This window comes from Chelonia mydas, chromosome 1 (assembly GCF_015237465.2).
Source record: "Chelonia mydas isolate rCheMyd1 chromosome 1, rCheMyd1.pri.v2, whole genome shotgun sequence".
Lineage (NCBI taxonomy): Eukaryota > Metazoa > Chordata > Testudines > Cheloniidae > Chelonia > Chelonia mydas.
The window spans coordinates 186,092,066-186,358,398 of record NC_057849.1 but is presented as its reverse complement, the minus strand read 5'-3'; the positions used below and the strand labels follow the sequence as shown (position 1 = coordinate 186,358,398).

General features: G+C 41.4%; 2 long non-coding RNA genes across 3 annotated transcripts; one reads left to right on the top strand and one right to left on the bottom strand.

Annotated features, from left to right (window-relative positions):
- Positions 1–28,541: 28,541 nt before the first annotated feature.
- Positions 28,542–232,995, top strand: LOC122464130. Of its 2 annotated transcripts, none has more exons than XR_006288037.1 (5): positions 28,542–33,379; positions 90,150–90,252; positions 210,478–210,613; positions 229,705–229,772; positions 232,819–232,995. It is a non-coding gene; the product is annotated as an uncharacterized LOC122464130 (long non-coding RNA). The 2 variants fall into 2 exon arrangements; XR_006288038.1 differs by lacking the exon at positions 232,819–232,995 and adding an exon at positions 231,404–231,477.
- An 8,737-nt stretch (positions 232,996–241,732) lies between these two features.
- Positions 241,733–258,120, bottom strand: LOC122462197. The gene is made up of 3 exons (XR_006284609.1): positions 257,986–258,120; positions 251,291–251,383; positions 241,733–241,913 (listed from the first exon to the last, which is right to left on the bottom strand). It is a non-coding gene; the product is annotated as an uncharacterized LOC122462197 (long non-coding RNA).
- Between the last annotated feature and the right edge of the window lie 8,213 nt (positions 258,121–266,333).

The window sequence follows — 266,333 nt, the reverse complement described above, 5'->3', positions numbered from 1 at the left end:
ACAGACCTTGCTGCACAGTGAGGAAGAGAGGAAATTTTGGCTAAAGGCCATCAGACACAACTTTCCCTATCCTCACAAAGTAATGCCTGAGGATCTTCAGTGCCTGCCTGAGGTGGATAGGACCTTCGCCATGGTCTCACCTGACTGACCTGCACAGAACTTAACTACTCTTTCACAAGAGGATGCAGAGTTCTTTCACCTCTGCTGGCTTTGAAGTGGTCCCAGGGAGTCAGTATGTCAAACCTGATACTCTTGCATTCCTGCTAATGGCACAAAAAGAAACACAAGTTGTTTTGTTAAAAAAAAAAAAATCCTAAAATACTTTCATAATGAAAATTTGTTGACAGGAGGACAGATATACAATGTAAGGATTTAGTATACAGAGACATTTTGTACATCAGGGAAGCAGTCGAAGTACAATGCACACATTTTATATTGTTTTCTATAAAGGAAACTTCAACCTTTTGTCTTTTGCTTATGAATAACTGTTTCAGGGGTGAGAGAACCCTGAAGAAAGGAAAAATTATCCACAGTGTTTTCTTGCACTAGAATATGATGGAGAGTAAACAAGGGTAAACTGGATCTCTTGGGGCATGAAGGAAGCAGATGAGGGTGTCACGTGTTACACTCCATGGGACAGGATGAGAGACCCATGTCCAGTAGATGCTTATTCCTAGATTCCAAGGCCAGAAGGGGCCATTGTGCTCATCTAGTCTGACCTCCTGTATAACACAGGCCATAGAACTTCCCCAAAATAATTCCTAGAGCATAACTTTTTGAACAGCATCCAATCCTGATTTAAAATTGGTCAGTGATTGTCATAAATATAAAGGAAAGGGTAAACACCTTTAAAATCCCTCCTGGCCAGAGGAAAAATCCTCTCACCTGTAAAGGGTTAAGAAGCTAAAGGTAACCTCGCTGGCACCTGACCAAAATGACCAACGAGGAGATGAGATACTTTCAAAAGCTGGGAGGGGGGAGAAAAACAAAGGGTCTGGGTCTGTCTGTGTGATGCTTTTGCCGGAGACAGAACAGGAATTGGAGTCTTAGAACTTAGTAAGTAATCTAGCTAGGTATGTGTTAGATTATGATTTCTTTAAATGGCTGAGAAAATAGCTGTGCTGAATAGAATGAATATTCCTGTCTGTGTGTCTTTTTTGTAACTTAAGGTTTTGCCTAGAGGGATTCTCTGTGTTTTGAATCTAATTACCCTGTAAGGTATCTACCATCCTGATTTTACAGAGGTGATTCCTTTACTTCTATTAAAAGTCTTCTTGTAAGAAAACTGAATGCTTTTTCATTGTTCTAAGATCCAAGGGTTTGGATCTGTGGTCACCTATGCAAATTGGTGAGGATTTTTACCAAACCTTCCCCAGGAAGTGGGGTGCAAGGGTTGGGAGGATTTTGGGGGGAAAGACGTGTCCAAACTCCGGGTTTTTTTTCAGGAACCCAGATAAAGTTTGGTGGTGGCAGTGGAAATCCAAGGGCAAAGGGTAAAATTAATTTGTACCTTGGGGAAGTTTTAACCTAAGCTGGTAAAAGTAAGCTTAGGAGGTTTTCATGCAGGTCCCCACATCTGTACCCTAGAGTTTAGAGTGGGGAAGGAACCTTGACAGTGATGGAGACTCCACAATGACCCTTGGTAAATTTTTCCAATGACTAATTACTCTCTGTTAAAAATGTGCAGCTTATTTCCAGTCTGAATTTGGCTACCTTCAACTTCCAGCCATTGGATCATTTGATACCTTTCTCTGCTAGATTGGAGAGCCCATTATTAAATATTTGTTTCCCAGGTAGATACTTCCAGACTGTAATCAAATCACCCTTTAACCTTTAGGTTGAGCTGCTTGAGTCTATTACTATAAGGCATGTTTTCTAATCCTTTAATTATTCTCATGGATCTTCCTGAACCCTATCCAATTTTAACAATAACCTTCTGGGCACCAGAACTGGACACAGTATTCCAGCAGCAGTCACACCAATGGCAAATATAAGAGGTAAAATAACCTCTCTGCTCTTGCTCGAGAATCCCCTATTTATGCGTCCAAGGATCACATTAGCTCTTTTGGCCACAATGTCACATTGGGAGCTCATGATCAGTTGATTATCTACCACACTTCTCAAATCTTTTTCAGAGTCACAGCTTGCCAGGATAGAGTCCCCCATGCAGTAAGTATGGCCTGCATTCTTTGTTCCTAGATGTATACAATTACATTTAGCCATATTCAAATGCATATGGTTTGCTTGCGCCCAGCTTACAAAGCGATCCAGATCACTCTGAATCAGTCAGCTGTGCTCTTTATTATTTACCATCCCCCCAGGTTTTGTGTCATCTGTAAACTTTACCAGTGATAATTTTATGTTTACTTCCAGGTCATCAATAAATATGTTAAATAGTTTGGGGGAAAAGATCAATAAATATGTGAAATCGTGCAGGGAAAAGAACAGATCCCACTGGAAATACATCTGCTCAATGACAATTCCCATTTTGAGATCTATCCATTAGCCAATTTTAAATCCATTTAATGTGTGCCATGTTAATTTTACATTTCTCTCTCGTTTTTTAATCAGAATGTCATGAGGTACCAAGTCAAACACCTTACCGAAGTCTAAGTATATTGCATCAACCCTACTACCTTTATCAACCAAACTTGATAACTTTTTTTATGATATTACAAGTTAGTTTGTCAGGATCTATTTTCCATAAATCCATGTTGATTTGCATTAATTATATTACCGTTTGTTATTAATCAAGTCTTGTATCAGCACATTCTTGGCACATTGTGGAATCAAGAGCAGGTAATGTGAGCGTAAAAAGGTCTTCACACTAGGCAGGCATGCATAGGATGCACTGAGCACAGATCTCCAGCACGCTAGTGCCAATTACTAGTCAGCACAGTCTACAAGAATGACCTCCAGCAAGACAGCAAACAAGCACGGAACAAGAAGAGTCAGTGATCAAACGCATCATTGCCTCCACCCCCAATAAAATCCCAAATCCTTATGTTCTTCAGTAACATACCGCCTGTCTTCCCCGCATGCTACATGTCATTTCATCCCCACAGACAAGTGCTATAAGTACCTCTATGGTAGTGGATTATGCAAGCATTACAAACATTCAGTAAGAACTGATAACTCTTTAAGAAAGACTGACTAGAGGACACCTGTTAAACTAAGGTGATAACAAAACACGGAATTTTGGAGAGTTTTCAGATGACAGTGGGATTGAGACAAGGCAGGGTGCTGAGTCCATCTCTCTTCATACTAGTTATGAAGTTAGTAGTAGGAGAATCATGCCTGTGGGGAGACAGAGAAAGTGAATGTATGCAGGTGATCTGGCACTTTTGGCTGACAGCAAAGAAGAATTTGGTAAATATGGTATCAGTGAGCATCTGTGTTTGAAGACCATGGATTGAAGTAGATACAAAAAAAAAGTTATAGAAGTCGGGAAGGTGGAAGAAGAGTTGTTGTTTGACATGAGTTGTTCCAACAGAGAAGCTGACGCAGAAGAATGAATTTGTGATGTACATTTAGTGCCATTGGAGAGAGATCTGAAACATTGAAAAGTAGAACCCAGCGTGCATGGGCAGCCATGAAAAAGGTGGCGGGAGTACTGTGAGACTGGCAATTAAGTAACAGACTGAAAGGAATAGTGTACACTGCTTGTGTTTGTGTCTGCAGGCTCTGTGGTTTAAAAACATTGTGTCTGACAGAGATGGAAGAAAAGAAGATACAGGTAGTAGAAAATAGACTAAGCAGAATGGCAGGCAAGTGGGGGTACACAATGTATATGGAAGAAATTAAGGGGCAGATGAACTTGGGACTCTCAGTGATGGGTTGGAGTCCACATTTGAGGTGGGCTGGAGATGTGTTAAGAATGAGAGAAGAACCACCAGCAAAGAAAGCATAGGAGGAAGAGGACAGCAAGAAGGTCTGGAAAAGACCAAGGATACAATGGGGAAAGACTTGCAAGAGAAGTTTGAAGAGAAAAGGACTGGAACTCCAAGACCTAGAAATCTGTGCAATTCTTATAATGCAACCTACTGGAACATCTGAGAATAGGAAAAGGCAAGTTTCACCCTGATTTGGGAGAGGAATAAAATAAATAGAGGAAGCCACAATAAAGGAAAACATTCCAATGCCAGTGTGGTCCCCAAGAAGGTAAGCTGGGATGCCATGATGCGAATGGGAGTATTGCAGTACGATGCGAGGCATACTGTTCAGTTTCCGCCCAGTGGCACTGTAGATGTCTTGAAAGTGTTAAATCACGGGGCTCTCAGTTATCATTTTAGAGGGAAATCACATTCCTGCACATCAACTCACCCCATTGGAGACTAAGAGAAAAAAACTTCTCCTGCATTGCCAAGCCAACACCCTCTAAGCTTAGCCTTGAGGGCACCCATCTAGAAACTAGCTGTTCAGTCTCCTTGACCATTGGACCTCTTTGTAGAGACTCTAGAGTTAGTGGAAGGGAAATGTGAAGGTCTTTTCTGTGACGTGGGCACCAGTCTACAAGGAAATGAAACCACCACACCCACATACATCCAAACCAGCTATCAACTGGTTTCGGATTTGGGTCACTAGTGATTTACTGGGATTTGAATCCACAATGTATAAATGAATTTCACGTCCCCATAACCATCTCATTGACAGGCAGGTTTACCCAAGGAATTTCACCCACCCTCCTCAATGGGAAGAGTGAAGACAACTGTCTGCAAAAGCTGCATCTACTCATTTCTCTCAGTTGGATCTCTCTCAGTATTAAAGCTCAGACCTGCTCTTGGATTAAGAGGCTCTGAGCACAACACTAAGAGCAAGATCAGAGGCAGCTACGGCCCCTGTGTACGTGAGCCCATGGGTATGCGGGGTCTTGTCTCGCTCACGCTGTGAAGTGTTCGCTGCCTTCATGGACTTCCATTTCGGAGCTGTTAAATTCAGTTCAGTTCCTCTCAGGTGGCAGTCTGCATGGAGGGGAGGAGAAATCCTTTCAACTCACCCTCTCTGTGTCTTTCCCGTCTGCAGACCATTTATACAGGCCCAGCACGTGCCAGGTGTACAGCAATTCTGCTCATGGCTACTCCACCCCATCTCATTTTTCTATCTTAGTTTCTTTGAGTGAATAAAATAAAGAGCAGCTATGGTTTTGAAACAGACAGGGCTGAGCACAGCCTCCACTTTCTCATAGTGGAAGAAGGAGCTGGCAGACAGCTAGAACCTAAGTGGGATACTAGAGATCAGCCTCAGTACTCAAGACTTGGGTTAATCCTTTAAATACTTGCTAATCCCCAGGTGCTTGGCACCGTGAGGACTGGCCAATTCACTCGCTCTCTGGCCTAAATGACTCTCTGAGAGTGAGCGAGAGTGGGAGATCCAGGATCCAGTTCCCCTGCTCCAATGGGTATTTATCCAGAGTGCAACAGCTTCAACAGGAGAGGCTGACTCCCCCCGCCCCTCCCCCCCCCCCAATGTCACAATATTCTATATCCCAGTGGTAAGAACACTGACCGGAGAGGTGACAGATCCCAGTTCAGATCCCTTCTCCCCCTCAAGCAGAGGGAGACTTTAACTGGGGATCTCCCACATCCTGGATGTGTACCCTAACCACTGGGCTGTAAAATTTGTGAGGGAAGAGGTCCTCTGGCCATTTTGTGTAAGCTTGCCTTAAAGGGGATCTGATTTGGTAGGCAGCCTCTAAGTTCGCTCACTGGATTAGGCCCCGCACGCTACTTAAGCAGCCAAACACCTATTGTCTCCTGGTTGGTGAATCATTCTGGTGCTTAGGTGGGAGATGGACACCTAGAGGGAGGCAGCAATGCCCATGCCCAGAGGCAGACACCTAGGCACCTAGGGAACTTTTACTGCAAAAACTTAGGTGCCAAGTATGTTTAGGCACTTACAGGGTTGAGGGGGTAGGAGGGTTGTACATCACGGTGCCAAAACCAGGACTTAGGCACCTAAACTACGCACTTAGGCGTCTAACTTCTTTTGTGCATTTAACTCATCAAGCCCAAAGGAACCTTGTGTAAGAAGCAGGATGCTGTTGGTGCACTGGGAACAAGTGGATGCTCAGCAGCTTGGGACTATGAAGATGGGATGAGTCTTATTCAGGAGAGGGGTGGGGGAGACAGGTCCCAATGCATGGGAGAGGCGAAGCAAAAGAAACAGGAGTGAATTTACTTCGCTCACATTCCTAACGTGGAGTAGCCTATTGTGGGGCTTGAAGCATTGGGAAAAGTCTTCTCCCTATTACCCCAGCAGGGGCTGGTTTTGACCATGGCTTATCTGCTAGTCAGTCAATGTCCTGAGTATCTGTTACATACACTACTGAATGCTCTAAAAGAAGAGCTATTGCAGACGTGTGAGCGTGAATGAGGGAGCCAGTGCCCCAGGCAAACCCAGCGCTGTCCGGTTGAAGGTGGAGGTGACAGGGAACACCCCCGACCCCAACCCACTGAGATAGGCAGTGAGGAGTCCTGTAGCAAAGAAGGTGATAGTCTGCCGGGGGGAGCACTAAAGTAGGAGAGCAGGCCTTCCCAGAGGGGAAGGGGAGTGGAAGCGATCTGCAGGGAGCAGTGTGGGGGGAAGGGTCTTTGAACTATCATGTCAATACAGCTGGCTGTGGGTGACACTGCACAACTGGTTGAGCGTTACATGGAAGCTGCATGGTCTAGTGGTTTGAACACTGGGCTGAGAGGACAGCTGTGTTCCGTCCTCAGCTCTGGGGAAAGAATGGGGTCTTGTGGGTTAGAGCAGGAGGCAGGGCTGGGAGTCAGGACTTCTGGGTTTGAACCCTTGCTCTGGGAGAAGCTGCAGGAAGTGGAAGGCTGGCATGAGGGTAAATATGCAAATGATTCATGTATATTCATTGCCTATGTAAATTAGGACATTGCCTCATTTGCATACCTCGTCCAGGTGGCTAGTGGGGGGGAGGGAGGGACTGGGCACACCCATCCTCCTTGTGCCTGTATCCATGCTCCCAGATGTACTCCATGGTCCAGCCCATTATGGTGCACACCAGTCTGGGACCTTGGCACAGAAAGTCTGGAAGTAGAGCCCTGCATGGATACAAAATTTACATCCATGGATACCCACGAATATCTGCAAATTAGTGGGGCTCTCGATACAAAATATGGATCCTCATCCAATCTGTGATCCGCAAAAATGATCCGCGGGTATCTCTGGATGTGGATATAAAGCAGATATCCATGGATTTGCAGGGATTTACCTGGGGGGAACAAGGGGTGGGGTAGGGTGACTGGGTACAGACTGTGGGAGGGGGGCTGGGAGGAAGTGTTTCCGGTTGTGTAGTTGATTAGTTCTTTCTTTCTTTCTTTAAAATCATACATCTTTTTTAGTAAACTGCTTTGAAAAATATTCTGCTCAGTAATGGTTAGTTTGAAAGGTCCTTTTCCAAGGTCTCTTCACTCCTGACTTTTTTATTTCCAAATAGGTCCAGAAATCACTGGTTTTTTGTAAGATCTGATTTGTATGCAGAGTCCATCATCTTAAGCAGGGACTATTCCAAGCTCTGGCGAAACAGGTTTCTTATTTGCCAAGTTGTTTACTGGTAAGAACGGTCTTCTGTTTACTGCAAAGGTCAGCGACTATATTGACACAAGCTTTTAATCTTTTTTTTTTCCCCCAGATTATCAGAATATGAATTGAAAGGGTAAATTATGATGAAAGGCCCTTAAAACAGTAGGTTCACAGACATGTCATTTAGCTTTGACATTCAGTTTGTGGCATAATGCAGTCTATCCAGCAGGCTATAATGCAAGTAATTGAAACAAAACCAGAATGATTAATAACTGCAATAACCGCACGCTGTTCAGCGTTTTGTTACATAATTGCAGTCATAATGAGCATTACAGACAATCTGGAGAAGTGGTTTATTCACTGCGTTATGAAATGTTATGTGAATTAGTGATGTCATATCTGGTGTGTAGGGAGAGAGGATCCCAGTGTTATGCCATGCTGTATATACCAATTTCACAAAGCTCTCAAATTCATGAGCAGTGACTTTAATACGTAATATATAACTATTCTGAATGTAAAGGGACAAAGTCAACTTGCTATTATTGAAAAATAACTCAAGAGCAGTTTTTAGTCCTGCACCCCCAGGAATTCCCCTGCCAGTTTTTGTGGTTTTACAATTACGTATTCCTGTTTTTTAAAATGTGTTTTCTCTCCCCCCATTGCCTTGTGAAAGACCATGCAAACAGGGGAACCGAGGTGACTCTCCAGGGACAAGAGTAAAACTGACTGTACGCCGTGTGCACTCAGCTGCACCAAGTAAACAAACTGGAAAACAGGGAAATCTTTTTCCCTCAAAAATTGTTATTTCAAGCATAACTGCAGTTACCATTGCAATGTTAAAACATCATAGTTTTGGCTGAAAAATGAAGTTGTATCTTTTCTTTGTTAGGTTCTTAGCGAGGTATTTTGTAATTAGTGACAGCTCTGAATTCTCTTTCCCTTCTATTGTCCTGTTAGTTTTAGAGTCGTAGAGTTTAAGGCCAGAAGAAACCACCAGGTCTTCTAGTCTGACCTCCTGTGTATCACAGGCCACCACTCAGCACTTGAAAACTAAATCCAACACCTGAAATTGGACCAAAATATTAAAGCCTATGGGAGACTGGACTATTGTGTGCCACAGACAGAGAATAGGACAGAATGAGGTGCACCAGTGCCTGAAGAGCCTGCGATAGCAGGGAAATAATTGAGAGATACCCAGGTAATCCTGAAAGTGACCTGCACCCACACGCTGCAGAGGAAGGTGGAAAAATCCTGAGTCACTGCCAATCTGACCTGGGGGAAAATTCCTTCCGAACTCCATGTATGGTGATCAGTTAGACCTTGAGCATGTGAGCACGAACCAGCCAGCCAAGCACCTGAGAGAGAGAATGCTCGATGGCACCTCACAGTGCTGGCCCATCCCACCAAGTGTCCCATCTCTAGCTGATGCTTCAGAGGGAGGAGATAAAAAAAACCCACCTCACTAAACACTTACTTTGGGAGGGTCCCTTCCTGACCCCGGCAGGTGTCGGCTGAAACCTGGAAGCATGAGCTTTTCTGAATGTAAACCGGAAGTGAGTCCTAGGGCTGTTGAGCCCTGCCCCCTACCATTACAAGCAACTCCATCTTACAATCACACTCATACATTTGTCCTGCTCTCTCTTAAAACTAATTGAGTTGTGTGCCCCATCGCTCCTATTGGGAAGCTGTTCCAGAACCTCACCTCTCTGATGGTTAGAAACCTTCTTCTAATTTCCAGCCTGAATTTGTTCTTGGCCAGTTTACATCCGTTTGTTCTTGTGCCAACATTGTGCTTTAGCTTACCTAGCTCTTCAGGATCCCTAGTATTTACTCTCCTAATATATTTGTAGAGAGCAATCATATTCCTCTCAGCCTTCTTTTTGCTAGGCTAAACAAGGCAAGTACTCTTCCAGTCTTCTCTCATAAAATAGTCCCTCCATTCCCATGATCATCCTAGTAGCTCTTCTCTGCCCCTGTTCCAGTTTAAATTCATCTTTCTTGAACATGGCTGATCAGAATTGTACACAGTATTCCTAGTGAGGTCTTACCATTGCCTTGTACAATGGCATTAATACTTTTCTACTAGACATGTCTCACCTAATACATCCTAGGATTGCATTTATAAATATGGCAACAAATCTGTGGACATCTAGCACATCACCGCTATCACTGTGCTGCACACTCTGGCTGCTTTCAACTCCTGAAAACAGCAGGGATAGAATTCAGATCTCTGTGCTTAGAAGGACAGCACTTAAAGTATAAGATACCTTGGTCAGCAGTATGAAGCTTTTGACATGTGATTGGACAGTTCTGATTCTATCTAGTAAAGGGTAATAGTTCACACTTACATAAGAACTGCCATACTGGGTCAGACCAAAGGTCCATCTAGCCCAGTATGATGTCTTCTGACAGTGGCCAATGCCAGATACCCTAGAGAGAATGAACAGAACAGATAATCAAGTGATCCATCCCATCGCCCATTCCCAGCTTCTGGCAAACTGAGGCTAGGGACACCATTCCTGCCCATCCTGGCCAATAGCCATTGATGGACCTATCATCCATGAATTTATCTAGTTCTTTTTTGAACCCAGTTATAGTCTTGGGCTTCATAACATCCCCTGGCAAAGAGTTCCACAGATTGATTGTGTGTGAACACCATGCCTTAACAGCCATGTAAAAGAAGCAGTGATAGATAAAAAGGCATTTTTTTAAAAAGTGGAAGTCAAATCCTAGTGAGGTAAATAGAAAGGAGCATAAGCACTGCCAAATTAAATGTAAAAGTGGTAATAAGAAAAGCCAAAAAGGAGTTTGAAGAACAGCTAACCAAAAACTCAAAAGGTAATAACAAAATGTTTTTTAAGTACATCAAAAGCAGGAAGCCTGCTAAACAATGAGTGGGGCCCCTGGACGATCGAGATACAAAAGGAGCACTTAAAGAGGATAAAGTCATTGCAGAGAAACTAAATGAATTCTTTGCTTCAGTCTTCAAGGCTGAGGATGTTAGGGAGATTTCCAAACCTGAGCCGTCTTTTGTAGGTGACAAATCTGAGGAATTGTCACAGATTGAAGTGTCACTAGAGGAGGTTTTGGAATTAATGGAGAAACTTAACAGTAACAAGTCACCGGGACCAGATGGCATTCACCCAAGTGTTCTGAAAGAACTCAAATGTAAAATTGCAGAACTATTAACTATGGTTTGTAACCTGTCCTTTAAATCAGCTACTGTACCCAATGACTGGAAGATAGCTAAAGTAACGCCAGTATTTAAGAAGGGCTCTAGAGGTGATCCTGGCAGTTACACACCGGTAAGTCTAACGTCAGTACCGGGCAGATTAGTTGAAACAATAGTAAAGAATAAAATTGTCAGACACATAGAAGAACATAAATTGTTGAGCAAAAGTCAACATGGTTTCTGTAAAGGGAGATCATGTCTTACTAATCTATTAGAGTTCTTTGAGGGGGGTCAACAAACATGTGGACAGGGGGGATCCAGTGGACATAGTGTACTTAGATTTCCAAAAGCCTTTGACAAGGTCCCTCACCAAAGGCTCTTATGTAAATTAAGTTGTCGTGGGAGAAGAGGGAAGATCCTTTCATGGATTGAGAACTGGTTAAAAGACAGGATAATGGGCTGGATGGACCTTTGGTCTGACCCAGTATGGTCATTCTTATGTTGTGTGAAGAAATACTTCCTTTTATTTGTTTTAAATGACCCCTAGTTCTTGTGTTATGAGAAGGAGTAAATAACACTTCTTTATTTACTTTCTCCACACCAGCCATGATTTTATAGACCTCTATCATATTCCCCCTTATTGTCTCTTTTCCAAGCTGAAAAGTCCCAGTCTTATTAATCGCTCCTCATATGGAAGCTGTTCCATACCCCTAATAATTTTTGTTGCCCTTTTTGGAACCTTTTCCAGTTCCAATATATCTTTTTTTGAAATGGAGTGACCACATCTGTGTGCAGTATTACAAAAGCTAGTTCATTATTATTAGGCCCTACCAAATTCACAGCCATGAAAAACACACCACAGACTGTGAAATCAGACTTCCCCCATAAAATCTAGCTGTAGTGGGGGCAGGGCTGGGGACTCCTACTGTTCACCAGGCTCCAGCTGCTGGATGGAACATCCTCTCCCCCTGCATGGCTAGTCTCGGGGGGAGATCAGACCCATCTCCAGGAATCTCCCCCGGCTGCAGGAAGCTCCGCGGCTCTGCTGCTTTCAGAGCCCAGCAGTGAGGGTGGCAATCCTGCCACTCCCCTCCCCCCCCATCAGCTTTGTTGGGACCCCCATGGTTAAAACACCATGAAATTTCAGATGTAAACATCCAAAAATCGTGAAATTGACCAATTTTAAAACCCTCTGGCCATGAAATTGATCAAAATGGACCCTGACTTTGTTAGGGAGCTAATTATTATATATTACCCTGCTGGGGTTCCCAAGCTTTTTCATAGCATGGTCCATGTAGCAATGCAAAGGTTGTCCCCTCATTTTTACAATATCTCTGTGGCAACAATAGTACTTTCTTACGTAGAAAGAGTAATTGGTGTCTTTAACTTTGTTTAATGCAATTTAGCAGCTGGAAAGTAGAAGGCGAGTCAGGCATCATATAACCAGCCAGCTCTCCACAGACCCTGTCAAGGTTCCTTCCCCACTCTGAACTGTAGGGTACAGATGTGAGGACCTGCATGAAAACCTCCTAAGCTTACTTTTACCAGCTTAGGTTAAAACTTCCCCAAGGTACAAACTATTTTACCTTTTGCCCTTGGACTTCCACTGCCACCATCAAATGTCTGACCGGGTTTATTTTTGAAAAAGCGTTGTTTGGAAACATCTTTCCCCCCAAAATCCTCCCAACCCTTGCACCCCACTTCCTGGGGAAGGTTTGGTAAAAATCCTCACCAATTTGCATAGGTGTCCACAGACCCAAACCCTTGGATCGTAAGAACAATGAAAAAAGCATTCAGTTCTTACAAGAAGAATTTTAATAGAAGAAACAGTAAAAAAAGAATCCCCTCTGTAAAATCAGGATGGTAAATACCTTACAGGGTAATTAGATTCAAAACACAGAGAATCCCTATAGGCAAAACCTTAAGTTACAAAAAGACACAAAGACAGGAATATCCATTCTATTCAGCACAGGTTATTTTCTCAGCCATTTAAAGAAATCAGAATCTAACGCATATCTAGCTAGACTACTTACTAAGTTCTAAGACTCCATTCCTGTTCTGTCCCCAGCAAAAGCATCACACAGACAGACTCTTTGTTTCTCCCTCCCTCCAGCTTTTGAAAGTATCTTGTCTCCTCATTGGTCATTGTGGTCAGGTGCCAGCGAGGTTATCCTAGTTTCTTAACCCTTTACAGGTGAAAGGGTTTTTCCTCTGGCCAGGAGGGATTTTAAAGGTGTTTACCCTTCCCTTTATATTGATGACAGACCCTAATTTAGGAATCTCATTACGATTAGAAAATGTTTTATAGAGACACTGCATGTTTACGTAAGCAGTAAAGTTTTTGGAAACTCACATTTTGTAATCCCAGTAAGATTCTCCAGTGTGAAAGTGCTGTGCATGCACACCTAGCTCTGATGGTGGAGTCCAGCCTTCAGTCCCATGTAGGCAGACTGGAATTAATATAGCACAGTTCACACCCTGTCATTCCCGGGTGCCTGTGGCTATGGATGAGGGGGCAGCAGTTTGCCGTTGGAATGGACAAGGTATCCCCAGTGGAGTCTGTCAGCTGCCTTTGCCCTGTGAATCCTAGCCTGTGTAGCCTGAACTTGAAGCTGTCCCCCAGTCACACTTTAGAAAGAAATCATTGCTATTGGCTACTGCAGGAGGGCGTTGTGTCAAAATTGCTCTAAAGTAATTTGGATTATATGCCGAAATATGAACTTCTTTATAACAGCAGCAGCTATGGCAAAATGAATACAAAGAAATAATGCTCCTTTTAAAAAAACGCTCCTTGTTTAAAAAAAAAAAAAAGAAAAAAGTATGACTATCAACCTTGTTTTTGGATCCCTTACTGTCTCCCCATTCCCAGATCTGCTTCCATTTGAAAATCCTTTTGTAGATGCCCCCCTCCCCTTACACTGCATGGCAACCCTTACATTCATACGTTGTAAAACCAGCAGGGCCCTTTATGGTCATCTGGTCTGAGCTCCTGTATAACACAGGCCAGAGAACCTCACCCAGTAAAATAGGCACTTCCACACTTTTCTCTCTTGTACAAGTATAGGTGCTAGAGAGCCCGATACATTACGATAAAATCATCCTGAATCTCAGTATGTCTGAGAAGGCTTCGTGTACAGTAGGTAAGAAGAGCCAAATGATCTCCAGAGGCTTATTGCACTTCAAGTGGGAGACAAGAACTAGAATTAATGGCAGCAACTTTGGTAGATGCCAGAACATTTTTAGACAGCATTTAATAGAAATTCCCCAGGGAAAGTTGGCTTTGGGGACAATATAAACTAGCGGTTTGTTCTCATCTCATCACTACAGTTCAAACCAATGGTTTACAGTCTCCTGTTCCTCCCTCTGTACTACATAGGGGAACAAAATGAAGATGTCACATTACTGCTATCGCTGTACACATTATATTGGGCACAGAGGGGTTCTGGCCAGGCCAATGGGAGAGGAGAGACAATCCCACACCATTATGGCTATGGAGTAGCAGTGGAACCACCCCAGAGCTGTAACTGTAGGCCTGAGGCCACAGTAGTCTCCAGAACTCAGGGGCCTCCACTCTGGGAGAGATGCAGTGATTTAATGATTCCATGTAGTGGTGGACCTCAGCAGAGCCCTGCAAATTCGTGGATATCCGCTTTGTATCTGCAGACCGTTTTTGCAAATCACAGATCGGATGCAGATACAAATTTTGTAACCATGCAGGGCTCTGAACCTTAGCCCTGGGTGTGGGAGGATGCATAAAAGGTACTGCTGGGAGATTCTGCTCCATGCCACTTGTGGTGAGGCACTCTGCTATGTGGGCTTCCACAATCCTGCTCGCCCCATGTGTGGGGGTATCAGACCATGAGCTTGGTTTGCCCCACTGACATTGTATTGTCAGCAGCAGTACCTTTGAGAACCAAGGAGGATATGAATGGTATTCTGTGGAGGTACACAAGTTGCTAATGTATGCAGATGATATTCTACTCTTTTGAAAAGACCCAACAACATCTGTCCTGAAAACATTAAGTATAATATCTGAATTTGGAGTCATATCAGGCTACAAAGTCAATTGGATGAAATCGCAGTACCCTTGTCAAAATGTTTTCCATCAGTTTTATTTGCCCAGTGGGAATTGAAATGGAAAACCAAGACTATCGCTTACTCGGGAATCAAATTAAACATGGTTGAGCTGAATAGTTGAAGATAACTCAGGAGACGCACAACAGAAGAGTTCTTGAAAGTTAGGTTTCTCTAAATCACGGCATATGGGCAAGTCCCTGTGTACCATGTGTCACATTAGACTTAAGTTATTCAGTAAGGCCTTCTGATTTATTTGGGATCTGCACTGAGTCATGCAGCAATGTTAAGCGATTATGAAATCCTTCACTAATCTTCCAAAAGCATGTTTTTAACTAAGGCTAACGCACCACAAAATGACAAACTGTAGCTAATGCATGTTGTTTACTTGCATTGTAGAAGGGGAGTACTGCTCCTGGGGAACCCAGGAGGTCCAAGAGAGACTTTTTTTGGAGTGTAGGCTGGTTGGAAGTTCTGGGCTCATGTACTAGCACAAGGATCAGAAGGGAGCTGAGACACACTGTCTTGAGGAGAACAGCATGAAAATTGCAAGAGGAGGTAGCTGCCAAACAGAGTGTCACTTCTGAAAGGCTGTGCATAGCAGTTGCCTCTTACTGTAAGCCTCTTCCGCTCCCCCTCCAGACAGTGCTTCAGCACTTTCTGTCCTCTTCCTCTGAGGGCCTGTCTACACTTGCAGGGCTGCAGTGTGGGGACAGAACTGGTGCAGCTGCGTCACTGTAGTGCTTAGTGAAGACGCTACCTACGTCAACGAAGAGCTGCTCCTGTCAGCACTGGTACTCCACCTCCCTGAGAGGGTTAGCTATATCAATGGGAGAAACCCTCCCATTGACATTGCACTGTCTATACTGCGGGTTAGGTCGGCATAACTACACCGCCCAGGGGTTGGCATCCGCCCAACCCCCTGAGTGACATAATTATACCAAGATGAGTTCATAGTGTAGACCAAGTCTGAGAGAAGGTCGATTCCTGGTGTGATGAATTGCAAAGAATCTCCCTCATAGCTTCCTACTTCACCTTTAAGGGCAGCAGTGTAGAAGTAGGTGCCGCAAATGTGCAAACCTTTTTTGTGGAGATAATGGACAGACAGGGAGAAGGAATGCTAAAAGGCAGATGGAGAAGCTGGGGGGCTAAATGATGACCGGAAAATGGCCATTTTGGTGGATTTATTTAACACCCACTGAGATTTATGTGGCCTTTTGGTAAAGCAATAAATGACGGGATCATTTGTACAGCCACGTACAATCACGTTCTACGCAGTATATATTGGGCCCTACATATGGGAAAGGCAGAGAAGACGAGTGAGTGGGGGTAATATCTGTATTACAGTGTAATTATGGACTTTAAATGTTAGCCTTGTACCTTTCTGCCATTATTTTTATTTGCAAATGTAAACAAGCAATTTCCCTATTTTATATGGAATGATAAGTAATCATGTAGGAAGCTAGTAAAAATTATATGCAAGCCTGAGTAAAGGCACTTTTGATGTTTGCCAAATTTGAAACTTTATCTAATGGCATATGACATAGCTCAATTAAATTCACTGTGGCTTGTCAAAAGGAATCCTCCTCTGTGGATTAGAGTGGAAAAACATGACACTCACAAATGAGTATGGGCTGTTGCGCTCTGCTAGGGGACTAAAAAACTCTCAGGTCAGTGATATGCCATTCTTGGTAAGATGTGGAATAGGAAAGGGGAAGTGGCAGACATCCTAAAAGATGCATAAAATAGCAAATACAGTCAAGACAGAAGCACTGCAATAAAACTTGACAGTATTACCAATATGTCTCGGAATGCAGGGGGCAGCAATTGGTCCCAAATGAAGAAAGTAACTTTATCACACCCTCCATTTCAACCATACAGCATAAACACTTCTATCCCCAATGTCTTTCCCCTCCTCACAGAAGCTTGCTCCACTCAGCTCTCCGTTAAACCCTACTAGCCCTTTTGGAAACTCCACCAGAACTCTCAGTGGTGGAAGGACTGGAGTCAATCTATTTGGAGCAGGGTTTGACAACAGTGGTAGAATCCCCTGCTGCCCTGCTTTATGCTAGTGCTTTCACCATTGCTAGATCTGATGGAGCAGCGGTAGACCAATTTTAGAGGAATTTCTGAAAATCATCATTGTCAATGTGGCCTAGCAGTGGCTGCTTTGGAGAGGGGGCAGAGGGAGAAGAATGCCCTAGGAAGGGTTGGGTTCTGCACCTGTGTTGAATTGCAGGCTGGGGAGTTGAATTGCAGGCTGTTTTGGCTTTTTTAGTACAACTGTTATCTCTTGAGGAAAAGTCTCTGTTCATGGAAGTTGAGCAGGTTGTCTCTAGCTGATTAATCCCTTCAACTTGCAAAGTATTTGATTCAAGCGCAGGTGTCATTGAAGAAACCAACACCAGCTACTTTCTAGCAAAGTGACTGGTGATGCTTTGAGATGGGACTGTGGTCAGTAACATTGCATGGGTGTTATAAAGCCTCCAAGTGCCATGTCTGATTTAATTAGACTGCTCTGTCTTGGAATAGAATATTGCCCAGTGGGATGTTTGCTTAACTTTTTGAAATATTACACACCACAGACAATGCTGTAGACTGCACTGTTCACTTCCTTGCAGCAGGAAGTTGAGAGGCAGATTCTGACAGTTTCTTACCTTTACCTGGGTTTTTTAATTTACTGGTGAAACTTACTTTGACTTTCACTTTCAGTAATCACTTTGTCAGTTCGGGGCTGTGAGCATGGGGAATACACACTCACTAGCCTCATCTTTTAAATTGTGTCAACATGTCCCTGATACAGGATTTCTAACTGGAGATAATTTTGTATCAGAGATATCTTAACCGTGATGCGACATCTGTCAAAATGTGCTTTCCCGTGCTGATCTTCCTGCCTGCTTGTGAAGCCCTGAGGGGATATAGTGGGTTTGGTGGATTTTTTGTTTCTCGTGGCTTGTAGAGTTTCATGCAGAGCTCCCATGGCCTTATTTAAAATGCATAGTAAGTAGTAACTAAACTAAAATGACTTCCTTCTTCAAGAAAAATGTCATAACTCTCTTTCATGGATGAGTAGCTGTAAAACCACTCTCAAGAGGAGGGGCTGGTGTCAAATTATAAAGCCGAGAGTGGTATGGTTTTGCTTTTTATATAGGTGTCTCTGGTAGTTTTAGTAGTCTTTTAACGTCTATGGGAAAACCAATATGATTACCCATACGTAAGGCTAAGAATATGACACGAAGGTCGTGGAAGTCATGGATTCCATGACTTTCGCAACCTCCATGACAGTGGGGGCCCCACAGCTGACCAGCTGCTGTTGGCAGTGGGGGACCCCGCAGCCACCCAGCTTCTGTGGGCGGCAGAGGACCCTCCCGCAGCTGCCCAGCAGCTGTTGGTGGTGGGACCCCCCACGACTGACTGGTTGCCACCGTTGGCAGCGATCCCTGAGCTGCCCAGCCACCGCTGATGGCAGGGGTCCCATCCGCAGCTCCCAATGGCAGAGGGACCACAGAGCTGCTCAGTGGCTGCGGGTGGGGGAGGGGGGCCCACAGCTTCCCAGCTGCTACTGCCGGCAGGGTTCCCCTGCAGCAGCTCAGCGCTGGCAAGGGGCCCCCCAATAGCTGCCACCAAGCCCCTCCCCCTGTCCCTCCCCCCTGCAACTCCCAGCCCCACACAGTGGCAGGGGGACCCCTCCTCACCACTAGGCAATGCGGTCTCTGCAGTTCCCAGTTGCTGCAGGGACGGGGGGGGGCAGGGTGCTGGACCCTCCTCCCTCCCCATTTTGTCAGGGATGCTTTTAGTAAAAGTCAGGGACAGGTCATGGGTTCCATGATTTTTTGTTTATTGCCCATGACCTGTCCCTGACTTTTACTAATAATATCCATGACAAAATCGTAGCTTTACCCATATGTGAGTAAAACTTTCACTTTTACAAATTTTTAGGGCATTTTTTAAAAAACAAATTATACATATGGTGGACAACATAGAAAGATGATTCATTCAGTTTTGACGGGGATATCATTTGTCGGCATGGCCTTATGCCTTAAAAGTAGCCAAACCAATGAGAGTCGGCAAAGACAAGCAATAAGAGGCTTATTCTCATGCAGTGTCTTAGTAGCTCTTGTAGGGATTCAAGAGATTTTTTGGATGGGCTCTTCCTGTGTCTCAGCCACTATTTATATCACACTAGTGTGATATTTATACACTAGCATCTGTCAACAATGGGCCCTCAATAGCTGTAGCACAAGCTTATTCTTACCCTTTTCCGTCTCAGATAACCTATTTGGCCACTTGAGAAAGTCTCTTGAGATCTGCATCTTGGTTCCGTGAGAGTGGATGGCATTCAAGTAATCTTATTCCAGCACTTCAGGACAAGTCAAACAGAATAACAAGGCAAAGCTCCTGTCTCTAATAGGCTTAACACAAAGAATAACCATTCTCAGAGTGTTGTTTCCTTGATGCTTGAAGGTGTACCTACCTGTTAGATGTATGTTGTGTCTGCTCTGAATAATGATGTCTTATTTAATTTTAATAATTAAAATATTTGTCTCTAATTAAAGGGTCTCAGCGGTGTGCCAGGCACTTCCCCAAACAGAAGGAAGACATACTCCCTGTCCTGAGACACTTGCAACATGTTTAATGTAGTCTGTAACCCAGCAGTACCAAGACAGTAGGAAGGGGATGGAGGAAGAATAATGGGGAGGTAACAGTAAGTGATTACTCAACAAAGGCTCTTACACAGGCTGGTGTTCTAGAATAGGAATGTGCGTATTTGTTGTTCGGAGTAAATAGGCAGTGTTGCTATGGATTCCTTCATTAATTTTTGCCTAGGAGTTTAAAGTGAGGGGCAGGGCAGCCTCTTCTCTGTCTCCTAAAAGCAGAGGGAGGGAATGACAGGATAATGGATGAGGATGTTCTGTTCACACTGGAAGGTACATGGCACAGGATAACAACAAAAAGCATATGAAATGTAATAGGTAACTTGTTGTATCTGGGTATAAAGGGAGAATGGAAGGAAGGGCATTCTCCTTTTGTGCTGGCCAATCAACAAAACAGCATCACGTTCTGTTGATGGAGCTGGTACATTGTTGCGGGTACACGTGTTAGTGTACCTGTAGCTCCCAAGGGGCACTAGTACCACGCTTTGGCCGCAATAAACCTGGCCAAGCGTCTTCTCCACCAAACCAAGCCTGTGGACTCTATTTATGAATAACATTGAGATCTGGTGAATCAGCATGCTGCACTCTCTGCTAGTGCATCTCACACTGCAGCTCCAAGCACATAAAGACCCCTGCCACCCCCCAAAAAACCTATTTTTAAAAAACAAATGAAATGTCAAATGAAAGAGCCATATTCTAACAGCAATAACCCAGGGCAGGGTGTGTGTGATGAGAATTTAATGCGTTTCTTACGCGGATGACACTTGAACTTTGGTATTCTTCCTTAAATCTGAAGTGTACGTTGCTGGCCTATGAATGCACCTGTCATAGGTTATTCATTATGTCTCTGCAGCTAGAAGAATAATCATTGCCAGAGCTGATGGGGTGTGAATTTAATTTTTATTTTTTTTGTTTTGGAGACAAATGTACAAAGAGCTAGGCTTAAACCACCAGCCATCATTGAGTTTTGGTCTCCACTGAACTAGGCTGGTGTCATGCTAGCAAATCTGAACGTGACATGCCCCGTATTCCATTACCCTGAACATCCAGATGCTCATAGAACTCAGCTTTGAGATAACTGAATCTTGTTTATGTACTTTGATAAATAAATTGAAATTATACTACTTTGTTTTTGCCCGTCGGCTTGGGAACCAATTATGTGTAAATACAAGGTAAGGCCCCAGTTTGGAGCCAGGATATTTTGTGCTGTGTGCTATCAAAGGAGATAATCTGGGTTTTTATCCCATGCAGTAACATTGGAGGGCTACAGTAGTGGCAATATTAGTCTGTGATGGGGAGATGGAAAGAGAGAGACTCTTCTGCCAGTTATTTTGAACCCTGCAGTTGAGGCCTGCTCTGCATTTAAAAGTTTTGCTGGCATAGCTATGTGGAAAAAATCCAACCCCTAACTGACGTAGCTATGCCAACAAAAGCCCTAGTATAGACGCAGTTATATCAACAAAAAAGTGTTCTTGCCAGTAGAGTTCGTTCCATTAGTGGAACGGATATGAGCTAGCCTGGCAAAAGCGTATTATAAGTTGGTCTCCAGTGGGAGGGATTGCCGGTACAGCTGTGTAGCTAGCGTAGACCTTAGGGAGTGGCATGGGAGGGGTTGCCTATTCACTTCTCCACGTGTTTGGGACTTGGTTGCACCAATGTCCCTGAAAGCAGGATTTGACCCAATGCAATACTTTCACAGTGAGATAAATGAAATATTTTAGGAACGCTTCCTACAAATAGGTTGTTTCACTTATGTAATGCTCTTAGCTGAGGCCCTTTAGAAATAGAAGGCCATGTCTACACTAGGAGTGTTTTATCTGTATAGGAATACTAGTATACTATACCAGCAAAGTGCTCTTAGTGTAGACACAGCTATACCAGCAAAGCTGCACTTTGCCCCAGTGTAGTAAAATCCCTCCCCATGAGAGGAAAAAGCTATGCCAGTAAAGGTGCAGCTTTGTCAGTATAGCTGTATCCATGCTAGGGTTGCTGCCACACAGCTACATCCTCCAGGGATCTCACCTGTTCACGGTCCTGACCAACACTGCTGTGCTGGCAGAAGTCTGTAGTGTAGACATAAGTTAGCCTCACAGCATCCCTCCGAGGTAGAGTTTCTATCACCATCCCCACTTCCCTAGTGTCAGACAGGATGTCTCTGTCAGAGCTGGAAACCAAGCCCAGATATCCTAGTCCCATGTTTTATCTAGCAAACCATTCTTTTCTCCTCTATACTGATGATCTCTGTAATGTCTGTCCAATGGCATTAACATTCACAGCTTAATGAGAGAGCAGGGTTTGCAAATAAGGTAATATGGGTGGTGAGCGTTCAGCTGTTGTTACCTGCACGGGATGTGCCATGTTTGCCTTCCTTCCACAGAACAGAAGCGACTTCGTCTGTACAAAGTGCAAGCTGGTCTCCATATTGGAAGAGAAGGTTAAAGGTCTGGAGAAACAAGTATCGACCCTGCATTGCATAAGAGAAACTGAAGATTTCCTGGACAGACGTCAGGATATGCTTCTACGGGCACAACGTTCTGAAGATTCAGAGCAGGCTGCGTAGCGGGAACAGAAGGACGGTGAAGAAATTTGGCAGCATGTGACCTCCAGAAGAAGAAAGGAGGGAGTCCATGTACCAGCAATGCAGATACACGTAAGCAACCATCTTCATGTTCTCTCCACAGGTACTAATGCGGAGAGTGGACTAGATGATACATCTGAGGGAAGAAGGCAGAAGGAGACTCCGCTGATTGGAAGGCATGAGATGCACTGTCTTAGGGAAGGGAGTTCCACAACCACTTCTCCCAAGAGAAGGAGGCGGGTGATGGTGGTCAGGGACTCTCTTCTCAGGGAGACTGAGTCATCTATCTGCCGCCCCGACCGGGAAAACTGAGAAGTCTGCTGCTTGCCAGGAGCTAGGATTCACGATGTGACAGAGAGACTGCTGAGGCTCATCAAGCCCTCGGACGCTACCCATATTACTTCTGGCACCAATGATACTGCCAAGAATGACCTTGAGCGGATCACTGCAGACTACGTGGCTCTGGGAAGAAGGATAAAGGAGTTTGAGGTGCAAGTGGTGTTCTCGTCCATCCTCCCCGTGGAAGGAAAAGGCCTGGGTAGAGACGGTTGAATCGTGGACGTCAATGAATGGCTACGCAGGTGGTGTCAGAGAGAAGGCTTTGGATTCTTTGACTATGGGATGGTGTTCCAAGAAGGAGGAGTGCTAGGCAGAGACGGGCTCCACCTAACGAAGAGAGGGAAGAGCATCTTCGCAAGCGGGCTGGCTAACCTAGTGAGGAGGGCTTTAAACTAGGTTCACCAGGGGAAGAAGACCAAAGCCCTGAGTAAGTGGGGAAGTGGGAAACCAGGAGGAAGCACGAGTAGGAGAGCGTAAGAGGGGAGGGGTCCTGCCTCATACTGAGAAAGCGGGATGATCAGCGAGTTATCTTAAGTGCCTTTACACAAATGCAAGAAGCCTGGGAAACAAGCAGGGAGAACTGGAACTCCTTGCACAGTCAAGGAATTATGATGTCATTGGAATAACAGAGACTTGGTGGGATAACTCACATGACAGGAGTACTGTCATGGATGGATATAAACCGTTCAGGAAGGACAAGCAGGACAGAAAAGGTGGGGGAGTTGCATTGTATGTAAGAGAGCAGTATGACTGCTCAGAGCTCCAGTATGAAACTGCAGAAAAACCTGAGAGTCTCTGGATTAAGTTTAGAAGCATGAGGAACAAGGGTGATGTCGTGGTGGGAGTCTGCTATAAACCACCAGACCAGGGGAATGAGGTGGACGAGGCTTTCTTCCGGCAACTAACGGAAGTTACTAGATCGCAGGCCCTGGTTCTCATGGGAGACTTCAATTATCCTGATATCTGCTGGGAGAGCAATACAGCGGTGCATAGACAATCCAAGAAGTTTTTGGAAAGTGTAGGGGACAATTTCCTGGTGCAAGTGCTGGAGGAACCAACTAGGGGCAGAGCTCTTCTTGACCTGCTGCTCGCAAACCGGGAAGAATTAGTAGGGGAAGCAAAAGTGGATGGGAACTTGGGAGGCAGTGACCATGAGATGGTCGAGTTCAGGATCCTGACACAAGGAAGAAAGGAGAGCAGCAGAATACGGACCCTGGACTTCAGAAAAGCAGACTTTGACTCTCTCAGGGAACTGATGGGCAGGATCCCCTGGGAGAATAATATGAGGGGGAAAGGAGTACAGGAGAGCTGGCTGTGTTTTAAAGAATCCTTATTGAGGTTACAGGAACAAACCATCCCGATGTGTAGAAAGAATAGTAAATATGGCAGGCGACCAGCTTGGCTTAACAGTGAAATCCTTGCTGATCTTAAACACAAAAAAGAAGCTTACAAGAAGTGGAAGATTGGACAAATGACCAGGGATGAGTATAAAAATATTGCTCAGGCATGCAGGAGTGAAATCAGGAAGGCCAAATCACACCTGGAGTTGCAGCTAGCAAGAGATGTTAAGAGTAACAAGAAGGGTTTCTTCAGGTATGTTAGCAACAAGAAGAAAGTCAAAGAAAGTGTGGGCCCCTTACTGAATGAGGGAGGCAACCTAGTGACATAGGATGTAGAAAAAGCTAATGTACTCAATGCTTTTTTTGCCTCTACCTTCACGAACAAGGTCAGCTCCCAGACTACTGCACTGGGCAACACAGCGTGGGGAGCAGGCGACCAGCCTTCTGTGGAGAAAGAAGTGGTTCGGGACTATTTAGAAAAGCTGGACGAGCACAAGTCCATGGGGCCGGATGCGCTGCATCCGAGGTGCTAAAGGAATTGGCAGATGTGATTGCAGAGCGATTGGCCGTTATCTTTGAAAACTCATGGCGATCGGGGGAGGTCCCGGACGACTGGAAAAAAGCTAATGTAGTGCCCATCTTTAAAAAAGAGAAGAAGGAGGATCCAGTGAGCCACAGGCCAGTCAGCCTCACCTCAGTCCCTGGAAAAATCATGGAGCAGGTCCTCAAGGAATCAATCCTGAAGCACTAGAGGAGAGGAAAGTGATCAGGAACAGTCAGCATGGATTCACCAAGGGCAAGTCCTGTCTGACTAATCTAATTGCCTTTGGACGAGATAACTGTCTCTGTGGCTTTTGAATATCCAGAGTTGTCAAATGACGAGATAACTGTCTCTGTGGATGAGGGGAAAGCAGTGGACGTGTTATTCCTTGACTTTAGCAAAGCTTTTGATATGGCCTCTCTCAGTATTCTTGCCAGCAAGTTAAAGAAGTATGGGCTGGATGAATGGACTATAAGGTGGATAGAAAGCTGGCTAGATCGTCGAGCTCAACGGGTAGTGATCAATGGCTCCATGTCTAGTTCGCAGCCGGGATCAAGCGGAGTGCCCCAAGGGTCAGTCCTGGGGCTGGTTTTGTTCAATATCTTCATTAATGATCTGGAGGATAGCATGGACTGCACCTTCAGCAAGTTTGCAGATGACACTAAACTGGGAGGAGTGGTAGATATGCTAGAAGGTAGGGATAGGATACAGAGGGACCTAGACAAATTAGAGGATTGGGCCAAAAGAAATTTGATGAGGTTCAACAAAGACAAGTGCAGAGTCCTGCACTTAGGATGGAAGAATCCCATGCACTGCTACAGACTAGAGACCGAATAGTTAGGCAGCAGTTCTGCAGAAAAGGACCTAGGGGTTACAGTGGGCGAGAAGCTGGATATGAGTCAACAGTGTGCCCTTGTTGCCAAGAAGGCTAACGGCATTTTGGGCTGCATAAGCAGGGGCATTGCCAGCAGATCGAGGGACATGATCATTCCCCTCTATTCGACATTGGTGAGGTCTCATCTGGAGTACTGTGTCCAGTTTTGGACCCCACACTACAAGAAGGATGTGGAAAAATTGGAAAACATCCAGCGGAAGGCAACAAAAATGATTAGGGGGCTGGAACACATGACTTATGAGGAGAGACTGAGGGAACTGAGATTGTTTAGTCTGTGGAAGAGAAGAATAAGGGGGGATTTGATAGCTGCTTTCAACTACCTGAAAGGGGGTTCCAAAGAGGATGGATCTAGACTGTTCTCAGTGGTAGCAGATGAGAGAACGAGGAGTAATGGTCTCAAGTTGCAGAGGGGGAGGTTTATGTTGGATAGTAGGAAAAACTTTTTCACTAGGAGGGTGGTGAAGCACTGGAATGCATTACCTAGGGAGGTGGTGGAATCTCCTTCCTTTGAGGTTTTTAAGGTCAAGCTTGACAAAGCCCTGGCTGGGATGATTTAGTTGGGGATTGGGCCTGCTTTGAGCAGGGGGTTGGACTAGATGACCTCTTGAGGTCCCTTCCAACCCTGATATTCTATGATTCTGTGATCCCAAATGGGAAGTGTGAGATTTTGAAGTTAAACTCCTAAAGTGTAGTTGTCAGTTATGTACCAGGGAAGACTAAATAATTCATCAGACTGCACTGCAGGTGACTGATCACTTAGTCTTATGATGCAGTGCATTCTCTCATTTACCGCTCAGGCTGCAGTTGCACGTCCTGAAATCGGTTTGTGCAAAACTTACAAAATGTCTCATTGACGGGACAGCCACTGAGGGATATACACTGCATTGAGCTGCAGTTGCATCTGTTCAGGGAGAGAAGATCAATGAGGAATGGACCTTTACATTTTGATTCAGTTAGTTGTGCTGTGCTGAGCAGACTGGAATTGGATGGTCAGATATTGCCCATCTGGAGCACATTTGCATTCTTTACAACAGAATAGACTTAAGTTTTCTGTGCGTATGAGCAATCAGCTTGCATGCAGAGTTTGTACACATTTCTAAATAACAGAACTACTCCGAATGTGTGTGAAATGTGTGGGTTTTTTTCTTATTGGTACTCATGGAGATGTTGAAAAGAAAGCTGTTGTCCCTTTTCTTTTCAAAGTCCAAATACAAGGTAGACATGATCTGCTAGAGTGAGATCTTTTAGAGGTTCCTACCTTTCCTCGAGAGCTCATAGACCCTGACTGAGCATCAAAAACCCAGAATTGCACATAATCTTAGCTCTGATATTTCCTGACTTTACTGCTTAAATATGCAATCATAATGGAGCTTGTGCTTGATGGGAAAAAGCTACTACAGCTGCTAGGAGAGGATGGCTTTGTGGCTAAGACATTGGCCTGGGGATCATGGTTCAGTTCCTAGCTCTGTAGACTTTCTGTGTAATCTTGGGAAAGCCACAGGTGATGGAATTTTCAGAAGTACTTAGCATTAGCCTGGCTTTGCTCCCATTGACGTCAATATTTCTGTTGCCTTCACTGGGAGCAGAGTTTGGATAATGCTGAGTGTTTTTGAAATCTCATTCTTAATCTCGTTGAGCCTTTTCCCATCTCTAAAATGGGAATGATGATTCCCTGCCTCACAGGAGCGTTGCTTCAATAAATTCACTAATATTTGTGAGGCACACAAGTGCTCCAGTGATGAAAACTTATGTACATAGGTTCACTTTTAAAAAATCTGAAATTATGGAACTAGGACTGTAATTCTGTCAATAATCACACAAACTATCACTTGGGCTTTCACAGTTTATTTTTAAAAATACAGGGCTGCTTTTGAATGAGAGAACTCATTATTTTTTTCTGGAGTATTTCAAGCTACACGTTTATAGTGTAGGGTAGGGTTGAGAGAAGCTTTAGTCATTAACTTTCTTCCTGCATCCTATCTTACAAGAAGGAACCTGGCAACTCACAGCAGTTGTTGGTAGCCTGTAAATTTTACTGTTCCCCTTCACTAGCAGATTCCACAGTAGTGGCTGACATATACTGTGAGCTCCAGCGATGTTGAATGTTAAAATGAGTGAGAGTGTAATCTGTAAACAAACAAAAGGTGAAAATGTTATTTCTTATACAAAAGATGGGATTGGGCTTTTAACAGAACGGTCCCATACCTTCCCCCTAGCCTCTTCCAAAATACAAAACCCACCAACCACCCAGCTCAATCTGACCTTGGTGTGAAACGTGCTGCTCCTTTTTAAAATTACTGGTTCCAAACCCAAGAAGCACAAAGAACATTTATTATTCTGTTTCTTCATGTTGCATTGCCAACAAAGTGTGCATGCTGACAGAGAAGAAGGCATGGGTTGGTCCAAAAAGTTGTCGGTCTAATTTCATGTGCAACAAAATGGAGTGCTGTGAGCTGGAAAGGGGAGTGTAACAATACTGATCAGGGAGGGATTGACAGGGGCAACTTCACTGAGAGGATGGGGTTACTTCAGGGAGGCTCCTGCACAACATGGTGGAATAAAACATTTGCATTGGTTTTTTTGTGGGGTCAAAGTGGAGCAGAGGAGCTCTTTTGTTAAGATTAAGAGAAAAAATATCTTATGCCAGATGCTACTGCTACAGTGACAGAACCCCAAAGGAGCCATGGCTGGAATGAAAATTGCAGATAGTTGTGAGAGGCACTGTCATAAATGTAAAGGGAAGGGTAAACACCTTTAAAATCACTCCTGGCCAGAGGAAAAACCCTTTCACCTGTAAAGGGTTAAGAAGCTAGGATAACTTCGCTGGCACCTGACCAAAATGACCAATGAGAAGACAAGATACTTTCAAAAGCTGGGGGGAGGGAGAAACAAAGCCTCTCTCTCTCTCTCTGTGATGCTTTTGCCGGGGACAAAACAGGAATGGAGTCTTAGAACTTAGTTAGTAGTCTAGCTAGATATGCATTAGATTCTGTTTTCTTTAAATGGCTGAGAAAATAAGCTGTGCTGAATGGAATGGATATTCCTTTTTTTGTGTCTTTTTGTAACTTAAGGATTCTCTATGTTTTGAATCTAATTACCTTGTAAGGTATTTACCATCCTGATTTTACAGAGGTGATTCTTTTTACTTTTTCTTCGATTAAAATTCTTCTTTTAAGAAACTGATTGTTTTTTCATTGTTCTTGAGATCCAAGGGTTTGGGTCTGTGGTCACCTATGCAAATTGGTGAGGATTTTTATCAAACCTTCCCCAGAAAAAAGGGGGTAGATATGGCAGGATTTTGGGGGGCAAGACGTTTCCAAACGGACTCGTTCCCAGTAACCGGTGTTAGACATTTGGTGGTGGCAGCGAAAGTCCAAGGGCAAAAGGTTAAATAGTTTGTACCTTGGGGAAGTTTTAACCTAAGCTGGTAAAAGTAAGCTTAGGAGGTTTTCATGCAGGTCCCCACATCTGCACCCTAGAGTTCAGAGTGGGGAAGGAACCTTGACAGGCACAAATATTTATAAACTATTTTTTAAGCTCTGAGTTTCCTACACTGTAACTGAAATACTGCAGGTGAGCATAAAATAAACAACTGGAAAAATAGGTGACTGGAGAAGTTCTGATGACTATAGCTTGAATGCATTCATCCAAGTGTTGGCCATTTCAATGGAGCTTTTTAAGGAACAGTGGAAAGCCTTTATCAATGATCTGTAAGAAAGGGGGGGACAAGGCTGGATCTGAGCCTTTTTAATGATTTATGATATGTAAATGATGTAGATCTGGAACTTTTAGTTCTTCCTGTCTCATAACACAGTAACAAGGGGACATTCAATAATATGAAAATGTATGAAATTCAAAACCACTAACAGGAAATACTTTTTCATGCAATGTGTAATTAAACTGTGGAATTCCATGCCACGTGAAGTCAGAGGCCAAAACTTTAGCAAGATTTAAAAAAGGGTTGAATATTTATATGGATATCAAGAATATCCAGAGTTGTCATAATTAATAACAGCATATTTTGTGGAAGAGCTATTAAAATTTTTGCAACAGTGTTTTAAATAATCTCTAACTATTAGAGATTAGGATGAGACCTAATGTGGAGAGCTGATTGTCCAACATCTGCTACTGCAGGGTTCTTACACTTTTCTCAGAAGTATATGGTGCTGGCCAATGTCACAGGCAAGATACTGGACTAGATGGACCCTGCGTCTGATACAGTCTGGCAATTTCTGTTTTCCTATAAATAAGGCATGAAAGGTTGGTATTTTTATAAAGGGCTTTTCTGCCCTACTTTTTGAGGTTAGAAATGTAGGATTCCTTTCCCCTGGAAGACACCATGAAGTGTTACTAGGTGTATGATTTCAGAGATAATAAGCAGGTAAACCATGATTAACTAAAATAGGGAGCTGTTTCTATTGAGAGTGTATGATTCATCATTGTTTTTTTATTAACAGCCACTTATTAGAATGCTTGGGAGAAAAGCCCTAATTGTTAGGAATTCAACCCCTTCCATTGAAGATTGAGAAGTCTCTCGCAGCATGAGCATTCCATAATGTCCACCAACAAAGGAAGGAAGCAAGGGTGAAATATTGGCATTTCTGCTTATATTAAAGAAGTAAAACAAGCAGAATAAAAAGGCTTTATTTAAAAAAAAACCTACAGATTTTGGTACTTCTTCATGAAGAAGCAAAATAAGGAAATCCCCCTTTTGTTTCATCTTTGCATAATATCTTTAAATGAATAATGCTATTGCCACTTAGTCTTAATGAAATAATTAAAGGTAAGATTTCCAGTCGTGCATTTAGGACCATAGTTTTAAAAAGCCCAGTTCAGGCTTATCTAAGACCAGAATGTGTTCCGTCAATGTTGGGCCTTACTGTGTGCTGGAACCATTTGCAGCAAGAGAGCACCTTTTTATTTGTCGTGCATGTAAGACCTTACAGACACTGTTATAGCCATGTAAAGAAACAATGCAAATATGCTGTCCTTGTGCAAAACAGCTGCTGCCTAGTCTGAGGACTTAGGAACAGAGTTGGTTGGAGAAGTGGGTTTGCATTGTTTATTTTATGAAATAATTTTGAATGTTGTCTGGGTATCCATTTATTTGTTAATAGGTATATAAATTATGCAGTGAGAGAAATGGGAGCTGCCCCTTTCAATTAGGATGGAGGTGCTTCAAGTGGGCTCTTGCTGCCACCCGGGAATGGTGTGTTGGGGAGAGCGCTGCATAGGGGATTGGGAGGACTTGCCTGCAGGATGCTCCCAAGCATGGTCAGAATTCAAAGGGTAATAAAGTTATTCTTCAAAAACTAAAGCCTTGTCACTGAAGGTGTAACACGAGTGTGCGGTGAGGTCCATTATCTATAAAGACTTACTACATTTTTGCCCTTTCTACTGATTCCACTCATAAGGAAGAAATCAAAGGATTCTCTCCTAAATTGAAAATAGTGCGTCCTGCCATATGGAACGATACTCTGCAGCTGACCTTCCCCTATCTTTCTTTTGTGAATTTCTTATTAAAATAGTTCCAAGCGTATGTTTATTTTAATGTGCTTACAGTGTGAAGGAGGCAGGGCCTGAAACCCAAGTGTCTCCTGTCTTATGGCTGTCTCATCATACACTTCTGAGACAGCTTTTTTATTAATTACCATGGAGCCAGTGTAAATGTTCTACAGATATTATTAAAATCTCCTTATATTACAACTTTCACAGCACACTCATGCAATGAAAACTAATGAAGTGAAATTGATCTACAAGGCTTTCCCCCTTCTCTTTGACCTTTATGCTCTGCTGGGAGAAGTTTGGGCTTAGCCCTTGGCCTTTTTGAACAATTCCATGAGCTCTGTTACTTCTGACCAGAACAGGCAGACTTCATTTTAACGCTTTGTCTGCAAGAGATCAGGAGGTAAAGAGTCTCCTGTTCAGAAGAAAATTAAATATGAATTCACCTGGATGGTAGGGTTTGGGATCCCAGACATTTTCACCCACCCCTTCCCAATATTATGATAGTCTATAATGGTAAAACTCATTAGTTCATTATCTAAAATACAGTACCACCATTTATGCTAAGTATCAATCAGATATCTTTCCTGAAGGGCGGAGGGAAATTTACAAAGCCCTACGCAAACGAAGAGCAAAATCCAGGCTTGGTGTAGTGTGGTGTAACTCCATCAGCTTCATTGGATTGTATCCATTTATACCAGGTCTGAATTTGGTCTGGGGAGCTAGCGTAGGGCTCCCTAGTATGTAGCAAGAGTCTTAGCTAGCCTGACCAGCTCAGTACATCTCACCCATTATTTTCATGATACTGATCCAAAAGGGGGCATGTAATCATTGGAAAACTACTCACTGATGATTAATATTCTTCTGTGATGTAGGTATGATTCACCACAAAGAATTATAAGAGGTGTTGGAAATATTTAACTAAAATGTGTGTAAACTGGGCGTGTCATAAACAGGTTTTTTCCAGAAGGAGCTGACACCTCAAGTCAGGTGTGGCCAACGAGAGGGGATTATTAATTTGTTTCTGAGATTGTAGGAAGATCATTTGCATTGTAAAAATCATAAGTGGGGGAGAAGCCAACATGGTGTCTACACCCAACAGGGGAAAGGAACTATATTTGGGGATACGCTCCAGAATAATGCGTTGCAAAGGTTTCCTGGACTATACAGAAAGACATGGGGCAGTAAAAACCTGTAAATTATCCTCAGCTGATGAGCTGAAGAAACCAAGTGATTGGATGCTGGCTAGGCATTGGCCAGCCATGCTGGAAAAGCAACTGGGGTGAAAATCTTATTTTGAACAAATGACACTTAGTTTGTTAAGTCTGGTTTTAGTCTCAGAAGCATGTTTTTAATTTTGGTTTGTAACCATTTCTATCTCAATTCCTTCTACTTAGTATCACTTAAATATCTGCTCTTTGTTAATGAACTTAATCTTATTTTATTACACAACCATCTAGTGCGGTGTTTCAGACTGAAGGGTCAGGTCCTCAGCCAACCTAACAAGCTGGTGCTGTGGTCTGGCTCTTCAGAGGAGCAGAGACAAAGGTTTTTGTGAATGTTCTAGCAAGAGGGACTGGATGCTACATGGAAGACAGTTTTGGGGAAACTCAGAGCCAAAAGGGCTGTTACTCTATACGGAGTAACCAGGCTGCTGGAAGCCAGGGTGAGGTCATGGTTCTGTAAACAGGGTGCTGGCTTGAGGGCTCTAAGCCAAAGCTGCCCGGAACAGACACAGCCCACGGTTGTCAGGGCAGGCACTGATACAACACCTTGTCTGGGTGAACCTCGAAGCATCACAGGTAGCGCTTCTGCAAGCTTCTGTATAGCTGAGCTGTGTAGCAAAATTGTCACGTGTGAGTCTTGAGTCAGTTTAAGTCCTCCATTTCCCTGGACGATCAGAGAAACTATTGTGTTTTGCGTTCAGACATGTCAATTCTCTCATTTCCGCTCCTGTAGCTGTTCCCCATGATCTGTATAAATACATTTGTCTCATAAACCCACTTCATTAAGGGATGTCAATACAAATGTTAGGCTTCAAGACTTCATCGCTGTTCTCCCCCATAGTTCTGATTCTGCACACTTTAAACATGATCTCTTTTCTGTGTCAGAAGGTACTCTACCCACTACTCCTTCCCTATAGACCCACTGTACTCCAAGGCCCATATTTCCATTATGGTTGGCAGGTAGGGTAGGATGAGTGTTTCCTAACAAATGATGTTGAGAACATTCTGGCTGATGTAAATATAAACAAGTCTTCTATAGTTTTTGTTACAAAAGAAGATGGTATCACATCAGTGCTTGAAAAGTAGAGAAGCCCAAATCTCATTTACATGATAAGCAACATGAGTCCCCTCCTTCCTAAAGCAACTGGAATGGTGAAAGGGCAGCCAAACCCTGGAGCAGATCCTCAGCTGGTGAAAATTGTCAAAGGTCCATTGATTGAGCCTCAGCTGGCCTGAATTAGCAGAGCTCCACTGATTTCAACGGAACACAAGAGCTGAGCATCTGCCCTGTCCTTTGAAAGGGAGACAGTTTCCCAAAATTCTCACTCAAAGTGCTTGTTTCCTATCATGTAACTATCAGTTTAGGACTGTGTTCCCCAGCATGCCTAGGGATTCAAGCTCAGTCAGGTGCTAGCTATATCTGCTGCAGGCCAGTTAAAGTAAGGTGCTGCCTTCTCTTCAGAAGAAAGAAAATTGGCATTCATTGAATCCCCATAAGCTGATAAAACTCCCAAACAGGTGAGTACACAAATGGACTGCCATAAATACCATAAATACTCAAATAGTGCTTGAAACCATGGAGGTTTTAAGACATGAATTTGGGGAGGGAAATGAGGAATAAATCCAACACCTGCACAATTAACAAGCTCCTGACTTTGAGTTTCAAAGAAGAGAACTCTCATTTGTGCTATAGATAGGCATGTTTTTAGTTAAAATACTCTGGTTTTACTCTCATAGTGCAACAGACATTTATACTTTGTTGTTAGGGACAGCTGCTTTGTATAACTTATGCAGTGTTGAAGGATAACAAAAGGATGAAAGTTTTTCAGCTAGTATTATTTACTTTTTGCATCTGTAAATATAATTCAGTCAGCTTTTAAGGCTTGAGATAATGGTGGGTTGCATCTATATGTGTGTGTGTGCATAAATAGCTATATAAGTGTGTGTAATATGTATCTACACAGAGAGAGAGAGAGAGAGACAAAAGTAATTTTAACTTGGGTTTCAATGAATAAAGCTAATCCATCTTCCATCAGTACTACCTGCTCTCACGCACTGTTTGCCACACAAAATAAGATTAGAATTGTTCAAATTAAGTTAGAATGTCAAGGCCTTGACCTGAATAAAAAACAAACCTCAAAGAATAAGTTATACAGAAGGTATTCCTATAATGTGTGTGGCCTGTAATGCTGTTAACTTGGGAGCATTGTTAATTGACTCCCAATAGCCTGCAATATTAATGCAGTTGATTGTCAATATTAACATTAAGTATTCTATGCATAAATGCTGCTAGTTTGCTTTTTAAAAAAACATGCATGGTCAGATTCAAGTTTTACACTCTAAAATGTGTGTTTTATTGGAGCAATCCAGATCTCATTACATTAGGCAAACACTGTCCAGGAGAAAAGTGGATCATGTAAATACCCCTGATATTATTCATAAATTTTCTTACTGTAGGAGGTTGAAAATATACTACAGCTATTCTCTTATAAATGACCTTGTTTAAATTCAGGTATTGTATTTCTATATTTTTTCCTGACTATTTAAGCAGGCTTTGATTTACCTCTCTGGATAAGATTTAGTATTCTTCTGTCTTTTTTCTCTAGTTTTTCTAACTATATTTTAACTATTTTTCCTTCCTCTATCCTTTTTGCTGGCTTCATGGTGCCAATCCATATTACTGGTTGGGATTGCCATTTAAGTTTAGCTTGAGCCAAAGTACAGCTTTCAGTGTGCTTTTAATCCATCCATAATTTATGGCTACTTTTTGCTGTGTCATCCAGTGTTACACATGAGACGGTTAAATATTTGTGCTACAGGCAGTCTTACGATGTAGCACAGATGTAGCATTTTTGCTGTTGGTGTAATAAAATGTGCAGGTAAAACACTTCAAAGCGTAGAAAGGTGGCCTAATTCCGCAACCACTAATGGACATTGTGCTTATCCTATTAAGAAGCAACATTTGTTTTTGGACCATTTTATTGTATTTAATAAAAATTTCTGTAGGATGGCTGAAAAATCTTAACAAAGGAGCTAATTTTTTATTAAATTCCATAGGTTTCCAGAGTAATTTCTATAGAAACGTATTACACTTTTTAAAAATCCTTTTTTTTTTCATCCCTTTTAAATTCTCAAGGATTTTTTTAAAAATGTCAAGAAGAAATATCTATGATGTATTCGACTGTGTAAGCTGATGAGATGGTTTGGGGGACCTGTCTATGTACAACCTATGAATCTGTTTGATATTAAGAACTCTGTGTATTTATTTACATCAATACAACCTCCATTTTGTTTTCTGAGTATTGTTTTGATGATAAGACATTGGTGCTGTAGCCTCCATATTGAGCTGAAACACACAGAAAGTGTTTGAAGAAATTCTTGCACCTAGCAACTGGATAACTGTGGAGGGTCATGTTGCTCATCCATTCAAATGGACAAAGTGTTGGCTAATGCTAAGGGCAAACCAGCTTTTCAAATCTGGACTCCAGGTGGGTGGTGACTTAGCAACAGAGTGGGTGACCAGGGAGGTCACCTGAAGAGGGGACTGGAAGTCTATAAAAGGAAGGGTCTCTCATCAGCCATTTTAGAGAAGAGACCAAAACCAGCAGGCAAGGCTATGCAGGAGGAGAAGGAGAGGAAGGATCCTTTACTCCCAGAAGACTCTGATCAAATTGCAATGAAAGAACAAGAGAGGTGAGGAAACTGAGGCAAGGAATGATGTATTTTATTTTGCATGGATCTGTATATCTTTTGTACTGTCTAAAGTAAAGAGTGATTGGTTTAGAAATCCCTCTGCAACGTCTGTGATGTTTGCTTTAACTACTGCATGTTCTTGAAGGGTAAGCTATAAACCAGAGTACCCACAAGAATGGAGTACTGGGAAGAGAGTGCTTAAGCTACTGGGGAATCTTGTGGGGGAGAGGGGGTGTTAAGAACTAGTCTTGGGACCTGAGCAGATGCACTGTGGGGTTGCACTTCCATGAAGCTGTGCCAGACAGAGTCTATGCCCAGCGAGAATGCCTAGAGCAGTGATCCCCAAACTGTGGGGTATGCCCTCTGAGGGGGGTGAGGAGGAACATTCAAGGGGGCGTGTGGTAGGGCCTGGGCCAGCCCCCATGGGAGCCAGGGAGCATGACCCAGCCCCACTCCACCTCCAGCCCCAGCTGTACTCTGCCCTTTGCTCTGGCCTGTCCCCAGCCCAGCTCTGCCCTCATTCCCCCTCTGTCCCCAGCCCAGTTCTGCCTCTAGCCCCAGCTCCTCTTTCAACCCCAGCTCTGTTGTCAGCTCCTCTGCTGAGCCAATGGTGCAGTAAAAGGGGGTGGCATGGATAGATTCCATTACTGGTAAGGGGGAATGCAACAGGAGAAGTTTGGGCACCACTTAGGGTTGCCAGGCTTCCAGTTCTTGACCATAACTTGCAGTTGTAAAGGGACCCTGGCAGCTCCAGTCAGCACTGCTGACTGGGCTGCTAAAAGTCTAGTTGGCCACCCACAGTGGGGCAGGCTTCGTGCCCGGCTCCAGGGAAGCGAGCAGCATGTCCCCCTGGGCAGCTCCTAGGCACAGGGGCGGCCACAGGGCTCCGCACACTGCCTCCACCTCAAGCGCTGGCTCCACAGTTCATATTGGCCAGGAACTGTGGCCAATGGGAGCTGCGGGGATGGCGCCTGCAGGCAGGGGCAGTGTGCAGAGCCAGCTGGCTGCCCCTGTGCCTAGGAGCTGCACAGAGGGATACGCTTCACGGAGCCGCCTGAGGTACGTGCTGCCCGGAGCCCACATCCCCTCCTGTTCTCCTGCCCCACCCCTCAGCCTGGAGCTGCCTCCTGTATTCCAAACCCCTCATCTCTGATCCACCCCAGAGCCCACATGCCCTCCCATGCCCCTGCCCCAGCCTGGAGCCGCCTCCCATACTCTGAACCCCTCAACCCCACCCACCATCTCAGAGTCCCCTTCTGCACTCCAAACCCCTCATCTCCAGCCTCACCTCCCATACCCCAGCCTCAGCTTGGTGAAAATGAGCAAGTGAACAAGGGTGCAGGAGAGTGAGTGACAGAGGGAGGGGGCTTTGGGGCAGGGGTGTTTGGTTTTCTGCAAATAGAAAGTTGGCAACCCTAGCACCGCTGGCCTAGAACCAACCGTGACCAAAGGGGAGCTTAAAAACACAGCCAGTGTTGGGATCCAAACACAGCAACTTGATGAGTGTCCAGCAGGGGGACCATGACCTGAGCTGTCCTTACAGATGCAAAAAAGAAAAACAATTGACTATAGGATGAAAGAAAGGGATAAAGAAGGCAGAAACTGACATGACATCCCCAGTTTCAATTCTTGTCAGGACTCCTGCTTCTGTTCAGTTGTTTAAGATTATAGTTTTGCCTCTTCCCTTTATTATTTGACCAATAACATGGTTTTCCCTTCTCTTGTTTCTCTGCTTTCCCCTCCTGTTGCAGAAGTTCTTGGAGCCTTTACCAGGACTTGGTATATGATACTGCTCTGATGTATTGAGGGCTTTTCTGTGACAGCAGTAACATCAGTCACTAGATTCCATCTGTGAATACCAACTCCAAAAGGTTACTTGGAAACCGTTCATTCAAATTTTCATTAGTGCAAGAGAGCAATTTTTCTGAAGAGCTGTCCCCTTGTATGACAAACAAAAATCAGCACTGTTTACAGTGTTCGTCTCGTTCTCCTTCCATCTGCTGTGGCTGGAAATAGGCTCTGGGGCATGCTGGCCAAACTTTGGGTGGTTTTTTTTTTTGTTGTTTTTGTTGGACCAATTTGAAAGACATGTCATGGCAGATTCTTTTTTCCAATTAGCTGAAAAGGCACGCAATTTGGTTTCACTCTGCTGAACCCAATCTGCAGGACTGACAGCATATCTTGAATAGATGCCTCCAGTAGATAATCAGAGCAACGTAACATGAACACTGCATGAATTAACATTTGCACTCACATGCATATTCAGTGCTGTAGTATTTTTGGTGGTGCAGGTCATTTTCAGTGATTAGCAGGGCTCCCTATTAGGGGCTTGTCACATATTGATTGGTACAAAATGGGACCAATTAGAGAATTATAAAAGGTCCAGAGGGTCAGAGATTAGCTGTTTATTGTTAATATATCTAGCTTTCCAATAGACAAAGACCCAGAACCTTCATTGCTCTGTCCAACTGGACAGAAGATGATGGTCCTTTTTAGGTTGTTAAAAAGAATGACATGCTTCATTTTACTATAAAGAGGAGTAGTATTGTTGGATTTCTTTGGATTTTTACTCTCTCACTTTGTCTGCTGAGGGTAAACAAAGGATGTTATGTTCCAGGTATTCATAAGAAACAAAGAAAATCATTAGTCCAGCCAAGCTTGACTACTATTGTAATAAAAATACACAATTACATTTGCACAGCAGATGACTGCAAAAAATATTGATTTATTGCCTTATTTACCTTCACCCAAGAATTTCATAGCTATGGGGTCATTAATAAATATAAATCTCGGGGGAAAGACCAAACCAAAACACGGAAATGTGTTCAGATATAACCCAAGGCAAGGTGAATTCAGGCTTGATACTAGCTCTTTGCCCAATTAACATGTGATAAAGACACAGAGAGGAGTGAAAAAACATTCCCTAATAACTGTAAGATGTGGCTTGCCTCCTGATTTACCCTCCTATATGTATTTCATTGATTTATGACATTGTCTCTCATAAATCACTAGATGTACTTACAATACAGTTAAAAAACAAACAGCGTAACTCATCTACACTGACAAAAATGTTGATAATATTCTAAAAGAACCCACCCTCCCTTTTTATAAAAAGTTCTTCCTCCTTCAGTTCATCCCTGCAGAAGAAGCTGATGTGAATGATAGGCCCTCGCTCTGTGTTGGAACAAGGGGAGATGTGTGTGCCAGAGACAAAGGCTCGTGAGTAAGAACATCCTGTGAGAAATCTTGGAGGGACCGAGTAAAATCCTCAGCCAACACCCAATCTAAGGACAGTCAAGTCAAGCTCCTCAGATGGGGTGAAAGAGAAGCAATCTGTAACATCGCCATGACTCAAAATGCTTTATGGGTTAAAAGTGACACCTTGAGTTGTTCAGGAATTTAAGTGAAGCTAATGAAGTCCATGGAACAGGGGCTGGGTGTGATCAGTCTGCCTTCATCCTATAAGGCACTAAGCGCTCTTACATGCCGCTGAAGTCAATGGCAGTTGACAGCATTCTGTACCTTGTAGGACTGAGTCCTCTGTAGGGTCATTTCTTAATATTCTGATGCCATCTCATTTACTTTCTTTAATTTACCTAGGCTATGTACACACTACAGTTTATGTTGGTATAAGTTATGTCACTCAGGGGTGTAATAAGCCACCCCTCTGAGTGACCTAATTTACACTGACCTAAGCACGAGTGTGGACAGCACTATGTCGGCGGGAGAGTTTATGCCACTGATAGAGCTACTGCCACTCATGGGGGCTGGAGTAATTAAGTCAATGGGAGAGTTCTCTCCTGTGGGCTTAGAGCATCTGCTGTAAGCTCTGTAGTGCACCCATAGCCTCTGATTGAAAGCTCTTTGGGGCAGAGCCACTCCCTTTGTTTGGTGTGTGTAAAGCAGCTAGCACAATGGGGTGCTGGCCTATGATTGGGGCTCCTAGGCAATTTTATAATATAACTAATAAAGGAGAAGAATACTTTCACTGTCACATGGTGTTAGCTGCACATTGTCAGCAACTTTTTTTGTTTAAATCAACATGCAAATAGTACAGTACAAATGTAGTTCTTCACAAGTGTCTGTAGAAGCAAAATCCTATCCATCTCTACATCGCTGAAGATATTACATTCTTAATAGATTGAGTCCTGTTTGGAATCTCTTTACAGTTTTTTAAATTTGGTGGATTTGCTTTCAGTGCTCCGTGAAATCTATCAAATGCATTTAAAAATTTCCCTTCCTTTTGAAGGTGGCACTGTTCTTTTCAATAAGGAATGGACAAACCTCATGGAATTTTCAGAATAAATTCTGGATTCACAAAGCTAATTTGATTTCAGCAACTGCTTCTCCCCATTCCCCCCATGTAATTTAAACTTATGTTTTTCCCCAAACATGAACTGGTTTCTAATTACATGGGTGGGTAGGTCAGGACCAACTGTTTTCCTTTATTTTTGAAATTATTTTCTGTCAGAACTGTTGGCAAGAAGTTGCCCTGTTTGTAGCCTGTAGGCATAACTGAAATATAATTAAATAATAACAGCAAAAGCAGGCACTTGCTGATCGATAACCTACCACTCTTTGATAACATGCAGGGATTCCCAACTTTCGTTCTTGGGACTTCTAGGCAAGACTCATACAGTGTAGCAAGTCTCCCAATTTACACAGCAGAGCTGCACTGAGTTTTGCAGTGTAATGCAGCAATGGTAATTGATTACGCATCTCTTAAACTGGAGGGAGTTGCTTGCCAGAGGAGGCATACGTCATGAAAGCTCCTGAGCCCCCACAGAGCAGAGCTCCAAACCTGAGTGGGAATACATCGCCCATGCAGCTGAGGAAGGCACATGCCATGCGGAGCTCCTTAAGCCTCATTGGAATGAATGCAGATCCACTCTTGCAAAGTTAAGAATGTCTAGATAGCAGCCACCTTCTCCTGCAAACCTCATCCTGTCCTTTCAAGGCTGTGTTTCAGTCCCTTCTGCTCCCTCCCCTGTGTTCCCCTCAGCCAGCCATGCAGTCTGAATATTGCCAGCACCAAGCAAAATTGAGATTGGCTTAAAAAGCATGGAATTCTTTAAAAAATGGTAAATGTTGGCCTCTTTTTATTTGACTTGTGGTTTCTGAGTCTTTAAGGTTGACTTTTTCAAGATTTTTCTCTCCATGTTAGTGAAATCTGTATGAGAATATATTTTCAGTAGGGCTCTGCTGCCTGGAGCTTAAGCTGATCAAAGTAATTGGCTAAATGGTTATTACCTAAATGTAGGGATAGAATTAATCCTTGTCCCCCCAAAACCTCCTGGAGATTTAAACATTTGATTTTACATAGGTAACCAATTAAAACTTTGATAGCAGCAAAAAGAATGCACTGAGCTCTTGATGCCAATTTATTTCAATTGCTCTTGAAAAGCAACCCCAGCATATTATAATGAGGTATACTTGGTGATATACATTGCAAATCCGTATGTCTATGAGGTGTTGCACTGAAGCAGCATTTGCAAGAGCTTAGGGGAAGGCAAAGCATCATAGCTTTAAAAAGGTGTGAATATTAAACTCTGCATTCTGTTGAAATACATATTCTCTTTTCCAGACTGTTTCAGATCAGAACCCTAACCCCAGGCCCGGGCCACCAGCTGGCCCAGCCGTAACCATAACTCTGTCCTTCCTCATAATGCCAGTTCTATGGGCAGACGGAGACTAATGTAAAATACATGCCCACTACCAACTCTTATATTTCCTTGTAATCATGATGATTGATTTTGGCAGGTGTCTGCTACTAACTGGCGGTTTAAGTGAAAGGTAGAATCCTTGGGCCTGGCTCCTCTCTCATTCACCTGTTTAACTCTTTGCTCCTGATCTGGTGTAAATGAGGCTCATTGGCATACAACAATTGCCGTCTCTATCCCGACATACCGAGCTGGGCATGGAAAAATGCTGTTTTGTATGAACCGGTAGGAAAGCGGTTACTTTGAAAATGGTCCCTCATTTGCAAACAGCACATAAAAAGCCTGTGAAGTATAATTTAATGGATCGGATTCTGAAATCAGTGTCCCTGGCAAAAAATTGAAGCAACTCCACTGACTTCACTGGAAATACTTGGATTTACACTGATGTTGCTGAGATCAGAATCTGTCCCAGTGGGGCTTTCTACTGTACTCTGCTGCTAAAAACAAAATTATAAAGTGTGATAATTAACTTCCACAAGGAGCTGCTTACAGGCTTTTTAGTGTGTGAAATTTCTGCCCAATGTGTTGGAGTGTGATGAATGGATAATTTATTCCTGAAACTAGAATAGGTTCACTATTAAACTTTGACATAGGAAGAGCTGTAAATGGAATCTAAAAAGATGTCAGAAGAAGTCACATCAAATGAAGGCAACCATGTATGTCTAATAAAGAAATGGTGCTCCCCTCCTGCTGTTTAGATCTCATTAGCATGAACACGTTAATGGGAGATACTCAAATTGGTAGAAAAGCCCATCAAAAGCGTCACCTTTTAATGTAGGAGTTGATATGTGAGTTACCAAAAACTTAGCTCACAAATTGTTAAGATAATTTAGCATTAATTATATTTTGAATACTTTGAATCAGACATTCAGACCAAGACTTGAAAAAACAATGGCCGAAGTTTAGGCTTCTCAGTCCATTTTTAAGCCCCTCTGCGTGTCATTGAAGTCAATGGGAGCACTTGTATGCTTTGGATTTCCCAAAATTAGGTCATGCAAAGCCTGATCCAAAGCCCACTGAAGTCAATGGAAAGACTCCTATTGACTTCAGTCGGCTTTGGATTTGGCCTTTATTTAAATACTTCTTATATTTCGACACCCTTTAAAAAATCTTGGCCTCTGTCTAGGTACTTGTGTGATTCTGATCCTCATAATCATTCCAACATGTTTAAAGAGTTGTGTACACATACTGAAAATATGTTTTGAAGTCTGTCACCAACCAAACTGAAAAACTGGTTTCTTCCAAACAGGAGGTAAGGTGTGTATCTCTATCAATATGTGAAGTAAGCTCCATAAGCTTACACAATGGAAACCTTATTTACATACAGAGTCAACAGGAAGGGAGCACCCCAGGGAATGAACCTCTGGGGCTTGCCCTGTCTCTGAGAGCAGACAATGAACTTTGGGAATATAAGAGGAAGGTAAAGACACCCCTCTATCCTGAACCTGAGGAAGTAATCAGACACAATTGTAATTGATGACATTCAGGAAAACAGGATCCCTGCCCTGGGTGGAAGTACTGTAAAGGACCTTTGGGTGAGGTGCGTACTTAGACAGAAGGTTAGCCTTTAACCTTTAGAAAGCATGTTATGATTTTGTAACCTTTCTGTTTCTGTTATCCTTACTCACTATCTCTGAAATCTTAATCTTTGATAATAAACATATGGTTGTTTTCACTATAAACATAACTCAGTGCTGTGGTGTTATACAAGAATTTATCCTGTGTTGAATCATGTAGGCTGGTGTGTACTGTTCCCTTGGGGACAGCAAACCTGGTTCAACAGCGAGTGTTCAATGGATAAGGGGCTGAACACTACAAGGGAACTCTTCAAAGGGACTCAGGGAGGAGCGTGTGCCTATTATCAATCTGAAAGGGTTGGCATACCCCTGAAGAGATTGTTTGAGCTCTAAAAAAATGGAGCTGACACCCAGTTAAGCATAAACAGGTCTTCCTCTGCTGGAGACGGGCAGGAGATAAGGTGACTCACAGTCCTAGGCACCCCAAGAAAGCCTCACAATACTGCATCACAAACTATATTATCCTTTTTTGTCAGTGTTAGCAGAATCTTAATTATTTATAATGCTTCATAATCTTTGAGCCAATGTACTGTCCTATATTTTTCAGAAATAATGAAATACAAGACCTCACTATAGTATCTGCTATTAAATATCTGACAGATGAGGAGAATCCACCCATTTTTTTTGGCTCAAATTCTTAAGTGGTGATTTAGCTTCTACAGGACTTTTATTTGGTCTCATTTTAAAGGTTCTCTTTGTTATTTTTAAATTTTACTTCTCAGACAAAATCTACTGCATTCATTCCATGGCTTATCCTGGAAACGCTGAGCCTAACCCAGCCCAGAAACTGATCGCCTTACAGCTGGGATGAAGTAGGCCCATTCTTTTTATTTAAACAGGAATACCAAGTGACTGTGATTCACCCCCAAAGACTCAGAGAACTGAGGGATGAGGTGTTTCCCTGGCTTCTCCAGCTAGCAGACCTCTTAGGACTGGTCCTGGAGGGGAGTCCCACGGGCGTGAGCTGGAGCTGAAGCACTTCTGTGGGGCTCTCTTCCTGCACAACCAAGGAGGTGCCCCCCATCTCTGTTTTCTCTGCTGCTCCCCTCTCTTTGTTCTCCATTTTGATCACCAATGTGCAACTCCCCTCTCCTTCCCACTGAAAACCCTACTCTCCTCCCCCAGCACTTCCCATGTCCACCCCACACACTGCCTTCCTTCTGTACTAGCCTCAGAACTGCCTGCTGCCCTCACTTCTTTCCCCATTGCCCTCCTTCCCATATCCCCTTGCTGCTCCCTCAGCTCCATGCCCTGGCTGCTCTGCACAAACCCCTATACCCACCACAGCGGAACGACACACTGCTCCCCTGGAATAGGTGTCAGAATTGCTGCTGTACTACAAAAGCCCAGGAAGAATTCTGGCTTTGACCTGGGCCCCCTGCTTCGCTGTCAGAGCCAGAATGCAGAAATGTAATTCCAGTTTTCTGTTCTGGGAAGGACACCAGACAGATGGCTGTCAGAACAGTGGGTGACAATCGAGCAGAATGAAATCTGCGCTCAGGGCTTTTGACAGGCTAGTTCTAAAGCGCAGCAGCCAGCTTACAGAGCCCAGGCAAGTAAAAGCCACCCAAGCCAGCAGTGCCACAGCCTGTCCCCACACAACCCCCTCCCACACCTAGAAATCTCAGATTGTGATAGCTGCTTGGAGAGGCGGTATGTTCTAGTGGTTTGGCCAGTGCACTGGGACTGAGGAGAACATGGGTTTTATTCCTGCCTCTGCCACTGACTGAGTGTGTGGCCATGGGCAAATTTCTCTCTGTGCCTCCCTTTCCTCTCTCACTCTTTGGCTATCTAGGCTGTTCAGATTGCAAGCTTTTAAGGGCAGGGAGAATGTCTCTGAGTACATGTTTGTACTGTGCCTAACTCAAGGATGCCCCAATCTCAGCTGTGCAGTGTAGTACCACTGTAATACAAATAATACTTCACTACCTCCTCTTTGCTTGTGACTGCACCATCCACTGTTCCTCCTGAGATACTATCCACTCCTCATGTATTTTCTATTGCTCTAACACCTACACATAACTGAATATTAAATACTACATTAATTACTCCCACTTCCTTGTTAATATGAGTAATTCTGATGTTCTGAATTAATAGGGTGCCTTGTATTTGGGACAGTTGCTTTAACCATGTGCACACGCTCTTTCTCTCTCTCTCTCTCTCTTTAACCGCTGTCAAAGATAGACATAAATGTTGTATTAAACATGTCCTCTACCTGTTCCTTAATTTTTGGAATGACAAATACTGTCTTAATTAATTTTTTTTTTCCTTCAATAAAACTTTGTTTTTCTGTGGGCCTGCCATAACCTATAGACAAACTAGCAGCAAATCAAATATTATCCAGTATGATTTATTCCACATTTGGAAAATAGATTTTCAGATTATAACCAGAAAAGGAAGATTGGGACAAAGTGTGCTGGAATCTCTTTAACACCCCCTCCCCCCCCCCCCCCCCCCCCCCCCCCCCCGCCCAAACCAAGTTCTGCTGTTAACGTTTCAGACATGCTGCCTCCTCCTACACAGGGCACACCACTTATAAAGTAGGATTATTTATCAGAGATTTTTGCAGAATTTGTCAGGCATTTGTAGATACTTTAACTCCTGTATTGTTGGAATTCCCTCCTTTTGTATTTTGTTATTGACAAAAAATAATTGCTCCCATACAAAAAAAAATTAGCAGGTGCATTGATTTTAAACTTTCCTTCATTGATTGTAAAATCCTTCTATCAGGGCACAGAGTTATATCTGCAACCATCTCCTTGGAACTACTAATTTAGTATTGAAAAGAGTTGTCATTGACTATCAACCAGTGGATAAATCTCCTGCTGTCAATATATACATTGGAGAAAATCTTGGGGAGGGAAAAAAATTGCCAACAGCTTGTATTTTATCAGCTTGACTTTCCTTGTCACAACCACAGTCTGTTAGGCTCTTGTGTTGGCCTTTGCATTGGATAGTTGTGATCCTGAGTCCCCCCAGTTTAGCACAGCTTTTCCTTGTTTACCCAGCAGTTGAAATGGAATTCTTTCTCCCCTCTGAAGTGTGTGGGTTAGATTCTGTTATCATTTACATCAGTGTAAATCCAAATGAACTCCAGAGAAGTCAGTGGTATTATTCTGGCTTGACACTGGTATAAATGAGAGCAAAAGTTGACCCTTTTAAACTCTTTGTGTGCGCACAGAGAATTCTTATTTGCCAGAATATTAGTTCTGTGTTTGTTCTCTCCAGGGTAATTTATTATTGCAGGCTATGGCTACTTTAATTGTGGTATTTATGAGTTTTTATTATTGTGTTTATTTTATTTTTAGCTTTGTCTGTCTGTGGAATAAGTTCACCCAGTGTCTTGCCTAGTTTCTGCTTCCCCATAGTAGAGAGCACCCCATAACAAAATTTTACAGGTTGCAGTGGCTGAAGGAGATTGTACTCTCCTTTCCAGTGAGGGGACTAGTAATAGCCAGTGCAGCCCATGGTTCCCCATTTTGGCTCTGACTGGGGGATAAGAAAAGGCCAGATCAACAGGGAGATGTGCTGCTTCAATGTGTTCCAAAGATGCCCCCTGCTAGCAGTGACCCTATGGAGCCCATTTTATAGTTTAAAGGGGCTTCAACCCACAGAGCTCTGTGGGAACATGTTCAGTGGAAACACTACCTGCGTCTGCCTTCTGCAGAAAGCAGACGCATGTAAATCCTTTCTGGAAAACAAGGGGCTGAGCTGGAGCATTGAAGTATCAGCTGCTCCTTCCTGTGCCAGTGTGGTGAGTTTGGAGAGGGATTTGGTTTTCTTTTTCTTGATTTGTATGTTCAACAGAAATCTTGAATTTAGATATTTAAAAAAAATTGTATGTAGTTGTTTTTGCCTGATTCTGTCTGGTGCATTTGTAGAATGCCAGTCAGTATACCCACTAGGTGTAAGGTAACCAACCCAAATTGTTGCTGTTGGAGAAAATAAACTATGCTTCCATAGACAGTTCACTCCTTGCAGTCCTATCTCATTTATCTACAATAGGATTTAAAATAAACATAGAAATTACCATGGCAGATTAGAGAAGTGGTCCAGCTAGTCCAGTATTCTGTCTGTCTGATACTGACCAATACTGGCTGCTTCAAAATCCCCCAAGGTGAACAACCAGTAATAACCTGTCCACAGGAAAGTTTCTTCCCAGCTGTCTTCTTGGCTAGAGCTTGGCTTATGCGCTCAAGAATGAGGGTTTATATCCCTTCCAGCTTCTAGGTTTGTTTTTTAAAAGTCAGTGTATTTTTGGATGTTCTCATTATCCATATAAGAGATCAGCTCTTGATACTACAAGTTGGTGGGAAACTGTGAGTCCAAATGCCCACATTTTTGCATCTGTAACCTGAAGTGTAAAGGCAAGGTATCTCTTAGGCACTTCAAGGTTCTCAAGAGAATTGACACTGAGCTCTGGAAAGTCAGGATCAAATTCTGCTATCAGTTATGCTGGTTTAACTCACAGTTAATGCAACTGACTTCAGCGCAACTACTGTAGATTTACACTAGTGAAACTGAGAGCAGAATTGGTGTCTGTTTAATTTCTGAAATGGCTTGTAGATTTATTGGAGCCCTGCATCTTGGGAGGACCTCTCTTTGCCTTTGCTGTGGCAGTCAGTTGTAGGGTGACCAGATGTCCCGATTTTATAGGGACAGTCCTGATTTTTGGTTTTTTTTCTTATATAAGCTCCTATTACCCCCCACCCCTGTCCCAATTTTTCACATTTGCTGTCTGGTCACCCTAGCCAGTTGATGTAGAGTTTCCTAGCAGCTGAGAACAGTGCTGATTGTGAATTGCTGCTAATTTTGGCTGAAGTCTTTTGAGCTTCCAAGGACCAGTTAAGACTGGATTACTCTTCTGCCCTTGAACTGAAAAGGAGGAAAATATTTTACAGTTGTAGTAAACAGATTACATTAGATGAAGTTATTTTCAGTGGCTGTATCTGGAAGATTGAGAGACAATTAATCTAGTCAGGTTCATCTTTAGGACAGCAGCAGAGAGAGGCTCTAAAACATTTCTGTTGTACCAGCAAAATAAATTTTAAGTTGCTATGTTCAAGGTGGGTATATGAGGCTCGATTCTGTCCCTGACAGGGTCGCATATCTCCCATTGAAGGCAATGAGAGTTAGTCATATCTTGGGAGGTGGAAATGCAAGTTTTCAGTCTTCATGGTGTGGATTCAGCAACAGCTATTAGACCCTTTCCTCCCATTCAGAATGGAAAGAGAGCACTGTGTAGAACCTCAGAGTTGCGAACAGCAGAGTTATGAACTGGCCACTCAACCACACACCTCATTTGGGACCAGAAGTGTGCAATCGGGCAGCTGCAAACACCCACCCACCCACCCCCACACATGCAGCACAGCACTGTGTTAAATGTAAATTATTAAAAAAATGATGAGAGAGTTTAAAAAAAAAAGTTGACAAGTTAAGAAAACTGGTTCTGTGCTTGTTTCATTTAAATTAAGATGGTTCAAAGCAGCATTTTTCTTCTTCATAGTAAAATTTCAAAGCTGTATTATGTCAATGTTCAGCTGTAAACTTTTGAAAGAAGAATCGTAACGTTTTGTTCAGAGTTATGAACAACCTCCATTCCTGAGGTGTTTGTAACTCTGAGGTTCTACTGCAATCAGTTTCACCATGGCTGTGAACATTCCACGGGGGTTTATTTTATTCTCTCCAAGTTTCTTAATAGGGCTTTTGGGTTCTCTGATGTGAGTTTTCCCCTGGTTGTAAAATCTGCTTTGTCTTCTTTCGGTTCCAACGTTGTTCTCTTCTGACCATGTCTGCACTGTATTGCAGTTGCATTGTATATGAGTGAGGTTTAATTTCCTCAGGGTAAGGGACTTTGCTTTACGTAGTTTTATGAAATACCAATGTATATTAGGTATACAGATTTTTCAGAATGCCTCAGTCCCATTTCCAAAAGTGACTTTGGCACTTAAGAGCCTTAGTCTCATTGAGTTTCCTATGAGACAGAAAAAAAAACGAGGAGTACTTGTGGCATCTTAGAGACTAACAAATTTATTTGGGCATAAGCTTTTGTGGGCTAAAACCCACTTCATCCGATGCATACAGTGGAAAATACAGTAGGAAGATATATATACAGAGAACATGAAAAAATGGGTGTTGCCATACCAACTGTAATGAGACCTATCAATTAAGGTGGGCTACCACTCTGAAACCTATGAGACAGAAGCTCCGAAATACCTAAGTTACCTTAGGAGTCTGAATCCTCTTTTCAAAGTCACTTCGGTACTCATGAAAATTTTGCCCATTATACTGATGAGGCCCACAGATAAATAATTATATGACTTTTTTATTTTTCTGAGGCAGCTACATGGGGAGTCCTACATGAAAAGCTTTACTGCACATAGAGGTTTTTCTACTAGATGGATACAATTGAATGTAGGTTTCAGAGTGGTAGCCACGTTAGTCTGTATCAGCAAAAACAACGAGGAATCCTTGTGGCACTTTAGAGACTAACACATTTATTTGGGCATAAGCTTTCGTGGGCTAAAACCCACTTCGTCAGATGCATGGAGTGGAACATACAGTAGGGAGGTATAAATACACAGCATATGAAAAGATGGGAGTTGCCCACTTGGTACAGGACTCCCATCTTTTCATATGCTGTGTATTTATACCTCCCTACTGTATGTTCCACTCCATGCATCTGACGAAGTGGGTTTTAGCCCACGAAAGCTTATGCCCAAATAAGTGTGAATGTTATGTTTTAGTGTTATTCAGCCTTGCCTAAGCAGAGAGCATGAACTACATTGTCTACGTTTTACATTGACATGCTTTAATATACTTATTTCCCTTGCTCAGGCTTCTTTCTGTGTATTTATCTATATTTTTCTTTAACTTACGTCTCCTTGTAATATAAAATTTTGGCTTCTTCAGAATCCACACCACTGTTTTCAATCAAAGAGAAAAATGCTAAAAAATATTTGATTCCCTTTTGCCTGATAGTAGTAGTCCCAAGTCCTGATAGGAGAAGGTTGGTATTTCAGAAAACATATTTAGAAAGCAGCTGCTGATTCAGAAGTAATTTGTCGGATTTTTCTCTCGCTATGCTAGAACACCATGTCACATAAAGGAAAAGCCAACCATGTGTACTCATCACTTGGTCTGTCATTCTGAAGCTCAGATGTTTAATTGCAATTCAACATTTAACTTGTCTTGTAATATTGGCTTGCCCTTAGGTGGGAGTACACCCAATCTCCCGATCAATCTCTGACTCAACAACCACTTCAGTTCTAGGAGGTGGCCATTAAACCGCGGAGACTTCTTGAAACAAAAAATAGACACACAGGAAGGAGTAATCTGGAAAAGCAGATGGGATAACGCTCCAGGAATCAGCTGATGGCCTCTTCTGGTGCTAAATTGGAATTGGCAGGAGCTGATGGAATTTATTGCTGTCTGGATATGAAGGTGGCAGAGGATCCGGATTCTTTTCTACCAGGTTCATAACCTGTGTTGTATTTGCTCCTGTTCTCAGACAGTAATCTTCCCACTGCTATTGGGGCCTCAAAACCTCACAGCTGGGCTATTGTGAATCCCTCTTGTCCAGACGGCCAAAGGATTCTATCACTTGCAGCTAGTGGTGAATGTGGCAGCACCCTTACTCACTCCAGTGAACATCTGTCAATATATTAAGTCTGGTTTTGCTCTCAATTGCTATAAATCAAGATTAATGTCACGGAACTCAGTGTAACTACAGATGTGTATAACTGGTGCAAGTAAGAAAATAACCACGCCCCTTACACATACCCTGCATTCATTTTGACAGCTGACAGCAAATAATGTACCTGGAAGAATTCCAGCCCAGTCATTCCAACCTAAGTGTTTGTTTCAGATAGTCTGGAGAAAGTTCAGACAAGCATGCAACTTTTGGGTGCTTATGCAACCTGATCCTCTGTAATTTTTGAAGTTCCATCATGTGACTTCACTGCAATAGCTAACAGGAGGAGACACTGGAGGGAGAACTCCGTCTTTTAAAAATATCTTTGCTAGTTAAAAATGTTTTTGCAGAGCACTAAAAGAGCCATCCTCTTTTCTTTCAGAATCCTCTGCAGAGTAGTTTGTTTTTGTGGTTTGGATTTTTTTTTTTTTGTCAAATATGATTGAATTTCCCTCCTGTAACACACTTGAGAAGCAGAATGACTGTACTCAGGAGTGGATTTCAAACTAGTGCCTTGCAGTCAACTTTGACAGCCAGGGGCCTTGTACAGTCACTTGTGGTTCGAGTTAAAGTGGCCTCATTATCCTAAAACCCATTGCTCTTTTAATCTTCTTCTTCATCCTTGAAGAGTGATACTCTAACTGCAGTTGTTTCCTCTATCCCAACCCTTCTCTTTGACTCTCTTTGAGGCAGCCGTTCCTTAGCTGAAGAAAAATTGTGCTGAGCTGAACATCAGAATTGGGAGAATGCTGTCTGACGTTCGAGGGCTAGCAGGGTGTGCTTCAGAGGCCTGGCATGACTATGCAGGGTTAAAAGCACTTGCATTTACAATAGAATTTACATGCTTCAGAGGTTTCCTATCTCCTTAACCTGTCCATAAGGAATTAATAAGTTACAGGCATTCAGCTCGAATGGTGGCTTGGTTGCCTTTTTATTAAGTGGCTGAGGTGTGAGCTTGATCTATTTACTTACACTGTACCTTACGGACATGAAGACAGTTCCTTGATTCTCTATCTTTTAGTCCTCTGCACTTAACTTCATCCTACAGGTTATGTACATGTCCATTATAATAAAAATACTTCTCTTTGAAATCCTTGGGGTAAGCTGGCACATAAAAGTGCTTAATAAACATTAACTAATCCTGCAACACCACTGTGAAGAATATAGCATTGTTCTTCTTTTCACAGGAAAACTGAGGCAGAAAGAGGTTCAGTGACTTGTTCAAGGTTAACAGGTCAGCAGCAGAACCAGGAACAGAACCCAGAAGTCCTGACTACCATCTCCTCCTCTACTAACTTGTTTCCTAATCAAAGCAGTTTCTTTACAGCTATTAGTAGACTACCCATGATTTCATTTTGTTAGTTGTGCATGAAGCTTTGGAAGAAAACTGGTGCCTGATTCTGAAAACTCTTACTGTCAGACACCGTCCATTGATTACGCTTGGTAGTAAATGCTATGCTTAAGAGTGTTTGCAGGATTAGGCCCTTATTTTGTAAATGTTGGTTAGTCTGTTCTATGTCCTATTTTGTCTTTCTAGAACAACTTCAGATGGTTTTTAAATATACTGAGGGCCCTGTGCATTAGAGATAAAGCAAACCAGTTTGGTTAAAACAACTGTCTTGAATCTTTGTCCAAAGATCTGAAAAATATTGGCAAAGGGGAAGATTTTTCAAAGACACAAAGTGTGGTTAAGCATCCAGCTCCCTGAAAGTGCCAGCTCCCATTTGAGCTTTTTGAAAATCTCTGCCTGACTCTCCCTGCCATCACAGCCCATCTCCACATATCTCTGCTGTTCCAGTTTCAAACAGCACTGGAAGCAGATGTACCAAGGTACAGCAAGAGGAACTGCTCGGGAAGTCCTTTTTCCTGGCTGAATCCAAGCAGCAATCTGACAGCAAAGCCTGTTCCTTCAAGATTTCGAATTCTCCTTGCAGACCAGAGAGGTTTGGGTCACTTTATCAGAACCTGAAAGCCTTTTTGCCATCAATGACTGAAATCTGTCACTGCCACTGGGACTATTTATTGAAACTCTCATTACTTTTGTTCCCCTCCCCCAAAGAAAAGAGAGAAATAACCAATTGAAATGTGAATTCTTCTTTTGCAATTCTGTTATCTGCTCTCTAACTTTCCAGCGACTATGGCCCTATACATCTGACTTTAGAGTTTTGAGTAGAAAAAAATGTAGAAAACTATTAAACTTCCATGAATTTAAAAATATTTCTGGAGACAATTCACTAAGAAATTGTATTTGGGGCCTGCTTCTCCCAAGCTGCTGAAGGCTGTGTGCGTGGCCTGGTGAACTTTGTTTTTTAAATCTTAATGATCAGAATCTCACCAGTTCTGGCATTTGAATAAGGCTCCAGATGTTTAAATGCTTATCCAAACCTATAAGATGCTTTCCAAGGGTATGTCTACATTGGAATTAAAAAACCATGACTGACCTGTGCCAGCTGACTTGTGCTCTGGCTAAAGGGCTGTTTAATTATGGTGTAGACATTCCAGTTCAGGCTGGAGCCCCGGCTCTAGGACCCTGTGAGGTGGGAGGGTCCCAGAGGTCAGGCTGCAGCCCAAGCCTGAATGTCTACACCGCAGTTAAATGGCCTCTTAGCCCAAGTCACCTGGCATGGGCCAGCCGCAGGTGGCTAATTGCAGTGTAGACATACTGCAGCAGGCCCTTCATCTCCAAGCACTCCTTGGCCAACAGGTTCCCCAAACCAGCACTTGTCATCTTGGTGGGAAGTCCAATGGCCTGCTGCCCTTCACAGGCATCTTCAGGGAAGGGCTCCTTCCCCATTCCCTCCCTGGTATACTTAGGGGAAAAGAACAGACCTATTTCCCGTTCCTGTTTCTTTAGAGGATGACAGCAAATTAATTTTCTCTGGCATTTTCAGGAGGTAGCTCCCCTTCTCTCTCCCTGAAGTTCCTCAAGGTTTTGCCCTAATTTCTCCTGGAGCAAAGAGGTGATTCCTATGGGCTTCTCCATTCTTTCACTCCATGAGATTCTCCCCTTTTTCTCTTCTTGAAGAGGGCTTCTCTCTCCTTTATCCCATCCCCCATTGCTCTGGGTTCTGCTCTCCCTCCCTCAATCCTGAGCTGGTCCATTCTACCAGGGTCCCACTCCTAAATCAAATACAGTAGTAAGAAGGGAAGAATAGCTACTACTGTGAGAGCAGCTGGTGACTATTCTCTTGTGGCTCCTGCTTTTTTTGCTCCCTTGTGTTCCCAGATACCAACAAGAGTGCAAGAAGTGAACTTTAGTAAGTAAGCTAGCTAGGTATGTGTTAGATTATGATTTCTTTAAATGGCTGAGAAAAGAATTGGGCTGAATAGAATGACTATTTCTGTCTGTGTGTCTTTTTTGTAACTTAAGGTTTTGCCTAGAGGGATTCTCTATGTTTTGAATCTAATTACCCTGTAAGGTAACTACCATCCTGATTTTACAGGGGTGATTCCTTTACTCCTATTTGCTTCTATTTCTATTAAAAGTCTTCTTGTAAGAAAACTGAATGCTTTTTCATTGTTCTCAGATCCAAGGGTTTGGGTCAGTGGTCACCTATGCAAATTGGTGAGGATTTTTACCAAACCTTTCCCAGGAAGTGGAGTGCAAGGGTTGGGAGGATTTTGGGGGGAAAGACGTGTCCAAACTACGTTTCCCAGTAAACCCAGTTAGAGTTTGGTGGTGGCAGGGGTTATTCCAAGGACAAAAGATAAAATTAATTTGTATCTTGGGGAAGTTTTAACCTAAGCTGGTAAAAGTAAGCTTAGGAGGTTTTCATGCAGGTCCCCACATCTGTACCCTAGAGTTCAGAGTGGGGGAGGAACCTTGACAGTCAGTAAGTATGAAAGAATTCTAACCCTAAGATTAATTTTGGAATTTAAAGACATTGATTACTGTGGGTGCGATGCTTTATAGTGAGAGCCACTCAGAGTGTCCATCCTATGGGAGATACAAAGCGTTAAGCTAGAAGACAAATTTTCTTTTTGTGATCATGCGTATGTGCTTGTTCAGATTATAACAGCTACTGGAGTTGATATTACAAATGTCTCTATGTTGTATTCATCTCTGTTTAAGGGTTTTGTGACAGGTGATAAGATGGTATTACACATTTCTCAAATATACAGGAAAATAAGCAGCCCGATAACTGCCTTTTCATTTTTCCATTTTTCTCCAAGCAGCGTTAGTGCTTTAATGTCTTATGCATCTACTGTGACTTGTTTTTTATCTCTGATGTTTTTAAGAACATAAAAGATATGATCAATTAATAACGTGCGTTTACATTGTCAAGCAAAGCTTTGCATGAGCATTCTTTGCTTAGCACTTCTATATCCATCACATTTATTTTTCTCTGTCCTGAAGTGTGTATCTCTGTAAGTATGTATTCTCATTTAACATTTTAGGAACATTCTTCGGGCAAAAGAAAAACAAATATCTGGGTTTTCCTTAAAGTGAACTCTCTATAAAGAAAAAAGCAGGTGTGAAATATACTGGTGAATCTTAAAATTGAAAATTATAAATACGGGGCACCTATCATTGCCATCTTTTGTATTTAGGACTGCCTGAGAGAGCAGCATGGCTCTGTATGAATAGAAAACCACCATGTTTGGTGGTTAACTCTTGTATTTCTACACGAACAGAGGATCAGGTCCAGTATGTCTATTTTATATCAAGAAAGTTGTGGGTATACTGTCCTCTACAGAGTATTCAGCGCTTCAATCCCTTCTGACTTATCTTTGAAACTCTGAACTTGTCCAGCATAATTTAGGATGTCTATACTGTAGAATTTTATCATGAAAGGACTTCACAAATGTTCACTGTGATGAGGGAAGAAATAATAAAGGTATATATTCCAGTAAATAACCAGAACTATAAAAAATCTGGGAGGCTGGACTGATAATAGAATAGCCACTGTATATGTGACTTTGCATATTTGGGATCAGGAGACCCAGAGAGAGGCTTCAGCATGATTCCAGCCCACAGGCTGCATAAATGGTTGTAGGTAAGATGCTTTGTAGTCCCACAGTCTGCATGCAAATGAGGGGTGTGAATTTAATCCTTTCTGATCTCCCTAGAGTTCTTAGCACTGTCTGATTACTTGGGCTTTATGTAGTACAGGATTCCCACCTGCCCCCTAGGGACTATAAACCCCTTACAAATCTACTTGATATCAGAAAACGTGCAGCACTGACCAATATTCTCACAACTTCCATCTGTCCCCTTATCATAATACATAGTTTACATAGTGCTTTTCATCAGTAGATCTGAAAGCATGTTACAAAGGAGCATTGTATTCTACATCAATGTTCTATAATATGTATTAGCACAATTTAAAGCTGTAATGGCTGGGCCTGCTATTGCAGAATTTTTTGTGGACAAGAGTGGTATGCTTTACACAATATAATTGTTAAACTCCGGATTCCTAAGCAAAAATAAATCCGTTCACTTCCTAATGAAGCCCATGATAAACCAAATTTTACCCAGGCATTTCTAAAGCAAAAGGGCAAAATATTTGCAATTCAGCAGATTCATCCTTTTTTAAGAACAGAGCTTTTTTTCCACTGAACAGCTAAGTAGCAAAAAATAAAATAAAATAAAAAGTGACAAATTATTGACTGGAATGTTTCATAAGGGAAATAAATTTCATATAGATTTCTCTTCCTTTGTCACTTAAAAGATTCTTTTTTTATGTGAAATATGATAGCTGATATATAAACTGCTCCAATCTTGTTTTCTGGCTCTACTTATCACTTAAGACATGACAGAGAACTCAGGCTAGCAGTACTTGAAGGAAGGGAAATACATGATTTGAAGATCATAACCCAGTCACATCCACAGTTCATAGTGAGGTTGGCCATTTATACAAATTCACTTAGAGGCATCTTTCAAAATGAGTTCACTATATCACACCCAACTGGGCTACATGGAGCAAGACTAGAATATAATGTATATATTCCCTGGGATACTTCAAAACCCTATTGGCCAACAGAAAATTTGTCTCCTGATTGACCCCAATGCATACAAAGAGAAACTTGTAACAATCAAAAACACATACTGCAAAGTGTGTTCCATATTCATGATGAAATTTGCTAGTCAAGTTAAAGAGACTTTTATTTAGTAACGACTTCAGTTGTAGATCCAAGATTTTTACAGTGGGGTAGGGTGGGACCAAATAAATAACATGCACACAAATTTTATGTAAAATTAGATACATCTTTATGAAAAACGTTGGCTTGCACAATGATCATATTGCTCGTGTAAAGCATTACATTCTACATCTTGGCTGCTTTGCAAAGTTGTCAATTGTATGTTCTCTTAATGTCTTGGCTGAAGTCTCAATGCATAAATTAATCCAGCCAAACAGCCCTTGGTCATTGTCGTGCATCTGTAGTCTTTCAGGTAATAAAGAGTCTAGAAAGAACATTTGTCAGTAAGATTAGTCCCAGGGAGAATAGAAAATATCCTTTGCTATAGAATTAGATAGATGTTGTGAAAGAACTTGGGGGTCCCACTGAGCCAAAGTTTCAGGATATTGGTATGACCTCTTCTCCTTGCTAGTATCTTCTCTCTTGCTAATACGTGGTGTAGTCTTGGGGATGAGTCTCCACTCTGTTTGTTTCACCAGTTTAACACAGGTGTAAATCCGCTGAAGTAAATGGAGTTAGACTGGTGCAAAACTGGTGTAACAGAGTGGAGAATCAGGACCATGATGATTAACATCGGGTAGAAATGGCTAACAGATTCTACAGTTCACTGTAGTTGTATTGGCTGGATTAAAACTAGAGGCATACAGAGGTGTGATTTGATACCCCTGTATGCATTAAAATTTCTTAGTCCCTGACCTCTGGTGACTGAAATCAATGGAAAGTCTTCCATTGCCTTCAGTGAGCTTAGGATCAGGCATTTAGTATTCTCGGAGCCAGATCCTCTGCTGGTGTAAACTTGTGTAGCTCCACTGACTTTAAATGGAGCTATGCTAGCTGAGGATCTATGCTTTGGTCACAAATTCTGATGTTCAAGAACAATCCCTTGAAGACATTGATGAGACAGGTGTAGATGGGGCAGGCTTGTTAGGCGATTGGAGTGCTGGTTCAGGGATTCGGGGTGGGTGGGAAATTGAGAAAAGAGTTCAGTTGTTGAAGATGGTACAACCTTTGGAATAGACACAAGGTAAACAAGAGAGCAGAGTTATGCTTATGGAAATACTACTTGTAAAGTTTTTTGAGGCTCAAGAAAATTTGGGGTTGGGTTTGGTTCAATGCTGGGTTAAGTTAGTTACTTTATTTGCACCAGTTCTCCCATTGTAGAGAGAAGTTCATGCCCAACGCTCTCTGTTCTGACCTCCATCCAGTTGAATTATTCTGAGAAACAGTCTGCTTGGGAACCTAACATCCTGTATTATTTATGCAAACAATTGTATGGTATTTATTGAAAAAAGGGAGTGAAGTGGACCCGGTTATAAACCTTACTAACATTCTGACCATTGGCATCATTTGGCAATTCATAAAATGAAGTGTTAAAATCCTAACCTCTATTCTGTTTTGTCAAGCGCGCTCCCTCTGTTAGATCCATGTGGTTTCAGTCTAGCTTATCCTTTTGTCTGTTATATATAGACAAAACCGTACCAAGAGATAATGTGTAAATAAGAGAATGCTTTGTGCACATAAATAGCTCCCACTGTTGAACAAGTCCTTGGGAGTCTGCATAAAAATAAACACAGATGCAAACCAGAATGCAGCATTTATTTTAACAGCAGGAGTTTATCACTGGTAGCATTCCCTGATGTTTCGGTATTAAATAAATGGCTTTAAAAATACATTTGTCAGTCTAAAGAATTAAATAAATAAATCTTTGGTATTTTAACAAAGGCTAAGATCGTAATGATGAACAATTCTTGACTAAATCAAGTAATTATATCTGCGTTCATTTACAAAGAACTGATGGCTTAACCCAACTGATGTCTGTTTTTCCTGCTGAACAATGCAGGATAATTACGGGCACAATCTAAAGCCTGTTGACTTCAGTGGGCATTGAATTAGGTCTTAAGGCACAAATGGGAGGCCCCTTTGTGTGGTACCCTCAATAACAATTCATGAACACTGATTCATTTAGCAATGGGAGCATTGTTGTTGTTTCATATAATTTTTAGATCAAAGGGGCAAATATGTGGCTTAAAGGATTAGTGGTGGGATATAGAACTTCTTAGCATTCAGTCACAGATTCAAGTCTTGCCCGGGTCAGTAATGAAAGGTCACCAAAGAGCTATAAAGTAGTAATCAGCAAAGGTGGGTGGAAGACAGCAAAATGTGTACATGAGTATTCTTTCATATAAAAACTACAGATTTGTCAGTTAATTCACTTTTTATATACCTTCATGCAAGCACATTTTTGTTAGTGAGAATGTCTGAAGAAAGTGAAACTGTGAGGAACACTGGCAAGTACTTGTGTGGTATAGGCACGTGACTATTCACAATGGAAGCGCTTGTGCAAGTCACTTGAAATCTGTGGGTTTTTGAGTGGGATAGGAAACAAAATCATGTGACTTAGGGGAACCAGTCATACAGTGAGAAAACTAAATATCTGCATGAATACTCCCCCAGGAGCCTAGGTTTGAAATGTGTTTGTAAAATGGATATGTTGAACAACTGTGAATTAGTAAAAATCAGTCTCTGTACTCAGGGTCTCAAATAAATTACTTGTTGCTAATTGTCCATCCAACTCTAGCAGTGACTAAGTGAAATGAGCTGGAGATCTCCATCAATTTCTGGAGTTATTCTCTTCTCTCTACTTCTCAGCAGTGGCGCCAGTTCATAAAGTTCTTGGGGTGGGGGATGGCAAATTCAGTCTATACCTCTTCTCCCCACCGCAGGGAACTCATTCTGGTCCCTGCTTGTCCTCCACCCCCATCTTCCAGGGACACGGATATCCCTTGGCTGGGTAGTCTCTCCTCTCTTACTCCCGCAGTGTGCCACCAGATGTTGAATTCTTGGTGGACTCCCCTGTGCTGTGACGTGCAGAAACAGGTGCGCTGTGCACCAGATTGTAACCTCATGGCCTGGCAGCCCCTCTGTCTGGACAGAGGGGTTGCTGGGTCAAATGTGTGTGGCATTGTGACCACTGTTCCCTCTAAGCAGTGTGCGTGCACACAGATCCTAAACCCCGTGCATGTGGCGAAACACCGTGAGCACAAAAATTTGCACAGAAGCCCAACAATTTGCACAGAAGAAACTTTTTGTGTACACGGCCTGTCAAAACTTAGAGGGAACATTGGTTGTGACCCCATGCACCAGGTTGCAATGCCATTCACTGTAATTTGGCCCAGCTGCCCTTTTGTCTGTATGGAGAACTGTTTAGCTCAAATTTCAGTGGCATTGCAACCATATAGCCAGAGCTGCCCTCTGGACCACTTGTACTGATTTAGTATGGAACAGCAGCAGCTGTACTGATTTAGTAAGGATCAGTTGCTTAAAAGTGGTCAGGCCATGGCTCCCCAGCCTATAGAACCTTAAGTACATGCAAAAACCTTGCATGGGGGATGGATGTTTGCACTCAGTTCCCAGTGCTAAGAACCCTGGGATGTGCCCCCTGAAGTCTTAGCACCACAGGTGAGTGCAATGCTAGTGCAGACACAGCCATGCTAGCATTGTTGCTCAAGCAAGGCTAATGTGAGAGGAGGCACTTGAGAGGAGATAACTCAAGTTAATGCTGCAGTGAAGACAGATCCTTAGAAACTCCTGAAAGGAAGTCTCTACTGCTCCCCATTGAGAACTATTCCGAAGCACTAATATCACTTAAAAATGTAAATAGTTCAGGTCTGGTATTCATCAGTCATCTGAATGTAGAGTTGAGTGATGTGAAATGAGTGCCCTTTAAAATCTCTGCAGGAACAGGGAACTTAGCGACTAACATTTACACTCATGCTTAACTTTGTGCACATGAGTAGCCCCACTGAGCTCAATGAAACGACTCAACTGTACAAGTTAAGCGTGTGCCTAAATCCTTGCAGGATTGGCCCCTAAGTGCTCAGGATGAAACCCTGGTCCTGCTGGAGTCAATGGTAGGACTCCCCTTGATATATGTGAGGGCAGAATTTGCCCCTTAGAATTCAGCAGATATATACATTGTTCTCAGGAATTCTAAACTGACAAACCTTCAGTTTGCCTCTGTTCTGTTAGTGAGATACAGCATAGGGCTAACTTTTCTGTGGACTCTCACAGTAAGCATACTTCCTTCTCTGAGTTCCCAGATTCGGTGAGTTGATCTATCAATATTCTAGTGCATGCAAAGGTTTATTTTTTTCCCCTCAGTGCTCATTATACAGGAGAACAGCACATTTTTGATAGGTTTGCAGTTGAAAGTACAATTAAATATTTCAAAGTCTGGAGGAACTTTCTGAGCCGTTTTTTAAAAATGACAACACAAACCAATGTCATGTGTAATTTAGTTGGCCCCAGTTGTCCATTGTGAATGTAAATGATGAGCCTGTGAAGCTGTATGGTTGCGTTGAACAAGTATGTGCAGTAGAAGTGTATTGCAACACATCCTGCAGGTGCCTCTGTTATGGGACGCTTTTGACTCAAAGGACATTTAGCTGATATCATATACAGCTGGTCAAAGAATTCCTTGAGGCTATTTGAAAGTTTCTATAGAAAATGAAATGCTTTGATGAAGTTTGCTGCAAGGTATTATTCTGTAAAATAGGGCTAGTTTTGAGTGTCTTGTTTTCCTGCTGATACTTTCAGACATCTTTCTTTATTATTCAGCGTGGCTTTGCTTTTCTTTGAACTAAGTGTGACAGATACTGCAACTGCATACCGTATCTGTGTGACCCATATTGAATTAAGTTTTTATGAATGGTTCCTATATTGCTTTGGGCCAGTGGGGGAGGGTTACCACAGCTTCTCCAGGAACTAAAACAGTGGTAGGTGATTAAGGTGAATCATTTAGGTTGTAAACACCTCCAGAAAGATACCACCTCCTGGAGTGGTTTGCATATACTAGTTCAAAGTGGGTTTTCCAGAAACTAGGAGACAAAGAGGGGGTTTGGTATAAAAGTATGAGCTTGAACTGACATAGGGTCTTCTCTCTGATCCAGCAAATGGACAGAACTTCCTGTCTAAATGGGGCCCCAACCCTTACAGAAGGGTTGGAAAGACTTTGGCCTGCTTGGGCCGGATAAAACTGATGGGTGACTGCTGGTATGTTTAGTGTGCTTGAATCTGTTTAATGATTTTTATTATGTTTTCTCTGTAATGCTTTTACCTTAAGAATAAAGCTTAGAAAGAGCTGTGTGGTAATTTGTAACTGCTGGCAATACATTATTCGTAGCCCTTGCAGAGAAAGCAATACATAAGTGCGGCCATTAGGCAGACTGGCTTGCTGGGCATATCACAGTGTAAGGCAGGGAGCTGTGCAGCTTTGAAATATCTTGATCAGAAGCGAGTGGGACAAGGGTCCCTGCCCAGAGACAGGTGATGCCTGGAGAACCTGGTGCCTGACTGGGCACTCCTGGAGTGGACAACAGAGAGGGGATACAGTTGCAGTTACCTCGAAACTAACAGTAAGTACAATGCTTCAGAGGTCTAAAAGACAGTGGGTGCTTCCATCTTTCAGGAGATGTGTATTGTTTCTTTAAATCTGTTGGAGGAAGCCAGACAGGTGAAGGCAGCTGGGAAGGGTTCTAGGCAGAATCCCCATAGCAACGCAGAAAGAGACAGAGTAGCTTTAGAGATAACATTGTTGTTTCCCTCATGCTATTAGTTTCTCAGTCAGGGGTAGAAGTAGGTGACTTTGTTCTATGATTTGGAATCAGAAGTTGACTAATTTTGGAACAGCATAAATAAGGAAAAATTAAAGGAGCTCAGTGTGACGAGTCCACGGGATGGTCAGACCAGAAGGAGCATGGCACCAGATTCCAAATAGCAATGAAGTGTAACTGGGAGAGTGGCAAAACGCAGGTCAGCTCATTAACCGATCCAGTGGGGAGTAGTGAGGCTGAAAATATTTGAATCAGTTCCCTTCACTGAGGAAGGGTTTAAGAATAACTATGCCATTGTTCCTCCTGGAAAGCATGAGTATTTTGTTCCAAGAAAGCATATTATATGGGATCATACTGGCTTTAACCAGAGTGCAGAGGCTAGGAAAAAGTGTTGAAGCCTTTATAGGAACCTCATGTGAACAAGAATAACATTTGCCTTTTTCTTGCAATATCCCCTGCTATTATTTCTGCAGGACCCTGCCTGATTTAGACTGTGCACAATGAAGGAGACAGGGTTGCAGTGTTTATTTTAAAATACTTATTAAAACAGAAGTGAAGAGTGAGTTTGCACGCTATCCAGCTGCTGTCTGTTTGCCAAACTTTAAACACAGGGTTTTCCTTTTTGAAAATTAAACAAATTAAATGCTGGAATGGACACCGCTGCAGGGTGTTGCTTTGTGAGCACTGTCCCCTTTAGTTGCTTGGTACTGTGCTCTGTGTACCATATCGGAAACTAATGCATTGGTGCTTCAAGTACGAGGCTCAAGTCCTCAGTGGATTCCCATAAATACTGGTTTCAGAGTAGCAGCCGCGTTAGCCTGTATTCACAAAGAGAAAAGGAATACTTGTGGCACCTTAGAGACTAACAAATCTATTTTAGCATAAGCTTCCGTGAGCTACAGCTCACTTCATCGGATGCATTCAGTGGAAAATACAGTGGGGAGATTTATATACACACAGAACATGAAACAATGGGTGTTACCATACACACTGTAACCAGAGTGATCACATAAGGTGAGCTATTACCAGCAGGAGACCGGGGTATGGGGGGGGGGACCTTTTGTAGTGTTAATCAAGGTGGGCCATTTCCAGCAGTTGACAAGAATGTGTCTGAGGAACAGTGGGGAGGGGGGGAGAATAAACACGGGGAAATAGTTTTACTTTGTGTAATGACCCATCCACTCCCAGTCTCTATTCAAGCCTAAGTTAATTGTATCCAGTTTGCAAATTAATTCCAATTCAGCAGTCTCTCATTGGAGTCTGTTTCTGAAGTTTTTTTTTGTTGAAGTATTGCCACTCTTAGGTCTGCAATCGAGTGACCAGAGAGATTGAAGTGTTCTCCGACTGGTTTTTGAATGTTATAAATACTGGTGCATTCTGTGGAAGTAACAGAAGACTCTTACTAAGGCTGTCAGGAACAAACAGATGCAAACCCCTACCCTATGCACAATTTATGCTTTAACAGTTACAGCAAAAGATTAACTCTACAGTTCCTAACAATACAGGGCTAGGGAGATGGTGGGACAGCCCAACACCGGGCTAGGGAGGTGATGGGGCTCCTTGGGGCTAGTGACCAGGATATCCACTCCAAGCCACTCTCCTAGGGGAAATTGCACACTGGCCTGTAGATTTCCTGGCCAGATTTAAGTTCTTTTGTCAGTCATAGAATCATAGAACTGGAAGGGACCTCGAGAGGTCATCTAGTCCAGTCCCCTGCACTTAAGGCAGGACTAAGTTTTATCTAGACCATTCCTGACAGGTGTTTGTTCAACCTGCTCTTAAAAATCCCCAGTGATGGAGATTCCACAACCTCCCTAGCTAATTTATTCCAGTGCTCAACCACCCTGACAGTTAGGAAGTTTTTCCTAATGTCCAACCTAAACCGCCCTTGCTGCAATTTAAGCCCATTGCTTCTTGTCCTAGGCTCACAGGTTAAGAAGAACAATTTTTCTCCCTCCTCCTTGTAACAACCTTTTATGTACTTGAAAACCTATTATCATGTCCCCTCTCAGTCTGCTCTTCTCCAGACTAAACAAACCCATTTTTTTTCAATCTTCCTTCATAGGTCATGTTTTCTAGACCTTTAATAATTTTTGTTGCTCTTCTCTGGACTTTCTCCAATTTGTCCACATCTTGGCACCCAGAACTGGACACAATACTCCAGTTGAGGCCTAATTAGCATGGAGTAGAGCGGAAGAATTACTTCTCGTGTCTTGCTTACCATACTCCTGCTAATACAACCCAGAATGATGTTTGCTTTTTTTGCAACTGTTGACTCTCATTTAGCTTGTGATCCACTATGACCCCCAGATCCCTTTCTGCAGTACTCCTTCCTAGGCAGTCATTTCTCATTTTGTATGTGTGCAACTGATTGTTCCTTCCTAAGTGGAGTACTTTGCATTTGTCCTTATAGAATTTCATCCTATTTACTTCAGACCATTTCTCCAGTTTGTCTAGATCATTTTGAATTGTAATCCCATCCTCCAAAGCACTTGCAAGCCCTCTCAGCTTGGTATCATCTGCAAACTCTCTAGCTGTACTCTCTCTATGCCATTATCTAAATCATTGATGAAGCTATTGAACAGAACCGGACACAGAACTGATCCCTGTGTGACCCCGCTTGGTATGCCCTTCCAGCATGACTGAACCACTGATAACTACTCTCTTGAAACAATTTTTCAATCAGTTATGCACCCACCTTATAGTAGCTCCATCTGGGTTGTATTTCCCTAGTTTGTTTATGAGAAGGTCATGCAAGACAGTATCAAAAGCTTTACTAAAGTCAAGATATACCACATCTACCACTTCACCCCATCCATAAGGCTTGTTACCTTGTCAAAGAAAGCTATCAGCTTGGTTTGACATGACTTGTTCTTGACAAATCCATCCTGACTGTTACATATCACCTTATTATCTTCTAGGTGTTTGCAAATTGTTTGCTTAATTATTTGCTCCATTATCTTTCCGGGTACAGAAATTAAGCTGATTGGTCTGTAATTCCCCAGGTTGTCCTTATTTCCCTTTTTATAGATGGGCACTATATTTGCTCTTTTCCAGTCTTCTGGAATCTCTCCCGTCTTCCAGTGTCTCCTGTCTGTCCTCCTGTTTTCACTCCACTCTTGGGTACCCTTCTGGGCCCCGGCAAGCAACAGGCCTCTCTTCCGCAGCCAGCTCCCAGCCTGCTGCTCTTGCTCTCATGCCATCTCTGGCTCTCTCCTGAGCCTGATCCTCTCCAATCTCAGGACGTTACTTTCCTTTCTGGAGTCTTTATGGAGTCCTCTACTGGCTGGATGGTGAACTGAGTTACAGTGCCCTCCATTGGCTCGATCCATTCCGGCAAGCTCTGCCCAGGCTTATATTATGAAAATAATTAATTATTCTTTTACTGTCACTGCTCAGTGAATGCACGTCTGCCTCATTCACGCTGCGCAGCCTGCAAAACTTCTGCATTAAATCTCATTAAAAATTATTGTGCATCAGTACAGTACATTATTAAACCACTGCTACTGATTTAAATCACAATGTTTTTTTCCTGGGACATGGAAGAGGTCCTCTACTCCCTAAGGACTATCTCTATGCCGAATAGTAGCTTCATATCCCAGCCCATGGTAGGAGGGATGATCTAGTACACAGGGCACAGGTTTGGGTCTCTAGCAACCTGGCTTCAGTTCCTGGCTCAGCCACAGGCTTCTTATGTGAAACTGAGCAAGTCACTTAATCTACCCCATGACTCAGAGCTCCATCTGTAAAATGGAGATACTACTTCTCTGCGTCTCAGAGGGGGGTTGTGAGAATGAAAGTCATAAACTGATTGTAAGGTGGTCAGACACTATGATGATGAGCACCAACTAAGTACTGAAACAGAACCTGTTTAGGGGTTAGATCTGTTTTAAAAAAAAAGTTTTAAGTTTTGTATAATGACAAAAGTTTATTAATGACAATAGATATCTTCCACTCTCTCCACACACTCTTTGCTTGTCATTGTTTTAAAAAATAACTGAACTAATTTTGCTTGAACTTTACAACAAATTAAAGGTTTGGGTAGAGACCAGATCTGGAAAATTTGAGGTCAAAATGTGAATGTGGCAAAAAGTTCTAAGCAACCACAGAAGATCTTGTGGAACGAAAACGCTTTGGTAACCATAACTATAGCTGTCTCTAGCACTCCAACCGTAATGCAAATGAATTGCATATGCTTTTAACCTCTGGTATCTTTCCCCAAGTGTATCCTTCCTCTTTAATGTTCTACACAATTCATGATACATATTTCCCATTTTAAAAGCGATTTCCAGATCCCTGTTTGTTTCCCATGAAATCTTTAAAAGACAACACAGTATAGGGGAATGTACAATATTCTGTGCTATTAACTGTAAATGTAAACTCCATTAATGAGAAAACAGAATTGGGAAATAAGAAAAGATTGAAATAATATAAACATGTAGCTTGCATTAGATGAGGTTCTTCAAGGCCTCATTTCAGTAAAGCTTTTAGGTCCAAGCCTATTCAACAAAGTACATAATCGTGTGTTGAAGTCCCATTTGAAGTCAGTAATATGTGATAGGCCACAGCCCTCCATCCAGTCTTCTCATACAAATGGCTCAGCTACCTCCATTTTGCAAACACTGACAGGTAGTTTGTCTGTTATCTCCACCACCCTGTACAGTCCCATGCAACAGCTCTGCTCTCTTCTTTTTGGCAAATGGGGATGATGTTGGTATTTCACTGTAAGCAAAGATAGTCTCCATCCAGAGATCTCCCTTTACCCTGGCCTTGTTAGCCTCTTCCCCTTTCTTTCTCCCTTTCCTGTTGCACTTCTGTCCTGTGCCTGTCTATTCTTCCAGTTGATGGGTTAACTAGCTTCTTAGCGCTCCCTAGCTCAGACGAATCTAGTAATTAGCCCAAGCTTCTCTCAGTCAGGCCCATCTCCAGGGAAACTAATAGGACTTACAGTGACCAGAGTGCTGGTTTGGCGCTGATTCTCAGCTCTTTGTCAAGTGGTATTTAAGGATGTGCTGAAAATCAAGCATTTGCTTGGAATAGGAGTTGACTGCTCAATTGGGGCTCAAAGCGCACACATTGACAGCTGTCAAACCCGCAGTATGAAAGGCCAGCTTGAGGGAGAGGAAGGCTGGAGGGTGATCATTTCAATGAAGAGTAAATGTCCAAAACCAAAAGGTAATCTCTGGGAAAATATTGCTCCTTTTTATTTTCAGTCTGATATTGGGAAGGAAAACCCAAATATTCAGAGGGTTTCATTGAGAAGAAATAAGGAAGTACTGGGAAGGAGGATGTGGATGAATATACATTGTTACCAGTGATGGAAGGAAGTGTAGGCATACCGATCAACATGTCAAAGTCCCAATTTGGGATGCAATGGACCACATTTTCTGCTGGTTTCACTCTGCTAAAGTCAATGAAGTTATGCTAGCAGTTATGTGACCCAGTATCTGACAGATCCGAAATGGGGGGTACATTATAAATATTAACATGGGACACTTAAAAAATAAAAAAGGTGTGGGATATATCCCTTTGAGGTTATAGAAAGATATCTAGACTAACTTCATGATTCTGTTTCTGCTGTACATAACTTTGGACAGCAAATGTCTGGGAACACCAAATCTATGCCTGGGACAAAAGTGAGTGAGGTGGGTGTAATAGAGGTTCGAGAAGCTATACTTGCATTAGTAGGAAGAAGGCTTAAGTCCAGGACCTCTACAGTAGCTTTCTGGAACACGCTTCCAGTTGGATGTGCAAGACCAACTTGATCGGGTAACTTGGAGTGTCTCAATGTATGTCTGAGAAAATGGGGTAAAGAGGAAGGGAGGGCTTATGTAGAAGGGATGAGCTGCAGGTTATCCAGATTGCTGATGCACAACATGAACGCCTATAAATCTTGTCACCCTAAAGTAGGAGCTTGGGGAAAGCCACCAGTTTCTGAAGGCCACTTCAGTCAGACAAAGACCTCTGATAAGATTGTCAATAATCCAAAGCTAACGCTGCTTCAAGTGAAGGATAGGAGAGAAGTTAGATCTGAACTGGAAGAGGGGAAATGGTGAAGATGACCGAGTTAAATTTGGGAAAAGTAACAGAGTGTCAGACAAGGATTAAATTGAAATGATAGAAGAGCAATGTGAAAGGAGATGGGGAGGGAAATAATCTAAACAATGCTTTCAATTGGTTTAGTGTTCTAGGGGGGCAATGCATAGTATTGTGGTTAGAGCTACAAAGTCTAAATGTGTGTCTATATTGCACCTCTGGTAACCGCATCCCCCATAACTTTAATCTAACTAGCCTGGCTAAAAAGTCAGTTAAGACAGAGCAGCACAAGCTTCAGTGCTGTCTGTACAAGCCTGTTCAGAACCCTGGATATATACTTATTGCTAGCCTGTTCCAGGATTTGAACTGTTCTGTCTGCACTGCTATTTTAGCTGTGCTAGCTAGATTGCAGTCAGCACTTGGCTCTGTTTCTGTCCTTTGAACGTTGGGCCAATGGCACCCAATCTGTCTGTATTCTAATGCCAGTTACTTCACTGAATTTTCACCAGGGATGAATTTGGAAGATGTGTTTCATTTTAAGATGGCATCATTAGACTTGGATTGGCATTGCCCCACAAGACATTGGAGCTATTGCTCCCAATGCAATGCTGGGTCCGTGCAAGCAAGATTCAGTCCCCTGTTTTCACCTGCCAGAGCTTTCTTTTCACTTGGCATATTTATCACTTCAGTTAGTACCATTTGCTGTTTCAGCGTTTGAAATATAAATGTGTTTTCTTCTCATTCTTGCATCTCTATGACAATGAGTTCTAGCATCAGAATGGTATAAGAAATGCCATAAATATCTGGTATATTATTCAGGTTTGGTTATCGTCTCTAATAAATCCTGAACCAATACTTCAGTGTTATGGGTATAACATAAACATCAAAGCTAGAGGTGCCCAAGTATACTGAGTCTGATTATATAATAGCTTCTTGAGGGTTATGCAGATAAGAATCTTGAGCCCCTGGGTCGCCAGCAGACAGTGAGTCACATCTGTTCAGTTTATTCATAAAACCTATCCCTGTAAGTTACTGGCTGAAACTACTTTGCCTTTTTGACCTGATCCCTATGTTCAGAAAAGGGCCCTAAATCAATGTACTTTTTGTTTTTCTCTATTAACAGTGGTAGCTTTTTGGACTCTTTCAGGCTACCTGCACATCCGCTGGTTGTAAGCCACTGATTAGGACTTCTGATTAATAATGGGAAACTTGGCAAGGTTTGGAAGATTGGATGTGCATCCAAAAGTTTAGGGAGAAGACCCTTAGTTGATGTACACTGTCATAGCTTCACTGAGTTTAGTGGAGTGATGACCATTTACATCAGTGGAGGAGATGCCCCATGAGGCTTATCTGAAGTTCTTTGGCCTGCTAAAATGGACTGAAAATACTGTAAAAATTGGCTGTTACAGTATGTTGGCTGTTTGTATGTTGGACCAAAAGGAGGAAATGCAAAGGCAGGTGAAATTGGAGAGGAAAGGCAGAGGGTGAGGGAATAATAATTAGGGAAAAGATTAGATCATAGTTTTAGAATCTCAAAAGATTTTATTATAATTTTGGACAAAATTTCAGACCAGTTCTTATTTTTCATGAACTGGTCCCCTGTCTCTTTTACTAGAAGATTTAACCTTAAAACAACATGAGTTAAACTGCTCCTGTTGCCTAATTAATTTGGTGATGATGACAGTCAGTTGTTGTAACATTGCAATTCATCCCGCACAGAAATGTGTGTGACTAGAGATGGGCCTAACCCAAAAGCTGAATCTGAACATTTGCACATTTTAGGGAAATGTGGAATCTGAGACACTTCGCAGCAGAATGTTTTCTCTGTTATGATCTCAGTCAAAACGCTGGATCCAAATTGCCCAGAATTGTGGGAGAGTTGTATCTGGGCTGATGCCAGGCTCTAAATGTGACCTTACAAAATGCTGGCCTGCCACAGCAGAGAATGAACTACATAAGAGGAGCAAGCTGACAGTAGAGGGAAAAGCTTCCTTTTATACACAAACACCATAGAAGTAGATCTAGCTAAACACTGAGATGGCATCTGCTGCATACTGCGTGTCTGCACAAGAACTCTTCCTTGAAGTTTTTAAACCATGATTTGAGGACTTCAGTAACTCAGCCAGAGGTTAGGGGTCTATTACAGGAGTGAGTGGGGGAGGTTCAGTGGCCTACAATGTGCAGAAGATCAGACTAGATGATCATGATGGTCCATTCTGGCCTTAAAGTCTATGATTCTATATTACATGAGTGCCTCATAGATCTTAATCATCATAACTGAACTCCTGTGAGGTAGAGAAATATTGTTGTCCGCATTTTATAGATGGGTTGCTAGGCAGAGATAGATTTAAGAGGGGGAGTTCCCAAGACACAAAGTGGAATAACTCTCTCAACTGCCAAGGAGTCTGGTGCCTAACTAATTCTGTGTGTTTTCGAAAATCTCCTTTTATATGATGTGCTCAAGGTTGCTTAAGAAGACAGGCAACAAATCTGTCTCTCCTCAGTCCCTGTCTGGTGTCTTAGAACACCCTTCCTACCTATGTAATGCAGTTACTGTAACAGAGCCTGTATTAAACTAGATGTAGTAGGCCCAGGACAGTGGTCTATCGTAAGTTAGTGGATGACGCTTGGAAAGCTCAGCTCAGAAGCAGTGATTTTTGGTGAAGTCCTATGTGCGCAGCATGGAAAGCGAATGCCTACTTTTTGAGTGACATAGAAGTTGCTTCCAGAGAACACTCTCTTCAACTGTGACTGGGTGTATTGGGGTGCATCCTGAGTCAATTGTGTGAATGGGTTCTGTAAGGAAAGCTACATTTCAATGCAGATTCTGATACTCTTTCTCCTGTTTGATATTGCCGTAATCCACAAATCCCTCCCACTGAAGTCAATGGTGGCTATTTGTGGAGTAAGGTGCTGTTCACTGTAAATAAAGCTATTGGAATTGGGTCCTTTGGGAACACTGAGGAAATAAAAAGTCAACAAAGTTGCCCCTGGCTAATAGTGACTCTGCATCTCTGCTACCATTAGAATCCAAAGCACCCTCGGCTCCTAGTCTTTAGTGCTAAGCACTGGAGTGCTGTGCCCGTTAATGAAGATTTTAAAAGGGTGTTTTCCTATAAATTCTGGAATGTGATTGCTCATCAGCAAGTGTTTGAATGTTAAACCTGATGGATTGGTAACTCAAGCTTACATGTCACTGGCCACGCATAGTATGAATATTAATAGTCCTATCTGCTTTTTCTTGCTCCTATCAAAATATGCATGGAAAGGGAGGGATGTGTTTTCTTTCCGGCCACTATAACCAGGTATGATTTTGCACACCGCAGTGGGTCACTGTATACCTGGAAACAATGGCAACTCATGTTAGCCCACAGGAACTTGACTATTATCTGCTGCCATAACATGTCACTGCTATTAAAGATCTAAACCCTTGTGTGTTGCAGAAATATTCAGGTTGCAAGACAGTGTTTCATTAATTCTATTTTCTGCTTGTGCTCCTATCCCAGGGATTTGTGGTTCCCAAAAGCGGTGCGCTGACCAAATGACTCTATCACAGGGAAGATAGGCCTGGACTTAAAGCTCAAGCTGGGTAGTTGGAGGTGGGGGGAGGCTTGTGCCTGTTGCTGTTTTGCTCAACACAAAGGTTCAATTTCCTTGACAAATGATGGACGCTGCCTCCAAAATTGGAACTCTGATCCCAAAGGGGCCCTGTGTTATTATAACATAAAGAATGGTTATTAAACTGCCAGAGGGTTAATAGTTTCATCTTAATAATTTTTATAGATGGTGCACATTTCACCAGTGCTCCAAAAGCACACAATGAGGTTTAAAATATTTTACTATTGGCTTGCCCTTCCTATCCCAAGGAAATCTAAGGAGAACTCTTCTTGCTAATAAATTCTTTATCATAACTTAGCCGGTTTTCTCTTATGGAGGGGAAATATATCCTTGGCTGTACTGGTTGATTAACTGATCTCATTTTATCAGCAAAATTAAATTCTCTCCTTTCATCTAGGAAGTTATTTAAAGAAGACTCTTTGCAATCCCAGTGCATGTACATGATGACCCTGCGCATCAGAGTCTTCACATTTTATTAACTTCTTTTAACTGATTTTTATTTGAAGAATTCCCTTGGCCGTGCATCTTTCATTCTCAGCATTTCAGGATGACAAATGGGATGTCTGATATGACTTACTGTTGGACCTCAAAAAGAAAAGGAGGACTTGTGGCACCTTAGAGACTAACAAATTTATTTGAGCATAAGCTTTCGTGAGCTACAGCTCACTTCATCGGATGCATCCGATGAAGTGAGCTGTAGCTCACGAAAGCTTATGCTCAAATAAATTTGTTAGTCTCTAAGGTGCCACAAGTCCTCCTTTTCTTTTTGCGAATACAGACTAACACGGCTGCTACTCTGAAAGCTGTTGGACCTCAAGACATTCACATAAGAGCATGGTGCTCACTGCCCCTCTAAATGTTTCTTCTGTGGGGTAATCTGGCCAGTTTACCAGTCAAATTACCAAGACAAATTACTAAAACAACCTAACAAAAGCCAAAATAGCATAAATGAATTATTGAAACTCCTTAACTATAAAGATTTTAAAATGTAGAGCGTTGATTGCTCAGACTGAAAGAGTGAGCTACACTGTGTGTGAGGATTTGAGTCATTGGGGCTATACTCTGAAACTAGGTTTAAGACATACTGAAATCTCAGAAACCTCCAAATGACACACGCTAGCCATAGCCTTTTCTAACTCAGCCGCGGAGAGCTCCCCTTTGAATTCACAAGGCAAAGGTGTGGCTGATGGAAGGATATAGGTGTCTTGATTTGTATTTTAGCCTTGGTAGTTTGCAGGCCTAACAGGCACTGAGTCCAGCAGCCAAATGAGGGACTTGGCTAATTGATTTAGTCCATTCTAGCATGAACATCAGTTTGCAGGCACAACAGTTGGCAATGAAATAGAAATAGAAGGGATATAAACCCTTTTGGTCCAGGACATAAGTCAATTAACTACTTCCTGGTATAGCAAGAAAGTTCCCTCATTGGTATACTATTCATAATTGTCTATTGTTGGGTTACTTCCACCTTTATCTGAAACATTTGGCTACTGTCAGAGACAGGATACCAGACTAAATAGACCATGGGTCTGATTTGCTATGGCAATATCTAAGTTGCTAGCTGACTACTGAGTGCAACTCCAGAAAAGATTGTGAAAAATAGGACTGGCCAAGGACAACTTCCATATGAGGCAAACGGGTCATAGCACATACTGGCTCGGCCTTTAGTCCACTTGCTTTTGACTCCTGTGTCAGGTTACTGCTTCTGGACCATTAAGGTACTGCTTTTGGTCTCCGTTAAAGAAATGGGTTGGATGGACATTCAGTGAGTCTAGCCAGCAGATGAGGGATTTTTCCAGTTGTTCAAAACTGTGCTCATGTTCAGTCAGCAGATTGTTGACAAAATATAAAATTCTCTCTGTCCTTGTTGAGGGCTACAGACTAGTAAGAACTCTGATTTAGGTCCAAAGTCCAGGAACCCTAGTTCTCTTAACATTACACTTCTTTCTTAAATCACAGGCCTGACTCCAGAAAAGCTCAGTAGGAAATTGTAAGCCTGCAATTTCTATAGAGTCATTTTGTCCTATGAGTATAAAGGCATTGTTCATGATGATTTATTTTTAGTCTTCATCATCATGTTCCCATTATGCTTCTGGCGTTTAGGGCAGGGACGAAGCTCCTCCACTCCTGAATGTTTCTGGCAAGCCTTTCAATGGTTGCCCAGCTGTGCTCCAGGTTTTTCAGCTCCGCTTCCACAGCTCTTCACTGTGTTGTTTTCGGGTGGCCTCGTATTTTTAGTGGGTATCTGTAAAAATTCTGAACTGGTGTTTTGGTGTTCAAACATTTTGAAAATGGCCATAATGAATCTATTGTAGCAGGCACTTTTCTGCCATATAATTTAATATAGTATTCCTATGGAATTCCACAGAATTCAGCAATAGGAGACAGTTAATTAATAGATAGATGATCCATTTCCCAGTATTTCATATGAAAGGTGTTGAAAAACAAATCACCACTTATCAAAACAGAACAGACTGTGACAGTAACGCAGACAACAGCATATTGGAAGGCAATATATGCTATAAAATTCAAATACAATAGGTACATTCAAAGACCTTTGGAAGTCCTTTATTGATTACATCGACAGAGACGATAATGACAAAAAAACCGAACCCCGCCACAAACTACAGGTGATAAACAGAAAATATGAATGTGTACAAAGAGTTTGTCTTGCTCTTGGACATTTATCTTCCCTCCTTTTTTAGTTTTAGCATATCTCATATAAATAAAAATAAACACTCACTATCTGTACATAAGGAGTTTGGAATGTGTATGTATTTACAAGAGTAAATGTGTGTTAGAGGATGAAAGAGGTTTGTCTGCATGTGTGTGTATATGGAGGTGACTGTCCAGCGTAATTATTCATTTTAAAATTTTTGGTCTGGCTGAGCTGCACTTGGTGCGAATCCAGAGGTTGGGTGGCGATGGTGGCCAAGGGAATGTCACAGGTGGCACCTCCTCGTCTTTTAAAGAAAGCCAACCCCCTGCCACCAAGCCACTTGGGATAAATATCTTACTTTTCGAAACTGTAACATACTAACTGAATCAGTTCTCTCTCGAAGGATCCTCTCTTTCCTTATCATCCTCACATATCGCCTCGTCTGACCCAGATGACCTGCAACAGGTAAAGGATATGGGGTAGAGATAAGAGATTCATGGGCAGAAATCACTTTCCAAATAGGATGTGTTGTGACTGGTTTCAACTTGCTGTGCTGTGGCTCTGGTGGAAATGAAGAGAGCTTTTTCCTCATCACTACTGCAGACACAAAATTTCATTTAGCACAGCTCTTCCAGGTAGTTGATTTGATTAATTCTGGCTGTGACCAACTCAGTGTCAGACTTTTCTTGCTGCAAAGCATTTTCTAGTTACTTTGAATATAAGATCAGTTGGATATGGATCAGAGTTTGTGATGGCAGATCTGGGTCAAGATGGCGTCTTCTCTGGTAACATTCTCCTTTTCACTCAGATGTTTGAGAGGCACTTGGAGAGTCTCCAGTTGCAATCTACAAGTTTGACTTTTGCCTCTCTTAGGACCAGATTCAGGAAAGCTTCTCTATTCAGGGCCTAACTTAAGCATGTTCTTAAGTGGTTTCTAGAGTCATGGTCCTAGCTAGAAAAATATAGCAGAGAGGTTATCAGTCCACTGTTCGCATTGGAAATGCCTCCATATGGGAGACAGGAGTGATGTTGACTTCTTTTAAATTAATGGATGCTAGGCCCTCCCTCACAAAGTTACCTTGACTCTGGTTTACTTGACAAGTCATCATTGTGCCTCTGATAATCCCTTCTTGGGGCAGTTATTTGTAGTATGGCAACTACTGTGTAATCCAGAGTCTTCAGATTACCTAGATTTCTCTCTGGCCTTAGGCCTGGTTATGGTATGGAGACAGCAGTAGTTACATTGGTTGGTAGCCTCCTAGCCATGAACATAGGTCAGGGGTCCATGCTGATTGCGCAAATCTGTCTGTAGCCTCTGATATGACAATGGTTTTTGCTGACTTGCCTCTGAACCCCCAGATAGATGGCACTAATCTTACTTGGTTCAATTCTTTCCTCTCAAAGTGGTTCCAGGTGAGCAGCAGTTTTCCAAAAAGGGCCATATTTTCAGAGTTTGAAATACCCTCCATGCACACACCCGCATCATTCATAAAATATGGTTTGAAATGATCTACGTTTAGAAGAGGTATGACATGGAGCTATCACGTGGTAAGATAAACCTGCAAACGAGGAGAAACAAGGGTCTCCAAAATGAGCGTCATGTTTTGCACAGTTCCAGAAACAGTGTTTCAACTGCAATTTTTTTATGGTATAAGTTCATTTGAACACCTTAATGTGGTGTTTATCGGTCAAAGCTACCAAACAACCATGTATTCAAAGATTCTTGTTGGTTTTGCAGGGGCAAGTATTTTCCCCCCAGAAATGAGGAAGCTGTTGAGCATGTGGCAAAAAGGGTGAATGTCAACATTTTGCAATATAATAATACAGATATTCTTTGTCACGGTATCTCATGACTGATTATAATGGTTTTCTATGTTTTCAGTTGAAATTTCTTGACCCAGATCAGTCTCACACTGAAGATTGTGCTCCAGTTGCATAGATTGCAATCCCATAGTTGTACTGCGTAAAAGGTAGACATAAATGTACTTGAATTCCTAATGTAATGCTTCTCCATTTGTAAGCTTTTGTTTATTTTGTCTGCCTGGTAGAAGGTTTTAATTTGTAATTGCCTATGCATGCAGTATTAGCCTTTCAAATATTCTAGAAATTAGCTTTTTAATTCAGTGACCCTTATGGACAGGTCAGTTTTAGGGCTAGATATCACAATACATAGCTTCATATTATGAACATGCAAAAGCTATGAAAGAAAAAAGTGGCCTAACAAAAAGTAGTGAAGACAAAGTCCATAAACAAGTTCTTGCCTCTTCATTAAAGAGGGATGAAGAGCATGTTAAAGCTCTTAATAGCCATGTCATCAACAATATGACAATCCCATTTGACCATGAATCACAACTAGAGGTGCTGGTCAACATATCTACTGGATTGCATGTAACAGCAGATGTACAAGAGTCCCTACTGAAAATAGCAGAAGTTGGTGAAGAACAACTGGAGACATCCGTGAGAGGTGCACTCGATTCTGATGGGACACACAGATTCTTTAGCCCACTATCTGGCATCAAAACATTTGCTGACCTGACCAAGAAGACCAAATGTAAATCTGGCAAAGGAGGGACAATCACAGCAGCCATCAGTTCAGAAATTGTTTTCCGCAGAGCCCTGTGCTTAGCAAGGTGCAGCGATGAGGCTTCAAAGGCAACTGATTTTAGTCACCCAATAGGACCTGTGCTTATGGAACAATGAGAAGAACAGACAAAGCTGAATTAGGTTATCAGCTGGAAGCTCAAGATGAAAGAATCCAGGAGCTAAGAGCATGCAATAAAGAAGCCACAATGTATATCAGAGATGCCCTAGGTGTCACACAAATAATGGCTGGAGACAAATTCCACTCATTTGATGAAATGGCTGCTGAGTACTTGAGACAGGTCCTAAAAGGATTTGACAAAGTTTAATTTGGAAACCAAATTCTTTGACAGATAAGACAACAGTATCTCTGTAAAAACTGCAGAAAGACAGCACTGGTCACAGGCCTGCCGACAGGGGGCAATTGCCCAGGGGCCCAGTGATTTAAAAGGGCCTGGGAGGCCCAGCTGCAGGAGAGATTCAAGTGCCGCACAGCCGGCAGCATAAGGTCAGAGTTCCCTCCCCGGACATTGCTTCGTCCTGCTGCAGCTGCTCCTGGGACCCTCCTGCTAGCTGTGTTGAGCGGGGGTTGGGGCTGCTGATGTTAAGGTGTCCCCCTTTGCCTCTCTGCAGAGCACGGGAGAGGGGACACAACCTGGCTCAGGAAGACTCGGAGGTGCTGCGGTCTACTCTGAACTGTGCGTGTGTGACCGAGGGTCTTTCCTGAAGAGAGAGTACACTGTTTCTAAGATTTCAGCACTACCCCGCTCACACAATCTCTGTCTGTCTGTCTCTTTCAAAGTATGTTATTTTAGTGTTTTCCTGGGCTATGGATTTCATAATTTTTATTTCTCTTACACTTAAATTTAATTCTTTGAGTAGTGAGTTCTAAAATGCCTAACCTGTCCTGGCTGGAGAAATTATCACTATGGTAACTTTTTAAAAAAATATATAGTATATCTAGGTGTTTTTTTTCTACTGGTGGTGTGCATCTGCACATAACAAAGTTTATTGCTCACATGGGTGAAAAAAATTAGAGGGAACATGCCAGCAGCCCAGGTGCTGCACCGCCCAAATGTCAGGCGGACTGCATCATAGGGGGCCCATTGACTGTTCTGCCACGGGGCCCAGAATTGCTGTCGGCGGGCCTGACTGGACATGGTCTAAGGTTGGATGCAAGAAATACCAAGTGATTGGCAGATGCCCTGTGCCTATGTGAACATATGGTTCAAAATGCAACTGAGGGTGGGAAAACAACCAATGCAAGCACTCTTCCTTGCTGGAGATTTTTCCAGTGGTGAAGTAGCAAAGTCCATCACCAGTAGAAGTGTTGAAGCCCGAGACTTGTACAGTACTCCAGAGGAAGCAGATGCAGGAATGCTTCTGGACTCTGTATGTGCCAATATGGCTTTTGGGTCTTTTGGTGTCAAAGGAATTGACATATAATTGCAATACAGAAGTTTTGGTCCTTGCTGTTCACTGCTTTCCAAAAATGGAACACATAGATAACATGTGGATTGAAACAGGCACCATTACCAGCACAAGTGACACGCGTCCATTCATACTTGTGCATGTGGTTGTGACGCACTCATTCCTGACTTCTGAAACATACTTCCTACTGTACATGCATTAACAGGATGTGATTGTGTCATCCCTATTTGGTATTTGGGAAAAAAATCTCTGTATAATGTCAAAACAAAGGGAACTTACTGTTTCAGAGATCTTGTCAAATTGGGATAGAGTGATGGACAAGCTGCCATTTCTGCAGCAAGGAAGTCAGTAGCTGTATGAACAGAGTGAGAAAGAAAAGAAGACCCAAAGAGTCCTGAATTATTTGTGCTTCAATCAGGCCATCAAAAAGGACTAGGTCACCGGCCAAACTCCAAGCATGTGAAGACAGTTTTGAAGAATACGTCAAAAGAGCATCTTGGCGAACAAAGATCTGGATGTCTTTGCACATAGGTAAAGCAGATTGCAACATGGATGGATGATGAACTACTTCCTGTATTCTTCAATGGCCCAATGACACCTGGGCTTCTACAAGACCTTATTTGTACCTGTAGGGGTTGCTGCACAATCAACTATATCTGTAATCAGAACACTCTTCCCTGCACAGAGTTGCAGACATGCCAAGGCAATGGAGATTGGTAACTCATGCACATTCAACAGACTGTAGTGCAGGATGATTATATTGACTAGAAATATCACCACTATCGAACAGCACCACTTGACAGCTCCACATCAGACCTCCTCTGAAAGTAGACATCATAAGCTTGTGTGTGTATGTACGTACAGGGGATACATTAAGTCAACCAAATTTGGTGGTGTCCGCTGCTTGCCTACAGGGAGTGGTTGTGTGTGGTTGGTGATCTACCTGAGTGGTAGAGGATTCCTGGTGGGAATCTTCAATATTGTGTTGCTTCTTTCCATCTGGTCAGTGTTGTGAGTCGGTGTCAGTTTGCAGCTACTGCACAGTACCGTCTCATCATACTCACATGTTGCTATCCTTCACAGTTCGTGAGTTAGCTTTGGTTTTGGATGAGAGTGAACAGTTTAAAGTCAATGCTAATAGGTTGGAGGAAGGATATTGAGGGTATAGGTAGGGGTGGTTTAAGGTCAGTACTGAGAGGGATTTGCTCGTGTCTTGACCAAGAGGTTACTGGATACATATGATATTATTGACTAAACTCTTCATTTACACCTGGTAACTCAACTGCTATTTTTAATTTTGTGATCTCCAGAATGGATTATTACAAATGTTTTCTTCATGGTGCTACTCCTGAGGACAACTTGGCATCTACAGCTGGTGCAGAATGAGGTATTCCTCCTATTTGGCAGTGCTAATCAGTCTCTGACAACTGCATCAGCTTGCAAGTGAGCCTGAAAGTAGTCTTTCTTTAAACCATGATTTTGTTTGAGTTTTGGCACTGTGAGTCTCTCTCCTCCCCTCCCCACCCACACTGCAACAGCTATTAAGATCAAAATGGATGCTTATTCTAACAGACCCTACACTATCAGTGAGGATGGCTCTCCCATCTGGTATTCATTTTCTTCACTGTTTTAATCGAGCCTGTGTTATCTCGTGGTGCAAGGTTCATATCTTCTCGGTGTTTCAGTGTAATTTGTTTTGATATGTGTGGGGAAAGACTCCCTTTTGTTTGTAGAAGTCCTTTCTTATGTGTGATATTGTATCTGTGCTCAGAGACGTTGGGCCATGGTGTATGCTCTAGTGGCACAAAGGGGCTGTAAAGAGGGAATCCTTAGCAGGTCAGCTGAAGAATCCCTAGGTATCATAGGGCTAGCATATGAAAGCCCCCGTGCAGAGGGAATATTAGGGATATGACAGATAGAAAGTGCTGAGTTCGGAACACTATGGCACACCAGGCATAAAACCACTTTTGCCCACCTCTTGCAGGTGCTGCACTGTCTGAGGTCCAACTGGATCTGAAGATCAGGTTTGTTATATTGGGTGCATTTTATAAATGTTTAAGTTAAAACAGAGCTCAGTGTTCTGTACATTCTGCAGACAGGGATATGGCATTTATATCCCCTTCTATTATCTAGTCACAAACCTTATTTTACGGCTTCTAGAATATAATATTAAAAATTATTCTTGAATTGAAAAGAGTTGACACTGAGTGTGCTGTTTCCAGAACTGAAATCTGGACTGTGCTCGTGTTTAGGCAAGCCTGACCTATGACTGCTCACACAGGGGCTGATGATTGCTTGTCACTTCTTTCTAACATCCAAAAGGCTTCTGTGGCTTTAAGTATCACCCACTCAGCTGTGTTTGGGGTGAGCGAGCTCTGCCAGCTTTAATCACCCGTCTTAGCCTTGTCAAAAGGGAGAAGCAGAAAATGCTGCTCAGCAAGGCTGTGAGGGCATGAAATTGTGTTAAGCAACACTCATGAAAATGACTGGATTTGCTATTTTAGTGTAAGTGTCTAAATGTTTTTGAAATTGTAATTTTCCTGTGCTGTTATGTGTAAAGGTGACCGCTCCATGTTGGGCCCTCAGCAGTTTGCACTAGACAGCTAATCAGGTTGATTCATTTGTTGAAGTGGTCAGTAAGCTCGCTCTCTCTCTTTCTCTCTCTCTCTCTCTGCAGTTGTATAACAGGATTGAGCTCTTCTGTGACTCATGAGGATATAATGCTGTAGTTATTTTTAAGAGTCCGTATTAGAAACACAGAACTTTCTGAAGCAAACTGTGCAGATGGATTAGGGTTTTATTTTTGTAGGAACCAATATAATTACCTGAAGTGCTAGCATTACACACTTATTCAGTTTTCCAGCTGTTTTTAGGTACAGTAAGGGCTATTATTACCTGAGTATCTAGAATTCATGGTAGAGAGCAGCCTTTCTTATATCTGGCCCAAATGAATACATTTCCGCAGTCAAGGTATTTCATTATGCATGTGTTAATTACAGAAGGGATGATCTAAATGAGGTTTGGAATGTTTGAGCATTACCCAGTTCTGCCACATGATGGCATACATCAGTTGAATGAAAATTATAGGATTATCACAGAAATGTCTGTGAATGGAAATGAATTAAATTTTCTGTTTGGGTTTGCAGTAAATTTTCTATTGGGGTTCATTTTCCCTAACTGTTGTTTCAATACACAATTTAGCTTGATCACAGTGAGGGAAGGTGGAGTTGGCTGCTTCCATCATAAGCTGCAACAGATATGGCAAAAAAAAAAAAAAAAAGAAGAGGGGGAAGAATTATTATGTTGGATTGGGGGGTGGACGGGGAAGAGAATCCTGCAAATAATACCAAAATTTAAAAGATATTGGTGGCAGCAAAGCTGTTTATAGATTTCCCCCTCACCCCCGCCTTTCTCTTCAAAAGAACAGCAGACACGGAGGGATCAGGGAATCCTTTTAAGTTTTGCAAGACATGGGAGAAATAGTACACTTCATGTCTTTGTGAGATATTTGTTTGTTAATGGTCTTCTGCCAGAGTCTAGTGAATAGTACCTAGCTAATACATTTTAGTGGTGGGGAAAATATCACTATAGCTACAGCTGATAAAAGCATTTAGGGATGGTTCAGTATCAGAAAGGTACAGTATGGTATATGGATCTATGATGTTGTTTAGAGGTGGGTCAGAGCCACAGAAATCAGATACAAAGCTAAATCCAGATTTTTTTCAGGGAGCTGCTCTGATCTGGATTTTGGATTCACACCCATCTCTAATATCTAGATTAATTATTATTTAAACCCTTGTTTATATCTTATCCATGACATTGGTTTATGTTCCCTTTTGTGCATAGCTTGCATGAAAAAGATCCCTATTATTGGGAACTGTTTAAGCATATTTCATGTTCTTTATTATATATATATTGTGTTTTTTATATGACAGTTTATGAACATATAAGGAAGAAACAATGCTTGCTCCAATGAGTTTACAGTCCACATGTAAGGCTACAGACAACAGGTGGATAGCACAAACACAGGGGAAGGCTGACTGTTTCTGATAAGAAAAAGGAAACAATAAGTGCATGAAAAAAACAGTAGTCACAGCAAACGAGCTGTCAAGCCATTGCCAAGTTTTTTGAAGGTACCTACTTTGCAGGTATCAAAGTAGAAAAGAGTCCCCTGTTTTATCCTGGGTTTCACTGTTATATCCTAAGCATGGCTGATCAGGGGATAGTTAATGGCATGAATTAGAATTAAGGGTTAGGCTGAGATTCTTAAGGCTGCCTAGGGGATGGGGTGTCCAATGCCCCTTCTCCCTCTCCCTCAAGGCATCCTGCCTTTACTGTGTGTCTCCCCAAAGATGGTAGGTGAGTTCCTCCCCCCCACACTCCCTGCAATGGAAAAAGGGGTTGGTGTCTAGGAGGCAGCTGAGTACCAGCGTTTGCATTCTCCGGGATTGGGTCCAGCGTTACTGCTCAGAACAAGTGATGGCTGTTTACTAGCTGACCGTACAGTTCACTCTGGCTGCTTTGGAAGGTGCTATGCCTTTATATTAATCACAGTTTGTTGGGTGACCTTCCGTTCATAAGTACAAGTCAGCAAAACAAAACAAAATCCCTCGCCATGTTTCTCACTCGTATAATGAAAAGCAGTCAGATCTCGGAAGTGAATATGAAAAATCCTAAGCATCAAAATGCCTTTGACATCTTTATTAGTAAACAAACACCGAGAAGCTACATTTCTTGTGACACTGAGTTATGGAACAGTGTATTCTATCATTCCTCCCTCCCCCACCCCGCTCTCCTATTTGACAAGCTGATTCCAGAGGCCAGTGACAATATCCAGGTCTCTTTCAAGTTGAATGCATTTGCTCTGTTTTTGAGAGGGTTGCTTTCCTGCCCTTGGGTATCAAGTCACGCTATGTGGGGGAAAAAATGCAGGAGTTCATGGACTGCTAAGTGCTTAGCCACTGCACTTTCCTAAGTGAAGGCAACTGGTGAGCAAGTGCAGCATTTAGAAATTTAAGAAAATATTTCTCCACTGGGGATGCTTGCTTATTCTATTGACCCCAGAACTGCAACTTAAAATGAAAAGAAAAAAATATAGAGAGATTTGCCTCAGAAGAAAGAGGCAGATATAGAGATCTGATATTATTTTATAGAGGCAAGAATAACTTTTCCTGTCATTGAATTTATTGACCGACATAAAGAAACCACTTCACTTTGAACCCGTGACTTTAGATCTACTTTTTCTAAAGTTATCTCTTACTGTGAAACATTCTTAAAATAAGTTTTGAATTACATAATTCAGAATAGTTGAAGTTCTAGAACATGCTTCCAAGGGGAACAGTAGGGGCAAAAAACCTAACTGGTTTCAAGACTGAACTGAAAAAGTTTATGTAGGGAATGGTATGATGAGATTGCCTAAAATGACATGTCACCCATGTCTGACAGCTAGTGGCAAATATCCCCGAAGGACAGGGTTGGGACACTAGATGGGGAGGGCTCTGAGTTACTACAGTGAATTCGTTCCCAAGTGTCTGGCTGGTGTGTCTTGCCAGGGTCTAACTGATCACCATATTTGGGCTCAGGAAGGAATTTCCCCCCTGGCCAGATTGGCAGAGCCCCTGGAAATTTTTCCTATTCCTCTGCAGCATGGGGCATGGGGTACTTGCTGGTTTAACCTAGTGTAAATCTTGGATTCTCTGTAACTTGACTTCTTTAAACCATGATTTGAGGACTTCAGTAAGTCAGCCAGAGGTTAGGGTTCTATTACAGGAGTGGTGGGTGAGGTTTTGTGGCCTGCTGCATGCAGGAGATCAGACTAGATGAGCACGATGGTCCCTTTTGGCCTTAAAGTCTATAAGGTGTATAGTGGTATCTTATATTTATGTGTCATGTCTTTCATTGTGTCAAACAAATTACACTCTACATGGATTTATTTATCCACTACTGAAATGTAACTTCTTCTGGAGTAGAACTGGACAGTTGCTCTGTACCAGCTACACAGCACACCAAATTTGTTTGGCGTGGAACTGCGCTAACAATTCCCCAGATGAAAAGTACTGTGGAGATTAGGTGACCAGAATGCAACCCAAAATGGCATAGAGTGCAAACACAGGCGAATACTCTTAAACTTGCAAAATCTCATGGGATCTTTTGCTGATCACAGGTGTTTCAGGCCTTGGAAGCCATGACTTAGCTTCCAGCAGCATAGGAGCCCCTGACACTATATTAGGGTATTGATTCAGCACACTATATCAGAACTCCCGATACACTATCTTGAGAGAGTCTGTTTCCCTAATTTTGCTTCTGTCCCGTACCCTTTTGAAATACATTGGAAAGAGCTGAAACTAGGTTCCGTTCCATTACTTTTCATATGGTGTTTGTCATAAGGTTTCAGATAGGTTGTCTTTCTTTATACAGTGCTATAAATGTACATGGCACTGTATGAGCTAGTAAAAGAGTATGGAATCCTGGCCCAATGGGAGCAGAACGAAGATCTATGTTCCTACTGCTGAACACTTATAATATAAGTTAAGACCTGCCCTGACAAGGCCATGTAAAACATGTTGGACTGGAAAGAGGATGACTAGAAAAGGTAAGGGTTAGTGTTTTTTTGGAGGTGAATATCATGTTTTGTGAGTTCCATAAGTTCTGATTTTATTTGTGTGTTTTTTTTTGTTTTTTTTTTTGCTTTTAGAGGTTTTGAAGAGGGAAAGACTAGGGTTTGTAAGACTGATGGAAGAAATACTTTTTTAAAGAGACATTTGAAAGATGCACGATGGATCAAGTTAGCAAATGGGTTCCGGGTGTAGGCATCTCATGAAAGAAGACATGAAATTGGGAGTGAGAGAGGGAAACTCAGGGAATGTTTATTTACATGGCTTGATCAGAAAGGGGGCAATGAGGTGGGAGCGAAGAGAATAGAGAAACCCTGAGAATGAGAAGCTTGAATCTGCCGCAGAAAGGAAATCTCCCAGTCCAAAGACTTCAGTTTGAAGATTATTTCAATTCTGATTTCTCAGCTGTTTGCTAGTTGTGGCGTTAAATGGTGAGATACTTAGTATTCTTCCTCCTGGACAAATGTTCTTGCATTGCACTTGCTATCTGCTAACCTGCTCCCTAGGATGGCAAATCAGTTTTTAAAATATTGGTTTCCCATTTATGATTGCTAATGTCTTATTGGTCACAATAAGGTAGAGCAATGTGTTGCAACTTTTGCAGTACCAGTCGTCTTCTCTTCTTCTTTCTTGCCATTCCCTGTTCAGGGTTGGCAACTTTCATAGCCGTCTTCCAAAATGCACGATTGTGCACCGTCATGCAAATCGGGGTCTCTCTAAAGTTTGCTGATATCCAGTTCGTTTACTGATGTTGTGACCTCTCCTTGGTTGTCTTCCATCCATGATCATTGAAAGGGCCATCTTACCAATATAACCACTCAGTTCCCTGATGAACACACCCATACCAATGTAACCTAGCCCCCTTCAACTTTTCTTCAGAGGGTCAACCTGCATTAGGTCTCTCAGAACCTCATTTCATTTCCTGTCATGGAGTGCCCTGCCATTTGACCCTCTCAACTTCTTCATTTCCATGGTGGAGAGCATACTGGTATCTTTTCTTGTGGCTGGCCTGCTCTTCAACCCTCAATCATAGAATATAAGGGCCTTTTTCTGCCTGTGTCTGAGGCCATGTCTACACTTACTGGGGATCGATGCTGCTGTGATCGATGCAGCAGGGGCTGGTTTAGTGGGTTTAGTGAAGACCTGCTAAATGAACCACAGAGCACTCTCCAAGTCGACTCTGGTAGTCCACCGGAATGAGGAGAGTAAGGTAAGTTGACGGGAGGGTGTCACCCATCGACGCAGTGCAGTGAAGACACAGCAGTAAGTTGATCTCAGCTATGTTGACTCCACCTATGTTATTCACATAGCTGGAGTAGCGTAATTTAGGTTGACTTACCCCAGTAGTTTAGACAAGGCTTTAGTAACCTCCCATGCCTCAGGATCTTTGCTGTTTAAGTGCTGGCCGAGAAATGCACAGACCCAAGGTCACCATTATTTTTCATTAATAATCTGTGTTTAAGATGTCGCTTTAGCTAAATTCGTAATACTGCTTCATTAGAAATCAATTAAATCATTGATTTATAACTGTGTCATGCCTGAGGACCATTTTTGAGGTGGAGCATAGTGGGGGCTGGGTGGAGAAGGAAAGATTGGAGAACTCTGGTAAGGGGATTGGGTGCGACAATACCGTGGCTCCAGCCCTGCTGTTCAAACTCTCAGAGACATAGCAATGCATAGCCTATTGTCCAACAAGGAAAAGTCAGCACACAGTAGTTCAAATGCCCTTGATCTTAAAATCAGCAATGTAGTGCAGAGCAAGAGGGGATATTGGCGGGAAGGGTGGAGGGTCCATTGTAACTTACCAGCCTTGGGTTCTGGTTCTTGCCATATGTCAAGGTTCCTTCCCCACTCTGAACTCTAGGGTACAGTTGTGGGGACCTGCATGAAAACCTCCTAAGCTTACTTTTACCAGCTTAGGTTAAAACTTCCCCAAGGTACAAACTATTTTACCCTTTGCCCTTGGACTTCCACTGCCACCACCAAACGTTTATCTGGGTCTATTTTATTAGGAAAGCGTTGTTTGGAAACGTCTTTCCCCCCAAAATCCTCCCAACCCTTGCACCCCACTTCCTGGGGAAGGTTTGATAAAAATCCTCACCAATTTGCATAGGTGACCACCGACCCAAACCCTTGGATCTTAAGAACAATGAAAAAAAGCATTCAGTTCTTGAAAAGAAGAATTTTAATAGAAGTAACAGTAAAAAAGAAGTAACAATAAAAAGAATCACCTCTGTAAAATCAGGATGGTAAATACCTTACAGGGTAATTAGATTCAAAACATAGAGAATCCCTCTAGGCAAAATCTTAAGTTACAAAAAGAGACACAGACAGGAATATCCATTCTATTCAGCACAGCTTAATTTCTCAGCCATTTAAAGAAATCATAATCTAATGCATATCTAGCTAGATTACTTACTAAATTCTAAGACTCCATTCCTGTTCTGTCCCCGGCAAAAGCATCACACAGACAGACCCTTTGTTTCTCCCCCACCCCCACCCCCCACAGCATTTGAAAGTATCTTGTCTCCTCATTGGTCATTTTGGTCAGGTGCCAGCGAGGTTATCCTAGCTTCTTAACCCTTTACAAGTGAGAGGATTTTTCCTCTGGCCAGGAGGGATTTTAAAGGTGTTTACCCTTCCCTTTATATTTATGACACCATGACTTGGTGACTTCCTTGGGTTCATCAGGGGGCTTCTTCAAGTGGCTCCTCCTGGTAAATCATATGCTATCTCTCCTCTGGGTCTTCTGGGGCATCCTCCATGATCCCTGATGCCCTGGCCATCATCAGCATCCTGTTGGACAATGGGGCTGATGGGGTTGAGAAGGGGACTGAGAGACAATTCAGGCTCTGTACGGGGAGTCCTTGACAGCACCTGCTCAAGTTCCTCATGGAAGGGACATAGGCGATGAGCCCTCCTGATGCAATGGTTGGAGTCTTTTTTTTTTTTTTTTTTTTTTGCCCTCTTGTACAGGAGCCTCAAGTACTTGATTCATTCCCAGTACTGGACCGGAGTCTGCTCAATGCCCAGATGTTTCAGCCTCCATGAAATTTCTTGGTACAGGTGAATTTTCCTGCCACTCCAGGAGAAGTTGGTGAGCATGGTGTCCTCTAACCACACATTGATCAGCCCCCACGTGTGGTTGGCTGGCCAGGCAGCTGCTCTCAGAGCAGGATCCATTGTCTCCAGGATTGATCTGTAAACAGTGCAGCAGAAACCTGTTCTCATATGGTCAGTGAAGCACCCTAATTCCAGTGAAAATTGGAGCACAGGGGTCTGTATAGATCGGGTAAGGGTCAGAAAGAAAATGGTTCAATTCATTGTGGGAATAGGGGTTGAGGACTATTGAAACTCAAGACCTGATACTCATCTCTTATCCCCATCCACACTGATAACAGCTATGGAGCTGTGGCACATCCCTCGGGCATGCTAACTTACCTGATCTCTACTCACTTTCAGACACATGATTCTGGAGTTTAAGCGTGGAGAAAAAGGGGGTTATATCATAACTGCATTCATGGACATGTGTACAATTGCTACTGTAGATGTACCCTTAAAAACCCACCCCACTCCTTCACGTTACCCGGAGTCTGGCTAATAGATGTCATTATTGGACAAAAAGAGACAAAATATTGGGATGAAGTAATCCAGGAATTCCTGGCAAACACCATACTGGACACACAGGCTGGGTACCTCCCTCTCCTTGAGCACGTCTCAGATTTGGGGTAAGGACTCCAAAATCTTCATGCTGAATATTATGTTTTGATTCTTGTACACAGAGAATTCTAATGTCATTGGAAGTGGAATATTTTAGATAATACAAATAACTGAGGCCCAGTCTACATGAGAAAAGTTACACTAAGTTAGGGGTGTTTTGTTTTACCAATATAGTTATATAAGTAGGAAGTTGCTTTATGGCAGAATAGCTTATATTGCTTCCTGAGCCAGAATAATCTGTACTGTAAAAACCCCTTTTATACCAGTATAAGTGTTCTGAAACTAGGAGAGTGGTTGGAGTTTAACGATGCCATTACAATTAAAGCAGCAAAACTATCGAGCGTAGATGAGCCCTGAGCATTGAAAATATGATGCTTGTTGATCCCAGAAACAGAAATGAGCCATTTTAAAGACAAATAAAACCCTAAAAGGATTAGAACCTACCATTAGTCCTTGTGAAGACTGAAGGCAGACGCTTTGCACCTGATTTTCAAAATTGTGTGCATGTAATTGAATGGGCCTCACTGCAGACACAACTGCACGCAGAATTTGGTATGCAGTAATCGGCCACACAAGGGGGATATTTTGGGATGTAAATCGACCTTTCGATACAAAACTTGCCATTTCTACATGCAAATACCTGATTTGTGCATGCCGGTGGAATTAGGTGTGCAATTGTGAGCATATCTTTTAAAAAACCAGGCACTTAACCCATGTGGCAAGCTGCTCTGCAAATGTATGGGCATTACAGTAGCCACATGCAAGATCTTCTGCGCTAATGAATATTCTGAATGTGTCTCGACAGGAAATTCTCAATTAGGGTTACCAAATTCTGTTTCATGCCAATAAACTGTATAGCACTTCGTTCTAGCCCAAGTAACTTGTCTGCAACGTTATTGTATATACTCGGACTCGGGATTCTTGATTCCTAGAAAACTGAAAGCGCACTCGAAGTAAATTTACAGTCCTCTTGAGCATTACTGAGCATAAGACTCACAAAACTGATGGAAAACATTCAACATGGACAAAAGAGGAATGACTGGGGTCCCCACGCAAACAAACCTAATAAACAAATAGCAACACTGAGATATTCTGGAATGAAAACTCAAAACAAAAAATGGTTCCATTGTGAATCAGATTGTTTAACAGAAGCCTGGGTACATTCCAAGGTTATGTCCTTTCATTTCCATACAGATAGTAGCCACAGGGATCTGTTGGACAGATGACAGCATTCCTGGCCAGGAAGCAGCTGGGACTGTGGAGAATATTGGAGGAGGAGTCACTTGTCTGGAACCAGGTATTGGAAGGCCAGATTCAACTTTCCAAATGAATTTAGGAGCCCAGAAAGTTCTGTCTATACTCTGCACAGGCGGTTTAGATCTTGCTGGTACACTATTGAAGTTAATCGGAGTTTTATCATTGACTTCAATGGGAGCAGGAGTCGTCCATTACTGTGTGGATATGCAATGAAGTCAGAATATAGTGGTCTAATAGTCTACAGATTAATTTAATTTAAATGGTTAGTGCTATAGCAGCATTCAGTGAAAGGGAAGAGACAATCTCATTATTTAGGCCTTTTTTGGTTCTCTAGCTCAGATTCTGAAGTGTATTACTTAAAATGGTTGCCTTTCAATACAAAGCCTTCTCAAAATTTTCACTCAGCAGAGGGGACCACTGATTTTCTTTCTTCTAATGAGCCCTGGGAATGTCCCACAAAGCAAACTGTATTTCTACTCCAAGGAGAGGGAATCTAAGGAAACACGGGTAGCAGGGCCTATATTTTGAGTTGAGACTAATGATTCATTTTTTGGCTTACAATTTAATAGCTTTAAGTACAAGAATACTTCACCTCTTTGATTCAGTATTGTAACGTATAAATGTATTGGTAAAAGTAACACAATTTTGCCATCTAAGTGGTGCACCATGAAAGATGTGGTCCAAGCAGGGAGCCCAGTCTTTGGAGAACAATGCGTACATAAGACACCCAAACTACAAATCCCATAAGGCACCATGGTACCATTTTGAACAAAAATATTTCAGTTTGCACCTGCAATATGGTGCTTTTGGGGCATTTGGTATTTCAACAAAATATCAATATTTTTCACAGAAAGCAGAAGTGGAAAGACTTTCTTTTCTGGTGTTCATGTCACTATCTCCTACTGAAGTTCTTGTCTCCAGAATTGTCCGTACCTGCTGGAATTCAAAACAAATGTATAAACTATGAGTTACATCAGAGTAAACCTGGCAGTTGTTATAGCCTTCATTTGTCTATTGAGGGTCTTTGTTTTTGCTCACTCAACCATGCCCAGATTTCTTAGGGCTTACCTAATTTGTTTCCTCATATCCCCCCCCCCCATCTCCATGGGGACCTTAATGTGATTCTCATTGTCCTAAGGAACTGCCCATTTAAAGCTATGGCCACCTATTTGTTCTGCTACTTCTCCTTTAAGACCTCATTCACGATTGCTATCACCATAGCTAGAAGGGTGGGAGAACTTGGAGCATTCATGGCTGAACCGTCTTACACTACCTTCTACCATGATAAGATCACACTATGCCCCCACCCACAATTCCAACCCAGTATCTCATCGGATTTTCATATCAATCAGGATATCCATCCACTAGTATTCTTTCCCAAGCCTCACTCCTCAAGAGCAGACACTAGCCTTCACACTTTAAATGTTCAGAGGGCAATTGCCTTCTGTCTGGACAGGACTAGAACCACGGGTGAAAGTAAGATAAATTACTTATCGGTACGGGGGCATGGCTCCGGGCCCCCGGAAGGGGAGGGACCTCGGGCAGAAGGGGCAGGGCTGAGGGTCAGCATCCCCCAACCAGCCCTTCCACGCTGCCTGGCCCGCGCTGCCCAGGGCTCCGGTGGCGATTTAAATTGCCTGGGGCTCCAACCACTGCCGCAGTAGTGGCGGCTGGAAGCCCTGGGCCCTTTTCAATTGCCGGGCCCCAGGGCAGATGCCCCTTCCCCACCCCCATCGGCGGCCCTGCCGGTAGCGCTTTAACATCGGCTGCATACGGGCTGGTACCAGCGGCCACTTCTTACCGGTACTCTGTACTGGCCCATACCGGCCCACTTTCACCTCTGACTAGAACCTTTAGGATTTTTCCTAGAATATTCGTACCCTTTGCTAGTAGACAGAAAAAACAATTAATCCCTTCTCATAAACTCGCTAAGAGGGTTTCAGGTAGCATCATAGCCTGCTACAAGGACACTTTTGCCTGTTCAGCAAAAGAGCAGTACCAAAGTTAGTGCAAAGGCTATATTTAGTTGCAAATTAACATGTTTTAATGTTTACCGACCATTGACCATAACTTTTCTTTAGGAACATAACAAAAACGTACAAATACAAAACAAGATTAAAATCCATTATTTAAATTAAGGTTTCCAGCTTGCTGATTTAAATCATGACTAAAATTAGTGATTTAAATCAATCCACTCTGGTATAGAAATACTGGTGCTGCTGGTCTCGTTAGCAAAAATCTTGGAAGCAAAACACAAAGGATCAAACTGAGTCCTCAGACTCTCAGTCTTATGAGCTCATTACAGCTCTCAGATCTTGTGGTGCGGATCTGAGCCCTGCAAACCAATTCACTACACTTCCTGAAAGTAGAATTAATTCTTACCGTAAACACATCTGCAGCTAAAGCCATCTTCATTTTATGAAATTGATTTTTTTTCTTCCCCTTCCATCTTCTCAAATGGGTATTATGCATGTCACATTCTACCATTTTCTCTTCTTTACATTGAAATGTGGTATGCTGGTAGGGCACTGTTTATTTTAGGGTAGAAGTTAAGACTCTCTTCCTAAACTGGTGTTTGATTACATAAACAAGAAATATTACCCAGATGCATTAATAACCCACATTTCACCTTCTGATAAAATCAATGAGGGATTCGAACAGCTGCAGACATGGAAAAGGGAGCTATTTTATTTTTTCATCTTCATGACAATTTCTTGAGTCAGTTTGATTTATGAATTGCCAGAGAGAGATTCTGTCCTTTCTTCACCAGTTTTGTGATAGATAGGAGGTGGATTCAAAATGGAAACTGATCCAAACCCTCTTTTTTTCACAAACTTTCAGTGTGTTTGTGTCTGAATCTGAACACTGAAGCTTGTGTCTATCTGTATAAGGATTTTAAATAATAATCCTGAATCCAGTCACTCCTAAAACTTGAAGAAACCTGAGATCAAGATCTGAACCTCATGACTCAGGTCCATCTATCATATAAAAGATGTAAATAGAAAGACAATGGCCTGTCACTGTGAGAATTCTGAGTGCTTGGAAACTCCGAAAATCAGGCCACTTATTTAGGAGCCTAAATGTTTAATTTAGGTGCCTGACTTTACACCTGGAGATTTAGGAGAAATGATCTTTATTCTCTGGAAAAGGTTTATTTCTCTGTCTCAGCTATCAGTTTGTGTGTTGCATAGTCTATAAAGTGGAATTGTGAAACTAATTGGAGGAGAATGGTCTCTTAGTAATATACATCAAGTATCAGTCTATGGAACATTGTTCTCTCTTGATACATAGGATATTATTTATGTGTATGAGTTACATCTTGATTTGTACATTTGATTGATGAGCCTAGGAGCCAAAATTTTTTCTTCACTGACTCCCACATAATCATAATATGGCTAATCTTGTTCTCTATGACGGTGTGTGACCCCACAGCCTCAAGATGAACCCTTGTTGACCTCTGTGGGACCCTGGTTGACTCCAAATTTTTCCTCATTGACTCCTGCATGACCTCAATAACTGAAGATTTACTATCTGTGACCCTGTGTTAACACTTTGCCTTCAGATTGGCACTAATTGACACAGGCTGCCTCCAAATTGTTCCTCATTGACCCCTGCATGACCCCACTACCTCCAGCTTTCCTTTTTGTGACCCATTGTGACCCCTCTGCTTCCAGATTAGCACTTATTAACCCTGATGCGACTGTGGGTGACCCCAAATTTTTCCTCACTGGCTCCCACATGACCACAATATCTCCAGCCTTGCTCTCTGTGTCCCTGTGTGACCCCACAGCCTCAAGACGAACACTTGTTGACTTCTGTGGGACCCTGATTGACTCCAAATTGTTCCTCATTAACCCCTGCATGGCCCCACTGCCTCCAGTCTTCCTCTGTGTGACCCCTCTGCTTCCAGATTAGCAGTCATTGACCCCATTGCGACCCTAGCTGCGTCCACATTTTTTCTTCTAGACCCTTGCATGACTGCAGTCACTTCAGTTTTGATCTCTCTGACCCGGTGTGACTCCTCTGCCCCCAGACTGGCACTAACTGAGCCAGGCTTCCCCCAAATTGTTCCTCTGTGACCCCTGCATGACCCCAATAACTCAAGCTTTGCTCTCTGTGACCCCGAGTGAATCCTCTGATGAAGGTTGGGCACTAATTGACACAGGATGCCTAGAAATTGCTCCTCATTGACCCCTGCATGACCCCGCTTTCTCCAGCCTTGCTCTCTCTGACCCCATGTGACCCCTCTGCTTCCAGATTAACAGTTATTGATCCCTATTGACCCTGGCTGCATCCAAATTTTTCCTTGTTGACTCCTGCATGACCCCAATAACTCAAGCTTTGCTCTCTGTGATGCCATGTGACCCCCTCAGCCTACAGATTGGCACTAGTTGACCTAGGCTGCCTTCTAAATTGTTCCTCATTGACCCTTCACCCTGACTTTCACAATAAGCCAAAAATCAAGCTAATCCCATTTCAAAACAAGCCAGTCCCTAAGAACCCCAACACTCTATGTGACTAGATTCCCCCCCAGCGTGCAGTGTGGGACTGTGTGTTGGGCCCACTGTGCACCCCGACTCTCTTCCCCCGTCCCTTGACCCTGCTTGCCGGGAGCTGATCAAAAATAAAAGAAGCAACGAGCTGCAACAAGCTACAAGCCAAAAATGAATCAACAAGCAACTCACAAGGTAATTAAGCCAAAACCAACCCCAATTCCAGCATTTTTTTCCCGCTGGTTTGGCATGTCTTCTCAGGGGTCATGGAGAGTAAGGGTGGAAGCAGTGGGGTAATGTAGGGGTCACTAGCACAGTCTAACCATCTGAGCTAGCCGGTCCACTAGAGGTACTCCTCCCTTGGCCATTTTGGAAAGGAGCAATAGGCCACTGAGGGGACTTTGTGGCCTCTGGAACAACACAGGCAGGTCGGGGCCAGTTTCTCAGCAGGGGGATTAGTGCTTGCTTTACATTCTAGAACTTGTAGGGTTGATGCCTGCATTCTTCAGGTGTTGGGAGAATGGCTCTTACCTGCTTCCTGGGGAAGGGTTGGACCACTGCCCATTGCATGTAGTGGTCATAGAGAAGAGCAAGAACCACAGGCCCAAGCCCACATCCAGGTAGCTAACAAGCAGCATGGAGACTCAAACCCACAATGTTGATGTTATTGACACCACAGTTTTACACACTGAACTAGCCTGCCTGGGAGAAGGCCACCTCCCCCAGCCATTTCAGAGACAAGCAATGGGCTACAATGGGACAACATCAGATTAGGGTCCTTTTTTGCAAGGTGGATTAGCTCAAATAGTGGAGTGCTTGCTCTGTATATGAGCAGCAATGGCATTGATACCTAAATTCGCCAGCCTGCCCTGCTGTGGTAGGGTGAGCCATCCCTTTCTTATGGCTTTGCTCAAGACCCTGGTGCCATCTCTTTGTCTCACTGGCACCAGACAGGTCATCTGAAGGTGGGGAATTAGCTCAAGCAGTAGACTGCTCGCCCAGAACTGGGGTGAGGTAGCAAGCTTTGCTTATTGTAACAGTGAAGTGAAATCACCCTCCTTGGGCCATAGAGAGGATTAGGCCCACAACCATGGCATTATTAGTGCCACACACCAACCAGCTGAACTAGCCAGACCACAAGAAAAACACTCCCCTGGCCATTTCAGAAAGAAGCAACAGGACACCTTGGGGACCTCGTGGCCTTTGGCATGACATGGGTGGGTCAGAGCCAGCTTCCAGTCAGAGGGGTCAGCTCAACTGGTAGAGCATTGTTCTACATGCAAGTGGATGTAGGATCAATGCCTGCATCCTCCAGTGGAAGGTTGGAGGACGGGGGCGGGGGAGCACATACCAGGCTCCTGTTCTTTCTTTTTAGAAGGGGACACCAGCCAGGGGGCTGAGCCATTGTGCCCCTCTCCCCATTCAGCCTCCAAAGAAGTGAGCCATGGCAGGGCTGGTGGACAGCGGATGCTGCCTAACAGCTAGGAGAATTAGTTTAAGTGGTAGAGTGCTTGCTCTAAATAGGAGGGAGAGCATGATTGATGCCTGGTGCTCTGCAGGTAGCACACAGCAAGGTCAGGGTCTCAGAAAGACACTTATATGAAACAGTAAAGCTGGTTGTGTCACATTTGTCAGCAGCATCCAAAGGACCAAAAAATAGTACTGCTGGATTTTCATGCACAGTTCCCATTCAAGAAAGTGGAAGTCGTGTGCATGCTCCTGATGAGTTTACCTCCCAAACAACATTGCTTTTACCTTTTTGTAATAGTTTCTCACTCTAACTAGGCAACATGCCGCTTTAGAAAGAGCCATACAATTGTACCCTACTCAGCTTGATTTTAGAAATGTAATCATTTAATGCTTTCAAAATGCATTTATCGTGACATAAAAAAGTCTCTACTATGCTTTAGCAGAATTACTGTCCTATTCTCACTGACTTATAGGGCAGGCTATTGCCCAAGAAAAATAAATTCTGAGAATCTAGCATAATATAAAAGCATAACTGTCTGCTGAAGAATAGCATGCCTCAAAGAAATTGATTCCGCTGAGAAAGCGGCATAACGTGTGCACAACTGTGGGCCTGATTCTGGTCCTGTTTTTACTGCTATAACTCAGGAGTAACTCTAGCAAAGTCAAGAGAGTACACAGTGTAAAACTGGAGTGAGGAGAGAATTGGGACCTACATCTTCAAAGTGGCCAGCATTTTAATTTAAATGAGAATCATATTCCGCAATCCGCCTCATGGAAAGGTAGGACTGAGGGATTATTTATTTGGTTTCTTATCTACCCGCAAAATGTTCATTCATAAGCATAAAAAAAAGAGCACCCACTTACCAAATGAATCTACATTTGAGTTTTGAATGTGGTCTCTCTAGCCCAGTGGTTCTCAACCCACAGCCCGCTTGTGGCCCAATCAGCATACAGCTGTGGCCCATGTGACACCCTCAGGGCCATGCAGGTAGTGTGTGTATGTATGTGTATATATATATATTGTGTGGATGTGGGCCACATAACACAGAGAGTTGCATATGTGGCCCACAATGGTAAATAGGCTGAGAACCACTGCTCTAGCCTCTTACAGTGCAGTATTCACACTTTATCAAGAAGCGATTAGGGAGCCTCTGGGGGGGGGTAGCCCCCTTTATACTGTGGAGGGTTGGTCAGTAGGGAGAATGGGAGGGTCTGAAACTCTCCGTACACATTCCTAGAACAAGACTAAGGGATGAACTGTCTATTTTTCTCACTGTCAATGTGAAGGCAGTTGTAGTGAAGAAAGGTTTGTGTTTAGGGTAGGGGTCTACACCTGGCCAATAGGAGGCAGTTTGTGAATCTGTTTGCAGTATGAGCTGTGAGGTCTGAGTGCCACGGCTGAGACTGGAGAGACACTTGAGCTTTGATGGTATAAACAAAAGGAGGCTGGTGGCAGGGTTTTCCCTGTGTGTGCCTGTAATGTTCTGAGGTGCAGTTCAGACCAGTGGGAGGTTGTATCACCACCTGCCCTGTAACCCTGGGTGCCTTAAATGCTCTGCTGCTATGTCTCACAGCTGAAACACCAACAGCCAGTAGGCAAGCACGCAGCTCCCTGAGTGCTGTGCAGCACTCCTTTAGCACTCTGACCCCAGCAGTCCCACCCTGGCCTCCACCCCTTGGTTACTAATTGCAAGGTGATTCCCAGCATAAGCCCATTCCCCAGAACCATCTGCCCCGAAGTGTCCAGCCCCCTCCTGGAACATTCAGAGGAGTCAGAAGGTCCAGTGATTCTTTCAAGAGACAAAAGCACAGCAGCTTGTTGCTTGGAGTGGTGTTAATAATCACTTCAAGTCAAACACAGATGGATGCCAAGATGGCTTCTTCTCCATCTCATAACTTCCCAAACTCAGTGTTTTGTCCCCAGACTCAGGATGCCCTCATGCTGTTCTTTCCTGCTTGTGGACTTCCCATCCCCCTGCTAAGTCATATGTAAATGGGGCTTCCATTGTTTAGTCACCCCTTACTTCATTTCATTGGAGACAGGTAGATAGCTGCCTTTCTTCCTGCCTGGGAAAAACCTGTTTATCAGCTCCACATATCCCTAACTCTTAGCACACACAAGAATACTAATGATTAGTGAGTTATTAGCTTTCCAGTGAAATATAACTTCTCACGTTTGGGATATATATTATGACAGCCATGTGTTATATGTGTGATGAGTATGTCAGGCCTGATGAGCTGCTGACGCAGAGTAATGAACCACCAATGGGCCTTTATGTCACTGTGCCCATGACTTTGAAATTTGGCCCCCTCTAGGTCTGACATAGGCCACATCTGATGAGCTTCAGGATGTGTTGCTAACCTCATATTTATTCCCAGTCATTTATAAACAGGGGTGGCGGAGAAGGAATTATAAGGGTGGGGAGTTGTTGGAAATGGAGAGGGATTTCAGCTCTTAAATTTTAAGGGAACTGTGACAGGACATCTGCCCCGCACTGGCCCTGATAGGGTTAAAACCCAGCCTGGAGGGCTGCAAGGAAAAGTCAATAACAGCAGTGGCTGCAGCCAATTAGGGCGGTGGCTGCACCAGCCAATCAGGACCCAGACAGCCCATATTAAAGGAAGCTGCAGGCCAGAGCAGGAGTCTACTGCAGGAAGCCCAAAAGAGGGGAGGACTGCAGAACTAGCACTGTGAACAGGGCTGCTAGGAGTTGCAGGCCTGAGGCCTTGGGAAGATGGGGAAGGAGCCAGAGGCAGGAACTGAAGGTTCTGGGGTTGCAGGGAATTGAGACAGACTTGTGGAGAAAGAAAGGAGGGGCCGTGGGAAGCTGTTGTTTACCAAAAGCCCAGATAACAATAAAGGGAGAACAAATAGAAGTTGAGCAATATGTCTGTTTGGGCCAAGAAATTAACATGCACCACAATCAGGAAGGTGAACTCTTGCGAAGAAAGAAAGCTGGTTGGTGCGCATTCAGTTCTATCAAGGATGTCCTCCAAGGAAAAATCAACAAGGTAACACGCACCAGCCTCTTCAACTCAACAGTACTGCCGGCAATGTTGTACAGCAGCGAAACATGGGCACTGACAAAGACAGAGGAACAGCAACTGTCTGTCACGTAGAGGGTGATGGAAAGAAGAATTCTGGGAATTTCAATCCATGACAGAGTCCCCCATGAAGTGACAGCAGAGTGGAGTGCAGGATGTTGTTGTTTGAGAGCAGGCATAGTAAAATGTGATGGGCCGGGCATATAGCAAGGCTCACTGACCATCGATGGACTGCAGCTGTTGCCGAGTGGTACCCATGGGAACTAAAATGACCACGGAGTACTTGTGGCACCTTAGAGACTAACCAGTTTATTTGAGCATAAGCTTTTGTGAGCTACAGCTCACTTCATCAGATGCACAGTGTGGAAAGTGTAGAAGATCTTTTTATACACACAAAGCATGAAAAAATACCTCAAAAATGAAGTGAGCTATAGCTCACGAAAGCTTATGCTCAAATAAACTGGTTAGTCTCTAAGGTGCCACAAGTACTCCTTTTCTTTTTGCGAATACAGACTAACACGGCTGTTACTCTGAAACCTGTTTAAAATGACCATTTGGCTGACCTCCAAAGAGAAGGGAAGATTTTATTGTGAAAAGACATGTCCGCACATGGAGAAGGAAGGCCAGGATACGACAAGAATGGAAGACCTCTTGTGATCAGCACAATCTATACGAGGGCTGAAGGACGGATCGATCAAGGTGATCAAAATAGTGCAATGTACCAGAAAGAACAGGTTTTATTTCCTGCATTATCACGTTTATTACAGTAGTGCCAAAGCACCAACCAAGAATTGGGTTCCATTATGCTAAGCGCTGTATAATCATAGTACATAGTCCCTGGATCAAAGAGCTTACAGTCTAAATTGACCAGACAGACACAGGGTGGGGGAAGGAGGAGAACACACAAGCAGAGTGAACCACACTATGACAGCAAAGGTTGTTCGTTCCATGATTTTTCTTTGGGGGCGGGGGAATTAGATGGGGATAAGTTAAATGGAGGGGGAATACTGAAAGGAAAGGGAGGGTAAGAGGGGAAGGGGAGAAGAAGGTAAGAGGCAGATGTGGAGTGAAACTGAGGTGAAGAGGGGGTGTGGGAAGAAGAAGGTTAGAGTTAACATCCAATCAGGCCATCAGAGAAAGTCCATAACATACTAGGAAGGTTTAAAATTAATAGCAAATCATGTAAAAGAGGAAAAAGGGGATTTATTATTTGTGAAACATCTCTGATCCACCTATATTTTAACAAGAACCAAGAGTACTGTCTGCTTTGGGCCCAAAAGGCATGAAATATTTTTTTCTTCAAAAATACACTCCAAGAACTGCTGTTGCCATTAAAACTTAGATCAGTAGAGAAGTGTAATTTAAGAAGGAGCAAGAAAATTGAATTAAACTAATTGAGCAATTCATTTTGTCCTGTGTTAAGCATTTACTCACAACTTTACGACTACAGAAAGTTTAAATTCCTATTAGAAACACAGAATAGCAGGTTGCTTGGGGCCACACCTCTCAAAATCCCATATCCTTCAGCTGGAAAGGCTAAAATCCTAACACGTGATCAAAAAGTTGTTAGGGAACGGGGAAAATAAGTAGGAAAGGACTTAAGAACTAGCAGAGGTGAAATGCAGAGCAGTGATTTAAAGTGTCGGGTTAAAACATATTGTAATGTTATCAGAGGTCATTGCACGACTTCACTGCAAATCATATGAGAGCCTCACCATACTTCGGTGTCATTGAGCAAGGACAAACCAAATAATTTCTGGACAATGTAGCAGAATAAATTCTACAGTTCTAATAATAACTGAGCCAGATTCTCTGTGGTGTCTGAGCTGTACCTTGTGCAGAGAATGTAGGGACCTTCAATGAGTTGGCCCATGCCAGCCCTAGCTAGACCAGCTTGGGGTGGCTGTAACTTATACCACTAAAGTATGGTCCCTATGGAACTTAATGCCAGTGGAGAATGGTAGCCTAGATCTGCTACTCCTCTTCCCTTCCCCTCCCTGTTCCCAACATGCCCCTTCACTGGGGAGGAGTGGAAGAGGGGGAGGGCAGTTGTTGCAGTACCTGGGTTTTTTTGGATTTACTCCAGGTGAGAGTTGTTCTCCAGGAGGGGAATTACATCCCCAAACTAGCTCCTTTACATGGTCACAGCCATGCACAAGAGCCAGAGCAAGAAAGAAAAACTGGCTCATTGTATTTTGATGAGCACCTGCTAATAAGGGGAGCTGGTAATTTTCTCTGTATTTAAGATTGTCTAATGCTTTCCATTATGAAACCCTGTTTTCAGTTGCTTATAACTTTGCCAAACTTCAGCTGTTCAGGCTGAAATTTTCCATGCCTGGTATTTGCCTGGGACTATGTTTATTGGAAAGTTTCAGCTAAAACAGTTTAACCATTTCTCAGAATGAGGTATGGGGGGGAAATGTTTTGTCCATGTCCAAGGATTCTTACAACTGCAGCTCTAATATCTCCATTCTTTGGAGCAGGGTCTTGAACGCTGGCAGGGGTGTGGTCATTTGGTAAAGGACATACCATTTACTGTCCGTGTAAAAATCTGCACAAATTCTAAACCTCTGATCAAGTTCAGTTTACAAATGCTCTGTAGAGACTTGTTAGATTTGGCAGCTAAAGTCTCAGAAGATGCTGTCTGGTCTGAGCATGCTCTAAACAACGGATGCTGGGGCTGAGCAGGACTTCCCCAGCATTTGCTCCCATCAGCAGCCCGACATAGGCACTGAAAGCAGGGAGACTGTTTCTCCTTTGCTTCCAGTGCCCCCACAGCTGGTGCCCAGGAAAAGGAGAAAGCCACTTGCCTGGAATACAGAGGGATGGAGTACAAGGGGGGCAGAGGCAGGCTGGGGGCAGGGCAGACGAGGAATAAAGAGGTGGCAAAGACAGGTTACCAGGGAAATATGGATAGGATAAAGAGAGAGGCTGAGTTGGGGGGATATTGGGGTAGAGGCCGAGACGGCAGATGCAGTAGCCAAGGAAAAACACACTGAGAGAGCACAGCACACTCCCTTACAGAACCTAAAATAGAACACAGGACTCTTGGCTCTCTGCATACCTCTGCTGTCTACCAAATAGCTGTGAAACCCACTGGGTAAGTGTACCTCATCTGTCTCTAGTGGCTGGCCCAAAAAGGCTAACAGTTTGCTACTGTTATCAGTTACTCCATCAACTCCAGTGTTAGAGGCCAGTGCTGTGGAGCTAAAGGTTCCAATTCTGCTCATGAGCCATGTAGGGGTACATAGGATTCCAGATAATTTTTTTTTTTTTAGTTTTCTTTTAAACCCAGGACATTGAAACTGTGTCTTTCTTTTAAAATAGTTCTTGAATGTAAATCAAGCACTCATATTAGGAAATGCCTGAATTAAAGTTGCTCAGGCAATCTTACTTTGGCTCTCTTCTACGTATGCATTATGACAAGGTCTTTAATTACATGACCACATACTGCCCATGAGGGGGCTGAAATAAGGTTGCATGGTTAGCCTTAATTGTGGCATTTCCTGATTTTAGAGTGCTTAACTTTGCAACTTTAAATTTCTGTAGTTATTTTGTATGCAAAATTGCATGTCACAATCACACAGTTCATTTTTCTACTTTATTTCCTTTCTGTTCTATATACTCTAAGATACCTTAGTTACAGTAAAGATTCTTTCTACCCCTATTATTTTATTTCCAATTTATTTAACAATCTTGTTTCCTAACCTCAGAAAGAAACCCTTCTTTTTTTGGCCTCAGAATGAATTAAACAATAAACCTCTCAAGGGAATTTCCATGCACCAAGTGTATTTATTGAGCAAACTGCATTTATGATGAAGCCTTAAAGTTATCTGGAAGAACAGACAATCATGAAGAATTTTCAGAAGTAATACTGAGCTCTGTATAGATTAGAAATAAGGGGTGTAACTAATGGGTTCTTTTTGAATACTTATTGATTGGAAAATCAGCTGGTCAAGCTCAGGTTTGGTTTCTTAATCATAGACTAGGTGTCTAAGATCAAACAGCACAAACAAAAAAGGCTAATTTACCAATTCTGGGGTACTTTGCCTGTCCTGCTCTGGTTCAAGGTGGATTATGGGTTTATGTAGACTTCTTCTCCCTTGTTTATCCCATATTATAATTTTTACAGTTCACTCACCATTACATCTCTGCCTTCTGGTCAAGTACATTTTCATCATGCCCTACTATACTCCAACTTTCCAGTGTACAAAAGGTTACAACAGTTTTGATCTATTTTAACATGGGTTATAGTCCACCATGTCTGCCTTTATTAATGATGTTTTATCTACTTATTCCTTTCTTGTGTCTTCCGTTACTATTTATAACTTGTTCGAGTTCCTTAGCCAATCATATTTTATCTAGCAAGCACATATAAAATTAAAAACAACCTTAAGAGCATGACCTTCTCATAGCTGTATAAATATATTTCCAGTTGACATGCAGTTTACTTCTTATTTGCTAATAATTCTATATAATCTCTTAGCATGACTTTTTGCAAAACTTTATGGGAGTTCTTTAGCATAGCTAAATGCTGTGGCTTTCATATGTCAACAGGAGCCAAATTCTCTGTTGGCTTGACTCCACTGAGGTCTTCTCTTTAGCCAGAGCAAGTGAAAAGTAACTTCCAAATCATTGTGTGCAACCTCCTGCTTGAATCTCTGGGTTCAGATTCACCAGTACCACTCCAGAGAGGCAGGAAAATAGTGCTGAGTAGGCCAAATTCATGCCTGGTGTTACCTCACTGAGACCAAGGGATGAATTTTGCCCACTTGTTTCAATGATAATTAAAACCATCTACAGCTTCATCTTGCTGTAACTAGTTCAAAGATGGACCACCTTATTCACAGACACACATGAGCCACTTGTATTAATATACCCTAAATTGCAATTTCATCATCAGTAGGTTTATTACTTTAACTTGGTCACTATATAGTCCCAGTGACAATGTAATTACAAGACGTACTTAGCAACACCAAGAGTCTCTTTAATTTTTCAGTTCAGTTTTTGCTTGAACTAACGAGACCTTAGTTGTCATCCTCTGGGATGCATGCCACTTCTTCACCAATGTATTCACAAGGGAATATACTAATAAATATTGATAAACTTGCACTAGCTAGAAGCTGCTAAATGAACATAAAACAATAAGGACTTTAAGCTTTTTTGGAGGGGAAATCTTTATGGGTAAGGGTTTTTCTTAGTGCACTAATCCTCACTCAATCATATTGATGACAAAATTAAATGTGCTTTTGGCTATATTGTGTACAACTAATCTATAAATGAACTTTTGAGCTATGCTCATTTTAAAAAAATTTGTAAAGCAACAAATCATTGTGAACTCTGATTTGCATATGTCAATATTTATCTTCTCACCATTGGCTTTAACTCCCTAACTCTGTAGAGACTGTGGACATACACAGCATGTCCTCTTAAGCATCAGTTAAATTTTCTGAATAGTAAAATGATAGTTTTGGTGTGTAACACTATGTTAAAAGAACACTGAGAATTGCAAAGACTAGCACTCAAAAGTTACAAATCCCAGAATTAAGATTGCAACAAAGGAGACAGGGGTCCGACAGACAACAGCGTCTTTCACTATCCAACCCTGATTAATTACATGATGTATTACTTTTTCCACAGGATGGAGATACTCTGGGCATTAGACAGTATCATAATGCATAAGCCCCAGGGGGCAAAATTAAGGTTGCACAGGCATCCTAAATCCTGTTTCCTAACTTTTGAGTGTTTGACTTTGCAACCTCAGTGTTCTTTTAACGTATGTGTGTGTGAGAGTGAGTGAGTGTGATTTTTTTTTAAAAAAACAAATTGAATAAACAAATTCCTTCATACCAATGGCATGATATTGGCACCCACATAAGTCATCAACAGGGTTGGGACATTTAGATCCACCACACAAAGGAATGGTGAAATTCAGGAATCTTGGTTCCACTCCAGGCTCTGGAGGAGAGCACACTCTCGTGAGCATAGATTCTCCTGTGCTTTTTGCACAAGCTTGAACCCCTCTGCCTTGTCACCTTCAAAGTGACCCTGTTTCACTCCTGTCCCTTCCCCACCCTTGGCTTCTTGTCCCAGTGCCACTCTTCTTATCTACCCCACCCTAGTCTTCGCTCCTCAGGTTTGCCTTCCAGTGTCCATACCTAGCCAGTCTAGTTTCCCCTTTCAGACTCCCTGCCTGAGACACAATATTTCCTCATTCCCAATCCCATTCTCCAGACAGTCCCAATTGCCCTTCCTGGATCCTCATCCAATCTATCTTCCAGTCTCACTTCTTAGGCTCTTCCTCCAGTCTCAATCGCCCCACCCTTCCCTGCTGCCATGTCCTAGTCTCTTTGCCCAGCCAGTCCCAGTCTCCTCCCCTCCTCATCTGATCTCAGTGTTCTCTCCCCCCATCCAGCTAGCTCTAGGCACCCCTTTTACCTCACTGGCTCCCAATTCCAGACACCCTGCTTAATATGTCCCAGCCTGTCTCTCTCCCTGCTTCCTATTCTCCTTTCCCCAGTCTTCCCCATTCAATTCTCAGTCCTAGTTTACCCCGTTTCTTCTCCCTCGTTTGGCTTTTATCTCCTCTGCATCTGAATGCAGACAGCTTCCACTTCCATGCTGCCTGGCTGCCAGCATGGGGGCCATTGGAAAGCATGAGAGAGACAGGTTCCTTGCTCTCAGTTCTGGTATCTGGATGCAGCCCAGAATAGATGGGAGCTGCCATGAGAAGGAAAAATCCAGCCTTTTCCCTTGTAGTTCAGTGCTGGAGCTTACTCAGTTGCTGCAGAGGAATGATGCTTGCACATTCTGGTCGGCACTAGGAGCTGTACGGGGATGGAGCACACTCGGTGAGACTGGACTAGTTGGATTTTAGCTGTTAACTTTAACAGGATCTCTATCAAACACATGCAAACTGCAATTTTTAAAATGCTTATAACCTGGCTATATCTGAGCAAGTTTTCACTGGGATGGCAAAAGGAACATCCCTGTGTCAAGGGCTGCTCTACTCACTGCAGGTGGCAAATACTCCTGGCTTTTCTGGGGATTAGTTCTCTTCCACATCCGAAGCCTCCCCTTGTGATCTCTCCACTTTTTTTCTTTCTCTCAGGCTGCAGACCCTCTCTCACTCCAGGAGCTGCAGCTTCCTCTTAGTGACTCAGCCCTCTGGCCAGGTCACTATGTGGCCTCCCTTTCTGGGGTACAGAGTGCCACTGGATGTGCTGTCCAGGCACTGCCACTCTGTCAGTGGCAGGTAGGGGGAACCCAGGCCCACCTGCTTCTCTGGCTTCCAGCCCAGGGACCCTACAACATGCAACCAAAATCTGCTCAGTCCCCCAACCTTGCTGCTCTCTCCCTGGGCTGCTTCCTACTGGCCTCCCACAGGCTTTCTTCCTCACCCTTTTCTCTTTTGGTAAACTTTTCCTTGGGGGCCAGGCTCCCAAGGTCCTACTCATTCCTTCCTTCCCTCTCTAATGCATGGAGGGTGGCCGAAGACTTCCTTGCAGCCACCATTTCTGTTGCCAGCTTCCTAGCTTTATGCTGGTCCAGACCCCACTTGTTCAGGTAAGCTCCATCTTCCAATCATGGGTTGTTTCTGTAGACTAAACCCCTCATTTATGGACTTTCTCAGTGATCTTTACTCAGTGGTCTTCCTTAAGCCTTCTGGGCTGGTGTGGAGTGTCTACCCCTGCCAAGTTTCAAATCCATGTTCCAAGGCATGGACGTACAAGAGCATCTCAAAGAGAAGGTCTCAAGAATTTAACATGAGTAAAGATGTATTTTTTCCAAGTCTTGTCCTCAGAAATGGTGGAACTGTTTTGGGAGAAATTTTCCAAAAATTGACAAAGTTATAAGCAACCGAAAACTGGGTCTTCTCACAAGAAATATTGGGCAACCTTAAATAGGTAGTTTTATCAGCCCCTGATATAACTGTGATGTAGCAAATTTAATTCCATCCGATTCCAAATATTTGTATGAATTTAGAAAAGCTATAAATAAGGAGCTCTTTGTCAGATGCTGAAAGACACCCACCTTTTCGGTGAAAAAACAGTTTAACAGTGCACAGCTAGGATTATTGTATAACATTGGTTCTTGGCTTCAAGGTTGGGGGAAAAAAAAACCTGGCCAAAAATTGGTCCTGTAATCCATCACATTCCCACAGGCCTTTGTAACTGCAAAGGATTGTGTGTTTAAGTCAGGGGAAGACACCGTGGGAGCTTTTGTGGTGGTATAGGGAGCAAAGCTAAAAAGAGAGAGGAAAGTGATTATTGCCAATCTCAGACTGGAGAACATGGGGGGTGGGTGTCGATCCTGGAAGAGGTGCTGTTGTGGCATGGAGGAAGCACCTTTGACCAGTTTCTCTGCTGGGAGCCAAAAACAAGGAGAACAGAAACACCAGTGTAGTGAAGAAGGAAAGGAAGATAACAGATAACAGGACAGATCTTCACCTGGTGATTTCAGTGAAGCTAGGCTGATTTACACCAGAGAGAATCTGGCCCACTAAAACCCCCAGCTCACCTGCTTGTCCTAACTTCCAGACAGGGGTTTTTGTATCCCAAGGTAAATAGATACTTTAGCAGAATATAGTTCACTTGGGGCTGAATGGCTAACAGAGGCCTGGCACTTTTCCATCCCTTGTTTAGGAATCACAGCCTATCTTCTTCCCACAATCCTTGTTTTCCTGTTCTCTAGAGACAAGTTAACGATACAACATTACTGTTCCTAAGTGACCTAAGTTACTTTCTCTATCCCAGTCCAGTCCAACACTCCAGTCTTATTCCTCTAGTCCCTCTAATCCATCATATTCCTCAAGTGCCTGTAACCTGGGCATCTAAAATAGTCAGACTTATATTTTATTCCACCAGCGCACACCATCCCTCATTAGCGGCGTAGGCCAACTGACACAATTGATGTATATATGTACTTGAGATAGTACAAGTTATAAACAAAGCCACCCTTCTGTTTCAAGGACAATCACTGAATTGTGGATGTTTTGCTTTGTGAACATGGTGTAAACCCATGACAGGTATTTGAGACTAGCCCTCTCTGCCAGGAGTATGGTTCTCCCGAGCTCTTGATCTTTACATTAAGTCAGAGCAGTTCTTGCTCAGCAGCTTTCTGGTCTTGCTTGAATGGCATTGAGTGGTAGCGTAAAAGAAAGACAAATGGCATCTGTTAAACTGGTAATGAACTGCTAGAGGTATAATGGCACAGGTGTTGAAAAGTTCCTTCTCAAAAATTTAAACTTGTGAGGCTGTTACTCTTAAATGTATATCACTAAAACAGCTGATGGGTTTACTTTGATATAATATTTATGCCCTATTTCCAAAGCAGTAAAAACTCTTTAGCTGTCTGTTAGAATTAATAATATTTGAAGTTATTAATAGTATGAGAAACCACCAAATATTAATTTAACAATAAAGTCCTTTATTAAATCCAAAGGCCAAATGGTACATATACAATTGCTCTAAACATGCCTAAATAAGCAGTTTACTACATCCAAACAGTAACTAAACCTTTATAAGCATTTGATCAAGATACTTAAAAGGACTAAACCCAGGGGTGCTTAGACCCATATTGGTTGGCTCTAGCATAATCAGGCAGGTATTAGCAATGAACCCTTTAAGACTTTACTTTTTATACCCTTTAACAAGTGATGTAATTGCCAATTACTGACTTCAGCTAAAAACTAATTGGAGATGGTTCACTCTAATTGCCCAAAGGCCTTTCTTCTTGCTGTCCAACAGTTTCCCCATTGCACCTGGGTTCACATAGGTGTGTGGGGTGGGAAAGGGCCATGTTAACTCATTTTTAAGACATTCTCTGTTTTTGATTTAAAGACATCTGCAGTGACCCCTGTTGGTCAGAGGCCGCCTTTTTAGAAACTTCCCTTTATCTCATTAGCTGTTCTTTGAGTCAGACATCCTCCCTACTTTATTCCTTCTAGGCTTATCACGTATTTTCAGTGTCTTCCTTCTACTTGCTAGTCAGGGCCTTCCTTTACAAGACACATTTCCTTAACCAAATTTAAGCTAACTTTAATGATTTAGTCTTACATTTATCCTACACTTCCTAATAAAAGTAGAATATAATTTCAGATGGACTTTACTGTATTGTGTCAAAACATAGGATTTGAACAAAAAAACCATCTCCTGGTTCATTTTCAGTGGTAAAAGTGAAGACACCCTTTAGTGCTGATGAAACATTTTATCCTACTTAATAATCTGGCAGGAAATTCCATTTCCTGCTTTTCTACGTCTTTAATTATTGGAGGAGAACGTGAGAACTTTTGCCAGCAGATCTGATATTATTTAAACAGATATAAAAGGAGTTAGTGTATTACGAGAGAGGGTGAACAATAATATCCAAACACATGCAAATGCTCAATCAAACTGAAAGATAGCAAAATTTAAAACTAAAGGATATGCTTTGTTTTGGTGGGAAAATCAGCCTGGGGAACTCATTGGCAGGGGATATCACTGCAGCTAAAAAACTTAACAGGGTTCAAAAAAAGGATCCGACATTTTATATTTCCAGTTAAAATAAGGATTTTTAAAAAAAGCCTTAGAGAAGACTGAGGACATTTTTGGCCCCCAAATTTAGGTTTTATAACATTTTAAGTAGTAGCCAAGACCAATCCTGATTATTGAAAAAGTTCTGTAGAACAGAAGCAAAGCAGTCCTTTCACCAATTGCAATGCAATCTTTGTAGCATTTGTTGAATACCTGGAAACCTCAGAGTGACTGTCTTAAACCTGACATGAAACCAGTTAAAAATAAGTTAAATTTTAAAACTTCTCAGTTTTAATAACTTGAGGGTTATATCTCTTAAGCCCAGAAGGTAACTTTTTTTTTTTTTTTTTTAGATTAATGTATGTACAGAAGTGACTACAGGTTTGCTCAGGTGTTTCCTATAGAATGGGGGAATACAGTGATCTTTCCAACAGGACAACAAGGCTGTCAAAAACCAAGGCAAGGACAGTTAGGCCTCAAGGTAAAAGCAGTGGAAATTGTGCCTATTGGTCAGAACTGGAATCAGACACCAAGAGCAAGGATGGAAAACAGCAAGAGTAGTGCTGGGGGGAAGCTAGGTTAGAGTTGGAGCCACAGCAGGCCTAGGGCAGAACAAGGAAAAGACTGGAGTAAAAACAGAACTGAAGTAGCCTAACATCTACCACCCTTATCAAGTAGGGAAAAATTCTAAACTATGCAATTACACTAAGCTGCTTTTTCTCCCATGAGGCTTATATACCTGCTCGGAGAGTCACCAGACCAGCTCCTGACTTGTGGATTGGCTGGAGCCTAAAACAGGAAGGCCTTATCCCCACATGTGGCTTAATCAGGCTCTGATTCAAGGATGACTCATCACTTCACAAAGGCAAAAGAAAACTTTTTAATAGCATGTGTGTGTGTGTGTATATAGTGGGCATGGTTAGAATGTTTTCTTTTGCTTTTTTGCCCACAGTTAAGATATAATTGGTTCTAATGATTTCCCCATTATAAGTATAGAAAACAACTGCTCAAACTAATAACATTTTACTTATTGGTTTAAAAAAAAAAGTATAAGAAGACTGCAATAAGGTTTTCACCTCATACCAGCACTGAAAGGGTTAAAGTGGTCCAGAAGGGGCCAATTAGCCTTCACAGTTGCACTTGGGAGGAGTCCTAGGGATTTATGGATGCTAATTGCTGATAAAGCCCAGCTGGGAGAGATGCTGGGTAAGGGATACCAACACAAGAAGTTTGAGGCTACAGAGAGAGAGAGTGTGTGTGTGTGAAACAGCAGCAATGAAGGGGAATTGTGTAGAGCTTGGCTGCTGGTAATTGGATCCCTGGGGTGGAAACCAATGTAAAGGGTGGGCCTGGGTTGTGCTACCAGCTACTGGGAAGAGGTGCAGGACTGTGGGGGGTGCCATTCTAACAGCTGGTCTGGTGGAACTTTGATACTGTGGAGGAAGTGGACCATACAGTGATCCAGACAGAGGGTTGAGTCATGAAGAGGGAGCACTGAATTATGGGGAGAGAGATTCCCCACTATGACAATCACTGTGGATAGGGGGTGCCATATGGGAAGAAAAATGTTATGCTGTACCTGGGCAGGAGAAAGGGCTCTTATGATGTGTGAACCCTATTACAAATACTTTTTCACTGTACCCACTTACACAAGCAATATCATTCCACTGCTGCATGGCCTGGAAGGAATAGAAATACTTACTACAAGCCTAAAATCTGTCACAAGTGAAAGTCCACAAGTTCCAGTTCTAAGTAATTCAGCCCACTCTGAAGGAGTGGTAGGAGGCCATGGTGTCCTGGCAGCAGAGGGAGCCCTACTACCAAGAGAGAGGAGCTGGGAAAAGCAGGATACCCCAAAATCAGTGGTATTTTCCCACAGTTCTCAAGCTATTTGCACAATGGAGAGCCAGGCCCTCTGCACCATTGCCTGCAGTGACTCAGGAGAGTGAGTACCTGCCTCAGGGCAGACTATTACGGAGCAGGGTACAAACCTCAAATTGGTTGTGAGTTCTGTACTTGTATTTCAGCAAATAATTATCTAGTGTAAACTCCTCAGCTACTATAACAGCCTAACTAAGGAGTCTCAGACAGTCCCCTGGGGTACTCTGATCTATCTTGCTACCCAGTTGAGTGTACTTTTGTGATAGATGGTCCATTACACCAAGAATCAGAGCAATATTCAGATTATTCCCAGTCCCAAAAGATTTGTCATTAACCCCGGGTCAACTGCACCTTAGAATTCACAACAAAGACAATGCTTGTAGCCAGTCCTATAATAAACTGTCTAAAGATGTATTTAAATGGAAAAGGAAATGAGTTATTTACAAGGTTAAAGCAGGTAAACATAAGCAAACAAATGAGTTACCTTTTGAAATTTAAGATCAACAGAAGCTTGTACTTCATAGTGCACAGTGAAATGTTTTCTCTATTTGTCTTTTCGGGCTAAGCCAGGCTAAGCAGTTGGGGAATCTCTTGCTTATGCCTAGAAACACTTTGCCCTACAGAGCCCAAGCAGTATAGAGATAATCAGTTCCTTCTTGTTAGGGGTTTTATTCTCTTCTTCCCACATGCTTTTAGCTGTAAAACTCAGCTGATGGGAGGAGTCCCTTGCATAACTCCTCTTCACAGGGAGGAGGCAGAATAACAACACCAGTCTTTTGTCCTCTTGGTGGTGGTACAAAGGGAAATGTCAGTTGCAATATACCACAATAGTCCCTCTGGTATCAATGGACTTTTCCTTTTGGGAAGGGCATAATACCTTCTGTTGAAGATCAGCCCTTTACACTAATTAATCTCTCTCCTGTCTGGTGATTTACATGGTGACAGAGGCTCACAGTACAACTGCTCAAATTTTACCTTACAATATGGGATTCAGATGTTATCAGTGAGATTAATACATGCAGTCTCTTACAAGCATTCCATAAAGTCTAAACACTAAGTACATTCTCATAATTCTAATACCTACTTTAACAATACTAACACACAGGTGAGCCAGATTGATTCCAGTTATGTATTTATCAGTGTTCAATTGAGACATGGAGACCTGAGCATAGGCCAGCACCTAATCTTCCAGCATCACACCCTGCATTCCACCTGGATAGTGACACATGCTGTTCTCTCACCCTGCCCCTAATTAGATGATTATTTGGGAAGAGGACTGTGAGGAGAGTCTGGAGAAGAGAAGACTGAGAGGGTCCATGGTAACAGTTTTCAAGAACATAAAAAGGTTGTTACAAAGAGAAAGGTGAAGAATTGTTCTCCTTAACCTCTGAGATAGGACAAGAAGCACTGGGCTTAAATTGCAGCAAAGGAGGTTTAGGTTGGACATTAGAAAAAACTTCCAAACAGTCAGGGTAGTTAAGCAGTGGAACAAATTACCTAGGGAGGTGGTGGAATCTCCATCATTGGAGGTTTTAAAGAACAGGTTAGACAAATACCTGTCAGGAATGGTCTAGTTTTGTCCTGCCTTGAGTGCCGTGGACTGGACTAGATGACCGATTGTGGTCTCTTCCAGTCCTACACTTCTATGATTCTATGAATTTCAACTTGTTGAGCTTCTTGCATCATTTTCACTCTTCTTCTAGCTTGTCCACGTTCAGACTCTTAACCTGACAGTGACTCTTTGAATGATTTTGCAAGCGTGTCACATTTTGAGGAAGAGCAGAGAACAGTCTTGGTCTTGGAAACAAAAATAATTTGTGTGTGTTTGTGTGTTTTGACAGAACCATTATATCTGAGCCCCTGAGGACATTGTCCACTGTCAATGTTTCAAGTTTAACTTAAAGGCTGAAGTGAAGGAGAGTCAATAAAAGCTGCCCATCCAGACTACTCTCAAATTAGCCTCCTCCAAATTGTTAAACTCATGCTTGCTTTGTCTACCAGCTGAATGTTTTTCATCACTCTCTCTACAATGTCATACTCAGTGTCTGCTAGGATATCCCTGTGGAAATCCCAAGTCCCACTCCCTATCCAAAGTGAAATCATGTAGCAAATTATTTCCCTACTTCTGCACATTTGCAGACTGTCATTCTGAAGAATTAGAAGGGGCTAAAGATACTAACTCAGAGAAGTTGGAACAGACATCTTGCCTGTCAAGCAGTTGTGCAACTAACTACTGCACTTTTCAGACAGAAGGGGATGGAGGGGAAGCAAAGCTGGGACAGTGCACAGTGAAATGTTTGGAAAAAATACGGATGAAAATGCTGCACGAGGCCCTTTCAAATGGCAAAAAATGTGAAATGAGCTTGTGCGGTATCACATTAGTTATCAAACAGAAAGTAGCATTGCCCAGTGCCATGCCAGATTGAATTTGAAGTAAAGATCCAATAGGTAAACTATGAAGAGGTGTTAGAGATTAATTTGGTGGCATGATCATATAAACCCTTTCCTGGGTGTTAATGATAGTGGACACATACCACAATGATAATGGAATTAAATGTTAAGAGTGAAAGGTTTTGGGGACAAGATTTTTTTCTTTTTTTAATTGTAGGTATAAGGGATGTCTAGTATAATGCAGCCCTGAACCCTGACTGGGCCCTATAGGCCCCACCACAATGATGTTGATGATTGATGGTAGTGTATTGTAATGCATACAGAAAAAGGAGGCAAGCTAGGGATGCGGTGGCAACCCTAACACTGGATGCCCTGGCCTTTGCATAGCTTAGCCTTGCTACAACAGTTCTGTGTTGCACTCTCTCTTCCCCTAACGCCCCTACTCTACTTGCGCTACATTGATGACATCTTCATCATCTGGACCCATGGAAAAGAAGCCTTTGAGGAATTCCACCACGATTTCAACAATTTCCATCCCACCATCAACCTCAGCCTAGACTAATCTGCACAAGCAGTCCATTTCCTGGACACTACTGCTAATAAGCGATGGTCACATAAACACCACCCTATACTGGAAACCTACTGACTGCTATACTTACCTACATGACTCCAGCTTCCATCCAGGACACACCACACGATCCATTGTCCACAGCCAAGTTCTAAGATACAACTGCATTTGCTCCAATCCCTCAGACAGAGACAAACACTTACAAGATCTCTATCAAGCATTCTTAAAACTACAATACCCACCTGCTGAAGTGAAGAAACAGATTGACAGAGCCAGAAGAGTACCCAGAAGTCACCTACTACAGGACAGGCCCAACAAAGAAAATAACAGAACACCATTAGCTGCCACCTTCAGCCCCCAACTAAAACCTCTCCAGCGCATCATCAAAGATCTACAACCTATCCTGAAAAATGATCCCTCACTCTTACAGATCTTGGGAGACAGACCAGTCCTCACTTTCAGACAGCCCCCCAACCTGAAGCAAATACTCTCCAGCAACCACACAGCACACAACAAAAACACTAACCGAAGAACCTATCCTGGCAACAAAGCCCGATGCCAACTCTGTTCACATATTTATTCAAGTGACACAGTTAGGGGCTTATTCCTTCACCCACTTACTTCCCTGGCCCTTCTCGCATGAACAGAGAGCAACAATACCCGAAATCCAAAGGTGCAACCAATTCGATGTTTATTGGGGTGAACTTCCAGCAAGCATGATTCCAGTTTCCTTCCTTAGTGTCCCCCTTCCCAGCTCTGACACCACAGAGCCTTACCTGTGTCGCTGTTCCCATTCCGCCCCCACCTTAGCAAAACATGATTCCAATTTCCCCACCCCCATTCCCTGTTCCCATTTCCCCTCCCACCCCCACTTTCTGATTGACTGCAGACTATATAGTAAAACTTGAGTTCTGCTTAGCTATACCTTAAACAATCATTTTACTGAAATTTAACTAACCAATCCTAACATATTGTAACATGATTATTTAACCAATTATATCACACCACCTTAATTAGTTTACACCCAGCAAAATTAATTGTACAGCAGACAGGAACAATCACAGAACCAGACAGAGATTATACAGACAAACAATAGGGAAATGGGGACTACAGTGATAGAACAAACACAGAAATGAGGATTTCACATCCCAGCTATTGATAAGTGAGTTCTTGCCAGACAGGATGCTATCAAACAAAGTTTCCTTTTACATCTTCTAGTCACTTCCCTTTCTCTGGAGGTGATAGGTATTATCAGGACAGATTGTATTCCTAACAGCCCAATAGCACCTTATTTCAATGTGACTAGTTTGGAATGTGAGGATGTGACCGGTCGCTTCCCAGTTTATGGCTGCCTCTGCTGCTTAGCCAGAGATCTTAACCTAAGCACAGGGCCTCAGACTGTCACAGTAAGCGAAGGCCCTTACACCAGCAGACAGTGATTTTGATTCTTTCTTTTATACCTCTATAACTAGCTAAGTGATAAGAATACACCTAAATTCTTAGAGTCTAGGCCTTTACAGACAGGCCTGAATATCTGTATCCTAACAGACACCATCATAGGACCTAATCACATTAGCCACGCCATCAGGGGCTCATTCACCTGCACATCTAGAAATGTGATATATGTCAGCATGTGCCAGCAATGGCCCTCTGCCATGTACATTGGCCAAACCAGACAGTCTCTACGGAAAAGAATAAATGGACACAAATCTGACACCAGGAATCATAACATTCAAAAACGATAGGAGAACACTTCAACCTCTCTGGCCGCTCAGTAACAGACTTAAAGGTGACAATTTTGCAACAGAAAAGCTTCAAAAACAGACTCCAATGAGAAACTGCTGAGCTTGAGTCAATATGCAAACTAGATACCATTAACTTAGGTTTGAATAGAGACTGGGAGTGGCTGGGTCATTACACATATTGAATCTATTTCTCCATGTTCAGTATCCTCACACCTTCTTGTCAACTGTCTAAATGGGCCATCTTGATTATCACTACAAAAGTTTTTTTCTCCTGCTGATAATAGCTCATCTTAATTAATTAGCCTCTTACTCCACTTTGTCATGTTCTCTGTATGTATATCTTCTGACTATATGTTCCATTCTATGCATTCAATGAAGTGGGCTGTAGCTCACGAAAGCTTATGCTCAAATAAATTTGTTAGTCTCTAAGGTGCCACAAGTACTCCTGTTCTTTTTGTAGATACAGACTAACATGGCTGCTACTCTGAAATTTGATCTTGTTGACACACACAAGTTGCATTGGTTTAAATTTGGGTTTGAGCTTGTTTTATGAGCTTTAGTTAAATTGATGCAACCTGCAGCTGCAGGCAAGGCCTACGTTTAGTCACTGTAGAGATGTGTTATTTCTTTGCACCCTGAAGAAATCAGAATTAAAAAAAAAAAAAAAAACTTAAAGAAAAAAAATTGCAAAGCCACAAAGTTAAGCCTGTGAACTCATTTCTGTGCTAAACAAGAAGCAATCAAGCCAGGCCAGATTTTGTGTTTCTTTGTATTTATATTTATATTTTCATGTCTGTATAAAAATAACCTGTTGGATGTTTAAAGAATGATTTCCTTTCTGGGTAAGAATGATAGTCCCCATGTTTCCACCCAGAGTCAATTTTTATTCAAAGGGACTAATGTATAGCTGGGATTTTGTTTTACAATGTGTATTACTTTGTATTTATCAAGACTGAATTTCACCTGCCATTTTGTTACCCACTCACCCAGTTTTGTGATATCCCTTTGTATCTCTTTGCAGACTGCTTTGGACTTAACTATCTTGAGTAATTTTGTATTGACTACAAACTTTGCCATCTCACTATTTACCCCATTTTTCAGATCATTTATGAATATGTTGAACATCACTAGTACCAATACGAATTCTTGGGGGACCCTGCTATTTACCTCTCTCTATTGTGAAAATGGATCATTTATTCTTCCCTTTATTTCCTGTCTTTTAACCACTTACGGGTCCATGAAATGACCTTCCCTCTTATCTCATGACTGCTGGCGTCTGGGCTCAGTGAGTGGGGTGGCAAAAGCCTCTTTGGGCAGGATGGGCAGGGAGCTGGCAGGTGATTTTGCGGGGTTGGGGGACGGGAGCTGGATGAGGGGTGATTGGAGCCGCCTTGTCTTGACTGAACTAACTTCAAGGCCCTTGTCCAGCAGAGGATATGTTACTTGTCCCACTGATGATGAGAATTATAATTTTATATGTTGTTCATGCATATTTTATTTTAAATTTATATTGCTGTATAAAACTACATTTTCAGTAGTGATACTACAGTTTTAACAGGTATTTCACAGCAGTTATTCATGATTGTTTTGCTTAATCCATGTGTATGTGGGTGTGTTATTGGAAAGACTTGAATCATAAAGCTAAGATAGAGAGCTCATGTATATAAGTGTTATTTTCTTTCAAACTCCGATACTAATATTAAATAAGCCACAAAAGGCTTAAAAGTTTCAATTAAGTCTATCTGTCTTCAATAATTTTATTTGACAAAACCAAAGTTAATGCTCTTTATAACTTTGATTCAAAAGTTATTTATAACTAAGATTCAAAACTTACAAGAGTTGTTTGAAAGTGTTTTAATGCTAATATTTGTATCTATTTGACCTATGTACTTTCTCAAAGTCTCAGCTAAAATTTATTACATCTTTGATCTTATTTTTAGGTTATACAGTGGTTTGATTTTATTTTTCATTTAATTAAAAATATAATCAATTGGCCCAGGTTATATTGCTAATACACAGCATTGCATGTGTGTGTTGGAGCACTTGCAGTGTGAAAAATGTTTCTCTGCAATCTGGACTTTGACTATATCTTGACCAAGAAATCTGGACCTTGACAAAAAATGACTGACTACCTCTAGTCTCCCCTTTCTTCTTTGTTTCTACTTAGATGTATATTTTCTTTCAAGTTTGATAATTATGTATAACTAACTTGACTGGGAGAGGGTACTAGAGATATGTTTTATTCTTTTTTAGTATTACATTGCTATTACAATCAACATCTAGAAAGGAAATGCACAATTTAAAATCAACACTCACCATTTTTAACTTCTGCCCACTCTTTTCTTAAACTTGCCCTATTATCCTTAACTATTGCAGCAGATACGGTATGTGTTGTCACACCCTGACCTGAGACCTCTGGAAAACCAAGAGTTGAGGATTGTTCTGAGTTTTAAGATGCCTTGTTTGAGTTTAAGGTTTTAAGTTTGAGTTTAAGTTTTAAGATGCCATTAAGTTTAAGGCATTGTTTGATTGTTGTGAGTTTTAAGATGCCTTTGTTGTTTTCTCTTTAAGTTCTCTAGGGGAAAATCTACATAAAGAATTGATAGAAAAGTATGTTACATGCTGAACCATAAACTGTATTATGTAAATACATGTTTACACATTTTTTAGAGTGTGTCTTATGTAAATATTTAAGAACTTTAAATACTCAGGTTGTTAAAATGCTAGGTTGCAAGAGTTCCAACACCTGTAACAATTTAATTCATAATTAAAAGTAGTATCATAGCTATTTTTACATATCTCACTTCTCTTATTTTGAAAGGGTGAGTTAATGTAAATATGTATTATTTCAGCTGCATTGCATAAACAGTGCTGCTATAGTTAAAGGCTCTGTAATAGTTCTATTTTATATATCTCAGCCATTAGGATCTTATCTTTGAGGCACAGATATTTGCTCTGGGCTGCATTTATGGATTAAAGAATCTTAGCCTAAATGATATGATCTGCTGGGAGAGCAATACAGCAGTGCACAGACAATCCAGGAAGTTTTTGGAGAGTGTTGGGGACAACTTCCTGGTGCAACTACTGGAGGAACCAACCAAGGGCCCTTCTCCTCTTGACCTGCTGCTCACAAACAGGGAAGAATTGGTAGGGGAAATAGAAGTGGGTGTCAACCTGGGCAGCAGTGACCATGAGATGGTTGAGTTCAGGATCCTCACAAAAGGAAGAAAGGAGAGTAGCAAAATACAGATCCTGGACGTCGGAAGAGCAGATTTTGACTCCCTTAGGGAAGGGCAGGATCCCCTGGGAGGCTAATATGAGGGGGAAAGGAGTCTAGGAGAGCTGGCTGTATTTTAAAGAAGCCTTATTGAGGGTGCAGGAACAAACCATCCTGATGTGCATAAAGAATAGCAAATATGGCAGGCGACCAGCTTGGCTTAACAGTGAAATCTTCAGTGAGCTTAAACACAAAAAGGAAGTTTCCAAAGAGGATGAAGCTCAGCTGTTCTCAAGTGGTGGCAGATGACAGAACAAGGAGCAATGGTCATCAAGTTGCAGTGGGGGAGGTCTAGGTTGGATATTAGGAAAAACTATTTCACTAGGAGGGTGGTGAAGCACTGGAATGGGTTACCTAGCGAAGTGGTGGAATCTCCATCCTTAGAGGTTTTTAAGTCCCAGCTTGACAAAGCCCTGGCTGGGATGATTTAGTTGGGGTTGGTCCTGCTTTGAGCAGGGGGTTGGACTAGATGACCTCCTGAGGTCCCTTCCAACCCTAATCTTCTAGGATTCTCTGATATTTTTGGTACAGTTTCTCAAAAAACAAACACACCAAATACCCTCCCCCCAAAAAAACCCAACAAAACAAAAACAAAATCAGGCTTTATTTGTTTTTAGAGTTTTGTAAATGCAAAAAGAAAAGATAAATGATTTCATTTATATATTTTTATGTAAAAAGCAGGTTTGTTTTTTAAAAAAATACAGAGCCCAATTCTCATTTACACAAAGTCTTTCTTTTTACACAACTCAATCAGCATAAAGGGGCCTTGACTTGGGAGTAAATGACGTTTATGCCCACTGAAAGGGCCTACTTTATACAATCAGAGCAGCGTAAAAGGATCCTAAATGTTTTCGTGCCATTTGACCGTTATGTAGGCTGATACACAGGAATAATTACTTTTAAAAACAGTATCTTAGTATCAAGTTGTGCCATTGGATACTAATATGCTCCTCCCTTTGGGTTAAATAGGTGTGACGAGTACATCCATGGTGAGACTTTGACCCTTAATAATAGGCCTTTGTACACCTATAGTTATTTGCCAAATCCTGTCCTTTCAATAGAAGATGTAAATTGATTATCAGTGCCTCAGGTACTTGAGTGACTGTTGGTTTGTGCAGTATGGGCACCGAGGTTCCACATGGACCCGATCATTGGTCGTTCCCAGAACTGAGAAGGCCCTCACTTGTGGAACTCATTCCCTGATCTTCCCCCATTGGCCATCTCCAGGAATTAGTACAACACCTTTCTATTTGGGTCAGCTTATCACTGACTATATTTTTCAGTAACTCTTTATTTGGTTTATTTTTCCTTTTTTAAAAATCAGAGTAGCTATTACCTAGCCCAGTTTGCGCCAGCTTTAGTAGTTCATAGTTTAATGACAGATGTTATAGGAAGCAATCTTGCAAGATGCTGAGCACTCTGGCCCATATCAGTTAAAGCACTTAAGCATGTGCTTAGCTTTAGGCCAGGGGTTCCCAAACTTGGTTCGCAGCTACTTCAGGGTAAGCCCCTGGCGGGCCGCGAGACACTTTGTTTACCTGAGCGTCTGCAGGTACGGCCATTCGCAGCTCCCAGTGGCCGCGGTTTGCCGTTCCCAAGTTTGGGAACCCCTGCTTTAGGCATATCTTTAAGCACATGTATAGTCAATGGGACTACTTGTTCTTAAAGTTAAGCACAGTTTTAAGTACTTTCCTGGATCAGTGCCAGAGTGCTCAGCCTCTTAACAATGTTTTGAATTTTCAGATTATATGTGTTAGATTGGGTTTAGATTTGACTGGAATGGAAATACAGGCTCGATCGGCTAGGAAAAAAGGTGTAATTAGTTTTGATGGGTTGTTATTTGTTTTGCTTTAAATAGTAGCGTGTGTGTGGTGTTGTTTTTATTGTGCGTGCAAATGGCTAAGTTTAAAATTTAATACAATATATTCTCTGATTTAAAGTAATTAGCCATTAGTATTATTTAACCAGTAATTTCCCCCCAGAAGTTGCATTTGTTTATTGTTGTTGTTCATATTATGTGTGTGTGTGTGTGTGTATATACATATATTTATTTATTCATTTATCGGCATAGGTTTTTTTCCTATTGATTTTTCTGTGAATAAATGTTGCATCAGTGAGCTGCCATAGATGAAGTTTAAAACCGATCCTTCTGTATATATTTTTATTTTCCTTTTGAGGATAACGTAGATAAAACACATGTTTAGGTGTGTATTGTTAAAAAAAAAAATATGTAGTGTGCCCACAAGATGCACAGCACAGCTTCCCCCCTCCCCAATTTTCTATTTAGTCCACCTTAGTCCCCGTACAGGGAAGAGGCTAAGCCACCCTGCCTGCTGCCATAATAGCGGGAGCGGGATAAAAATTCAACAAACAAACAATGTGGGAGTGGGTATAGTGGGGCAGGATGGGACCAGCATTAAAAAAATTGTTCTCTTGTGCTGCAAACAACATGAACGCCCCGGCAAGCAGCTGCCGCTCTCTGGCCACCCAGCTCTGAAGGCAGCACCACTGCCAGCAGAAGCGCAGAAGTAAGGGTGGCAATACCATGCCTGCTACAGGGATCTATCCCCTACCATTTTTTTCATCATTTTTTTGCCCCATTTTTCCAGCCCCCGAGCTTTGCGTCTTGGGCGGCTGCTGTGTTTGCCCCATTCTGGTTATGGTCCTGCTTTTGAAAATCCCACCCTGATTTTTTTCCTTCCCCTCTTAATGTTTGTACCATTTTCACGTATTTGTATTTCTTTGGTCACACAATGTACTTAACAATCACACACACAAAAACTATGGTAGAAGAACATTATGGTTGCAAAATGAAGCACTCACAAGTTAGGAAATGCCAGAATTAAAGTTGCCTATGCAAAGCATGGGGAACACTACAACTCCTCAAAGCAGTTGCCAGAATTTTTTAACAGGGGCACAACAATGTACTTTTTCTAGCCTACTTCTCTTACATCGCTGAACAGTTTTGGCTGAATTTACCGAAACATTTCTGCCTGAGTCAGGCACCCAGCTTGGAAAATTTCAGTCCAGATGGTTAAACTTAACAAAATTATAACCAATAGAAAACAGGGTTAGACAATGGTAGCCATCAGTTTTAGTCCGCAGGTTTGGCCGATCACGGCTCCCATTGGCCGTGGTTTGCTGCTCCAGGCCAATGGGAGCTGCTGGAAGGGGCACGGGCCAAGGGACATACTGGCCGCAGCTTCCAGCAGCCCCCATTGGCTTGGAGCAGTGAACCGCGGCCAGTGGGAGCCGCGATCGGCTGAACCTGCGGACGCGGCAGGTAAACAAACCGGCCCGGCCTGGCAGGGGCTTTCCCCGCACAAGCGGCGGAACAAGTTTGGGAAGCACTGGTCTATATAATTGGAAAAAAATTAGCTTACTTTGGCATCTCGTTTATTAACCTCAAAGCTAAGCACTCTCAGATGCGTTACAAGAAATATAACAAACCACAAGACACTGATACAACCAGTGCCATTAAGAACTGGACAGCTGCCATGCACGGTAGTAAAACTGTCCACACATTTTGTGATATATCCTATTTGATGCATGGGACATACCATGACAAAAGTAAATACAACAGTGAAGTAAAGGGCCACTTTTTAATGGCAGCCACTATATATTTTGACATGGTGATTGACTTGGCATGATAAAGCAAATGTGCCCTTTTAATGCAAAATTTAAACTTCTAACCTACATTCATGCATGAAAATGAATATTCTCATCAGTGTGCTGTGCTAGCCTCTCACATCAGGCACTTCTGAGACTTGTCAGTACTGGGTTTAAGTTTGAGGTGGCCCCAAGATAATATGAATGGGGGGAGTTGGGTTCTGTACGGTCTTGATTTGAGGACTTCAGTAACTCAGCCAGAAGCTAGGGGTCTGTTACAGGACTGGGAGGGGAAGGTTCTGCGGCCGGCAACATGCAGGAGGTCAGACTAGATGAGCATGATGGTCCCTTCTGGTATTAAGGTTCTTGGGTCTGTTTCCCTTATGCCCCACCATTGCCACACACCATCTTCAGACAGCTAAGAAACTTACTTCATTGCTTCCTCCCTGAGGAGGATGTGGCCAAAGTGATCCATACATTTGTTACTTGCATTACTGTAAGTTACTATACTTGGGGCAGAATGTGGAAGCAATGTGAAGTCTCCATCTTGTGCAGAATAGCTGTTGCCTCCATGGCATGGGCTGACATGAGCTTATCAGCCCTGTCCTGCATCCTCTCCACTGGCTCTCAGACCACTTCCCGTATCAGCTGAAGGGCTGGGTCCTGATCTTCAGTGGAATTGATGAATAAGGACCTAGATACTTCTGTGAGTGCATCTCCATCCATGACCCGCTAAGACAGCTATGTATCTTTGGGACAAAATGGTTCCCCCAAAATGCAGGACAAAATTCTATCCAGAGCTGGAGATAACACATTGCTGGTCAAAAGGATCTATCTATGGAATGAGTTCTTTGAGGCACTGTGGCTACCTTGTAGCATGTGCTAAACTAACCAAGGGCTTGTTAAGCTCCAAGTCACTTCACTTTGAAAAAATATTCCCAGTGTAACTGAATAGATAGGAGAAATGAACAAACCGCATATAAATATTAACCAAAGCAGAGCCTCTTGGAACCAGGAAACAGAGATCAGAAGACTTCATTAAGATCATTAGGGATCTGGTCTTGCGCATATCATTTACCTGCAAAGCCTTCGGATACTATAGAGCTAGGTGCTATACAAACCCCTAAAATAAACAGAATAATAGAAGATTTAAAAATGTGGGGTTTTTTTGTTTTGTTTTTTTACCACCCATCCCCTCCCCACCTCTAAAACTTAGGCCATCTTAATAAAATAGTAAGAATGTAATTTCCATATCCTGTAAACCTGTGCAGAGCTGCAGAGTATTAATTAGGTCAGTGCCAAACAGAAAATAGGTCTGAGGGCTAAAAGATTTACAATGTAAAGGCATAAGAAAACTAAATAAATATAGCTAAGAGCTGAAATTAGGAGATAAAAATCATGAAGAATTGAGGGAACTAATTGGAGTGATTATTTCTAATTATTTCATCAGAAGAATACAAGGCAAGAACTGTGTTCAATGCTCTGCATGTGCACTGACTCTGTGTTAATCCAGGATAATCCAGAATTATTTTTAAGTGAATGTAATGCTTGCCAAAGGTCTCAGATTAACAGCACTAGAGTGTGAAGTCCAAGCTTTAGGGATACAACTATTGTAAAGTAGATCTAAATTTGTGTGTCTTTGGTATTTGTAATTTTGTGAATTCCTGTGGCATTGTGGGTTACTTACAAAAGTGTTGTGTTACTCTATCAATCAGCGATCGCTGCTTGGGCAATTCAGGCTAAAATTTTATACATATGAAAAAGTAAACGGAAACAATATAAAAATATCACCAGCCTGGGTTAAGGTAAAAGGGAAAGAAAAAAAGCAGGGGATAAAAACAAGTACAAAGAGAAGGAACTAGAAGTAATAATGAAAAGAAAAATATCTACACCAGTAAATTGCTAAAACTGGTTATAGTAAATACAAGAACAAGATGCCAAAACACATTCTGAAAAATGATGACATGCCAGTCTTGCAAAGACTGCAGCACTGAAGAAAAACTAAGTAACAGGGGAGGGAGAAAACCCCCTCAAAACACAGTCTCAGCTTTAATCATCCTGTCCTCCACGTAGAAGTTGCACAGAACAGTATTCTTAGAAAGAGGCCTTGTAGCATGCCCTAAAGCTCATTAAGCTCCAAGTCACTCCGCTTTGAAAAAATATTCCCAGTGTAACTGAATAGATAGGAGACATGAACTGGTATTTTAGAGGATCTTAAAACTTTTTAAGTGGGCTGAAGATTTAACAAAGAAACCTAACATGAGCATGGTCTGTATTCCCTTCAAAGTCACCATGACCAGGGGTCTGTGACAAAAGGTCAACATTTAGTCTAGGTGGCAATAAAAGGTGTTTCCATATATATACAACCCTAAATCTGGCCTTTAAGTAACTGGATTAACCTCAGTAACCAAGGTATTTCCTATCATAAATATAGGAAAGTAGAAGGAAATATCTCAAAGACCCAAACAATGTCATTTATTTGTCTTAGGCAGGCAGGCTTTTAAGGGCCACTGCTGTATATATGGTACCACACCATTGATCTGACAATAAATCCATGGAGCTCCATTCTGTTACCTCTCTTCATCTTTCATCCATCTAATTTTACCTATGTGCTGAAGTACCCCAACTAAATAAGGGTAATTGGTGAGCTATAGGACCTGCAAGATAAAGTAGATGCTTACCTGTTCGCTTTACCATCTGCTTTGTTTTGGACCAAATACCAGTGTATTCGGTCCAAAACACCAGTGTGTTTCTTTTATTATCTGGGCTGGCTGGGTCATATGTAATCTCATTCTTACTATTGCATTACATCTCTTCATGTTTATGAAGTCAGCAATTAAAAGTCCTTGGGAAATCTTAAGACTTGTCTTCTGCCTCAGTTGCTCCTCACAAAGATGCAGAGGGCTGCAAAACATTATTTTATTGAATAGATCATTATTATTTTTAATGGAAAGTGTACTTTTTATACATTGGCAGGGAGCCGTTGAGGTCTGAGAGAGCTGGCTGCAATTATTACAAAATATTGACAATTGTAGCAGTAATGGGGGAGAAAAAAGCCCTCTTCCCTTGTAAATAATGTTCCCATATTGAAATTAAGAGTTACCAGAGGCTAGTTTTACAGTGATAATTTCAATTTGCTTTACTCCATCAACCACAAGAAAAAACACCTGGCAAGCTGTTTGGGTCCTGCCAACTCTTGTTAACCTTTTGGCCTTCACAATAACTATCAGCAGGCACCAAGTCAGAGTCACTAATAAACTGGCATTAAAACCTCCACCAGCTAATAACGTTTTATTGCTTTCCAGTGTTAAATAAAAGGAAATGTTCTGTTTAATTTTAGTCAAAGAGATTCTTCAATGCTGTGTTGCCTTGGAATGGGAGTATTGCAAAACAAACACAATGAAGTATTTTTTTTAGTTGCAGATACACAGCCAGACTATATATTTTTGGAGAGACTTTAAGCTGCAAAGAATTTTTAGGTGTACAGAAAGATTTTTAAGGAAAACACACAAGCTGGAGGTTTTTCAGTTTTATTCCACTTCCCTCCCTGCTGTCCTACAGGAAACCCAAGACTGTGACTCCTAAGCGGGACTTCCAAGGCTGCTATATTCCTTTGGGCCATTTTGTTTTCCTCCCATTGTTTAAAACCTCGGGAAAGGCAGCAGAGCTCAGGTTGTAGCTCCTAACAAAGGTTCCCTGCAGGGAGATGGATTTGCAGAAGCCTCCAAATCCTCAGTTTCAAAACCTCTGTGGTCCTGGTCAGCCTCCGCCTATCCCCTGACAGCCTAGCTCCCTTACAAGCCATGCTGTTACTAGTTCCCCTCCAGCTATTTATATAATAGACCACCTCTTGAGCTTGGGGGTGCAGATGTTACTGGTGCTAGGAGCAGCATAAAACACTGTTGATCTTTTTTTTTCTTCTATAGCACCTTCCTATCAAAGATCTCCAAGTGCTTTTTAAACATTCATGAATTGAGTTTCACAACACCTCTGAGTTAGACATATAATATTCTGCCTGTTTTACAAATGGCGAAACTGAGGTCCAGAGAGTGGGGAATAAAATCAAGATCTACTGACCGAGTCCTATACTGTGGCCGTACGAGCAGCCTCATCTCCTTTATATGTCTCACAACGAGGAAAAAGGTGGTGGGGGTGGGGGTGGGGATGTTCTTGTTTTGACTGGATTGATTAGTTCTGCCTGTGTTTGGTTATATTGGGATGGGCAAAACTGTCCTTTTTCTAATTAATCTGTCTAGATACCAATTTCTGCGTAACTTGTATTATGGGATAGCTTTGGGGTGAGAGGGGGAGGGGGAATAAAAACCTTGCCTTAAAGTCTAGTCTTTAGTATGAGTTTTAGATTTTGAGTTGATTTGCATTTCAACGCATCGGGTAAAGGCCTGTAGGAAGAATTGAAAATGTCATCCATGCTTTTTCAGGCATCTCCCAATCACAGTATACTTGCCAAGATGTCCTGAATACTTTATGGGTGTTTTGACAAAGAGAATTCACTGGATATTAAAGCATCAATAGAAAATCTTTCTCATGCTGGAGTTTTGGTTTGGATTTAGAACATGGAGATGAACTGGAAACAAAAATACAATTTAGTTGCACCCAGGAATGGCAAAAGTAATATCCTATTGGTGGTTGCCATCTTCTCGACTATCTTTCTGGAGAAAGTGGCAGGAGGAAGGGAAGGAACTGTAAAGTCAAGGAAAACTTGGAGCATATCAGCTCTACTTTGGGAACTCACCATCACTCTGTTTTCCCTTGTGAGCATAGATTGTTATCGGTAGCATTCTGCAATGCAGCTGTGGTGGAGTGTAGAGAGGAAATGTCTCCTAAGACAGTAAATCTTTAAAAGGTTTGGAGAAAAATTAGTATTATACTTCCTATGTTACTCGAGTAAGTGTTTGTTTTGCTCCCCATTAATCTGTTTTGCAGAATAAGACCTGGGAATGCTCATACAGCTACTATTGAACCTTAAAAGGAAGAGAATTTTCTAGCTTTTATTTCTTTCAAACAATTTTCTCTAACTCTGAACATAGGGTATGTATTTGTGTTGCTGGAATATGACTGACTGATTGTGGGGTGTTTTTTGACATAGGAATAAAAGCTGCCATAAACAAATTTTAATTTTCTTTTGTTTTAAATTGTTTACATTATAGGCTGGAGCAGTTTACAATGGGACAGAACCTAAAGCAAGCTCATTTGCATTATGCACATCCACCCTTCTTAAAATTACCAGGTTCTGAGTGATTAGCTAATTGAACAGTGTGAGTTGCTGAATATTGGCAAGTGTTCTAAATTACTCAAAATTAGTTCTGTCAAATTTTCAGAAGTAGCCATGTGCCGATTACTTAATGCAGCTCTTATCACTGTAGTCAATATCTGATGAACAAAAAAAGGAAACTATCAAACAGCTGTGTGTGGGGAAGAGATTATGGGGAAGAACTACCCTTCTAGCTACATTTAGGTGGTGTATAGGTCTTGGGTTGGGCCACTGTAGAGAGGTGAATTTCACCCCATGTGTAAAAGAAACTGTAGAAGTTGAAATGCCCAACATCTTTGCTTCACAAAACTAGCCCACCAGTTTTTAAAATTCTAGCATGAATAGTTTTAATTTTTTTGCAGTTGTACCCCAAACACTTCTGGTTTTAAAGCCACAGTTGGAAATTAATGCAGATGGGACCATGGGCATCTCCCAAGCCTGCTAGAATGCCAACCATCATTATTTCCTTCACTTGTCTTCTCAGTGGATGTAGATGCAACATGCATGCCTCATCCAGCACAGACATTCCACTGCCACACTTAAGGGGAGACACCAGATATCCCCTGGCAGTGGGACCTGTATACTGAATTTATACAATTAACCTTGAGGTTACCAAATGCAGATTTTGTCTCGGGAGAATATTTTTCCCATGGTCACTTTGTTTTTTCAGACAATATGTCATCAACTAAATGATGCATTTAAGTAAAATGAGCACAGATAACGGCTTTAGTGACTGACACACACACACACACACACACACACACAAGTAGAGACTGTTTCTGTGTTAGTCTGACCTGAATAACCCTCTAAACTGAGCCATAAAATGGGGTGTCGAATAATAGAAATACATAATAGTTTTCAATGTAATATTCTCATGCTGTTTCAACTGACATTTAGCAGCAAACTTCACCAAACGAGAGCAACTGTTTGTGGTAGGATGTCCAACTGTGTGGGAAACAATAGGTCCACCTCTCCTCCACCCCTACAGACTTTGCAGGATATAATGTAATCACATATAATGTTATATATGCTGACACAACTTTGCCCCAGCTCAGCAATTTTTCTGAAATATCTCCCCTGATGAAAGGAGGTGCAAACTGTTATGTCATCGGGGGAGGAGGAGCCTCCAATGGTGAGCAGGAGGTGTTTCTGTGCTGGACTCTACCAGGGGAGAATGGCTTCTCCGTGTGTTGGAGGAGACTGACCAAAGGAAGCACTGAATTAATGTGTCCCTTAGATGTGCTAGCCTGACAGTCCCATCCCTTTTTATGTAGGCAGTACTGGCTCCCTGTGTAGCCTCTGTTGGAGAAGATGTTGTAGGGGCCTTGAGCTTCCACGATCCTTTTACCTCTGTCAGGGTTCCCCTCCCCTCACTCTGAAATCTGGGGTACAGATGTGGGGAACCACATGAAAGACCCCCTAAGCTTATATTCTACCAGCTTAGGTTAAGAACTTCCCCAAGGCACAAATTCCTTTCCTTGTCCTTGGACAGTATTGCCGCCACCACCAAGTGATTTACACAAAAAATCACGGGAGAATCACTTGGAATCCCTATCCCCCCAAAATATCCCCCAAGCCTGTTCACCCCCTTTCCTGGGGAGGCTTGAGAATAATATACCAACCAATTGGTTAGCAATGTGAGCAGAGACCAGACCCTTTGTCTTTAGGACACTGCAAATCAGGTTCTTAAAAGAAGTTTATAAATAAAAGAAAAAAATAAAAGAATTACACCTGCAAAATCAGGATGGAAGGTAACTTTACAGGATAATAAAAAAATTTAAAACACAGAGGATTCCCTTCTGGGCTCAGCTTCACAATTACAAAACAGGAATGAAACTACCTCTTTAGCACAGGGAAAATTCACAAGCTAAAACAAAAGATAACCAAACGCGTTTCCTTGCCTACTTACAATTTATGTAATTTTAGATGGATCATTCCAGGGATGTTTTTAGAAGATGTTGTACCTGCTTGGTCTCTCCCTCCATTCGGAGCAGGAACAAACAAAGAGAGCCACAAACAAATCCTCTCCCCCTCACCCCCCAGATTTGAAAGTATCTTCTTTCCTCATTGTTCCTGGTCAGGTGCCAACTAGGTTATTTGAGCTTCTTAACCCCTTACACGTAAAGCAATTTGGTACAGCTGCCAAGGAGGGATTTTATGCTACCCTTCTCTTTATATTTATGATAACCTCCTAGTAGACTTTCTGTTGTTGAGGGTCCTATGCCATGTGCTATGCTGACTTTTGTTGGCATAGATCTTGTAATGAATCAGGTCTCTGAACTTTTCGATACTGATCTGGACTGAACTTTTTGAGTATGAACTTCACAACATATTATGTAAATCTGGGATGTCGTACAAGAAATCAATTGATTGTGATTGGGTCTTTAGAAATGCTGAAGGATAACCTTTGCCAAGGATGCCTAGAAGACCAACACAATCCTGATATATCTGTCTATTCTTAGGTTTCCTAGCTCAGTGTCTATTCCTTTGCCAGTGCTAGAAACAAACCAAGAATAAGCATCTTGAATGTACAGGCACACTGGAACATTAATATGCATGAAAGACACATGGTTTCTCTTGCATAGGGAAATGCCTCCTCTGCAAACAGTGATAAGCCTTGTGGATTGTTTTCCCTGCAATGTTGCCTGTAATTGCTGGGGAAAAAAATTAGACTTAAATGTAAAGCTCCTAGAGCAAAGTTCAGAGTAGGCATTCAGCAAAGTTTTACCTGTAGCTTGCAGGGTGAGAATGTAAATAGTGTGTAGTTTAGGATTGTAGGAGTCTGTAACATAGATTAAATAGTCAAATCACCCAGGAAGGCTCATTTTGTATCCTGGAGTCTGTCTTTATCAGAGAGATTTTGAAAAAAATTCCATTTTTTGGTAATACTGGTTCAGCTCCACTGGTATAGTGATATCTGGAGTGCTAGCATAGATGGGTTTCTGGGTACTGCTGTAAATTTTAATACCGTGATGCTAAGACTTGCTCCTTGGCAAAGTTACAAGAAAGTTGTGTTTAAAAATATTGGCCCACTAACACTAGGGTTCCCAGCACTAACACTGCTGTTAGCAGTGGTGCAAAATTTTTCTAGCATAGACCAGGCTTGAATTATGAGCTAAGAGTTGTAGTGTCATAATCTGCAGCCCTCACTGTTGTGACTAGCCCCATTGCCTCCTGTGGGATTACTCACATGAGTAATGGCTGCAGGTTCAGGACCTATATATTAGTAATATATTTTGAATTTTCATTATGAGCAATACAGTCGGTTCACATACTTGTCTAATTTCCATAGCTTGTCTACTCCACTACATGTCATGGCAGATGTCATCAGGTGGTGCTGTTACTCTCTCTTAGTATGCAAGCAAGTAGAGGCTCTTGGGAAGACATGTTATGGTGTTGGTAGTTTTACTTATGCAAGGTAAAGCCAAGCTTCTGGGAGAGGAAGCTGTGCTTGCCCAGCAGGAGTGTTTTCTCTGGGCTTTGGGCTCTTGATTAGTCAATTTGAGGCAGTTATTTCCTGGGAACTGGGTATCTGTATCAGGCTCAGATATCCAAAAGGAAGGATTTCCTAACAAGCTGTTCAACCATCTCATATCAGGATTGGTGTATGTGTGTGAATAAACCAAGTTCCACTTGGAATGTACCCAGGCTCTGTTTCACTGCTTTCTTCTCCACTGGAAGCTGACCCTGGAATAATGTTACCATGCTGTAGAGGGGTGACATTGGTAGCTGAATGGCACACTGGTATTGAAAGTGAGGGCAACGGTATTTATTTGAGGGAGAATTTTATTCTGTAAATGGCACAATCTTTCATATAAACTGCCTCTGAAATCATCACACACAGTATTGATTCTATGTATAATAGCAGAGGTGGAGTGAAATGAAGAGGTGTGGGTAAGGAGGACATGTGTGTGCAGTTGAGATTTGAAAAAAAAGATGGAGAATCAATGACGTGGAGACTTGAGCCACAAAAAGGTAATCCCATTACTTCCTAAAGGGTTGTGTTTCTCCAAGCATGCAGCTGCCTGCTGATTCAAGCAGAAGGCTGGGTTTTTTTGGAGCCAGTTCCACCATTTATTCACCTAATGTTATTAGAGAAGATATTTTGGTAAATTTCACTTTATAGCCCACAAAGAGATGCAATAGGAAAGAATCCCCTTTGTCAAAATTAGGGCTGTCAAACGATTAAAAAAATTAATCTCAATTAATCACACTGTTAAACAATAACGGAATACCATTTATCTAAATATTTTTGGATGTTTTCTACATTTTCAAATATGTTTTCAATTACAACACAGAATACAAAGTGTATAGTGCTCACTTTATTTTTGATTACAAATATTTCTGCTATAAAAAAACAAAATAATTCAATTCACCTAATACAAGTACTGTAGTGCAATCTCTTTATCATGAAAGAGAAACTTAAAAATGTAGAATTATGTACAAAAAACTGCACTGTTTTATTTTTGAATGTAAATGTTCAGCGCCTACAAGTCCACTCAGGCCTGCTTCTTGTTCAGCCAGTCACTCAGACAAACAAGTTTGCTTACATTTACAGGAGATAATTCTGCTGGCTTCTTATTTACCATATCACCTGAAAGTGAGAACAGGCATTCACATGGCATTGTTGTAGCCGACATTGCAAGATATTTACATGCCAGATGTGCTAAAGATTCATATGTCCCTTCATCTTAAACCACCATTCCAGAGAACATGTCCACACTGATAGGTTCTACTCAATAACTATCCAAAGCAGTGCAGACCAACGCATATTCACTTTCATCATCGGAGTCAGATGCCACAAGCAGAAGGTTGATTTTTTGATGGTTCGGGCTCCATAGTTTCCACATCGGAGTTTTGCTCTTTTAAGACTTCTGAAAGCATGCGCCACACCTCATCCCTCTCAGGTTTTGGAAGGCAATTCAGATTCTTAAACCTTGGGTTGAGTGCTGTAGCTATCTTTAGAAATCTCACATTGGTACCTTCTTTGAGTTGTGTCAAATCTGCAGTGAAAATGTTCTTAAAACAATATGTGCTGGGTCATCATCCGAGACTGCTATAATATGAAATACATGGCATAATGTGAGTAAAACAGAAGAGGAGACATACTATTTCCCCCCCAAGGAGTTCAGTCAAAATTTAATTAATGCATTATTTTTTTAACGAGCGTCATCAGCATAGAAGCACTGGAATGGTAGCCGAAGCACAAAGGGGCATATGTATGTTTAGCATATCTGGCACGTAAATATCTTGCAAAGCCGGCTACAACAGTGCCATCCGAACGCCCGTTCTCACTTTCAGGTGTGAATAAGAAGCTGGCTGCATTATCTCCTGTAAATGTAAGCAAATTATTTGTCTTAGCGATTGGCTGAGTAAGAAGTAGGACTGAGTAGGCTCTAAAGTTTTAGATTTTTTGTTACATAACTGCAGTCAAAAAACAAAACAAATCTATATTTGTAAGTTGCACTTTCACAGTAAAGTATGGTACTTGTACTTATGAGGTGAATTGAAACATACTATTTCTTTTGTTCATTTACAGTGCAAATATTTGTAATAAATATAAAGTGAGCACTGTACACTTTATATTGTGTTGTAATTGAAATGAATATATTTGAAAATGTAGAAAAACATCTAAAAATAGTAAATGAATTTCAATTGGTATTGTATTGTTTAACAGTGCGATTAAAACTGTGATTAATCGTGATTATTTTTGAGTTAATCGTGTGAGTTAACGCTGATTAACTGACAGCCCTAGTCAAAATGGAACCTACTTTTGCGTTAGAATAAACAAAAGGTTTGTATTTGTCACTATGGAGACTGCAGTGCTAACTTTAACAGAATCCCCTGTAAATGCTGCTAATTTGACCTTGAAATATGTATACGTTTTGTCCTGGTTCTTGCAGCATAAATTCAACTCTTTTGGTGCTAGTGTACAGTGTCAGAGGAATTTTTTTTTTAAAATAACAAATGAAGGATTTGTTTACATATGCAGAATTCCAAGTCTGCTACATTTTTCATGAAAATAGATACGAAAATACAGCTAAAACTTGAAATAGCAAGAACACACACCTACAATTCACAAAATGAATCCTATTATGGGGTGATACAGATTTTACCAGTACTATGCATCATCTCATATTTTAGAGCAGTGGTTTGCTTTGTTATATGTAGGCAACTGTGGAAACTTCAGAAGCCAATTTCAAGTTAGTTTCACTGTCCTCTTAATACATTGTAAGTTTCTGGAAAGATTTTTTGTTTGTTTTTTTAGTGTAAAGAGCTTGGGGAAACTTTCTGTGATTAGATCAGTCTTTTTGGCTCTTCTATTATCTAGAATGTTCATATTAAAAAGAAATTTATATATATATATTAATTCCTTTTGTTTTGCTTAAAATAGTTACCCCTTGGAACCTCATGATTGTATGAGATGGAAAAGAAAAAAATCCTTGACAAGTTCTAACAGTCAAGGTTAATTTCTAAGCTGTGTGTATGTTTACCGACTCTTAAAGAAGCATCTAGCTGCTTTGCATGCTACTTAGTTGTTTCTGGAGCTGAAGAAACACTGCTTAACAGGATTAATTTGGCAAGCACTCCAGAGACTTTAGAAGGTAAACAACTGTTTCTTTTTTGTCAATATGGCAATTACAAACTGAGATTAAAGAAAAGAAACTTTGGCTCCTACAGTAGATGGTTTAGTGTTCTTTGAATATTTAGTCAGGTGCCCTAATGTTCTGGAACAAAGAATCCAGATCAAATGTAGAAATTAATTAATTCATTAAACTGTGCAGTGGGAACTATGTGGTGTGGAACTAACTGGCTAGGCATTCTGCTCACAAGACTGATGCCTAAAGCTTCTTCATTCTGAAACTGAGTCAGTTTGGAATTGGTCTAAATTGGTTTAGCAAATGACTTCTTCCAAATGCAAGAGACCTACTGAAAGTCTTCAGCTACATTTAGCTAACCTGACCTCCTTTTTAGTGTCAATTACTAAAAGAAATGTCTTAATATCTTCTCATCAGTGTAAATCACAAGTAATGCCATTGAAGCCAATGGAGTTACACCCATATAAAGCAGTGTCCAAGTGACCAGAGTAAGACTGGCTGTTTCCAAAAGCAGTAACTTCAGCAATGGCAAAAAGAGATCATTAAGGGGCTGGCTTTTTTTTTTTTTAAGTGACTTAAAGTTCGAGGGCCAGAGCCAGTGGCTTTCGGCTTTGTGCCTCTGAAGTGACAAAGCAGCCACAAACCAGGTTTTAACTGCCCCTGGTATTTGATCCCCTAGTACTGTATATTTTTTTTAGGCAGCAATTTACTTCATATTCTAAAGGACAGGGTTATTGTGCCTTCTCAAATAGAAATTCAAGAGTGAATTAAAGAGTCTTCCTTGAAGAGGATGGTTTAACTTAATTCTAGGAAATGGAAGTAGTCCTGAGTAGTGCTTATATGATATTGTATTCAGCAGGGGTAGGCGTTTCCTTGTTAACCTTGCCAGGATGTTTTCTGCAGTACGGTGGTAATATGGCTCTGTATTTTCTTAATTTTCCTCCAAACGATATTCCTGCTATTTCCAGTCTTGAGTCTGTCACTCTCATTGGAAGGTAGCTGCTGCCTGGCTTGAGAATACAGTTCAGGACACATGGAATAGGGAGTCTCCCAAAATTTTTTCCAGACTAACTAAAAGATGGTGCACTCAACTCTGAATGGTCCTCGATTCAGAGCTGAATCTGGACTCCTTAGCAACTGCTGATGATTGTTGCTGGCAGGCATCCTCTTCATGAATGAAATAGGCTCCTTCTGTTCCCAAGTTTTCCCCTCACCATAAAGGGATGCTGGGCTCAAGGCACAAATTATAATAACTGAACTTCAGTCTCCAACCCGAGCACTCAGATACACTCACGGCAGTCAGTCAGTCCTGAATTAGCAAGAAGAGCAGTACTTGCCATTTGGTAACTGATTTTATCTAGGAGCTAGAGGGCTAACTCAGCATGAATGGGTAGGGAGTTTTCCCAACAAAATTCTACTAACTGGGAGTCCTCCTTAACTGGGAAAGGACCAGGCTGAGAGATCATGCTTTCAGGCATCCAGGACCCAGTTCTCAGGGCACCCTGACTCCGCAACTCACCACACAGCAAGGCTTTCCCTTTTAGTGGCTGGCTCCAGGCTCCTCCAAAATGGCTTCTCCCCTCTCACAGTGCTCCCAGAGGCAGGCATCTCATTCAGGATCTTCCTGTTGGTCAGGCTAGGCTTTTTCCTGACATTTTTACTAGTCATTGACTCTAACCCCCTCCTTTCTCAGGCTTGGTCTACACTACCAACTTATGTCAGTATAACGACCTTGCTCAGGGGAGTAGACTTTTCACATCTCTGAGCGACACAATTCTACCGACCTAACCCTCAGTGTAAACAGTGCAGTGTCGATCGGAGGGCTTCTCTTGTCAACATAGCTGTGGAGTACCTATGCCAATGAGAGAAGCTCTCCTGTTGACATAGGTAGCATCTTCACTAAGTGCTACAGCGGCAGACACTGCTCCTTCTCTGAGCAGGGCATGCTGTTGGCCATCCAGGCATACCTGCTATCCTCCACTGAGCCAAATGGGACCCTTATTGCTTGAACTAGTGTCACTCCCCTCTCTCTTGGATGCTGTGCAGAATCTGAGTCTGTCCTTGGGCACCCCCTCCCTCCCCCCTCACCCCCCTCCCCGCTTCTTCTCAGGGACAGCGTGTCTCTCCCTGAGCTACTAGTACACAGAGACCCAGGAACCAAAGTGAGCTCCTTGTTACAAAGCTATGCCGAATGTAAACATTTTTCTACTGGTGTAACAGCATCCAGACTAGGGGTTTGTACGTCTCTAACTATACTGGGAAAGCACAACCTTCTTGTGTTGACAAGAATGGGACATAGTTCTGAAGTCATTTAAGTGCTTTACTTATTGTTTATAAGATGACATTGTCTCTGTTCAGCATACAAAGTATTCTCAGAAATATGTCCGGCCACACTCGTCCTTTCTCTGGGGGTTAAAAATATTTTAACAAAAAGGTACTGCTGTAATATAACAGGCATAATACTGTGTAATTAACATGGAAGACTGCTCGCAGGGAGATTTTACTGGCCATTATGAAAGGTGGCTGACGTTTACAGCCCCTCATTAGCACAGGCATCTCTGTACTGTATATAAACTGAAGTTATAGTAAGAGTAAAATGCAAGTGGTTGTTACTCAAAGAGTGTATGACATTACATCAGGGTCTGAGGATTTTCTTTCCTTCCCAGACAGACTGTTCTAACAATAATATTTAATATTTGTACAACACAAATATTAAAGTTTAACAGCAAAGGGTAGTAAACCTTGTCCTAATGAAATTTTTTTTTCCTCATCAGAAGTTCCCTGGCTGACTAATTCCTGGCTCCTTCACAGTTTAGTGATTTTTTTCCCCTGCCACTGTTCAAAGACACAGTTGGCAATTAGTTGGCAACCCTTACATGAAACAAAGAAAAAATAAAACCCCAACATCCCTCATTTCCCCCAATATGTCCTCTGCACTTTAACTTGTGTAGGAGTGACTGCACCACTGCTCTAAAATAATCAGTCTTTGTGGTAGACAAACAATTACAATCTCCATGCTCACCTGCGGTGGGGTGCACTGAACTCTTCATACTATCCTTTCAGTGTTGTTATGCTCTGCCTTAACTACCTTTATCCTCTGGTATTTCTGCGCCTTCCCCATGGGGAAGCCACTGTGGGGAGAATCTTTCAGATGGTGTGTGAAGATCTAGGAACTCATTACCGTAGCAACCCTGCAAGGCAGCGTTGGCCATCAAACTGTGAAATTGTGATCCCTGAAGTGCAGTGCAGAGGGCAACACATATTGTAGTTTTCCAGTGGACTGAACCACCCAATAATCACAACAAAAGGATGCAAAGTACCTCAGGCTAGCCTGTATTTGTTCTGTAATTTATGCTCCAGGGGGTCTAATCGGAGAACAAAATTCTTTAAGAAAAGTTCCACTGCAAAGTTCATTTGCCCTTCACACAACAGCCGCCATTATTTTTTTGACCAGTTAAAACATTAAGGTTTTTAAAAATGTCAGTAAAGAGTGGGACTTAACTATATCACAGAGAAGTGCTTTGCTAGTAGAAGCTGATGCCTCAGAAGCTAGTCCTGCACAGGCATCTTCAGGGGCAGACCCTGTCACTCAGATATGAACACTTTCAGATAAAGTAGTCTCTTTAGAGTCCGTGGTACTCCATACAGATGTAAGTTTTGCAAAAATGCAGATTGCTCTGTGGGGATGGAGTCCTGGACAGAAGACAGAATGTATAGTAAACCATTTTCAGATTTCAAAAACCAAACTGATTTCAAAAAATCTCTCTCCAAAGAGTGAAGTGAGAACAATGAGACAATTGGGGTCTCCAACAAGCCTATACTAAATTTAATAAAATTCTTAGATTCCAGAGAATGTTTCATGAACAAGATTCAATGGTAGACGAGAGTGATGAATTTATGTATCAATATTGGAGTTGAGTGAATAATAGATTTTTTTTTTTGGCTGAACTGGAAATAAATATTCAGTTTGGACTGAACTGAAACTGATTTTCAGGTTTTTTCCCCCCCTGTTCAAAGTTTCAGTTGACCCAAAATAGTGATTTCCCCCTCCCCCCCATTTTTTTCCCCCAACTCATTTTGGATATTTTTTGGCTTTGTTTCACCCTTTTTTAAAAATAATCAAATTTTGAAAAGAAATGCAGTTTCCCAGTGAAAAATCAAAACATTTCAAAATGGTTGAAATGAAATGTTTTGAAATGAAAAAGTTTGAAATGAAACATTTCCACTTAATGAAAAAATCTTTTTTTTTAAGTTGGCTAAAATAGTACACTAAATTCAGCTTGAATTTGTGAATATTTTCAGTGTCCTGAAAAATGCATTTTTGGGGGGTGAATTTATATTTGCCAAAAAAATTTGCCCAACTCAAACCAATATTATAGAATCATAAAAGATTAGGGTTGTAAGAGACCTTAGGAGGTCATCTAGTCAACCCCCCTGCTCAAAGGAGGAGCAACCCCAACTAAATCATCCCAGCTGGGGTTTTGTCCAGCCGGGCCTTAAAAACCTCTAAGAATGGAGATTCCAAATATCTCCTACTTCTGCAGAGCTAGATGTAGGCTTTTGATACAACTGGAAAGCACAACTCCTAGTTTTCTAATAGGACACACAGCAATTACATGTAGCGTTAGAATAATCCAAAATATTAGACCTTACACTTGTGACATTTAAAGCTGTTTTAGATAGCTTTTTAAAAGGATTTACTGGTGAAAGGAAGGAAAAAGTCTCAAAAATGTTAATACACCCTAAACCATAGTTAATTATCCCTGTCTATTCAATCCTTAGCATCTCTCAGTAGACTGGATGCCAATTAGCACCTAGTGAGATTGTGCTTTTTGTGATTTGAGCTCTTGATTGCTAGGAACTGGACTAACAATCCTCAATTCATTACACAGAACATACCAAAGAGCTTTCAGATGGCAATTTACATTTAGACATCACTGTCAAACACAGCTAAATAGATTTACCGTTGTCTTTTGAAATAAAATTTTGTCCTGGGCTGAGACCAATAGAAATTTTCAACACTGGATGAGAATTTTTCAGTTAGCAGGATATGAAAACAGAGTTATAACAAACTCAAAGGTATTGCCAGATTCCCATACTCTAATTTATTGTGAAGAGCATCTTATTCCATGTGTGGTTCCAGTGAAATCAACAGGGCCACTCATGAGTAAACTGTCACTCAGCGTGAGTAAGGCTGTTAGAATCTGAATCAAAAATGTTAATGCCATTTTTTGACCACCCTTCAGCACAATAGTAAATATTTTCAAAAGAAAAAATTTGAACTAAATGATGAAAAAATATTTGGAATTGTTCATGGACTTTTTCAAACTTTTGATTAAATTAAAATTTTAGTTTTTAATAAATTCATTTCATTTTTCAAAAACTAAAACATTTATGTTTTCCATTTTCCTTCTCTTACTTTATAACTTTTCCCCCTCAAAAGGAAAAGAAAGAAAAGAGCAGAGATAGTGGCAGAAGGGAACCAAAATCTACCATTTTTGGCTTTTGAAAAATTTTAACTAGATGAAATTTTGGATACCAAAAAACCCACTTCATTTTGAGTGATTTAAACAGGTATCAGGTGCAGTGTTATATACAGATAAATCCTCAAGTGCTGATTGAGGAGGCATATACATACGCAGCATATATTTGATGTGGAATTGTTATTTGGGTAGGTATGCATGGGTTATGTATTCAATATGTAAATAAGACCAACTACTAAAGATTAGCTTTAGCCTAGGGTAAGAGTTTTCTTGTCATTGTATGTCTATTATAAGTGGCTCATTGGCTGAAGCCTACCTGTAACAGGTTGTGCTCACCACCGTGGCTCCTCCTGTCAGTCACTCTGGGAATTAGCCCCATTCTAGCCATGGAGCACCCTCTGCAGCTGGTGTCCCACCTGTTGCCTGCTGTGCTGTCTGGGACACATTACTCCCTGGCTTGCAGCATCCTCATCTGGACACAGCCCTGTGCCTGTGCCCCTGCTCTATTCTACCCCCTTCTGGGGATAGTGCAGCCTACTGTTGGAGTCCATGAAACATGCCTCTACTGTCAGGGCAGTGTGGCCCAATGGCCAGAGTTCCTGGGGGCCACCAGCAGGAGGACCAGTGGCCCAGGTAGCAGGGCCCCAATAGCTGTGGAACAACCAGCTACCAGCTCAGCAGGGAATCCCACCGAAACACACCCAGCTTATCTCAGTGGGAGATACCACTTCAACACCACCCCTGGGTAACATCCTACCACCGTCTCAGGTGTTGTAGTACAGGAGTTCCCCACACCAGCTGCTCCTTGAGCTGCTGGGGTCCAAGGCTGTGGTCTATGTCTCCGCTTCCCTCTGGCACAGGCTGGGGGCTGTCCTCAGCAGGCACTCCAAGAACACATCCTTCCCCACCAGCATCTCCCCCCCCGCCCCGACTAAGTTGGGCTGCTCTCTTTTATACTGGTACACCTGGAGCATGCCCAGTAGGGAGAAGGGGGCATGACTTGCTCAGCCCACAATGTGGCGTTAACCCCTTCCCGCCCGGTGCGGGGTGAGTGTGCCCCATCAGACTACCACTCATTTAATCTTGGAATTGCCTAATGCAGGCTGTGATTAATTTCATGTCTCATTTCTCCTATGTTTGCTTCACATATAGTAAGTGTACACTTTGCTTTTGAGCTATCGTCTGGTGATGCTTTTGCTTGGTGATGCTTTTCCTTGCTGCTATTTTAAAAAAATTGAATAAATGTGTGTGTGGTTGGGTAGATTTGGGAAAATGACTGCAACTGCCTTTATTATCAAGGAGTGTGTCAAAAGTTTTCTATTTGTTAGACCAAAATCCTTGGATCTATGGGAAGTCCCAAATAATGTTTGAAAATCTTTTATAAATACAATATAATTTTTCAAATAATTATTCTAATACTCAATGCGGATATAAAATAAGATTATTGAATCAAGAAAAATAGGAACAGGTTTATGTACCAGCTTCAAATTCTGTCTCCTTATTCCAAGAGTATTATGTTCAGAAACAGAAGCTTTTGGTTGTCCCACCAGTTTTCCGAGGGATGTGATGCCCACGTTGTAAAGAGAAATCAAAACTATCCTACCATCATTCTAATCTATTGGGGGGAGGGGGTGGCAGGGGAGTTTTTCCATTTTTTACTGTCTCTGTATCTTTAGGGAACTCTGTCAACTTCAATATATTTGCAAAAATCCCAGAAGTCTGCAAAAATATTGATGATTAAGTGTTTTAAGTCTGTGACACTAGGGGAAATTTAACAAGCAAGCAATACATAAGGAGTTAGAGAGGGAGCAAACATTATTATTCATTAGGCAGTGCTGCAGGGAACAAAGTCAAGAAGCAAACAGTCCAGAGGGATCTGGTGCTGATGGTAGGGGAACACACCCTAACTGACCCCTGAGGTACCACTAGGATTTCAGAAGAGGGGGAGGTACAGAGGTTTCCATTTTCATCTTTGAAGCAGAAGTTAGTGAGGAAAGGAGGAGGAGGAGCTCACAATAAGAAGATGCCTTACATTCAGCGGGATCTCAGTCTCTAACTTAGAAGACAAAGGTGTAACATGATCCAATGTTTGGAAGTTGCAGCTAGACTGGAAATAAGGCATAAACGTTTAACAGTGAGGGTAGTTAAATATTGGAACAGCATACCTAAGGATGTAGTGGATTCTCCATTGCTTTAAGTCTTCAAATCAAGATGAAATGCCTCTCTAAAGGAAAGGGATAGGATTCTGAAGACTGTATTGTGCAGGAAGTCAGAATTAATGATCCTGATGGTTCCTTCTGGCCTTCAAATCTATGACTATCAGGGAAAGCTGGAAAACAATCCATACCCTTTTTCCATTCATAACTATGTGAGGATGGTAGGGACATACCACACACACCGCTGGCAAAACAGCTTTTAAAATATTGCACCTTTAATATTGAAGAAGTATTACTAAAGAATAATAAAACAGGGCAGGAGCCCTCCTACAAAGGCCTGGTTAGACAAAAGCCAATGTGCTTGAACTTGAACTTTATTGCTTTCCTGATCTAGTGAAATGAGCGAGTCTGAAGCAGCTAACAACCAGCAGATGCTCCATTTCCCCTAAGACAGTAGTTCTCAAACTTTTGTACTGATGATCCCTTTCACATAGCAAGCCTCTGAGTGTATTCCCCCCTTATAAATTAAAAACACTTTTAAATATATTTAACCCCATTATAAATGCTGGAGGCAAAGCAGGGTTTGGGGTGGAGGCTGACAGCTCGCGACCCCCCATGTAATAAACTTGCAACCCCCTGAGGGTCCCGACCCCCAATTTGAGAACCCCTGCCCTAAGAGGTGCTCTGTTTTATGCTGAGCTTTATAAGCTGCAATATGCCATGCTTTAAGAGTTTTTGAAGTGACAAATATTCCTGCTGGGTATTTGAATGCATTTTAAATGCTGCTGATAAATAAAGTATTTGGATTTATTTTAAATATCATTTTACATGTGAATTGTGGTGGTACTGGATTCTATGTCCATTTTATACTAACAGACTTAACGTGCAGAGAATATATCTTGGATTGATAACCAGTGAGTAAAATGTAGTTTACTAAGTGTGTTGAGGAAATTATTTACTGGGTTTTGTTTCCAGGACTCTAATCCAGAGAAGCATCAGCTGTTGTGGCTTGTACTGGGGCATACTATTTAATAAGTAGGCTTGGTGTAATTTGATTTTTTTTATCGTTTAGACTGATTTCCATGGGTCTCGTTTCAATTATTGGGTTGAGGATATGGGCACTGGGTGCTGTTGGTGGCCTGTGCTTTACAGGTCACACTAATATCATCTTGAGGATCTTGTCCAGGAAGGAATGACTAGAGCTGGGGCAATAGCTGGTGAGATCTTCGGCTTCTAGTGATGTTTTCATTATCTCATTTTTTGGAGTTGTTGAAAAATAGATCTTTTTTGAGGGAGGCATAGACAATTTGTTGGAAATGCATCCTTGTTGCCTTTCAATAACCAACAGTCACATAGATTCAATTTGCATGGATTTCTCCCAGTGTTTTCAGAACTTATGCTTGTCAGAGTGGTCTAAATTCAATCAAGGGAGATAAGAACTCATTTTCACTTTGGCTTTGCATCAGTGGTGCTGGAAAGATTTTCTTATATTCAGTCTCTGAAACATAGGATGACAACTCCTTGCAATGGGAGTATTTGACTCTGAAACTGTATGAAAATGGAAATATACTTTTTAAATAGTTTGTCTTGTTGGGGAAGAAGAAAAGAAGTGCTGTTTTGAAGACTTGCTCGCTTCATCACTGGTAGATCTTCATGTATGCATCAGCCTCTTAAATAAGCTAAAATACACCAGTGGTTTGATTAAATACTAAATGAAATGCAGATGTAATATAATTTCCTAGCAATGAACCACTTTCTATGATAGCCCCTTTTATCATACAGACATGAGACAAACTCTAGAAGAGATACACAAGTAAGAGCATTAACACTAATTTGTCAATTCTGACTAACTTTGTAGTGTGTAAACATTTTCCTTTTCATATCATCTAGTCTGTTTTTTGTGGTGCATAGGATGAAGCATACTCACATGTAGTGAGTTTAATTTTTTACTTATTGCATTTAAGTCCTTGGATACCATGTAATTAATGTCATTCAATGACTACCATATATTTCTCTCATGGAAATGTAATATATGTACGAACACTTTTTTTCTCTTTACTTTTTTACTTAAAGTCTAACTTTCTTAAAATTCAATAGTGATTTATTTAAAAGTATAAATAAAATTATGAAGTGGGTATTATTATTATTATTATTTATTATTTGCAATTCCATAGTACATAGTAGTCCCAACTGAGATTAGGGTTCCATCATGCTAGGCATTGTATAAATATGTAGTAAAACACAGTCCTTCCGCTGAAAAGACAGATATACTTGCCCAAGTTCACAGGAAGTCTGTGGCAAAACCAGGAATTAGACCTAGGCCCAGGTCTCCTGTGTCACAGTCCTGTGCCTTACCCCCAAGACCAAATATCATATCATATAATTGTTTTTTTATGGGGCATATGTGAAATATGTCCCAAACTAAAACAATTAGTTACTAACGAACAAGAAAACTTTACGTAATGCCACCCAAAACAACTAAGCATCAATAATGAGTGCAATAAAATAAAATTTGTTAACTCTGATTTCCTGGAACACTGAGCTCCTGTGCTGTAGATGTTATTTTGGCCTCAATCTAAATGCATCATGGCATAAATATAAAGATCTCACTGAACATGACAACTGAACATAACAACTTAGAGTTCACTTTCATATGCCGAAGCGTCCAGTTCTCTTCTTAGGAGAGGCTTATGTGAACTTACAAAGTCATCTAAGCTACAGCTTGTGTCTGTAATAATCAAAGGAACAATGGAAAGCTTAGATCATCAGTGTAGAGTACGTTAAGATCAAAGTACCAAATTTTTATTAATATGAAGGGGCCTTCATGCCTAAAGAGATTCAGGAAAACACACTAGTTGCCTGGCATTCCTAAATGTGATGAAAATCATCCACTGGAGTGGATATTACTGTAAATCTTTGTCTACATGACAGATTTACGTCTACTAGCTTACATAAACTTCACTGTTAACAACACAACACCTATTAAGCTGAGATATTTCTGGGAGTAGTATGTCATGGTGTTTTACTGTACAGTTTACATTATTCCTGGCATTTCACTGCTCATATTATGAGGTGGTTCAGAGGGAAAATATAGTAACTTGCTCTCACTTCTCAAGGACAAGCTTTTATTTCTTCCCTGAGAAACCATTCAGAAAACGATAGGCAAAATATTGGGAATAATAAGGCTGAAAAATGCAGTATGCCACAAGGGATGAGATTTATTGAGAGCAGCATTTGGTTTCTGGAGGTAGGGTTTAATAAGTTGCTGGATTCTCATGTTTCTTGATTTTATTTTATTTTTTTTTTGGCCTGCATCCATATAAACACTTAGAGCAGAACACTGCAAAAGTTATGTATGGAATAAATTATGAACATTGACATAAATCTAACTCTGGCAGTTAAAGGTACTGGGGAAAAATGCTGGTCTCAGTAAAATAACTCGTGAATGGAGCAACTGCAGCTATCACTGACAGTTTAGTGCCCAGAGTTACAACGTGCTGAGTGTATCCTGAGAGATTCTGAGTGCCCTCTCTTCCTTTTAATTGTGGGGTCAAGGGTGCTCACTCAACACTTCACAAGAGGTGTTTGGCTGCAGAACTGATCACTAGGTCACACCAGCATGCCCCCAAATGTGGAAGAGAGGGAATTAAAAAAGGGGTGAGTTTATCTTGAAACATATATTCCCATCTCCATCCCCTTCCCATGAAAAGCACTGCATAATTGACAAGGTATATTGTGGGTTTCCCCCGTTCCTCTCCACCTTCCTTTGAAGCATCAGATTTCGCTTGGTGAAAGAGGCAAGATACCAGTGTTGATGGGCCAGTGCCTGATCCCATATGTCAAATCAATCCATAATTGTTTGGTGATTTCATTGGCATTACACCAAGGATGCACTTGGCCCACTGACATCTCAGGGGGATAAAAATACTGTATAAAATGTCATGTTGTGAATCTCTGAAGGACATTCTCTTATTACCCTTAAATACTGGAACCTGTTCAGGTGGCCATCTCGTCCAAGACTATTGTTATGATCCCTGGATTTCCACATCTAGAACCAATCCTGCATTTTGTGTGCTCTGAACTCCCATTTTGTTCAGTGGGAAATCATAATGGTATAGGGATTGTAGGATCGGGACAGGAGCTGGTGGAACAATTTGCAGCAAACTTATTTGATGAGTTCAATTACATATTCTGTTCACTAACTGACAAACAGATTTATTGTTATTAACATGTTTCCCCTTGCAAGTCTATTGTGCAAATGTTAGATTTGGTGGGCTATTTTTCCATCTGCAGAAAATTTTGCCTTTTTGTCAAAAAGATAATGTTTTCTGCTGAAAACCAAGAACATATTGGTTTTTCCAAAGCTGAAATTTTTTATGGAAACCAGTCATTTTGTGAAAATTTTCATTTCATTCAAATGCCCAATTTTTCCATTGAAAAACCCACTTTGACAGAATTTTTTTGACCATTTGTTGTCATTAGTGGTTGGTTGTTCAATGTTCACTGTTACCAGTCAGTCTAGCAGCCATGTGTGCCTGTGCAGTCTCTATTGTGAAGGTTGTGGTCCTGTACAATGGCATATATCATTCCAGGATGTATTAATGGGAGTGCCATATGTTATAAGGCACTGGAGATAATTGTTCTGCTCTACTTGGAACGGGTGAGGCCTCAAAAATAGTAGTGTAGTCTCAGTAGCCAGGGCAGTGGCATGGGCTAGCCATGTTGAGTACATGCCCATGGGGTTCAATCATATTTGTACTAAGCACAGCTGGCCCAGTGCCACGGCTGCCTGTATAACCACAGCTACCTTACTGTTCTTAGCATGCTAACTCACATTCAGAGCTAGCATGAATAAGTCTATGCAACCTAGGAATCACTTCCCTAGCTCACAGTGTAGACATACCCTAAGAAAGATATGAACAAATTGGTGAGAGACCAGAGGGGTTAACATGACTGGCTAGGCCAATTAACCAACTAGGCTGCACCTGGAGGAGGAGGCAGGGAGCAGGGATTAATTAGAAGAGGCTCAGTGGGATAGGAACAGGGGGGACTTCTATAAAGCCCAGGAGCTGAGAGCATCTGGGGGCTGCAGGGAAGTAATCTGCAGTCACTCCCTGGAAGAAGGAAGGAGTGTTTGGGGCTATAGAGGCAAGTAGCCTACATTACTCCCTGGGAGGAGAGAGTTGTGAGGCTGGCAAACCCGGAGAAGGGAGAGAGAACCACAAGGTATGGAGGAGGCTCAGGGAAAGGCAGTAAGTAAGGTCCATGAGGGACCAGATCATGGCTGCTGAGTAGAGGGTCCTGGGCTTGAACCCAAAGTAGAGGGCAGGCCCAGGTTCCCCTACCAGCCACTGGGAAAGTGGTACCAGCTGCGTAGTGAATGGGAAGACTACCTGAGCCTGTTTGTTAGAAAAGACTTTGGGTAAATCTACACAGCAAAGAAAAACCCAATGCTGGTGCATGACAGCAGACTTGTGCTCATGGGCTGCAAGGCTGTTTCATTGCTGGAGCCCGAGCTCTGGGATTCTCCCACCCTACAGGGTTATAGATCCCAGGCTCCAGCCTGAGATCAGAAATCTACAGAGTAATGAAACAGCCCCGCACCCCAAGCCCCACAAATCCACATTGGCTAGTATCAGTAAGCCATGTTGCTGTGTAGACATAACCATTGATACCCCAGAAGTGGGGAATATGCATAGTTATCTGGTTGGAGGGTCCAGTCATGAAGAAGGAGCACCTGGAGTTGCAGAGATGGGCTGAGAGACCGCCAGAGGAGGACGCAGCATCTGGAAGATGCTAATCCCAGAGTGGCCAGGAGGAGGTACTCTAGTGGTGAGTGGGCCCCATGACAATGACCTGTGAGGTTGAAAGAATTGGGCATATTTATTCTAGAGAAGAGAAGACTAAAGGGGGGATTCGCTAACAGTTGTCAAATATATAAATAGTTGTTATAAAGAGGAGGGTGGTCAATTGTTCTCCATGTCCACCGAGGATAGGACAACAAGTAATCAACTTAGTTTGTAGTAAGGGAGATTTAGGTTAGATATTAAGGAAAACTTTCTAACTATAAGGATAGTTAGGCCCTGGAACAGGTTATGTAGGGAGGTTGTGGAATCCCTATAACTGGAGGTTTTTAAGAACAGGTTAGACCAGAACCTGTCAGGGATGGTGTAGGTATACTTAATCCTGTCTCAGCAATGGTGGAGGAGGGGATGGACTAGATGACCTCTTGAGGTCCCTTCCAGCCCTACATGTCTATGAATCTATATTAAGTTTTGTTCCATTAATTGCTGGGCCCCCTCATCCCTGATTGACTGCACTGGATGTTCAGCACCTCCCCGCACTAGGCCATTAATAATTAATGTTCTACTTAAATGGAGCACTATATTAACAGTTAATATGATTCAGAGAAAAAGGACAAAAATACAAGCAATTACTTTGGGTATTATTTTTATTCTGAAGGACTTTGTGTCACACAGAATATATATTGGGAAAGCAACATGTTGAACGAAAACTATATTTCTCTGCTAATAGTTGTTTAGTTTGTGAGATGTTAATCAAAAAGCAAACGAGGCTTTGGTTTCTCTCTTCCTGTCCTTGTAATCTCCCTATCCACTATTCTATGCCTTCATTTAATGATTGAAAAAGTTAGAAGAAATGACCTGCCCTCATCTCATTTTAACTGAACTATTGTGTTTCCAGTTAAGTGCTCCTTGCTGCTTTACAAACTGAGTGCACACTTGTCTTCTCAGCTGGATCTGCTTTGGATTACACATTTTAAGAAAGTGAGCATATGCTGGAGCGTGGTGACAGCAATTTTGGTCAAATAGAATTTCATATTTGATGAAAGCTGAGGCAATTTCCCAAGTGCATTGCTCTAATACAAAAAGCAAATGTTATGTTTTCTGTTCACAGAAGCTGACATACATGGGCGACTTCTATCATAGGTTTCACCTCTTCATTCACAAGGAAAGCTCAGTGAGCATAAAGCATGTGTGTACTATAACAAGAAAAGCTTAAAGGTCAGCACAAAGATGAATGCAATAATAACTATAGATTTCTCACCTGTGTACAAACAGGCTTCTGCACAATTAAAGGTACAATGACATCCTAACGTGTTATGCAGCAGCAGGCCGATCTCTTAATGGCCCCTCAGGAAACTCTGCCAGCAAAAGCAGTGAAGAGGAACTTGACACTAAGATGCCAGTATTAGGGTTTGAATCCCTCACCTGTCATGGTTACAAACACCTGCAGTCCGCTCCAATCACAACATATGGAGACTGGGAGCACGTTTCGTGGTGCCTAATGAAAATATGCAGCTAATGAAAATACACAGTGTGAAATTGGCTTACATGGATTTCCTAATAAATATTCCCAGATACAAGAGGGATTTATAATCTTTCTTTTGGGAACTTTATCTCTTTAGTAACTTACAAATTTTAAGTAAGCTGTAGTGGGGACCTTGGAAGAAGTTACTATCCTTATTATGCAGATAAAGTTAACCTAGATTATTATGGGCTAGGTGGTACATACATTTCTGAAGGTTTAATATAGTCCCATTCCCAGTAATGTGAGTAAGGCTTACAATCTAGCCCGTATAAAAACCCGGTCCTGCAATCCTTACTCCCACAAATAATCCTGACTCACCTGAGAAGTCCCACTGAAATCAATGGAACTATTAATGTAAGGATTAACTTTGGGAGTAAGGATTGCATGAGCCGGGCTCAAAATGTATAAATGACAGAAGTTGACTAAGAAAGTCTGACCAGAGCCAGCTTGGACTGGCTGTAACTGTGTGGGCTGCTTATGAATTTTGCTCTCTTAGAACAAACAAGCGATCTGAAACTCACTTTTCCCCCATCCTGCTAAATTGGGCTTTCGTTAACTAGCAATTTGTTGAAATGAAAGGTGTCATTTTTGGGGCTTCAACTCTTATTTCCCTGAAGCAATTTAATGGGCAACTTCTGTATTATAGTAGTCTCAAATGACTATTAAAAAACAAACACTGAACTATAGGATCTAGATTCTCAATGTCCTATGCAATAAGGCTGAGATTTTCCATTGTCCACTGGGCACAGCTGAGGAATCAGGCCCATTGTAGCTTTCTAATTTGTGTCACCAATCCTATCACACCCTCATTATAGATTAGTATTTTGGGGCTGCTCTAATTTTTATGCTATTTTTTGCGATGCTTCCTGGGAGCACCCAAGGATGTGAGGCACCTCACTACCATCTGTCTTTACCGTGAGGAAGCCTTGTCTGTGCCAGCCAGGGGTCAGCTCTCTAACTCCACTAGACATGGGCAACATAAGCACTCCCTTCTCAACCTATGCAGGCACTGTCCCTCTGCAGGTTAGCAATAGGCATGCTCCAACCTCCGCACCTTCTGAGCATTCCTTTGGAGTGTCCAGCCCCTGTTCCACAGGGCACTCACAGATCCGCTGCCTCTGTCTCTTGTTGACCTTGCAATCTTTTAATTAGCATCTGGGCTGTGCTAGCAGATAGGCTGACATTGCCTGAGACACAATGCACTATACATACCTGACTGGACAAAGAGAGATAAGTGTCTCCTATCCCTTGCCTGAGCAGAATCTGTTCAAGGTCTGTCATCTCTTGGTGACCTGCTTTTGACTTCAAGACTTTAAAAACATAATTTCCAGAACAGATACATAACTTCTTAAATATTATCCATCCATATGTTTGCAATGATTAAAATGGCCAGTGCACTATTGGCTGTTGATAGAGACTTCATATGCCACCCTTTGGAGCACTATTATGTAGACATCAGACCCATGGGATCCTTGTAAATCCCTATGCACCCCTGCTCCCTCTGTTAGTTGGCACCAAGAGGTTCCAAGATCACACCTAGCAATAGCCCATGACATACCCCCAATCCCAGGGCTGTAGAGAAGCCAGAACAAATTCAAGAATCTGGTTCTAACGCTGCAACGACATTGCTACAAAGATAATTCTCAAATACCCACTTCTATAAAAGCTCTGCTCAAAAACTGGAGATTCCGTGCAATGCAGCAGAAAAGAGTTTGACCTCATGGATCACATAGCTCCTATTTTTTCCATAAGTATAGGGCCTTGCAAGATGTGGAAAGTTAAGTACAAAGAGCTGAGCACATCAAACACTTGTTTTAGTTGTCTTAAAATAAAATTCTGTTTTAGGTCTTAGAGGAAAAGGCATATTACCCTTGATGTTCCTTACCCCTCCCCCCAATATCTCTGTCCAGGGTGTTACATACTGAGAATGGCAGTGAAAATGATTAATTAGCTATTTGACACTTAAACATTTCCCACCATATTTGACCTCTTGTTCAGAAGAACAAGAACTTGTCCTGGACACACTCCGACAGCTACAAAACCAATTTACCAATGCCTTAGAATTGCTAATATCTCTTTACTTCCCTCACTGAGCAGGCTCTGTCTGCTTCCTTTGTGTTACCTTCTTTGCTGTTCAGCACTTTTCCTCACGGTACTGAAACTCAAAGCCCTCCAGAATCCTCCCATCTATCAACCACTTTTGATAATGCTTCATGAACACAGATCCCTTTTGAAACTGGCTATAGCTATGTGCAATGTAAGTCTCTCAGGTGCCCTTTCCCAGTTTTGGATTTACATATCTGGGCATGAAATATTTTTAGACTGAGCTGCACCATCCTTTTGGGAACTGGTGGAAATGCCTTTACCTGCAATTAATTTCAAAACAAGTGTCCGTAGCTTCACTCTCGTGCCTTTTTCTCCTAAATAAAAGGAAGAGGAGAGGGATGGAGGGGGAGGATAAAGTACAAATGAAAAGGATAGGTGAAAAATTCTTCCTTCAGTGTGAACCACACTGCATGTTTATCTCTTTTTGAAAGCAATGCAGCACAAACGATTGGCAGAACATGTAAAAGAAAAAAATGAGTTTTTTGGTGGAAAAGTGAGGTTTCTTTATCTTTATTTAGAGCCCTGTCCTGAAGTCCACCTGAGTGCTAAATATTTTTCTAATTTTATTTTGGATTTGTTCCTTATTCATACATTAATTTAAAGTACAGAAAGAAAAATTATACATAGTATAATTACAAGACCAATGCCATTTCTTCTTACAAGAAGCATCTCAGCTCTAACCACCAGCAAGAGTAGGAAGTATAACCCACCAGCACGTACACAGTAAGGATGGTCCAGTGGTTAGGGCACTATCATGAGACCTAGGTCCTATTCCCTGCTCTTCAACAGACTTTTCTGTGACCTTGGGCAAGTCATTTACTTCCTCTGTGCCTCAGATCTCCATCTGTAAAATGGGGATTGTCATAAATATAAAGGGAAGGGTAACCATCTTTCTGTATACAGAACTATAAAATTCCTCCTGGCCAGAGGCAAAACCCTTTCACCTGTAAAGGGTCAAGAAGCTAAGATAACCTCGCTGGCACCTGACCAAAATGACCAATGAGGAGACAAGTTACTTTCAAAGCTGGAGGCGGGGGGGAACAAAAGGTCTATCTGTCTGTGTGATGCTTTTGCCGGGAACAGAACAGGAATGGAGTATCAGAACTTCTGTTAAGTTAGTAAGTAATCTAGCTAGAAATGCGTTAGATTTCCTTTTGTTAAATGGCTGGTAAAATAGGTTGTGCTGAATGGAATGTATATTCCTGTTTTTGTGTCTTTTTGTAACTTAAGGTTTTGCCTAGAGGGATTCTCTATGTTTTGAATCTGATTACCCTGTAAGGTATTTACCATCCTGATTTTACAGAGGTGATTCTTTTACTTTTTCTTTAATTAAAATTCTTCTTTTAAGAACCTGTTTGCTTTTTCATTGTTCTTAAAATCCAAGGGTTTGGGTCTGTGTTCACTTATGCAAATTGGTGAGGATTTTTATCAAGCCTTCCCCAGGAAAGAGGGTGTAGGGGTTGGGGGGATATTGTGGGGGGAAGACGTCTCCAAGTGGGCTCTTTCCCTGTTCTTTGTTTAACACGCTTGGTGGTGGCAGCATAGGGTTCAAGGACAAGGCAAAGTTTGTACCTTGAGGAAGTTTTTAACCTAAGCTGGTAAGAATAAGCGTAGGGGGTCTTTCCTGCAGGTCCCCACATCTGTACCCTAGAGTTCAGAGTGGGGAAGGAACCTTGACAGGGATAATAGCACTGCCTTTCCTCATAGAGGTGTTGTGAGGATAAGTACATCAAAAATGGTGCTAAGACTGCAGTAATGGAGGCCATAGAAGTACCTAAGACAGATGATCAACCACAGGGCAAATTCTGCTCACAGTTATACATGAGTAAGTCAGGAGTAGCCTCATTGACTTGAGTGGGGATTTACACAAACGAGGAGTCATCTCATAGCATTTAAGACAACATGTAGACTTCAAAATAAGCCCTATATTATTAGCCTAACTAATAAGCCCAAATTGGATATATTCTATGGTGGGGTGTGTTTGTGTGTGTGTGTAACAGAGAGACCCCAAATAGTCAATTCTGAAAGCTCCTTTTAGAGGGAGGTGAGGGCAGCAAGTCTCCCAGATCCCTTACACTGTCTGGGGAGTCATTTCTGGGAGTGAGTATCAGAGCAACGCATGAGTTCTACAGATCATCCCAAATAGATATGTCTCCTTGCACCGTTGTGTACTGTATTTAATAAAGGACACATATTGTACTGGAAAGAGATTATATAATTTAGTGTTTCAATTTGTTTTATGACTATTTTTTCATATCCTTCCAGCTGCGAAACTAAGCACCTCAGTTACTATGTGTCCAAACTGTTCAGATCTGGTATTTCCAATGATCATGACTTTATAGTAAAATCTATGATAACTGAGATTTTACTAAAGCCCCTGCTCCATGGGACAAGTGATTGTGGAGAACATCTGTACCAGTGATGTGTAAACTGTGAGACCTGCCTCCCCCAGGGGGCATAGAGGAATATTCAAGGGGGTAAGTGGCGATGCCAAGTGGCTGGTGCCAGCCCCCATGGTGCGGGGTGAGAGGGGGGCAGAAGGGAGCATCGCCTCAACCCCCTGACTCACCCAAGCAGGCCACCCAGCCTCTTGGTCAGTGTGCTGTGCCAATTTCTGCTCCTGGCAGCCTCCATGCCCAGTGCTGGCTCTTCCCCCAGAGACTGCCGCACGTGCCTTTCCTCACCCTGAAAACCTGATGGGGGAGGGGCAGAAGGGCAGATATTGGCCCTGCCCTAGTGATGCAGCCTGGCTGCAGAGCAGCATGCTGCTGAGGAATCCTTGGCTATGCAGTAATGGATGGGGGCATGGGCAGATTCCGTTAATGGTAACGGGGGCTGGGGGGGCGCTGGAATGAGCACCATTGATCTATATAATAGTCATGGGTTGTTATTGCAGCTTGAGTAGACATACCCGAGCTAGCATTAATCTAGCTAGCTTGGCTCCTAGAGCAGTGGCAGTGTGTGTTTCAGCCTCGGCTAGCCCCACAAGTAATAACCCAGGGTTTCAGGTGGGCTTGTACAGCCCAAGTGTGCGCTGCTGCAGCTTCACTGCTCCAGGACTTGAGCTAGCTTGGGTATGTCAGCGGGAGCTGTGACTGTACTGGAGACATACCTACAGTGAAAATCTTAGCTTACCTTTTTTTTTAAATGAAAGTGTCTTGCACTCCTGGTTGTGCCACAAAGCTTGAAAATGTGACCCATATGCACATAAAGGCTTACAAAAGCCTAGAAGGCAAATTTAAATGAAACTGAATTTTCTTTAAAAATATCACATTTTAGTCCAATCTTATATTTTTTGAACATTTGGGCTGGCAATATTGCAGACCTGTGAAGGCAAGAGAACGTTTTTAAAACCTCTATAAAATTATCTAAACCATTGTTCTAGCAGGAGGTGGTGGTAGTGTAAAATGGCGACTCTGAAATGCCTGAGAAGCATGGGGCCTTGTCTATGCACAATGTTGTACTGCTTTAATTATACCGGTATAGTTAGAGCAGTTTAACCCACCTAGTATGGACTCAGTTATACAGAATGAAGGTGCCCTATGCTGGTATAGCTTTTTCATATATGGGAAGGGAAATAAATTATATTGGTATAACTGTGTTCATACAAGGGGTTGTACTGGTATATTTGTCAGTAAACATACCAAAAAAACTCTCTGATTCCAGTACAAAATTATGTGTAGACCACTGTGTGAAGTGGTGGTGGGATTGGGCTTGTGGACAGAATACAAGTGAGTTAATCAACTGCATTTGTCATGCATTTTTAATCACATGGACGTCACCAATAGATACATGGTCTGCACTTGTATGTGATTTACAGTACATGTTATCCTAGAATATTCATGCACGTTATCCTAGAATACCAATTGACGTTTATTTATGCTTGGAAGATGGTGCCCAAATACTGACGAGTGCCTGTTTCTTCATATTCCAGTTCATTCTGTATTGACATTTCACCATCTGCACAAAATGTAAGCAGGCCACATTCTCCTCTCATTTATATGGGTTTTACACCGGTGCTATTCCATTGACTTCAGAGGCATTATTCTTGATTTACATTTATGTATGCGAGTGGAAAATTATTCCTGAAGTGGGAGAAAGGACTTGGGAGACTCAGGTGCAAGTCCCTGCTTCACCACCAACTTCCTGTGTGAGCTTGGTCAAGTCACTTAGTCTCTCTGTTCTTCAATTCCCCATCTGCAAAATAGGGATAACAGCACTTCTCTTCCTCACAAGGATGTTGTGAGGATAAACACATTAAAGATTGTGAAGTGCTCAGATACTATGGTAATGGAGGCCATATAAGTACCTAAAATAGACAGGTAGAAAGAAATATGCTGCAGAGGGAAGGCACGTGGATTTGGGGTTTATGTCTCAAAGAAAGGTACTGTTATGAATACACACCTATATTAAATTAAAACACTCACTGACTTGTTTTTCTATCCTTTCTTGTTTAGTAAGCCATCTCATCAAACAAATTGGATGATGTTATCCTTGGTCTGTTGACAACTACTGGCTGACAGTACTAACAGTACCAACAGTGTAATTTCCTCCTGTTAAATAAATGGATTCTATAGTGGGCCGAATGATTTATTTCCACTATAGAAAATAACAAGATTTATTTGCAGAGTTGGAGTCCCTCAGGTATGGTATAAATATAATTACAAGAACATATAAATATATTTATACTATGCCAGTGTGCCTTTGGCACCACAAATTTTATTTCCCAGAGTGTGAAAGTAAATGTTTTAGAACAGATATAAATCATTTATTTCCATGGTTAATTCAGCAGTAGAAAATATGTAGGTTATTGACCCAAAGGACAATCGATCAGTAGTGATTTGCATCCTAGTGGAAACTAATATAACCCTTCTCACACGATATATTTGGGGTGTTATAGTCCCATTAGAGATGTTCAGATAGTTATAGTCCCACTAGAGATGTTGACAGCACAAAGTGGTGAGTGAAACATCCTTCTAATGAAACTCAATCCATCCTAGTTTTAAAGCATTGGATGTATATCCTGGGCTCAGGGCTGGCCCACAACATTTTGGCACCTGAGTGGAGAGCTCAAATGACGCCCCCATGCTCACTCGCTTGGGCCAAAACTTTGAAAGGTCTCAATTCTGCCTTCTTCGTGTTCTACTCCTCTCATGGTACTGCTCTGCTACCTACCCCAAGAAAGGAGAACTAACAACTTAAAATGCCTTGTTCAAAAATTTTAAGTAACACTTAACTTTCAAACGCCTAAACAGCAAATGCATAGTAAACACTGGCATTTTCATCTGCTTGAATAATCAAAGTGGTGCTTTCCGTGCCTTATTGGTTGCAAAGATTTGAATTGCTTCCTGAAGGTCTACAGTCTGGGCCAGCTCATGCTCCATTGAGATGGTTGCAAGGCCGACCAGCCTCTCCTGTGTCATTGTGGAGCATAGATGTGTTTTTATTAACTTCAGCTTGGAGAAGCTGCGTTCTCCACTGGCAGCTGTTACAGGAAGTATTAGAAGTGTGCACAGAGCAACAAAAGCATTTGGAAAGAGGGTGATCATCTTATTTGTGCACATATATTCCAGAACAGCCTTTGGAGTTGATTCTGCTGAAATGTATCTTGAAAGGGCTTTCACTTCATAACCTAAATCACTTGCATCAATATCGCACATGTCTTCATATGTCAACACGGTCTCTAGTGCCCTGCATTGCTGGTGTAGGTCTTCTTCAGATATAGTGAGGAGTTTTGGAATATCATACAACATCCTAAATGTACTGCTATGTCCTTGAGCTGCATGAAACGTTCTTCAACTGACTGTATTGCACAATCTAGCACCTGGTTAAAGAATTAAACTTTGAATTGTTGTTTGGGGTCTCTTGTGGGATTATCCTGTGCCTCGTAATCAAAATGTCATCTTCTTCGGTGACTCTTGTATTCTTGAATGGGTGGGAAAATAGCTTCAGTGTGAAGTTCCTTTGCCAACTTCTATGCACTCTTCAGAACGTTTTGAAATCCCTCATCTGACCGGTAAGACTCTAGGTATGACTTTGCTTTGTCCAGTTGTTCCATTGCTCCAGATATATCAAGGTCAACACCTTGGAGTCTCTTGCTTACAACATTTATTTCAAACAGTATGTCATGCCACAACACTAAGCCACACAGAAATTTGAAGTTATTTGTGTTTCTGGTGATTCCATTTCCCTCAGTCACTGTTCTCCCACAAAAAGTTCCTGTCATAGCATTATGCTCCATAATGGCAACTATGGCATCCTCTATCTTCCCAATTTGGTGTTTTATAGGTTTTATCGCCTCCACTCGACTTTCCCATTGTGTGGCACTCAGTGGTTTCAGTGTCAGAGAGGATGTTCCCAGATGTTGCTTCAAAATTTGCCATCGATGAGTTGATGCAGAGAAAAATACATAGATGCTTTGAATTACATTAAAAAATTCAGCAGCCTCACTAGAAGCTGATGCTGCATCACTGGCCACCAAGTTCAATGAATGAGAACTGCATGGGACAAAAAAAGCTTGAGGGTTTAACTCTCGGATCTATGTCTATACTCCTCTGTTCTTTCCTCTCATGTTGGCACCATTATCGTAGCCCTGACCTCTCATGTAAGCAATCACAATTCCCGTATCTTCCAGCTTGTTAAGAGGCACATTTCTCATACCAGCTCCCGTAGTATCACCAATGTCAATAAATTCTAGAAAATGCTCTCTGACAGTCACCATTGCAGGGACATTTTCACTAGGTTCTGTTGTTACAAAATGCACCATTAAAGTAATTTGTTCTGTATGGCTGATGTCAGGTGTGCAGTCCAGAATTACAGAGTAATATCTTGCTGACTTCAGATCTGCCACAATCTTCTATTTGACTTTTGTTCTGTATGACTGTAACTGTATGATCTGATTTTGAATTGTTTTTCCAAGGTAGTGGTGTGTGTACATTTCTTGGGTGCTGACTCTTCTTAGATGCTCCCGGAGTACAGCATCAAACTCAGCCGTCAGCTCCACAATTTTAAGGAATTTTCCATTGTTTGGCACATACAGCTGATCTGAAGTGCCACGCAGTGCTAGGTTTTGGGTAGCAAGCATTCTCACAATGGCAATGAGCCTTTTCAGAACATTTTGCCAGTAAAGAGACTCTGATGCAATCTTCTCTTGATGCTGATCATCTAGGGTGGCCTTTAACCTTAGTCTCATCTCAAGCTCTTTCCACCTATGGAATGCTCTCTGGTGATTTTCTGCCTTCTCATGGCATGCCAGATTTCTAGCCAGATTTTTCCAGCCCTTTGTTCCTGTAGAACCCAGTGTGGCTGGAACATTAGACTGGAAGAGTTTGCAACAAAAACAGTATGCAGCATTCTGGGGTTTTGAGTACATAAGTCTTGGCCTCTCCACTTTGTCACCACTGGGGATTTCACGCCAGTAATGTGTTGGATGGAAACTTCTATTTTCATTGTCTTTGGGGAACATGAAGTTTTTCACTTGCTGTGGCTCATGCAGTACAAGGAAGTCCCTCGGGCTACTACTCAAGTGGGTCCACAGTCCTGGATCATCTAGACTTAAGGAACTAAACTCAGCAGCAGCTGTTTCTTGCACCTCCACCACACTCTTCTGTGATCTACACTTTTCTCCAGGAATGTGCATGGTTACATCCATTTGAGATGGAGATATGGATGCTGCAGTAGCTGCCAGGTCACCGGCACTCTGACTAACTGGAAGATCAGGCATCTCCTCACCACTCACATCCTCACTGGGGCCAGAGGCTCACCGTGAACATTTGTGTCTATGTATCTCAGGAGAGTGCCTTCCTGCTTAGATAGAAAAGCTTCCTTTGCTTTCTTTCTTTTTCTGAATGCTGCCCCAGAGGTGTGTTTTCTTCTTTCACTCATGACTGCTGTTCTGTGCCAGCTATAGTGGCCCTCAACACTCAGTTGAAGGGGACAAATAAGCAGGCTGGTAGAAGGGCCTGAGTGAGGGAAGATACCAGCGTATTAAGGGCCTAACTGGCTCCTATTACTTCATTTAACTGTCTGTTCTCCTCAAATAGGTTCAGGGAAGCAGCAGGAAACAGGAAGCTTCCTGAGATGCTGGTGTTAATCAGTCCAGGCTCCTGGGGGTGCTAGAGAGGTACATAAGAGGCTCCTCCTCCTCTCTCTCCCTGCAGCTCCTGCTGCTTTCTGTTATTCCCTCTCACCTTTTCTCCTGCCTGCCTGTTATGTCTCTTGTGCCCTCCTTCCTCCAGCACACCACTCCACCATCTCTGTGCATCTAGAGCAGAGAGAATACATATGCACCAGCAGCAGACACAATTTTCTACACTCTGGGTCCTTGAGGTGCCCCTCCACAGTCTGGGACCTGAGGCGGCTGCCTCAGTTCACCTCATGGTAAGGCCAGCCCTTCCTGGGCTTTGAAAATGAGAATGCTTGCGTTCAAGGGCTCTGTTAGAAGGATGTTCTCTTCTTTTTGCCAGCCCTTGAAATGAATGTATGTTGCCTCATTTTTGCATTGTGCTAGTTGTGCATTGAGAACATTTCCTGATGCAACATGGTGAAGACTGGAAATATTAGCTATTGCACCATCACCATTTTAATTTTTTTTCACATACAAATACCTAACCCAAGGGTCTGGTTGAAGAGATTTATTTCCCTGTGTTTTTTGCCTGATAAGTGATAGAGTTTGACATGCACGTAAGTAAAGTGCAAACATTGACTGGAGAGACTGAAGGTACCAGTGTCATTGCAAGACTCCTATGAATGGATCAGTAATTTTTAAGTTTACAGTAATAACTAGTGGTTGTCTAATTTGTTCTTGTAAAATAAGAGCTAATACAAACTAGGTACAATTTAAAGGGAACCATCTTTTTGGACAGACAGTGATGGCTAAAAGGCTGGACTGGGCATCAAGAAACCTGATATCTACTCCCAGCTTTGCCAATGACTTTGAGCAAGTCACTTCATCTCTCTGTGTGACTGTTTCCCTGCCACCCTATATCAGTTTTGTCTAATTAGACTGTCATTTCTTTGGGGGCAGGGACTTTTTCTTAATATATGTTTATACAGAGCCTAGTATGATGGGGCCTTGGTCTTAATTGGGGCCTCTAGGAACAGATGTAGTACAAATGATAGACAGACTGGTTGATTTATAGGGTTTAAGGTCAGAAGGGACCTTGATCATCTAGACTGACCTCCTATATAACACAAACCATAGGACTTTTCTGAATTAATTCCTGCTTCAAGTCCAATAGTTGTGGTTGAACTAGAACATATTTTTAAGAAAAACATTCAATTTTCATTCAAAGATTTCCTGTGATGGAGACTCTGTTACAATCCTTGGTAACTTGTCCTCACAAGTTAAAAAAAATTGTGCCTTATCTTTAGTCTGAATTTTTGTAGCTTCAACTTCCAGCTATTGGATCTTGTTAGCTCTTTGTGTGCCAGATTAAAGCACATGCTGGTATCAAATTTCTGTTCCTGGTGTAGGTATTTATAGACTGTGATCAAATCACCCTTTAACTTTGTCTTTGATAACTGAAATAGGTTGACCTTCTTGAGCCTAACTATAAGGCATGTTTTTAAATCCTTTTACAATTTTAGAGACTTTTCTCTGAAACCTTTCCAATTTTTCAACATCCTTCTTGAATTGTGGTCACCAGAACTGGAAACAGTATTCAGTTGCAGTTTCACCAGTGTCAAATACAGAGGTAATAAAACCTCCCTACTCCTACTAGATGTCCCCCTGTTTGTATAACCAATGATCACATTAGCCCTTTACCACAGTGTTGCACTGGGAGCTCATGTTCATCTGATTATCGCTGGTGACTCTTAAGTATTTTTTCAGTGTCAATCCTTCCTAGGATAGGGTCCTCCATCCCATAAGTATGACCTACATTCCTTGTTTGCAGATATATGACCCGACACTTGTCCATATTGAAATGTATATTGTTTGCTTGTGTCCAGCTTATCAAACCATCCAGATCACTCTGCATCAGTGGACCTCTCCTCTTCATTTTTTACTATTTCCTCAATCTTTCTGTCCTCTGAAAACTTTCACTGATTTAATGTTTACTTCTAGGTAATTGATAAAAATATTAAATAGCATAAGGACAAGAACCAGTCCCTGCAGGACCCAACTAGAAACATGGTTGCCCAGTGATGATGGTTCCCTGTTGACAATTATATTTTCAGACCTATCAGTTAGCCAATTTTAACATGTCCATGGTGATTTTTTTGGTCATTCTACTTTCTTAATCAAAATACCATCAGAAGTCTATTACATCAACACTGTTACCTTTATCAGCCAAACTTATCTTTATCAACAACACTAATAATAATACATTCTGTGGTTCAGAAATGTTTAGGTAACTTTTTCACTGTTGTTTTCTTGTTTTCATGCATTTTCGCCAAGCCTATGCGGTTTGTGCTGACCACTGTCAAAAAGGGCATGCAACCCAACTATGCATTAGTCAGACTCCAGAATAGACAGGGCATATCTGTATTTATTCAGTGGTCTGCACAAACTTCACAGGGTGAGGTAAAAAGGAAAGTGACAGAAGAAAATAAAAGGGACATTTACCCACTTTAACACACTACATATCTCCATTGGTTTTTGCCCTGCATAGTTCCGGATGAAGTTAGACGTGGAATTGCTAAAAATAATCCCTGTACTTTGCAAAGTTTTTACATCTGAAAATTGCCTGAGAACTACTTCTCATGAGATTTCTAGTACCTCCAGAATTTGGTTGGGATAAATGCACTGCAGAGGTTCAGGAAATGTTTGTAAGTTGCTGAATGAAAGGGCTGACTCAAAACTCCAAACCTTTGGAGGATCACCAATAAGTAAAGTGCTTCTACCTGAAGACTTCCTAATGTCTATGTATATAAAGATACTGATCTGGAACTTATCCTTTTAACTGTTCAGTTATTGATTAATTGTGGCACAACAAGATAATCTCCTTTTTTGATAACTGAATGTTTAATTTTGGTTTGTCAAGGTTTGCTTGCATTCTTATTTATTTTTCTTATTTGCTATGTGCAATATTTGCCAAGATTAAAGAAGGGAGTTACAAATGAGAAATGAACATGATACAGCATTAAGTGGTTAGTTTTTTTTTATAATCTTCACATGAAATAATGTAGTGAAAATAGAAGTAATTTACGTATCTTCTAAGCAATTAGGGTGGGACTTCCAAAAGCTTAACATTGGCCCAACTCTGCTCCCACTTAAGTCAAGAGTTTCATCATTGACTTCAGTGGGAGTAGAGTTAGACCAACGCTGAGCAACTTTGAAAATCCTACCCTTAAGGCTAGATTCATCCTTGGTGTAAGCTCCCTAAAGTCAATGGAATTATACCAGGATGAATCTTATCCCAGAAGATACTAGTAATTTATATGCAGTGTTTTAGAAATGAACACAGTTCTTGTTCTGTTATGATTGTTTGCCACTGAGTATGTGGTGACTATACTCAGAATGGTGTCAAAGATTTTCCTCTCTGGCCAGCATGACAAGTGTTCCAGCAAATGGCTGAACAACTGGTTCCAACGTGGTATGCAAAAGTAGATAGAGATACAAGGGAGTGTTGGGAGCTACTGCTGGTAAGCTTTGATTAGGTTTCTTGTAGTCTTTAAGTGCACAGAACATTTTGTCTTCCGTGGATGTTTTGCTTTGTCACAGACTGCAGACTTTGCCTCTTCATTATTAACTAATGAATGTGGTGTGAATTTGCACCCTACACTGTGTCCTGAAGGTTATGGAGACTTTCACTTTTCACTAGAGGCTAGCTTCTTATTAGAGATAGGCAAATAAGTTTGGATCCAATAAGAAACTGATGTGAACCATAACTCAATCATGAAGCTGAACCTTTAAAGTGGTCTGAAAATGTTTGGTTATGATAATTATTTTGCTTATTTTTGCATGTTCCTGCACTGTGAGGACTTAGGAATGGATCGTGGGCCTCTCTAAAAGGCTGTACTGCTGCCAGTTCTACCTGACTTAGTTACGCACTTGCCCTCTATTTGATTTTCTGCATTGAAATAGTCTGCAGCAAATTGTTTTGCTAAAAAGTAGCCACTTCCATCAGAAAACAAAGAGCCTAATCTGCAAATTTGAGTGCCTAAATTGGGATCTCCAGTTTCAAACTGGGAATTTAAATTGGCATTTTGGCTTGCAAATACTTGTTTTGGGGGCACCAGGGTTATGGTCTGAATGGTCAGATTTGGAACTATATACTGTAACTCAGGTACCAGTTTGAAACTGGGGCCACACAATCGGCCGATGTGATTTTGATTTTCGAGAACTTGACTTGTCATTCCCTTGTTTTGTTTGTCTGGACATAAACTATATCATTGTCTTCAATTGGTATAAATGTGGAAATAACACCTTCTACTCAGAGAAGGCCTGATTCAGGAAAGCATTGAAGAACATGCTTAAGTCCATCCCTGTTCAAGCCAGCACTTAATTCTGTCCATAAAGTTAAGGAAATGCTGAAATTCCATTCACTTCAGTAACTGCACTGCAACTTGAGCACTTGCTTCAAGTTAAGCATACGCCTAAGTGTTCTAAATAGAGGTGCTTTTCTGAATCAGGGCCCTAATGTACATTTTAATCTGCTATGTAAGCAATGGGAAAAATTGTCTGCTGGTATAAATGGATGAAATCTATTGATGTTTTTATTATTTATTTGCGTTATCATAGGGTCTGAGAGCCCTAGTTATGGACCAGGACCCCATTGTGCTAGGTGCTGTACAAACACAGAGTTGTGCCCACTTATTTTACACAGGTTTCAGAGTAACAGCCGTGTTAGTCTGTATTCACAAAAAGAAAAGGAGGACTTGTGGCACCTTAGAGACTAACCAATTTATTTGAGCATGAGCTTTCGTGAGCTACAGCTCACTTCATCGGATGCATACTGTGGAAATTTCCACAGTATGCATCCGCTGAAGTGAGCTGTAGCTCACGAAAGCTCATGCTCAAATAAATTGGTTAGTCTCTAAGGTGCCACAAGTCCTCCTTTTCTTTTTATTTTACACAGAATTTGGTCCACGATGTGTACAATGATGAACAAACACTAATTTCGAGAGCTCACTCAAATAATAGGTTATCTTAATTTAATTAGTTACTCAGATATTAGAGCAGGTTCAATACTGGGGATGAGGGGGTGGGAAAGCACAAATATATAATGCATATTGGGGTTTCAGTTTTATTCATGCATATTTGAACCTTCAGTATTCTTGAGTACAAGAAGCTTCAAAACTGGTCTCGGTGATTTGCTCAAATACACATATTTGACACTAAATGCGTTCATTTGAGCGGGTAGAATGATTGCATGCCCTATTTGGAAGCTTGGTATCAAGTGCCAACACTGGATACTTTGTGAATATTCAATAGACTGGCATATGTTTGTCTGAAATATTCTTCAGCTATTTCCGGAGATTTGCAAATAATGGGGCTGGTTTTCAAATGTTTCACAAATCAAAAATCTCCCCAAATTTACTAGAATCTGTATTCAGGGGATATGGTTTGAGCCGCCCTGACAAAAGTAATCAGTGACACTATTTGCACAACAGTACAGGTTGCTGAGAAGACAGGCACTGTGTCAACAAGGAAGACATTTAGATTTTGCAGACAGTTAAAATTAGTTATATTGCGCAGTTTTCCAGTTCTGTTGCTTCAGATGAACACTGTTTGGGTGCATCAGAAGACCAGCAAGTCATGTATTCCAGTACTTGCTCATCTATCTGTAAGGTTATTGGTAAGTTTTTCCAAAATAAAGAATAATGGTAAGGAATGGCTCTTTCACAGATGGTCACATAATTACAGTATCAGTTACAATCCTCAGGAACAGGACTTCTGTTTGATGTCTCTTGTTTGATATCTATTACAGTCTGGATTTTGATCTGTTTCCTAGAAATCCAGCACTTACAAATTTTAAACGTCAAACTGCAGCAAGAGACGGGTATGTGAGGTATGTATGTGAGAGAGAAATTTCTGGGTCTTCAACAGTATTTAACTTTTTACTTATAATTATAAAATTTTATCAGGCAGAGCTGTAATCCAACATTGCAATGCACAGCTCATTGGCACTGCTGGAACCATTCAGTTGAGATGGGCATGATTCGATAGGCAATGGACTGTTTAGGATCAGCTTGACTGTTGGGATTTTATTGCTGTTCCCACTCCTGTGACAGCTGCTTATTAGTGTGCAGTGTTTTGGAAGAAGTCTATAGAGAAATGAGGTCTCCAGTATTTCCCCTCATTATATCCTGTAGATAAGTATTTTGATTGGTGGAAATGTGTAACCCACCCATCCCCCTTCCCCATGCCACACTCACTGAAGTTCCAGTTCTTAGATAGGAATGGATTCTGTCTGCCAGACTAAACATGTTAAAAAGTCCATCATCTCACTTTGATTAATGCTAAGGGGATTTGCAGGAGTTGAGCTGAGAGCATGAGCCAAAGTGAATGTTTTTGCTCTGTTGCTTATATTATCTTTCATCAGTGACGTAGCTCAGAAGAGATCCAACGTATACAGAAGTGGTAAGGAGTTTCAGCAAATTCTATTCCTTTATTTGTATATGAGCACTAACATATTTTATGACTTATGGTAATGGAAACAGTCTCTCACCTCTAGGTCACCTGTTTAAATTGAGCTCAAGCTTGGTACAGTAGTAATCAAAATTATTTACTATGTGATGGTTTTTCAGTAGTCAATGCAGGGTTGAGTTGACACACTCAGTCCAGTGTCTATTGGAGTATGATCCATGTCATTAAAAAAAAAATTGAGTTTGGCTCCTCATATGCCTTCTTAATGCAGGTAAAGGATTTAAGACCTCATGAATTCAATTAAAGAGCACTGACTTCAGTGGGCTTTGACCAGGCCCATAACATGCATGGAATCTTAGTAATCCTTTAAGCCATACAGATGGTGGATAAATTCAACCCTGGGGTAAGTGGGTTTAGCTCTGATGAAGCTGACAAAGTTGTTCCTGTTTACATCAGAGCTGAATTTGGTCAGGTACCAGGTTGAGGCGCCAGGTTTTAGAAAGCTTATACTCTGTCACTGAAGTTGTGCTTTTACTCTAAGATGTGCTTTACTAAGAATTAATGCAAAGCTTTGTCTGTGGCTGGCTTTTCAGACTCATTCACACACTATAGAAAAAATTATTTGTTGAATATTCAGGCATTTGTTAAAAACTTGTTTCCTGATTTGGACTTTTAAAACGAGATCTGGGCATGTGTCCAATTAAAAAAAATTTTTTCACTCATCAGTTATGGCAAGAGATATGTAAAATAACTGCAGGTTATAAGTTATAAACTATAACTGCAGGTTATAAGTTATAAGCAAGACATGAGAAGTAATTCTTCCACTCAACTCTGCATTGATTAGGCCTCAGCTGGAGTATTGTGTCCAGTTCTAGGTGTCACATTTCAGGAAAGATGTGGACAAATTGGAGAAAGTCCAGAGAAGAGCAACAAAAATGGTTAAAAGTCTAGAAACCGTGACCTATGAGGGAAGATTGAAAAAATATGGTTTGTTTAGTTTGGAGAAAAGAAGACCGGGGGGACATCTTAATAATTTTCAAGTACATAGAAGGTTGTTACAAGGAGGAAGGAGGTAAATTGTTCTTGTTAGCCTCTGAGGATCGGACAAACATTGGGCTTACATTGCAGCAAAGGAGGTTTAGGTTGGACATTAAGAAAAACTTCCTAACTGTCAGGGTGGTTAAGCACAGGAATAAATTACCTAGGTATGTTGTATAGTCTGCATCATTGGAGATTTTTAAGAGCAGGTTAGACAAACACCTGTCAGGGATGGTCTAGATAATACTTAATCCTTCCATGAAGGCAGGGAACTGGACTAGATGACCTCTCGAGGTCTCTTCCAGTCTTACAAGTCTATGATTCTTCATTAAAACCTGAGTGAAATAAGTGCGCAGTGTGTAAAATGCCACCAAATTAGAATGGTAGCATTTTACACTCTTACTGAGTGTCTGTAAACACAGAAATAGTGATGATAGTTCAAAGCCATAGAGAATTGGGGCCACCATCTCCCAGATCCAGGAGGTCACCTATATCAAATCAACTACAAACTAACAATACTCAGCTATGCTATTTGCTTTGTCCTGGGTGTTTACCTCAGAGCTAGTAACCCATGAAGATGTAGCCAGGTATCTGTCTCTCCCAGCTCAGCAGTAGCTGGTTGTTACCTAATTGTTATTACAGCAGAGACTCTGTATTTCTCCGCAAGCTTTCCTAGTCATCCCGTTGCTCCTCACCTTCATACAGATCACAAACATTCAAATGTAGTATTTTCATTGTTAATAGAAACTGTTACATTTGGAAATGTCAATCTAGTCTGGCCCCAGTCTATCCCATTCCCACATTAGATACCTGTGGCTGATGGGAATTGCATACAACTGTTACCATCATTCCACTGGTGCCTCCTAAGGCCATGCGGAGTGTTAGTACATTAACCTTCTTAGAATTAACTGGGTATTGCTGATTAAATGAATTGTGTGTTGGAACATTCCTGGCAAAGCCATGTCCATAGAAACATTTGAAAGCAGGGAGTTTATTATGTACTCATAGAGTACTCAGATCTTGCAACTTGCATGGACCAAACAAAAAACTCTTGCATTGTAAAGATGCATTCATCCTTCCACAGGATCACTACTCATATAACATGCATTCAGCAAGCTACTTCAAACATTTAAGGGAATCCATGGGAAATTTCTTTCTCTTCAGACTGTTAGAGATCTGTATTGGAGATTTATGTTCATTCAGCACTGCAGTTCTCGCACTGTGGGGCTGACCTCCCTTCCCATCCATCTTTTTTTACCATAGCTACAAACATTCACAAGAAGAGAAAATAATGGGGCAGAGGAGAAAGAGAGAGGGAAAGAAATACTTTCTTTCTTGTTACGCTTTTGTTTGTAGTTAGGAAAACAGGATCCTTCAATTGAAGAGAGAATCACCCAACAAAATAATACAAAATACAAAACAGAATTTATCTGTTCAAGGCTTGGAATGGTACAATTTATTCTTATTGAACATCGAAAGCCCTATGCTCCCCTTGCTGCATGGTGCAGAGGGAAGTAATCCTACGCAAATACATAGAATATCAGGGTTGGAAGTGACCTCAGGAGGTCATCTAGTCCAGCCCCCTGCTCAAAGCAGGACCAATCCCCAACTAAATCATCCCAGCCAGGGCTTTGTCAAGCCTGACCTTAAAAACCTCTAAGGAAGAAGATTCCACCACCTCCCTAGGTAACCCATTCCAATCCTTCACTACCCTCCTAGTGAATTTTTTTCCCCTAATATCCGATCTAAACCTTCCCCACTACAACTTGAGACCATTACTCCTTGTTCTGTCATCTGCTACCACTGAGAACAGTCTAGATCCATCCTCTTTGGAACCCCCTTTCAGGTAGTTGAAAGCAGCTATCAAATCCCCCCTCATTCTTCTCTTCTGCAGACTAAACAATCCCAGTTCCCTCAGCCTCTCCTCATAAGTCATGCGTTGCAGCCCCCTAATTATTTTCGTTGCCCTCTGCTGGACTCTTTCCATTTTTTCCACATCCTTCTTGTAGTGTGGGGCCCAAAACTGGACACAATACTCCAGATGAGGCCTCACCAATGCTGAATAGAGGGGAACAATCACATCCCTCAATCTGCAGGCAATGCTCCTACTTATACAGCCCAAAATGCCGTTAGTCTTCTTGACAACAGGGGCACACTGTTGACTCGTATCCAGCTTCTCATCCACTGTAACCCCTAGGTCCTTTTCTGCAGAACTGCTGCCTAGTCGCTCGGTCCCTAGTCTGTAGCAGTGTGTGGGATTCTTCCCTCCTAAGTGCAGGACGCTGCACTTGTCGTTATTGAACCTTGTAGCGAAGCGAGGACTCACCGGTGTGGCGCCTCCTGCTGGTCTTCCTGGGAATTAGCTCTGCCTCAGGCCCAGTGTCCCTCCCGGACCTCGGTGCCCCTTTCCTCAGGGTTCTGTCCCCAGCAGTACGCCCTTACTCTGGGTCTCCCTTCCCAGGGGAATCCGCTACCTTCTAAGCCCACCTTGCCTCAGTGGCTACTGCCAGTCCTCATTTAGCCCTCTCTCACTCGGGCAGACTGCAGTCTATAATGGCCACTCATTGTGGACAGAGAACAGTCATTATGTGACATACTTCCACTGAGCTCACACTTCACATAATGTCTGTTTGGAGCTCTGCAGAATTTTGGGAAGTGTGACCAGGCGCTGAGCATGGAGCCACAGAGCAGCTACCTGGAGCCAGACAGGCATGCTTCACTGGGGAAACTAGTAGTGTTTGCTGCAGACGTCTTCACAGAAGCAAATGCTATTGAGAAGTGCATTAACATCTACTTTGCAGTTTTTACCTTCTCAGGGAATGTAGGCATGTGGTTAGCCAGGGAGGGGATAAAGTATAGGAAAGCCACTGATTCAGTCTTGTGTGCTGCAGGTCTCAGACTGGGACAATTTGTGCAGATTCATGTGACTGAAGCCAGAATAACCTGTAGCTCATCAGGCTCCACACAGTTCTAAGGCCACAGTTTCTGTTCTTTCTGTACAGTGATTAATCCTTCCTTAGGAGAGAATGTCAGGTATTCCATATCAACAACCTGGAACCTTTTAATAGAGCTTCCTGCTTCAGAGATTTTCTGTGGAAGGGCATGATTCGGCCCATATCATTTAGGCTTTAACCTTCCAAGCAGCTTCTATGGTAAGGCACAAAATGTTCCATGCAGCAGATGGTCATTTTTAAAAGCTATTTTATTATTTGTGCAACTGGACATCTCAATGGAGAATCAGCAACACTAGCCTCTTCTTTCGTTGTTGCACTTCCACACTGATCATCTTCTCTAGGGAGGGCAAGTGTGTGTGTGTGTGCGAACACTTGTGTGAAGGACGGAAAAGAGCTCCTTTGGCGGTCTATACCTCCTTAAGGTACTTCCTCTGGCACTGTTTGACTCTGCTTCCTTGTCTGGAGGTGTCACCTATTTGTCTTCCTGAATTTTTCAGTCTTCAGCAACGTGAAGGAATTCTGCATACAGGCTTCAGATGTATGCAATACAAAGTAAATTGCTCCCTCCCCAGCAACAACAGACTTTAAAGGGCAATTTGTCTCTTTCAGTTCAGCGCTGTATTGTGCCAGTTTAGGCCCTGACCCTGCAAGGTGATCTGCATGTGTGAATCTTTTCTTCTGTGTAGAGTACCTTTGAGGTGACTTCACTGGAACTCTGCAAAGGTGCCCAGAACCCTAAATGGTGATCATCTCCTTGTTTTACTTGTGTGAGATGATTAAGAGGGGACTTTTAAAAATCATTGGTGTATATTGGTTATATTTTTTTATAATGTTTTACATAATGTTTGGCTCTGGGAGATGCTTCAAATACTACTTGAATACAAATCGTCCAGTGAATGGTATAGGAATGGAAATATTTCTGCATCATTGTCGCTTTTACCTTCTGACACCCAAAGAGAACTCTCATTAAAACTGAAGTCTGTGGAAGACCCCCAACACTTCATGCAGGTGAGGTATGAAATAGATTTCAGGATAGTTGCATGTACGCTTGGTTAAAAAATAACAAAGGGCTGCAGTGTCCCAGTGCAGCGGGAACTCCTCCAGACCATGCAGAAATGGGGACCAAGGGGTACGTAAATAGAGCTAGGAATAGGAGCTAAATTTACTCCTGGGGACTGGTAATGAGCAGAACTCTACCAACGGCTGTGAGGCTCCTCAATGGCTGTGAGGCTCCTCTGCTGTTTGGAGTTAGGAGAGATCAGTACTTCAGTGTGAAATTACTAACTGTCCATAAGTATTAGAGAGGCTTACTGTCTGGAGTAGGTTACCTACCAAAGGCCTGATTCTATACCCATTGAAATCAGTGGCAAAGGTCCCCTTGGTTTCGCTGGTGCAGGATCAAGCCCTAAACTATTTGAAGGAAACTGGGAAGAACTGATTAAAGACCACTAATTTTGATACAGCTTTCGAAATAACCACATGGTGCCCCCTTAATCCATTCCTTGCACTAGTGGCTGTATTCTCTCTTATATTCCCAGTGTGCGCACGCTCTCTCTCTCTCTCTCTCTCATTACTACTTATGTGAGAAAATAACTTGTACTGTGAATACTTCTGTTAATCTGTAATAAAATAAAAATAGTAGCTAGAATCCCTCTGTTATACTAGTTCCAATGTGCAATTTATGTACTTAGTTTTGTTTTGAATTCAGGTATTAAGATGATTATCTTATAAATACCTGTCTACATAGAGTAATATTAATGGTAATTCAAATGGGAATATCTAGATATTGAAAAGTATTTGTCCATTAAAGTTTTTACCAGCAAAATTTTGATTTATTTTTTAAAATTTGATTTCCTGGCATGAGACTTAGTAGGTATGAATTGCTGAGAATTAATATTTATTCTATAGACAACTATAACTGAACGTTTTAAACTGTGGCACATTCACCATTTTTTAAAACTAGAATACTCTTTTTTAGCTGCTTCTGTAAGTGGTGAATAACTTAATATTACGCTATAGCTGGAAGTTTGCAAGTTTATAGCAAAACATGCAAGTTTCCTTTTTAGCTTATCACAGAAAATTGATCAAAGTAAACCTGTTAGTGAAACCCAAACAATGTATAAATTTATTATACATGTTAACAAGGGAATCATCGCTAAATTCTAGATCAAGTGCTAAAGCACTACAGCTACCATGTAATATGTATTATTGACAAATAATGTTGATATCAGAAGTTACGGATTCTGTGATAAAATTAATGTACTGATAGAATGTATTATGGATAGGCTTATAAGGAACAGATTTTTATTGGTAAGTGTCAGTAAACCTCAATTTCACCATACATGCAGAAACTAGCAAAAATATTTCCATCAATAATAATCAAAATGTACAGTTAGGCAAAGTAAGAAAAATGCTGCTTGAGAACTTATTAGAGTTTGATGTAAGGCTATTTACTTGCTATATTTTGATATGAGATGTTGATAGTTTGTGTTTTCAATTTATAAAGCTTTAACTTTCTGCATCTCAACATTGACATTCACTAAATAATTGTTGTCGGACCCTCCCCATAATTTCCTGCAACTGTGAAATTTTAAATGGATAAAAAAGCCTAAAACCCATAATTTTGTGCAACTGTGAAAATTTAAGTGATAAAAATAAATGCTTAAAATAAACATGGATATTATCTGTCAAAATTATTAAAAAATTAAAATTTAATTCTGCCAAGCTTAATTATAGGGCAGAAGCAGCCACTCCATATTACAGTTTAATGTAGAAAGTGAGCTTCCACTATAAAATCCAATTTTGGTTTCCTCTCTAAAATCTATATTTAAAAACCAAACAACAAACAAAGCCAGAAAACAAGCAAAGAAAAATCCTTAAAAATTTGTAGATTAGGGTTGAGGCCAAGAGTAGAAATTTTCCACATCTGAAACGAATTGGAGAGTTGCCTCGTATGGCACACAAATCCCTGTTGTTCAGTGGTTTTTGGAAGAAATGAATTTTATTCAGTGTGTCAGGTTTTTATTGTGCCAGAAAGATTTTTCAATTTACCCAGGCTACGTGTACCATGACTCCCTACCCTTATCTGCACACTTATTAAATCTGCTTAATAACTGACTTCCTCTATGACAGGTTAAACACTATGAATGCTGAAGATGGTAGAAAATAAAGAGTACAGTTTAGGGAATCTCAGCTATTTGGTCATGGCTAGAAAAATTCTAACTGAGCTGGAGTGGGAAAATCACTTAATAAATCATCACTAAAGCAGGAGGTTACAGCTCATTGTAACTGTACTTACAAAATGGTTGAGCAACATCTGGAACAACAGAAAATCTTGTACAGCTATGTGTTAAGACACATGGAATTCTAACTCCCCCTTGTAGTCCCATAAAATAAACTTTATTTATTTAAGACTCTGAACTTTAGTTTTGATGTTCAGTGGTATCAGTGGTTCTCAACCTTTCCAGATTACTGTACCTCTTTCAGGAGTCTGATTTGTCTTGTGTACCCCCCAAGTTTCACCTCACTTAAAAGCTACTTGCTTACAAAATCAGACATAAAAATACAAAAGTGTAATAGCAACTATTACTGAAAAATTGCTTATGATTTCATTTTTACCATATAATTATAAAATAAATCAATTATAAATACTGTACTTACATTTCAGTTTTCAGAGTATCAGCCGTGTTAGCCTGTATTCGCAAAAGGAAAAGGAGTACTTGTGGCACCTTAGAGACTAACCAATTTATTTGAGCATAAGCTTTCGTGAGCTACAGCTGAAGTGAGCTGTAGCTCACGAAAGCTTATGCTCAAATAAATTGGTTAGTCTCTAAGGTGCCACAAGTACTCCTTTTCTTTTTACATTTCAGTGTATAATATATAGAGCAGTATAAACAAGTCATTGTCTGTATGAAATTTTAGTTTGTATTGACTTCACTAGTGTTTTTTGTGTAGCCTGTTGTAAAACTAGGCAAATATCTAGATGAGTTGATGTACCCCCTGGAATACCTCTAAGAACCCCCAGGGCTACATGTACCCCAGGTTGAGATCCACTGATCTATATTAAGGCCAAGTGCTGTCACAAATTAGATACTTGCATCTCTTACTGGAACGAACACGATATTGTGGTAGTATTGACCAACATCCATTTGCTTTTATCATTTAATTAACTCTGTAGATATCCCATGCATGCTAGAAAACAGGGCCAAGATTTTCAAAAGTGACTTAATTTTGCTTATCTCAATAGGTGTATGTTATAAGCACCATAGGGAAGTGGTAGATATAATTAAGGTTGCCTAATATTTTCCATTAGAAGACCCAGTTTTCAATGTCTTATAAGTTATGGCAAACTTAAACTATTCAGGATTAAACTTTCTATGCCAGGCATCTGCTTCAGACTGACATATTTTGGGAAACTTCAGCTAAAGAAGTTTAACCATTTCAGAGAACAACATTAAAGGGAAAAACATTTTTGCCCACGTTAAAGAATTCTTATAACAACTTATAATTTGTGTGAAGCCGTAGTATTTTCATTAACTGGAGCAGGGTATTGAAATTTAGCAGGGGGAGGCTGTCCTGATTTCAGGGATGTGCCTTTTGGAATTCCTGTGAAAATGCACCCAAATTTGGCCAGGAAATATAAACCTCTGAAAATTACAGTTTGTTTGCACATGCCCAGTAGCTGTTTGTTGAAAGCTGGAAGCAATATTCTCCAAAGACTCTGCCTACACTGAGCATGCTCCCTTCCCTAACAGCTCCTGTGTGTCAGTCAGGCTGAGGGCATATCTACACTACATAGTTAAGTTGATTTTATGTAAGTCAACACTGAGGCTCTGATTTTAAGCAAGTCGATCTTGCGTGAACCCACTGTGCTCATTGTGTCAGTGTAGTTGTATCCTCACTAGCAGGGCTTGCATTGACACACAGAGCGCTGCACTATGGGTAGCTATCCCACAGTGCATGGAGCCGAGCAGAATTTACGGTTGGGCTTGCAATGCCTTATGGGACCAAAACATTTGTATGGGTGGTTTGGGAACATGGCGTTAGCCTCCCATGATACACTTACCTCCCTCCCTAAAGTCAACAGCAAAGAAACCAAGACTTTTTTGTGCCTTTTTTCCTAAGCCTGGGTTACACACGCAGACGCCATAGCAAGGCAAGCATGGATCCCATTCAGCTGTACATTGTTGTTGTGAACATTACAAACACCTTGCCCCTTATCCTGCAGTATTTACTCAGCCGAAGCAGGAGCTGCCGCGCGGAACAATGTAATACCATGCAAGCAGCCCTGCTGGAAGCCATGGAGTGGAGCAATTTGCAGCTGCTGGTGACAGTCGTGCTTCACCTTGACACAGTGGAGCGCCACTTCTGGGCCTGGGAAACAAGCTCTGACTGGTGGGACCGCATAGTTATGCAGCTATGGGATGATGAGCAGTGGCTGCAGAACTTTCGAATGCGTAAGGTCACTTCCATGCAACTGTGTGAAGAGCTTTCCCCAGCGCTGAATCACAGCAATACTAAAATGAGAGCTGCTCAGACAGTTGAGAAGTGAGTGGCGGTAGCTCTGTGGAAGCTTGCAGTGCAGGACTGCTACTGTTCAGTGGGGAATCAATTCAGAGTGGGTAAATCTACTGTGTAGTCTGTTGTGATCCAAGTTTACAGGGCAATCAATAGATTTTTGCTAAGAAGAATAGTGATTCTGGGGAACGTGCATGACATAGTGGATGGTTTTGCCATGATGGGGTTCCCTAACTGCAGTGGGGCTATAGATGAAACTCATATCCCTATCATGGCACCAGATCACCTTGCCAAAGAGTACATACACCAAAAGGGGTACTTCTCAATGGTGTTGCAAGTGCTGGTGGATTACAGGGAACGTTTCACCAACACCAAAGTGGGATGGTCGGGAAAGGTGCATGATGCGCACATCTTTAGGAACTCCGGTCTGCTCAGAAAGCTTCAAGCAGGGACTTCCTTTCCAGACTGCAAAATAACCATTCGTTATGTTGAAATGCCAATCGTGATCCTGGGAGACCCAACCTACCCCTTGCTCCCAAGGCTCATGAAGCCATACACAGGCAGCCTGGACAGCAGTAAGGAGTGATTCAACCATAGGTTGAGCAAGTGCAGAATGGTGGTGGAATGTGCCTTTGGGCATTTAAAAGGCAGCTGGCATTGTTTGCTCACTAGGTTAGACCTCACTGAATGCAATATCCCCATTGTTGTTATTGCCTGCTGTGTGCTCCATAATACCTGTGAAATGAAGGGAGAAAAGTTTCTGGCAGGGTGGGGGGTTGAGGCAGATCTCCTGGCAGCCAATTTTGAGCATCCAGACACCAGGGCTATAAGAAGAGGACACATCAAGGTGCTCTGCGTCTCCATGAGGCTTTGAAAAACAGCTGCAGCAATGACCCACTGTAATGCGACACATATCTATGTTGTTCCTTACCAAGCTGCACCCTTCATTCATTTTCTCCCCTGTAAACTCCACCCCCACTAACCACAATGTTCTGAATGAATAAAAAGATTTTTCTCCTCAATCTGTTAAGTTTTATTATGCTCACAAACACACCGAGACAGCAAAGAAAAGTAGGATAACCTGGGGCAAGGGGGCTGATAACGCTAGGGTGGAGGAGGGAGAGAAACAAAGACAGCTTGCTTACAATTGCACTGCAATAACAATCAAAGTTGTGGGAATGGGTGACTTCTGGTCCTTGTAACCTCCCCTGGAGTTGCTTGCGAGAGATACCAGACTTCCCCCCGCGTCGTAGGACACCTGGGAGAGGAGGATGTGGAACTTGGCGATGATGGCAGCAGGTTCAGCATAGGCTGCAGAGAGAGTCTAGCATCCGACTGCCTTTCTTGAACCTCAACGAGATGCCTCAACATGTCTGATTGCTTCCTCATAATCCACAGCATCTCTTCCTGCGTGGCACGCTCTTGTTCCCTGCATGCTCTTCTGGCTTCCCTGTCCTGGTGCAGGATGTTGGAGAGTGTAATCCTCCATGCTCTGCACTCTGTCTTGTCACTCTCGAACGTGCTCATTAACTCATGGAACATGTCTTCCGGAGTTTTGTTTTTCTACCTTCAAATCTGGGAAAGTCTCTGCCCTGATGTGGAGAATGCTCCAACAGGCAAGGTTTCAGCTGCAAAGAATACAAAGCACAAGGGTAGCATTGACAGTGTATACGTTGTTTCTGGTGCAAGGTTAATTATTTTTATAAAAGAAACACCCCTCAATACACTTCCCTGCAAGCCACAACGTAATCACAACCGCTGGCTACTGCAAGGGTCAGTTTGTTGCTCCAGCCATGGTGAGTAAGGCCAGGAGGCATGGGCGAGAGGTCTTGTGCTGCAGCTTTTGTGAAGACATCCTTGGGATCACTGTTTGCAATTTCAGAAAAGCCCCCTTTCCCCTAGCAACCTGGATGGTGCTTGAGGACAGGCACCAATGTAAAGCCCCCCAGATGGTTTGATTTTTTTTTTTTTTTTTTTTTTTTTTTTACAAAAGTGGCACCGGGTTGGGGAGGAAGGAAGACAAACAGGAAGCCATCCTCCCCACCCTTTTTAAATGCTAGTTGCAATTCGTGGTGAACCCTTCCAACCACAACCACAGCATGCTCGGGAAAGCGTGGTTGTGACACCCAGAATTCACCAAACAGGGGTGGATTACTTGTTGAATTGCTTGCAGTTTAAGAGCTAGCATTTAAAACTTCCCTCATTTCCCCGAGGTGACCCTATGCGATATCACTCCCCTGAGGGTAAAAGAGATGGAAAGGGAGCAGATGCTGCAAGCGTCTGAGTACAAACCTGGTCCTTATGCTGCAATGCTGTGTGCCGCAATGATGCCAGCAGAGTTAATACTGGAGTGGCGCAGGAAAGTGTCCTACCGTGGTGGACGAAATAAGGCAGCCCTCCCCAGAAACCTTCGGCGAAGGATTGCAGAGTACCTCCATGAAAGCGTCCTAGAGATCTCCCTGGAGGATTCCAGGGCCATTCCCAGGCACATAAACAGGCTTTTTCAGAGAGCACCCTCTGCATGGCTGGAGTGGCCACCGATACCCACTGCAGCTACTTTTTTGTTCAGATTCAACATTAAAAATAATAGCATATAACCCCTACGCTTTATTGGAAATATGTACTCACTAGAGGTGCCTTCCCCACCATTACGCTCCGCCGACAATTGGTCCTATGCAGGGGTGGGCTCCAGGCTTAAAAACAGTTCTTGGCTGTTGGGGAGAATGGATCCTCTGCTTGCCTGCCTCACACTCTTTTCCTCCTCATCAACAATGTCCTCCTCATTGTTGCTCAAGGTTGCCCGGGGCTCCTGGGAGGTATCCACAAAGCATTTTGAGGTAGTGGTGGGCTTGCCACCAAGAATCTCCTGCAGCTCCTCATAAAAGCGGCATGTCTGTGGGGCAGAACCAGAATGTCTCTTCATCTCCCTTGTCTTCTGGTATGCTTGCCAAAGCTCCTTTATTTTCATGTGGCACTACTGCATGTCCCTGGTGTAGCCCTTCTCCCCCATGCCCCGGGCGATCTTGGCATAGATGTTAGCATTTCTTCTGCTGGACTGGAGCTCTGCCTGCACAGATTCTTCCTCACACACAGCAATAAGATCCACCATCTCCTGTGAACTCCATGCTGGAGCGCGTTTGCAGTCTTGAGCATCCATGATCAGCTGTGCTGACGAGCTTTCCAGGCTGATCAAACAGGAAATGAACATTCAAAAGTTCCCGGGGCTTTAACGGGGAGCAGCTATTTCCTGTGTACCAGGCTGTGCGGTGGAGTTGAAAGCGCTTTCCAGAGCAGTCACAGCAGAGCACTGTGGGACACCATCTGGAGGCCAATTCATTTGAATTACACAGCATAGTGTCGACCTGTGGATGTTGAATCAAGTGCCACGCCTCTCGCAGAGGTGGAGTACAGAAGTCAACTTTACAGGCCACTTAGGTTGCGGAAGGGACTCAGTAGTGTAGACACATACATTATTAAATCGACCTAATGTGGCTTATGTTGCCCTAACTTTGTAGTGCAGACCAGGCCTGAGCCTGCACAACCTAGGACTGTGGGGGCGGAGCAAGACTTATCTTGCCAGGCCCTAGAACAGCGAGCGGGGAGACTGTCTTCCTGTGTTCCCAATGCGGGTGTCCAGGTAGCAGAGAAGAGGAAGTTTGCCTTACCTGAATGCATAGGAGTGGGGAGCAGGAGCAGAAGGAGTCAGAGCCAAGGGGTAGGGGTAGAATGGGAGCTGAGGGGTTCAGGGTCAGGAGTTGCATTGCCCAGACAACCTCACTTCTGGCATTTTGTAATTGCTGAGTGTTTGACTTTGCAAAGTTAGTGCTCTTGTAGCATATTTTATTTTTAGTGCAATGTATCGATAATCTCCTCTTGTATCGGGTACCCTTGTGATTTTTATTCATGATTTTCCTAATATATGATAGCACTGGATTCACTTTGACAAGAATATCTTGGTCACTTTGGGCGGGACACAGACAAAAACACTTCCCATGAGTTTCAGGTCTCTTTAGTTCAATGACCTGTTTAAAAATGTGATGGAGAGATAAAGATTCATAGATTGGGGGAAAAAAAAACCTGCTAAAGAGGTTGCAGTGCAAAGTGAGAGTCCTTATCAGGGCTCCCGTTGTTCCGGAATGCTCCAGAAGGTCATTCCAGGTTGTTGTTGTTTTTTTTCCCCAGTAATTCCAGTACTATCTGGAACTTTTTTTTAGGACTCATTCACTGGTCCTAATTGTAATAAAAATGCACTTTCTGATTATCTCTCTGTAGCCAAATCCAAAAAGCAAAAAAAGAGCTTGTCACTGCACAATTTCCAGTTGCCTGTCTACAAGTCTCTCCTGTAGTTCTTCTGCTGTAGCTAGAAGCAAACAATGCAATGTGTTTCTTAACTTAGATATGTGCACCTTTACAACTGCTGATTCAATAGTCTTCATTTTGCATTAATTTTGCTTGAAAGGAAACTGTCTACATTCAGGTATGCTCTTTTCAGCAGAGCAGTGAAAGTGAAGCATTCTATTGTGATCTGTAATTACTGCCTTTCGTGATATGATCTCTACAATTTTTATTTAAAAAGAGAAACCTTTAAAATCTATTTCACTTTAACAAATGTTTTTTCTTTTATTTTCTTTTTACCATTTTCCTCCAACCTCTTCTGTGATTGTATGTTTGTTTCTCTGGGGAAAAAGAGAATTTCTACTTATTGTTGAAACATTGTTTGCCTGATGTTATATTTTGACTGTTGCAGTGGTTAGATTTGATTGACCATTTATTTCCTGCCAGGATAGATAGACAGACACTACTGACATGTAAGGCCCAAAGTAACTGCTTATTTTAGGCTGCAATTCACATGTTAGTGTTTAGGACAAACTTAGTGCTAAAGTAAATGGTGGTGTAAATTACACATCCAGTGTCAGTGATAGAGTTGTGTAAATTGCACTAATACGGTATTCAGAGGCCACACAAAACTAGTGTAATTTACTTTCCAAGAGAGCATCTAACGTGTGAGTGTAAGATAAAGACCTTCTTGATGTGTACCCACACTCACTTGGGCACTTATGCTGCATCATCCCCAATACTTCTGAATCCAAATTCAGACCCTGGGTAAGTAGGAATAACTCTCTATCAGATCTAGCATACAGTCTCCATGTAGGTTTTAGAATGGATTTTAGTGGGAGTTGCTAAATTTGGTCCTCACAAAATATCAAATCTGTGTAAATTGCACTCATTTTGCTCAACCACAGAATGCAAAATCGGTGGAAGTTACTTATTTTGCGCCCTATTTTCTGACCAGTTCATACCCAAATTGTAATTTACACCACAGTTTATGCTCACAGGGCCTGATCCAGAGCCCACAGATGTCAACAGAAACACTTCAATTGATTTGCATGGACTGTGGATCAAGTTCACAGTTAGGCTAGGACCCTCCAGTCTTTCCGACATACTTGTAAAACTTTGACGAGTTTTTAAGCAGATCAATCGACAGATCTTATGTTTAAAGGTGCATTGATCTTTAGCCATTTTCACACAATGATTAAAAAATGTTATATTTTGTTGACTGCAGTGTGAAGTTTGGAGGCCCATAATTTGACAAATCCAGCTGCTCATGCAGTGACGTACAGTGTAAATGCCTTTTAGTACATTACTTTTCTATAAAACAGAAAAAAAATAATAAACCAACTGAGAAGATACAAATAGATGGCATCATTGTTTCAGATAACAGAGGAAATGTGAAGCATAAAATTCTGGGCCTACAAGAATGTAACCCAATATGTCACCAACTGAATATAGTAATACTACAGTGACTTAGTCCAATCTTGCATCAACTGCAGTGTTTTTCCTTAACCACAATACATGCCAGTAATAATAACTACTTCTCACTTCCAGTGTATGCAGCTACAGAGCTATAAATGAGAGATAGGTATTGTACAGTATGCCAGTGTTTTATTTCTGATCTGTCAAACATTTTGTTTAGTGTGGCACTGATTATTTTTTGTGCTGTTCTATATTTTAACCGCTGTGAAATCACCCAAGGCAATGGATGGGTGCTTTAAATAGAAGAATAAATTTCTGCTGGGGAAAGTTGTCACCTATTTTTCTAAACAAAGCCTTACTCACTCTGCATCCCTGGTAAAGGCTATCACACCCAATTCCTGGCCACTTAAATGCTGCTTCTGAACTCCTGGGAGAAAATGGTTCCTCAGTGTATTTTTTCCTTAGGTACCCAGCTTTGCATTGAGCCTGCTGAGACTTGAAGAATGGTATTTGCTTATTTGAACGTACCTCAGTTTAGTAAAAAAATCACTTCTCTGCCATGTGTTATCATGACTGATTACAAAAGGAGGATGAGGTTATGGTACACGATAGTGTCATGGCAGTTTGATGCATTAACCTTTCACCTCTGAGGACCTACAGTAGGTCCAACTGTGATTTAAGTCATAAATAAAATGGACTGTGTTAAAGGGCCTTAATCTAATCTATAGGACAAATGTATTCACCTCACTCGGTCACCATCCCATCTGCCACAATGAGGAATGTCTATTTAGAAAAGGAAGAGTAGTTGAGTAGCAGGGGTGATATGAATCAGGATTCAGGTATGTTGCGTGAGCCCTCACACATTCTACTTCCCACTCTTGTCCTCAAAATATCTGATTCTGGGCAATGCAATCCATTTCAAAATGTCCACTTATTTGTGTGCATATCTGTGAATGCTCTTGGAAGGTACCAGATACTCATTCCTGGCAACTGTGCTCCTCTATTTACCCACAAAACAGTGCAGGATGAACAGTGGCCATGCAAATATTCACTTTCTAACCCACCAGGGTGCCTCAACCCTGACCTGAGGAAACTGCCTTCAGTTGTGAGAGTGCCGTTATCTCACTGAATGAATGACTCACGTAGGACGCAACCATTTAGTGCTTGCTAGTAAATTGTTCTGCATTACAGAATCATTTTTTCCTATTGATTTCCTTTTTTTTTATTACCCACCCCTACACAAACACATTTAGTAAAATCTAAACTGAAAGAGCTTAAATATCCTGAAATAAGCAAATGCCAAAAAGTGCTTCCCTTTGCAATATTAACATAGTTTTTTGATGTGCAGTTGAACCATTGTACTACGAATGAACTTAACATTAGAATTTTTTCATTGATTTTCTTTTGAAGGTAAATGAATAGCGAACCAGTCAGAAAACTTAGTGGATTCTGAATTGACAGAGTTTATGAAACACACTTAATGTTTCAAACAGAAGAACCAGTTTGCGGGCTAAAATGTACCCAGTGCTCAGAACAAACTATTTAACAAAGGAAACAATTGTGGTTGGTAATATTTGAAAACACTGTGCATTATTTATCATGAGATAATCTCCTGCCTCAAGTGCACTTTAGCACAAAGCTTGAAGGTTAACTACTTTTGTCCTCCTGGGAGATGCAGCTGTTTCTTGATTACGCACCACCTTGGCATTGGTTTGTTTTTATGAAAAGGGTTTGATTCAACAATTGGAAATGGATAGTACAATTGAAACAGGTGATTTTTACAGAAATAAAAATATTGGAGTGGAAAGAGATGAGAAAGCCACGCTTTTCTATACATTTTTGCAGTACAAGATGTATTAACACTTCTAGTGGAATTTTGCTTTAAAATTTGCAGCTACATTTTAAATTCTTTAAAATTAAAACAGAATGGACATAAAACAGCTCTTTGAAAAGTCATTTCCCTGTGGCAGTGATCTACTAGGGAATTTTACAAACACATTAAACAAATAAAAAAAGTTCACTGTTCAGTTGACCCAGTGGGGCTTTTTGTTCTGCATTTGTATAGCACCAAGGGGTCATGGCCTGGGATTGGCCATCAAACAAACAATAAATAACACCGCTAAAGAAACTGATTCTGATATCATTTTGTTAAACTATTCTGAGACTGATTTAAATCAAAGTGATGTGAACTTATTTAAATCAGCGAGCTGGAAATCTTCATTTAAATAAATGATTTTTATAGTGTATTGTATTTGTACTTTTTAGTTCTTTCCCTAAAGAAAGGTTCATTCTCATTGGCTAGCAACTATTAAAACATTTTGATTTGCAACTAAGTATAGCCTTTGCGCTAAATTTGGTGCTTCTTTTTACTAACCAGGAAGATACATTATATTTGTACACATTTAGTAAAGCAGTTATGTAGCTTATCATACATTTATTTAGATTTTTAATTTGTAAATTTATTATGTTAGAAAATGGTACATTATGCATTTCTTATTTATTAGATTAATTTTTATTTGTGATTTGTATCAAGCTCTATTTGGATGGACATTCAAATTCAATTGAAAAAGCACAAAAACAGCATTTTGATTTTTTTGTTAAATAAAACTACCTTTCATGCGCAAGATACCTATAGAATAAAGTTTATCAAAACACATTTTGCATTTAAAACTAACTGATTTCATAGAATCATAGAATATCAGGGTTGGAAGGGACATTAGGAGGTCATCTAGTCCAACCCCCTGCTCAAAGCAGGACCAATCCCCAACTAAATCATCCAATCATTTATTAAACAAAGAAAGTATGATCTGTAGTTAGCAAATGGAACTCATTGTTTCTGGTCATCCATCATGTCTTTCAAGATTTTAGAGCTGGTAGATCTCATCTTCTCACATTCATTTTTTTAACTCATAGATTGGAAGAGGAAAACAACTTTCCTGCCTTTTCAACTTTCACTGGTTTCTGAACTTTGAATCAACCAGTCATTGAACTGAACTAGTTGAATAAACTGAAATGAGATGGATATATTCTGTGCACATGCAGAAGATGTGCTGGTGCTGGATTATGACATTGCATCATAAATGTTTCCATGGCTGGTGTCATCATGTTATGCTGCATGAGGAGGAGGAGCTGGCTGTTCCCCTCAGGTTAGCTCAGAACCGTACTGCATCCTCAGAGTCTATCTCTAGTTTGAGGGTGAAAGAAGAGGACTAGGTGCTATCCCAGGGCCACCCCAGAAGAGTCCTTCATACCCAGGACTCCGTCTCTGAAGTGCAGGCTGAAGGGGTGAGGGGGTTCAGATGTACACCACTTTCTTTTTTCAGCTGAGTCAAGCTCAAAACCTAACTTTAACCGGTATGTTCACCCCTGCTGCCTACTTTCCAAGACTGCTCCTGAGGGGGAGGGAAGAAGTGGAATAGAGAGTGTCTCAGTCACTGTGGGTTAGGGAGCTCTGTACCTGAAATAAGCGTGAAGGAAGATCCCCAGAGGTTGCCAGAACTATGGCTCAGCAGGCACATGAATACTAACTTAGAACACGTCGCTCTGTCAAGACATCATGCACATCATGTTGCAAACACCCTTATATCATGCTGCATTAGGAGGAGGAGGAGAGCTAGGAGCTGAGGGAACTGCACCTGGAAGGATCTGGTCCTAAAGTGGCTCATTCAGCCATGTTAAGATTTCCCCACAAATAGTCTGTGCAGCTCTAATTGCAATACATCTGAACTGACATGTCTCCTGGGCTGCAGTCTGCAAAACAAACATTCACACAAATCCTTTGCATACTCTCTGGCTGCTCCAGTAAGACTGGATTATGCTATCATTTTGTAAGGCTGTAACTTTCAATTTTGAAATTCTTTGGAGATTTGGGAACAGGCGCCAGTTCCATTCCTGTTTTCAGGGCCAAGGAAAAGTAACATCCACCACTGGAGGCAAAGAAACAGATAAGACGTCAGCAATGTTTTTAACTTCCCCAGTATCTATGCAGGTTTGAAACAGATGTTAATTACTAACAGTACAGCACAAAAATGGAGACCAGCTTCATCATTGCTTCAGATGTTGTCGATTGCTTGTCATCAATTTTTGCTACTACCTCAGTGCCTGAATATTAAACACACACATTCTCTCACACGCTTTTCTTATCTTCCTAGCTGTTTCTGAATGCTGATATCCCAGAATTTTGGGTCTGATTTTGCTCACGCTTATACTGCTGTAAACAAGAAGTAATTCCATTGAAGACAATGAAAATACACCAGTTTAAAACTGGTGTAAACAAGAGGAGAATCAGGCCCTTTTTGAGTACACTAGAATAGACCCATGAGCAAATTCCACCTGCTTTCTGCTCGGTGGAGCAAATTCAGCTCTGGTATAAAAAACAGGCCTTGATTTACTGACTGCATCTAATCCAGGATCTTGAGGAAGGTGTAAACCTGTAGTAGGCAATTATGAGAGAATGTACCGACTGGGAAAGTATCTTTCTAACCTCAGATAGTTAGTGGATGGTTTATGTCGTAAAGAATGAAGTTTGATATCCTTTATAGGTGAAATCCTGGCACGATAGCAGTCAATGATAAAACTCCCACAGATTTCAAAGGGACAGGATTTCACCCTGTAAGTTCTGATCCTACCAAGTGTAACAGGATATTACTATTAGGCATACAAATATCGAAACCTTTTTCGATTTCTTCTAAATTCTTGGCTCCTAAACTTTGTTTATATTAAAATTCCAATCCAAAACCTAATGTAACCATGTGAAATTTACAGAGAAAAATGCAATTTTTCTCCACCTGTAACATGTAGCTCTGCTTCTTATAAAATGCTTTAGAACACACTGTTTTTCTCTGGTTAAGTCACACATCATCTCCCTATTTTGAACATTTTAGAAATGTTTGAATGTATATATTTTTCTTGTGCTTTTAAAAAAGGAAACAAACAAGTCAATCCAAGATATTTTGGATTTGGCTGCTGTTGTTCCAATACAGCAGAAGGTTGATCAAGTAGCAGTTTATCATTTAAAGCTCCATATAAATTCCTGCTGTGACCATGTCAGCAAAAAGTGTCTTAAAACACTTCATTAATAACTGATGTCTTTAAATTTTAGATTAGTCAATTACTCTTGATATACTGATTGAATTCCATTAAGTGATGATAAAGCGAGCATCAATCTTATAAGTAAAGAAAAAAAAAGTGATTAATTCTGCAAAAGTAATGATCCTTTGAAACAAGATATACAAAAGAGGGAAAAATACTTGGCCAAATTATGCTCTTGATACACTGCTGTAAATCTGTAGTAACTTCACTGAAGTGCATGGAGTTAGAATTGTTTAACTATAGTCTCGGGGCCACATTCTGCTGTCAAAGCCTGTTTGGCTTTATGGCTAGATCTGCTTCCTTTTTGAGCAGAGACCTTCTTTGGAGCTCCTATGGGCCGATTAGCCATATGGGTTTATACCTTGCCAGTTGGTTTTTTCAGTCTCTCTCTCTCTCTCTGCCTTCCAACTTCTGTAGCCTTACTTCCTGTGTCTGTCTCTCTTGCTAGGAGAATTACACAAATTATGTGAACGGATGACATCAGAGCAGGGACAAAGGTGATGTTTCCTCCTCCCCACCACGCCACCACTAGCTGACATTCTAGGCAAAAACTTCTGGCTGCAGATACTAGTTTTCTTAGAGTGAAGGGTTTTAGAACAGGTGGGCATCTTTGGGAATGAGAAAATGGCAAGCAGAAGATTTTTTTTTTATATGAAATGCCTGTATTAATCAAATTCAAAGTGAGAAACACACGCACTGCCATACTGGATCAGCCCAGTGGCTCTAACAGTCTGGCATTTTGACTCCAGCAATGGCCAGTACCAGATACTGCAGAAGAAGGTCCAGGAAAATCTGTAATTGACAACTATGAATGTAGGAACACAGGGATTGTCATGCTAGATCAGACCCCAAGTCCATCTAGTTGAGCAGCCTTTCTCTAACCGTGTCCAACACCAGATGTTTCAGAGGAAGGTGTAAGAACCCTGCAGTAGCAGATGTTGTGTAATCTTTCTTACTCCCTCTCCCCAATCTAGTCACTAATAGTTAGAGATTGGTTTAAGTCCTGAAACATAAAGTTTCGTGTCCCTCCCCACATTGGTTGTTAATTATGATAATGTTTGATAGCTAGCTAGCTAGCTACAATCCTTTTTTGAATCTAGCTAAGTTTTTGGACTCAGTGATTTTCTGTGGCAATGAGCGCCACAATTTATTTCACAAGTGTGAAAAAGCATTGAATGTCCCCTTGTTCTTGTGATATGAGACAGGGAGAACTGAAATTCTCAATCTTCCTTCTCTAGATCATCATTTTATATACTTTTATTATATCTCCTCTTATTCACCTCCTTTCTAAGGTGAACTATCCCAGTCTTTTCAGTCTCTCTTCAGATGAGGATTTTTTCATGTCCCTAATCATTTTTGTCACTCTTTTCTGAACTCCCCCTTGATTTCTGCATGTTCTTTTTGAGATGTGGCTGGTACTGCATGCAGTATTCCAGATGAGACAGTATCATTGATTTTTGTAAAGGCATTATAATCTCCACATTTCACCATTTTATGCCTTATACATCCTAACACCTTGTTTGCTTTTTTTTTTTTAATGGCAGCTGCTCATTGACCAGTGGTCTTCACTGAGCTGTCTGTTGTGATGCCTAAGTCACTTTCTTGAGTTGATATGGTTCATTTATAACCTTGATATGTACACAAGGAGATTCAACTTTTCTCTCCAATGTGTGTTGTTTTGCATTTACCAATATTAAATATCATTTGCCATCATGTCTCTCACTCACCTGGCTTGTTTAGGTCTCTCTGAAGTTCCTCACAGTTTTCACAGCATGTAAGCATGTAGCATAAAACCTTGAAGACAGTTTGTCGTGTCTCTCCTATTTCCCCCGTTTCTAAAGTATCATAGTTCTAATTTGTGGTACAATCTCCCCTCCCAAGGATATTGCACTTCATTATATTATAATAGTCAGTGACTCAACTGTAGTTACTTTTTGAACCAACTTAGCACTAAGTTATGCAGACAAGTCGACAGTAGCCTCTCCTCTTATGTGCTCTTAAAACTAACAGTTCCACAAAAGACTTATTAAATTGTCAAGAAATTCCTTCTCTAAACCTGAAACGTGACCAGTTTTTGTGTGGGTAGTTGAAGTCACCTATTATTACTGCATTATTAGATTTAATTGCCTCTGCTTTGTGGCATTCAGCACTCAGTATCATTTTCTAGAGAGTGCTTCTATAACACTGCCAGTATCTTTGTATTCTGATGACTTGAGATTTGTAGCTATATAGAACTGACTGTATAGTTAACTGAGTCGATCCTTGGAATCTTTTCAGTATTGTGCTAATACCTCACCTTTATGACAATTTTGAATTACTGTCCATTTCTGATACAGTGGCAGGCTGCCACATACTGTGCTTTGTAACACAAAGCAGCCAGCAGGCTTAACCAGCCATGTTTTCCTAAGAGGAAACCACAGGTACCATAGAGCCAGCACAGCCTCTCAATGCTGCTGTATTTCCCAGCTCATAGCACAGGGCACATGGCCATGGTGCCTCTATATTCCAACTATTTCTGACTGTTTAAATGGCCCATTGGGACTGTGGGAGCCTAGACCTAGTTTAGAATAGTCCTGAATCTGCTTTAACTTAATCTGGGGACCCTACCAATCTCCACCAGGCCCTGGAATCTAGTGACCACACATGTGGTGTAGAACCACTTTTGCCTACTCCCTCATGAGCTTAGTTGAACTGGCTTGGATTCAGCTCAGCATCTAGGCCGTTGGGAGGTGACTGTGCTGTTGTTTTCTTTTTCTCCCAAAGTCATACAGAGGCGTTTCTCCCTTCCAACACCTTGTGCTTTTTCATGAGACGCTTTGGACTCTTTCTGAGTGCCTGAAGAAGTGCAGAATCTTGCTGGTGGTTCGTATTTTGTCCAATGATGCTGAGTAAAAAAACAAAAAACCAACCCCTTAGTTTCAGTCTTTGCTTGGTCTCATTGATTACAACAGCAGTGCTCGAGGGGTTGGTTCCACTCTGTTTGTCTCTTGGTTTGTATTTAAAGTTTGGGTAATGTTTTCAAAAGTGCCTATCACTTTTAAAAATGGGACTTAGGCTTCTAAATCACTGAGCTGGTTTCGAAGATGTTCTCCATTGCAACTAACTGTTTAGTTGACTCTGACTGCACTTTCCACCTCCATCTGTAGTTGTCTGTGGCTGTGAAGCTTTTATGCATCGGTGGCTGGGGGGTTCTATTGCTATCCAATGGCATCTTGTGTATCTAGCTGCAGGTTGGTTTGGGGGTGAGATTTTACAATGTGCCCATGTGCCTTAGGTGCACAAGCCCACTGAAAGTCTCGGCACTTGTCCTCCTCAAATGCTTGGGGCTTGTCTGTAGGATCACTCAGGAAAAATAATCCAAATTAACTAAAGGTGTGAATTGAAGGGAATTAGTTAAACTTCATTAAACCCTTCTGTGGACACTCCCGTTCTTAATAAAGCTAAACCAATTTAAGGCCACTTTAATTCTGAACAAGAGTGTCCACACATGGGTTTAATGCAGTTTAACTAATCCACTTTTGTCAGGGTTCCCTCCCCACTCTGAACTCTAGGTTACAGATGTGGAGACCTGCATGAAAGACCCCCTAAGCTTATCTCTACCAGCTTAGGTTAAAAACTTCCCGAAGGCACAAATTCTTCCTCACCCTTGGAACGGTATCGCTGCCACCACCAAGTGAGTTAGACAAAGATTTAGGAAAAGGACCACTTGGAGTTCCTGTTTCCCCAAAATATCTCCCCAAACCCCTTCACCCCGTTTTCTGGGGAGGCTTGAGAGTAAACAAGGTGAGCACAGACCAGCCCCTTGGGTTTTTAGAACACTAAAAACCAATCAGTTCTTAAAAGCAGAACTTTATTATAAAGAAAAAGTAAAAGAAGCACCTCTCTAAAATCAGGATGGAAGGTAATTTTACAGAGTAATCAGATTCAAAACACAGAGGATTCCCCTCTAGCCAAAACTTTAAAGTTACAAAACAAAACCAGGAATAAACCTTCCTCTTAGCCTAGGGAAAATTCACAAGCTAAAACAAAAGATAATCTGAGGCATTTCCTTCCTATTACTTACAATTTGTAATCTTAGATGTTTAGTTCAGGTGTGGCTTTAGGAGATGTATTTTCCCTGCCCTGGTTCCTTGCTGTCCCGGAGAGAACACAAAGAAACACAAAACAAAAACCTTCCCCCACAGATCTGAAAGTATCTTCTCCCCTTATTGGTCCTTTTGGTCAAGTGCCAACCAGGTTATCTGAGCTTCTTAACCCTTTACAGGCAAAGGAGGGATTTTATACTACCCTTAGCTGTATGTTTATGACTTCACATTCACGTCGCTTGTTAATTTGGATTAATTTTCTTGAGTGTTCTAGTGTAGATGAGCCTCTAGGTGATTTTGAAAATCCCACTTTTCATTTATTCTTTTCAATAGGTGGCATGTTTTCTTTTTGGATTTTGATCCAGCGCTGTCGGATGTCAATGCTCTTAAAATCTGAGAGCAATGTCAAATGGGAGTAGAATGTGTTTGTGGTAATTTTGTTTAGAGTCCCTCAATGTTTTGGGATGGAGGATAATGTGTGTTGCTTAGATTGGAAGAGTGCAAGAAACAGAATATACTTTCTGTATATTGAGTAGCAGAGGGAATAGTCACTCAGATGACAAACCTGTCACTGAGATTGGTTTTTTGGTTGAGCTGGGATTTGCTTTGCATAATCAGCTAAATTGTTTTAAATGCTACCGAAAGACATCAAATCCTGTCACCAAGATAGCTTTATGGTCTTCTTTTGCATTGCATTTATGAATTTGAAAGTTAGTTATTTTCAGTCAAATCTGTGCTTCTTTAGCCTGTTAGCCCTCTGGGTTCAGCTTGTGTATATAGGCAGAGATCAGGTACATTTGTCTATAAGTCTTTCCAGGTGAGATTAATTGGCAGTTTTAAAAAGATACTTAAAATGCACCTGGGTGTCACTTCCTCATCCAGGTCATTCAGGAGAGGGGGAGAATTTTTCAGAACGTACTGCAACTATGTCGGTATTTTACAGGGGTGCTAAATACATTTTTAGAGCTTCCATTTGAACTATAGTCATTTGCTATGTGGCTTATGTTCTGAATTGTGAAAAGTTGCAGGGGTCTCTGATGAATCTGTCACTGCTGAGAATTAATACAGCAATCAGGTTTTTTAAGCAGAGGCATGCAAGACTGTAAATTGCAAGAGCAAAACGGGGCCTCCCATGAGACAGTGGTGTACTGGGGAGGGAGAGGGAGCCATGTCCTGCTTGGTTGCTGGTGCCTGCATGGTAATGCCTGGAAGTAGTTTGCTTTTGAAAGACATATTGTGCCTGCTGGCACTGGAAAGCAGCATGCTATACTGTTGAAACGGGGTAGTTAGCACTACCCATTACCCCTCTGTGTTTCCAGCTAGCAAGAACCCCCCTCCTCCCCCCACCACATATGTATCAGTAATACTCAGCTGGTCTGCCCAGCTGGTCTGCCCAGCTCAATACACGTCACACACTGTTGTCATGATATTTATTTAAAAGTTGTCTTGTAATACATCATCTGAAACCTAATAACATGCTGGTCATTAATATCACTGTGAAATACATGTAATGGCACTGTTTGTGAGATTATGGATATTCTCTCATATTATGTTTTGGAGTTGGTAAACAGACCATGGAGAAAAAACAATTTTTTTTTCCAGACAAAGGAGAATGGCCAACACCTTGTGGACTCAATCACAAATCAAGTCAGGTGTGGCTGAGAACAAAGGACTCGTCATTTACACTGGGGATCACAGGAAGATTATTTGCATTGTAAAATCACAGAAGATTGCAAAAATTAACGTGGTGTCGGCTCTCTGGTGGACATAGAAAGCTGAGCCCCCCTAGAGGGCTTCCTGACTTCGAAAACAAAGATAAACTTTGAGGACATAAAGAACTGAAAGACTTTGGGAATGTCCATCCCCTAGGTGATAAGGGGGAAGTAGCACTCTTTTAGATCATGAAAAGTGGATCCTCTTGGCCCAAGAGGCAAGATGAGCTGGAAATTAACTACAGAAGAGAAACCTGCTCAGGCAAAGATTGTAACTTGCTGAAATCAAGTTTTAGTCATGAGGAACTGGGTTTGGTTTCTCATGCTGTATATTAAACTGAAGATTAAAATCCTCAGCCAAACCAACAGGCTGGCATGTGTTCTGTCTCCTTGGAGGCAGCAACCATGATACCTTTTGTGAGAGCCCAGTGAGAGGGACTGGCCACTGCTAGAGAAACAGTTTTGGGTAGACTTGGGACTGAAGGGTCTACTGGGGTCACCCTGCAAGGAGTAACCAGGCTGCTGGGAGCCAGGGTGAAACCATTGCACTGTGCGCAGGCTGCTGGTGCCAGGGCTCTGAGCCAAAACTGCCCAGCATAAAAGCACCCAGGGTAACAGGGCAGGAGGTGACACAATCCCTTACCGGTCTGGGTGAAGTCCCATAGCATCACAGAAGGGTCTAGTCACAGCTAAAGCCCTGGCCAGACATGGCTTCTCTGAGGCTTCTAACACTGCACAAAATAAATGCAGGAATGGTTTGGCTCTCCTTGCTGCCCTGCAGGCAAATTCTGGCTCCCTGTGTCCTCTCCCTTTCTAGTGCACTGATGAAGGGTCAGATGTAAGTTTTTTCCCTGAGGGTTTTTGGAATGGATCTGTCCATCTTCAGCTATTGAGCTTCCCTTGATTCTCCTAAAGCAATTAGGGGCAAAACCATCTTGGATGGAGGTGGGCTCGTTGGGGGCAACTAGAGAACAGGGTCACAGGTGGCTTTGTAGACTTGGTGTTACCTGGGACTGTTCAGAGGGATTCTCCAGTGGCAGTTAAGGCTTTTTTGTGAGGTGGGGGGTAGATGGCTTGTTTCTTTATATTCTTTTTGCTTCCATTTTATTTTTTTCTCTTAAGCTGCTAAAAAGTCCCTTTCATTGTTTATTGTAGTTTAGCAATGTCTGTTTCTCTAGGTTATGGTGAGACAAATGCCTCGGTGAGAATGTGAGGCGAAGGGGGTAGGTGCAGTTGGTGATAAAGTGGAACATCCTGATAGTGTTTTCCCTGGACTAATTTGCTTTACATTTTGTGTTGCATAGCCTCTTCAGGGGAAGTTTATGTTGGATGATCTAACAGTGAGCCTATGCGGGAGACAGAGGTTTTTAGTATTCCAGTGTAAATGATTAATTAATTGGCAGATGAACTGTAGGGGGAAGGTTTGGATGTTCCATGAGAGAGTTTTGCATTTACTTCATAGCTCCCCTATTGCGACCATCCCAGTCAGTTCCACCAAAGGACATTTGGCTTCTTCAAGCCAGAGATGCTCTGGCTATTCCAGACCTATGGTCAGCAGGACTGTGCTCTTTGATTCTTGATTCTGGACTCAATATTCGTAACATAAAATTCGCTGGATGATGAAATGGCCATTTTTAGGCCAGCTTTTGATAGACCAGGGGTGGCCAACCTGAGCCTGAGAAGGAGCCAGAATTTACCAATGTACATTGCCAAAGAGCCACAGTGATACGTCAGCAGTCCCCCATCAGCTCCCACCCTCCAGCTCCCAGCACCTCCAGCCCGCTGGCAGCCCCACCAGTCAATGCCTCCCGCCTGCCGCAATCAGCTGTTTTGCATGTGCAGGAGGCTCTGGGATGGAGTTGGGAGGAGCGAGGGCATGGCAGGCTCGGGGAATGGGCCAGGGGCCTTGGGGGAAGGGGTGGAGTGGGGGCAGGGCCTAGAGCAGAGGGTTGAGCAGTGAGCACCACGCAGCACATTGGAAAGTTAGCATCTGTATCTCCAGCCCTGGAGTCAGCGCCTATGCAAGGAGCCACATATTAACCTCTGAAGAGCCGCATGTGGCTCTGGAGCCACAGGTTGGCCACCCTTGTGATAGACAGAGGTTGCATAGATGTGCCCATCACCAGAGGTGAGTTTATCTTTACATGCATGTGTGTTTGTGCCCCAGGAGCAGGGTCTTGTTGACTGGCCCCCTGGGCACTCAAAGAGATTACTGTAAGTTGTTCTCTAGATGGCTGGGGAGGCTGCTTCAGAAAGGATTGTAGCTGTGGGTGACTGAAACTTCCATTTAAGTATGTGTATATGAGCCCATATATTTATCTCTGACAGGTGTGGGTTTCTCTTAGAGGACTGAGACCCTTCTAGCTGAGGGGCTTGCTGTTGTTTTGTTGTCCATCTCCAGTCCATAATTCTCCTCAAATAATCTTTTACAGCAGGGGTCGGCAATCTTTCAGAAGTGGTGTGCCAAGTCTTCATTTATTCACTCTGATTTAAGGTTTTGTGTGCCAGTAATACATTTTAACATTTTTAGAAGGTCTCTCTATAATATAAAACTAAACTGTTGTTGTATGTAAAGTAAATAAGGTTTTTAAAACGTTTAAGGAGCTTCATTTAAAATTAAATTAAAATGCAGATCTTATCAGTTTAGTGTGATCCTTGCCCTTGCTTTTCCTTGCTGAGTTTTCCAATGTCTGGCACATATTTAGATACTTTAAGCTGCACACAGGCTTCTGAGTGATCATCTGTTAACCGGCTCTGAGAGGGACCGAGGACAGATTTCATGTGTGAAAATACCTGTTCACACAGGTATGTGGATCCAAATGCTGAAAGCATTGCAAATGCAATTTTCTTCAAACAATTAAATTTCACTGGCAGGGACATCCAGCAGGTCAGAATAGAGGCCCCATGATCTCTTTCGGTAGCTTTAAGTGCACTCCACCGATCTCCAAACTTTGATGCCCACAATTCTGAGCTTTTTAACTGAACGAGTTGCATTTCGAAATCTTCAACACCCATCCACTGAAATACAAACATATCCAAGTCGCTTTCGTTGAACTTTTCAGGTTTAATTAGAAAAGAAAGCATTGGGCCAAATCGCTGCAAATCTTGAAATCTGTCCGAAAATTCTGATTCCAGTTCTTGCATGTACATTCCAATCTCATGGACACTGACAGTGCAACATGTCGATAGCTCTTTTATGTGTTGGAAGAAGTGGAAAGTTGAAGTTTGAATATCCCAAGAAAAAACTACTAGCTTTACAACAAATGCCTTCCAGGTTTTATAAAGATTCAGAGCCTTTTGCCCTGCATCCTGGAGACGGAGGTTGAGTTCGTTTAGGTGAGCAGTGATGTCAGTTAGAAACATGAACTTACACAGCCATTTGTCATCATGGAGTTCGGGGTAGTTTTGTCCTTTTTCTACAAAAAGGCCTCGATTGCATCAAAACAGTTTACAAAGCGCACCAAAGCCTTGCCATGACTTAGCCACCGAATGTTGCTTTGAAGTGGGATGTCGTCATAAGCACTGTCCATCTCTTCGAGCGGTGCTTGAAACTGTCTGTGAATCAAAGCAGATCGAGCAACAAGGAAATTCACAATTCGCACCACTGTATTCATCACATTATTAAGCGCTGAATTAGAAATTTTAGCACACAGGTTTTCTTGATGGATGATACAGTGAAATTTGACTATCGGGTGGCCAATTTGATCTTCAAGTAACTTTACAAATCCCTTCTGCTTTCCGACCACGGCAGGGGCATCATCTGTTGTCACACAAAATATTTGTCTGATGTCAATCCTTGTTCTTCAAAATGGTTTACAAAAGTTTCCGCTATATCTTCCCCCTTTGTTGTGCCATTCAGGGGCAACAAAGTTCCTCTTGGACTTAATCAGAAGCACAATAACTTGCAACTACTGTCAAACGTGGAACGTCGTTTATATCCACACTCTCATCAACTGCAATGCTAAACACCGCTGTATCTTTTAATGCAGTCTTCTGCTTTTCATTAATGCTTTCTGCCATGTTTTCTGCTTATGCGTCTCTCAACTGTTCTGGCAGAGACATGCAGTTCTTTCATTTTAGATACGATTGCATCTTTATTTGGCAAATAATTGAACAAAATGTTCGGACTGCTGAGAAAAACTTTTTATATATTCCCCATCTGTAAACGGCTTTCCGTTTTTTGCAATGCACTGTACAATCTTGTAACTTCCTTTCTTTGGCTTGATTTTTACTTATACTTAAGCATTTAAAAACACTGCTTTGCTTCTCATATCCTGCTACTGCCTTTTGATTGATACAGTCCTGTCTGCTTCGTTAAGAAAGGACAGGACCCCGGCTGGCAGGGGGCCGGCGATAGGACCCCAGGCTGGCAGCAGAGCCCCCTGGACCGGTGGCCGGGACCCAGGGTCAGCAGCAGGCTGAGCGGGCTGGTGGCCGGGACCCCGTCTGGCAGGGGGCCAGCGGCTGGGACCCCAGGCCAGCAGCAGAGCCCCAGGTCAGCGGCCAGGACCTGGGCAGTATGAATGTTACTCAAAATCATCTCGCGTGCCGCAGGTTGCTGACCCCTGTTTTACAGTATATCAGCAGCTAACTTAAAATGATGCATCAGGTGAGCATGAATTTGCAGTGGTGGGTGGCTCAGAGAATGTGGAATAGGCTACCACTGAAAGTTATTTTCAAAGTTTCATCTATATCTTATTGCATTTTTATAGAACAAATTTGAATTTTTGCAGCCAAAAAAGTATAATTTAATTAAAAACAATTTTTTTCATGGGTAAAATGTTGACAAAAATGTTTATATAAAATTAGAAACCAAAATATAGTGTAATTTGAAATTGTTGGGGTTTTTTTGCTTTTCATAAACCAAAACATTTTTGAAATGATGAATATATTTTCCCTTCTCCTCCCACATATCTTTTGCCACACTATGCAGTAGAATGAAAGATGTCTAGGGCTTCTCCCACATACCGTTTCCTTTTTCCTCTCTCACTTTTCAAAACCATTCCAACTCTGGAAAAGAGAGAATGACAAAAGGAAAAATGAAAGAGGAAAAATGTGGGGGGAAACATAGACATTTATTCTATCGCATAAGGTGGCCAGAAGGGGGAAGAAATGGGAAAAACACTAATAACTTGAAACAAAAATTTAGATTCAAATCAAAATGAAAATTTAGATTCAAACTGAGATACTCCCTCAAAAAATAAAAAAACTTGGATTGAAAAAAAATCGTGTGAAAAAGTATGTTTTTCAAACAACTCTGCACTTTTAGCTATTCGGTACTCTGAATAATTTTGTAGGAAGGCACCAATAAATGTTATTACTATTAGTAATAATAGTGAATGCCAGTGAAAATGGTGCAGGATCTGAGACTGAAATAGGGAAAGAACAAGTTAAAAATTACTTAGATAAGTTAGAGGTCTTCAAGTAGATAGGGTCTGATACAATACATCCTAGAATAGTCAAGGAGCTGACTGAGGAGATATCTGAGCCATTAGCAATTATCTTCAAAAACTCATGGAAAATGGGAGATATTCCAGAGGACTGGAAGAAGGAAAATGTCCTAATCTATAAAAAGGGGAATAAGGACAACCTCAGGAATTGCAGGCCAAGCAGTTTAACTTCAGAATTGCGAAAGTTAATGGAGCAAATAATCAAGCAATCAATTTGCAAACACCTAGAAGATAATAAAGTGATAAATATAGTCAGCATGGATTTGCCAAGAACAGATTGTGTCAAATCAACCTAATAGCTTTCTTTGGTAAGATAGAAAGTCTTGTGGATGGGGGAAGTGGTAGATATGGTATATCTTGACTTTAGTTTGGCTTTTGATACTGTGTTGCGTGACCTGGGGGAGAGGGATAGCTCAGTGGTTTGAGCATTGGCCTGCTAAACGCAGGGTTGTGAGTTCAATCCTTGAGGAGCCATTTAGGGATCTGGGGCAAAAATTGGGGATTGGTCCTGCTTTGAGCAGGGGGTTGGACTAGATGACCTCCTGAGGTCCCTTTCAACCCTGATGTTCTATGATTCTACGACCTTCTCATAAACAACTAGGGAAATACAATCTAGATGGAGCTACTATAAGGTGGGTGGTGCGTAAGTGGTTGGAAAACCATTCCCAGAGAGTAGTTAGCAGTGGATAAATGCAAAGTACTCCACTTAGGAAGGAACAATCAGTTGCACACATACAAAATGGGAAATGACTGCTTAGGAAGGAGTACTGTGGAAAGGGATCTGGGGGTCATAGTGGATCACAAGCTAAATATGAGTCAACACTGTAACACTGTTGCAAAAAAAGTGAACATAATTCTGGGATGTATTAGCAGGAGTGTTGTATGCAAGACACAACAAGTAATTCTTCCATTCTACTGATCAAGCCTCAGCTGGAGTATTGTGTCGAATTCTTGGTGCCACATTTCAGGAAAGATGTGGACAAACTCAAGAAAGTCCAGAGGAGAGCAACAAAAATGCTTAAAAGTGAAGAAAACATGACCTATGAGGAAAGCTTGAAAAAACTGAAGAGAAGACTGAGAGAGGACATGATAAGTTTTCAAGTACATAAAAGGTTGTTACAAGGAGGAGGGAGGTAAATTGTTCTCCTTAACCTCTGAAGAAAGCAAGAAGCAATGGGCTTAAATTGCAACAATGGAGGTTTAGGTTGGAGATTAGGAAAAACTTCCTAACTGTCTGGTTAGTTAAGCACTGGAACAAATTGCCTAAGGAGCTTGTGGAATCTCCATTATTGGAGGTTTTTAAGAACAGTTTAAACATATACCTGACAGGAGTGGTCTAGTTGTTACGTAGTCCGTCCTTGAGTGCAGAGGACTGGACTAGATTACCACTTGAGGTCCTTTCCAGTCCCATGATTCTATTAACAAATACTTTACTATCTGCATCTGCTCTGGTGTTCATAATTATGTATACAGTATGGTGTAGGATACAGTATGTAATGTGTCATGGTATCCAGTGTGTTGTCCCAAGACATTGTGCTGCTGAAGGTGTTTTGTGGGTGACATGTAAACTAAAATTCTGATCACCTGTCATTTTTCTTGTGGTACTTTCAACAAACGGTGAGTCTCAAAGTCCTGGCCATGTTACAGCTTGACTATTTACATTCTGTCCCCTGCAATTTCCCATGGAAATTCTTCACTTTCTGTTCTAAAGTGATGTGCAATACTGCTCTTGTACAATTGCCACATTTCTTCTCTTATTTGGCAAGGTCGATGTAATGAGGCCCAAATAGCTTGTAACCTTTGCAAAATACCTTGGGGACCTTTCAGAAACCAAGGCAGTACATAAATGTAATTCACTATTAATCATAATTACAATTTAATTTTCTGACACCTTTATGCATCTGATTGAAGTGGTTAATAGTATCTTGCATAATGAGAACCCATATACAGTAGCACCAAAAATTTCCTTTTTCCTGGGAGTATATGTGTATGATAAGTGCACACACATTCTCTCTCTTAGGTATTGCCCCTATTATTGGTAGAAAGAAGTTTTTAGTTAGTTAGCCTATTACAAAATTAAGAGTTTTTTTCAAGGGTGTTCTTAGTGTATGAAAATCATGAGTCAGGGCCCTTCCCTCCCATATCCCCCTCCTCAAAACAAAAAAGAAGAGGAGTTGTTTAAAAATCATGAGATTATTTTTTAAAGTAATTTTTATTCTTTTTATTTGTCTGATATTTTTTGAGCTTTTAGACTTCATGTTTTCAAGTTATTTTCTGCAATTATGAGGGCTATAAACTTATGTTTGTTTTTTTTTAATGAAAGCTGAGATTCTCACATAGTTACGTGACTCACCATTTGCTATTAATGAAAACACCAAATCTCTTTGAGTCTGTAATAAAATTATGAATTAGTAACTCTGTGTTCCATATAAATCAATGGTATTCAACCTTTTCAGCCTGAGGGTCAATGTTTTATTGCCAAAAGAACAAGTAGCCCTGTTATGATCTCTGGGCTTTATCCTGCTCCCCTTCAAGTCAATGGACAAATTTCCCGTGACTTGAATGGTGCAAGATCAAACCATGTATTTTCTGCACCTTCCCATTCTTATGTAGAATGCAGCTTGGCTAGACTGGGGGATCTGGCCTCTTTGAAGCTTGAAAAGCTTCATTTTTCACTCTAACAAGCTTGTGTAAGCATGAATTCTCAAAGATTCAAATATGACCAAGGGATTAGTTTTCCTTCCAGGAGCTGAATCCAAGATATCTGCAGCAAGTGCTTTAAAAGGACAGTGTTCAAAACATCATTTGTCAGTAGAAGAAACAAATTCATCCTCAATCATCCACAGTGTATGTCACAGCTCTGATGTCAGAATGCTTTACATCAGCTTTCGTGAAATGTATGTCTAGAAAGAATCCTTAGCATACAATCTAGTAGGTTCCTCCTTCCACTAGCTGACAATATGTTTGGTCATATAACTTTGTGTGTACACAATATATGTGCCAAATTATGGCTAGCCCTGAGTGGGTTTACTAGTGGAGAGGGAAGCACAAAGATTCACAGAACTTCTGACACAGCAGAATATCCCCAGCAGGCAACTATAATTTTGCTGCAAGCACTGGTGGGAAAAAGAGACTTGTAGAGAGAAATTTCTTCAATATGCCAGATTCTATCTCATATAACTGGATGCAGTGTGGCTAGATTTATTATCCATATGTAAATGGTACAGAGATTTCCATTAAAAAGCCAATATTTGCCAATAATTAGTACAGCAGGGTTGTTTTGTATTCTATGTATATGTAAAACAGAAGCATTTAAGGGCCACACTCTGCCATTCTTACCCACATTGAGTAGTACCAAGCTTTATGAGTAGTTCCATTGGAATCAATGGGTCTACTTCAGAAAAAGGGTACTACTGAATCTTAGTTGGTAGAACCAATCATAATATACTTCTATGTGATAACTGGTGGCAAATGCTTACTTTTAAAATGGAGACTCTACTAACCTCATCACTAAACAAGATACTTAATCCAGTCCATATAGAGATCATAGAATCATAGGACTGGAAGAAACTTCAAGAGGTCATCCAGTCCAGTCCCCTGCCCTCTTGGCAGGACTAAGTATTATCTAGACCATCCCTAACAGGTGTTTGTGTAACCTGCTCTTAAAAATCTCCAATGATGCAGATTCCACAACCTCCCCCTACGCAATTTATTCCAGTGCTTAATCACCCTGAGAGTTAGGAAGTTTTTCCAGATGTCCAACCTAAACTGCCCTTGCTGCAATTTAAGCCCATTGCTTCTTGTCCTATCCTCAAAGGCTAAGGAGAACAATTTTTTCCCCTCCTCCTTGCAACAACCTTTTGTGCACTTGAAAACTGTGATCATGTGCCCTCTCAGTCTTCTCTTCTCCAGATTAAACAAACCCAATTTTTTCATTCTTCCTCATAGGTCATGTTTTCTAGACCTTTAATAATTTTTGTTGCTCTTCTCTGGACTTTCTCCAGTTTATCCACATCTTTCTTGAAATGTGCACCCAGAACTGGATACAATACTCCAGATGAGGCCTAATCAGTGTGGAGTGCAGTGGAAGAATTACTTGTTGTGTCTTGCTTACAACACTTCTGCTAATACATCCCAGAATTATGTTCACTTTTTTTGCAACAGTGTTACAGTGTTGACTCATATTTAGCTTGTGATCCATTACGACCCCCAGATCCCTTTCTGCAGTACTCCTTCCTAGGCAGTCATTCCCCATTTTGTATGTGTGCAACTGATTGTTCCTTCCTAAGTGAAGTACTTTGCATTTGTCCTTATTGAATTTCATCCTACTTACTTCAGACCATTTCTCCAGTTTGTCCAGATCATTTTGAATTTTAATCCTGTCCTCCAAAGCACTTGCAACGCCTCCCAGCCTGGTATTGTCTGCAAACTTTATAAGTGTACTCTCTATGCCATTATCTAAATCATTGATGAAGATATTGAACAGAACCAGACCCAGAACTTATCCCTTCAATACCCCACTCAATATGCCCTTCCAGCTTGCCTGTGAACCATGGATAATTACTCTCTTGGAACGGTTTTCCAATCTATTATGCACCCACCTTGTAGTAGCTCCATCTAGGTTGTATTTTCCTAGTTTGTTTGTGAGAAAGGCATGCGAAACAGTATCAAAAGCCTTACTAAAGTCAGGATATACCACAACTACTGCTTCCCCCCAACCACAAGGCTTGTTACCCTGTCAAAGAAAGCTATTAGGTTGGTTTGACACAATCTGTTCTTGACAAATCCATTCTGACGGTTACTTATTATCTTATTATCATTTAGGTGTTTGTAAATTGATTGCTTTATTACTTACTCCATTATCTTTCTGTGTTCTGAAGTTAAGCTAACAGATCTGTAATTCTTTGGGTTGTCCTTATTTCCCTTTTTATAGATTGGCACTATATTTGCCCTTTTCCAGTCCTCTGGAATCTCTCCCATTTTCACTTTACATAAACTATTACCAGCAGGAGAGTGGGGTGGGGGGAAAGAAAACCTTTTGTAGTGATAAACACCCATTTTTTCATGATTTGTGTGTATAAAAACGAACATCTTCTGTATTTTCCACAGTATGCATCCTATGAAGTGAGCTGTAGCTCACGAAAGCTTATGCTCAAATAAATTGGTTAGTCTCTAAGGTGCCACAAGTACTCCTTTTCTTTTTGCGAATACAGACTAACATGGCTGTTACTCTGAAATCTCCCATTTTCATGAGTTTTTGAACATAATCATTAATGGCTCAGATATCTCCTCAGTCAGCTCTTTGCGTATTCTAGGATGTATTTCATCAGGCCCTACCTACTTGAAGACATCTTACTTGTCTAAGAAATTTTGAACTTGTTCTTTCTCTATTTATTTCTCTGATCTTGCCTCATTTTCATTGGCATTCAGTGAAAACTGAAACAAAAAAGTCATTTAGCACTTCTGCCATTTCTACTTTTTCTGTTATTGTTTCTCTCCCTCCCCTCCTCATTGAATAATGAACCTACCCTGTCCTTGGTCTTCCTCTTGCTTCTAATGTGTATGTAAAATGTTTTCTTGTTACCTTTTATGTCTCTAGCTAGTTCAATCTCATTTTGTGCCTGGGCCTTTCTAATGTTGTCCCTACTTACTTGTGTTATTTGTTTATATTCATCCTTTGCAATTTGACCTAGATTCCACCTTTTGTAGGACTCTTTTTTGGAGTTTCAGATCATTGAAGATCTTCTGGTTAAGCCAATGTGGTGTCTTGCTGTACTTCCTATGTGTAAGAAGAATATAAATAACACCATCTCAGAGGGATGATCTTTAAAAAAAAAAAACACAACACAGTCAACATTTATTTTCTACTGTTCTCTTTTAGTTATAGACCAAATTTCCCAACCTTTGGGTTAAAGTCAAACCATTGGCCAATGTCCTGCATGAAAATGTAGAAAAGGTCTTTACTTCACTGTTTCCAAATGCCAACACTTGCTGCTTGTTTTCACATAGTCAAACAATTTCTTGTTACATATGAAGCCCTTTGGGATGCAGTGAACTTTGCAACTGTAAATTGAAAAGGTTTCAGATATGCATAGGGCATCTTACAAATAGTTAGGCATTCTAAAAGTGTTTGGAGACTAAACAAGCAGGAAAAGGCATTTGCATTACTGAAGTTCAGATAAACTGGAGCTGAATTTCTTTGTCACCTTGCTGAACTCATTTAGTACTGGAGGAAAGAGAGTGCGTGCTTTAGTGTGCATGTACTATTTATAAAATGGACATCTTGAATAGAAGTAACACAATTTTAAGTGATTTTTCTACACATGTTGTAGTGGATGTCACTCATACCTTACATTTCATATGGCCATAAATGGCAGGGAGTAGTGGGGAAACCTACACAGAGATGAAAAATGATTCAGTGGTACTATGAGAAATTTGGTTACGTCCAGGAGGACTATCATGTAATACCTTATGAGTAGTCTCATTCATATACACCAGTGTACAGACTCAGGTAATGAGAGTAAGCATCTGTCTGATATAGACTGCTAACTTGACATGACAAGCAGCCTGGATTTGAAATTTAATCTCTGTCCCATCAGTATTACGTGCCCGGGGTGACACACTTTAAATGTTTTCAGTGCTGACTCTGCAAGCTGCCGAGCCCTCTCTTTGAGGGCATACCGCACCTTGCTAGGTCCGGCTTTCAATGAATAGATTGTCAGGAGAATTTAAATGTTTCCACAATGAGAGATGAGCCCAGATATCACGGTGCCAGGTACTTTAAATCCTTCTCAGAATAATAAAACGGTGCCGTGGCTGTGGATATTCAGTGAGGACAAAAATTCCACACTTGAACACTTCTGCCTAACTCCCAGGGACTGCCGTGGACGTTGCGTAGAATTCCGTGTTACAGAGCAGAGAATTTGTCTTGAATGAACATGGGTGGTACATCAAAGACCTTTAAATAAAGCCGTAGTTTTCTGTTGTTCATGTGCCTGTTCGTTGTCGAGGTAGCCCAGCCTAAGAAGGGTAACGCTTGTCACTCGGATATTGAATAACAAAAAGGGAGGAGTTGCTGCTGCCTCAACGTGGGTATAACTCCATGTGGCCCTTATATTCCTCCTGAAATAGGAAGGAAAATAGCAACTAGCACCTCTACCCGAAGGGGAACATTAGCCCGTTTAAAATCAGTCTGTCTGTAAACTACTTATATTTTAAAGGTCAATTTACTGTCTCTTGTCCTTTCCAATGAAGATTTATTTTAATACAATAATGTGGCTGATTTGGTTTTATAGGGCGTGCATGTCAGGTACTCATTGTATATTGCCTGACAATGTGTTTAAATTATTCTTATATAATTGCTTCTCTGTTTGGAGATGTCACAATTTTCATAACTGGATACCTAAATTTAAACTCCTAAATTCATATACAGGCCCCGAAACATGATTTTAAAAGGTACTGATCACCTGTAGCTCCCATTGATTTCCATGGGGTTAGTGGGTTTCTCAGAAGCTTTGAATATCAGTCCACTTCTTATTTAGATATCTAAATATAATTTTAGGAGCTTAAATATAGATATCCAAGTGTGAAATGTTAGCCCAAGCTGTATGAATGTTTACTGCTGTTTTACTGTTTATCAGTCACGTTCAATGACAGCAAGACAATCTTCGACATTTTTCTTCTAAGTAATTTATATATACTTTTGAGAACTGAATCTTTTTTGTTTGAGGAGGGTAAATAATGCACAATCCTTCCACTCACAGCTAAAGAAAATTCATTAATTTTCTTGCTTTAAAAAAAATTTAAGTTGAGAGAAACCCAGGTGTTGAGACACACAAAAGTTTGGTTTCAGGAGAAAAGAAAATCGAATTCTCTCTCTTTCCCTGATTGCTCTGTTATAGTCCATCACGTGTGGGACAATCTCTTAATAATAAATTATTTATACTCAGTTGTATGATTAGGGCTGACTATATCTTGGGAAATTTCTCCCTGGAGCACAGGCTTGTCAGAGGGGGCTGTCGGAAGTTGTGCCCTCTGGAAGGAAATGGCTGGCATGAATTTAGAAAAGACTAATCCTCTTGCTTTCCTTTCCTTCATAGTACAACTACAGTCAATGCTGACTGTTTCAGTTTTCACAAGACATGGTTCTTGGCAGTTCTGAAACACACAGACAAAGTTTTACTTGCCATGTTCAGTGTATGAAGTTCAGGTATCCAAGGGAATTCATAAAAATGGATAAAAGCCAATTAAACAATAGAAAACAGAGGAGGTGTATTCAACTGGCAGGAATTACTAAGTGAGAGTTCCATGGAGGTCAGTACATTGACCTCCACTATTTCCAATCTATCTGAATGACCTAGATGTGGGGAATAAACTAATTGAATTTGCTGATGCCACAAAATTGCAAAATTGAGGTCACTACTGAGCAGCAAGTAAAATTCAAACAGGATTTAGATCTGCTGTTTACGTGGTCTCAGGGAGAGCAAATGAATTTTATGTCTGCAAGTGTAAAGTAATACACATTTGGCTTCAAAATAAATTCATGAATACGAATGAATGGGATTGAAGTAGAGTGGGAGAAAATTGAAAGGGACCTTGAAGTAATAGCACACATATGCTTCTTTGAGAACAGGCGACAATGTGGAGGTGCATTTTAGAATCTCAACGAGAAGAACCCCTTAGAATTCTTTGGTATTAAAAAGAGCTTCCTTGGAAGAGATCTCATCGGTGCAGTGGTGGATGTGATGCTACAAAGGGGCTCAGATATCACTGTGATGGGGTGGTATAAGTACCTGAAAGGGACAGAAAAATATTTTATTGAAGAAAATGACTACCGAGAGTTCCACTGAAGAATGTTTCCTTTTGAGTGGGTGAATACAGTGTCAGAGGAATCTGTGAAAAATAAAATGGTATCCTAGACTAAATTGCCCCTTTAGAACACTTATAAGCCCATCTGAGTTGTTCCCCGATAATGATAGTGAATGAAGAACAGAATCTATCTTTATCTTTGTGGTGGAACTGTTTTGGATCACCATAAACTCGCTGGAAAACTGCCGTTTGCTGCATTATGAATCTCTTAAAAAGATGCACCATTTCCTTGCAATGTAGATACTTTAATGTACCTGCATTTGTACCCTTTGTGCCTTTTAGCCTGTAGTTTGCTATAAAGAAGGCGTCAAAGTGTAGAACTCTGAGATAAGCAAGAAACAAGAAAAAGCAATTTTATTCATTCCGTTTATTTTTGCTGCACTCTGACAGCAACCTGGTTCCGTTAGAACTGACTCGTCATGGACACCTCCCACTGTGTCTGAGCCTCACCTCAAATGCTATAAACTACAGCTTCAACTTGGTTTAAATCAGGCAGCAACTTCTATTTATGGTACCTCTATGGTCCCCATTATCACAGTATCTGAGTGCCTCACAATCTTCAGTGTATTAACCTCATAACATCCCGGTGAGGTAGGGAAGATTATCTCCATTTTACACATGGGGAACAGAAGCACAGATGGATGCAAGTGACATGCCAAAGGTAATAAAGGAAGTCTGTGACTGAGGAGAGAATTGAACCTGGGTTTTCCAAGTTTCGAGGCTAGTGTCCTAACCAAAAAGACCGTCCCTCCTCTCTGTTTGCATTTTTGAGAAAAACATAATGTGTAAGTCAAAACTGCATACTGTCTTCTGTCATTTGTATGCAGTGAAACCTGCAAATGAAATTCATACAAGGTGAGTCTTAAAAAGGCAAACTGTGGACAGCTGTTATTCCTGAATATTGGTTGCTATGGCAGAAGGCAGCAATATACTCTGAGATCTGTCAGGTACCCTATCAAAGATCATAACGTACTATGGAAGTGAGTTATACGTTTTCAGTATGATTTTGCTTTTCAAAGCATCAAAACCAGACATGTTGATCCGAGTCCTTAGCAATGGAACCCCGGGTTGCATCCTAACACATTATGTCTCCTACTCCTGATTCTTTTTCCTTTTGTTCTCTGAACAGTGGGTATGTACTATTCACCTCTTCATGGTGAGGAGAACCAAAATGTTTGCATTGCTGATACTCAAGCGTTTCTCTTTGCAAATAACTCTGCACATCACAGGACACATACAGAATACGGAACAGGCAGTTCTAATGCCATTGAGAAATTTGTGGATTTTGTCATTAACCACCAGTGAAAAATGTGAGTGTTTAGTGCAGAGTCCAGAGGTGCCGTTGTAGCCAGAGGTATTTATTTAATCACATGTATTGAAGTCTTGGGTTTCTGAAGTCTTCATAGGTTTGCTATCTGAGCCTTAACTACTGATTCTCCATTACTGCCTTGATCAAAAGGATCTTGTTGCTGTTTCCCAAAACAGGCTTAGTTTTCATTACCATTTGAGTGGTGCTGTTACCCTTTGTTTCACTGTGTTTTAAATGCAGCTGGCATTTGTCTTAGGGGCACTTATATGGCCCCATTGCTGTAGTATCTGAGCACCGCTCCATCTTTAATGTATTTATCCTCACAACACTCCTGTTAGGCACGGATGTGTTATTTAATAGATAGTTCCCCATCTATAAAACTGGTACTACAGCATAGAGATTTATTTTCATGCACACACAAAGCAGAGCAGGGAATCAAACCTGAGTCTCCCAAGTGCCCAGCTGGTACACTAATCACTGGCCCATCCTTCCTCACTCTACTGAATCTCAATTCACAAGTGTTTCAGCACAGGAGGAGTAGCCGCTCCAGCTCTCCATTCACTGGAAGCGATTGCCACGTAGATAACATTGGGGAGAAAAAAGTCAGCTGTCCACACCCACAAGAAATCACACTGGGTTAGATCAATGCTCCTTGTAACCTAATTACAGTTACTTACAAGTTCGTTGAAATCACTGGTTTGAAAATCACTGTATTAAATTTTTTAATTCTGTTTGTGAGTCTAATTTTATGTGCTACAAGACTTCAGTAAGCATTAGCTAACTAACAAATTTTTCTTATGAGTGTTGGGTTTGGAAAGAAATCTTGTTTGTAAACCAGCTGTTGGCTGGTATGCAATATGTGGGTCTCTTAATGTCCCATAAGGTTTAATTGCTAGTAAGAGATCTTAAAAAAAAGGGGGGGGCTATTTGATGCAGGTTTTAAATTGCTCACTGGGGCACAACACTGTATAGTTTGATGGAGCAAGATTATGCATGCCATCCGGAAACTAGAAAAAGGTAACTACCAGTCTTTGGCTTTCTTCAGTAAATAATAGTCCACTTCCATGTTTCTTGGTGCTGAGACTGGATGTAGCTTTAACTAATAAAGAGCTCAGTTGGTGATTTCCTGATATAACAGAGCGCTATGGAAGCCGGACCCATACCTGACCCTGCATTCTGCCTCTAGCTAATCCACTGAGCATGATTAAAAGTGATTGTGTCCATCGCCCGGGTAATTATGCATTAAAGCACAAGACACATGAAACTTTGCATTGCTGGTGGTTTGTTTTTTCTGAAACTGGAGTGTGTCATGCCATGCTCTACAGTAGTGTTTCTCAATGACTGGTCCTTGGAGTGGCACCAGTCCCTGAGATCTCCCTGACACAGTTTAGGAAGGCAGCAAGCTGGTCCCTGGTTTTAAAAAGGTTGAGACACACTGATTTACAGTATATATAAACTGAAAGGCAATTAATACTTAAACAGCATGTTAAACACTAAGATTAACGCTTCTCCCCACATAATGTGCTTTGCAATCCCCCCTAGAATAATTGCAAGTGTAGTTCGTACAAAAATGCATTTGGTATACTGGAGAGCTAATAAAGTATAATCTTATTCTAAATTTGTACAGGACACTGTCAGGGTGTGCAGTTTGCCTAAGGTGCTAACCAGAAAGAATACATATCATTAAAGTATAAGGGTGTATATTGTTATATGGCATGCAGATGCAAATGTAGTGCGGAGTGTAAACACATTTCCCACTAGCTTTAAAGAAAGTATATGCCGTTCCCATACCATAGATCTTTGTTGTTACTGTAAATGTGAAAATGTAAGGCCTATTGTGTCACCTTTGTTGCATTTCTGGAAGGTCTCACCGCATTGCTATTACAAATCTGAAATGTAGGAACCACATGCTGTCCCTGGATGCATGCAGGTCTCCTTCCCAGTCAGTGGGCACTGTGACTATACATCTAAAGACAGAGTTTGCTGCTGTATTTATTTGGGTTTTTCTTTTAACAGTTTGGTGAACACTGAATTCAGAGGTGCTGCACTGACATCCCTGGAGACTGAAACCCTCTCTTCTTCCATAGGAAAGATGCCACAAGGGAAGTGGAAGCTTTCCCATGCTACCTCCCCAATATATCTAAACTCTTATGTAAGTGGATGTCCTCCAGGTATAAGATACACTGTCTAAAACCCATCCCACTTAGCTTTGGCCTTTCTGCAGAGATTGCTAACAAAGGTTCAAACTTTTAGCTTTTGTGAAGGGGGATACATGCTCACTAGAAATTGGACTGAGACTTGAAAGCTTATTCCACCTAAGCCTCTGGGTTTAACAGCTCAGTGATTTCAACTTACCTAGCAGTTTGTCAGGAAGACTTTTAAAAAGACATATATCTTCTTAAACCTTGTTCATTTACAGCTGTGTAAAACATAGTAGTTACAGTTCACAGTTCTTCATGGAAACCCTTTTCTTTGGTTTTAATTTCTATGGCTTCTCAATGCCTGTGTTTTGCTTTGAGATTGAATAAAACCTGTCAAGTTACACATGGTTTCACACTGAAACCCTGGAATTCTTCATGGTGTTATTGTCTCTATAGGTGATCTACGTAAGATGTGTGTGCTTGCAACCACGCATTTTGATCAGAAATTTTTTGTCAGCAGTGTCCAGGGGTCTGTACCTGAACCCTACACCTACTTGTGCGCTGGACAGAGTGCATACAGGGAGGGGAAGACCTGCTAATGCTACAGTTCCTTTCAACTGCCTGAAGCTAGAGATGGAGCATTGTGCTGTCTGCTACCTTAGCCACCTACTGTACCATTTCCTTCTTACTTTTACTTTCCCTTAATTCTTTACTTTGTTTTGTTTTTTTCTCAGGGACACTTTTATGCCTTCGGGGGGGTCTCTGCCTCCTTCCTTTATTTGCCATAGTCAGGACCTCTTCCTCTCTTGCTTCCCACTTTGCCAGTGGTCTTTTCTTCTGAAGGTTATGCCCCAAATCTCAGGCTTCAAACCCTGCCAGACCTGCCCAATTACTTCTCTCTCAGCAACAGGCATTCCAGCAGCCACAGAGAGTCCCATAGCCTGTTGAAGTGTGAAGTCTGCTCCAGCTTCCAGAGCAGATCTAGCAAGCTGAGGGAGGACAGATGGAAGCCTCTTCTTTATGGAACGTTCCCGGAGAACTGCAGGGTCAGACAGCCCTACGCTCCAGTACCTCAGTCTCAGCCCCTCAGAGCAATCATAGAATATCAGGGTTGGAAGGGACCTCAGGAGGTCATCTAGTCCAACCCCCTGCTCAAAGCAGGGCCAATCCCCAATTTTTGCCCCAGATCCCTAAATGGCCATCCAAGGATTGAACTCACAACCCTGCGTTTAGCAGGCCAATGCTCAAACCACTGAGCTATCCCTCCCTCCTGGATTTGTTTTGGCTTGGAGACCAAAGACCAAGGAATAGCTTCAGAGGTCTTGAAGCACTGAAAGAAAAAAAGGCCTAAGTCCCCTGATAGGGAGTCTAAACATAAGGAGAAGTCACCCCAAGGACCAGGGACTAAGGAGAGCTTTCGTCCTGCTATGGGTACTGCTGAGACTTTTACTTGCTCCAGTACCAAGGGCCTGATACTGATGAAAAAGACTGTCAGCAAGCCGCATACCAAGAAGGGTCTTGGCAAACAAGCCTGCTTGGCACCATTGTCAATACCTTCAGAGCCCTCCAGGCACAGGGATTCCTCCTAGAAACCTTCATCAGCTTCAACTCTGGTGCTCTCTGAAGGCCAGGGACATAAGGAGCATGACCGCCCATCAATGCCATCTCCAGTATCATTCGACTGATCTCAGCTTGAGAAGTACTGCCTTGGATCACCAGTACCAACCATGTTCTTGTCTCACAAGGACCTCTGAGTGACAGAAGAGCCCAAATCCCTTCCACTGAGAGATACAGAGAGACCGTCACTGCTGGTACTGACACACACATCTGCACTGACTTACCAAGCAGTGTCAGCTCCCCTTCCCACAAAAACCCAGCCACTGATGCGGATGTTGGTACCCAGTAAACCACCCATATTGATTTGACTAGAGCTACCAACCTCCCAGCCCCTCTGTTGGACATAGGGGATGACACACCCTCTGAATCAGACATCTCCATCCAAGATTCAATCCCTGGGACTTTGATTCAGTGCAGAGAAATCCAATCTAATATCCACTCAATGCATTGACTTCATCAGAGCCACCCTGGACTCTACAACCAGCAGGGTGTACATATCCAGAGACAGGTCTGACACAATGTTCACTCTTATTATTACTCTGCATCAGAGCCCTCAGAGCACAGCAACATCTTGCCTGCAACTCCAAATTCATATGGCAGCCTGCACATTTGCAATGTCCCATGCTACACTACACTCTTGATGCCTCCAAAACTGGCTCAGAATCATCTTTATTCCCAACAAGCACAACCTGTTCAAATGAGTTTCCATCCCCAGAGAGTCCTTGACTCTGTCAGCTGTGGGAAGGACTCCCACATAGTTTGTGTTGGGACCCCATTTTCATGTCCACCTCCCACAGAGAGAACCACCACAGACACATTCATACTCAGTTGGGGAGCTCCCCCCCCAGGAGTCGTTGCTTAATAACAACATTCTCAAGCTCAAGGCGGTTCGATGCACATGTCAACTTCTTACCCAAGATCAGGGGTCAATCCATCAGGCTCATGACATATCACAGAATGTAATGTACAGAATGTATTACATCAACTGCCAAATAGGAGCAGGATCCCGATCCTTATGTACACACGCAAACTCTGGAATTGGTCTCTCCTCCACCAAATCGACATTTTAGAGGTCTACCTACTAGGTGTGTGGAACACCTTAGCAGACACCGTGAGCAGGCATTTCTGTCAAGATCATGAATGGCAGATCAGTTCTATCTTCTGGAAGATCTGTGTCAGTTGGTCCTCTGCAGAAATAGACCTCTTTGTGACTCAAAATGTCATCACTTCTGCTGGAGGGGAGGACGAAGGGCTTGGCTACACTTGCAGATGTAGAGCGATGGGAGTTAAACTAGCCTTCAGAGACCGCAGTGGGGAAAACGCTGCCGTGTATTTACACTGTCAGCTGCAAGCGCACTGACGTGGCCACATTAGCAGGTCTTGCAACGCCACAAAGAGCAGTGCACTGTGGTAGCTATCCCAGTGTGCAAGTGGTTGCAGTGTGCTTTTCAAATAGGGGGCGGGGAGTGTGACAGGGAGTGTGGTGTGTATATGTCGGGGGAGAGACAGTGTGTTTTGGGGGGCTGAGAGCGTGTCAGCATGCTGTCTTGTAAATTGAGACAGGAGCAGACCCCCCTTCCCCCAGCCTCTCTCTCACACACACACTCACAGCAGCAGCATTCCTCAGTAATGGTTGCTTTGTCCCGGAGCAGATAAGCAGCCGGCTGACAGAAACGGAGCTTTAAAAGGGCATATCCGCATTCCTGCAGCCGAGTTCAAAACAATGACAAGAGTGGCCACTTGACTTCAGGGGATTATGGGACATTTCCGGAGGCCAATCACAGAGCAGTAATGCAACACGTCGTCCACACTGACACCCGAGCATTTCAGCCGGGGCGCAGCAAGCTTTATGCTACTCGTGGAGGTGGATTACCAGGAGCGCTCCAGCTGCAGAGTCCAGGAGCTCTACGTGCCTTGCCAGTATGGACACCTCAGGAGTTAGGGTGCTCCGGGGCTGATTTAATGTGCTCTAACTTGCAAGTGTAGCCACACCCTCAGTCACAACTCTCTGGGTGATGCCTTCCTCACTCATGGCCTGGGGTTCTGCTATATGCCTGTCCTCCAACACCATTGCTCCTCAGAGTCTTGAACAAACTGAAAGAGGAGAAAACAGTAGTTATCCTCATAGCACCAACATGGCTGAGGTAGGTATGGTTCCCGGGCTGGATTTGCTTCTCTCTCGAGCCACCTCTTCTCTTCCCTCTGGTGACAGGCCTCCTGACCCAGGAGTCCAGCACTGTACCACATCCAGCCTCTCCTTGTTACACCTCGGAGCCTGGTTCCTTGATGGCTCATGGGACTAGAATGGGATTGTTCTTTTGAGGTGCAATCTGTGCTGCTGTAAAGTAGGAAACCAGCCACAAGAAAAACTTACACGTGAAAGTGGAAACATTTCCAGCTTTGATGATCCCAGCAGTCATTGTCTCCATCTGTGAATCTCATTTCTCCAGTGTACTGAACTATCCATTAAAATTTAAACCTTTATATTTATCATTTAGCTGTATTAATGTCCACCTAGCTGCTACAACAAGCTTCCACCAACCAGTTAAAGGATTTTCAGTTTTTGCACATTCTACCAGTACAAGATTCCTGAAAGAATTGACCAGTCTCTTTTCTTACATAAGGCTGCCCACTCTGCCTTGGACCATAATTTAGTTCTCAGTGTTTTGGAGAAAAACCCCTTTGAACAGCGGGGGAATTGTTTTCTTCTATACTTATGCTTGAAAATTGCATTCCTTGGAGCGATTACTTCAGGACAGGTGAACTGGGAGGATTTATAAGATGATCCACCATACACAGTATTCTAATGACACAAGGTCATTTTGTGCTCCTCGTCCTTGTTTCCTGGTGAAAGCCTCATCTGACTTTCATATCAGCCAAGTCATTCAGTTACCAGTTTTTTACCTCAAACCACATGCTTCAAGGGAGGAAGCCAGCCTCCATATTCTAGAGGTGTGAAGAGCTGTTGCCTTCTATCTCAACAGGACTAACCCCTTCAGAACTTCCCCTAAACTCTCTTTTGACATTGCAGAGAGAATGAATGAAGATCCTCTTTCTACCCAAAGACTATCTAAATGGGTTTCAGAATGAATCTTAACAGATTACAAAGGTTCCGTAGTGCACCCTCCACCTACGTTGATAGCCCTTTGCACCAGGCTCTTCTGTCCCACTTAGAAACATACCTATCACAGACATTTTGCAAAGCTGTCACCTGGTCATCTGTGCACACCGTTTCCCAGCATTACATCAGCATTCACACCCCCAGATCAGACACAGCCTTTGGTGAGACCATTGTCTGAACTGTTCTGTACCCATCTCCTCAGCATCCTCCTCCGTAATCTAGATGCCTCTCGGGAATCACCTGATGATGGAGCACTCATGGGGACAATAACTCTAAGCAGGAGAGGTTACTTACCTGTACAGTAATTGGAGTTCTTCTGGATGTTCTGTCCCTCTGGGTGATCCACTACTTGCCCTCCTTTGCCTTCTGCTTTAGAATTCTTGCCTTTCAGCTTTGTGGTTGAAAAGGAACCAGAGTGGTGGTGGGTCTGCACCTCTCTATATGTTCTTGGTCTGGAGCACAAGGAGGTGTAGGGTGTTGGCACAGATGCTGCTGACAATAAAATATCCAATCAAATGTCCACAGGGATGCACACACCTAAAATGGGGCATCCTTGGGGACAAAGCATCTTGAAGAACTCCAGTTACTGTACAGGTAAGTAACCTCTCCTTTTCCATAGTTTTGACACTGTCACTGAATCAGTCTAGATTTGCTCAAAAGGCTCACATGCCATTAGTGAACTTTTGATGAATGGGAGCTGAGTTTGAAGTTCATAATAACACCCAGAGCTAGGTCAAGCTTTGTGGGACCTTCCACTGCAAAATTTTCATGTTGCTCTGCTTCAAACTCTTTATGGCTCTGCTTGCCATGCATAACAAAAAGAGCCATATTCTGCTGCTGTTTAAGTTGATAGGCATTTTGTATTTAATGGGAGCAGGCAGTTCAAGACTGATTTCAATAAGGGTAGGATTGGGCCTATATTTTAGTGCTGTCCATAGATTTAAATTGCACTATAAAAGCTAGCAACTAGACCAATGTGTAGGTGCCCTGGATAAACTCTTAAAAATATATTAATACATAAGACTTTGGCAGTTAGCTACCCATGGATACACTATCCCTGCACAGAATCAACACACAAAAAAGCTAATTTAATAATAAAGGACTCTTGAAGTTAGTAATGAGTAGCATAACCTCTGTTGCACTGGAGGGTATTTCTATGGGTGTGACAGGGTCCTATCAGTTGTAGACTGATACTTCTAATGATAGAATTTCGGCAGCATTGAATCACTTCAGCACCAGATGACTTCCAAGCAAACAGTAATGATAAGAATTAATTTCTGACTGCCTGTGTGCACAGGACACGCTTTATGATTTTAAGCTGTAATGTAGATTGCTTCTTATTAGCATTTGAAATGTCCATTATTTCCAGATACAATTGCTACTGTGGCACATCAGAAGGTATCAGAAAGCATCTAATTTCAACCACAGGATAAATGAGAATAGACATCACACCTAATTAAACAAATAAAAGAAAAGTATTTGGGTTAGAGCTCTTCATCTTTCTGTGAAATTTTTCCTGATCAGAAATTAGGATACAGTTTCATTTCTAGGTACCCAAGATGGAGAGGAAAATTGTTGAAGGAAGAGGAACAGTTTTAAACTGATGGAGTATAATAATACTAGTCCTTAATACTGAGAAATACAAATAGTTCTGATCCTCAGGTGCTGAGCCCAGGGAAGCTGCAAATATTCAGCTCCTCTCGGAATCAGGTTCTAAGTTAGGAAGGAAGAATTTGTAGAAAATACTGCATTTATTTCCCCTAAATCATTATTATTACCCTCTTCACATTACCGTATAATAGAATCCCCTATCTTTCTGCTTAGTCCATTTTTTTTCCATCCACTTCCCCGCGTCCCTTTCTTTTTAAAAACACATTCTTCTATTAATGCTAATGCTCATGAGAGGTAGAAGATTGAGTGCCCTGGGGACTGAATTTCTGAAGTTGTCAAACCACGCTACAGTTACCATGCAAGTTTCCGGTTGCTACCGCACCAATGCACCACAAGCCCATAGGAGTGATAGCCCAACTAATTCTGCCTGGACATTGCATTGTTTAGCCTCTCTGATGAGGTTCCAACAATGTGCTGGTTGTGTTGTTAGTATAGACGTCTGCCTGCAGAATCTTGGCTGAGACACTATTCATTTTGCAGAGGCCTTCAGAGAGCAATACTTCTAGACTGCAACAGATGAAGATTTCAAAGGCTCCTTTTTAGCCACATTAGAACAACAGACATTTTGAAATACCTGGTGGTGAGACAGAGATAATAAAATTTTATGGCAAATTTACTCCCACATTTGTGAATCTGAAATATCTCCAAAGCACTACTGTGACTGTTATGAGGTATTTAAAGAGCTATTGAAGTCTCATGGAAAACTCTGAAAAACATTTTCTTTAGAGACTGTGCTGCATCTGTATCATGCCATTTCTGCTTTCTCTTATTCCCTTTTTAGCTACTAGAGGCATTTACGTAAGAACAGGCTCTTTGTTGCTTGGGAGTTCATCTGCTCCTGCCACTGAGTTTCCACTTGAAGTCACAGGTCCCAATCCATCAGTCAGGAAACACTCCCAGGGAATGTGAGATGTCCCAGATCAGGCCCTTAATCTTCAGTTTTTCATATTAAAGTATTTTCTGCTGTAGGTCTGTGGCTTAAAGTGAGGAAATTGGAAGCATGGGAAGATGAACTCCTAAGCAGTTAAGAACCTGTTCTCATAGATAAAAATAAGGGGGATATTTAACAAAATTTGTTACAAACAGTTAAGAGTGTTTCAGTGGAGTACAGATCATGAAAACATGATATTGACTTTCCATACAGAAATACTGTCTCTTAAAAAAAGTCAAACCTTAAAAAGTCTGGAATGGAATAGTTGAGGGCTTAGGGTGACCAGATAGCAAGTGTGAAATACCAAGACACTTTTTGCGGGGGATGTGGTGGGGGGCATAGTTGCATGTATAAGACAAAGCCCCTAATATCGTGATGGTCTTGATAATATTGGGACATCTGGTCACCCTATGAGAGCTTCATACAGTTCCCCACTTACCCCATCACTCACTTTCAGCCCATCTGACTTTCTCCGTATCCACATGAAAACAGCTGTGTGGCCCTAATTTGCAAGCTATCCTGTCCATTCACTGTTAGCAGCATCTCCTCCTGGCAATTCTGGTTGGCTTCTTCCAGGTGCTGCACCCTCCTCTTCTTGTCTCTTCAGCCATCCTGTCTCATCCTGTGGCCCCTCTCATTCCAGGAGCTGCAGCTTCCTCTTCATGACTTGGCCCTTCGGTCAGGTCATTATGCTTCTCCCTTGCAGGGTATCAAAATCTTCCAGTGCAAACTGTCCCAGGCAGTCCGGTCTCCACTGCCTGGTCTGCACCACTTTCCCAGTGGCTGGGATGGGAATCCAGGCCCATCCTCTACTCTGGGTTCCAGCTCAGGAACCCTCTAGTCAGCAGCGATGGCCTGTTCCATCCTGGACCTTACTGTCTTTCCCCTTTCCTACCTTTTGGCTCTCCTCCCATCTCTGAGTTTATCCAGTCGCACACTTCCCTCCCCTCAGGGAGTGACTGCAGACTACTTCCCTGCAGCCCCCTTCTGCTCTTAGCTCTTGGGCTTTCTACAGGCTCTGCCTGTTCTTGTCCAACTGAGCCTCATCTAATCAATCCCTGCTCCCAGGTGCAGCCTGGGCAATCAATTGGCCCACCTAGATACCTTAACCCCTTCAGGTCTTGTATGGGGTGGACACCCCACCACCATATTTCTATTCTGCAGAGTGCTGAAGCATGTGCCCAAGATTAAACACACACTTATGTGCTTGGCAGCATTGGGGCCTATGGAATTACTGAAAATAAGGGCAGGCAACCAACTGCCCACCCCCAAGGGAAAAAATATTGCACCCAGTCTCTAAGGCAGAGATGCTTCCGTGGTGCAAAGCACTTTTCTGCTCTTGCTCAGTGTACCAGGGAGTAGGATCTGAGGCTGGCTGGCTTGCTTTCTTCAGCCTGGTCCCCTCTGCCCTCCCCCTAAAAAAACCAAAATGGTAAAAAGAAAAGGGTGACTTACTTCCGCTGCAGGAGAAAACCAATAGTCCTTAACTTACACAGTGTCTTGTAAAGCAGTAGGGTCTTTCTGCGTAAGCAAGATGGCGGGTTTGTGAGTTCCTCATCGTTCCTGTTCCAGTATCCATACTGGCCTGAGCAGGAGAGCACTTTCCCTCAGGGGCTCTTCTCCAACCTTCCTGTGGCCCCTCTATAAGTCCCGGCTCTAATGAATGACTAATTAACCCCTTCCCTGCCTACCTGAGTGTGGGGTACAGACACACATCACCAGCTCTTTGTATTTTTGTATTGTTATATCTAGATAGATTATATAGATATTCAATGTGTGCCTGTATGTAATTCCTGCCTTGCATCAAAAGAAAACCGACTAAAATGCATTCCTCAGTAAGGTAAAGTTTAAAAAAAAAGAAGAAAGAAAGAAAGACAAAATTGTAATTTGTAGACCAAGCTAGTTATGATAAGCTAAAGACAATTTTTAAAAGGTCCCTATTAAAAATTCTGAAAAGTTTCCAAATACCATAATGCTAAAATTCCTGTTCTGATGTATTTCCCAAACTTCTTAGAAAATTTCTACCAGGGGATGGGATGTGGCATGTGAAATTTCATGGGGATGGCCTTTTGTGTGTGTTTGGTGGAGGGGAGGCATGAGCGTCGGGTTGGAATCTGCTACAGTTCACACAAAAGCCAAAGTTTTCAAAGTTAGGCTCCTAAACCTATTTAGGTGCCTATGGGTGGGATTTTCAAATGCACTTAAGTAATTTATCAAAGGTTTTGTTGACTTCAAACTGTAAACCTATAGCCTGTTCAAAGCATTTCAACTGTCTTGACTTGTGGAAGTGCGATATATTGGAAACAGCGTTGGGTGCAAATATAGCACAGGCTGTTTGCTTATCAGTTTGCTGTTAGGTCTGTGGTGTTCTTACAAGAAGGATGTTATTGAGAACTCGGGCTTTTTCACATAGATGAGTGTTTTAAATGTAAAACTCCTTAGAAAAAATTTCTATGGAAAATTTCTATAGCAAAATTCTACTAATAATTAAGAAACTAATTAAAAATATGAGAACAAAACATCCACTTAAGCAGGTAAAGACTAAAATGGGAAACAAGTAGAGAATTAGCAATATATAAATACAATCTGAATTAATATTAAAAATAATGATACCAAGCTCTTACATAATGCTTTTTTCAGTAGATTTCAAATCAATTTCAAAGAAGGTCAGTATCATTATTCACATTTAAATTATAAAAATAATAATAATATTTTTTTAAAAATTCGTATCTACCCTGCATGTGACCTAACCTGGAACTTGAGCAAGGTCTTCAAAGGTGAAAAGCTAGTGCAGTAAGCAACTTTTCCATCTGTCTCCTAACAGAGCACTTAGATATTCCTTTGCCTTCAGCATGTGCTAGCCTTCATTTTACAGAGATCATTTAGAAAGTGGTGTAATAGCAGATGCAATTTTCTTCCTGGGATCATCTGGCTATTATAGATATACAAGAATCAGAAGAGAATATGTTAGCACACTTTTTAATTAATATGGATCAAAAATATAATTCCAAAACACTTAAACTAGACAATTGCAAAGGGTCAACTTCTTTCTTTGGCAGGATAAGTATGTAAAGTTAACTAACAAGAATAAAAATCCACCATTCAGAACAATATACAAGGGTGTGCATTTGGGCTGAAATTCACCCGAGGGCAGTGGTCAGCATCAGACCCTCTGTGAAACTTTAAATTCAATGGATCTGCCATGGGCAGATGAGCTTACACTCCTTGTGTATTATGCAGCAGAGACTCTGTATTGGCTCCAAACAGGCCAGTGCAGGAGGTGGAATTTGGGGCAAGGCTTCTGGATCTGCTGGATGTATATCCAATGATGCAAACTCCTTGCACAGGAGGGCCAGTGGCAATTATTCCAGCCTACACGCTGGCCCAGTAGCTGCAGAAGGGCTGTGCCACAGCTCTGCAGCCTGCCCATAGATTGGAGCTCTTCCCGAGCCTTGGCGGGATTCTTCACACTCATCCCATTTTCTTGAGGGGGAATAAATATACATGCATTTGTTGCATAGTTTTTCTGAAAGGTGATTATTGTTCTTCCTTACGATAGTCAAATGCACCTGGGCAAACCAACTGCATCAGTTTATTATCCTCCTCCGTACCACCTAATAAATCATCTCCATAAAGGTGAAGTCTAGCACTAGATGACATGCTGAAGAAAATGGAATGTTCTTTGAATTTGTCTTGACTTCCTGCAGAAGCCAGAGCGTAGAGTGGCTTAATGGACAAACATTTCAGCTCTGGAGGCCTGGCTCAAAGTCTTAGTGAAATCACAAATGAAAATTAAGTTGTTGATTTCATCCTGGTACCCATTTGTGCACATCAAGAGACCGTTTAGAATGATCAGCAATTTTTGCTCAAGAGGTGCATGCTAGCATTATATGCTGTCACCCTTCTACTGAGATGTAACTGAGATCCAGGCTTTGGAATCTGCTTTCCAGTGGGGGAGAAATCAATTGTGTGCAGGCTGGACATATTCTGAGTGCAACTTGTTCTGTTTATTCGCATGTTGGAACACAGGGGTCCTAAACAGCATACAGGAAACCCCCTCGGCCAAAATACCAATGGCCAGGGCACAGAAAGCAACTCTGCTCTGTGCCTTAATTTCTTAGTTCGTCAATTTTGGGGTAAACTCTTTAGCTCCGGCAGAACCAGTCAAGGGCCTGACCTCCTTTCCTGGGACTCCGAGAGCCCAGCAGGAATGTGAGCAATGGGGCAGGAGCTACTCAGCTTCCTTGCAATGCTGCAACCTGCAGGAAGAGGAGCTGCTGAGCAGATGCATCAGGGAAAGGAAAGCAGCTGCTCAGAGCACACCTGCCTTACAGCAGAGTTGTTCCTGAGGCCGCAGTGGGAGAGGTAGTCCCCCTATCTTGTCCCTGTAATGACAGTGTTGATTCAAACTCTTCAGGTTAACAACCGTAGGACATGGTTCAGGGTACACATTTTCAATTCATAATCAAATAAAAAAGCTTCATTTTTTTTCTGCTACTGACATAATCACTAATTAATGGGTGTAAAATATTAACAAAAATATCACTGGACATTTTTTCACTTTCATTATAAACTTGAAAACAAACCCATTCAGCCAATGCATATATGCCATCCTTTGTGATTGTTGTTGTTGTTCAAGGAGAAGCCAGTTTTTCAGTGAAATATCTCCTGTTTCCAAGCAGAACTCAGCCTATTCTGAAGAATTGGTGAATTTAAAATTCATAGTTCATGCACCAGTAGCCTTTCCCCAAACTTAATGGAAAGGCAACATTTGGGAAAATGCAAATCCATCCAAAACTAAATGAACAATACTGTTATAGAAAAGATGTTACTCTGCTTGTACAATTCTAGTGACCATTAATAAAGATTTTGCAATTAGAGTTTAATTGATTCTTTTATTGCTGGTGCACCAAAGGGAATAGAATCCAACTGCTTTTTCCATTGTCTTTTTGGTCTGCAGTGCTAACAGTATATTATAGACTTGTTTGAGTAGGTAACTTAGATATGATCCAAGATGAAAAAATAGCAGATACTGTGGGTTTGATTTTCAGTACTGCATGCGTGATATGTAAACACCTGGATAAATCAGACATGCCAGTTAGATGAATAACTAGCATTTGCGTGGGCAAGAACCTAAATTACACACACAATCGCTGTGCTTGCCTATGCATATTAGGTACATACAACCATACAGACAGTAGTGAAAATCAGGGCCCCAGTGCTTAGAAATAGCTGTTTTATCCTGGAACACGTTTTAATGTCAGCCATAAACTAATTTTGCGTGTGATTCAGGAACCTTCTGATTCAGGAAGGGCACTTACCTTTAAGCAAGTAGTTAACTCTCATTGAAGTCAATAGGATTTAAGCACATGATTAACTTTTTAAGGCATGTGCTAAATGCTTTTCAGAATCAGCGTGATTAATCCCATCTATTTTTGGTTGGAGGGTGGTGAGGATTCACTGGGCTGTAATATATAATTTCAATGGAATGTAAGTTTTTAAACTAAATGTGACTAGAGTGCTTGTGAAAGATGCAGATTTCCCCAGAATGCCTTGTCAATGTGTCAGTTCTGACCTTGGAGAAACAAAATGTCAGGATTGAGACTATGTCTGTCTCCATGTCCATTCAGTCCGTGTGTGTGTGTGTGAGAGAGAGAGAGAGCTAACAACAAAGGAGATAGTTGTGGTGTTGGTTTTGTAGGATATTTATACCCTGACCCTGCAATCTGTTCCATCTGGGTTGCATGCCTGTTGCCGGCCAGGAGCCCCACTGAACTCAACTGCGTTCAAAGAGCATGAAGTATTTTAGTCTATGCTATTTCAGCATTAACTGTCGCTTATGTAGTATAAAATGCTACCACCAGCAATTTGGTTGTGACCTGGGATAAGGTGTCCACCCCACACAAGGCAGAACAGGTTAAATTAGATTAATTAACCTGATAGGCTGTGCCCTGTGGGGAGTCAGAGCTTGAAAGGCTGATTGATGAGGGAGCCCAGCAGAGAAGGAACAGATGGTATAAAGCCAGGGGTATAAAGCCAGGAAGTTGGCAGCAATAAGGGGCTGTAGGGGGGAGTAGTCCACAGTCACTCCCTCTTCGGATGGAGGTTTGTTAGAGATTACAGGGTCTGGTAAGAAGCTGGGGGGAGTGGGCAGAGTAGTCCAGAGAGCAGAAGAAGCTCAGATGAGTGATAAACCTAGATGTGCCAGAGGCTAGCAGGAGGAAATAGAATACAGAGTCCAGGGAAGTAGCAACCAGGTCTGGGAGTAAGTTGACCATAGTTAAGGAGCATAGAGTCCCTGGTCTGGAGTAGAGGGTGGGCTTGAGTTCCCCTGCCAGCCACTGGGGAAGTGGTACAGCCTTGGATGTAGGATGGAAGATTGCTTGGAATGGCAGAGGGACAGTTTGTCGAAAGAGATGTTGACAGACTCTGGAAGCGGAGGACTATGGTGACCTGGCTAGAGGGCCACCTCATAAAGACGGAGCACCTGAGTCACAAAGAAGAAGACTACCCAGAGTGCAAGGATATTTTGTACCCTAGGCGAAACTTCCAACCTGCCCCCCCGGCCCCAGAGCATTGCTTATTATAAACTTTCAAAAATGAATACTGCATAATGTGGCATTGTTTCTTGTTCACTATTAAAAGTAAAGGATAGAGAATACATGTCACTTACTAACTATGAGTCACTATTTGAATTTCATCAACTGTTTGACATAAACATTGATTAAGAGATCAAGATGACTTTTCCTCAAAATTAAGCAATGTTGATTGTAATTGGAAATACGTATGCTTCCTTCCTTCATTCTTTCATATCAAAATCTACTACATTTTATTCTACCTTTAGACTATCCAATTATTGTTATCAATAAAATTTATAAAATTAGAGTGGCGGATACTCCGCAATACAACAACAACTGACAGTATCAATATGACAAATTTCAACAACCTACACACGCATATTGGCACATGATAAACATATACACTCAAATACTGAACATACACACACAATCGACACAAAGGATTGGCGAAATGATGCAGCAGCAATTGCCAGAATCTTAGGTCTGAAACAACTCAACAAAAATAGTTAGCCTCAGTCAACAACCTCCGAAAACTAGTCAACGTAGCATGATAAACAGCCCGTCAGAACGGGTACTGGCTCCGCGCGACGAGAAAAATGACGTCAGTGCCACTTTGTACCGTAATGAAGCAGTACGCTGGTGCCCGCACCGCAGAGCTGGCGTAGGCTATAGCCGGAATGTACGAGAGAACGACAAGTTAAAATGCAAGTTCAATGACGTTTCCCTTTTCTTTATTCATTTGATTTCCAGCAACAGTGTAAAAAAAAAAAACTGGGGCACTGCTGTTTGGCACCCCCAAATTTGGCGCCCTAGGCGGCCACCTAGTTTGCCTAGTGGTTACACTGGCCCTGCCCAGAGTCTGACAAGGTGAGACTGAGACAATGGGCTGAGTGACTGCAGGAAGGGGTGCCTGGCCAGTGGTGCTCTCTTCCCCAGGTGAGCCACAAAGAGGCATATTAGCAGTAGGTAGTGAACCCTATTACAGGATCCCAGTATCATTTTATATGACAGAAAATGATGACTGTTGTATATCTCAACAGCCTTATGTGCTGTGCTTGGTACTGACGTGTAAAATTCATCTGAGCGTACGATTTTGTTCTGAATCTGGTTTTCCGAAAGAACTCAGTATTCACAGCTCCAGTATAGACGATAATACATGCTCTGGATATATAGAATAGAAAATGGAAGTACTTCAAAACCTCAACCCACTCTTACTTTTTAGTGTAATGTGAAAGTTGAAACAGTAGGTTTCCCCACTGCAAACCATGTTTGCTTTGCAGTCATAAATAGCATTGGTGCGGAACACTTTCAATTCTATAGCTCTATAAAAATGATGAAAGGAGACAAGAGGAGAATTTCTATTTAAACTGGTGTTGTATTGGTAAAACAAACATGAATCTTAATATTCTTGGGTTATTTTATTGGTACTGATACTACTTGACACGTCACCAGATGCTGCAATCTCTTAACTATGTTTAGATAGATGTGAAAATCTTTTCAGATAAAGGTAAAGTGTTAAAGGTTACTTTCAAGTATTCCCTTTTATAGGGTACGTCTCGCTCTTCATTAGTAATAATACTTACAGAAGCTTGAATATAAAATTGCTTTCCAGGTCTGTCTGATCTCCACCCATTTGGCAGGGGATAATGGGAGCAACACAGTAGATCAAACTCAAACTAAGTGAAGACTGGTCATGTTTAATTCTCTGCATGAGTGCATGTGGACAACTCCTCTGTCTCTGTCACTGTGAAATAATTATAAGTGGTTGTTCCAGAGTGTGGGTGTTTTTTTTGTTTGTTTGTTTTTTTACTGCTAGCTGATTCTACCAGATACATGCTGAAAGAGTAGCCTTGCAGTTTTTCTTAGACGTAGAGATTTGATTTGGCTGATTATCTGAGGCTTACCTAAACAGCTGCAAACTTTTCAATAGATGGGAACCATCTTTTCTGTAGCAGACTAGTTAGACAAACTGGAAGCGCTTTAAACTAGCATCTAATGGGGGGAGTTGCCAAGGGGATAAACACAGTCAAAATGCTCAAGTATATAAAGTAACTCAAGGTAAGCATTAATGAAAAGGCATCAAGGGAGTGAAGTGAAAACATTCAGTTGCCTATATACCGGTGGTTGAACCCTGGGAAATAATTATACCACCTAGCTCTTTTATCAGTGGATCTCAAAGTGCTTTACAAAAAGCAGTCAGTGTCACTGTCCCCATTTAACAGATGGGGAAACTGAGGCACAGAGGCAGTGACTAGCCCAAGGTCGTATATTAGGCCAGTGGCAGAGCTGGGAATAGAATCCAGGTTTCCTGAGTGATAGTCCAGTGTTCTATCCACTAGGCCCAATAACAAGAACTAGAAATGCTTATTTATTAAAAGATACCTGATATAGTTGGTATTACTGAAACCTGGTGGGGTGAGTCACATGACTCGTATGTTAAAATACCCCCTATTTAAGAAATATGGAGTGGGACTTTACATCAAAAGTCTCATGTTCTTTAGAGTTATTGACCTGGAATGCTTATGGAGCAGTACTGATAAATCACAACGTGGGGTACTGACGGGTGTCCGCTAGAGACTATCAAATCAGAGTAGGGAATAGGATGAGCAGCTCTCTTTAAACATCTATCTATATAATGTGTAGAAAGAAAAATTACATCATTGTGAGGGGTTGTCAATCTGGGGGACATCCTGGAGGTCTCATCTGCCACTAGTAAAACATCTTTCGGGTTCCTAAAAATGATAATCATAACTGTCTAACACAAAGCATCAGAACCAAGTCAGGATTGTTCTACATTAGACCTCATCATGATGGATTAAAATATATCCATTTATAAAGAAACGCAAGAATGAGAAGCAGGCAAAAATGGGTAGGGTAAAATAAGGCCTGACCCAAGCCTCACTCAGTATTGAAAGCATAGTTAACCAAACTATAAACAAAGATGAATTGATCCCTAAACTAAAAATTGATGATTGCCTTGGTGCAAACAATCACAGTCTAATTTTATTTTTTATTTGCAAACATACTATAGTCCCAACCAGAAATACACTCACATGATGCTTTAAAGAGGCCAATTTCACAAAAGTGAAAACAATCATGAGCAAAATTGAGTGGGAGCAAACATGTAAACATTAAAAAAGTTACTATTTGGGAATTGTTCAAGAACGTTGAGTTAGATAAAAACAACCAAACAAAAAACCCCACCCTATTCTGCAATTGTGAAAGCAAGTAAATATTAGGAAGATAAAACTATCAATGAAAAAATTTATGGCCTGAAGAGTTAAGGACAATCAGAAGGAATTCTTTAAATACAAATATATAAGGAGCAAAAAAATTCCATTAATAGAATAGGTTCAAAACTAGGTGAGGATGCTGAAGTTATCAATCTGAATACAGAAAAAGCAGCAGTATTCAATAAATGATTTTGTTCTATATTAGGAAAGAAGGATGTTGTGCTTATATCTTACAGTGATAATGAAATACTTTCTATTCAGTCAGTATCTATGGAGGATGCTAAACAGTGACTATTAAAACCAAACATTTTAAAATTTGCAAAACAAGAACTTGCATCTAAGAGTATTAAAAGAACTGGCTGAGAAAGTCTCTGAACAATTAATATGGAGAGGTTTTGTTTGTTTATTTACAAATCTTGGGACACTGTGCTAATCTTTAAAAGGGGGGATAAATGGCTAAAGCCAGGAAAATATTGGGTACCTAGCCCAACATTGATCTTGGGCAAAATCATAGAAAAGTTGATATGGGACCTAACCTGTAAAGAATTAAAAGATGGTAGCATAATTAATGCCCATCTACAAGGTTTTATGAAAAATAAGTCTTGTCCAACTTGTTATCCTTTCTTTGTATACTTATCTTTCTGGAAGGATTTGACTTAGTTCTATGTGACATTCTAATTTTTTTTTAAAGCACTATACAATATCAATGTAGCCCATATTAAATGAATTAAAACTTGCTATCTGATCATCTCAAATTGTAAATGGGGAATCTTCCACTGGTGGTTGTAATGGTTTTAGTGGGATCCCACTAAAACCATCTATTCTTGGCCCACTGCTACCCAATACCTTATTGGTGATCTGCAGGAAAATATAAAATTATTGCTGGTAAAACTTGCAGATGACACACAACTGGTGAAGTGGTAAATGATGACACAGACAGGTGAAAAGAACAGGAGGACTTGCGGCACCTTAGAGACTAACACATTTATTTGAGCGTAAGCTTTCATGAGCTCATATAAATGTGTTAGTTTCTAAGGTGCCACAAGTCCTCCTTTTCTTTTTGCGGATACAGACTAACGTGGCTGCTACTCTAAAACCTGTCACAGACCAGTGAGTTATACAGACCAGCCTGGTTTGGTTGGGAATGTGGGCTTATTTCCATAAGCAATGAGTAAAGCTAAACTGGTGTTTGGAAGTCAGCTCCTGAGCAGCTACAGACATGTGTAGCTTGTTCAGTGAAACATGGTTTATGTTCTTCCCAGTTGTGATTTTTATTGCTTGGCATTAAAAATGTAATTAACTTTGAAAAGTAAGAGTGTCACCGAGGACCCTTGCTTTGTCTCTTCCAAAGGTAACAGTGGCTAAACGTTCTCAGTCTACTGAATAATCTTTCCCAGCCATGAACTTGCTGAATTCCTGTATAGATCTCAACGCTATTTCTCTCAAGGTTGTTCTAAAAGGGGAAGTTCACATGTTTGAGACTTATATGAATTTTAGGATCTCTAACCCTCACCAATTTAAAGCTGGGCACTTGCATATTTAAATGTAGTCGAGATGTGATATTATACGTTACAAAAACCACCTACTGGACCTGCTGTCTACTGGAGTTTCAGGACGCCGACTGAACGACACAGACATTACGTTAATTGATTCCAGCAATGGCCAAACCTCATGGAGCATCAGGCTCTGCAAACCTCACAAACTATTTTGATAGGTTTCAGAGTCGCAGCCGTGTTAGTCTGTATCCGCAAAAAGAATAGGAGGACTTGTGGCACCTTAGAGACTAACACATTTATTTGAGCATAAGCTTTCGTGAGCTACAGCCCACTTCATCAGATGTATTTTCCACTGCATGCATCCCATGAAGTGAGCTGTAGTTCACGAAAACTATTTTGAGTTCTTTGAGTTCAGACAAGTAGTTATATATTTTTTATTCCTTTCTCTTTTCTAGCTGTAAAGAAGCTCATGTTGGGCCAACCTCACTTTGGGGAGTTTCATCTGTTCCCAAGCGCACATAAGGTAGGTAGAGTGGGCCATGTCCACAGCCATTTCTCCCATGGTGCCCGGGGGACATAAAGCTGCTCTCAGTGGGCCACTGAGGATTCTCACCGCATGAGGGACCCACAGCTCGATGTCCTCTTTCGTCCCAGCATTTGGCTGCTGGGAGCACGCTGCCCTCATAAGATTCCTGCTAGCAAAACAGCCCCTCAGGGTAATTACAAACTGGCACAACTTAAAGCAGTGCTGTTCAGCACACCTGGGGATGCAGCTCACGGTGTTTATTTCCCTCCCCTGCCACTGTCTTTTTCTTTTTCAGAACATGACCCCAAACAGTGTTCCAGTTAGTTGATTTTTTTTTATTTCTTTTAATACATGCAGTTCAAATGTAGGGCAAGCGAGTTCATCTGCTCCCAATGAGGACAAACAGTGAGAATCATAGCAGAGGGAATTGCGTCTATCTAAGCCTCTTCATTTTATTAGGCAGCAGAGTCCACTTAATTGGCACTCTAATAAACAGCATGCCTGTTTAATTTGGACAATTTCTAGAGAGGAAATCCAGACCAATGCATTCCAGTGACTCCAGACTAGGTAAAGGCACCATTTAAGAGGAATGACTTGTGTTGTCTGTGAGCCATTCAAAGCAGTTCACGGAAGCGATACAGTGCCTGCCAGCATACATTTTCCACCTGAAGCTCTTTATTCACTTTGAGCTTCTTTTCTGCTGCTAAGCATAGAGGTCTCATACCTTTATTGGATATGTTTAATAAAAAGGGGAATGGGCTAAAACATTTTATGTAAAAGGGGGGACAAGTTACATGTCAGATGTAAGCTAGTCAGAAAAGACACATAAATGCCAAGGTATAGATTTATTTACAGACATTTCTGTGGAACATAAGAACACAAGAATGGCCATCCTGAGTCAGACCAAAGGTCCATCCAGCCCAGTATCCTGTCTACCGACAGTGGCCAATGCCAGGTGCCCCAGAGGGAGTCAACCTAACAGATAATGATCAAGTGATCTCTCTCCTGCCATCCATCTCCAGCCTTTGACAAACAGAGGCTAGGGACACCATTCCTTACCCATCCTGGCTAATAGTCATTAATGGATTTAACCTCCATGAATTTATCCAGTTCTCTTTTAAACCCTGTTATAGTCCTAGCCTTCACAACCTCCTCTGGCAAGGATTCCACCGGTTGACTGTGCACCGAGTGAAGAAGAACTTCCTTTTATTTCTTTTAAACCTGCTGCCGCCGATTAATTTCATTTGGTGGCCCCTAGTTCTTATATTATGGGAACAAGTAAATAACTTTTCCTTGTTCACTTTCTCCACACTACTCCTGATTTTATATACCTCTAGTCTCCTCTTTTCCAAGCTGAAAAGTCCTAGCCTGTTTAATCTCTCCTTATATGGGTCCCATTCCAAACCCCTAATCATTTTAGTTGTCCTTTTCTGAACCTTTTCTAATGCCAGTAGATCTTTTTTGAGATGAGGGGACCACATCTGTATGCAGTATTCATGATGTGGGCGTACCATGGATTTATATAAGGGCAATAAGATATTCTCCGTCTTATTCTCTATCCCCTTTTTAACGATTCCTAACATCCGTGCTTTTTTGTCTGCTGCTGCACACTGCATGGACGTCTTCAGAGAACTATCCACGATGACTCCAAGATTTTTCTCCTGATAAGTTGAAGATAAGCTAAATTAGCTCCCATCATATTGTATGTATAGTTGGGGTTATTTTTTCCAATGTGCATTACTTTACATTTGTCCACATTAAATTTCATTTGCTATTTTGTTGCCCAATCACTTAGTTTTGTGAGATCTTTTTGAAGTTCTTCACAGTCTGCTTTGGTCTTAACTATCTTGAGCAGTTTAGTATCATCTGCAGACTTTGCCACCTCACTGTTTACCCCTTTCTCAGATCATCTGTGAATCAGTTGAATAGGATTGGTCCTAGGACTGACCCTTGGGGAACACCACTAGTTACCCCTCTCCATTCTGAAAATTTACCATTTATTCCTACCCTTTGTTCCCTGTCTTTTAACCAGTTCTCAATCCATGAAAGCTCATGGAGCTCATCAACATAGTACTTTGCAAACACTAATGAATGCATTCTCAGTATCTCCTGTGAAGAAAGTGAATATCCCTATTTTACAGATGGGGAAACTGAGGCAGAATACCTTTGCCACAGTTTTCCTGTGTAACTTTGAACAAGATGGGAATACAACTGAGTGCTCAATTCCCAGCCCATTCCTTAACCACAGAACCATTTCTATGACTTGCACTGGTTTGGGATTTTTGCAGTTGAGCAAGAGTCTAACTCTACCTGGGGTGTGGATAAGTTGTTTGTAATTAGTCCAAAAAAGAGTAACTGATTTCAATGAGACTACTCAAATTCTTAACCACATGTTTAAGTGTTTTGCTGTATCAGGGTGTTTTTCAATAAAACCAATAAACCACAAGAACATTTCCGGTTGCTTGTGGTACAAGATTGTAGGAAGTGACTTAAATGATTTTGCAGGTATGATCTTGCTCTTGCTCTGAAAGGGTTCTCTTTCCCTCTGAATTTCATTGACTCAGTTAACACTGACTTATATCTCCTTGTTTTTGTGAACCTGAATATTTTGTCCTGCCATTCTAAAGTGCTTCTTGAAGGAGTTGGTTTACGGTGTCATTAGTGGCTGTGGTCTTTTTTTTTTTCCTTTATGCACAGAACAAATTCAACCGTACAAACTTCTCTGTGACCCTGCCGGTGTTTTAGGGTATTTCCCTGCCCATTCGGGCCCCAATTCAGCAAAACACATAAATGTTAAGTCCCATTGACTTCAGTGGGACTTAATCACATGCTTAAGTGCTTTGGTGAACCAGGGCTTAAGTCGTTGGCTTGTCTGCTGAGAATGCCAAGAAAGGGGCCGGGTAATGCTCTGTTACAGACCACATCCAGTGAGCAAAACAAAGGGGAAAGCCTGTATTGGGAACATCTGAGGCTCAGTCCTGCAAATACTTAGTTGCAGGAGGCCAATGATACTATGAACTTTAATCACTTTTTTATATTTCAGATAAATAAAGAAGACGGAGACTACAAAGAATTGCTTACACTTGAAAAAGCACACAATAAAGCTGTGCAAATGTTTGCAGGGGCAGGATCATGTTAACTGTTACTGACTTGTGATTGTTCTGCAATAAAAGAATGAATATAGTCATTTACTATTTAAACACTTTACCTAACTGTATACTTGTGCATCTTGTTAGACAATGAATAAATATATAAATTGTAAACCACTTTAAGTCTACCTGTTTCACCTCCTTCATCCCTGGCTAAAGGTGGCTTGCATATCGCTAACTACATAGCCAAAGGAATTTAAATGAGTCCTCTTCTAGGAGGCGCTTTTCACTAACTTTTAAACTGAAGGTTTCTTAAATCTGCAGAAATGAGCAGTTTGGAAATTGATTTGGATGAACCAGCTCTGATAGTATAGGTAGGAATTACTTATTTATTAGTTCAGGCATTTTGCCATCCTTGGCAATTTCATTTCCTATTCCATATTGCAATATTCCACTTGCCTGCTTCACCAGTTCAACTGCTATTGAAGCACTCAGAGAACTGTGGGGGTGGTAATTACTGGGATTTCAAATTGTATCCTTTTAATCTTTTTTCTCCCAATGTTCATTCCAGTGTTCCGTACCACTATTTGAGAACTACAACAAATGTGTATGTTATCCTTTCTCCCCTTTTCATGATTATAATCACAGGTTACTTTTTCATTTAAGATGATCATATAAAATAACTCGTTTCAGGCAGTATATTTCTGATCCACTTCTATCATCCAGAGAATTAAAGCATTTCAGTTAGAAAAGTGTGCATGTTAAGTACTTACTTACACTATATATACCATGCAATATATCTGTATACACTTAACAATAGTTGCTGTTTTTAATGACACATTGTCATTTATATTGAAATTGTAGAATTTCAGTTACTCATGATATTCAACAAAACTTGAGTTTATAAATGTTTAAGTTCACAAACTGTGGTAGGCAAGTATTAATCCTATTTTATAAGTAAGGGAGTTGAGGCACTAGGAGATTAGGGGAAGAAAAAACTGGAATGGTTAGATCCATAGTTAGGTACCCAAATAAGCACAATACATTTTTTCTGAGCTGTTGTGCACTCATGCCACCTCAAAAATCAAACTGCTTATCCAGGTGCCTAAATATGGATTTAGGTACCAAACTTGAATTACTCAACTTTGAAAAAGGGACAATAAATTGTCCAATATCATAGAATTCTGTAGCACAGCCAGGAATAGAATTCACACCTGACTCCCACTCCTGTATTCTTAACTACAAGACAAGTCTATTTTCATATTAAAGCATTATTTTAAAAACAAATCTCAGGACTCAAACACAAACACATAGATGCAATTATAGGGATACAGAAGAAATTTCAAACTCCATATTATGTCTCTGCAGACCAGCCATCTGCAATAGAGCAAAAAGAACAGGAGGACTTGTGGCACCTTAGAGACTAACCAATTTATTTGAGCATAAGCTTTTGTGAGCTACAGCTCACTTCATCGGATGCATCATGAAAGCTTATGCTCAAATAAATTGGTTAGTCTCTAAAGTGCCACAAGTCCTCCTTTTCTTTTTGCGGCTACAGACTAACGCGGCTGCTACTCTGAAACCTGCAATAGAGCGTATCGCTTAAATCATTTAAACTGTATGCTATTGTACTTTAAATGCTCTTTAACTTGAAATAAGGGATTTGTCTGATTTCTATTTTTAGATTACAATGTAGCAGGGATTATTAGTGCATCAATAAAAAGATACTTTGTTAAGAAACCATGCTGCCAATCAATCACTTTATCAGAAGGTTATATCCGTGTCCTTCAAGTGTTTCCTTAACTACCCTCGAGACCCATAGCCCAGGAAGAGCAGATTAAGTGGGTGATAAGCAGGTTATTTGAGGAGCACCCAAAGCCTAAACTTTTGGGTAACATAGGTATAGAAGAAAACTCCTACAACATCTCATCAATTCTTTTTTTTCTTTTAATAGCCTGAAGCACATTGGATAGCATGAGCTCATTACTAACTTTTATTGATTTATTTTCTTTAAGGAGATAACTCTAACAGCTAGTGTTGTCTAGCTTTGCATATTTCTTTTGACAATATTGTGGGAATGTAGACTACAGCTCTGACTTACATGGGATTAGATTTCATCCAGAGTTCTTTTTGAATGACCTTACTTAAAAAAAAAAAATAGAGCCATGTTGCATATCTTATGAAAAATTCTTTAAAAGAATCTTATTTAATTTTACCAGCCCTTTTAAGTAATGTGGTAGCTACAAAAGCAGATAACAGTGCTTAAGATAATTATGTTAATAGCCCAAAGTAAGTTTTGCACTTATACCTGTGGACCAAATCCAGCTTGATTCTACTCTGACTCCAAGGGACAAAGTCCAGTAGATGCATGTTTCAGTAATGCAAACATCTCCTCCTTGGAAGATTTTTCTCCCACAACTAGGAGGCACTAACTAGGTCATAGGCCTGGTGAGAATGGTTGCTGGGCAGGATGAATCGTATCTCCTCAGCAGCCTCCAATAGCAGTGCTCTTTTTGGAGCAGAGTTTAAATTTACTATCACCTGGAAGAACCCCAGAGGTACGTTTCTTCCTCCAGCTATGGATAACTGTACCTTTTGTTTTGTACTCTCCCTAGCAGCCATCGGATGCATCTCTGCAGAGTCTCTTTTGATGAGATGGAATTGGGTACCATGCTAATTGTAACTTATGCTTTTCTTATTGTTCATATGGAAGCTGCTTTTTGTCAAATAAGTGACCAGTGCCCTAGGGGAATGTCCTTCTCTAAAGCATTTTTTCCTGTTGAGTAGTGTAATTACATCTGTCTTCATTATCAGGTTTAATGAGTTCCATGTATAGCTTGAAAATGATACCCTAGAATTCATCATCATCTTTTAAATCTCTGTCTGCAGTCTGTTGAAGCCTACCATTAGTTCACAAGAGTTTGATATACTTTAATTTGTATAACTATTTTTTTAAAAAGTAGTCTCTATTGAAAGTACTCTGTAATATTTCCTGCTTCTTCATTTTAATTAGCTACTCTACTCTGTGCAGGCCTACTCTTCCCCATTCTTAAAAAAAAATGGGATCATTATCTCCTAGAGGGAAGATTGTACAGTATCCAGCCCCTCTTAGAGGAAAAGGGGCAGGGCTGGCTCTCATTTTGTCCCAGATTTTTAAACTAAAGGAAAGTGCTAGAAGAGAGAACCCGTTTGAGCAGCTGTCAGATGTTTTGGAAAGAATTATTGAACCTAAGGGGTAGTGAGCTTCCTGCACCACCTTTATTTATAGTAACTGCTGGTACCATTCAGAGTGGAGAGCCTGTAGGGCCAATAATAGTGCCTCAGGTCTGGCCCTGCTGTTAGGTTCTCCAGGGTGGGAGGAGAAAGCAAAGACAACATCTGTCCATGTGTCGTCTGGACGACTAGCAGCTCTGGTTCGATGACTTTGTGTGGTGGGAATTTGTCTTACTACTTCTTCCCCAAACTGCAGCTTGATGTTGCAGTGTAAATGGCCTTATTGGTTGCAGTTCCAAAGTAGCTCAAAATATATAGGAGTACAATAAGCCATGAAAAGGCAGCTTTGCTTTGCAGAGTTGAACTAATAACTAATACACATTTTGGCATTTAGCAATGTGTTATAATCCAATGCTCACCATTTTCTGATGAAAGCAGCTCTTAGATATGGGAAGTAATAAATGGAACTTTGCCCTTCTAAACTGACTGACTATATTTTTATAGATCGATTGCTAGACATAAGAAAAGGGCAGGAACCTTTCCACAGCATGCTTTAATTCAAATCTAGGTTCAGCTGGGAGGATGAGAGTGGAGACACATTGTTGGTAGGGTGGCAAACCAACACATGGCTTTTTAGACCAGCACAGATATTTCCTCTGTTATCTGGGAACATCTTGTCTTGTTTCCTTTTCTTTAATTTTGTTTCCTTCTGTGAGCAGCAAATAACTCATATCTATCCTCCTCCTGCAAGTGGCCTTCTGGAAGATGATTGCATTGCCCCTATCTTGCGAAGGAACACACTGTTTTATGTTTCTTGTACCACAAACACTACATGCTGTCTTCATCCCATTTCTTCTCCAATTTTATTACCTATTTACAAGCATCCTTCTACACAGCTATCAGTCAGAGGAAATGATTGAATTGAGGACTTATTCGTTAAGATCCTGCTAAAGAACAGGATGTAGCTTGCATGTCTCTAATAGATTGTATACTATACCACTTTTGTGTGTTCTACTGTTGGTTCGCGGGTGCAGCGAGAGAAAAAAAATAATGGCAGAATAATTTGTCATCTATTTTTTTAATTGGACAAGTGTAGTCTCTGTCTGCTTGCAGAATAGCCAGAAGATGATTGTCTTAAATTTGTTGTTCAAAGCTGTACTTTTGTGCTATTTTAAAAAAAAAAACCTGGGAATTGATTGTGAACAGCTCACTGAGCATTCTGTATTCAAACTGACTGTTTCTAGACGGTGATAAGTCATATGGTATTGCACATTCATCCAACATGGAAACAAGCATTTCTAGTGGATTCAAACTAAAGATTTGTTTTAAAGAACACTTGCCTGGGTATCTTGGAAGTTTGCTTTCATGAATGCTATAGGGATACGGCCGAGGCCAGAACATACAGATGCTCAGTAGAGAAACATTGAAAATGCTCACATAAACTGGAAAAAGCATGATACAGTATGAAATGGACACAGATTATGGAATTGCAACGCCAGAACCATGTTTAAGGCGAAACCGACATATTTGTGCCTGCCGACTATTGCTACAGCCATAGACCTGATATTATAGTAATGAATGTGTGGAGTGCTGAAATGGCTGTCTGATTTACTGAAAGGGAAAGGAGAAGGTAGGTAAGCCAGTTTAAAAAAAAAAAATCCTGGAAATGTGGAAGATTTCTTCCACTCCTCAACCTCTGAGCATGGAAGGGGGGAAATTATTTTTCCTTTTTTTTTTTTGGTCAAAATACACTTTTGTGTCCGAGGTGGTGGGTGGTAGTATTTGGAAAACTGGTTGTATTGTAGCAGTGAATGACTTTGAAAGATGTATGTTATATTGAAAACTCATTCTCAAATAAAAGCAATGGCAATTTGAGAAAGAAGCTAAAAGTGCATTGCAAGGTGGTAAAGCAGTTCAGCACCAAAACGAATGGCCACCCAGCTCCCTGTTTCCCAGGAGACATTTCCTCCTTTGGTCAAAGACAAACAGATAACAGACATAAACGTATAATGCCAAAATAGCAAGCTCAGTTTTCTTATCCAAAACCCGTAGTCTTGAGTTCAAGTCAGAAAACAATTTCCTCACAGATAGTCCCTGTCCTTGTTCAGGGAGCTGCTGCTTTATGGCTTCTTCTTGGAGCACTTAATTGATCTGAGTAGAATTTAACTCTGTTTGCCAGAGCAGAGGAGGGCCAAAGGACTCTGTTGTTTGAACCAAAAGTGTAAAACTTTCTTTCCTACCTGATCCCAGGCAGTTATCTGTGCTAGACTTATATATAGCGTAGTAATATGCAATATTCCCAGTGTGGAATCTGGAAGTAGAATGTAGAACAAAATTACAAATAACACAGGTAATGTGATACACATAATTACAGCGCAGGTGGCATAAAAGCTGTTGGTGTTGTGAAATACCTACACCTTGTAAAATGAGAAGGTAAGCATAAATCAGGTATAAGTAGCAGTGATACACAATCCCTACTTCATAGGATTTTAATGAGATAAACATCTTCTATTTAAAGTAATTCAAACATTAAGGACAAATACATTTAGTCCCACAGGAAAAGAGGCAAAAGGGGTCTAAGGGACACAGAAATAATTTAAGCAGAAAGAAATACAACAGACTTACCAATTAAACATCTTTAAATCTCTCATAAAATTTCAAATGGTATTAACATGAAGAACTGGATTTTGCCTGTTGGACTATATTAAAAACTGTATGCTTGGCAGTTCTGGAAATGATCATCAAAAGAGCAACAGATGAGCCTGCTACATCCATCTGTTGTGCTTTTGTGGATTCTGAGTCAGATGGTGAGCACAGTCATTTTGAGCCTCTTTTCTTGGAGCACCACATGGCCTGGTACACATGACTGAGAGGGAATGTTTGTTCAGTGTCTTGGAACATCTTCCGCTTTTGAAAATAGTATCTCAAATGTGCTCTTTCATCTTGACTGCAAAGGAAGAAGACAAAGGTGCGGTGTGGTCGAGTGGATTGGGCAATGTGCTGGGATTGCAGGAGACCTGGTGAGACCTTGGGCTAGTCGCTTCCCTTGTCTGTACCTCAGTTTCCTTTCCCCACCTCTTGTTTTTCCCAATGTAATAGGCGAGCTACATTAAAAACACTAAGGTTGTAAAGTCAAGAACTCAAAAAATAGGCAATGTGAGAATTAAGGTTGCCTATGTAATCTGAATTTGCTCCTTTGTGCATGTGCATTATGACCATCTTTAAATACATGGTCACATACTTCTTTTTTATTCTCTCCCCCCCCCAGACCCCTGCCTCATTAAGTGATCAGGATGGATGGTGCTCACTGAATGGGTAGCTATTCAATATTTTCATTCTCTTCATTCAATATATGGTGCCATTTATTATTTACTGTGCACCTTCCAAACCCTTTACTGAATGCAGAATTATTAATTTCCTCCTGGGCTTTTCTATGCTGCTGTCACTGTAGTGTCTTTGTTCTTTACAAACGTTAATGAATGTATTTTCACCGCATCCCTGTGCAGAGAGGTGGTGGTATTATCTCTATTCTACAGATGGGGAAATGAGGCAGCCAAATTAAAGCCAAAATTGTTGTCAACTAATTTTGGGTGCCTGATCTTGAAAAACATCAGGACACTTTATAGGTTCAAAGTACAGCTCCCATTGACTTCAGTTGCAGCTTTGAGCACTCCTACTTCTAGACCCTTATTTTTGGTGTTTCAGGTTGAGTACTCAGAAATGAGGAATGTGCAGTTAGTGGCAACCTGAAAAAAACTTGGTTTAAGTGACCTGCTCAGCATCACAAAAGAACTCTGGGGGAGAAGCAGATATAGAAACTCGATTCAACTTTTTTCTTTTCCTGTCATCCCTTGCCTATTATCCCTTTCAACTTCTGCAACAAATGAGATAGGCTTCCTACAGACAACAGACTCCTTGACTATACAACCCAGATTTATCCCCCAAATGGGTCCATTCTGTGCACTGAAAGATGCTAGGATTCTGTGATCATCTAATTTTAAAGACTGTAGAATAATGTATACACACAAGGGCCGAATTAAGATTGCACAGGCAACTTTAATTCTTGCACTTTAGGTTGCAAAGTCAAACACTCAAAAGTTAAAAATTCTTTCAGTGTTGTATTTTTCAATTTAATTTAATAAGATTTTTAAAGCAAACTGAAATAACCAGAAATTCCATCAGGTGGAACCATATTGGCCCCGACACGAGGGGTCATCAGGAGGGTTGGGACCTTCAGATTCATGGCACAGACCTCTAACACTTCAGCTAATGGAGTAACTATTAGCAGTACTAGGCTGTTATCTTCTGTGGATCAACCACTAGAGAGGAAAGAGAAATATTTTTGCTAGTGGGATTCACAGCTATTTGCTAGATAGCAAGGATTGTTAAGACTCAGTTTGATTCAGGCATGCTCTATTGGTTTTAGAGATGGTCCTTGTCTGAAAGACATTGCAATCTATTATTGCCATCTGATAGAGAGGGAAGCTGAAAAACAAAGGTTAAGTGATTTGCCCAAGGTCATGTAAGAAGTCTGTGGCAAAACTAGAAATCAAAGCTAGTCCTGTGTCTTAACTACAAGATCAACCTTCTTACTGGTTCTGATTTCAGCAAATAATTAGGAAGCTTTCAATGTACAGGGTAATCTAACAGCCGATCAGTGGATCTTCCTTTAAAAAAATAATAAGCCGACTTGCACATTCTCTTTTCATGCATGTGATTGTACATACAGAACTACACATGCATAACTTGAGATTGATGTCGGCTGTAAAATTTAATCCAGTTTAGATGAAAACACATTTTCCCACCAAATTATCAATCCATTCCTAATAAAGTGTGGGTCAAATTTTGACGTGAAGTAGGCAGACATACTCTAGACATGCTGAATCTGAATTTGGCTGGTGAGTAGGAAGATGTACAAAGTAAAGGTATAGAAGATCTAGGAAAGTTGTTTCTCAGAAAAGCATAAGGGGCAAAATATTTTCAAATATGAGAGCTGAAGTTGTACATTTGCATGTGCAAACACCAATTTTCCCAGTTACCCATTTTGTTTATGGAAATGTGGATTCTGTGGGTATAAAAGACTTTGGCATCAGTGTTTTAAAATTTGGCCCAAACTGATTGAGATGAAAATAGTATGCTTGGCCTTGTCAGTTTATTAGTTATCTGTTTTTTAGATGGCAAAGTGCGACAAAGCAATGGCTCATTAGTTAACGAAGCCGTGCACGCTCACTTGATGTTTTCTGTTTGATGCATATTATCTATCTTCTCCATGCTGGTAACTTGAAATTTTTATTTGAAGTGATTTAGTGACTTAGATTTTTTAAAAAACTAGTTGCCCTTCTTGCATATCGACAAATAACCATACCTGAAATATGAATTTTGTAATATAGGGATGTTAACTAAATTTAGAACCAAAGAAGGAGAATCACTGTATTCCAGCATGCTCTCACTCTGTAGAATTCACTACTGAAGGCCAGAGAGAGATAATGTAGTTGCATTTTTAAAAAGGGCCTGATAATATGATGATTGACACCATTTGTAATTATGCAAGATAAAATAAATGTAAAAAAATCCCATGCTTGGGGATGAGCTGATAACCACAGGGATGAGAGGAGCTAGCTGAAACTCAACCTAGACAAGCTGGTAGAGAGAAATCTCTGGAGTTATGATGTTACCACTCTATTATGAGCTTGTATCTGTTCACTCTGAAGTAGCAGCTCCTGGAGTGTCAGGTGTTCTCTATTTGTTTCCTTTCCTCTGATATGGACCTCACTAATCACTTCATACTTGACCTCCACACTGGAGTGCTGTGATATGACACTCAAACTTCAGCCACCTTAGAAAAGATGTATTAGTCACACACAGGTTTCTTCATCACGCTTGCTGCCACTTGTGTATGGGGCAAACTATAAATGAGTTTATCCATGCAACAACCTTGGGGGGTCCCATTTTACAGATGGGGGAACTGAAGCCTAGAGACACGATTTGCTTACTGTTACATCAGGGATGTAAGTGCTTCTGCTACAGACCTTCTGAATTCCAGTTCAGTGCCTCAGCCACCATAGTCTTCTTTCTTCCTGCTACCCACCTGCAGAGCTGAGCCAATAAATTCTAACAAAACATTTGACAAATTTAGCCTCTGTGCTCACAGACTATTCTCTGGCAAATGGTGATGGACTTAGATAGATATTAATTATTCACTATCAATATATGTATCTATTCATGAAGTGAGGTTTTTTTCACATGCTGTATTGATCACTGACAGTTCTTGGTGATTGATAATTGCTGCATTGGTAAACTGAGGTTGGTGGAATAAGTAATTTTTTCTGTTCCCTGATAAAAATGACCATGCAAGCGCTACTGACACAGGTGCTTATACATGTGACTTTGAAACTTACTTTCCACAGACATTTGTGCCAGTAAAACTCAATTTTCAAAGGGAGCTTGAGAATTGTCACTGTATCAATATTCAAATTACTGTTAAATGGACACTGTTCTGCACTATTGTCCCAACTTCACTGACTAGTATGAATGTAGAACATAGTTTGTCTGTTTGCTACATACTGCACTGACTTCCAATTTGCTTTTAGAAAGAACTTAAGTTGACTTTGATCTATAAATCCCTGCAGGGTTTAGGTCCCGGATACCTGAGAGTCTGACTCTCCATGTACCTTCTGAGAGCCGAGATCAACTTGGGCAATTCTGCTGACAGTCCCTAGATCAGACCATCAGGAGACTGGAGGGTTTGGACAGTTTCATTTGAGTATGTCGGCTCTCAAACAGGTTACTCCTGTTTATTCTGAAAGAGCCTACAGCAGGAGATATTTATTATTCAAAACTATGAAAAGCATGAAAAATTGAGGATTTAAAAATATATTCAATGATTATGTTGCCCCTTTTGGCCTGTGTTCAGGGCCTTGCTGTGATGCTGCTATTAGGAGGAAAAATTGAGGATACAAATAAGTTATTTCTGTGATGCACTCCCATTCATTTACAAAAATGAACACACAGGCAGGCCTGTTTTCCCTGAACGCAGTAGAAACAAACAGGGGACAGTTTCTTGGCTTGAAGTTCCAAGCCTGCCTCTTCAGCCAGCACTCTGCCCAAAAGCAGCTGTCTTGGATTCCTCTCAGGGCCATGCTACCTGTGCTGCTCTGGCTTTGTCCTGGCTTCTCTGGCTGTTTTCTGTTTCTCACATACACAGACACACACCGCTGCAATCTGGTCAATGCCCCAGTCCCTCTGTTTGCAATCAGTTCCCAGGGAAACTGTTATTGCTGAATCTATTTAGCATAACGAAGAAAAGATTAAGGGGTAACTTACTTAGGCCTTGTCTACACTGCCACTTTACAGCGCCGCAACTTTCTTGCTCACGGGTGTGAAAAAACACCCCCCTAAGCGCTGCAAGTTTCAGCGCTGTAAAGCGGCAGTGCAGACCAGCGCGGGGGTGAGGTGTTTTTTTTTTTTTTTTTTTTTTTTTTAAACACAGCTCTGGGAGAGCTCTCTCCCAGCGCTGGTGCCGCAAATACACAGCCACGTTAAAGCACTGTCGAGGCAGCGCTTTAACATTGCTGGTGAAGATATACACTTAGTCTATAAGTACCTACATGGGGAACAAGTATTTAGTAATAGTCTCTTCAGTTTAGCAGAGAAAGGTATAACATGATCTAAAGGCTGAAGTTGAAGCTATACAAATTCAGACTGGAAGTAAGGTGTACATTTTTAATGAATAATTAACCATTGGAACAATTCACCAAGGGTTATGGTAGGTTCTCAATCACTGACAATTTTTTAAATTAAGATTGGATATTTGCTCTTGGAAATATTTTGGGCCAGTTCCCTGACCTGTTGTACAGGAGGTCGGACTAGATGATCATAATGGTCCCCTCTGGCCTTGGACTTTAGGAATTAGTTCTTGCTCAGGCCTTCCATGTGGCTAGTACTTTGTGTTATGGCTTCTGTTGGCTCCATCTGTCTTCCTACAAAAAGGAGCTTTATTGCTTCTTCCATTTAGCCAGAAATGAAGGCTGACTAGCAGGTCCATTAGTTTCAGCGAGGGTTGTGGTTGCCCGTAGACCAGATGCACTTGCTGGGGCCTACCAATGCCCTCCATCATAACAATAAATAGATAATTTAAAGCTATTTGTTTTTCAGGTTTTGGTTTTGCCACTCTTTCAATGGCAAAATGGAAAAAAATGCAAGAGTTGTGGGTAGGGAGGAGAGAAAAATATCCTTTTTGGAAAGGAAATGTGTCTCTCACTCACACACTCAAGAAAACGTACTTAACTTTTTTTCAGCTGGCTTCTACGAGACATGTTTTTACTCAGATTTTTTTTTTCCTGAGCTGGAATAACAGGATATATTCTGTGTAAACCAGAAGATTTACTAAAGTGACAATGATCTATGTGTGATCTGGATAAACACTGTTTTTGCCTTTGTGCATGCACTTAAAGGCCCTGCAATGGGCACAGTCTATACAGCTAAATATCAAAACAAATATTTTTTTTCAATTTACACTAGCACAAAGGCTTCCTATAATTAATGAAATCAATATGTAATGTTCAAAGAACAGTTCAATTATACTAAAATCAGACTCCCAAAAAACACCTTTTCTGTGAAGCCACTATATTTCTTCATCACTTCATTGCGTGCGTGATGTGGGGTAGAGGAAACCTTTTCTTCCTAATCTTTGTAACTGGGGTAATATGTAAAGATTTGGAGCCTCATTCCAACTCTAGCTCATGCTTGCCTGGTAAGCATTGATGTTCTTTGGGTAGGATAACCTCTTTTAGCCATAGTAAATAAAAACAGGTAGGATTATTTATTGAAGGCTATAGAGGTTTCTGTCAGTGCCAGGAACAGCTCCTTTCTTGTTTAAAGGCTTAGAGTCAGACCGCGGGAAAAGGAGTATAAAGTCATCTTGCTTCCTCACACCTCTTATTGCTCCTTGCATACAACTGCAGTTTCTGTGCTATCCTGAATGCAGGCACTGCTCTCCTCTAACAGCCCTATGGATGCAAACCACCTCAAAGGGGCCTGGCTGAGAGGAGGTGGAGCGACGCTTTCCTTGTGTTCCTTGTGTTCTGGCCAGTGGAGATGGCAGGGTGCAGAGAAGAGCTACATTGTTCTGGGAGCATATCTACACTGCAATTGGGTATGTGTGCACCTGCTGCCATCACATCTCCCAAGTTAGCTTTGCTCTTGCTAGCTCAAAGCTAGCTCCTGTAACAATAGCCAGGTATCTGCAGCAGCATGGATGGCATCACATGCTTGCTCGAGTACATACCTAATGCAACTGCTACTCTGCTATTGTTACTCAAGCTAGCTTTGATCAAATTAGATCAAAGCAACTCAGGTACATCTACACTGCAATTAGTCCCTGTCCCCTGTGGGGCTTGTACTAAGAGGCTGTTTAATTGTGGCGTAGATGTTCAGGCTGCAGCCTAGACTCTGGGACCCTCCCACCTCACAGGGCTCCAGCTTACACCCAAACATCTACACCCCAGTTAAACAGCCTCTTAACCTGAGCCCCGTGAACCCCAGTCAGTTGACATGGTCCAGCCAAGGGTTTTTAATTGCAGTGTAGATGTATTCTGTATGTCTACAGACTCACCTCCTGATTGCAGTGTATAATAGTGCTTGCATGTCTTGGGGAGGCTTGCTGTGCACTGTCCCCAGTGAAAGACGGTCTTAAAGGGCATAACTGAGCCCTTAGAATGCCATGTTTCAGAATCCACTTCCTCAGTAATTTACACATAAGGTATGTCTACATTTGGTGTAACCTGCATCTTTGCTCTCATGCACATATCTGTGCATTGGTAAGCCCACCACCAAAGTCAACACTGCTGAGCTGCACATGGGCCATGCCCCGTGTAGCACTGTCCATGCTGGTGTTGTAGCTGCACCCTTCACTTTTTGATTTATGGGTGCATATCCCATAGACCTGAGCATCCTCACCACCTGGAGTTGATCTAGGGATTAGTCTGTGGTGTATTGTGGGAGAACCTGACTGTCCTCAGGTCCCTGCATGGGGGATCTGCCCACCACCTGTAAATGCCATTTTTCCCCTGAGGCACTGCTGGCTGTGCATGCTCCCCATTTCTGTCTGTTCCCACCAAGGGTTGAGCTGTAGAGCTGTTCTATCAGCTGGCTCTGCTTGTGGGTGAATTGTTTCTGCAGTGGAGCAGATATTCCTCAAGATGCTGGATGGCATTTTGGGAGCCCTTTCTGAGATTAAGAAGGCAGTGGCACTCTGAGCGAGCACGAGCTGAACCATCCTGCTGCCCCACATTCATCAGCCGCTGCATGATCAATGGGTCCTGTGCTCTGTTTTTTTGCTCTTTATCCAGGAACTTCTTGAGCAATCTTTACTCATTCAGTGTGTCCCTTTCCTCCTTGGCTCTTTTGAAGTTAAGGTGCTCTTGGCGCCTTCTTGCCACAAGCCTGAAAAGATCCTCCATGTCTCTTTCTTCTGACCTGCTGCTAACCTGTTCCAGCACCTGGAGCCCTAGTGCGTGGCTTGGCCTATCAAAGGGGTTGCCAATGGTATGAAACAGACAGTATGTTAATTGTATTGCCATGGGGAATAAGAGTATCCCTCCCTCACTTTGCTTTGTGTGTGTATATAAGGCCACGGTTTGCAACATTTTGGAATCTTTATATATTCCTTTTTTAATTCTCTTGGAGAGGCACTATCTTCTAGCAGTATAGACACATGATAATAATGCTGATTTTTATTTATTTATTTATTTTTTAAAGCAGGACCTGACTGAGGTAGAGTGGGCTAAAACAATAGCTCGGGGACATTTACCAATATTGGCTCTGAGTTCTTAGCCAAGAGAAGCCCTCTTAGCCATTAATATTTTTAGAAATACTAGAATGGGCAAGGGAGGGAAGAGTAATTTTCCAGGCCTATGGTAGAATCCCATCGACAGATGCAAAACAGATATTCAGGGAATTAGTGACTGTACAGCATACTAATGAGGAGAGTGGATTAGAAAGCTATCACAAGGGGTCCCAGAAAGTTCTCTCTACCCAGAAATCTGAAAGGGGAAAGGAAAAAAACAAAAACAAATACCCACCATACATCTGGAATTCCAGCTCCATAAAATATTTTCAAAAATCAACTTCCAGGATTGAAAAGAAATTATTAATTTTGGATTAGGATACAGTCTTCCGCAATTGGCAGAGTGGATTCCCACCTCTCCTTTCCCCACGTGCCCCCAGCCCAGCAACAGTAAGAGACACGGAGCACAAGAATGCTTGCTGCATGACTAGTCATCTAAAATTGCTTTTCATGGAGTTAGAGAGAAACCAGGATAGAAATGGGTGTACAATCACTGCTATATGGACAATAATTTACTAGCCAAAGTATACAGCTATAGCATTATATAAAAGTGTTACCAATTTATCAAAAGGTAGTACTTGCAAACATATGCATTCCATGCCTGCCAGCTTTTAAAACCATTAAAAGCCATAACGGAAAACAAAGTTTGGAAAAAAAGACAGGGTGGAGTCAACACTTTATAGTGTCTAACTTTTCTTTTTCTCTGCTTGGCACCAAGCTTGGAGGGGGTATGTTTCCTAAAGAGAATTTCTCCTGTGTATTGCATGTAAGCCAGAATTAAAACACTCCCTAGCATGTATCATCCTCCTAGCATATAACAATACCTTTATTGGGGATACCCCAGAAATCCCACCCAAAGAGGAACCACATGGTGGTAATAATAAGCATGATGGTGGACTCTTCTAGGGCTGAAAATTGGTGTCCTGGTCCTACTCTCCCTGAAGGCTGGTTCCCACATTCATCTCCCAACAGGTATTCAGAAAATGGGCTGAGCACATCTGCAACCCCATCCTGATTGGTGGGCTGATTCGGAGTTTCAAGCTCCATGATGTGCTTCTGGGACTGCAAGACAGCTGTAGTCGCATCTGCTGCTGTGTCTGCCTCTCCTTCCTCTGGCCTCATAAGGAGATCCTCACAATGAGACTCTCTGGTTGCAGGAGGATGTCATGTGAGATGGTGGGCTCCAGGCTGGGATCATTGCCAAGTATCCTGTCAAGCTATTTGTATCAGGGCCACATGCTGGGTGCATTACCAATTGGCCTTGTGGTACAGGATCTTCAGATGATGTTTTATCTGCTCTCTGTACTCCACCACTGTCCACTGGATGCTTTGCTTTATCCAGCTCCATGAGATCCAGATGTTCCCCTAAGGGCTATGATGGGAAGTTGGGGCAAAAACTACAGCTGGACATGCAGAAAGCTGGAACTGTAAACATGCGTCCCTGCACAGCAGCTTAGGGTATGCTTGCTCACAGATCTCTCTTGCAAAACATCACTCATGCTTTCCACCCCTCCCTTACCAGTCATTCTGACCTGATTTACTTCCCTGCTGCCAGGCAACTAAATCATTGTATTTTGTTTAAACTCACTGCAGTGATCTAGAATTTAGGAAGATAACTTGAACACTGGCTTAATCCAGTTCCTAGCTATAGTGGTGTGTGCATGTATGAGGTGTGTGTGTGTGTGGGGGGGGGGAATCACTTTTTCCAAGGTCTTTGAGAGCATCTGGGAAGGTTTAGTGTTTACTTTTAGTATGAACAGGTGGAGATCTTAAAAGTTCTCTAGTGCTAGAATTTGCCATTTACGTATTATAAAAAGTGATTTATACGTATCTTACAGTATTTCTCCTCTGTGGGAAGCACATGCTACCCAGCTGCAATGAAAATCCAATAATCAGCAGCTACTTAATTTAGCAAAACACATTAACAAGAATTAGTTTACTAACTTTATCAAAGCAATTTAAATGTGGATACTTTCTAGGTATTTGTACAGCCCTTAACTAAATGGTGTTCAACAGAGAGGAAAGGTTACATGTATGTAAAATAGTTCCAAGAACCATTGTGAAATTGTTGGTTTTAACACAGACAAGTTTCAAGACATAGGAACTCTTACAAAAACATAATTATGGATAGAGGGGCACCTGAATGGCTCAGAGGATTAGCATAAATAGAGAGAGACACCTAGTTTGCTGGTTTTCAGAAATAGCTCCAGTTGATGGCTGTTTGCTGATATGAGATGAGTTTGTGGCCTCCATCCAGTGTCTAGTGGACATGTGTGCAAATATTAAACCCAACACTATTCCTGAAGGCAGTCTCCACAAGGTAATGTTTGATTGGCTATGAAGTTACCTACTCTCTCTCTGAGACGTAGTGGGGTTGGGTGGTTATTTGTATTGTTGATAGTGATTAGCACAATAGGGTCCTGGTCCATGACTGAGGCTCCTGGGCTCTATGTAAACACACAACAAAAAGACAGTACCTGCTCCAGAAATCGTAGGGACAGATTTTTAAAAAGAATTTAAGTGCTTAACCCCTGTTCTCTGAATAAAATAAATGAATTGTGAGAGCTGTGGCATCTTTGAACAACAAGGTATGTGTTTATTAGGGCTGACCAGAAAATGGGAATTTTCTTGCTGGAAAATAAGTTTTCCTGTGGGAAAACTTGAAAAAGTACTGAGGCGTGTAAAAACCTACCTTCTCCTTGCATTCTCAGACTCTTCCAGATAGTTTTTCATCTGGTAAAAGTGGAAAGTTTTACTACCTTGAAAACTGGTTACTAACCTTTCGTTTTACCTTGTTACATAAATTTTTCCATGCTCTTCTGTGGAGAAAAAAAATTAGAAGTGTGGGGGCATTTTCACACAATTTCAAAATGAAAAAAATTGAAAATACAGAACAATGTCTCCCATCACCACCATTTTGTTTTGAAATTTTGAAAAATGAAAAGCTTTACTGAAATTTTTGACATGAATTTTTTTTTTGATGAAACCTCATTTTGAAAAACGTCCAACCAGCTGTAGTAGTTACTTTAAACCTCACTTGTGGCACCTTAGAGACTAACAAATTTATTTGGGCATAAGCTTTCGTGGGCCAAAACCCACTTCATCAGATTCATGGAGTAGAAAATAGGCAGCTATAAATACACAGTACATGAAAAGCTGGGAGTTGCCTTACCAAGTGTGTGTGTGGGGGTGTCAGTGCTAATGAGACAATTCAATTTAAGTGGAAGTGGCCTGTTCTCACTTTTCCTCCCTTGGTATTCTACTGTTGAGAATAGCCCACTTCCACTTAAATTGAATTGTCTCATTAGCACTGACCCCCCCGCCACATACACTCTTGGTAAGGCAAACCTGTGTGGTTTTTTCCCCAGAAAAGTGCTGGACACCCAGAAGTAGACACTATACGAGTAGCTATTGCTGGGTAACTCAAGCCACTTTTTAGATGGATTCAGGAGTCTAGCATTAGGTACCCACTCTTTAAAATTTAGGCCTATGTTTTCCTGCAATTTGGTCTTAAAATAAACTTTAATGTACTGTCCAAGTTGCTCTTCTCTGAGGAGTTACAACAATCTGAAGCTTTCCCCATCTATTTATATGATGCTATTTTAATTGCATGTCAGCAGGCTGGAAATGGGCGGGTGACAGATTGCACCCACAGGAACATTTGGCATATAATTTTTTTGGACTTTCAATTTGATGTGACTCACTCAAGGCAATAAACATGACAATCCTGGAAAAGGACTGTATTACAGTCAATTTGATGTCACAATTATTAATCCCTGATCAATCAAAGGACTTTCTGTGACAACCTACTATAGAAAAATACCTAGGGTACTTTCAAGAGTTGAACTGTCTGGTAGAAAAATAATAATAAAGCCATAATTGCAGTTACAGTACTGAAGGGAGAAAATTATATAGTGAAAAAGATACTTATCTGGGAAACATACTGTAGCCAGGGGGGCATAAACTGAAAAGAAAACAAGAAACCCAGGATTGAGCTGTCACTAATGAACCCTTTGAGCCAGAGGGAGTGTGGCTGAGTACTGAGAACCAGGCACAGTGAATCAAGAACTCCTGGAACTTCTCAGCCCTGCCATTGACTCACGGGTCTTAGGCAAGTTATTTTTAAATGATCTGATCCGAAAACTGGCCCTGCTGCAGTTGCTTTGAGTTGGATAAAGCAGCCACTTGGCTGGCTACCTGGGGATTCCCCAAACAGAAGGGTTTTGTCTGGTGACATAAGTGCCACATAGCCAACTGCATGCTATTCCCTTTTGATCCAACAGAGTATAAGGGGTGTGGCCACAGAAAAATTGTCCCTTGGAGATCATTACAGCAGGTGCAAGTTAAAACAGCCCTGCCACTCTTACTTGTGCAAGGGACTGGCCCCTTCCTCAGGATTGGAGAGAGGGGATATAAGGGTAGCACAGATCCAGATTTGCCCTCCTCCTTGGGTCCTGCACCTCCAAGATGAGGATATTTCTATTTCACAGTGATGTAATGAAACATTAGCATTGTACCTAATTAGCATTCATCCTCCTGGACACAAGCCGGTGCAGGTACTCGGAGAAGGCTTTCCTCTCCAGACCTTAACAGGCAGTGATATGCACGCCACCCTTCTCCAAGGCAGCTAGGGAAGTAGAGTCTAGCTCCGTGGTTCTTAACCTGGGGTGCACACACCCCCTGGGGGTGCGAGATGCCCTTTCTGGGGGGTGCGAGACACGCCTGATTTTTTTTAGAAGGTAAATCATCGAAAACACACATTAACCACAGGCACGCAATTACAACTACTTGGTTTAATCAAATCTATGTATGTATTAACACCCTACATTTATATTCCAATTACTGTAATATACAAACAAAAATATATCTAGGTTTAAAGAACTGACCTATTTCAATGATTTTTGATAAGGGGTGCGAGAACATATTTTGAGAACCAAAGGGGTGCAGGCTGCAGTAAAAGTTAAGAACCACTGTTCTAGCTAGTGCGTCATAGAAATTCGACTGGTGGAGCTTCCATGGCACACATTGAATTAGTGCATCTCCAGGCTGGTCAGGCCTAAGCTTAACTTGAATCAGCCCTATTTGGCAACCCAAAGCTGGTGGATCCCAAAAAGTTAAGCTGAAGTGTCCACAGGTGGTTGCATCTTTCCTGCTGTTGCAGTTCCATGTTATTTTTTCCCCCTTTTTTGTTTTCCCTGTCCTTCAGCCTTCTCTTTGGATGCCAATCAGGGGAAGGTGTTATTACGAGGGAAGGGTTTAATAAAATTGTGGGGCTTGCATTTGATAGGCTTGTAAAGATCAGATTTGTATTGGAAAATGTCGATTTTACCATACGCACATGAACTGACCTCAATCCCTCAATGACTGAAATGTACAGATCAGCAAACTAAGCAAAATGCTACTTGAGAACTTATTGGCATTGGATTAAAGGATATTTACTTTGTACATTTTGATATGCGATGTTGATCATTTGTGTGCTAGGGGTTATGAAGCTTTGACTTTTTGAATCTCAATGCGTACTATAATTAAGTAGTCTGCCCCCTCTAAGAATGTCCTGCAACCGTGAAAAATTTAAAATTGATCAAAATTGAAAAAAAAAAAAAGAAAGCTTAAAAGCTGTAACTTTGCAACTGTGAAACTTAAATTGCTAAAAATGGCTTAAAATAAGCATCAATATTATCTGTCTAAATTATTTTAACAAAATAAATAAATGCTGCCAAGCCGAAATATAGGTGGTGTTCTCAGATGCTATCTGGTAAGGATTCTGAAAACCCTGAATCCAGCTATGGAGAATGTTTTGTCTCTGGTGCCTGAACCTGGGCTCTTTGAGTCATCCTTGTGGAGCAACTATTTTGCTTGTTTAAATGTTGTGTGTTTAAAATAGGTGGATATCAGTAAACAGTGTCCGTTTCTCTCTGTCTGGCAAGGTGGGAAAAGGACTAGTCATTGTTACCTTTCTAAGGTGTGTGTGTGTGTATATAAATATCCTGTGTCTTGGAGATATTGTGTGTATGGTCGTGTGCTATTTTTTTTCCCCAATGCAATGACTAGCTGCTTCATTTTTAAACATTGCTTTATCTCTGTAATAAAGGTTTTTTGCAATATTTACAAATATATAAATAAAATGAAAAAAAAGCAAGTGGTCTGGTATTGCTGTTACATTGCTGGTTTCACTTGTGGAACTGTTGCTGCCAAAGAAATGAGATCTGTAAACTAAGACATTGAGCCTAACTGGGGAGGAGTTAGAAAACGTTTAAACACTTTTTCTTCTGTCTTCTACTTTCTATTCGTACTTCAAGGCTTTATGTGGAATTGGAAGAGCTAACACAGCAGGAGTCGCTCTGACCAAAGAGATTCAGGTAGATCATGTAAACATTACAAAATTGTGGGCGTCCAACTGTTTTGAAGCTCTTCAGTCACTAACACCAACTCCCTTGCTCATCTCTTAGAGGCTGAGCAAGATAGGAGGCTTCCACTCTCTGGAATGAGCTCAGTCATTTATCACAGACTTCATGGAGGCCATTTTGGAGCATCCCCTTCTATGTAAAGGGGTAAAGTCACCAGACTGCCTTCAAAACTTTGGATCTGTTGATCAGGTCTTAAGCCTATTGGTCACAGAAATATCAGCACATAGCTCTGTACCTGAACTGTTTACGATCTCCCCTGCCATAGGAAAATGACTAGCATTAATAATAATTTATCTACAAGTAACCCACAGCTGTCACCTTCTAAGTACAGTAAAATAAATCAAGTGCTGCACTTCTGGATTCTTGGGGAAGACGAACCAAATGAATCTTGTTCTGTCTTCATGAAGGGTGATCTCAGGAAAGGTAATTGACCTTTCTGATTTCGATTATTGAATATATGGTCCAACCCAAAACTGCTAAGCAGGAGCTGGGTGCACAGACTTCATTATTATACTGAAATGGAATTCTCTCAGCTGGTCAGAGTCCAAGGATGCTGTGCTGACCCGTGACTTGACACTTAATTTTCACTTATACAAAATATTAGTTTCTGTTAAGCACTAAAATAGTCAGGCTTAGCTCAGTACAAAAGAAAATAAAAGCTAATCCCTGCCCTGCAGAGCTAGACAAGACTCCGTAAGCAGACAAGGTGCACTGGGGAAGCCCAGAGGCATGGCTAGCTAGGATTACTAGGAGTTTCTTACAAATTACCTGTTATATAATTGTTGACTCACTTGTGAGCACTGCAGAAGAGGTTAGCCTTTAGGAAGCATTTGAATGAAGAAACAATGATGACTTGACAGGCTGCGCTAATAAGGGCGCCCTACACATAGGGGCAGCATGGAAAAGGGTATGGAGATGATAGAGAAAAACAAATTAATGGGGCATTACAGTAGCATGGTTAGCAGAATAGAAGGTGCAAGGAGGATGCAACAGAAGTCCTGGTCAAATAGAACACTGAAGGTGAAGACAAGATGCCTGATGCTGTGGACACACTTCAAATCTTTCCATTTTTGCTAGCCAAAGCATTCTGATTTGTGCATTGATTTAATGGTAGTGTGGTTGTTTCTCATTAACTGGTATGGTATGCAAATCCCCATACTGTGCTTGAGGACTAGTAGTAGTTAGAGTTTAGAAAGATGCTACTTCACCTTCAAAGGAATGGTAAGATATTCCATATATTTACTGAATTTTGATAACAAAGAGACCTCATGTTTAGTTGTAGGTTCAGAGGTGATTAATTTATTTCCCATTGGTATCTCATACGATTGCAGATAAGAGCCTTTATTTTTAACAAACTGATGAGATATTTAACTTTACAGAACAGAATATCATACACCAGGCAGGAAGAGAGATGCAGAATGGACTAGATGACATGAAAGGACCTTTCCATCTCTAACTTCTAAGTAGGGGGAACAGTTCAGGTGACTGGAGTTTGCCACTCCAATTGATATCAGTGTGAGTAGAACAAGAGAACCCGATGGCAGAATTTGTCCTCAAGAATCTGGGGTTATATTTCACAGTATCAAGAACCATTAATTGGTTTGAAAAGGGAATCAGAAGGGAAAAGATGGCGTAGCTGCTGCAACACAAAGTTAACTAGTCTGACTCCTGCCCTTGGCAAGAGTTAGGAATTAAATTCAAACTTGACTTTCTAGTGATGAGACAGTATGATAGCAATAGTGTTTAGTCTGACATTCTGTCAAACACAGAGGATGGATATAGTTGTAGGGGAGGTAAGGAAGATGCAAGCCAGAAACCCCCTAATCTACCTATGTGTCCTACTTTTTTTTTTTAAAATCGATTCCTTCTCAAAGTTGTGGCTCAGAGCTGACAAGTGCTATTGTGTGGCTTAAAACACACACACACGAGAAGAAAAAGGGTCCACTGCTGTAAGTCTGCCAGGTTCTTATGTGAAGGAAATCTACTTAAATGATTACTAGCAGTTAGGATGGCCCTTTGTTTATTGCTTTTGGAAATGAAAAATATGGCCTGACCTTCTTTCTAACTGCTTTCAGATATTAAGCTGCCATCCTTCCAGTGTTTATTCAGCACACGTTCTCAGAGAAGCACAGAATGTCACAACTAACTGATGATCAATTCAGAATACCACAAATGCATAGACTGAATAAGACATATAATGGTAAATATGGAGGGCCTGACTCTGACCTCCCTTTAAGTGTGGGGTTACATTCTCACTGGGGTGAGATCAGAATCCCGCCCAGAGACTTTCTGTTTAGAAGATGCTGCTAAAACAATCTGCTGCAACTTTCTCAACACTGGGGAATTGTTACTTTGTGTTTCTTCTTCCCCTTTCGGTAAAGTTCAGCCGCTGGAGGTAAATCTACTTTATGGCTGTACTAAAGAGACAAAGCAATAGAGTGGCAGTAGATTTACTATAAGGTAACGTTTTGGCCAGTCTTGACAATAACACTGAGTAGCAAACCTGGGGAATAAGGGGAATTGTGTGTTACACTGCAGATGGTTCTGGAACCCAAGGGTTCTGAACAACTGGATACCTGATTGGACATTGTGGTTTGTATTTTCAGAGGTGCCTGTGACAGATATGATTTGTATGCACAGGTAGTATTGTTGCTGTTTGTTATTTGCATTGTGGTAGTGCCCCATAGTGCCGAGGAGCCTTAGTCACGGATAAGGACCCCGCTGTGTTAGGTGCTGTACAAACACAGAACAAAAGACAATCCCTGCCTCTAAGAGCTGTACAAACACAGAACAAAAGACAATCCCTGCCTCTAAGAGCTTACCATCACAAACCTGGCTTGTGCACGTTCATTGATTATTGTGCGTACAAAACCCAATAATGACAATATGGCGTATGCAGTTCTGAATGTTGGGTGGTGCATTCACTCATGGATATTCTAGGGAAAATAGGGGTTGGAAAGGGTGCAACTTAGGATAGAATCTGGTCGTGTGTGTATAAAAGACCAAGTGCAAGTCTTTGGTAAGTCTTAGGAGTCCTGCAATATTCCCATACTGAAAAATACAGACACTGGAATTTCTGTAGCACCTGCAGAACTTGTATATGAAAGTTAATGTACAAGGAATGTCTGCAGTAGAGTATTACTCTTTACCCTCTGCATAGTCTCTTATGTGAAGGGTGAGAAGCCAAGCAGAATCAAGAGACTACCCTTCTGTGCATTAGTAAAACTGGTGCATGGAAAAGTGAGTAATTAAACCTGCCCTACAGGTGTCAAGACTATGGCTAGGCCTTCCCTTCTGTGAAAGCAGGGCCCATAGCTGTGGGTCCATCACTAAGAATGCTGGGCCCATGGCCCCTAGAACCTGGGCTCTGTCAGCCTCCCTGTCTTAGTGGAGCACAGCTGTCAGGTTTGGGTTCAGAGAGAACGGTGGTCCCTGAGAGAGCCTAGCTCCGGCCTATGTAGGGTTTTGTAGATTAGAAGATGAAAACTAGGCCTTTTAACTGAATTCTGAACTGGACAGAGGAAAGTAAAGCAATCCACTAGAGGCATGTAGTTAGAGTATGGCAACTTGTGGTAAAGTACGTGCATCTCAGTCTGTTGATCTTTTAGTGTCTTCATGATTTTCTTATGATTTTTAGCATTGCTATCTAAACCACTCAGAAACAAATGCGCCCTTAAAAGACTGATGGTGGCACAAAGCTCACTCCTCTGTTATTCAAGAATCACAGAAGCAGTTACATATAAATAATAACCTTATTACTCATAATAGGTAACCTAATGGAAACTATTGATTTTTATCTAATTATTATCTAATAGATAATAGATGTGGTTGACATCTGGCAAGAACAGTAAAGAACATATTCCAGCAACTTCACACCTTTAACAGGTTTGGTTTTCTTTTACACTTTAAGTTTCAAGTGAACTGAACCAGTGTGGAAGTAGTCACACTACTTATGAGCATGCATAAATATCTGTTACCAACCCGAAGGGTAGGTAAGTATTGATCACGTGTCATCTGATTAATAAAATAGCAAGATGTATATTTAAACATTGCTTATTACTGTACAGTGATTTACAGTTTAGTGCAGGCATTAATGTTCAATTGGATCCGCCTGGGTAGGCCCCATTAATACTTCAATGGGACTTTTCTTGGATGGAAGGTTTTGCCCATATAGATCAAAGTCTCAGTTTATCAGATTACATATTTCTTTGTACTTGTTTAGTACATTCCTTTTTGGACAGAAATTACACAGAGAAATCCAGATTGGTGTATGGATTTGTAGGTGATGGGTTTCTCATCAGAGCTCTGCAGAAAGTGGGTTACAGAATCCAATAATCTTGAAAAAACTCATTTGGTTTTGGATTTTGTTACAAACTCAAAATTCAGACTGGGACCACTAAATTTCATAAACCTGGATTGGTTTCTAATCTGGCATTCATATAATGTGAAATTTACAGGGTTTTGGTGAAACTAGCTAGTTTCAATGCTTCTCTCTATTATGTTGGGGTTTGTTCAAACCCATTACTCAAAGAGTAACTTGAGGTAGTGGGGAAAGATGAAGTTACTTGGGTTGAAACTTATCTGTTCATATGAACCTCTGTGAAACAAAACCACACAGATACACAAGACCAATTTTGATAGCTACCCGTACTTACCTTGGGCTCAGTCCTGTAAACTCATCATGCGCTGGACTACAATGGGAGCTCCACACCATCATCCATGTGCTTACACTGGGGCAAGTGCTGTAGGAGGGCTATTGACATATTGCTAGTGCATTAGACTAGTCTTCAAAAATGTTCCCTCCCTGTGTGAATCCTTTGTTGTAATGAATTATTCCAGAAAGCCTTTTATTTACTGGTATAAATTGACTCTAATCTTCCCTCACTCACACACACATGCACAATGTTTTTCTTCCTGCTGTTTCTTGTGACAAATCGCTTATTTGTGTGTCAGCTTGTAAATTGATAACTGCAGTGTCTGTCTGAAAACAATATCCAGGGGCTATTAATTTCCACTAAATACTCTAACTCAATCCTGCAGGGGGTAATTTGCCCCCTCCCCCAGCGTTAGAAGACATCTCTCTGATCTATAGCATGATCAGAATAGGGGTAGTCGTAGTGCTTTCCTAGTTCAATCATCATGTGCTTTTACATTTTGATTGGATTTTACTCTATCAGTTTCACGTCCCCTGTGAACATTAAACTGGAAATTCTGGTAGCAACAATCTTCAATCTGGCCTTAGATGATACTATTGGGTTGAACTGAGGTGTCTAATTGCTTATTTCAGCATGTGATTAAGTGATTGGGTTTTGTGGTACGTAGTACAAAAGACCTCCTGCTGCAGATAGTGCAGATGCCTTGGATCTTCACTACCTATTAAAAACCTAATTCTTCCACTACAAGCAGCACTGCTGCAATCCTGCTTTTTTAATTAAATAAACAGAGGTGCTCCACAGCCCATACTAATTAAAATGTATACTTCTAAAAAACACAGAGGACTCAGATTTTCGTGTGTTAACATTTCCATGATTAATAATGGTATCTAATTAAAAGTTACCAAAGTTCTTCAGCAACTTAACAGGAAAAAATCAAAATGCAGAGTTTTTCTGGAATGGCAATTACACATTTTAAAGAGGTGCCTTAAAACCCATAGATCCTGTGACAGGCACACAATTTCTTATCTCTGCTGCTGCTGCAGTTACAGAATCGAAGCTCAGAAGGATGACATAGTATTTTTATGGGACAGTCCGATACAATTTAGTAGTGATTAAACCTATAGGGTTTAAGTCAATGGAACTTTTGCCACTGACTTCAGTGGATCCAGGATTTCACCCATTGAATTAAATAGACCGATGAAAGTTTGTGTAGAACTCTATCGATAGAATTTACAATGATCTCTACAGATAACTTGTATACTTCCTTACAAAAATGTATAAAGAATAATGTCTCTCCTATAGGCTAGTTTAAAATTTTTCTGTTGAATTAAATGGAGAATGATTATCTATAAGACTTTTCTACAAGAGGGATATTGACTGCTTTTTTTCCTCCTAAATGTTGAACTAGCTAAGAAAGATCCATAGCCACATTTTACATATATCCTAGTAGCCAGTGTGAGTAGAGAAAGTGGCTTTTTGTGCAATTTAAGCAAAATAAGTCAATGAAGTCAAGTAAATTCTCTTGCTTTAATTGACTCTGGAATTCTCAAACTGCATGAATGTGGTTGTTCAGAGAGACCTAGGATCTTGTTCTGATTTATGCGACACCACTCTAAAGTAGGAATAACTATTGAAATCACTGGAGTTACATGCACGTAAGACTGCTGTAAGTGAGATTGTTGTTAAAATGATACAAACTGCTGCACTAGTGCAACTCCGAACAGAAGTTACAAACAGTTGTCAGTGCCTTTTAATACTTATGGTAGGTAGTAGTTACTCTGTTTAGTTTCATTTGTTAGGCCTTGATCCTGAATTGGGTCCTGATAAAAGTAATTAACTAGTGCTCTCGATAAGGATTCCATTGCAGAATTGGTGCCTTAATTACGTTTGATGTTGTTCCCCCTGGCCAGTGACTTGAAGGGAGATAGGGTAGGTCTGGCTTCTCCAGCAGCGTGGGAGAATAGTTTGCTCAATTGTAATTCTGTTTTATAATTATCACTTCCCTCCAAAGTGAACATGGTAGCTAATTCAAGCCGGAGTCCTTTATTAGAACAGTTAAAACCTTTGCATTGTCCCTTGTACTTGAAGAAATTGCCCTATAAAAACGCTAGCAAGAATTAAACCTCCCAAAGGCCTAATTTATTAAGTGGCCATAAACCCCCACAATAAACCTGTCTCCTTCTTGGCTCATTCAGTCATTCTCTATATTCTTTTCCTAGATCTTTTGATCACAAAAGAGGATTCCAGATATGCGGCTTCTGTTCTCAGCTCTGCAATAGACATAGACCACAGGGCAAGTCACCTAGCTACTTTGTGCCTAAGTTTCCACATGGATAAACTCCCCTGGGGTATTGAGGCTTCATTTAACAGGTTTTGCAAAGCACTTTGAGATCTTCAGGTAGAGGACAATATAAAACGTCAAAGTATTGTTATGGAATTCACACTCTTTAAAACTTAAAGAATAGAAACTTATAGTGATTTTGAAAGTACTGTGGGTACTGCACGCACAGGAGACAGGTTTTAAACGTATGTATCTGTGGAATTTTACACCTTTAATCAATAATGTTTAATTCACCTTAGGGTGGCAGCGTCAAACTTCATTCTGTAGAGAGGATCTAGTTACACTTTTAGTTATGGGTTTCAGAGTAGCAGCAGTGTTAGTCTGTATTCGCAAAAAGAAAAGGAGGACTTGTGGCACCTTAGAGACTAACCAATTTATTTGAGCATAAGCTTTTGTGAGCTACATCTCACTTCATCGGATGCATAAAGTGGAAAATACAGTGAGGAGATTTATATACACACAGACCATGAAAAAATGGGTGTTTATCGTACACATTGTAAGGAGAGTGATCACTTAAGATGAGCTATTACCAGCAGGAGAGTGGGGTGGGGAGAGAGAAAACCTTTTGAAGTGATAATCAAGGTGGGCCATTTCCAGCACATTTCCAGGAGTTAACAAGAACGCGTGAGGAACAGTGGGGGTGGGGGGGGAATAAACAAGGGGAAATAGTTTTACTTTGTGTAATGACTCAACCACTCCCAGTCTCTATTCAAGCCTAAGTTAATTGTATCCAATTTGCAAATTAATTCCAATTCAGCAGTCTCTCGTTGGAGTCTGTTTTTGAAGTTTTTTTGTTGAAGAATAGTCACTTTTAGGTCAGACATCAAGTGACTTTTTTTTTTCAAACAAAAGTTTTGCATTTTGCAAAGTCTGAATCTGTTATGGGGGCTGAATATATCAATCAGACTGCCTGGGAGTTTGACATACAGGCTGTATTATCTAGTCTCTCAACATGGATATCAAGGTGAGGCTCAGCTATTGATATCTTGAAGTTTCTCTTAATTGAGCTGTTCCTGTCAAATACATACTAGTGAAATCTAGAGAACTGATACACAATGAAAGTTCAATAAAATGCAAAAAAGTTTTATTGAGCAATAACAACAAAATGTTCTTGTGTGTAGGGGAGTTTTAGATTTTTTTCCCCTCCACCATGTTGCCATAATAATATTTCCTTCCTCTTTGCCTGCCTTTTTCATTTAGACTGTAAGCTCCTCAGAGGTAATCTGTCTCTGACAGAGTGACTGTACAGTGCTTAGCATAATGGGGAGCTGTTATCCATTCAGACCTCTAGGCACTATTGTAATACAAACAGTAAACACTCACAACAGATTCCAGTTACGACTGCACTCACCAGTTCCGCCAATGTGTAGATATTTTACATTATTTGGCATCATTTGTAAAACATGATTTGAATGCATGCAATACAGAATTCACAGTGGCTATAGTTCTACTGAAACTAGTCAATATACGCCCACTGATAATGCTGCAAAACCACATGCTTTGACAAGCCACAGATCCAACACTTTTTAGCTGATAGCCACATATGTAGCATGAGCAAATTCCACATACTGCAGATGTAGTGCGAATAGTTTTTTGAGTGGGAAAATGCTATCTCTAATGTCTAGCTCAGATTTCATTTCTATCTTTTAAAGCATCATTTTAAAATCAGAATATCCATATAGTACAGTTACTTCACATTAAAACTTACAAACCACACCAACTTTCTGAAACTGATTTGAAAGTCATCTGAAAGTCTACTGTGCAAGATTTTCCAGCTCTATCAAATCCATTTTAATTAAAGCCCAGTTTCAGTTGATAGCCTCAAGCCATAAACTCCATAACTCAATTCTTCTCTGGACCATGCTGAACAGATTCCTGCTGAATTTTGAGCTTAATATAAATTTACACAGAGATTTTTCTGAATCAGCTTGCAGGATGTTTTTTAATGTCTTGCTTTATTAGAGCAGTGTGAAAACGGAAGATATAATTACATGTTTTCTCTATGCCTGAAACAAATATTTTTGACAACAAACAATTTACTAAAATCTATCTGTATGCACCCCCCATTGCTAGTATCTGAGATGCTTTCATTGAGAAAAGTACGTGATCCTCTATCACTTGGCTAAGTTATCAAATATGATTACTCATTATTTGTATTGCGATAGCAGCTAGCCATTGTATTGGGTGCTGTACGAACACATAATAATAAAAAGAAGTCCCTTCTCCAAGGAGCTTACTATTTATGCTCTTAAATTATACATGCACAATACAGTCACATGCATGCAATAAATGCATGCACACCAGAAATTAACATTTTGAGGAAAGTGCAAAGAAAAGAGGAAGGTTTGAGCTGACCTCCTAGAACTTGTTATCATGAAACATGATCTAGGTAAATGGCTTACTTTGAAGAAGGGTTTAAAAACCTGGACACTCTTAGCATCTCTAAATTTTGCTCAACTTTGAAACTATTGTAACTGACTTTTTAGATTCTCATAAATATTAATTCCAGTCCTGCAGTCTTTGCATACCCCAAATTCCCATGATGGTCTATAGGAGGCTGGGGTGTGGAAGGACTGCAGGGACATTCCTCTGTGTGTCAAAGGAATAACACAGGGTGGGGGGTGTGGTTGTAGGGTGACCATATGTTTCAGATATTATTAAAAGGAACTGGGCAATGGATTTGGCCCACACTAGTCATGAGCCACACCATATCTCACTATAACCACATGGTACAAAACTAATTTACCTGCTAACTAGCCTCTTCCATTAGCATTCCACAAGAGGACAAAAGGGAATCTAATTCAAAATGAACACTAACGATGTACTTAAAGATTAAATAGTGTGACATGGAGGTGCAGTGAAAAGTATTAAAAGCAAATCCACATAAAAGGTCAACTGAACATTGTATTGGTCTATGGCTGTATGTAGATGACTGGTTTAAAATTACAGACTAATTTACTTTAATAAAACTGAGTTTCTCAAATTGCATGGGGATTCTGGACACTTTATGGCACAGTTAGGAATTCAAGGAGAGAGCAATTTGGACTGTTCCTTTTTTATACAATTTGTATGGGAATTAACTTCTTTCTGAATGGCTCTGATCTGAAAACAAACAAATTCACGTTGTAAAAGAAGAGAACTCCACTTCAAGCATCCGATAACCACCTTTGTAGACTCTCTAAAAAGTTACTGGACATCCATAACACTAAAGACACGAACAGAAGACCTGGAAAACCTTTTTCCTACACTATAGACTGTGCAGAAGGCAATGAACCAGGAGAGCAATTATGAAATGATTCATTGACTCATATCTTAAGGGATATTTCCTTATCCTCTGAACTATTTAGGTGATCGGAACTGCAAAGTTGAGAACTTAATCTTCCTAAAACACAGATTTATGCCAGTCAGAGGTTTTGGTTGCAAAAAGTATCAGGGCTGTACTTGCCAACTGGACAAAGCCAACTGCTTTGAGTTCCCAGGATGGGGAGTAGTAAAATAACCCTGTGCTTGGATGTATAATTATTGGAGTTGAACAAATGATTGAAAGCAAATATCTTACTAAACAAATATAGCATTTTTCTGTTCAAATTTCCCACATTTTTTTTTGTGTTGATTCCTTATTTGAAATGATGAGCTGAATACCATAACTGAGAGAGAATTGTAGGATTATTTAGATGTGAAAGTTCATCTTTTTTTGGTAAAAATTATAGATTTTGAGATTTTTTTCTGATCAGCTTTACAAAATCCTTTTCAGTGCAGAGTAATGCTACTTACTCTGTCACCTATTTATGGGGCATCAGTCATTGAATCTTTGTCTGCAGATTTTTCATGAATAATTTGGGAGAACTCAAGTCCAAGATGTGTTGGTTGGTTTTGATAGAATACATAGATCATATGTTTGCTTCTGTCCCCTGACTCGATGAACGAACTTCTTAGAAACAGATTTCTGGTGCAAATGTAACCCACGCTACACAAATATTTGCATTTAATTTAAATTATGCAAACATTTGCATATCAATTCAAATTTGCTCTCTAAAAATATTGCCTAATATTTGCTTATAATTTCTGCTAACATTCCTGCCAGTTAATATTTTTTTTCGTGAGTATGTGTGGAGAATGAACACAAGCGACACAGCTGAAGCAAATTATGCCAACTAATGTTCATGGAATATTTTTACAGTACTTGACTAATTTGTATAATTACTTTTATTTGAAAATAGCAGAGATGCTGGGCCAAGTTCATCCCTTGTGACATTCCATTGACATTAGGGGAGTTACAGCAGTGATGGATTTTTTTTAATTTTTCCTGATTTTAGTTTCTCAAACAGACACTTAAGTAAAGCTTTTGCATTAGAGTCAAAATCCTTCTGTGTTTGTAGAGTAGGCTAAGCCAATCAGGGAACTGGAACTAATGCCTTATAACCATGTGGTCAGTCCCAGTCAACCCAGTTTACAAGTTCACCACCAAAAATGGAGTTTGAAAATTCCACATAGAAATGTATGTTTTTACTTGCAAGGAATTTTCTGCAATAAAATGTTGCATTTCCACAGAAGCCCCCCACACTCCCCAAGGGGCAAATGTCAACTTTGCATTTTCCCAGTGGTGGGTTTTACACGGCTCTGCTTGGCAAGATGGCTACTCCATTAGCTGCAGCTAACAAAGGCTTGATTACATCTTGCTGGCAAACATATTTTTCTCCCCTCTCACTTTTTATTCTTTACCCCCATGGTGATTAATATCTAGTGCCAGACAGAGAGAGAAGGTGGGGAGAAAAGTCAAATAATCTACCTCATATGTAGGCTTCAGTCTCAGTTCGGCAGCACTTAACTACAAAGATATTCTTTTTTGCCACAGCTAACATAGTAGCTTCCTCAGAGCATATCTGTAGCCAACCATTCTTGCAATTCAGTAAGGTCCACATAATTCCAATATTTCCCTTCCCCCTTTAATTTAGCAGTTATCCTCAAAGAGGTGATGGATGCTGTAAGAGACACCACTTGAAGTGTTCCAACTGGTTACATTAGATTTTATACACAAATAAGCCCGTGCTTAATAGCCATTTCTATTTCTGCTCCTTCAGCCTTCTGCCTGAGTGCTTATAACTCTCACTTGTAAATTCTCGGCTCACAATGAGCAAGTGACATTTTCAGGTGCTTTCATTTTTGTTTCTGCCCTGAGAGGCTGCCTTGGTCTGAAACTTCTGCTTTTCAGCAGAATGCTAAGCAGCCACACAGGCTTTTCATTTCTGAAGTGCTTTTCTCCATAAGGGACACTTACTCTATGCAGTGCTATCGGAAGTGTTGGAATGGGTATTTATGGTATTTCAGCATAGTGTGATCATAAGGAAGGGAAGAAAAATGTCATCTTCGCCTAAAAAATTGTGACATCTCCCAGACAGGAGTGATTTCTTAGGCAATTGTGACCAACAATAGAATTAATCTATTCTATAAGGAGTAACTTTACAATAGCCAGGAGTAACTTTTCCTACCAAAGTGCTGTGTAGGGTACATAATCCCACTTCTAGCCATTGTAGTGGTTCTCAAAATGTACAATCTCCTGTCAGGGCCCAGTTTTACATTGTGACCTGTAACTTCTCAGCATACTTTAAAATCTATAAGACAGCAAACTCATCCTCCTACCTCACAGTAGGGGTTTAGAAATTCAAAGTCAAGAGATCCTGTGTGCTTTAGAAGTAGGTAGACTACAGAGACTCCACCTATATGCAATGGCTAATTTTATTTCAGAAATGTATTTTTCCTTGCTCTGTAGCTCCAATAACCCCTCCTTCAGCCACAAAAATACAAAAGTTGTGTGAAAGGCAGCAACTCAGTGTAATCCACACACCTCCTGGGTGTGGTGCTCTGTCCCATCTAGTGCCAGCAAGACCACATAGAGAGAGAGATTAATGAATCTGCTGTACAGGTTTAGCTAACCGGTATGTGGCTTTTAGCTCATGCAGTAGAGCCTCACGCTCTTAAGCTCCAGAGGTCCCAGGTTTGATCCTGC